Here is a 288,358-nt window from a genome sequence, read left to right as displayed (position 1 = left end):
GTTTTCTGTTTATAGAACTTTCTTTGAACATTTTAGTGTAGGTCCGATGGTAACACATTCATTTATTTTCCCTTCTGAAAATGAATTGAATTCCTCTTTGCTTATGAAAGACATAGGGTTCTGGGTTGAAAGTTGTTTTCTTTCTGCTTATGAAAAATATGCCTTTTAATTCTGGCTTCCATGATTTCTCATGAGAATTTTTTCATTCGGTTTTATTCCTCTATAGGTAGACAAAGTGATCTTCACCTCTGGCTGCTTTCAATACTTTTTAAATGGTCTTTAGTTTTCAGTGGTTTAATTATGATATGTCTCTGTGTGGCTCTGTTTATTATTCAGTATTAAATCATTTTTTTAAATTCCTTAATATTATATCTTTTGGCAAGTTGGTAAATTTTCAAATAATTATCAAACCTGCTTTCTTTTGCTTTTTTGGACTCCAGTGACAAAAGTTTTCAATTTTTCTCCCTAAATCTACAGATTTCTGGACGTTTGTTAATTTTTTTTTCTTTTGTTTAAGTTAGGCAATTCACTGTCTTCTCAGTCACTGATTTTTCCTTCTTTTTTCAACTCTTCTTTAGATATCAGCTTTAATTTTGATTGTATTTTTCAATCATGAAATTTCCAATTTTAAATGGAGTTTGGGGAATATATACTATAAAGTTACAGTAATCAAAACACTATGATAGTGACATACTTATACATCAAAGGTAGATGAATGGAATAGGATAGAAAGCCCAGAAGTAAACTCACACCTATGGTCAACTGACCTACAAGAAAGGAGGCAAGAATACACAATGAAGAAAAAATAGTCTCTTCAATAAGTGATGTTGAGATACATGTAAAAGAATGAAATTAGAACATTCTCTAATACCACATACAAAAACAAATTTGAAATGGATTAAAGACTTAAATGCAAGATCAGATACTATAAAACTCTTAGAGGAAAACATAGGCAGACACTCAATGACAGAAATCAAAGCACTATCTTTTTGGATCCACATCCTAGAGTAATGAAAATGAAAACAAAAATAAACAATGAGACTTAATTAAATCTAAAGGCTTTTGCACAGCAAAGGAAACAAAACGAAAAGACAACCTACAGAATGGGAGAAAATATTTGAAAATGATGCAACTGACAAGGGATAATTTCCAAAATTTGCATGCTCATGAAGCTCAGTTCAGTTCAGTTCAGACGATCAGTTGTGTCCGACTCTTTGAGACTCCATGAATCACAGCACGCCAGGCCTCCCAGTCCATCACCAACTCCCAGAGTTCACTCAGACTCACATCCATCGAGTCAGTGACGCCATCCAGTCATCTCATCTTCTGTCGTCCCCTTCTCCTCCTGCCCCCAATCCCTCCCAGCATCAGAGTCTTTTCCAATGAATCAACTCTTCGCATGAGGTGGCCAAAGTACTGGAGTTTCAGCTTCAGCATCATTCCTTCCAAAGAAATCCCAGGGCTGATCTCCTTCAGAATGGACTGGTTGGATCTCCTTGCAGTCCAAGGGACTCTCAAGAGTCTTCTCCAACACCACAGTTCAAAAGCATCAATTCTTTGGTGCTCAGCTTTCTTCACAGTCCAATTCTCACATCCATACATGACCACAGGAAAAACCATAGCCTTGACTAGATGGACCTTTGTTGGCAAAGTAATGTCTCTGCTTTTCAATATGCTATCTAGGTTGGTCGTAACTTTCCTTCCAAGGAGTAAGCATCTTTTAATTTCATGGCTGCAGTCACCATCTACAGTGATTTTGGAGCCCAAAAAGATAAAGTCTGACACTGTTTCCACTGTTTCCCGATCTATTTCCCATGAAGTGATGGGACCAGATGCCATGATCTTCGTTTTCTGAATGTTGAGCTTTAAGCCAACTTTTTCACTCTCCTCTTTCACTCTCATCAAGAGGCTTTTTAGTTTCTCTTCACTTTCTGCCATAAGGGTGGTGTCATTTGCATATCTGAGGTTATTGATATTTCTCCCAGCAATCTTGATTCCAGATTGTGCTTCTTCCAGCCCAGCATTTCTCATGATGTACTCTACATATAAGTTAAATAAGCAGGGTGACAATATACAGCCTTGATGTACTCCTTTTCCTATTTGGAACCAGTCTTTTTTTCCATGTCCAGTTCTAACTGTTGCTTCCTGACCTGCATATAAGTTTCTCAAGAGGTAGATCAGGTGGTCTGGTATTCCCATCTCTTGAAGAGTTTTCCACAGTTTATTGTGATCCACACAGTCAAAGGCTTTGGCATAGTCAATAAAGCAGAAATAAATGTTTTTCTGGAACTCTCTTGCTTTTTCGATGATCCAGTGGATGTTGGCAATTTGATCTCTGGTTCCTCTGCCTTTTCTAAAACCAGCTTGAACATCCGGAAGTTCACGGTTCACGTATTGCTGAAGCCTGGCTTGGAGAATTTTGAGCATTACTTTACTAGCGTGTGACATGAGTGCAATTGTGTGGCAGTTTGAGCATTCTTTGGCATTGCCTTTGTTTGGGATTGGAATGAAAACTGACATTTTCCAGTCCTGTGGCCACTGCTGAGTTTTCCAAATTTGCTGGCATATTGAGTGCAACACTTTCACAGCATCATCTTTCAGGATTTGAAATAGTTCAATTGGAATTGCATCACCTCCACTAGCTTTGTTTGTAGTGATGCTTTCTAAGGCCCACTTGACTTCACATCCCAGGATGTCTGGCTCTAAGTGAGTGATCATACCATCATGGTTATCTTGGTCATGAAGCTCTTTTTTGTATAGTTTTTCTGTGTATTCTTGCCACCTCTTCTTAATATCTTCTGCTTCTGTTAGGTCCATACCATTTCTGTCTTTTATCGAGCCCATCTTTGCATGAAATGTTCCCTTGGTATCTCTAATTTTCTTGAAGAGATCTCTAGTCTTTCCCATTCTGTTGTTTTCCTCTATTTCTTTGCATTGATCACTGAGGAAGGCTTTCTTATCTCTCCTTGCTATTCTTTGGAACTCTGCCTTCAGATGCTTATATCTTTCCTTTTCTCCTTTGCCTTTCACTTCTCTTCTTTCACAGCTATTTTTAAGGCCTCCTCAGACAGCCATTTTGCTTTTTTGCATTTCTTTCCCATGGGCATAGTCTTGATCCCTGTCTCCCATACAATGTCACAAACCTCAATCCATAGTTCATCAGGCACTCTGTCTATCAGATCTAGTCCCTTAAATCTATTTCTCACTTCCACTGTATAATCATAAGGGATTTGATTTAGATCATACCTGAATGGTCTGGTGGTTTTCAATTTTTTTTTTTTTAAATGAGGAGAAAATCTCAACAGACATTTCTCTAAATAAGACATACAGATAACGAAAAAGTACACAAAAGAAGATGTTCAACATTGCCAATTATTTGAGAAATGCAAAGAAATTTACAGGTATCATCATCAAAAAAATCTACAAATAATAAATGCTGGAGGACTTGTGGAGAAAAGGTAACCCTCCTACACTGTTATCCCCTGGTGAAGGGAATGTGAATTGTTTCAACCACTATGCAGGACAGTATGGAGACTTCTTCAAACAACTAAAAAATAGAGCTACTGTATTATTCAGCAATCCCACTCCTTGGTGTATATCCAGAGAAAACCATAAGTTGAAAATATATATCGACTCCAACACTGATTGTAGCACTATTTATAATAACCAGTACATGGAAGCAAACTAAGTGTCAATTTACAGAGGAATGGGTAAAGATGTGGTGTGTGTATATATATATATATGTGTGTGTGTGTGTGTGTGTGTGTGTGTGTGTGCACGCAGTGGAATATTACTGAGCCATAAAAATGGATTCAATAATGCCATTTGCAGCAACAACATAGATGGATCTAGAGATTATCATTCTAAATGACTTAAGTCAGACAGACAAAAATATTACATGATATCACTTATATGTGGAAAGTAAAAATATGACACAAATTAACTTACTTAAAAAACAGACTCATGGATGTTGAAAACAAACTTATGATTACCAAGGGGGAAAGGTTGGGGGGAGGGGGTAAATTAAGAGTTTGGAATTAACATATGCATGCTAGTATATATATGAAATAGATAATAAACAAGGGTGGGCTCTATAGCACAAGGCACTCTGCTCAATACTCTGTAATAACCTACATGGAAAAAATTCTGAAAAAGAATAAGTTAATATATGTATGTGTTAACTGAATCACTTTGCTATACACCTGAAACTAATGCAACATTTTAAGTCAACCGTGTGCCAATATAAAATTAAAGCTTTTTAAAATAGAAAAAAGATTAAAAATAAATTTAAAATTTTTTCCAAATTTTATTTCTTTCATTTTTTTGTTGATAAGCTCTATTTCTTGACTGTGGCTTTCTATTGTTTACTTTTTGAAAGGTGTTCATAATTGTTCCTTAGAATTTCATTATAATATCTGCTTTTAAATCCTTTTGTGATAATTCTCACATCTGTGATATCTTATCTCAGTGTAAGCATCGGTTGATTTTCTTTTCTCATTTAAATCATTATTGTCTTCCTTTTTGGTATGGCAGATAATTTTCAGTTGATATTTTCAATAGATGCTTTAATGGATATTTTCATATTGTGCTTGTTATGAGTGCAAAACTATTTAAACATTGTATTATAGTTAGCTTTTTTAACATTTCTTGTCATTTGCTTAGTCACTCAGTTGTGTCCAACTCTTTGTGACCCCATGGACTGTAGCCTGCCAGCTCCTCTGTCCATGGGGATTCTCCAGGCAAGAATACTGGAGTGGATTGCCATGCCCTTCTCCAAGGGCTCTTCCCAACCCAGGGATGGAACCCAAGTCCCCTGCATTTCAGGCAGATTCTTTACCATCTGAGTCACCAGGGAAGCCTATTGCTTGTCAAGGGAATGCCAATTTGTTACTGCTATGTGGAAATAGAAGTTCAAGTTCCCATATCTACCTTTGTAGACATAGAAAGGGCATAGATCCTCATTAGTGTGTGGTGGTGGTGGGAGTTCTCTCTCACCACATGGTATCCCTTGACTGCAATGAGACTGATAGCGTGATGATGAGAGTCAGGACTCTCCACAAGGCATTAGGTATATGGAAGATTATTTATGTTTCTCTACCTTGGAGAACTGTCCCTCTGCAGGGGGTGTCTTATGTGTCCCAGCAGTACAACTGCTTCTCATCATCCAAGAATCAAGGACCAGCTGGTTCCATGGCAGGTTCTGACCTGCGTTTGCCCACTCAGTTCTTCTGACTGTGAGACTGTAGTTTTCTTGTTTCTGATGTCTGCATCGTGGTGGGTGAGGCTACTCTAGCAGCTTCTGTAGGCTTCCTGGTGGGAGGGGCCAGTGCTCACCCACTTGTTGTTGGAGCTGGGCCTTGGCCCTCTGGTGGGCAGGGCCATGTCAAGGGATTTGTCTAGAGGCAAACCTGTGAGCTCAAGAAATCTTTAGACAGCCTATCTGCTTATGGGTGTGGCTGTGTTCCCACCTTGTTGACTGTTTCAACTGAGGTGTCCCAGCACCAGAGCCTGCATCTGTTGAGTGGGGCCAGGTTTTGCTGCCAAAATTTTGGCCTTCAGGAGATCTCATGTCAATAAATGCCCTCCATGCCTCTGCCACCAGTGCCCTTATTCCCAGAATGAGCCACAGCTGCCCTCCACTGCATGCCCAGAAGACCCTCCAAGATCTTCAGGTAGGCCTTGCCTGAGCTTTGTGAAGTCATTGCTTTTGTCCTGGGTACTGGTGCACATGAGATTTGTGTGCATTCTCCAAGAGTGAAGGCTATTTCCCTGAGTCCTGCAAAGCCCCTGCAATCAAGCCTCACTGGTCTTCAAAGCCAAATGCTCTGGAGGCTCTTCCTCCCCATGCCAAATCTCCAGGCTGGGGAGCCTGACATAATGTTCTCCTGTGGAAGAACTTCTTCAACAAAATTATTCTCCAGTTTGTGGCTCACCCATCTTGATAGTATGGTATTTGATTACATTTTGAGTGCAACCCTCCTACCATCTCATTGTGGTTATTCTTTATGTCTTTGGATGTAAGCTATCTTTTTTGGTAGGTTGAGTCTTTTTAACTGATGGTTGTTCAGTAATTAGTTGTGAGTTTGGTGTGTCTGTGAAAGGATATGTGCTCAAGTTTCTTCTACTCCACCATTGTTTCCAAGAAGCTCATTTTTTAAAAAAACATTTTTTGAGGTAATAAATGTTTTAAATTGACTGTGGTCATAGTTTAACATATACATGAACATACCTAAAACTATTCAATTATACATTTTAAATGGGTTAGTCATGTGCTATTTATGAAATATTTAAGAAACACAAAGTCTATACTCAAGAAAGCCTATCTTCTTTTTATCATAGAGTTGGCAACATAGAAATTTTGTAGCATATACTTCCCAAAGAACACTGATTTTGTCAATCACACACAGACAAGCCCTTTTGGAAGTCCAGGAGCACAGTGGAGATGTTATAATATGCCACTAGAAAAAAAATATCTGAGATTGAATTCACTAAAGACAATGAGAGGTACAGTTTCACTTTCCTGATATCATTCCTCCTCCCAAAGCAACACGGCTAAACACCAAGAGAAAACTTTTCACCTGTGGTTTCTCCCTTGAGGGGAAGTTAGAGCATGTAAAAGAGCACCCAAATTTCCCAGATGTGAGGTATGCTGCCAAAAAGATCTACTTGTTTTTCACCCTATCAACAAAACTGTGTTTAGCTCCATGAATGAGACTGGGGAAAGGTTGAATGAACAGAAGCTGAGGGTCTCAGTGGGAATTAAAGGCACATAAAGCCTAATATCCACGACATGGGCAACTCCAGTTAGTTCACCCCAAAATTTCTAGGCTTGTCTTACCTGAGAATCCCCTAACTGGCCCACAGGAACTTCCAACACTATGTTCCTAACACACGTATACATACCCTGTGGCTGACCCCTAAGACAGCATGTGTGAGACTTTCAGATGGCTAGTGACCATGGACAAAAAGCTGGCCCAATTCTTAAAAACTAAGTGAAACCACACAAACTGTGTACAGTTAGCACCATGCTATGGAAAGTAAAAGGGGAACTGTCTTTGAAAGATGAAAAGAAGGCATGCGACTTTAATAACCCCCCAAGTGGGACCAAGATGTGTGGAGCAGACATACCCATAGAATAGGTTTTAGAAAACTTTAACAAGATTAATGCAAACTATTTCTTTCATTAAGTCAGTCTAGTAAAAACTAGAGGAGATTACTACTACCTCAAGTGCAAGGACAGCAACAAGACTTCAAAAATGTGAAAATCAAGCAAACATGACACAACTGAAGAAAGGCAGTAATTTTCCAGTAGACAATCACAAAAATGGTACTGTCTGGTTTTCTCAATGAACAAATGAAAATAGTTGTTATAAAAACCTGTGATCTACAGGAAAGCACACAAAAACAATTCAATAAAATCAGGAAACCAATACATAAACAAAACAAGAAGTTTAACAGAGAAGTAGAAATTACAAAAAAGAACCAAACAGAAATTTTGGAGCCGAAGAGTACAACAAAGGTAATGAACAATATAAAAGAGAACATCAACAGAAGAATTAATCAACCTAAGAAAGAATCAGTGAGGCAAAAGAGGGATTATTTGAAATTATCTAGTCTCAGAGCAAAAAAAAAAAAAAAATGAATGCATGAATGCTGAAAGCCTACATGAGCTATAGGATAGCATTAAGAGAAATAATCTATGTAATACAATATAGTAAGTGAAAAGAGACTGAGTCAAAGTGGCAGAAAGCTTAATCAAAGAAATAATGGCTTCAGTCAGTTCAGTTCAGTCGCTCAGTCGTGTCCGACTCTTTGCGACCCCATGAATCGCAGCACACCAGGCCTCCCGGTCCATCACCAGCTCCTGGAGTTCACTCAGACTCACGTCCATCGAGTCAGTGATGCCATCCAGTCATCTCATCTTCTGTCGTCCCCTTCTCCTCCTGCCCCCAATCCCTCCCAGCATCAGAGTCTTTTCCAATGAGTCAACTCTTCGCATGAGGTGGCCAAAGTGTTGGAGTTTCAGCTTCAGCATCATTCCTTCCAAAGAAATCCCAGGGCTGATCTCCTTCAGAATGGACTGGTTGGATCTCCTTGCAGTCCAAGGGACTCTCAAGAGTCTTCTCCAACACCACAGTTCAAAAGCATCAATTCTTCTGCGCTCAGCCTTCTTCACAGTCCAACTCTCCCATCCATACATGACCACAGGAAAAACCATAGCTTTGACTAGATGAACCTTTGTTGGCAAAGTAATGTCTCTGCTTTTTAGTATGCCATCTAGGTTGGTCATAGCTTTTCTTCCAAGCATTAAGTGTCTTTTAATTTCATGGCTGCACTGACCATCTGCAGCGATTTTGGAGCCCAAGAAAATAAAGTCTGTCACTGTTTCCATTGTTTCCCCATCTATCTGCCTTTAAATGATGGGATCAGATGTCATGATCTTTGTTTTTTGAATGTTGAATTTTAAGCCAGTTTTTACACTCTCCTCTTTCAATTTTATCAAGAGGCTCCTTATTTGCTCTTGGCTTTCTGTGGCCACTGGTGAGTTTTCAAAATTTGCTGGCATATTGAGTGCAGCACTTTCACAGCATCATCTTTTAGCATTTGAAATAGCTCAACTGGAATTCCATCAACTCCACTAGCTTTCATAGTGATGCTTCCTAAGGTCCATTGACTTCACATTCCAGGATGTCTGGTTCTAGGTGAGTGATCACACCATCATGGTTATCTGGGTCATTAAGATCTTTTTCTATAGTTCTTCCGTGTATTCTTGCCACTTCTTAATATCTTCTGCTTCTGTTAGGTCCATACCTTTTCTGTCCTTTATTGTGCCCATCTTTGCATGAAATGTTTCCTTTGTATCTCTAATTTTCTTGAAGCGATCTCTAGTCTTTCCCATTCTATTTTTTAAGACCATTATTGTTTAAGATCTTTTAAGTGTCTGTTGTCTAAGACACTTGGAGGTAACCAGAAAGCAAATATCTATGCATCTGTAAATTAATAAGAGAAAGGAATAAAAACATATCAATGTGGAAATCATCAAATCACAATGTCAGAGAGAGAAATAAAGGAGCAAGAGAACTACAAAAGATTCAAAAACAATCAACAAGATGCATTAGTAAGCCCTTAACTACATATAATCATGTTAAATATAAATTAACCAAATTCTCCTATCAAAAGGCATAGAATGACTGAGTACACTTTTGAAGAATCCAAATACATAGTGCCTAAAACAGAGTCACTTCATCCTTCAGGATACACATAAGCTCAATGTTAAGGGATGAAAAAGATATTCCATGCAAATGGAACCCAGGAGAGCAGAGGTAACTACACTCATATCAGACAAAATAAACTTTATACCCAACCCAGTAACAAGAGACTGAAAAGGTCATTATGTAATAATAAAGTAGTCAATTAATCAAGAGGATATTGTAAATACATATGATCCAATATCTGAACATTTAAATATATTGAATAAATATTAACATATCTGAAGGGAAGAGAAAACAGTACAATAAAAGTAAAGGTCTTCAGTATCATACTTTTAACAATGCAGAGATTATCCAGACACAAAATGAATAGAAAAAAACATTGAATTTGAACTATATTTTAGATCTGTCACGCGAGTATATGTTCCTTGGTTCTTTGTCTCGTACAACAAAGAATTGGAGCAACGGATATTAAAGCCCTCGGCACGTTACAGCTTTTGGGTCTTGGACAAACTGTGTTATAGCTCTTAGGCAAATCAGTGTTACAGCTCTATTTTACTTAGAAGATAGCAGGAGAGAGAGAGAGAGAGAGAGCGCGCGTGCATGCACGTGGGAGAAAGAGAGTCTGTGAGGAAGCACTTTGGCTCCTCCTTTTATATGTTTTTTTCCTCCACCTGGGCCTGCCCTATGCAAATTGGGCTTAGCCAGGAGTGCTGTTTGTTTTGCCTGAAGTCTTCACTCTGGTCCTCGGACCTTCCTTTGACCTTCTTTGTCTTTTAGCCACTGCCATTTTGGACTCCTTTTCCCTATTCTAACAGATCTAACAGACATATATAGAACATTCCATCCAACAGCATCAGAATATACATTCTTCTCAACTGAGCTTGTAACACACTGCAAGATGGATGGTATGTTAGGTCACAAAATAAATTTTAGCAAATTTAAAGGTTGAAACTATACCAAGTGTCTTTTCCAACTACAATGGTATTGCACTAAAAATCAATAACTGAAGAAAAACTAAAAATTCACAAATAAGTGGAAGGGATAGAACATATACTCCAGAGCAACCAATGAGTCAAAGAAAAAGTAAAAAGGGGGGAAATATCTTGAACGTGGCTAAGGTGCTCACACTCTTTTACTCTTATTCAACATCATACTGGAGGTACTAGCCAAAGAAATTAGGCAAGAAAAAAATAATAAAAGGTATCAAAATTGCAAGGGAAGAAATAAAATTGTCTGTTTCCAGTGATGTGATCTTATATATAGAAAATACTAAAACTTACATCAAAAGATGTTAGAACTAATCATGTAGTTAGTACAGTTGCAAGAAACAAAATCAACATTTATAAATCAGTTAAAACACTATCTGAAAAAAACAAAGAATCAACCTCATTTTTAATATCATTAAAAGCTATAAATTGCAATGCATTTAACAAAACAGGTGGAAGAACTATATAATGAAAAGTGTAAGGCGTAGATGAAACAAATTGAAGAAGACAAAACAAATGTAAAGATACCTTAAGTTCATGGATCAAAAGAATTAGTATTATTAAAATGTTCATATTACTCAAAGCTTTCTATATAGTCAAAGTAATCCTTATCAAAAGTCCAATACTATATATTATAGAAATATATGAAATATCCATAATTTGTATGGAACCACAAAAGACCCTGAGTAGCCAAAGCCGTTGTGAGAAAAAGTGACAAAGCTTGAGGCACTGCACTTCCTGATTTTAAGCTACATGTTACTATAGTATTCAAAATAGTATGATCCTGCCCTCAAAATTAATACATAGCCCAAGGGAATAAGTTGAGAGTCCAGAAATGAGCCCATGAGTCAACTAATGGTCAACTAATATTTCACAAGGGAGTCAAGAAAACTCAATGGGGAAATAATAGTATCTTCAATCAATAATGTTGGAAAAACTGGACAACCACATGCAAAAACAGAAATTGGGCTCCTGTCTTATACCACTCACAAAGAGTAAACTCATTTAATTAAATATTTAAATGTAATACCTGAAATGATAAAACTGATAGAAGAAAGCACAGCAACAAAGCTCTTTGACATCAGTATGGAAACAATATTTGGAATATGACACGAAAAGCAAAAAAAACAAAACCAAAATAAACTTGTGAGACCACATCATAGCAACATTTTTTTGCACAGAAAAAGGTAAAATCAACAGTATGCTGCTGCTGCTGCTGCTGCTAAGTCGCTTCAGTCATGTCTGACTCTATGCGACCCCATAGATGGCAGCCCACCAGGCTCCCCCGTCCCTGGGATTCTCCAGGCAAGAACACTAGAGTGGGTTGCCATTTCCTTCTCCAATGCATGAAAATGAAAAGTGAAAGTGAATTTGCTCAGTTGTGTCCCACTCTTAGTGACCCCATGGACTGCAGCCTACCAGCCTCCTCCACCCATGGGATTTTCCAGGTAAGAGTACTGGAGTAGGGTGCCATTGCCTTCTCTGCAACAGTATGAAAAGACATCTATAGAAAGAAAGAAATCATTTACTAACCATGTATCAATAAGGGATTAATATTCTAAATATATAAGTAATTATCCAAGACAATAACATATAAATCTGTTTAAAAGGGCAGATTTCCTTCCCATTTAGGTCAACACAGAGCATCGAATAAAGATTTCTGTGATATACCACAGGTTCTCATTAGTTATCTATTTTTTTTACATAGTATCAATAGTGTATATATGTCAGTCCCAATCCAAGGAAAAAGGATATACATATGTGTGTGTGTGTGTGTGTGTGTACACATATAGCTGATTCATTTTGCTGTATGGTAGAAATGAACACAGCATTGTAAAGCAAATATAGTCCAGCAAAAGTTGATTTTAAAAAAGATATAGAACTGGTCAGTCACTACAAAGGAATTGGTTCATCTTACCCTTTGTATCCATTGGATCATAGAAAAAAGTAAGCGAGTTCCAGAAAAACATCAACTTCTGCTTCATTGACTAGGCTAAAGTCTTTGTGTGGATCACAACAAACTGTGGAAAATTCTTAAAGAGATGGGAATACCAGACCACATTACCTGTCTCCTGAGAAATTTATGCAGGTCAAGAAGCAACAGTTAGAACCAGACATGGAACAACAGATTGGTTCCAAACTGGGAAAAGAGTACGTCAAGGCTGTATATTGTCACTGTGCTTATTTAACTTATATGCAGAGTACATCATGCAAAATGCCAGGCTGGATGAGGCACAAGCTGGAATCAAGATTGCCAGGAGAAATACCAATAACCTCAGATACACAGATAACACCACCCTTATGGCAGAAAGCCAAGAGCAAATAAAGAGCCTCTTGATGAAATTGAAAGAGAGTGAAAAAGTTAGCTTAAAATTCAACATTCGAAAAACAAAGATCATGATATCCAGGCCCATCATTTAAGGGCAAATAGATGGGGAAACAATGGAAACAGTGACAGACTTTATTTTCTTGGGCTCCAAAATCACTGCAGATGGTCAGTGCAGCCATGAAATTAAAAGACACTTGTTCCTTGGAAGAAAAGCTATGACCAACCTAGATGCCATATTCAAAAGCAGAGACATTACTTTGTCAACAAAGGTCCGTCTAGTCAAAGCTATGGTTTTTCCAGTAGTCATGTATGGATGTGAGAGTTAGACCATAAAGACAGCTGAACTCTAAAGAATTTATGCTTTTGAACTGTGGTGTTGGAAAAGACTCTTGAGAGTCTCTTGGACTGCGAGGAGATCCAACCAGTCAATCCTAAAGGAAATAAGTCTTGAATATTCACTGGAAGGACTGACACTAAAGCTGAAACTCCAATGCTTTGGCCACCTGATGTGAAGAACTTACTCATTGAAAAAGCTCCTGATACTGGGAAAGATTGAAGGCAGGAGAAGGGGACAACAGAAGATGAGATGGTTGGATGGCATCACCAACTCAATGAATGTGAGTTTGAGCAAGTTCTGGGAGTTGGTGATGGACAGGGAAGCCTAGTGTGCTGCAGTCCATGGGGTTACAAAGAGTCAGACACAACTGAGGGACTGAACTGAACTGAATCCTTTGTATAGTCACACACTTCCCTACATTAATGTCTAACCTGTAATATCCACTTTTACGGTTTTACCATTAAGAATGTTATATAAATGTACTTGCATGTTATGTAAAAATTTTTAATTAAACTTAAATATTTTTGAGATAATTAGTTTCACATGAAGTTGTAAGAACTGATGCAGAATCCCAATTCACTTTTCGCCCAGTTTTGTCAGTGGTAATATTTTGCAAAATTGGAATACAATATCACAATTAGGATTTTGACATTGATACAGTCTTGATACACAACATTTCCATCATTCCAAGGAACATTCCTGTTGCCCATTTTTGCTTCTTCCACAACTGTTCTTTCTATGACTGGTACCTCGAATCTGTTCTTCACTTGCATTATTTTGTAATTTCTTAAATGTTTTTATAAATGAAGCATATAAAAAATTTTATTGCATTTTCTTCATTTTTAAAAATAGGCAGAGGGCCTGGATAGACACCTTTCAAAAAAAACACATATAAACGTCTCCTGGGTACATGAAAAGATGCTCATCATTATTAATCAGTAGGGAAATTCAAATTAAAACCACAATGAGATGGTACTTCACATCACATTTGAACTGTTGCTATCAAAAAGGCAAAAGATAAGTGTTAGCAAGGAGGTGGAGAAAACAGAATCCTTGTGCACTGTTTGTAGTAGTAAATTGGTAAAGCCACTATGGAAAACAGTATGGAGGTTTCTCAGAAATATATTATTTTAAATGTATTTTTAATACATAAAAATATTTTTTTAATTATTAAAAATAAAACTACGGTATTATCCAGAAAGCTCACTTCTAGGTATATAGCCAAAGGTAAAGAAAACAGGATATCAAAGAGTGCACTTCCACATTTACAGCAACATTATTCATAATAGTCAAAATAGAAATAAGATGGACAAATAACATTGTATATGTATAATAATGAAAAGCATCCTTCCATTTGTGGGAATGTGGATTGAGATTTAGGGCATTATAAATGGGATGATTCTTACAGAGACAGATAAATAATGAATAATTTCATTTACATGTCGAATATAAAGAGCTGAACACATAGAAATATAGAGTGGGGGTTTCCAAGTTCAGTAATGTGGAAGAAATTAGGAAATTGTCAAAAGGTACACATAGCTGTAAGATGAATATTTCAGTGTTTTAGTGAACATCATTGTTATTTTTGTTAGCAATAGTGTATTATACATTTGAAAATTTTCAAATTCCTCTTCTCTTTCTGCCATTAGAGTAGTATCATCTGCATAGGTGTCATTAGAGTGCATCTGTATATCTGAGTTTATTGATAATTCTCCTGGCAATCTTGATTTCAGCTTGTGATTCATCCAGCCCAGCATTTCACATGATGTACTCTGCATATCAGAGTACATTAAATAAGTACATTAAATAATTAGGGTGACGATATACAGCCTTGATGTACACCCTTCCCAATTTTGAACCAATCCATTGTTCCATGTCTGATTCTAACTGTTGCTTCTTGATTTGCATATAATATTCTCAGGAGGCAGGTAAGGTGGGTCTGGTATCCCCATCTCTTTAAGAATTTTCTACAGTTTGTTGTGATCCACACAGTCAAAGACTTTAGCATAGTCAATGAAACAGAGGTGGATGTTTTTCTGAAATATCCTTGCTTTCTCTATGATCCAATGAATGTTAGCAATTTAATATCTGGTTCCTCTGCCTCTTTGAAACTCAGTTTCTACATCTGGAATTTCTCGGTTGATGTTCTGCTGAAGCTTAATATGAAGGATTTTGAGCATTACTTTGCTAGCATGTGAAATGAATGTAATTGTAGGATACTTTGAACATTCTTTGGCACTGCCCTTCTTTGGGATTGGAATTGGAATGGAAATTAACCCTTTCCAGTCCTGTGGCCACTGCTGAGTTTTACAAATTTGCCAACATATTTAGTGCATCACTTTAATGGCATCATCCTTTTTAGGATTTGAAATAGGTCACCTGGAATCCCATCACCTCCACTAGATTTGCTCATAGTAATGCTTCCTAAGGCCCACTTGACTTCACACTCCAGGATGTATGACTCTGAATGACCACACCATCATGGTTATATGGGTCATCAAGAGCCTGCTGATGAAGGTGAAAGAATAAAGTGAAAAGGCTGGCTTAAAACTCAACATTCAAGAAACGAAGATTATGCCATCCTGTCCCATCATTTAAAGGCAAATAGATGGGGAAACAGTTGAAACAGTGACAGACATTATTTTCTTGGACTCCAAAATCACTGCAGACAGTGACTGCAGCCAGGAAATTAAAAGACACTTTCCCCTTGGAAGAAAGGCTATAACATACCTAAGACAGCATATTAAAAAGCAGAGACATCACTTTGCCAGCAAAGGTCCATCTAGTCAAAGCTACGTTTTTTCCAGTAGTCATGTATGGATGTGATAGTTGGACCATAAAGAAGGCTGAGTGCCAAAGAGTTGATGCTTTCAAACCGTGGTGCTGGAGAAGACTCTTGAGAGTCCCTTGGCAAGCAAGGAGATAAAACCAGTCAATCCAAAAGAAATAAACCCTGAATATACTTTGGAAGGAAGGACTGGTGCTGAAGCTGAAGCTTCAATAATTTGGCCACCTGATGCAAAGAACTGACTCATTGGAAAAGACCCCAGTGCTGGGAAAGATTGAAACTAGGAGGAGAAGGGGATGACAGAGGATGAGATGGTTGGATGGCATCAGTGACTCAATGGACATGAATTTGAGCAAACTCCTGGAGATCTTGAAGGACAAGGAAACCTGACATGCTTCAGTCCATGGGGTTACAGATTTAGACACACCTGAGCAACTGAACAACAAATTATGGTTCATTGGCCTATTTGTCTATTCTCTCCCTAAGAGACTGTCTCAAATACTGTAGCTTTATAAGAAATCTTGAAGTTGGATAGTGTCATCCTCCAAGTTTGATCTTCTCATAAGTATTGTGCTGGATATTCTGGGTCTTTTGCCCTTTCATATAAAGTTTACAACCATATTGTTCATATCTACAAAATAATTACTGAATTTTCTGTTGATATTACATTGAATCTATAGACTGAATTGTGATGAACTGACATCTCCATAATATACATCCTTCCTATCCATGAACTTAGGATATCTCTCCATTTATTTAATTCTTTGATATTTTTTCATCAGAGTTTTATATTTTTCCTCATATAGATTTTGTTCATTTTGTTTAGATTTATACCTAAGTATTTCATTTTTAGGTATTAATGTAAATTTTTTCATGGCTTTTAATTTCAAAATCCATCTGTTCTTTGCTGGTAAATAAAAAAGCAGTTAACTTTGTAAGTAATCTTGTATTCTGCAATCTTGCTATAATCAATTATTAGTTTGGGGGATTTTTCTTTAATATTTTCTACATAAACATTCGTGTCATCTGTACAAAAGGATGGTTTTATTCCTTTCTTTCCAGTTTTATACCTTTATTTTTGTTCCTTTTCCTATCACATTATCTAGAACTTCCAGTACAATATTGAATTGTTGTGGTGAGAGTGGGCATTCTTGCCTTGTATGTAATCCTAGTTGGAAAGCTTCAAATTTCTCAACATTAAGTAGGAGTGTAAGCTGGTGAATTTTTTTGCTATTCTTTTTCAAGTTGAGGAAATTTCCCTCTGTAGTTTAATGAGCTTTTTTTTAAATCATGAATCATGAATGAATGTTGGTTTTTGTTGAATGCTTTTTCTGTTTCTATGTATTTGTGTCTGTTGATGGGATAGGTTAAATTATCTGAAATTTGAATTTTGTACCAGCTCTACAAACTTGAAATAAATCTCACTGATTGTGTTGTAAATATTTATATATTTCTGAATTTTGTTTGCTAATATTTTGTTGAGGATTTTTTCAGTTATGTTTATGAGAGATCTCTGTAGTTTCTTACAGTATCTTTGTTTCATTTTGGTATTAGGGTAATGCTAGGCTCATAGAATGAGTTAGGAATCCCTCCGCTTCTTTCCTCTGAAATAATTGTAAAGAATTGAAATAATTTCTTCCTTAACTATTTGTTAGAACTCAACAGCAAAGCTTTTAGGTGTGGTACTTCTGTTTTGGAAGGTTATTAATTTTTTATTCAATTACTTTAAGAGATATAGTCCTATTAAGATTGTCTGTTTCACCCTGTGTGAACTCTGGTAGAGAGTGTCTTTCAAGGAATTAGCTCATTTTATATAGGTCATTAGATTAGTGGGCATATAGCTGATGATAGTATTTATTTAATACTTTTATATCCTTTGGATCTGTAGTGATGTGCTTATTTCTGATATTGGTAACTTTTGTATTCTCTCTTTTCTTAGTTCGCCTATCTAGAGCCTTAATAATTTGACTGATGTTTACAAAGAACTACCTTTTGTTTACTTGATATTTCTATTAATTTGTGTTTTAAATTTCATTGACTCCTGCTCTAATTCTTTTTATTGATTTTCTTCTGTTTACTTTGGATTTATTTTGTTTTTTTTTTGTCACCTAAGGTAAAACTGAGATTATTAATCTTACATCTTCCTTCTTTTCTAATATATTAATTTAATGGTATAAATTTCCCTCTAAGCACTGGTTTCACAGTGTCCCAAAAATTGCATGTTATGCTTTCATTTTGATTTAGCTCAAAATATTTTTAAAATTTCTCTTGAGATTTCTTCTCTGTACCATTTATGAGCATGTGTTTAATCTCCATGTATTTGAGAATTTTCAACTTATAATTACATTATTAACTACAAATTTAATTCCATTGTGGTCTGAATGTAGACATTTTGTGATTTCTCTACTTCCAAATTTGTTAAGGTGTTGTTTATGGCCCAGAATTTGGTCTCAGTGTTTCATATGAGCTTAGCTAGAATATATATTCTTCAATTGCTGTATAAAGGAATCTATAGTTGTTGATTGCAAACAATTGATTGATGTACTGTTGAATTCAATTATGTCCTTAATGATTTTCTGCCTGCCAGATCTGTTCATTTCTGACAGAACTCAGCTGAAGTCTCCATCTCTGACTGTGGATTCATGTATAAATATTTCTCCTTGCAGTTCTACAAGTTCTGGCCTCATACAATTTGATAATTTGTTGTTTGGTAAATTCCTGCCTTCTTAGAGAATTGATCTCTTTATCATTATATCATTCCCTTCTCTGTCCTTCACAACTTTGTTTGCTTTATAGTCTGTGCATCTGAAATTAATAGTATACCCTTGCTTTCCTCGGATATATTAGAATAGTGTAACTTTCTCCATCAGATTACTTTTAATTGACAATGTGTTTTAATATTTAAAGAGGAGTTCTTGTAGGACATAGCAGTCAGTCAGTTCAGTCACTCAGTTGTGTCTGACTCTTTGCGACCCCATGAACTGCAGCACACCAGGCCTCCCTGTCCATCACCAGCTCCCAGAGTCCACCCAAACCCATTTCCATTGAGTTGGTGATGCCATCCAACCATCTTATCCTCTGTCATCCCCTTCTCCTCCTGCCCTCAATCTTTCCCAGCATCAGGGCCTTTTCCAATGAATCAGCTCTTTGCATCATGTGGCCAAAGTATTGGAGTTTCAGCTTCAACATCAGTCCTTTCAGTGAACACCCCTGGTCTCCTTTAGGATGGACTGGTTGGATCTCCTTGCAGTCCAAGAGACTCTCAAGGGTCTTCTCCAACACCACAGTTCAAAAGCATCAATTCTTCAGCACTCAGCTTTCTTTATAGTCCGACTCTCACATCCATACATGACACTGGAAAAACGATAGCCTTGACTAGACGGACCTTTGTTGGCAAAGTAATGTCTCTGCTTTTTAATATGCTGTCTAGGTTGGTCATAACTTTTCTTCCAAGGAGTAAGTGTCTTTTCATTTCATGGCTGCAATCACCATCAGCAGTGATTTTGGAGCCCAGAAAAATAAAGTCAGCCACTGTTTCCACTGTTTCCCTATCTATTTGCCATGAAGTCATGGGACCAGATGCCATGATCTTAGTTTTCTGAATGTTGAGCTAGTTAGGTCTTATTTTGTTATCACTCTGAAAGTCTTTAACCTTTATTAGGTGCATCTATATTATTTTTATTCTTATTAATTTTTGATATAGTAAGTTTATTATCTACCAAGTCTGTTAATGTTTCCTTTGTCACCTTTGTTCCTATTTTTATTTTCCAATTTTTTTGCATTTAGTGATTTTTAATTGAACATTTTTTTGTAATTCTATTTTCTCACCTTTCTTAAAATATTTATACTTTATTTTTTACATTTTTTATTGGTTACCCTAGAGTTTACAATATACATTTACAGATAATCCAGTGTGCTTTCAAACAACACTGTACCACTTCATGGATAGTGTACAATATAATAACAAAATATTCCTAAATGCTCCCACCATCACTTATAATATTACTGTCATTCATTTCACATATATAAGCTTAAATGGGGACTTTCCAGGTGGCTCAGTGGTAAAGAATCCACCTGCCAATACAGGAGCCACAGAAGATGAAGATTTGATCCCTGGGTTGGGAAGATCCCTTAGAGGAGGAAATAGCAAACTACTCCATTATTCTTGCCTGGATAATCCCATGGATAGAGAAGCCTGGTGGGCTACAGCCTATGGGGTCACAAAGAGTCAAACACAACTGAGCATGCACTAAAACGAATGCAAGCAAGTATATGTGAGCATATACATATATGCTCACTCATGCATATATACTATGTATATATGTATCATGTACATATACAATACTAACAATACAACTGTGTGTATATGTATATAATATATATATGTGATATATATGTATATATGTGTAATATATATATGTATATACATATAATGTATATAATGTATATGTGTATAATATGTATATATATGTAATGTATATATGTAATATATAAAATATATACATATATACACAGTTGTATTGTTAGTATTATTGTGAACAAACTGTTTTCTATTAAATTAATTAAGAATAAACAAAGTTTTTATTTTACATACACCTGTTCACTCTTCCATGCTCTTCCTTTTTTGTGTAATTCTTTTTCTCTGAACTGCATTATTTTCTTTCTGTCCAAAGTATTTCCCTAAATATTACTTGCAAGGCAGACCTATGGCAACAAATTCCCCCAATTTTTGTTTGTGTGAGTAATCTTAATTCTCCTTCAATTTTGAAAGATAATTTTGCAAGTTTGGATTATTATTACATTTTTTGCTAATTGAGGTATATGACAAACATTTTTTATATTGGAGTATAGCTGACTAATTATGTGCTAGTTTCAGGTGTACAACTAAGTGATTCAGTTATGCATACAAATGTATCTACTCTTTTCAAATTCTTATCCCATTTAGGTTATTATAGAATATTAAGCTGTGCTGTACAGTTGGTCCTTGTTCATTATCTGCTTTAAATAAAGCAGTGTTTACTGTCAATTTCCAACTCTCAATCTTTCTCTTTTCCCCACACACACATCTCCATCATGGTAACCATAAGTTTTTCTCTAAGTATGTGAGTCTGTTTCTGTTTTGCAAATAAATTCATTTGTATCTTTTTTTTTAAGATTCTGCATATAAGTGATATCATATTATATCTTTCTCTAATTTGCTTCATGTAGTATGATAATCTTCACTTGTATTCCTGTTGCTACAAAAGGCGTTATTTCATATTTTAAGGACTAACATTCCATTCTATGTGCAGCATCTTTTTATCCATTCCTCCATTGATGGACATTTAGGTTGCTTCCATATCTTGACTATTGGAAACAGTACTGCAAAAAAAAAAAACTTTGGTATGCATTATACTTTCCAACCAAGTTTTTTCTTCTGAGATATGTCCAGGAGTGGTAGTGGTGGATCATATGGTAGCTCTATTTTCACTTTTTAAAGGAACCTCCAAACTGTTCTTCATAGTAGCTGTAACCATTTACATTGCCACCAACAATGTAGCAGAGTTCCCTTTTCTCCACATCCTCTCTAGTATTTATTGCTTGTAGATATTTTGATGACAGACATTATGACTCATGTGGGGCGATATCTCATTGTAATCTTTATTTGCATTTCTCAAATAATTAGTGATGTTGGACATTTTTTCATATGCCTCTTTTCCTTCTGTATACCTTCTTTGGAGAAATGTCTATTCAGGTCTTCTGCCCATTTTTTAACTGGGTTGTTTGCTTTTATAGTATTGAGCCACTTGAGCTATTTGTAAATTTTGGAAACTAATCCTGTGTTCACTGTATCATTTACAAATATTTCCTCCCATCCCTCTCTCTTGTATCCCTCTCCCACCTCCCTCACTCTACGACCCCTATAGGTTGTCACAGAGCACTGGCTTTGGGTTCCCTGTGTCAAACAGCATACTCCCACTGACTACCTATTTAACATGTGGTAATGTGTATGTTTAAATGTTATTCTCTCAAATAATCCCATCCTCTCCTCCCCCTACTGTGTCCAAAAATCTGTTCTTTATGTCTGTGTCTCCTTTGCTGCCCTGCATATAGGATCATCAGTACTATCTTTCTAGATTCCACATATATGCATTAATATATGACATTTGTCTTTCATTTTCTGACATACTTCACTCTGTATAATAGGCTTTAGGTCCATCCACTTCAATAGAACTGACTCAAATGCATTCTTTTTATACTTGAGTAATACTCCATGTATGTATATACAATTTCCTTATCCACTCATTTCTTGTTGGATATCTAGCTTGCTTTATGTCTTTGCTATTGTAAATAGTGCTACAGTGAAAACTGGGGCAAATGTGTCATTTTCAGTTATGCTTGCCCCAGGTTATATGCCCAGTAGTGGGATTGCTGGGTCATACAGTAGTTGTTTTTTTGTTTTTTTGTTTTTTTGTTTTTTTTTTAAGGATTCTCCGTACTATCCTCCATTGTGGCTGTATTAATTTGCATTCCCACCAACCATGTAAGAGGTTTTCATTTTCTCAACACTCTCTCCAACCTTTACTGTTTGTACACTTTTGGATGATGACCATTCTGACCACTGTGAGATGATACCTCATTGCAGTTTTGATTTGCATTTCTCTAATAATGAGCAATGTTGAGCATGTTTTCATGTGTTTATTAGCCATCTGCATTTCTTTTTTTGGATAACTGTGTATTTAGGTTTCTGCCCACTTTTTGACTCAGGTGTTTGTTTTTCTGGTATTGACTTTGTATATTTTGGAGATTAATTTTTTGTCAATTGTTTCATTTGCTATTTTTTTCCCAATCTGAAGATTGTCTTTTAACCTTTCTTATAGTTTCTTTCACTGTGCAAAAGCTTTTCAGTTTAATTAGGTCCCATTTGTTTACTTTTGTTTTTATTTCCATTACTCTCAGAGGTATGTCACGGAGGATCTTGCTGTGATTTATGTCACAGAGTGTTCTGCCTATATTTTCCTCTAAGAGTTTTATGGTTTCTGGTCTAGAGTTTAGGTCTTTAATCCATTTTGAGTTGGTTTTTGTGTATGATGTGAAGAAGTGTTTTAATTTCATTATTTTACATGTTCAGTTCAGTTCAGTCACTAAGTCGTGTCTGACTCTTTGTGACCCTGTGGACTGCAGCACACCAGGCTTCCCTGTCCATCACCAACTCTGGAACTTGCTCAAACTCATGTTCATCAAATCAGTGATGCCATCCAACCATCTTACCCTCTGTCATCCCCTTCTCCTCCTGCCCACAATCCCTCCCAGCATCAGAGTCTTTTTCAGTGAGTCAGTTCTTCCCTTCAGGTGGCCAAATCATTGGAGTTTCAGCTTCAGCATCAGTCCTTCCAATGAAAATTCAGGACTGATTTCCTTTAGGATTGCCTGGTTTGAGCTCTTTTACATATAGTTGATCAATTTCCCCAGCAACAGATGTTGAAGTGACTATCTTTTCTCCATTGTATATATTTTATTCCTTTGTCAAAGATAAATGTCCATAGGTGTGTGGATTTATCTCTGGGCTTTCTATCTTGTTCCAGTGGTGTATATGTCTGTTTTTGTGCCTGTACCATACTCTCTTGATGACTGTAGCTTTGTAGTATAGTCTGAAATCAAGAAGGTTAATTAATCCAGTTCCATTCTTCTTTCTCAATATTGCTTTGGCTATTTGGTTTTTTGTGTGTGTGTGTTTCCATACAAACTGTGAAATTATTTTTCTAGCTCTGTGAAAAATACCTATGGTAGTTTTATAGGGATTGCATTGGGTATATATTGCTTTGGGTAGTATACTCATTTTCATTATATTGATTCTTCCAATCCACAATCATGTTATATCTCCCATCTGTTTGGTTTTTTTCTTTGGTTTCTTTCATCAGTGTTTTATAGTTTTATGTAAACAAGACTGTTATCTCTTTAGATAAATTTATTCCAAAATTATTTTACTCTTTTTGTTGCCAAGGTGAATGAGGTTGTTTCCTTAATTTCACTTCCTGATTTTCCACTGTTAGTGTATAGGAATGCAAGGGATTTCTGTGTACTAATTTTATATCCTGCAATTTTACTATATTCATTGATTATAGTTTTTTTCTGGTTGCATCTTTAGGGTTTTATATTTAGAGAAAAATTTCATCTGCAAACAGTGAGAGTTTTACTTCTTTTCCAATCTGAATTATTTTATTTCTTTTTCTTTTCTGATTTCTGTGACTAAGACTTTTAAAATTATGTTGAATAATAAGGTGAGAGTGAGCATCCTTGTCTTGTTTCTGATTTTAGAGGAAATGTTTTCATTTTTTTCCATTGAGGATAAAGTTTGTTGTCAATTTTTCATGTATGGCCTTTGTTATGTTGAGGTATGTTCCTTCTATGCCTTCTTTCTGGAGAGTTTCTTTTTTTATCATAAATGGGTTTGTATTTTGTCAAAAGCTCTGCATATATTGGGATGATCATATGGTTTTTCTTTCAAATTGTTAATATACATACCCATTGATTGATTTTCACATCAAAGAATCCTTGCATCCCTGTGATTAAGCCAATTTGATTATGATGTATGGTCTCTTGAATGTGCTATTGGATTCTCTTTGTAGTATTTTGTTGAGAACTTTTGCATCTATGTTCTTCAATGATATTGGCCAGTAATTTTCTTTTGTGTGTGTGTGTGTGTGTGTGTGTGTGTGTGGCATCTTTGTCTGGTTTTGGTATCAGGATGATGGTAATCTTATAAAATGACTTTGGAGGTTTCCTTCCTTGGCAATTTTCTGGAAGAGTTTAGCAGGATGGATGTTAGTTCTTCTGTAAAGTTTTAGTAGAATTCACCTGTGAAATTATCTGTTCCTGGGCTTTTGTTTGTTAGAAAATTTTTCATTGCAGTTTCAATTTCCATGCTTGTGATTGGTCTGTTCATATTTTCTGTTTCTTCCTGGTCCAGTTTTGGAAGGTTCTACTTTCCTAAGACGTTGTCCATTTCTTCTTGGTTGTCTATTTTATTTGCATATAGTTGTTCATAATAGTCTTATGATCCTATGTATTTCTGTGTTTTCTGTTGTAACATCTCCTTTTTCATTTCTAATTTTATTGTTTTGAGCCTTCTCCCTTTTTCTCCTTGATGAGTCTGGCTAGTTAGTTGTGTTAGATTTTTCCGTCACTCAGAACTTTTCAACTCTTTGTGACCCCATGGACTGTAGCCCGACAGGCTCTCTTCTGTCCATGGAATTCTCCAGGCAAGAATAATGAAGTGAGTTGCCATTCTTCTCTCCAGGTATCCTCCCAACACAGGGATTGAACACGGGTCTCCTGCATTTCAGGCAGAATCTTTACCATCTGAGCCACCAGGGAAATCCAAGTCTGGCTAAGGGTTTGTCAATTTTGTTTATCTTCTCCAAGAGCCATCTTTTAGTTTTACTGATCTTTGCTATATCTCCCTCATTTATTTCATTTATTTCTGTTCTGATCTTTATGATTTCTTTTCATCTACTAACTTTGAATTTTTGTTGTTCTTCTTCTTTTTCTAATTGCTTTAAGTAAAATTTTGTATTAGTCACTCAATCATGTCTGACTCTTTGCAACCCCATGGACTTTAGCCCACCAGGCTCTTCTGTCCATGGGATTCTCCAGGCAAGAATCCTGGATTGCATTGCCATTTCCTCCTTCAGGGGATCTTCCCAACCCATGGATCGAACATGAGTCTCCTGCATTGCAGGTGGATTCTTTAACATCTGAGCCACCAGGGAAGCCCTGTTTCAGGTATAAGGTTAGGTTATTTAATGTCTCTCTTGTTTCTTGAGGTAGGCTTTTATTGCTATAAACCTCTCTTAACACTGTTTTTTACTGCATCAAATAGGTTTTGAGTTGTCTTCTGTTCATTTTCATTTTTTTAATATAAATGTATTTATTTTAATTGGAGGCTAATTACTTTACAATATTGTAGTGGTTTTTGCCATACATTGCCATGAATCAGCCATGGGTGTACATGTGTTCCCCATCCAGAACCCCGTTCCCACCTCCCTCCCCATCCCATCCCTCAGGGTCATCCCAGTGCACCGACCCCGAGCACACTGTCTCATGCATTGAACCTGGACTGGTGATCTATTTCACATATGATAATATACATGTTTCAATGTTATTCTCTCAAGTCATCCCACCCTCGCCCTCTCCCACAGAGTCCAAAGACTGTTCTATACATCTGTGTCTCTTTTGCTGTCTCGTATATAGGGTTATCATTACCATCTTTCTAAATTCCATATATATGCGTTAGTATACTGTATTGGACCCATTCCAGTGTTCTTGCCTGGAGAATCCCAGGGACAGGGGAGCCTGGTGGCCTTCCATCTATGGGGTCGCACAGGGTTGGACACGACTGAAGCGACTTAGCAGCAGCATCAGCAGCATACTGTATTGGTGTTTTACTTTCTTGCTTACTTCACTCTGTATAATAGGCTCCAGTTTCATCCACCTCATTAGAACTGATTCAAATGTATTCTTTTTAATGGCTGAGTAATATTCCAATGTGTATATGTACCACAGCTTTCTTATCCATTAGTCTGCTGATGGACATCTAGGTTGCTTCCATGTCCTGGCTATTATAAACAGTGCTGCAATGAACATTTGGGTACACGTGTTTTTTTCAATTCTGGTTTCCTCGGTGTGTATGCACAGCAGTGGGATTACTGGGTCATATGGCAGTTCTATTTCCAGGTTTTTAAGGAATCTCCACACTGTTCTCCATAGTGGCTGTACTAGTTAGCATTCCCACTAACAGTGTAAAAGGGTTTCTTTTTCTCCACACCCTCTCCAGCATTTATTGCTTGTAGACTTTGGATAGCAGCCATTCTGACCGACATGAGGTAGTACCTTATTGTGGTTTTGATTTGCATTTCTCTGAGAATGAGTGATGTTGAGCATCTTTTTATGTGTTTGTTAGCCATCTGTATGTCTTCTTTGGAGAAATATCTGTTTAGTTCTTTGGCCCATTTTTTGATTGGGTCATTTATTTTTCTGGAATTGAGCTGCAGGAGTTCCTTGTATATTTTGAGATTCATTCTTTGTCAGTTGCTTCGTTTGCTATTATTTTCTCCCATTCTAAAAGCTGTCTTTTCATCTTGCTTACAGTTTCCTTTGTTGTGCAAAAGCTTTTAAGTTTAATTAGGTCCCATTTGTTTATTTTTGCTTTTATTTCCAATACTCTGGGAGGTGGGTCATAGAGGATCCTGCTGTGATTTATGTCAGAGAGTGTTTTGCCTATGATTTCCTCAAGGAGTTTTATAGTTTCTGGTCTTACATTTACATCTTTAATCAACTCTGAGTTTATTTTTGTGTGTGGTGTTAGAAAGTGTTCTAGTTTCATTCTTTTACAAGTGGTTGACCAGTTTTCCCAGCACCACATGTTAAAGAGATTATCTTCTCTCCATTGTATATTCCTGCCTCCTTTGTCAAAGATGAGGTGTCCATAGGTATGTGGATTTATCTCTGGGCTTTCTATTTTGTTCCATTGATCTATATTTCCATCTTTGTGCCAGTACGATACTGTCTTGATGACTGTAGCATTGTAGTAGAGCCTGAAGTCAGGAAGGTTGATTCCTCCAGTTCAATTCTTCTTTCTCAAGATTGCTTTGGCTATTCGAGGCTTTTTCAGTTCGATACAAATTGTGAAATTATTTGTTCTAGTTCTGGGAAAAATACCATTGGTAGCTTGATAGGGATTGCATTGACTCTATAGATTGCTTTGGGTACTATACTCATTTTCACTATATTGATTTTTCCAATCCATGAACATGGTATATTTCTCCATCTATTTGTGTCATCTTTGATTTCTTTCATCAGTGTTTTATAGTTTTCTATATATAGGTCTTTTGTTTCTTTAGGTAGATAGCAGTTGAGTTCAGTTCAGTCGCTCAGTCGTGTCCAGCTCTTTGCAACCCCATGAATCGCAGCACGCCAGGCCTCCCTGTCCATCATCAACTCCCGGAGTTCACTCAAACTCACTTCCATCGAGTCAGTGATGCCATCCAGCCATCTCATCCTCTGTCATCCCCTTCTCCTGCCCCAATCCCTCCCAGCATCAGAGTCTTTTCCAATGAGTCAACTCTTCGCATGAGGTGGCCAAAGTACTGGAGTTTCAGCTTTAGCATCATTCCTTCCAAAGAACACCCAGGACTGATCTCCTTCAGAATGGACTGGTTGGATCTCCTTGCAGTCCAAGGGACTCTCAAGAGTCTTCTCCAACACCACGGTTCAAAAGCATCAATTCTTTGGCACTCAGCTTTCTTCAGAGTCCAACTCTCGCATTCACACATGACCATGGGAAAAACCATAGCCTTGACGAGACAGACCTTTGTTGGCAAAGTAATGTCTCTGCTTTTCAATATGCTATCTAGGTTGGTCATAACTTTTCTTCCAAAGAGTAAGCGTCTTTTAATTTCACGGCTGGAGTCACCAACTGCAGTGATTTTGGAGCCCAAAAAGATAAAGTCTGACACTGTTTCCACTGTTTCCCCATCTATTTCCCATGAAGTGATGGGACCAGATGCCATGATCTTCGTTTTCTGAATGTTGAGCTTTAAGCCAACTTTTTCACTCTCCTCTTTCACTTTCATCAAGAGGCTTTTAGTTCCTCTTCACTTTCTGCCATAAGGGTGGTGTCATTTGCATATCTGAGGTTATTGATATTTCTCTCAGCAATCTTGATTCCAGCTTGTGCTTCTTCCAGCCCAGCATTTCTCATGACGTACTCTGCATAGAAGCTAAATAAGCAGGGTGACAATATAAAGCCTTGAGGTACTCCTTTTCCTATTTGGAACCAATGTGTTGTTCCATGTCCAGTTCTAGCTGTTGCTTCCTGACCTGCATATAGGTTTCTCAAGAGGCAGGTCAGGTGGTCTGGTATTCCCATCTCTTTCAGAATTTTCCACAGTTTATTGTGATCCACACAGTCAAAGGCTTTGGCATGGCCAATAAAGCAGAAATAGATGTTTTTCTGGAAATCTCTTGCTTTTTCCATGATCCAGTGGATGTTGGCAATTTGATCTCTGGTTCCTCTGCCTTTTCTAAAACCAGCTTGAACATGTGAAAGTTCACGGTTCACATATTGCTGAAGCCTGGCTTGGAGATTTTTGAGCATTACTTTACTAGTGTGTGAGATGAGTGCACTTGTGTGGTACTTTGAGCATTCTTTGGCATTGCCTTTGTTTGGTATTGGAATGAAAACTGACCTTTTCCAGTCCTGTGGCCACTGCTGAGTTTTCCAAATTTTCTGGCATATTGAGTGCAGCACTTACATAGCATCATATTTCAGGATTTGGAATAGCTCCACTGGAATTCCATCACCTCCACTAGCTTTGTTTGTAGTGATGCTTTCTAAGGCCCACTTGATTTCACATTCCAGGATGTCTGGCTCTAGGTGAGTGATCACACCATCGTGATTATCTGGGTCGTGAAGATCTTTTTTGTACAGTTCTTCTGTGTATTCTTGCCATCTCTTCTTAATATCTTCTGCTTCTGTTAGGTCCGTACCATTTCTGTCCTTTATTGAGCCCACGTTTGCATGAAATGTTCCCTTGGTATCTCTAATTTTCTTGAAGAGATCTCTAGTCTCCCATTCTGTTGTTTTCCTCTATTTCTTTGCACTGATTGCTGAGGAAGGCTTTCTTATCTCTTCTTGCTATTCTTTGGAACTCTGCATTCAGATGTGTATATCTTTCCTTTTCTCCTTTGCCTTTTGTTTCTCTTCTTTTCACAGCTATTTGTAAGGCCTCCCCAGACAGCCATTTTGCTTTTTTGCATTTCTTTTCCATGGGGATGGTCTTGATCCCTGTCTCCTGTACAATGTCACGAACCTCATTCCATAGTTCATCAGGCACTCTATCAGATCTAGTCCCTTAAAACTATTCCTCACTTCCACTGTATAATCATAAGGGATTTGATTTAGGTCATACCTGAATGGTTTAGTGGTTTTCCCTACCTTCTTCAATTTAAGTCTGAATTTGGCAATAAGGAGTTCATGATCTGAGCCAAAGTCAGCTCCTGGTTTTTGCTGACTATACAGAGCTTCTCCATCTTTGGCTGCAAAGAATATAATCAATCTGATTTCGGTGTTGACCATCTGGTGATATCCATGTGTAGAGTCTTCTCTTGTGTCGTTGAAAGAGGGTGTTTTCTATGACCAGTGTGTTCTCTTAGCAAAATTCTATTAGCCTTTGCCCTGCTTCATTCCGTATTCCAAGTCCAAATTTTCCTGTTACTCCAGGTGTTTCTTGACTTCCTACTTTTGCATTTCAGTCCCCTATAATGAAAAGGACATCTTTTGGGGGGTTAGTTCTAAAAGGTCTTGTAGGTCCTCATAGAACTGTTCAACTTCAGCTTCTTCAGCATTACTGGTTGGGCCATAGACTTCGATTACTGTGCGATTGAACGGTTTGCCTTGGAAATGAACAGAGATCATTCTGTCATTTTTGAGATTGCATCCAAGTACTGCATTTCAGACTCTTTTGTTGACCATGACGGTACTCCATTTCTTCCAAGGGATTCCTGCCCACAGTAGTAGATACAATGGTCATCTGAGTTAAATTTACCCATGCAAGTCCATTTTAGTTCACTCATTCCTAGAATGTCAATGTTCACTCTTGCCATCTGCTGTTTGACCACTTCCAATTTGCCTTGATTCATGGACCTAACATTCCAGGTTCCTATGCAATATTGCTTTTTACAGCATCGGACCTTGCTTCTATCACCAGTCACATCCACAACTGGGTATTGTTTTTGCTTTGGCTCCATCCCTTCATTCTTTCGGGAGTTATTTCCCCATTGATCTCCAGTAGCATATTGGGCACCTACTGACCTGGGGAAATCCTCTTTCAGTATCCTATCATTTTGCCTTTTCATACTGTTCATGGGGTTCTCAAGGCAAGAATACTGAAGTGGTTTGCCATTCCCTTCTCCAGTGGACCACATTAGGTAGATATATTCCCAAGTATTTAATTCTTTTCGTTGCAATGGTGAATGGAATTGTTTCCTTACGTTCTTCTGTTTTCTCATTGTTAGTGTATAGGAATGCTAGGGATTTCTCTGTATTGATTTTATATCCTGCAACTTTACTGTATTCATTGATTACCTCTAGCAATTTTCCAATGAAGTCTTTAGGGTTTTCTATGTGGAGGATTATGTCATCTACAAACAGTGAGAGTTTTGCTTCTTCTTTTCCAATCTGGATTCCTTTTATTTCTTTTTCTGCTCTGATTGTTGTGGCCAAAATTTCCAAACATATGTTGAATAGTAGTGGTGAAAGTGGGCACCCTTGTCTTGTTCCTGACTTTAGGGGAAATGCTTTCAATTTTTCACAGTTGAGGATAATGTTTGCTGTGGGTTTGTCATATATAGCTTTTATTATGTTGAGGTATGTTCCTTCTATTCTTGCTTTCTGGAGGGTTTTTATCATAAATGGATGTTGAATTTTGTCAAAGGCTTTCTTTGCATCTATTGAGATAGTCATATGATTTTTATCTTTCAATTTGTTAATGTGGTGTATTACATTGATTGATTTGCAGATATTGAAGAATCCTTTCATCCCTGGAATAAAGCCCACTTAGTCATGATCTCTATGATAAGAAAGGCAGTGCTACACAACTGCAAGACTCTTGACACCTTACAGCATCTCAGGGATATATCTGTGCTATAATTCAAACTGAATGCTGTTTTTTTTGTACCTGATAAATCCTTTAATGTAACGCATTTGAACCACATGAAAAATATGATTTCTGTTCTAAGTGACCCATTCCCTAGTCTTGACAATCTTTAAAAAAAGAAACCTGGTGTGGGAGGCTTATGGCTAAAATATTTACTTTAATTCCACTAACGTTATTAACTATGCCATTTGTATTTTGCTTGTTTCACAGGATTATTATTTCTTGTATTACCAAGTATATGACTGAGCCTTCAACAGAAATGATGACTAGACTTGAAGCAGTTGATCAAATGTATAGCTCGATATATGATCAATGATTGTAATAGTGTAACTCTAGAAGGCAATGGCAACCCACTCCTGTACTCTTGCCTGGAAAATCCCATGGACGGAAGAGCCTGGTAGGCTGCAGTCCATGGGGTCGCGAAGAGTCAGACACGACCGAGAGTCTTCATTTTCACTTTTCACTTTCATGCATTGGAGAAGGAAATGGCAACCCACTCCAGTGTTCTTGCCTGAAGAATCCCAGGGATGGGGGAGCCTCATGGGCTTCCATCTATGGGGTTGCACAGAGTCGGACACGACTGAAGCGACTTAGCAGCAGTAGCAGCAGGTCATGAGGTATGATCATTTTAATATGTTGTTGGATTCTGGTTGTTAGAATTTTATTAAGGATTTTTTCATCTATGTTCATCAGTGATATTGGCCTGTGGTTTTCTTTTTTGTGTGGCATCTTGTTGGTTTTGGTATTAGGGTGATGGTGGCCTCATAGAATGAGTCTGGAAGTTTACCTTCCTCTGCAATTTTCTGGTAGAGTTTGAGTAGGATAGGTGTTAGCTCTTCTCCAAATTTTTGGTATAATTCACCTGTGAAACCATCCGTTCCTGGGCCTTTGTTGGCTGGAAGATTTCTCATAACACTTTCAATTTCCGTGCTTGTGATGGGTCTGTTAAGATTTTCCATTTCCTCCTGGTTCATTTTTGGAAAGTTGTACTTTTATAAGAATTTGTCCATTTCTTCCATGTTATCCATTTTATTGGCATATCAGATCAGATCAGATTAGTTGCTCAGTCATGTCCGACTCTTTGCAACCCCATGAATTGCAGCATGCTAGGCCTCCCTGTCCATCACCAACTCCTGGAGTTCACTCAGACTCATGTCCATTAAGCCAGGGATGCCATCCAGCCATCTCATCCTCTGGCGTCCCCTTCTCCTCCTGCCCCCAATCCCTCCCAGCATCAGGGTCTTTTCCAATGAGTCAACTCTTTGCATGAGGTGGCCAAAGTACTGGAGTTTCAGCTTTAGCATCATTCCTTCCAAAGAACACCCAGGACTGATCTCCTTTAGAATGGACTGGTTGGATCTCCTTGCAGTCCAAGGGACTCTCGAGAGTCTTCTCCAACACCACAGTTCAAAAGCATCAATTCTTCGGCGCTCAGCTTTCTTCACAGTCCAACTCTCACATCCATACATGACCACAGGAAAAACCATAGCCTTGACTAGACAGACCTTTGTTGGCAATGTCTCTGCTTTTTAATATGCTATCTAGGTTGGTCATAACTTTCCTTCCAAGGAATAAGCGTCTTTTAATTTATTTGCTGATAGTAGTCTCTTATGATCCTTTTTATTTCTGTGTTGTCTGTTGTGATTTCTCTATTTTCATTTCTAATTTTGTTGATTTGATTCTTTTCTCTTTGTCTCCTGATGAGTCTGGCTAATGGTTTGTCAATTTTATTTATCTTCTCAAAGAACTAGCTGTTAGCTTTGTTGATTTTTGCTATGGTCTCTTTTGTTTCTTTTGCATTTATTTCTGCCCTAATTTTTGTGATCTCTTTCCTTCTACTAACCCTGGGGTTCTTTATTTCTTCCTTTTCTAGTTGCTTTAGGTGTTGAATTATGTTACTTAGTTGACTTTTTTCTTGTTTCTTGAGGTAAGCCTGTATTGCTATGAACCTTCCCCTTAGCACTGCTTTTACAGTATCACATAGGTTTTGGGTTGTTGTGTTTTCATTTTCATTAATTTCTATGCATATTTTTATTTCTTTTTTGATTTCTTCTGGGATTTGTTGCTTATTCAGCAGCGTATTGTTCAGCCTCCATATGTTGGAATTTTTAATAGTTTTTCTCCTGTAATTGACATCTAATCTTACTGCATTGTGGTCAGAGAAGATGCTTGGAATGATTTCAGTTTTTTTTTTAATTTACCAAGGCTAGATTTATGGCCCAGGATGTGATCTATCTTGGAGAAGGTTCCATGTGCACTTGAGAAAGGTGAAATTCATTGTTTTGGGGTGAAATGTCCTATAGATATCAATTAGGTCTAACTGGTCTATTGTATCATTTAAAGTTTTTGTTTCCTTGGTAATTTTCTGTTTAGTTGATCTATCCATAGGTGAGAGTGGGGTATTAAAATTTCCCACTATTACTGTGTTATTGTTAATTTCTCCTTTCATACTTGTTAGCATTTGCCTTACATATTGTGGTGCTCCTATGTTGGATGTATATATATTTATAATTATTATATATTCTTCTTGGATTGATCCTTTGATCATTATGTAGTGTCCTTCTTTATCTCTTTTCACAGCCTTTATTTTAAAGTCTATTTTATCTGATATGAATATTGCTACTCCTGCTTTCTTTTGGTCTCTATTTGCATGGAATATCTTTTTCCAGCCCTTCACATTAAGTCTGTATGTGTCCCTTGTTTTGAGGTGAGTCTCCTGTAGACAACATATATAGGGGTCTTGTTTTTGTATCCATTCAGCCAGTCTTTGTCTTTTGGTTGGGGCATTTAACCCATTTACATTTAAGGTAATTATTGATAAGTATGATCCTGTTGCCATTTACTTTGTTATTTTGAGTTCGAGTTTATACACCCTTTCTGTGTTTCCTGTCTAGAAAAGATCCTTTCACATTTGTTGTAGAGCTGGTTTGATGGTGCTGAATTCTCTCAGCTTTTGCTTGTCTGTAAAGCTTCTGATTTCTCCTTCATATTTGAATGAGATCCTTGCTGGGTGCAGTAATCTGGGAGGTAGGTTTTTCTCTTTCATCAATTTAAGTATGTCCTGCCATTCCCTTCTGGCCTGAAGAGTTTCTATTGAAAGATAAGCTGTTATCCTTAGGGGAATCCCCTTGTGTGTTATTTGTTGTTTTTCCCTTGCTGCTTTTAATAGTTGTTCTTTGTGTTTGATCTTTGTTAATTTGATTAATATGTGTCTTGGGGTGTTTTACCTTGGGTGTATCCTTTTTGGAACTCTCTGGGTTTCTTGGACTTCGGTGACTATTTCCTTCCCCATTTTAGGGAAGTTTTCAACTATTATCTCCTCAAATATTTTCTCATGGCCTTTCTTTTTGTCTTCTTCTTCTGGGACTCCTATGATTTGAATGTTGGGGTGTTTAACATTGTTCAGAGGTCTCTGAGGTTGTCCTCATTTCTTTTAATTCTTTTTGCTTTTTCTCTCTCTGTTTCATTTATTTCTACCATTATATCTTCTACCTCACTTATCCTATCTCCTGCCTCTGTTATTCTACTGTTGGTTCCCTCCAGAGCGTTTTTGATCTCATTTATTGCATTATTCATTATATATTGACTCTTTTTTATTTCTCTGAGGTCCTTGTTAAACATTTCTTGCATCTTCTCAATCCTTGTCTCTAGGCTATTTATCTGTAACTCCATTTTGTTTTCAAGATTTTATATCATTTTCACTGTCATTATTCTGAATTCTTTATCAGGTAGATTCCCTGTCTCTTCCTCTTTTATTTGGTTTGGTGGGCATTTATCCTGTTCCTTTACCTGCTGAGTATTTCTCTGCCTTTTCATCTTATTTATATTGCTGTGTTTGGTGTGGCCTTTCTGTATTCTGGCAGTTTGCAGTTCCTCTTTGTTGTGGAGGTTCCTCGCTGTGGGTGGGGTTGGACAGGTGGCTTGTCAAGGTTTCCTGGTTAGGGAAGCTTGTGTCGATGTTCTGGTGGGTGGAGCTGGATTTCTTCTCTCTGGAGTGCAATGAAGTGTCCAGTAGTGAGTTTTAAGATGTCACTGGGTTTGGTGTGACTTTGAGCAGCCTGTATATTGAAGCTTAAGGCTATGTTCCTGTGTTGCTGGAGAATTTGTGTGGTATGTCTTGCTCTGGAACTTGTTGGCCCTTGAGTGGTGTTTTGTTTCAGTGTAGGTATGGAGGCGTTTGATGAGCTCGTATTGATTTATGTTCCCTGGAGTCAGGAGTTCTCTGATGTTCTCAGGATTTGGACTTAAGCCTCCTGCCTCTGGTTTTCAGTCTTATTCTTACAGTAGCCTCAAGGCTTCTCCATCTATACAGCACCGATAATAAAACATCTAGGTTAATGATGAAAAGTTTCTCCAGAGTGAGGGACTCCTGGAGAGGTTCACAGAGTTACATGGAGAAGAGAAGAGGGAGCAGGGAGATAGAGGTGATCAGGAGGAGAAGAGGGGAAATCAAAAGAGGAGAGAGCAAGCTAGCCATTAATCACTTCCCTATGTGCTCTCCACAGTCTGGACCCTTCAGAAATGTTCATGGAGTTACACAGAGAAGAGAAGAGGGAGGAAGGAGACAGAGGTGGCTAGGAGGATAAAAGGGGGAATCAAAAGGAAAGAGACAGATCCAGCCAGTGATCAGTTCCGTGAGTGTTCTCCACAGCCCAGAACACACAAAGAGATTCACAGAGTTGGGTAGAGAGAGAAGGAGGAGGGAGGAGATAGAGGCGACCTGGCGGAGAAAAAAGAGAGTCAAAAGGGGAAAAGAGCAATCAAGCTAGTAATCTCACTTCCAAGTAAAAATAGGTACTGAAGATTGGGTTCTTAAAGTTACAAAATTGATAACAAATACCAAAAAGCAAGGATTAAAAATCTAGAGTACAGGTTAAATTCTCAAAAAACAATATTAAAAAAAAACAAAACTAAGTCACAAAATTATAAAATATATATATGAAGTTTGCTTTAAAATAGGGTCTTTTTTTGCAAGGTAATAGTAAGTTATGAAAGTGAAAGTTAAAGGAGCAATAGAGGACTTAAAATTTTTTTTTTTAAATTTATAAATGATAATAGTAAAAATATTTCTAGGACTTTCTCTGGAGCTGTTGCAGACAGTGTGAGGTCAGTTCATTTTCAGATAGTTCCTTGATCCGGCTTATACTTCTCAAGATCTATAGGACCCTTCCTATGTAGTCGGTGCTAACTACAGGGTTTTAATCTGTTGGACCTGTCACTTCCAAAGTGGTTCCCTCCGTTTACTTTAGCTTCTGTTTGCTGGTCTCTTCAGTGTCTAATTTGCGCCTTGACACAAGGGGGCGATGGTGGTCACTCTTTTAGGCTCACTTGTTCAGTCGTGCTGTGGGGAGGGAGGAACACTGCAAACAAATATCACTGGCTTGTGTGGGGAGTGCTTGCAGTGTTTCAGTCGCACTGGGTTTGCCCCTGCTCACGGCATATGTGCTTTCACGGTCTACACTTCTCAGGCTCTAGGTTGCTCTGCCAGGAACTGTCTGAGGCGGGCCCTAGTTTGCATGCCCTTCCCAGGTCTAAGTTGCTCAGGTTCAGGTTCTCAGGTACTCCCCAAAGGTGCAGACTCAGTTGGGCCTGCGTTTTGTGCCCTTCCCAGGTCCAAGCAGCTCAGGTGACCAGGTGCTTGGCGAGCACAGTCACCCCCCAGGTAGGAGGTGTGTCTTATCACCTCCCGCATCCCAGCCGCTCGGTTTTCTGGGTGTACAATGGGCGTGCCTTCTCAGGTGTGTCTCTTCTAGGGAGCTGATCTCTGGCTGCGACCCTCCCTGCAGATGTCAACTGTCCAGAATCCTAAGAAGTCTTGGTTAGTAAGGAAGCCTGCTTGCAGTTTGGTAGAGGATGCCTCTCTGGGGCCGCGATTGCCCCCTTCTGGCTCTGGCTACCCCCGCCTGCCTCTCTCTGGCAGGGGATGGGCCAGTCCATGGCCAGCTAGTTCTGCTCAGTCCTTTGTTCTGTGAGCAGGCCTGGCAGTGTCTTAGGTTAGGGCTTTTCGCGGGATAGTTCTCTCTCTCTCTTTCATTTTTCTCTCTCTCTCTGGCAATCCCACAGTCTGGGTTGCTATCTCACGTTAGTTTCCTCAGATTGCCCTCAGGGTAGCCCGCGCCTTCCTGTCCAACCACCGCTTGCTAGTGGTGGATGCGAGCATCTGCACTGCTTCTCCACTGGGAGTTGCCATTAGGCACGTAATCTGTGGGTTTTAATTATTTATTTATTTATTTATTTTTCCTCCCGGTTATGTTGCCCTCTGAGATTCCAAGACTCGCCACAGACCCACCGGTGAGAGTGTTTCCTGGTATTTGGAAACTTCTTTTTTAAGACTCCCTTCCTGGGACAGATCTCTGTCCCTACCTCTTTTGTCTCTCTTTTTATCTTTTATATTTTGTCCTACCTCCTTTTGAAGACAATGGGCTGCCTTTCTGGGTGCCTGATGTCCTCTGCCAGCATTCAGAAGTTGTTTTGTGGAATTTGTTCAGCGTTCAAATGTTCTTTCAATGAATTTGTGAGGGAGAAAGTGGTCTCCCCATCCTATTCCTCTGCCATCTTAGGACCGTCCCCCTGGATTTATAGTTTTCATTTTTATTTGTCTATCACTTCATCAGTTCAGTCACTCAGTCATGTCCGACTCTTTGCAACCCCATAAATCCCAGCACTCCAGGCCTCCCTGTTCATCACCAACTCCCATAGTTCATTCAGACTCACGTCCATCAAGTCAGTGATGCCATCCAGCCATCTCATCCTCTGGTGTCCCCTTCTCCTCCTGCCCCCAGTGCCTCCCAGCATCAGAGTCTTTTCCAATGAGTCAACTCTTTGCATGAGGTGGCCAAAGTACTGGCGTTTCAGCTTTAGCATCATTCCTTCCAAAGAAATCCCAAGGCTGATCTCCTTCAGAATGGACTGGTTGGATCTCCTTGCAGTCCAAGGGACTCTCAAGAGTCTTCTCCAACACCACAGTTCAAAAGCATCAATTCTTCAGTGCTCAGCTTTCTTCACAGTCCAACTCTCACATCCATACATGACCACTGGAAAAACCATAGCCTTGACTAGATGGACCTTTGTTGGCAAGGTGATGTCTCTGCTTTTCAATATGCTATCTAGGTTGGTCATAACTTTCCTTCCAAGGAGTAAGCGTCTTTTAATTTCATGGCTGCAGTCACCATCTGCAGTGATTTTGGAGCCCCCAAAAATAAAGTCTGACACTGTTTCCACTGTTTCCCGATCTATTTCCCATGAAGTGATGGGACCAAATGCCATGATCTTCGTTTTCTGAATGTTGAGCTTTAAGCCAACTTTTTCATTCTCCACTTTCACTTTCATCAAGAGGCTTTTTAGTTTCTCTTCACTTTCTGCCATAAGGCTGGTGTCATCTGCATATCTGAGGTTATTGATATTTCTTCCGGCAATCTTGATTCCAGCTTGTGTTTCTTCCAGTCCAGCGTTTCTCATGATGTACTCTGCATATAAGTTACATAAGCAGGGTGACAATATACAGCCTTGACGAACTCCTTTTCCTATTTGGAACCAGTCTGTTGTTCCATGACCAGTTCTAACTGTTGCTTCCTGACCTGCATACAAATTTCTCAAGAGGCAGATCAGGTGGTCTGGTATTCCCATCTCTTTCAGAATTTTCCACAGTTTATTGTGATCCACACACAAAGGCTTTGGCATAGTCAATAAAGCAGAAATAGATGTTTTTCTGGAAATCTCTTGCTTTTTCCATGATCCAGTGGATGTTGGCAATTTGATCTCTGGTTCCTTTGCCTTTTCTAAAACCAACTTGAACATCAGGAAGTTCACGGGTCACATATTGCTGAAGCCTGGCTTGGAGAATTTTGAGTATTACTTTACTAGCATGTGAGATGAGTGCAGTTGTGCGGTAGTTTGAGCATTCTTTGGCATTGCCTTTGTTTGGGATTGGAATAAAAACTGACCTTTTCCAGTCCTGTGGCCACTGCTGAGTTTTCCAAATTTGCTGGCATATTGAGTGCAGTGCTTTCACAGCATCATCTTTCAGGATTTGAAATAGCTCCACTGGAATTCCATCACCTCCACTAGCTTTGTTCATAGTGATGCTTTCTAAGGCCTACTTGACTTCACATTCCAGGATGTCTGGCTCTAGGTGAGTGATCACACCATCATGATTATCTGGGTCCTGAAGATCTTTTTTGTACAGTTCTTCTGTGTATTCTTGCCAGCTCTTCTTGATATCTTCTGCTTCTGTTAAGTCCATACCATTTCTGTTCTTTATTGAGCCCATCTTTGCATGAAATGTTCCCTTGGTATCTCTAATTTTCTTGAAGAGACCTCTAGTCTTTCCCATTCTGTTGTTTTCCTCTATTTCTTTGCATTGATCACTGAGGAAGGCTTTCTTATCTCTTCTTGCCATTCTTTGGAACTCTGCATTCAGATGCTTATATCTTCCCTTTTCTCCTTTGCTTTTTGCTTCTCTTCTTTTCTTCTTTTCACTTCTCTTCTTTTCTTCTTATTTGTCTATAGATATTTTAAATTTACCCTTTGATATCTTCTTGGTTCTTTAGTAACATAGTTTAACATCCACATGTTTGTGATTTTTAGAGTTTTTTTTTTTTTTCCTTATAGTTGATATGCAGTCTCATAGCATGGTGGTCAGAAAGGATGCTTGATACGATTTGAATTTTCTTAAATTTACTGAGGCTCATTTTTTGGCTCAGCATGTGGTCACTTCTGAAAAATATTCCATGTGCACATTAGGAGAATGTGTATTCTGCTGATTTTGGATGGAATGGTCTATAAGTACCATTCAAGTTTATCTGATACATGTTTCATTTACTGCTTGTGTTTCCTTATTGATTTTCTGTCTGGAAGATCTGTACATTGTTGACAGTGGGGTGTTTAAGTTACCACTACTATTTGATTACTGTCAATTTCCCCCTCTATGGACATTAGTATTTGCCTTATATGTTGAGGTGCTCCTGTGTTGGGTGCATATATATTTACAATTATCATATATTCTTCTTGGATTTATCACTTGATGGTAATGAAGTGTCTTCCTTGTCTCTTGTAACAATCTTTATTTTGAAATCTATTTTTTTCAATATGTATATTGTTGCTCCAGCCTTCTGTTAATTTCCATTTGCATAGAATACCTATTCCCATCCCCTCATTTTCAGTCTGTATGTATCCTTAAGTCTGAGGTGGGTATCCTGTACACAATATATATAATGATCTTGATTTTTATCCATTTTGCCAGGTGTCTGTCTTTTTGTTGGGGCATTTAATCCATTTACATTTAAGGTACAAATATATATATATATATATATATATATATATATATATATATATATATGTTCTTTTGCCATTTTGTTAATATTTTTCTATTTGTTTTTGTAAGTCTTTTTTCTTCCCTTCCTCTTTTGTTCTCTTGTGATTTAATAACTAAGTTTACTATGTGTTTTGGATTCTTTTTTCTGTTTTGTGAGTGTATCTATTGTGGATTTTCAGTTTAGTTACCATGAGGTTTCGAAATAGCAGTCTATATATACAAACAAGATTGTTTTATGTTGATGGTCTTTTAATTTCAGTTGCATTTCCAATATCCTGCATTTGTATACTCCTAGAGAAAACTGCGGAGAAGGCAATGGCACCCCACTCCAGTACTCTTGCCTGGAAAATCCCATGGACAGGGGAACCTGGTGGGCTGCCGTCTATGGGGTCGCATGGAGTTGGACACGACTGAGCGCCTTCACTTTCACTTTTCACTTTCATGCATTGGAGAAGGAAATGGCAACCCGCTCCAGTGTTCTTGCCTGGAGAATCCCAGGGATGGCAGAGCCTGGTGGGCTGCCATCTATGGTGTCGCACAGAGTCGGACATGACTGAGGTGACTTAGCAGCAGGAGCAGCAGCAGCAGCAGCAGCAGCAGAAGAGAACTGAGTACCAAAGAATTGATGCTTTTGAACTGTGGTGTTGGAGAAGTTGACTCATTGGAAAAGACTCTGATGCTGGGAGGGATCGGGGGCAAGAGGAGAAAGGGACGACAGAGAATGAGATGGCTGGATGGCATCACTGACTCGATGGACATGAGTCTGAGTGAACTCCGGGAGACAGTGATGGACAGGGAGGCCTGGCGTGCTGTGATTCATGGGGTCGCCAAGAGTCAGACATGACTGAGTGACTGAACTGAACTGAACTGATACATGTTTCAATGCTATTCTCTCAAATCATCCCACCCTTGCCTTCTCCCACAGAGTCCAAAAGTCTGTTCTTTACATCTGTGTCTCTTTTGCTGTCTTGCATATAGGGTCATTGTTACCATCTTTCTAAATTCCACATATATGCATTAATATACTGTGTTGAAGAGGAACTAAAAAGCCTCTTGATTAAAGTGAAGGAGGAGAGTGGAAAATTTGGCTTAAAGCCCAACATTCAGAAAACTAAGATCATGGCATCTGGTCCCATCACTTCATGGTAGATAGATGGGGAAACAGTGGAAACAGTGTCAGACTTTATTTTTGGGGGCTCCAAAATCACTGCAGATGGTGATTGCAGCCATGAAATTAAAAGACGCTTACTCCTTGGAAGGAAAGTTATGACCAACCTAGATGGCATATTCAAAAGCAGAGACGTCGCTTTGCCAACAAATGTCTGTCTAGTCAAGGCTATGGTTTTTCCAGTGGTCATGTATGGATGTGAGAGTTGGACTGTGAAGAAAGCTGAGCATCGAAGAATTGATGCTTTTGAACTGTGGTGTTGGAGAAGACTCTTGAGAGTCCCTTGGACTGCAAGGAGATCCAACTAGTCCATCCTAAAGGAGATCAGTCCTGGTATTCATTGGAAGGACTGATGCTGAAGCTGAAACTCCAATACTTTGGCTACTTGATGCGAAGAGTTGACTCATTGGAAAAGACTCTGATGCTGGGAGGGATTGGGGACAGGAGGAGAAGGGGATGACAGAGGATGAGATGGCTGGATGGCATCCCCGGCTCAATGGACGTGAGTTTGAGTGAACTCCAGGAGTTGGTAATGGACAGGGATCCCTGGCATGCTGCAATTCATGGGGTCACAAAGAGTCGGACACGACTGAGCAACTGAACTGAACTGAACTGAATACTGTGCTGGTGTTTTTCTTTCTGACTTACTTTACTCTGTATAATAGGCTCCAGTTTTATCCACCTCATTAGAACTAATTCAAATGCATTCTTTTTAATAGCTGAGTAACATTCTACTGGGTATGCATACCACAGCTTTCTTATCCATTCGTGAGACGGGGCACTCAGGGCCGGTGCTCTGGGATGACCCTGAGGGATGGGATAGGGAGGGAGGTGGGACGGGGGTTCAGGATGGGGGACACATGTACACCCATGGCTGATTCATGTCAGTATATGAAAAAAACCACTACAGTATTGTAAAGTAATTAGCCTCCAATTAAAATAAATAAATACATTTAGAAAAGAATGTATGCAGAAAAATAATAGTAATAAATTTAAAAAATGTTTTAATTAAAAAAGAAAAAAAAGGGGCGAAACCCTCAAAACCACAAAAGGCCAATGTAGAGGCAGGCGTATTTAAAGGAAATAAAAACGTGATTAATCAAAAAAAGAAAAAATTCTCTAAAGCATAGATTTAACAGTACTAATAAAATCAACAACTACAGCAACAGCTGGAGGGATGCGGAGAAGAAAAGAGAAAAAAATCCAGAAGCAACTATGGAGCACGTTAAGAATAACTAATGTTTATCTGGATCTCAGCTGTCAGTGTCTTTTCCCTCACTGTGAGTCACAGTCCACCTTGCCTCACTAGGATGCCCACTAATACTGGGCTGGTCTGTGAACTTGATTTGGAGGTAGTTCAGACTCTAATCCGGTCCTACTCCTGCATATTCTTGCCTCTAATCTCTGCATCTGCCCATGCTAGTGGGTTTTCTTTTGCAAGATCTCTCATTGTCTATTTATATATTCCACAGACACCAAGTCTGCCTAGTTGATTGCGTTGATTTAATCTGTAGCTTGTACCACTGGTGGGAAGGTTTTGAGTTCTCTTCCTTAGCCATACTGCCCCTAGGTTTCAATTGTGGTTCTGTCTCCACCTCTGTGTGTGAGTTATCCACAGGTGTTTACTCCTCAGGCTGCCCTGGAGGACTGGGTCTGCCCCAGGGAGGACTGGGTGTGGAGGTGGTGTAGCTGCTTGGATTGCAGGGGCCCTGGCTATACCAGGTACTCAAGGAGGCCAGCAGCTCAGACAACAGGGAAAATGGTGCTCTTAGGATTTTTTCTGGTCTCTAGCTGCTCTGTTCCAGTGGGGATCACATGTAGGAGTGGCACGGGCACTTGGATCATGGGTACCTTGGCAATGCCGGGTAAGCAGGGGTGACAGTGCCAACTGTCGCCATAAGAATGGAGGTATTAGGGGTTTTTGTCTAGCTTCTTGCGGCTCTGCCCAATGAGGACTGAGCATGGAGGTTGCTGCTTATATTGTGGGAAGTCTGTCAGCGCCAAGTGTACAGGGACGGCAACTGCCTCAGCTGCAAGAGCTATGGTCCTATTATCCTATTACAGTCTTTTCTTAGCCTCTGGAAGCTGGTGATCAGAGGGCCTGTTTGGCTGGTCCTTCTCTGTTGCTTGGCCCATTCATGCACTTACAGGACTCCCCAGTTTGAGTTCTTTTTTGTTTCGTGGCACGTCAGGCACTTAAAGGGGCACCCTGGATGGGGTCTTTCTCTGTTGCTCAGCGCATCAGGCACTTTTAGGGCCATCCATGCTATGGTCTTTCCGTTGTCCAGTGCCAATGTGTGTGGAGAGAGAGGCTGTAAAGATGTCTCCACTCCCTGTGTGACTCAGTAGTATCACCCTGCCTCCATGTTTGCCTGGCTTTCCTTCACAAGCATTTCCCACTACAATCCATCTTCTCTCTCAGGTCCCCTTGGGCTGTCTCCTGCAATAGCAGACCTTGCCCTGGAATTGCTCTCCAATCTCTATGCTCCAGTTACAAGTCGCTGTACTTTATAAGGGACTTGCACCCCTTTCCAGGATATGTATGGCTGCGGCAAGGACTGTCTGTGTGATTCTCATTCCATTCAGACTGTCACAGATCAGCTGCTTCACTCCGAAGCACCTTCAAATTCTTCACCTCTGTCCCAAACAGTTGCCCTGGTGTGGGAATCTGACCTCTGCTTCAGTTCCCCCACTCCCAGGTACACATCTAGTCCTACTCACTCTCTTTTTTTTCATCATCCTTCCTTTGTCCTACCTACATTGTTCTATATATTCTTTTCTGGTGGTCAGGTATTCCTGCCTGCTCTCAGCAGGTGTTGTGCAAGATATCTTGTGTCTGGAGGTGTATTCCTGATATACTCATGGAGAGAGATGTACTCACATCCACCTACTCTTCCATCATCTTGGATCTCCTAGATGATACCACTTTAATGGCAGAAAGTGAAGAGGAACTAAAGAGCCTCTTGATGAGGATGAAAGAGAAGAGTGGAAAAGCTGACTTAAATTAAAGCTCAACATTCAAAAAACAGATCATGGCATCTGGTCCCATCATTTCATGACAAATAGATGGGGGGAAAGTGGAAACAGTGTCAGATTTCATTTTCTTTGGCTCCAAAATCACTGTAGGTGGTGAGTGCAGCCACAAAATTAAAAGACACTTGCTCCTTGGAAGAAAAGCTATCACAAACCTAGACACAGTATTAAAAAGCAGAGACATCAATTTGCTGACAAAGGTACATATAGTCAAAGCTATGTTTTTTTTCCAATAGTCATGTATGAATGTGAGAGTTGGGCCATAAAGAAAGCTGAGCACCAAACAATTAATACTTTCAAACTTTGGTGCTGGAGAAGACTCTTGAGAGTCCCTTGGACTGCAAGAAGATCAAATCAGTCAATCCTAAAGGAAACGAACTCTGAATATTCACTGAAAGGACTGGTGCTGAAGATGAAGCTCCAATACTTTGGCCACCTGATGTGAAGAACTGACTCATTGGAAAAGACCCTCATGCTGGGAAAGATTAAGGGCAAGAAGAGAAGGGGGTGATGGCAGATGAGAGGGTTGGATGGCATCACCAACTCAGTGGACATGAGTTTGAGCAAAATCAGGGAGATAGCGAAGGACAGGGAAGCCTGGCATGCTGCAGATCATGGGGTCACAAAGAGTTGGATATGACTTAGCTACTGAACAACAACTATATGCTACTATATGCTCTACAGATAATTAATGAGAGTGCACTGTAGCACAGGGAATCTACTCAATGATCTCTGGTGACTTCAGTGGTAAGAACAATGTATGTAAAAAACAATGGGCATATGTATATGCATGATTCATTTTGCTGTACAGCAGAAACTAACACAACATTGTAGAGCAATTACATTCCAATAAAAAGAAAATTTCTATATATAAATATGAATCAATGTTATATACCACATTAACAAACTAAGGAATAAAAGCAATATTATCATATCAATAAATGCAGAAAAACCTTTTGACAAACCCATATATGATAAAAAGCCCTCCAGAAAGTGGGCATAGAGAGAACAAATGTGTGTGAGTGTGTGTGTGCTCAGCCATGTCTGACAGCCTGAGATCAGTTCCCCAGAGGGGACACATGGCACACCTGGGACTGTGCTCTCCCGGCACACCTGGGAAATAGAGCAGCAGAGACTGGGCAGGTGAATAAGATGCATGGCCCACCTAGGACAGTGTGCTCCCCAAGCACCCAGTCACCTGAGCTACTCGGACCTGGGAAGGGCACAAAACACACAGCCCATCCGGGTCTATGCCCTTGCAGAGCACCCAAGAACCTGAGAGCTTAAAACTGGGAAGTGCATGAAATGCAGGGCTCACTTGGGACAGTGCCCTTGCAAAGCACCCTGGAGACTGAGCAGGTAGTTCAAGGAAGCACACACTGCCTTGGGCTCTGGTAAATCCAGTGTGGTCCATCCACTGCAAGCACTCCCAACACGTGTCAGTGGTATTTGTAGTGTCCCTCCATCCCCACAACACAGCTGAACAAGTGAGCCTAAATGAGTGGCCACCTTCGCCCCCTTGTGTCAGGGCAGAAATTAGACACAGAAGAGACTTGCAAACAGAGGAAGCCAAAATAAACAAAGAAGGGGGAACTGCTCTGGAAGTAACAGGTGCAACAGATTAAAACCCTGCATTTAATACTGGAGACTTATGAGGGGCATGTATAAAGCAGAACAAGGGACTATATGACACTGAAATGACCCCACACTGCCCACAACAGCTCCAGAGAAACTCCAAGATATATTTTTACTACTATCATTTTTTAATTTAAAAAATTAGTTCTTTATTACTCCTTTAACTTTCATTTTTATAGCCTATTATCTTTCAAAAAAACTATTTTTAAAAAACAAATTCCATATTTTAAAAAAATTATTGTGATTGATTATGTTTTGTTTTTTTATATTGTATTTTTGAGAGTCTAACCTATATTCTAGGTTTTTAATCTTTGCTTTTTGATATTTGTTATCAATTTTCTACTTCTAAGAATCTAATCTTCAGTATCCATTTTCAGTTAGGGATTTGACTACCAGCTTGATTGATCTCACCCCATTTGGCTCCCCTCGCTGGCTGCCACGGACCATGCAGAAGCGTGGCTGGGAGGAGCTACCCCCCCCAGAAGGCTAGGGGCGGCAGCCGAGAGGAGCAACCCCACGTCCAAGGAGCAGTGGCTGCGCAGGCGCAGGAGGGCCAAGAGGAGCTACTCTACGTTCAAGGTCAGGAGGGGTGGCAGTGAGGAGATAACCCTCGTCCAAGGTAAGGAGCAGTGGCTGCACTTTGCTGGAGCAGCCGTGAAGAGATACCCCACGTCCAAGGTAAGAGAAACCCAAGTAAGACGGTAGGTGTTGCTAGAGGGCATCAGAGGGCAGACACACTGAAACCATAATCACAGAAAACTAGTCAGTCTAATCACACGGACCATAGCCATGTCTAACTCAATGAAACTAAGCCAAGCCATGTGGGGCCACCCAAGACAGGCGGGTCATGGTGGAGAGGTCTGACAGAATGTGGTCCACTAAAGAAGGGAAGAGCAAACCACTTCAGTATTCTTGCCTTGACAACCCCATGAACAATATGAAAAGGCAAAATGAGAGGATACTGAAAGAGGAACTCCCCAGGTTAGTAGGTGCCCAATATGCTACTGGAGATCAGTGGAGAAATAACTCCCAAAAGAATGAAGGGATGGAGCCAAAGCAAAAACAATACCCAGTTGTGGATGTGACTGGTGATAGAAGCAAGGTCCGATGCTGTAAAAAGCAATATTGCATAGGAACCTGGAATGTTAGGTCCATGAATCAAGGCAAATTGGAAGTGGTCAAACAGCAGATGGCAAGAGTGAACATTGACATTCTAGGAATGAGTGAACTAAAATGGACTTGCATGGGTAAATTTAACTCAGATGACCATTGTATCTACTACTGTGGGCAGGAATCCCTCAGAAGAAATGGAGTACCGTCATGGTCAACAAAAAAGTCTGAAATGCAGTACTTGGATGCAATCTCAAAAACAACAGAATGATCTCTGTTCATTTCCAAGGCAAACCGTTCAATCGCACAGTAATCGAAGTCTATGGCCCAACCAGTAAGGCCGAAGAAGCTGAAGTTGAACGGTTCTATGAAGACCTACAAGACCTTTTACAACTAACACCCCAAAAAGATGTCCTTTTCATTATAGGGGACTGGAATGCAAAAGTAGGAAGTCAAGAAACACCTGGAGTAACAGGAAAATTTGGCCTTCGAATACAGAATGAAGCAGGGCAAAGGCTAATAGAGTTTTGCCAAGAGAATGCACTGGTCATAGCAAACACCCTCTTCCAACAACACAAGAGAATACACATGAACATCACCAGATGGTCAACACAGAAATCAGATTGATTATATTCTTTGCAGCCAAAGATGGAGAAGCTCTATACAGTCAGCAAAAACAAGACCGGGAGCTGACTGTGGCTCAGATCATGAACTCCTTATTGCCAAATTCAGACTTAAATTGAAGAAAGTAGGGAAAACCACTAGACCATTCAGGTATGACCTAATCAAATCCCTTTATGATTATACAGTGGAAGTAAGAAATAGATTTAAGGGACTAAATTTGATAGACTGAGTGCCTGATGAACTATGGAATGAGGTTCGTGACATTGTACAGGAGACAGGGATCAAGACCATCCCCATGGAAAAGAAATGCAAAAAAGCAAAATGGCTACTGGGGAAGCCTTATAATAAATAGATCTGAAAAGAAGAGAAATGAAAAGCAAAGGAGAAAAGGAAAGATATATGCATCTGAATGCAGAGTTCCAAAGAATAGAAAGGAGAGATAAGAAAGCCTTCCTCAGCAATCAATGCAAAGAAGTAGAGGAAAACAACAGAATGGGAAAGACTAGAGATCTCTTCAAGAAAATGAGAGATACAAAGGAATATTTCATGCAAAGATGGGCTCTGATAAAGGACAGAAATGGTATGGACCTAACAGAAGCACTGTTATATATATATATATATATATATATATATATATATATATATATATATATATAATTATATATATTATATATAATATATAATAATTATATAATATATATTATATATAATTATATATAATATATATAATATAAATATATATATATTTATATATATATAAAATATATATATATATATATAAATATAAAACAGATATTAAGAAGAGATGGCAAGAATACACAGAAGGGAAGAGGAACTAAAAAGCCTCTTGATGAAAGTGAAAGAAGAGAGTGGAAAAGTTGGCTTAAAGCTCAACATTCAGAAAATTAAGATCATGGCATCTGGTCCCATCACTTCATGGCAGATAGATGGGGAAACAGTGGAAACAGTGTCAGACTTTATTTTTGGGGCTCCAAAATCACTGCAGATGGTGATTGCAGCCATGAAATTAAAAGACTCTTACTCCTTGGAAGGAAAGTTATGACCAACCTAGATAGCATATTCAAAAGCAGAGACATTACTTTGCCAACAAATGTCTGTCTAGTCAAGGTTATGGTTTTCCAGTGGTCATGTATGGATGTGAGAGTTGGACTGTGAAGAAGGCGGAGCACTGAAGAATTGATGCTTTTGAACTGTGGTGTTGGAGAAGACTCTTGAGAGTCCCTTGGACTGCAAGGAGATCCAACTAGTCCATTCTGAAGGAGATCAGCCTTGGGATTTCTTTGGAAGGAATGATGCTAAAGCTGAAACTCCAACACTTTGGCCACCTCATGGGAAGAATTGACTCATTGGAAAAGACTCTGATGCTGGGAGGGATTGGGGGCAGGAGGAGAAGGGGATGACAGAGGATGAGATGGCTGGATGGCATCACTGACTCGATGGACGTGAGTCTGAGTGAACTCCGGGAATTGGTGATGGACAGGAAGGCCTGGCGTGCTGCAGTTCATGGGGTTGCAAAAAGTCAGACACGACTGAGCGACTGAACTGAACTGAACCGATACTTTCCACATTATATATCCCTTCTTACTTTGCTATAAATTAATTGTCCATATATGCATGAGTTTCTCAGCTACCTCTTCTGTACTATTGATCTATTGTGTCTATTTACATGCCAATAACATATTGTTTTGATTACTATAGCTTTGCAATATAGTTTGCAATTAGGATGTGTGATACTTCCCACTTTGTTCAACATTCTGAAGATTGTTTTGACTAACTGAGATATTTTGTGGTTCCATACAAATTTTAGAATTTTGTTTCTCTTCCTGTTAAAACTGCCACTGACATTTTGATAGAGATTAACTTTACTCTACAGCTGTTTTGGTAGTATGACTATTTTAACACTACTAATTCTTCCAATCTATGCACACAGAATTTAATTACATTTTTTTTGTCTTTAGTTGATTTTATCACTGCTTTATAATGTACAATTTAAATTATTTTACCTCCTTGGTTAAATTTACTCCTAGATATTTTATTCTTTTGAATTTACTTGGAAATGAGATTGTTTCCTTATTTTATCTTCCTGATATTGTGTTGTTAGTGCATAGAAATGCAACTGACTTTTGTATATTGATTTCATATCCTGCAACTTTACAAAATTGGTATGTTAAATCTAACATTTTTTGTGAAATACAGATTTTTCTATACACAGCAGCATATTTTCTGTAAATAGAGACAGTTTTATTTCTTTATTTAAATATGGATGCTTTTTATTTCTTTTGCTGGCCATTTCTCTGCCAAGATTCAGTACTATGTTGCATAAAGTAGGATGTATGTTTCATAATCTTAGATGAAAAACTTTCAGCTTTTCACCAGTGAGTATGATGTTAGTTGTGGGCTTGTCATAGATGACCTTTATGTTATTGAGGTATGTTTCCTTTATACCTAGCTTGTTGAGATTTTTTATGATTAGATGTTGAGTCCTGTCAAATATTTTTGTATATCTATTGACTGTGTGCTCAGTTGTGTCCAATTCTTTGCAACCCCATGGATTGTAGCCCACTGGGCTCGTCTATCTAGGAAATTTTCCAGGCAAGACTACTGGAGTGGGTTGCGATTACCTACTCCAGGGGATTTTCCCAACCCAGGGATCGAACTGGCATGTCTTGTACTAGTATACATATTCTTTACCGCTGCCACACCTGGGTACCCAAGATTTGTGTGTGTGCCTAAAATCTGTGCAAAGTGCTAGAATGCCTTACTGCCAAGGGGTGAAGAAACAGTAGAAGCTAAATCAACTTCAACTTTGTATCTGAAGCCAAGAAAAGATCACATGATTTTTATTCTTCATTTTGTTAATGTGATGTATCACCTTCACTGATCTGCATAATTCCATCCTTGTAATGAATCCCACTTGATTATGTTGTCTGATCTATTTAATATATTGTTAAATTCCATTTGTTAATATTTTGTTGAGTATTTTTGCATCTATGTTCATCATAGATATTAGATTGTAACTATTACTTTTAGTGTTCTTATCACACTTTAGTATGTCAGTAATTGTCACCTGTAAAATTAGTTTGATAGTTTTCTCTGATTTGTGAAGTTTTAAGAATGAGTGAGTGAGTGAAGTCGCTCAGTCGTGTCCGATTCTTTGTGATCCCATGGACTGTAGCTTACCAGGCTCCTCCGTCCATGGGATTTTCCAGGCAAGAGTACTGGAGTGGGTTGCCAATGGACACTAATTCTTCACTAAAATTTTGGTAGAGTTCACTAGTGAAGCCAACTGGTTCTTCATATTTACTTTTTGGTGGTTTGATTCAAATGATTCAAGTCCTTTACTTGTAATTAATCTGTTCAGATTTTTTATTTCTTCATGATTCAGTCTAGGTGGATTATATATTGATAGGAATGTTTCCATTTTTTCTAGGTTGTCCACATGTTGGCATATTATTGTTCATGGTAGTCTCATGATCTTCTATTTGTGTTATATCAGCTATAATATCTTCTCCTTCACTTCTAATTTTATTTATTTGAATCCCCACTCTTCTTTTCAGTATCTAGTGAAATGTTTGTTTCTTTTATTTATTTCTTCAAAAAACAGCTCTAAATTGTATTGGTTTTTTTTCTATCACATTTTTATTTCAGTTATTTCTATTTTGCTTCTACCAACTTTGGGCTGAGTACATTCTTCTTTTTATACTTCCTTGAAAGGTATAAAGGCAGGCATATTATTGATCTTCCCTTTTTATTGTTGTAGGGATTTATTGCTGTCAACTATTCTCATAGAATTCTTTTTGATGTAATCCATAAATTTTAGTGTTTTGCTTCCTTTCTCATTTCTATAAAGATATTTTTAAAATTTCTCTTTTGATTTTTTCCTTTGATTTATTGAGTATTTAGTAGCATATCATTTAATCACCACATATGAATTTGTAACTGCGAATTTTCTAGATTTCCCCTTGCAATTTATTTCTAGTTTTATACCAGTGAGGACAAAAAACGTCTTATACCAGTATGGACAAAACAGATGCTTGATATGATTTTAATCCTCTTAAATTTATTAAGCCTGTTGTTAGTCTATAGTAGTATCTATCCTGGGGAATGTTCCATGTGTGCTGTGTATTCTGTTAGATTAAATAATATGTAAATGTCAGTTCAGTCCACCTCATCCAAAGTGTGGTTTATGTTCAATGTTTCCTCATAAATTTTCTGAAAGAAAGAAGATCAAAAAAGAATAGATGGAGGAATTGAAAAATATAAATTAAATTCAATGGGAGCACTGAATATGAACTAGAAAGAGTGAAACAGAAAAGATAAAAGATCATCACATAGTTCAGTTGCTTTTAAACATGGCTGCTCATTAGAAACATATGTGGAGTTCTGGTGAAAAACAGCAATACCTGGGCATTTGTATTTTTCAAAAAGTTTTCAAGATAATTGTGATATGCATCTGGATTTTAAATAGTGAACACAGGTTTTTCTATTAAATGGTAGTGATGATACAGAGTTCTATTGTTTGTAGAGCAATCATGATACAATGGTATTAAGTGTGTAATAGTTACATAATCACAATAGTAAAAGATGTTCATTAGTTTTCACAATCAAGAAAAGAATAGTTTTCACAATCAATAGCCAGACAAAAAAGAAATTACAATTGCAAGCCATATTGGGAACAAGATTAACCTAACAATATTTGGGGGGTCAAGCAGAGTGATGTGGTAGGTGGAATTGCATACATGCACATGTTTTCATCCACTCAGCCAGTCTATGTCTTTTGGTTGGTGCATTTAATCCATTTCCATTTAAGGTAATTATTGATATGTATGATCTTAATACTGTTTCTTAATTGTTTCGAGTTTATTTTCTGTAGGTCATTTCTTTCTCTTGTGTTTCCTGCCTGGAGAAGTTCCTTTAGCATTTGTTGTAAAGCTGGTTTGGTGATGCTGAATTCTATTAACTTTTTCTTGTCTGGAAAGCTTTTGATTTCTCCATCAAATCTGAATAAGAGTCTTGCTGGGTAGACTATTCTTGGGTGTAGGTTCTTCCCTTTCATCACTTTAAATATATTGTGCCATCCCCTTCTGGCTTGTAAGGTTTCTGTTGAGAAATCTGCTGATAGCCTGATGAAAGTTCCCTTGTATGTTGTCATTTTTCCCTTGTTGCTTTTAATGTTTTATCTGTCTTTAATTTTTGAGAGTCTGATTACTATGTGTCTCCATGTGTTCCTCCTCGGGTTTATCCTATCTGAGACACTCTGTGCTTACTGGATTTGGTTGAATGTTTCCTTTCCCATGTTAGGGAATTTTTCATCTATTATCTCTTCAAGTATTTTCTCAGGTGCTTTTTCTCTCTCTTCTACTTCTGAGACCCCTATAAGGTGAATGTTGGTGTATTTGATGTTGTCCCAGAGGTCTCTGAGTTTGTCTTTGTTTCTTTTAATTCTTTTTTCTATATCATATTCTGTGCAGTGATTTCAACCATTGTCTTTCAGGTCACTTATCCATTCTTCTGCCTCAGTTATTCAGCTATTGATTCCTTAGTGCATTATTCATCTGTTTGTTTGTTCTTTAGTTCTTATAGGTCTTTGGTAAACATTTCTTGCATCTTCTCCATTGTTTTCCCAAGATCTTGGATCATTTTCACTATCATTATTCTGAATTCTTTTTTCTGGAAGGTTGCCTATCTCCACTTCATTTAGTTGTTTTTCTGGGGTTTTATCTTGTCCCTTCATTTGGGACATAACTTTCTGCTTTTTCATCCTAATGAACTTTCTGTAATGTAGTTTTTGTTTTAGCTGCTGTGGGACTTCAGTTCTTTTTGCTTCTTCTGCTTGCCCTCTGATGAAAAGTTCCAAATTTTTAAAACTTGGAGCTGAGAATTCATCTCCTCTGAAGATGGGATGGGGATAAAATACAAGATCACCCAAACATTTCCCTTAGGACCCACAACAATAGCTCTGTGAGTCTCACACTTTAAAAAAAGTGAATTTTTAGCCTTAAATAATGTTGTTACATACAGACATTTTCTGATGGAAATGCAAGTATAAACGATAGGGATAGAGTAGGATATTTAGGGCTTCCCTCATGGCTCAGATTGTAAAGAATATGCCTGCAATGCAGGAAACATAGGTTCAATGCAGGAGACACAGGTATAGCACAGGGAACTATAGTCAATATGTTGTAATAACCTATAATGGAAAATAATTTCAAAAATAATATATGTGCATTTATATAACTGAATCACTTTGTTGTGCTCCTGAAACATTGTCAATCAACTATACTTTAATAAAATATATATATTAAGAAAAAAATGGGAAATTTTGTAAAATGAATATTCCAAATTTGAAAGAAAAATTACACATGTTGGCTAAATAATCTGTAGTAATCTTCAACATTACCTAGCCTTTTACCACATTTTCTTCAAGTATCTTTGGTCAGTCAGTTCAGTCGCTCAGTCATGTCTGACTCTTTGCAGCTCCATGGACTGCAGTTAGACAGGCATCCCTGTCCATCACCAACTCTCAGAGCTTGCTCTAACTCATGTCCATTGAGTTGGTGATGCCATCCAACCATCTCATCCTCTGTCTTCCCTTGCTCCTCCTGCCTTCAATCTTGCCCAGCATTAGGGTCTTTTCCAATGAGTCAGTTCTTCATATCAGGTGGCCAGAGTATTGGAGTTTCAGCTTCAACATCAGTCCTTCCAATGAATATTCAGAACTGATTGGATCTCCTTGCAGTCCAAGGGACTTTCAAGAGTCTTCTCCAATACCACAGTACAAAAGCATCAATTATTCAGTGCTCAGCTTTCTTTATAGTCCAACTCTCACATCCATTCATGACTACTGGGAAAACCATAGCTTTAACTAGATGAACCTTTGTCGACAAAGTAATGTCTCTACTTTTTAGTATACCATCTAGGTTGGTCATACCTTTTCTTCAAAGGAGCAAGTGTCTTTTACTTTCATGGTTGCAGTGATTTTGGAGCCCAAAAAAGTAGTCTCTCATTGTTTCCATTGTTTCCCCATCTAATGGTATGGAACTAACAGAAACAGAAGAATATTAAGAAGAGGTGGCAAGAATACACAGAAGAACTATACAAAAAGATCTTCGTGACCCAGATAACTACGATGTTGTGGTCACTCACCTAAAGCCAGACATCCTGGAATGTGAAGTCAAGTGGGCCTTAGGAAGTATCACTATGAACAAAGCTAGTGGAGGTGATGGAATTCCCATTGAGCTATTTCAAATGCTAAAATATGATGCCATTGAAGTGCTGTACTCAATATGCCAGCAAATTTGGAAAACTCAGCAGTAGCCACAGGACTGGAAAAGGTCAGTTTTCTTTCCAATCCCAAAGAAAGATAATGCCAAAGAATGTTCAACCAGCCACACAATTGCACTCATCTCACACGCCAGCAAAGAATGTTCAAAGTTCTCCAAGCTAGGCTTCAGCAGTACATGAACCGTGAACTTCCAGATGTTCAAGCTGGATTTAGAAAAGGCAGAGGAACCAGAGATCAAATTGCCAACATCTGCTGGATTATCAAAACAGCAAGAGAGTTCCAGAAAAACATCTATTTCTGCTTTATTGACTATGCCAAAGCCTTTGACTGTGTGGATCAAAACAAACTCTGGAAAATTCTGAAAAAAAATGGGAATACCAGACCACCTTACCTGTCTCCTGAAAAATCTGTATGCAGGTCAAGAAGCAACAATTAGAACAGGACATGAACCAACAGACTGGTTCCAAATAGGGAAAGGAGTACGTCAAGGTTGTATATTGTCACCTTGCTGGTTTAACTTATATGCAGAGTATATCATGCTAAATGCCAGGCTGGATGAAGCACAAGCTGGAATCAAGATTGCTGGGAGAAATATCAAATACCTCACCTACACAGATGACACTACCCTTATGGCAGAAAGTGAAGAAGAACTAACTGCTACTGCTAAGTCACTTCAGTCGTGTCCGACTCTGTGCGACCCCATAGACGGCAGCCCACCAGGCTCCCCTGTCCCTGGGATTCTCCAGGCAAGAACACTGGAGTGGGTTGCCATTTCCTTCTCCAATGCATGAAAGTGAAAAGTGAAAGTGAAGTCGCTCAGTCATGTCTGACTCTTAGCGACCCCATGGACTGCAGCCTACCAGGCTCCTCCATCCATGGGATTTTCCAGGCAAGAGTACTGGAGTGGGGTGCCATTGCCTTCTCCAAGAAGAACTAAAGAGCCTCTTAATGAAAGTGAAAGAGGAGAGTGAAAAAGTTGGCTTAAAACTCAAAATGTAGAAAACAAAGATCATGGCGTCTGGTCCCATCACTTCGTGGCAAATAGGGTAACAATGAAACAGTGAGAAACTTTATTTTGGGGGGCTCCAAAATCATTGCAGATGGTGACTGCAGCCATGAAATTAAAAGATGTTTGCTCCTTGGAAGAAAAGCTATGATCAACCTATTCATTGAAAGGACTGATGTTGAAGCTGAAATTCCAACACTCTGGCCACCTGATGTGAAGAACTGACTCATTGGAAAAGACCCTAATGCTGGGCAAGATTGAAGGCAGAAGAAGCAAGGGAAGACAAAGGATGAGATGGTTGGATGGCATCACCAACTCGATGGACATGAGTTAGAGCAAGCTCTGAGAGTTGGTGATGGACAGGGAAGCCTGTCATGCTGCAGTCCATGGGGTCCAAAGTGTCAGACACGACTGAGCGACTGAACTGAACTGAAACTGATCTTCACGGTGTCTGTAAAATATACATGGCCCTCACTGGGCAAAACCCTAGGAACATAATACTTACATTTCCACACAGGGTATACCTAAACAAGTAAACACTCTGTGCGAGTGCAAGTAGGGCCTTCCATTCCTCTGGACCACGACGCACTATGCAACCTCTGTCTTTATCCTAGAGAAGTGCTTCCATCCAGCACTCAGTAACACCCACCCCGTGGCTGATGGGGGCGCCAGATGTAGATAGTGACCAGGGACCCCATTCTAAATAGTGTGGAGGAGGGTCTGCTTATGACAGAGACGGCCAAGCAGGGGACATAAAATAGGAGAGGCAGTGGAGTTGTCCGGGTGGGGTCCACGTCCTGTTACTGGGTGCATTCTGTACACACAAGCCCCTTCCTTGCCTGCAGTCAGTTCATGAAGACTTGACTTCATTAAGGAGGGGTTGGGGAAAGGTGGGGTCTGGCTCCATGCGCCTCCAGCTGGCGTCCCCCACCCCAGGGCAACCCCGCCCAGATTTGACAGAGCTAGCCCAAGCGGAGAGAGAGGCGGGGAGAAACTGCCGGGTGGAAGGCGGGGCCGGCCGCTTCAAGCCGGCCAATAGGCGGCTCTCCAGGGCTGAGCCAGGAAAGGGCAGGGACGCAGCACCACCGCCTCCAGAGTTTCCCTTGTGGATGCCCCGGTGACTCCGCTCCTCCCGGCGCAGAGGGGTCTCAAGAGGCCGGAGGGGCGGACTCAGGACGGGATTTCCGAGAAAGGAGAGAGGAAGGGTGCTCCACCCGCTCTGGAGTGGTTAGGTAAAAGATGAAGGGCCGGCGGCGGCGGCGCCGGGAGTACTGCAAGTTCGCGCTGCTGTTGGTGCTATACACGCTGGTGCTTCTGCTCATCCCCTCGGTCCTGGACGGCGGCCGCGACGGGGACAAGGGCGCCCGGCACTGCCCGGGCCTGCAGCGCAGCCTGGGAGTGTGGAGCCTGGAGGCGGCGGCGGCGGGCGAGCGCGAGCAGGGCGCGGAGGCGCGGCCAGCCGCAGAGGGGGGCGCTGGCGGGTCCCCCAGGTCTCCGGGCAACCTCAACAGCGCCATCGGGGAGGCTGCGTCTCGTGAAAAGCAGCACATCTACGTGCACGCTACCTGGCGCACCGGCTCATCGTTCCTGGGAGAGCTCTTTAACCAGCACCCGGACGTTTTCTACTTGTATGAACCCATGTGGCATCTGTGGCAGGCGCTGTATCCGGGCGACGCCGAGAGCCTGCAGGGCGCACTCCGCGACATGCTGCGCTCGCTCTTCCGCTGCGACTTCTCAGTCCTGCAACTGTACGCGCCTCCCGGTGACCCTGCCGCGCGGCCCCCGGACGCGGCCAATCTCACCACGGCCTCCCTCTTTCGCTGGAGGACCAACAAGGTCATCTGCTCGCCGCCGCTGTGCCCTGGCGGACCCCGGGCCCGCGCCGAGGTCGGACTCGTCGAGGACGCTGCCTGCGAGCGCAGCTGCCCACCCGTGGCACTCCGAGCCCTGGAGGCCGAGTGCCACAAGTATCCGGTTGTGGTCATCAAGGACGTGCGCCTCCTCGACCTGGGCGTGCTGGTGCCCCTTCTGCGCGACCCAGGCCTCAACCTGAAGGTGGTGCAGCTTTTCCGCGACCCGCGGGCTGTCCACAATTCGCGTCTCAAGTCCCGGCAGGGGCTGCTGCGCGAGAGCATCCAGGTGCTGCGCACCCGCCAGAGGGGCGACCGCTTCCACCGCGTGCTGCTGTCGCACGGTGTGGGCGCTCGCCCCGGGGGAGCATCCCGCGCGCTGCCCGCCGCGCCGCGTGCCGACTTTTTCCTGACCGGCGCACTCGAAGTGATCTGCGAAGCCTGGATGCGCGATTTGCTGTTCGCGCGCGGCGCTCCCACCTGGCTGCGGCGCCGCTACCTAAGGCTGCGCTACGAGGACCTGGTGCAGCAGCCGCGCGCCCAGCTGCGACGCCTGCAACGCTTCGCCGGGCTCCGCGCGCTCGCAGCCCTCGACGCCTTCGCGCTCAACATGACGCGCGGCGCGGCCTATGGCGCCGACCGGCCCTTCCACCTGTCAGCGCGCGATGCCCGCGAGGCCGTGCACGCCTGGCGCGAGCGCCTGAGCCGAGAGCAGGTGCGCCAGGTGGAGGCCGCCTGCGCCCCAGCCATGCGCCTGCTGGCTTACCCTCGTAGTGGGGAAGACGGCGATGTCGAACCGCCTGAGGACGAGGAGACACAGCCGGAGACCGAGGCGGACAGCGCCACGTAGCCCTCCACCCGCGCCCCCGGGACGGATCCGGGTAAGGTGGCCCCGGGTCAGGGAAGGGACAGGAAAGGGTCTTCTGGGAGCTTGGATCAGCCTGCAGGGGAAGGGGAGGGATGCCGTCTCAGATGGATCTCAGCGGGTGAAAATAGGTCCGAGCAGTGGGGTAAGCCCAGCTGGGAGCATTTGGGAGAGTCATCTGGATCTCTAGAATAGCCACCTGCCTTCTCAGAGGAAGACCCTGAGAAGGTAGAGGTTAATAGCTGAGGCGGGACCCAAGCCTCCGCACTCTGTTTCCTCTCTGAAGTAAGAGGTAGTATGGTCTGTTGAGAATGAGGGAGTGGGGAAAGGAGAGGGAGGAGGGGTCTGAGCAGAGTAGCGAAGGTTTGAAAGTTACAATGAAGCTCGAGATTGGGAATTGACATGAAAAGTATAGTATTTCGTGGACCATTTGAGGTCCATCATTATCATTTCATCTTGAGGCCACTCTGTCCTATGGGGAAACCTTTTGAAGCAGTGTTTGCAGGCACAGAGAAAACCAAAAAGCAGGATTTGAGGGAAAGTTAGTCACTGTTATCCTACCTGCCCCTAATCCGTTTCATATTTCTTCTCTGCCTCTGCCTCTCTGACTTGCAGACTCCGAGGCTTTCCTTTGGATTTACCAAGCAAACAGGCGTAGTCAGGCCTCTCTTGGGACAGTTTTTGTACGTGTATGTGTGTGTGTCTCAGGGTCTGGTGTATTGGCCGGGAATGGATTTGATTTCCCCTGGTGACTCCCCCCACCCCCGCCCCCAATTGCTGGCGCCCGCAGGATATTTGACCATATCCCCTTTACATTAGCTCACAAAAGCTGCCTGATCTGCTTCCTCTAATGCAGACAGAACCTCTGGGCTGGGCTTCCCCAACTCTGCCCCGTCCCCTGGAGAGATGGAACCTTGGATGGGCATTAACATCTTTGGCTGTGACTGCAGAAGGATCTTTGTGAAAAGATATCCCCCATTTTTTTTTTTTTGTTCTTTCTGTGTAAAGCATATATCCAAAGCTATCCTAAGATGCCGAAATGGGGCTTAAATGATCTCAAAATGTGTTCAGTATCTGGGTCAGCCTATGGCCTGTTCGTTGGGCTGAGGGAAGTTTGTTCTGCATGATGCTGACCTCAGGAGTCTAGTGAGTGGAATAGGAATGTGATTCCCCAAACTTTGTATGAGTTGAAAGGGTGCAGTCCAGAGGAGGAAAAGCATCGTGGGCTGGGCGGAAGTGACTTAAGTTTCCATTCATTAGTTTACAGTGTAATTCAGTATTCCTCTGGGATGAAGCTCTGAGGACAAAGTTGAAGATGTTAATGAAGATGGATTTTGTTGCTGTTAATAGAGCCAGGGTTGCAGAGTGATTATGGAAGCTGATTTTTCTCCCAGTGATCAAGTGGTTTTCTTAGTTTCTGTAATTGCTTAGAAAGTCTGTGTTCTTTCCTAAGCAGAGTGAAGGTAAAAGGCACCGGGTGACTTGGAACTTGTCGCTTTTTAACAAAATCATCCTTTCATCCGCTAATCCTGTGTTTACAGATGTAAGTAACATAATGGTTCCCAACCCTCCTTCATGGGTCTGAGGGGCCATCTCTTGAGGACAAATTGCTGCAGTGTTTTATGGCTTTAAGAGCTGACAGTCTCCCAGAAATTTTTAGTGTTATTTTTTTCCATTTTTACTAACATTTGGCACTGACTGGGGTGAGGTAAGAAAGTGAACTGAGAGTAGGATTCGAGGCCACAAGTCTTCATCCTCTAGGAGGTTAGAGTCTGTGTGGATCGCAGTGACTATGGGGCCAGACATTGGTGCTGGAGTTTGGAACAGCCAACTGGTGCTTCCTTTGCAAGCTTGCAGGGACATTTGGGAACAAGCTTTAAGCTCTTTCATTCTCTGGTGATTGAACCCTTCCTCCGGCCTTTCTGCTGGAATTATCAGGCAAGCACCATGTCACCACCAATCAATAGATTTATTAAAATGCTTGTATTCCTGGTTCCTAGAAGGATAATGTTATTGGCCAACTGATGAGTTTCCAAAAGTCTGTCACATTTCACTCTAGGGATGGGAAGGGGATGGATCCTTAGGTACCAATGCACTGAGTTAGGCATAGTGGTTATATCATTGTTATGACTGCCAATAAAAATAATAAATAATCTGTAATAGGAATAGAAAAAGTTTTATTTGAGCCAAACTGAGGACTATAGCCCAGAAGACAGGAAGACGGATGACTCTGAAGAACTTCTCCAGAGAAACGTGGTTTTCAGCCCAGTTTTATATTTTTTCAGAACAAAGAACACTAAGCAAGTCAAGAATCCATTCTGTCCAGGTTTTAAAAAAAAAAAAAATCAGCACCTACACAGCCTCAGCCCCTGGGAAGTGAGTCATCATGGAAGGAGCACCAGCATTGGTATCCCAGGAAGGGAGACATTTAATTTTTATTTTTAACATAGACAATACTTTACTTCTGTGCCCTTTTCATTAATAAAGTAGATGAACAGTGTATGTTTGATAGGCCACAAACAGGCTGTTTTAGTTAGCGTCACATTTGAGTTAAATCATGTATAAACCAGAAGGACTTCCCCATACTGCCATATGTGAGCATTTCTTTCATCACGGCATATTATCGGTTTTATAGATGAGAAATCAAAGACTCAGAGAAATCAAATAACTTGCCCAAAGTCACACCTGGGCTGCTGAAGGTCAGGCAACAGTGGTGTTAGACCCCAGAGCTCAGAATCTCTCCGTTATAACACACCCTCATCTGCCCCCACTTACTATCTCCTGGCACACCTTTGGCACTACTACAGCCAGGTTTAGTGGCTGGTCTAGGGTGAGAACCACATTTAGCTTTATTACTAATATTGAAAAAACCAATAAAATATCCCTGAGCACTGCCAACAACAGCTACACAGGAGAGCCTGTGACTCTAGCTAGGGCCGTCTTCCCCATGGCTGTCCTTCACCTGGGACCCTGCAGCATGCCCCTGGCTCAGAAGTGAATTAACCTGAGTGGCTTCTGGATGCTCCAGACCTGACAGCCAGGATTTGGCAGGGTGGGGGGTCAGTGCACTTTTTTTCAGGTCTGGGTGGGAATTGTAGCAACAAACCAAGTCACCAAGGAGCCAGGCCTATTCCATCTTTTCCATCTTCTTGGCTTTGCTTCATCAAATTATCTTCCCACTGTCACAAGATGGTAGCCTCAGCAAGAAGCATCACTTCCTCACCCAACTATGCAGGGTTGTGAAAATGCAGAAAAGAAGGAAGCTGGTTAGTAAGGGGTGCAGTTTTCCCTCATATGTCTCTCTCGCCTTCAATCTGGTTATAAAACCTTCCCCAGAAGCCCCTACCCCAGCTGACTTCCTTCTATGTCTCACTGACTAGAACTGGGTCACATGGTCTGACCTAACCCAGTAATTGGTGAAAGGGAAAGGCATCCTCTTGACTGGCTTAGACCAGTGGGTTCTCAGCCCTGGCTGAGCTTTACCTTCACCTGAGGAGTTTTTGGGGTTTGTTTGTTTTTTTAATGTTGCTATTAAAAGAGCTCAGTCCACAGAGATTCTGATATAATTGGTTTGGGGTGGGATCCAGTTATTGGGATGTTTTAAAAGCTCCCCAGGGGATTGTACAGTGCAGCCAAAGTTGAGAGTCACCAACTTGGACCAGTCTTGCTTCATGCCCTGGGCTGAGCTGTTGCCACTGGATCAAGATCAGGATGGGGACTAAAAGGGTGACGAGCAGTGAACTGTCTGCCACAGTCATTCATGTGGAAGAACTTGGAGCTGTGAAATACCACACAGCTGTACAGAGTTAATATGGCAATAGGGAAAACAGCTTAAATTAATCATGGCTCTATATATCATCCTCTCACGTTCCTTCAGTGCTTCCCCAGTGGTGCTAGTAGAAAAGAACTTGCCTGCCAATGAAAGAGATGAAAGAGACATGGGTTCACTCCCTGGGTTGGGAAGATCCCCTGGAGAAGGCCATGGAAACCCACTCCAGTATTCTTGCCTGGAGAATCCCATGGACAGAGGAGCCTGGTGGGCTAGTCCATGGGGTTGCAGAGTCGGACACGACTGAGTGACTTAGCACACACACAGGCTCACTTCATAGAAGTAATCACTATGTTTCTTGTGATGTATGTCTAGGAATGTTTTATGCAAATTCAAACAGAAATATAAAGCCCTTTTGTACTTAAATCTTTTTAACTCCTTAAAATTTTAAAATTGAGATATGACATAACTTTATATTATTTTCAGGTGTTACAACATAATGGTTCAGTATTTATATGTATTGCAAAAGATCTCCACAGTTAGTCTAGTTAATGTCCATCACCACACATAGTTACATAGTTTTTTTCTTATGATGAGAACTTTTAAAATCCACTTTCTTAATAACTTTAAAGTATATGGGAATTCCTTGATGGTCCAGTGGTTAGGACTCAGCATTTTCACTGCTGAGGTCCCAGGTTCAATGCCTGGGTAGGTAACTAATATCCCACAAGGCGTGTGACATGGTCATTGTGTGTGTGTATGTGTGTGTATACACACACAATATAGTATTATTAACTTTAGTCACCATGCTGTACATTACATCTCCATGACTTATTTATTTTATAACTGGAAGTTTATACCTTTTGACCCCCTTCACCCGTTTCAACCTCTGCCCCCTGTACCCTCTGCTTCTGGCAACCACTAGTCTGTTCTTTGCATCTGTGAGTTCATGGGTTTTAGGAGGGGAGTAGAGGGCTTGATTTCACATATAACTGAGATTATACAGTGTTTGTCTTTCTCTTTCTGACTTACTTCACTTAACATAATGCCTTCAAGTTCCATCCAGGTTGTCACAAATGGCAGTCTCATTCTTTTTTTATGATTGAATAGTAATTCCTTGGATACTATATTTGCTTTATCCGTTTATCCATGGATGAACACATAGTTATTTCCATATCTTGGATATTGTAAATAACGCTGCAGTGAACATGGGAGTACAGATATCTTTTTGAGTTACTGTTTTCATTTCCTTTGGGTAAATACCCAAGATTGGAATTGCTAGATCATATGGTAGTTCTATGTTTAACTTTTTAAGGAGCCCCCATCCCATTTTCCATAGTGGCTTCACCAATTTACATTCCCACCATTCTTGGGTGACAAGGAGAGGCATTTTGCCATACTGGATTTCTGCTGTCATCTGTCTAAAGTCCACAAACATGACGGCAAAGATGAAGTTATCAAAAACATGCCTTTGAAGAAGATGGTGGAGAGAATTCGAATTCACAAGTTCCAGATTCTAAATAACAAGGTAATCACTACCTTGGACAAGTACTTGAAACTGAGCAATGGGGAGAATGTGGCCTTTGAGTATGTTCACCTCTCTCAGTCACCCACCCAACAGTCCCTGGTCATCAGTTAAAAGCATGTATATCACCTGTTTTGAAGAATCCATTACCAACTACATTTATTAAATATAAGGGAATGTTTTTCTTTCTATAAATTGTTTAGTGATATTTTTAGGGACTATTTTCAGTATTCTTGTGCCAGTTAAAGTGGGGTGCTTTTGAATCTAAAAACTTAATTTTATAAAGTTGACTTTCCTAGATTAAAATTGTATATGGTTTTGATAATTGGAAATTCTGAGAATATTCAGAAGACTAAGATCATGGCATCTGGTCCCATCACTTCATGGCAAATAGATGAGGAAACAATGGAAACAGTGACAGACTATTTTGGAGGGCTCCAAAATCACTGCAGATGGTGACTGCGGCCATGAAATTAAAAGAGTTGCTCCTTGGAAGAAAAGTTATGACCAACCTAGACACCATATTAAAAAGCAGAGACATTACTTTGCCAACAAAAGTCCATCTAGTCAAAGCTATGGTTTTCCCAGTAGTCATGTATGGATGTGAGAGTTGGACTATAAAGAAAGCTGAGCACCGAATAATTGATGCTTTTGAAGTGTGGTGTTGGAGAAGACTCTTGAGAGTCCCTTGGACTGCAAGGAGATCCAACCGGTCAATCGTAAAGGAAATCAATCCTGAATATTCATTAGAAGGACTGATGCTAAAGCTGAAGCTCCAATACTTCGGCCACCTGCTGCGAAGAGCTGACTCATTTGAAAAGACCCTGATGCTTCCAAAGATTAAAGGCAGGAGAAGAAAGGGATGACAGAGGATGAGATGGTTGGATAGCATCACCGACTCAATGGACATGAGTTTGAGTAAACTCTGAGAGTTGGTGATGGACAAGGAGGCCTGGTGTGCTGCAGTCCATGGGGTCTCAAAGAGTCAGACATGACTGAGCAGCTGAACTGAACTGAGAATATTGGCTGCTAATTGTTGCCTTCACATTCTTACAGAATTATTTTCCATTTTCCTCTGGAATATTCCAACAGCTAGCTGTGTCATAAGATACTGCTGAAATCATCCAGTTATCCTTTAGCAGAGGATCGGTAATGTTTAGAGAAAGATTCGTGGACTTAAACAAGAAACTTTATGCCAGTGAATTGATTTAGAATCCTTTACCGATTAGCATTAATCATAATGATTAAGTATTTAGCTTTTGTTTATGGATTTTTCTGATGGTGTTTTGTGAATAACCTTAGCTAAGTAATTCTTCCCTCCCCTTTTGTGTGTCAGTGTTTCAGAAAATAGTGAACTTGATTCCTCTGCAATCCCTAAATCCAGTTGTGACAAAATCTAATTTGTGGGCTGTGATTTAAAGGTTACAGAAATAAAACTGCTGCTGCTGCTGCTAAGTCACTTCAGTCGTGCCCAACTCTGTGCGACCCCATAGACGGCAGCCCACCAGGCTCGTCCATCCCTGGGATTCTCCAGGCAAGAGTACTGGAGTAGGGTGCTATTGCCTTCTCCCGAAATAAAACTAATAAAACCTAAAAAGTAAAAAAAACTTCCCCTATCTTCTTTTTAATGACTATCTAGTATTTCATTGTAAGAATGTATTGTAACATATTTAACTAGTTCCTAGTCCCAACATTTCATTGCTACATTTTTAATTGCATTTCTAATTTTAATTACATTTTAATGTACATGTAAGTACATCCCTAAGAAAACTTTCTGCAGTATAGAAGAATGAGTATATAGGATATATATATATATATATACACACATATATGTATATATGGATTTCCCTGGTGGCTCAGATGGTAAAGTGTCTACCTACAATGTGGGAGACTGGGGTTTGACCCTGGATCAGGAAGATCCCCTGAGAAGGAAATGGCAACCCTTTTCTTGCCTGGAAAATCCCATGGACAGAGAAGCATGGTAGGCTACTGTACATGTGGTCGCAAAGAGTCAGACACAACTGAGCGACTTCACTTCACTTTATATATTTATATATTTATATATTTATATATATATATATATATATATATATAATAACCTATAGGGTATATAGGCTTCTTTACATTTTGTGCTCTGCAACAAGAGAAGCTACTGCAGTGAAAGTTGCACCAACTTCCACCCCCACCAGGTGTTTCTTGGAGTGTCTGTTTCTTAGACTTTCAGCAACAATTTTCAGCAATTTTTCTATTTTTTTTCAATGTGGCTAGTATGATGGATGGAAAATCCTTTTCCCAACACCATTGCCCTCTCTGACCCTACAGTTCATCTCAGACAGTGAATAATTTCTGCAAACCTCAGGTTGTGGTAACCAGATGCCAAGATGAAATTCACTTCTTAGTCCTTCTTCAATGCACCTGTATTTGCAAAGTGTCATTTCTGTGATTCTTTTGAAAGACTAGACATGTTTTGAAATCTAAATGATCATCCTGGTCTACCCTGATGGTCCAGTGGTTAAGAATTCACCTTGCAATGCAGGGGATACGGGTTCAATCCCTGGTCTGGGAAGATCCCGCATGCCATGGAGCAGCTAAGCCCATGCACCACAACTACAGAGCCTACACTCTGGAACCCACAGGCCACAACTACTGGGCCCATGTGCTACAAGTACAAAGCCCATACGCCCTAAACCCTGTTCTCTGCAACAAGAGAAGCCACTGCAATGAGAGGCCCATGCACCGCAACTAGAGAGTAGCTCCTGCTTGCCTCAACTAGAGAAAGCCTGTGTTCACTCACAAAGACCCAGCACAGCCAAAGATAAATAAATAAATAAATATTTTTAAATGTCATCCCTTTATAAAACCACACTTACACAGGCTGTCAGGTTGTAGCAAGCTTCTTATTAAGCTGACCTTCCACTACTGCTACAGGGGATTGTATTCAGTGACTTGAACTTCAGCTATTTCGGGACACTATCACTGGGGAACTGAGGCTGCTTTTAAATAAGATTGAACTCTATACACTTTCACTGTATTCCTGAGAGCCTTCTTTATTGTGTGGGGCAGGAGTGGCAGGCAGAAGTGCCTATTACATTGTTGAGGCAGGATTCAGAGGGGTTTTTCAAAGAGGCTTTTTTTTAGTCTGGGCAGGGATTTGTTTCCCATGAATACAAATGGAATATAAATAGTTGGGGGTTATGCTTTTAAAAAACATTTATAAGCAGCTGGCTTAAAATTCCTCAGTACTTCTTTTCTCAGCTCTCAGCATAAGCAGCACAGGAAAGACTGAAACTAAAAAAAGCCAAATGGGCCTTCCTTTTATGTGTCCAGTCAAAAAAGGTGGGTAATAAATGAACTTCTGTCTCCATGGGTCTTCTGGCCCCTCATCCTCTCGCTTCATAGTGGAATCCAAGGAAATTGCTCTACTGAAAGAACTAAGGACTTCCCTGGGGTCCAGTGGTTAAGACTGCATGCTACCAATGCTAGGGGCATGAGTTTGATTCCTGATCGGGAAATTAAGAGCCCACACACCACCATGGTATGCCCCCCTCCCCCCAAAAGTTTCTGCTCAGGTGCAATATTAAAAAAAAAAAAACAGTAGGAACTAAGAAAAAGTGCTGGCTCAAGTTCAAAAGCACAGAGAAGTGGAGAACTATTGGAGAACTGAACAGGAAGCAGTTTCAGTTGGAGAAAAGTTACCAAGCTCAGTGATGTCTTCATGGGAACAGGAAGCCTTCAGCTCTGCTCCAGCCCACAGGTGCCAAGCCAGCGGCATCTGGCCTTCTGCACATGAGAGGCCGTCATGCTGGGTGCTGAAAAGATGTCAGAGAAGCAGCTGATAGTGAATGTTTTGAAATTTTGGGGTTAAGAGGCTGTGGACGACGACCACCCTGTTTGACTTCAGTGATCACCAGAGCGAGCAGATTCCCCTCCCCTGGAATGCATGCAGCAGGGGGCTGGGCTGTAGAGTCACATTCCAAAGATAACCACTGAGGTAGACCTTTTTTGCCACGTGCCATGGGGGAATCTTAGTTCCCTGACCAGGGATCAAACCTGTGCCCCCCTCAGTGGAAGTGCAGAGTCCTAACCACTGGACTACCTGGGAAGTCCATGTGCTAAGTTGCTTCAGTCGTGCCTGACTCTTTGGGACTACATGGACTGTATCCTGCCAGGCTTCTCTGTCCATGGGATTCTCTAGGCAAGAATACTGAAGTGGGTCGCAGTGCCTTCCTCCAGGGATCTTCCTGACCCATGGATCAAATCCACGTCTCTTATGTCTCCTGCTTTGGCAAGCGGGTTCTTTACCACTAGTGCCACCTGGGAAATCCTGGGAAGTCTGTAGACTTATTTTTTACTCGTGGAATGGAAACCCTTTCTGCTAAAATGTTAACCTTCAGGCAGCAGCATTAGAAGGAGACCCGGAAGGCACAGGAGTGTTGTGAGGACACAGAGAGATCTCTGGGCCCTGATAGCAAGAAGCCCCAAATCTGGCCTGAAATCCAAATGCATAGAGGGCTGGCGTGGACGGATTAATATTGCGTGATTAAGATGGTTTGGTCTTGGTAACCAGCAGGCTGGAAACAAAGAAACCAGCTTAACTGAAAGGCTGAAATAGAGCATTACAAAAGCATTTGTAAAGTATGGGGAGCAGGTTGGGGCTGGAGACTGAGTTCTTCTGTAAAGATTGTGGATTGGGAAAAGTTATGAGCAGCCTCCTGCAAACTAGGTTGAAGCAGTCCTGACATACATACAGCTCAGGTGAACATCAAGGAAAAATGTCTCAGGGATTTGAGGGTCACTTTGCCCATGACTGAGACCAGACATTACCAAAAAGGACTCATTACTGCCTTAGAGAGTTTATGAGAACAGCAAGCCAAAAACACTAACATCAAGATAATGTTTTAAAAATAGGACTTCCTTTCAAACAGCCTAGAACTGGCGTATGTTAAATATACAGATTTTAGAAGCAATAAAATAGATGCTCTCCCTTCCTCTAATAAAGGATTATCAATAACAAGGATGCAAGAAGGGAAAACAATATATATTTCAGGTTCTGCAAACAATAAAAAAGTTAAACTTTGTTGCCTTTTTGTCCATTCCACTCCCCACCCCATCCCCCAAGCTGGGGATTGCCAAGGGGACCATTTTGCAAAAAAGGAGATGGTTGGCTAAAAATAAACACACATGGCCCTCCCAAAGAACAACAAAACTCCCAGCATTATTAAATGCCTTTTAGATTTGTTTTTATTTCTCCACAGTCAAAGGGGAAGATAAATTATTTTGAGCTCAGGAAAAATCCATCTCCTGCTCCTAAGTATGGCAATCTCTGGCAAGCCTGTGGGCCCAGGAGAGGAGAATGTCCTTTGGGAGTGAACCTACACTTGGTCATGGCACCATTTTATCCCCACTAGACTGTAGATAGTTCTAGGAAAGGGTGGTGCCTTGATGTCTCAGAAGGGAGATAGAACCAGAAGTGATGGGCTAGACTTGGGCTGACCCAAAGACTCTGTACTCTGACTAGCTATTCTAACATGTGAATCCTGAAGCTGATGTTGGGGGCAGCCCTAGCACCCCCCACTCCATTGACTTATAGCCTTGTAGGGGCTAAAGGGCTGCCTAAATGACAGGTCCAAGCTCTGGGTACTTCCTAGCCCCTGCCACCCCTACTTGGTAGATGGCAAATATCTGCAACTGGGCAGTCAAATAGATAGTATAAAATACTGACTCCTGTTCCTTTATTTAAGTTGGGGATGACTTGACTCACAAAAGCAATTATGTATGCTAATTAAAATTGTGCCTCAGAGCAGCTCAAAGGAAAGGAAAATCCCAAGTCAACGAGGCAAACTCACCTCTTCCCAAGTTTTATTAATGCTGGTTTGGAGTACATTCCTTTTGTTCTGAAGTGAGCTAAAAAAATTTGGGTAATTTTTAGCCGGTAGTGGGTATGATAAAAGTGGAAATAAAATATAAAATTAAAATAAATAAAAGAAAATCAAAGAAATAAAAGACAAAATTATTTTATTCTCATAATGACCATTTCATTTCTGCACTGGCTGACTCTGGGGTTTGGCTAATGAATCACATGGAATGAGGTTTTACTCTGAATTCTGGAGTAGAGAAGTGAGTCCTCTTCTCCCACTGGGAGTAGTGAGGGGTAGGGGTGTGGCTCAGCTTTGGACATGGGCTGGTGGCTTCTCCCCTAGTTTCTCCCTTTACTCCCCAGGCAAGAGTTTTGTTTGTTCATGGCTTTTTGTTTGTTTGTTTAAAAAAAAAAGTCTCTGTTTTCACCTGAAGGGAGAGTTGTATTAAGTAGGACTGAATTATTGACTAATGCAGATAGACTGGTGCCCCCTGCCACTGCCACTTAATTTTTCAGATTAAAAGTTTGGAAACGATTTATAGCATGTATACTTCTTAAAGTACTTTTCTAGGCTGTTTAAGGGGGGGTTGCTTTATATTAGCAAACTCAATGTTTCCTATTCCATTTTGCTTCACAATCACAGAGAGAGAATGCTTGCACTTTGACATAGCTGGTATTTCAAGTATTATTTTAACATTATCCCTAGGCAGCTCCCTTAAAAAAAAAAAAAAAAAAGACAACTTAATGGCTGTATTGTCACAAACATTGTCAGTCATTTCCCTTTTCCTTGGCACTGCATCTCACCGATTTGAGGTGAAAACAGGAAGGTGAAGAAAGCTTAACCCAGGTTAACAGATAAGCTTAGATGGTAACATCACCCACAGGCTACGGTTCCAGAATAGGATATCGGAAGATGACCCCCCCCCACCCCGCTCAAGAACCTTTTGCCCTTGAAAAGGAGGCTGAAGGCCTATCCTCGGCCCATTTGTTCTGCAGGTCTGGGAGGAAGGCTATTACAATAGGCTGGAAAATAATTCCCCCGTGATAACAGGATGGGTTGAATACCCGGAAACCTCAGCTCCCTCAGCCCAAGTGCCAAGTCCCGGCACTGACGTCTTTAGCATCTGTGAAGTGGCTTCTGGTGGGGAACATGGGGCAACTAACTGGCACAAGTGTGTAGGCAGGGACAGGCGAAACCAAGAAAAACTGGAAGGAAAGAAGGGCGAAGAGAACTAGTGCAATTCAAGGAAGGGAGGGAGGTGCCCATGCAGGTTGGCAGAGCCACTGGGGATACCCAGGCCTACCTAACGTGAAATGGGCCAAGAAGGCCAGAGAGAGGCAAATTCATTTGGCCGAATCTTCTGTTGTCAACCTTGAAAGCCAGCAGGAAATTATTTCTTCCTCCTCCCCATCCCAGCTTCGAAGGTTGAAAAAAGTATGATTAAAATGCTAGGAGTGTTTTCCTGAGTTGTTCCACCGAGGGAGCCTCAGCCAAGCCAACTGCAAGCAATTGCAGCCTGGAATGAAAATTTCCCTTTAATGGCAGTGAGGCTGTTAGTAGGTCAACCAGCTGTATTTAGGGCCTGGCTGGTCACTTAAATACTCAAGGGAACTGTAGCAAAGGAGATAAAATACACCCAATTCATGGGAGTATGACTTTCTATCTTTAAGTGAACAGTCTGTTTTTTAACAGTGCAAGTGAATTTGTGAATTAATTTGAGTATTAGGGAATGACAACACTTCAGTGCCACATATTAAAAGAACCATTTGTAGATGCATCACAAAACAATATATAGAAGTCTCTGTGATTCTGGAAATTAATTTCACTAAGATAGTTTTTTAAATTATCTATTCTTTCTTATCATAGGTCTTTAAATAGTTTTGACTTAGGAGTGACCAGAAGGGTCTACAGCATTTCAGGTGGTTCAGGCAGTAGCAAACATTCTCCCCAGATGCTGAGCAAGAAGAAATCATTTTGATCAAGAAATATAGTACCTTAAAATTTAACTCTACATGATTAAACATCTAGCAGTTGGGAAAAAGGGCAAAGCTATATTCTTGGCAACTGTAACTGGCTGATAACCTGAGAGTTCAGTTTTAAACTGTGCACAAAAACTTGAATACTTCATCGCTCTAAATAAATCAGTCCCTATAGTATTAAGAAGAGTGGGGTCTGGAGTTAAATTCTTAATCCTATATCTAAAGGATTTAAGAATTTGGGGGAACATCACACTAAGAATTCATGGAAATGTTTGTTTTAAACACATCCAAAAAGTAATGAAAAATGGTAGGAAATTAACTGAGAGTTTTTATAGGATCTACTTGGAGGTGAAGTCAGAACTGTAAGGTATTTGAGCCACCCTGTTCTGGTGCAGTAACGTTTAGAAATTGAGACCAAACCCAGAAGATGGGAATCCATTTCCAGTGTAAAGAAAGGGCCTGGTGGGGTTGCTGCCTGTGCCCTGTCTGGCTCAGCAGGACTTCAGAACTGTTCTTCAAAGACCCCAGAAGCAGTAATATATCTTTGAGGGCACCTATCTCTTCTCTATGGGTTTCCTAGGTAGCGCAGTAGTAAAGAATCCGCCTGCCAATGCAGGAGATGCAGGAAATGTGGGTTCGATCCCTGAGTCAGGAAGATCCCCTGGAGTAGGAAATGGCAACCCACTCTAGTATTCTTTCCTGGAGAATCCCATGGGCAGAGGAGCCTGGTGGGCTACGGAGTTGCAGAGTCAGACACAACTGAGCACACACACACACGTCTCTCTCTCCTCCCACCTTGTAATGCTGGGCGATGTTATAAAAAATCTGAACTTATGAAAAGCAGCTTTTCAGGCAGATTTTTTTTTAAAATCTTTAAATAAGGTTTTTAATAAAAGGATTTAAAGAGTACTTATGGGTCTGGAGGTTGGACTGATAGCATTTCTATAAATGTCTGTCGAGACATGGGCTCTGATCAGGCAACATTTAGCACTTGGTTGGTTATAGACAGACAGCCACCCTGAGTTACTGCCAGGATGTTCTCAGATCTTTAAAATGACCCCAATGGAGAGCTAAACTCATTGCATAAAGAGTGATTGCGGAAAGCTTTTTATTTTGAAATAAGTATAGATTCATGGAAAGTTGCAAAAATAGTACAGAGAGATAGAGTGTACCCTTCACCCAGCTTTTCCCAAAGGTAATGTCTTACACATCTTAGATGTAGATCAATATCAACACTAGGAGATTGACATTGGTACAATCTACAGGCCTTAGTCAGTTTTCAACAGTTTTTACATTCACTCATTTTGTGTGTATTTATGTGTATAGATTTGTCCAATTTTATCACATATGTGTAAATACTATCACAATCAAGATACAGAATGGTTCCATCAGCAAAAAGAAACTCTCTTATGCTACCCATTTATAGTCACATACCTCACCTTACTTTCCCTGGCAAACACTAATCTGTTCCCCATCTCTGCAAATGTATTATTTCAAGAATGTTATAATATATAATATTATATGATTATAATATATATAATCACATATATTCATGATATATAATACTCATTATATAAATATATATAATATTCATTATATAAACATATAATATTAAATGATTATAATTATATATATAATATATAAATATAGTAACATATAATATTATTATATATTAATATATAATATAATTATTGTATATATTATATAATATATAAATATATTATACAATTATAATTATATATTGTATATAATTATATAATATATAATATACATTGTATAAATATACATAATTATGTAATGTATAATATAATATACATTATATTATAATCACATAATATATAACCTTTTGAGATTGTCTGTTTTCATTGAGCATAATTCTCTAGAGATCTATCCAGGTTTTTGCATGTCATCAATGTGCTAAGTCACTTCAGTCATGTCTGATTCTTGTGACCCTATGGACTGTAGCCTGCCAGGCTCCTCTGTCCATGGGATTCTCCAGGCAAGAATGCTGGAGTGGGTTGCCATGCCCTCCTCCAGGGGAATCTTCCCCACCCAGGGATTGAACCTGTGTCTCCTGTTGCTCCTACACTGCAGCCAATTTTTTTTTTTTTTTTAGGGAACTATTTGATTTAAAAAAAATTAATTTATCTATTTTAATTTGAGGCTAATTACAATATTGTGGTGGGTTTTGCCATACATCAACATGAATCAGCCATGGCTGTACATGTGTGTCACACCATCCTGAACCCCCTTCCACTTCCCTCCACACCCCATCCCTCTGGGTTGTCCTAGAACACTGGCTTTGAGTGCCCTGCTTCATGCATCAAACTTGCACTGGTCATTTGTTTCACAGATGGTAGTATACATGTTTCAATGCTATTCTCTCAAATCATCCCACCCTCACCTTCTCCCACAGAGTCCAAAAGTCTATTCTTTACATGTGTGTCTCTCTTGCTGTCTTGCATATAGGTTCATCATTATCATCTTTCTAAATTCCATATATATGCATTAATATACTGTATTGGTGTTTTTCCTTCTGACTTACTTTACTCTGTGTAATAGGCTCCAGTTTCATCCACCTCATTAGAACTCACTCAAATGTGTTCTTTTTTATAGCTGAGTGATATTCCATTGTGTATATGTACCACAGCTTTCTTATCCATTCGTCTGCCAATGGACATCTAGGTTACTTCCATGTCCTAGCTATTGTAAACAGTGTTGGGATGAACACTGGGGTACACGTGTCTCTTTCAAGTCTAGTTTCCTCAGTGTGTATGCCAAGCAGTGGGATTGCTGTGTCATATGGCAGTTCTATTTCCAGTTTTTAAAGGAATCTCCACACTGTTCTCCATAGTAGCTGTACCAGTTTGCATTCCCACCAACAGTGTAAGAGGGTTCCCTTTCCTCCACACCCTCTCCAGAATTTATTGTCTGTAGGCTTTTTGATGGCAGCCATTCTGACCAGAATGAGATGGTACTTCATTGTGGTTTTGATTTCCATCTCTGATAATAAATGATGTTGAGCATCTTTTAATGTGTTTGTTAGCTATCTGTATGTCTTCTTTGGAGAAATGTCTGTTTAGTTCTTTGAGCCATTTTTTTGATTGGGTCATTTATTTTTCTAGTATTGAGTGCAGCTGAATTTTTTACTGCTGAACCATTGATTCATTCCTTTTCATTGGTGAGTAGTGTTCCATAATATGAATGTACCACAATTTGTTTAACCATTAACCCATTTGAAGGACATTTGGATTGTTTCCAGTTTGGGACTATTACAGATAAAGCTGCTATGAATATTTGTGTATAGGTTTTTATGTGGATGTAAAATTTCATTTCTCTGTGATGAATGCCCAGAAGTGCAATTGCTGGATTGTGTGGTATATGTATGTTTAGTTTTATAAGACACTACCAAAAAGAATATGAAACTACCAAACTGTTTTTCAGGGTGGTTGTACCATTTTACATTCCCATCAGCAATCTTTGAGAGGGAAATTTGTTGCAGCCTCATCAGCATTTGGTATTTGTCTTGTCACTATGTTGCATTTTAGCTGTTCTAATAAGTATGAAGTGGTATGTCAGGGTGGTTTTAATTTCTGTTTTCCTAGTGGCTAGCGATGCTGAACATCTTTTCATGTGCTTATTTGCCATCCATGTATTCTCTTTGGAAAAATGTTGATTCAGATGTTTTGCCCATTTACTAACTGGATTGTTTTTCACTCTTGAATTTTGAGAGTCATTTGTATATTCTAGATAAAAGGCCTTTGTCAGATATGTGGTTGCAAATATTTTCTCTCAGACTGTATCTTTTTTTTTTAATCTTCTTAACCAGATCTTTTGCAAGAGCAGAAGTTAAAAAATTTTGATGAGATCCAATTTATCATTTTTTCTTTTGTGTATTGTACATTTGACATAATGTCTAAGAACTCTGCCTAGCCCTGGGGCCCTGAGGATTTCCTCCTGTTTTCTTGTGTGAGTTTTATATATTTTTTATTTTGCCATTCCTCATAAATTTTAGGATAAGCTTATCTATATCAACATTTAATTCTGATTTATTTTGAGTTAATTTTTGTATAAAGTATGATGTTCAAGTCAAGGTTTTTTTGTTATTTTGTTTTGCCTACGGATGTCTAAGTGCTTTTGCACCATTTGTTGAAAAGACTGTCTGTCCTTCAATGAATTGCTTTTGCACTTTTGTCAAAATTTAGTTGGCCATACACATATATATGTCTGTGTATGGGCTTTTTTTCCCTCACTGAACTATCTGGCCCTCACCAGCATTACATGTGATTAATATAGTTAAATATAGCTTAGTATTGAATAGAGTGATTATTCCTACTTTGCTAGCTTGCTAAGTCACTTCAGTTGTGTCTGACTCTGCAACCCTATGGACTGGAGCCTGCCAGGCTCCTCTGTCCATGGGACTCTCCAGACAAGGATGCTGGAGTGGGTTGCTGTGACCTCCTCCAGGGGATCTTCCCGACACAGGGACTGAACCCATGTCTCTTACATCTACCTGCATTGACAGGTGGGTTCTTTATTGTTAGCACCACCTGGGAAGCCCTATTCCTACTTTATTCTTTTCCAAAAAGGTTTTAGCTATTCTGATTTCTTTGCCTTTCCATGTAAATTTTAGAATAAGCTTCTCTATATGTGTAAAAGTCATTGATAGAATTTGATAGGAATATTATTAAACCTATAAATCAATTTCAGGAAAAACGACATCTTTACTTGAATCTTCCAATCCACAAACATAGTTATATATCTCTATTGATTTAGATCTTGTTTGATTTCTTTTCTTGGTGTTTTGTAGTTTTTAGCATACAAGTCCTTTAGTTCTTTGGTTAGATTTATACCTAAGTATTTAATTTGAATGATTATAAATGAGTATTAAAATTTGCTCTAAAAATGTTCATTTCTAGTATATATAATTGATTTTTAATATTGAGTTTGTAACCTGCAAATTTGCTGAATTCATTAGTTCCAGGAGTTTGTTTTGTTCATTCCTTGGAATTTTCTATGTACATAATCATATAATCACAAATAGGGGCAGTTTTATTCCTTTCCAAAAATATGGTTTTTCTTTTTCTTGCCTTATTTAATTGGCTAGAACGTCTAGCATTATGTTGAATATGCATGTTAAGTGCAGATCCCTTTGTGTTCTTCCCAATCTTAAGGGGAAAATATTCAATTTTTGCCTATAAGTAATGAGGTTAGATGTAGGTTTATGTAGATTTAAAAAAAAAAAATTAAGTTGAGGAAGTTCTCTATCTGTAGTTTACTGAGAATTTTTATCATGAAAGGGTGTTAAATTTAGTCAATGTGTTAAACTTGTAAGTTTCTTGAGGTGGGTGCTCTGATGATTGGTTTGAGACCTTTCCTTTTATCTAATATAAGCATCTAATACTGTAAATTTCCCTATCAGTACTGCTTTGGCATGTGTCACAAATTTTGGTGTGTTGCATTTCCATTTAATATATTTTTGTTAACTTCCCATGGACTATTTAGAAATATATTCCTTAATTTCCAAACGTCTGGAGAATTTCCCCCTATATTTCTGCTATAGATTTCTAGTTTGATTGCATCAGGATTAGAGAACACACTCTGTATTGTTATTTCAGTTCCTTTCAATTTGTTCAGGTTTGTTTTATGAACCAGGATATGGTTTGTGTACAGAATGTTTCATATATGTTTAAACTAATACAATTATGTAAAGTTTAAAAAAATAAAATAAAATAAAAATACAGCATCGGGAAAAAAAAAAAAAAGAATTTCATATATAATTTGATATATGTTTAAGAAGAACAATGTTTCTACTGTTATTAGGTGGAATGGTGTATAAATGTCAATTCAAACGTTTGATTGATAGTATTGCTTTGTCCTTTTCTATCATTGTTGATTTTCTGTGCAGTAATTCTATCAATTGCTCAGAAAGAGGTATTGAAGTTTCTAACTATAAATTTGGATATGTCTATTTCTCCTTTCTATTTCAGTTTTTGCTTCAAGGAATTTTAAGTTCTGTTGTTTGCTATACACATACACATTTGGGGTTGCTATCATCTTCTTGGTGGGTTGAACATTTTACTAAAGTCTATTTTATCTAATATTAATAAAGCTACTCATTTCTTTTAATTAATATTTGTATGGTTATATTTTTCATCCTTTTACTTTCAATCTACTATATCATATTTGAAATGAATTATATATATATATATATATTTTATATGAGCATATAGATGGATCATGTTTTTAAAATCATTCTGTTGGTCTTTTTGTATACCATATTTGTGGGGTTTGACCATTTATATTTAATGTAATTATTGATAGTATAGGGCTTATATTTTCCAGATTCTTTTTCTTTACCAGATCAGATCAGTCACTCAGTTGTGTCTGACTCTTTGCGACCCCATGAATTGCAGCACGCCAGGCCTCCCTGTCCATCATCAACTCCCAGAGTTCACTCAGACTCATGTCCATCGAGTCGATGATGCCATCCAGCCATCTTATCCTCTGTCGTCCCCTTCTCCTCCTGCCCCCAATCCCTCCCAGCATCAGAGTCTTTTCCAATGAGTCAACTCTTCGCATGAGGTGGCCAAAGTACTGGAGTTTCAGCTTTAGCATCATTCCCTCCAAAGAAATCCCAGGACTGATCTCCTTTAGAATGGTTATTATAAAATATTTAATTCCCTGTGCTATATAGTAGGTCCTTGTTGATTATTTTATATATAGTACTGTGTATAAATCAACTTCCTGATTTATCCCTCCCCTACCCCTTCTCTTTCCCCTTTGGTAACCATAAGTTTGTTTTCTATGTCTGTGGGTCTATTTGTATGTTATTTTTTTTTTTTTAGATTCCACATATAAGGGATATCACTTGATATTTGTCTTTCTTAGGCTTATTTCACTTAGTATGAAAATCTCTAGGTTCATCCATGTTATTGCAAATGGTATTATTTCATCCTTTTTATGGCTGAGTAATATTCCAGTGTGTGTGTGTGTGTGTGTGTGTGTGTGTGTGTGTGTGTGTGTATACACCACATCTTCTTTAGCCATTCATCTGTCAATGGACTTTTAGGTTGCTTCCATGTCTTGGCTATTGTAAATAATGCTGTATTGAACACTGGATCTTTTTAAATTATAGTTTTCTCTGGATATATTATGTGCCCAGGAGTGGGATTACAGGATTATATGATAACTCTATTTTTAGTTTTTTTAAGGAACCTCCATACTATTATTCATAGTGGCTGTACCAATTACATTCCCACCAACAAGATAAGAGAGTTCCCTTTTTTCCATATCCTCTTCAGATTTTATTATTTGTACTTTTTGATGATGGCCATTTTGACCATAGTGAGATGATACCTCATTGTAGTTTTGATTTGCATTTTGCTAATAGTGATGTTGAGCATTTTTTCATGTGCCTGTTGGCCATTATATATCTTCTTTGGAGAAATGTCTATTTAGATCTGCTAATTTTTTTGATTGGGTTGTTTGATTTTTTGATATTGAGCTATATGGGCTGTCTGTATATTTTGGAAATTAATCCCTTGTCAGTCACATCATTTACAAATATTTTCTCCAATTCTGTTGGATGTGTTTTTGTTTTGTTTATGGTTTGCTTTGCTGTGCAAAAGTGGCTTATTTAGATTACACCTATGTAACTAATCATAACCTGCTGTTCTCAACATTTTACTACCTCAAGTGAAGTGTAGAAATTTTATGTCCATTTATGTTCCATTATCCTGTGCCCTTTATAATTCTCTTGTAATATTTTCTCTGTATATTGAGAACCATGTTATACAGTGTTATAATTCTTGCCTCAACTATCAAACATAATTTTTTAAACTCAAAAGAATAGTCTATTAAATTTACTTGTATTTTATCCTCTTCTTTCTTCATTCTGATGTTTCAAGTTCCTTCTTTTATCATTTCCTTTCTGCTGGAAGAACTTCCTTTCACAGTTCTGTTGGCAACAAAATCTAGTTTCCTTCATCTGAGAGTGTCTTTATTTCACCTTATTTCTGAAGGATATCATTAAATATAGAAGTCTGAGTTGACAATTATGTTCTTTCAGCTCTTTAACAATGTGCCGCTTCCTTCTGGCTGCCATGGTTTCAGATATGAAATCCACTGACATTCATATCATTGTTTCCACAAATTATGCATCATTTCTCTCTAGTTGTTTTCAAGATGTTTTTGTCTTTACTTTCCTGAAATTTGATTATGTGTATTTTGGTGTAGATTTCTTTGGGGTTTTGTTGGGGGTTCACCCAGTCTCTTGATTCTGTAGTTTAATGTCTTTTGCCAAATATGGGAAATTTTTAGCCATATTTATCAAATGCTTTTTCAGCCTCAATCTCTTTTTCCCTCTCTTTTTAGAAACTTTAAAAAATGAACAGTAGATAACTTATTGTAATACCACAGGTTTCTGATGCTCTGTTCACCTCTTCTCACTCTATTGACTCTCTTTTGTTCAGATTGGATAGTTTCTATAGTTATGTTTTCAGATTCTCTTATTCTTTATCTGTCATCTCTATTCTACAACTGGGACCATCCAGTGAGCTTTTAAATTTTTTTTAATTTTTATGTATTTATCTTTGGGTCTGTTGGGTCTTTGTTGCTGTTTGAGGGCTTTCTCTAGTTATGGTGAGTGGGAGCTCCTCTAGTTTCAGTGTGCAGACTTCTGATTGCGGTGGCTTCTCCTGGTGTAGAACATAGGCTATAGCGTGCACTGGCTTCAGTAGTTGCAGCATGCAGGCTCAGTAGTTGCATGTCCTGGGCTCCAGAGCATGGGCTCAGTAGTCGTGACTCCTGGACTGTTGTCTCATGGCATGTGGGAACTTCCTAGACCATGGATTGAACCTGTGTCCCTTACATTATCAGGCAGGTTCTTAACCATGGGGCCACCAGAGAAACCCTAAAATTTCGGTTATTGTATTTTACAGTTCTAAATTTTCCATTTTGTCCTTTTTTCATTTTTGTTTTATATTTCTTTACCAGGAATTTTTTTTTCAAGTTGTGCTTATTTGGAAGTACTTTTATGATGGTGGCTTAAAATCCTTCTTGGAAAATTTCAGTATCCATGTCATTTCAGTGTTGGCATCTGTCAGGTGTCTTTTCTCACAAGTCAAAATCTCCCTGGCTCTTGGTTTGACAGGTGGTTTTTATTGTATCCTGAACATTATCTGTATATTTGAATATGTTATGAATCTCTGAATTTTATTTAAGTCTTCTATTTTAGCAGGCCTCCACTGACAGTGCACTGGTAGAAGGGGTGCATCACCTGGTTATTGCCAGGTGGGTGGGGTAGTCCAGAAGCCCTGCCTTCCCACCAGGCCTCTGCTGACAGGAATGTGTGCATGCACGCTAAGTCACTTAGTCATGTCCAACTCTCTGCAACTCCATGACTGTAGCCTGCTAGGCTCCTTTGTCCATGGAATTCTCCAAGCAAGAATATTTTCCATGCCCTCTTCTAGATCTCCCCAACCTGGGGATTGAACCTGGGTCTCCCACATTGCAAGCAGATTCTTTACCATCTGAACCACTAGGGAAGCCCTCTACTGACAGGAGGGTTTGTTGTTGTTGTTGTTGTTGTTTTCCTGAGGTGGTTGGGTTTTGTCTTTCTAGACTGACCCTCTCCCTCTCCTTTGGCTAGAGAAAACAGGCTTTTCATGGGGCCTTTATGGTCTACGGCCATTGACATTTCTGGTCTGCTGGATTCTTCGGCACCCATTTTAGGATATAGAGGAGGCAAAAAGAAAACCCAGGCAACTCATGGCTGTGTTGTTCCACAATTCCCAACATCCCTAATCAGTCTACCTTCTTTTCCCTTTCTTTCAGAGTCTTTTCTTTATTTTATAAATCATGTTTGGGAAGAATTTTAGTTATACTTGGTGGGAGGAATAAGGAGAAATGCATCTATTCTATCTCACCTAGAACCATAGTCAGCCCATCTGGAAACTGGTTTTTATTAAACTTAATTATACTGAAATTTGACATGCTGGGGCTTTCTTTATGTAAATAACCTGTACTAACAGAATGCTAAGGGTCATTAGGCCTCAAGGCATTTATGAAATCAGCTCTTTCCTAATGCTTAGTATGATTTTTTATTGTACATTTTTAATCATCCTGAAAGTGCTTCTTACCCAAACACTGCATCAGTAGTTTTATTAAGTTTCATCATATTAGAAAATAACATCAATGGCATTACTTCATTTTTTTTAATGATTGAGTGATATTGCATTTTATATATGTACCATATCTTCTTAATACCATTTGCAACAACATGGATGGACCTAAGGATTATCATACTGATCAAAATAAGACCGAGAAGGAGAAATATCATATGACACCCCTTGTATGTGAAGTCTAAAAAGAAATGATACAAGTGAACTTATAAAACAGAGAGAGACTCACAGACTTAGAGAATGAACTTATGGTTGCCAGGAGGAAGGATGGGGAGAAGGGATAGTTAGGGTTTTTGAGGTGGACATGTACACACTGCTATATTTAAATGGATAACCAACAAGGACCTACTATATAACACATGGAACTTTGCTGAATGTTATGTGGCAACCCAGATGCATGGAGAGTTTGGGCAAGAATGGATACATGTATATGTACAGCTGAGTCCCTCTGCTGTTCACCTGAAACTATCACAATGTTGCTAATAGGCTTTATCCCAAAACAATAAAAATTAAAAAGAATGTCAAATTTGGCACATATCCAGGATCAGAGGAAGAATCACAGGAAAGCCAGAAACTGGTGGCAGAACATGTTCATGCTGCTCCCATAAAGTGATACAGCACTGTGTTTTAGTGAAAGGAAAAATGCCCAGATCCCACAAAGGTGGGAAGCTGGACACGTTGCTTACATACAGCCTCAGTTTTACAGAACAGCTGATAGTGGTTGGAATGATTGATTTCACACATGAACTGGTACACAAGTGAAAGATGGATGGTTACATAAAGAAAGTGAGGTCGCTCAGTCATGTCCAACTCTTTGTGACCCCATGGACTGTAGCCTACGAAGCTCCTCTGTCTGTGGAATTTTCCAGGCAAGAGTACTGGACTGGGTTGCCATTTTCTTCTCCAGGGGACTTTCCTGACCCAGGGATTGAACCCGGGTCTCCCACATTGCAGTCAGACACTTTACCTTCTGAGCCACCAGGGAAGCCCTGGATGGTTACATGGTTGGTGCCTAAAGATACAGCTTCAGTCCCAGCCCTTACCCCACTCTACCCAGCAGGTCTCAGAAAGTTCTCCTCAACAAGCACTCCACAGCAGCAGCTGCAGAAAGCACAGTCACACTATAAGAGGAGCCCCCATCTTTTTCCTGTCTATCCTCCCCAAACGCCTTTTGGGTCACGAGCAGAAATTATAAATACTGATTCTGTATGGATTTACAGCATTTGATAATGCAGCTTAGGTAAGGAAGATTACAGGTTTCATATTTAAGAGGCCTTATATTGTCAAAGTTCAACAGGCTTTCCATCTGTGGATTTCTGTATTCTGAAGTTCAAACATCCTTTGTTTCTTTCCTTCCAGGTCAGTCACCATAGACCGGGACACTCAGCATGTGGTCCCAGCGTTAGAAGAAGCCACGCTGTGGAGGCAGTCTATCACACTGTCAGAGACTGGGGCTTGACTTGGTACCAACTGCTGTGCAGTTGGAACAGGAATATCATGAGCTGTTAAATAATGACTGACACATTGGTTGAAACGAAGTTTCCAGTAAGGAAGTGACAGTGCAATGCAGATAATTATGGCAATAAAATAGGAAGAGCTTTAGTTCCCAGCCTGACCCTGCCTCTGTTGGAGTCAATTCAACAAGGCATTCTCAGAACAAAGAAAAGACGTGATTTGGTACCATTTCCCATCAGCAGGTGCCTGGACAAATCATCAATGTGAAGACGGGCCAAGTGCAGTCCTGTGTATCTTGATTGAATTACTTAATATTAAATAAAAGATCTGGGTGGTGTATTTTAAAATCTGACTCATCCAGCTCTTCTTCAAATAGCTCCCCTGGCCCCCACCCCTAAATGGATTTTTTAAAAGTAATTTCCTGGGGTGGGAGAACCCTAATGAACTGAAGGAAATGTTTGCTTTTAAATTGTTCTATCTGATGTTTTTGTAATTATACTATTAAATGATTCTGGAGTCACTCTGTTAATGACAAGATTTGTTTTTGCTTTATTTTTCTAGGGAGCAGATTTTATGATATAGTTCAATTGCACAATTTAAGGAGCAGTTAGTCTACATATAGAGGAATACAAGGACTATGAGAGAAACTGTAGGAAGCTCAAGAATCTTAGCAATTCGCCAACCTGTTAAAGATGTTTGCAGGCTGGGAGAAGTCACAGGTTTCAAGTGTTTATTTCAACTCAAAGACACATTTTTAAAGTCTAAAAGTGTTGCTGTGATTTTTTAGATCCAATCTTTAAAAATTTTTTAAAGCATCTAAATTAGTGGTCAGGAAAAGCCTTTTCTGAGAAGACTCTGATAGTAAATAGCTCAGGCTTTATGAGCGCTAGTTGTTCAGTGCCCTTACAACTCAGCTCTGCGTGAAAGCAGTCAGTCACAGACAAAATGAGTGAGTAGAGTGTATGCCAATAAAACTTTATTTACAAAAACAACCAGTAGACTGGATTTGATCTAGGGGCCACTGTAATTTGTCCATCTCTGTTTTAAATGAAGTTGGAGAGGAATAGCTTCCACCCAGAACAGAACCTCTCTGTGTGGGAAAGAAACAAACTAAGAACAGGCCCATACTGCATTCTTCTACTAATGGACAATACTTTTAAAAGTATGAAACAAGATGAGCTCAGCCAGTTAATCTTTTTATTTTGATTTTTGTTTAAAAAAAAAAGGAAAGAAAAGAAAAAGGCTTTGAGAAAAATGTGTTAAATATCAGTAAAGGGCAGGAAAACATGTAGCTAGCTTTACAATATCAATCTAAACATATACACAAAGGCAAACATTAAGTAAAATGCTAGGGAGAGGGAACACATTGGGGGCCTAACTCCAGTTTTCTTTATTGCACATAAAGGTTGCTGATAACTCTAAGTCTTCACGTTTTCACAGTTAGACATGTTTTAATATTATTTTATATAACATGTTTATATAACACACTATGTTAATTTTATAAAACCACCAGTTTGCTACTATTGAATGGAAGTAAAAGACAAAAATTTCCCCAATTACAGTATGGAGGCTCTCTATAAAAAATTCCCCTGAAGGTCACAACAGCCCCTATTAAATTCATCCTATTTTAAAAACTGCTTTTCAGCTACTAAATGAATCTTGATGGCCTCCCCATTTAATCATTTTAATGGACATAGTAAAACTTCCTAAGTAAGAAATATCAGATGTATTTTATGTAAAAAACAAACCTAAGTGACCCTACTATGAAGTCATACTTTTGAATGAGTGATTTCAGTGACAGATTCCAAACCCATAGACTTAACACCCATATGACTGAAAAACCACCCCATTGCTTCTCCAAAGCTCACAGCTGGAAAACCATAACTAAAGTCGACCCCCAAATGTCCATGCAGTTAAGACACTCACCCACTGACACTGGGATCTTAACTTGTTTGAAGTGCTTTAGACAGCAGATATAGAGTTTTTCATGATGTTTCCAAGTCCTTTTCCATCTGAGTTCCTCCAACACATACAGGCCCACCCAGATAATTTTCCACTGGCCAAAAGTCGAGCTGACCATGACACTTGGTAGTTCTGTGAAGTTTTTTGAAAAGGTGGCTGTCAGGGTAAGAAAGTGACCTCTCCTAAGTGCTCTTGTGTCTGTTGCAGACCTTTTCAAAGGGCAGCAGAACAGGCAGCCCTCCTTGTCGTTTTCTCCAAGGCTCATGTAGCAGAAAACTGGCTGCCTGTGTGTGCCATGTGGGCCGTAGTTAGAGTATACCCTGCTTATAAAAATAAAACATCAAAAACTTTGGTTTTACTCTTTACAACTTCTGCTAGCACTGGCTGACAAATGGGTTTGTTAATTTACAGAAACTTGCTTATGAAACTCAGAACTGGAAGAAAAATGGTTTATTTCTAGGTTTTGTTTTGAAAGGATTGTCAAAGAGCCTACTTGCTTTTCCTCATTAGACACTAGCATTGGTTTCCAGAATACTTCTCTGTACATTGTTCTTATTAGGTTTCAGAAAGAGGGGAGGTCTTTTCAGGTATCCACATGGTGAAAGCAGCATTCAGGTGGGTTGTTTCTAAACTGTAAGTCTTGGTCACGGAATGCCCTCAATTTACTGTACCTGTATCAGAATGCAGCAATTGACACTGGTGATTCAGACTGTCAGTTAAAAACACAGAAGGGATCAGAATTCAATGACAATATTTGACAGACTAGCTCCTTCACTAACTCATCTACAGAAGCAACATCAAAAAGCAAGCATGAAGCCTGTCAAGTGCCCCATTTCTGAAGCGGAAAAAGAAGTCATATAGTTACTGAATCAGCAAGCTGACTTTCCTGATGCCCTCAGTCCAGGTTCCATTTTATAGCAGATGGGAAAATCAGCTTTCTGATACACCTCTTAGAGCTCACAATGGGTACCAAGGTAGATTTCCAAGAGGATGACTTCACCCCCAATGAGTTGCTTGTTTGCCCTGCCAGCAATTTCACCTAAGTGCATTAGCAGTGTTTCTACATTTAGAAATCATTTTGTTCACATTAGATAGCTGACATGAAAACATTAACTTCCACTGCGGACAAAGAAAGGGGGAGCTATGATGGGGCTTGGGCATGTGTGCGTGAAACAGACGTCTGTTTTTGAAACAAACATTATTTGTTTGCCCTAGACTGAAATGTTCATGGATAGCTGAGAGAACATTTTTTCAGGTTTTCTACAGAGATATTTGTTGACTGAACCATGGAGGACATTTTCAGGTCTAGAGAACACAGCCTAAAGAACTCCTTGCTGTTTACTTGATGAAACATTTGATGTCACGGTGTGATTTTTGGCTGCAGGACATCAATGGTTGTTTGTCTGGTCACTCCAACAAGTACCCTGATGGCCAGAGTCCATTTAATCACATATGCCCTTCCTATGCCTGTTTCCTAGGAAGAAATACAGCCTTCTTTAAATTCCAAATTTCCTTCTTTAGTTCAATTCTCCTTGTAGTCCTCAAAAAGCGTATGAGAAGGAATTGCAGGTGGTTTTGTCTTTCCTCTGTTGGTGCTATACAAAAGTTTGCATCTCCTTAATTAACCTGCTACTGACACCATTGCCACATGAGACAGCAGATTTATCACAACTTTCCAAGTAATATGGTTACTCTGCTCTGGCAATGAATGGGCCCATTCTTATTTCCAGGAGTCCAGCATGGATGCAGGCATGAGTACAAGCAAAATGTGAAGAAAAAGATCACTTGACTGTGAAAGGGACTATTAATATAATATCAGGTTAAACTGCAAAGATAGCATCTCAGAAACTGTTACATTTGACTAGTCAGCAGTCCATTTAAAACAAAACCCCCTTTCCCCCCCAACAAATGGGAGCAAAGATGACAATTCTTAATCCCCCCCATACATACACTCTAGTCACCCATCTCTCCCTCTCATGCTCTAAGATTTTCAAAAGTGACCTTTTCAGTTGTACTTTACAAAGTATGTTCTGACTTCTGCAAAGATTATTAGCATGAAACTCTCACAACTACCCTCTCTGTATTGCTGATCAACCTGTTTGTTCCACATGACTAACAATTTAAAATGTTCTTTCCTAGACCATTTCTTTAAGGTTCCAAATAGGGTCCACTGCAAGTTCTAGACTAGAGGCTCTCAACCCTAGCTGCACATTAGAATTCTTGAGGATCCACAACAAAACATGGCAGCCAGGCATCAACCTACTGAATCTGAATCTGAGGGTAGGGCCCTGGCTTCAGTATTTGTAAAAACTGGCCAAGTAATCTTAATGTGCAGCCAGGTATGAGAACCTGTGCTCTAGAGCTTTTGACTACTGAAATGCCACCCCCCAACCCAGAACAAACATGTTTCTAAGATGACTTGGGATCACTCTCTCAGGGGAACTTTCTTTAGATGGCTGCTAACCATTACTTAGCAGTTTCGATCTGATTTCTGCCAGACTGGCAGCAAAATACTCGGCCTTGAGTGAAGAGGTTTCCGCCTTTGTGGCACATTACTTTTTTGTCACTCAGCATAGGCAGGATACTTCTGAGAGGTGGAAGTTTTCTAATAAGTGAACTCACTTCCCAGGACCCCTGGTAAAGTCAGGATTAATCTCCACATCTTGCAAACAAAAATTAGGACCACAGGTCAGTGACTTAATGATTCACTGAATGAAAAATCTAACCAAATAACTACAAATCTAGCTAACTTTTGGGCTCAGCAGATCTCCGTTTACTTATATTTAACCAGGTTAGAATAAAATGTTTGCAGTGGAGAATACAAAGCCCATGGCAGACCATAAAATCAAAATGGATTTTAGATACAAAGGAAAGAAGGGAATAAAAATGATTCATTTATATTATGTTGAATCATATGAAACTGCCATTTCTGTTTTCTTAAATGGTTGAAAATCAGCAATTTCGTAATACTCAGCCTATAATAAATTTTTCCTGGTTTGCACAATTTATCAATTCAAAAACAAAAGTGTCAAACAATGTCTTATTTAAAAAATATGTCAGCTAAAAAGATTAAATTATTGATTTCATTATGAGTGTCCTAGACTGAACTGGACCAATATTTTATCTGCTGTAATAAGAAAAAGGCCCACATTTTATGAAAGCATTTTTTTTTTTTAGAAATTGGGTTTTCAAATAGGCTATCACTGAAGCATAGGAAGACTTTCTAGCCTAGTTTCTAAGAGTTCTCTCAGTATTTCACTACTACAGGTGTGGACAGGTGAAATAGCTCATCCATAAAGAACCCAAACTTTTGACAAAAACCTAAATTTTAAACCACATTTGCACATTAAGTTGGTACAAGGTTCCCCAGATACCATGAAAATGGCCCTCTTCTACATGGCATTCAATGTTAAGACATTCAGACTCTCAAGCTGTCTACTATAGTCGACAGAACCTTCCAACCTTCCACCAGGTTGAATAATGCTTAACTTTCCATTGACTCATCTCTGATTCCTCATGTGGCCACTGAAATCTCATGCATTTATGAACACAAAATTTGGAATTCTACTCAGTCATTAGAATACTATCTTGTATTTTCTTTGCAGTTAATTTTGTTTGCAGTGAGATTTCTTCCCTCTGAATACTAGCCTGTTGCCTCTTAGGCTTCTTGCTGCTTTCTCTTTCATAGATAAGACTGCATCCCACAAATTGTGGTGTTATTTCTAAAGCCACAGTAGAACCCAATCCTATTCATTATTTCCCAGGCAGTCAGCTCATATGGAATACCTTGAGAACTTACAGATTTTTGCAATGATATCACCATCAGTTTCTAAACAGTTTCTCCTGTCCTCAGATTAGTTAAAAACAACAGTATAATACTATTTTGCCTTTGGTTTCAAACATTCCAGTAACTTCTTACTTATGGAGATTTCCAGAGAAGGAATTGGAATTCATTTCTCCATGTTGAAATGTTCATGGACATATTTTCCAGTCTTCAGTCTAGAAGAAACACAGGGAGTCAAAAAGGGGCAGGAATCCTGATAGGAGGGTGCAGTCATACAACCTCATTGCTGGAGCCTCCAGTCAAATTGCTTTCTCATGTTTTCTGTCCATTTAACACCAGTTTCTCACAGTCCTTGGAGGTCTAATAGCAACTGCCATCCTTCACAGTCTTAGCCTGTTCTCCCCTTGTATGCCTATAGCCAATGAAACCTACACGGCTGTGTCTGGATACAAAGCCTCTCCTGGGAGGAACCCCTACCACCTGCCACACCTTTTTCAGATCTGCAGGTGAATGAATGAAGACAGCGTTAAAGCATGCTATTTGTTTAACTCTGAACAGCGCACTACGTGAAAAAAGTGGGAATAGGTCTGCATTTGCCTTGATTTAGAGACACTTTCACCCCACCAGCTGCATCTTGGCTGAAATTTTAAATAAGATATCTTCAGACCCCAATAAAACAGAAGTGTTAGTTCCATTCAGTCAAGGCCCCATGTCAACATGGGCTTGCAGCCATCCTCACCCCGCCAGTGGGTCCTCCCCAACCCCATCACTCAGGGCTCTGGGCAGGAAGGCGCACATTATCCTCCAGGGGGAACACCAGGCGGGTGCCCCGGCTGGAAACCTTTTGGTCTCCCATTCCTAGGTCTCGTTCCAGCACCTCCTCAGAGCTGCTTTTCATTCTCCGACCACCCTCGAGGCTCATGGAGGCTGTGTGGGAACCTGAGGAGCCGTTCGCAGTCACTGTGCTATCCCCGAAGGTCAAGGTGAGGTCACCCTCGGTCAGGATGAAATCAGAATCTTCCTCTCTCAGTGGCTCTTGGTTCTGAAATGTGCAGCAAACAACAGCAACATCATCAACCACATCAACCACAAGTGGGAGACCAATATCTTCCCAGGCCAAAGCCAGCCCCAACTCCTTATCTGAAAATGGGGATCATAAACCTGGCCTGCCTTGAGCCCCTAGTGTGATAACTGGGAGTAAACTCTAGAGTGCTAGTCCATGTAAAACTACTGCTGAACCAGGACTTTGAAGACCAGTGAGCAGTTCTGATTTTAAATGCCTGATAGCACAGGGACAAAAAGTAACAAAAGGAAAGAAAGGGTGATTAGCCTGGATTTTCAGCCTCTCTTGTGGCTCAGTGGTGAAGAATTCTCCTGCAATGCAGGAGATGCGAGTTTGATCCCTGGGTTGGGAAAATCCCCTGGAGAAGGGAATGACAACTCACTCCAGTATTCTTAACTGGAGAATCACATGGACAGAGGAGCCTGGCAGGCTACAGTCCATGGGGTCATAAAAGAGTCTGACATGACTGAGCGACCAACACTTTCACTTTCAACCCAACAAGAAACGAATGGGTAAGGTCCGCGGGTGAACCTGCAAATTAGATTTTGGATCTTCTCTTTTCTGGGAAAGTATTCTGGGAGGTGGGGTAGGCTCCTGCTCTACACAAACCATCCTAAACCCATCTGGTTTACATTTAAATTGCTCTTTGTCTTACTAAGCAATTGAGGAAGAGGATGAGCCATAATTAGGATTTCCTTCCCATTCCCACAGAAACATCCTAATGGGAAGGAAGCCCTCAGGTAGATGAAGTGAGGGACTGAGAGGGAGGGGACATTTTCTTGAGCATCTATTGTCTGCATGTCACAAATGTCACAAAAGCTCTCATTTGATCCCTGCCCCTTCCCTGTGAAGGGCGCACGCACTCAGGTCACAGAGAAGAAAACTGGAGAGACCCCATGGGATCTGCCCAAGGTTGTCCGGCTGCTTGGAAACAGAGTTAGAATTTATGCTGCTGGTAGATGGGTTCTCCCCACAAAACGGATGTGAAATATTACCCTGTTGGGGAACAGGACTGGCAGGCATCTCATGCTAAGCAGTGGTGGTAACAGAACAGACAAAGCTGAGTAAAGCAGGCTAAATTAGCCAAGTGGCAGCCACTTGAAACTATAAGACTACAGGGAGAGCATCGGGAAGCTGCGTGGGGTCAGACACAACCTTTCACCCTCTGGATGGTTTTACAAGCAAAGTGAGGGGTGGTGCACTCCCTGCACTGCTGCCAACCTCCCACCCCCCCTGCAAGGCCATCAAATACTGGGAACATCTTCCTTAAATGGCAAACACATGGTTCCAAGCTGCTCCAGGTAAATGGTTCTTTCTTTCCTATTTCCAACCTACCTTCAAAGCACATCAGAAATCCTTTGGCCTCTACCTGAGCGGGTCTCCTTGGTGCAGGATGCCGAATCTGCCTCCCTGACAGCCACGTGGTCCCCACTCAGCCAGAGGTTCAGTCACACTCCCGTGTTCAGGCCTGGGATCCTCATCTATGTGAGTAACCACCAAACAGTACTGACCTCCCTCCTCTTCCTGGCACCCTTCCTTCAGCTGCTGACCTCATAGGAAAGTGAGAAGTGTTAGTCGCTCAGTTGTGTTTGACTCTCTGTGACTTGATAGATTCCCTGGTGGCTAAGAGGTAAAGAATTCGCCTGCAACGCAGGAGACCTAGGTTCAATCCCTGAGTTGGGAAGATGCCCTGGAGACGGGAATGGCTACCTACTCCAGTATTCTTGCCTGTAAAATTTCATGGACAGAGGAGTCTAGTGGGCTACAGTCCAAAGGGACACAAAGAGTTGGACACAACTGAGCATGCCACTCTGTGACTCAATGGACTATAGTACACCAGGTTCCTCTGTCCATGGGATTCTCCAGACAAGAATACTGGAGTTGGTTGCCATTCCCTTCTCCAGGGGATCTTCCCAACACAGGGACTGAACCCATGTCTCCTGCATTGCACGCAGATTCTGTGCCATCTGAGCCACCAGGACCTCATAGGAGATGTCTGTTAAATGCACTGACCCAGGGAAGACCCTTGGGTTCTGCCTGCCTCACCTCTCCTATCCTGGCCCATCTCTGGGCATGTACTGGTGACAAGCACATGCTTGTTTTCTGCATTGTTTCTTAGTGATGGGTTCTCCACTCTCCACAGCATCACTCCACTTAACCAGGGCTTTTAACAGGCAAGCACACGAGGCCTCTTGCCTTCTGCCTCCAATCCTCACTGGAATGAGGCAGGGTACCAATGTACAGTTCAATAAAAATCCTCTAGTCAGGCAAAGTATAATTCTAAAACTCACTCTAATCTGCCCCATTCCCCATCTCCATTAGTTGTTCACAAAGTCCTGAACCCCCATCTGTTCTGTGATGGTTTCCTTAACAACAGATGGCATCATGTTCCCTGTTTTAGCACGCTCCATTTCTCCCATTCATACACGTGCTAAGTAATGTTTTTGTTTATCTCTGTCAAAATCTCTCTCCCAGGGCTCCTTAGCTCCCAGTGTTCAGGAGGAGACTCTCCTGGCACATATTTTGCTGTTTTGAGGTTTGGAGTCACGTGGAGACAGAGAGGAATACAGACAGAACAATTGCGTGTGTGCGGAATTCCCCAAATGGAGCCAAGCCACCCCATCAGCAGCACAGAGCTCCTCAATGGGAGCCCTGGGACGGCCCACTCTGACCCCTCACAGTGGGAAGCAGAGCCAAAGTTCACTGACAGGAGGAAACAAGACTGGATGGTGACCCATTCCACAATGAAACCCCCAAGCCCAGAAAAATAGTACCATGGTAACGGTCACTCAGAAACAGGGATGCAGTAAAACCCAGTGGAGAAGGATTTCCAGATTGATGCTTAAGGAATGTTCTATGCAGATGATAAAACCATCCCACCCCTCTAATTCCAGATGACAGGATCAACAAATTTTTGTTCAGCTGAGGTCTGGGTAATTACATAACTAGCTTTCCAGTGAGGGCTGCTTTGGAAATGTGACAAAATAACCCTGCAGACACCTGCAAGCAAGAGGGTTGTGGTAATTTGTGCATTTAAATAGCCACAGGTGGCGCTAGTGGTAAAGAACCTACTTGCCAACACAGGAGATGAAAGAGACATGGATTCGATCCCTGGGTCAGGAAGATCCCCTGGAGGAGAGTATGGCAACCCACTCCAGTATTCTTGCCTGGACAGTCCATGGTATTCTGGTGGGATTCTGGTGAGCCTGGTGGGCTACAGTCCATGGGGTCACAAATAGTCAGACACAACTGAAGCAACTTACCACACATGCACATTTTCATTAAGTGGAAGAACACTGTTTTCTAGGCAGTTCTCAAACCTAAATTTTGTTTAGAGTGAGTACAAATAAGGAATAATGAAAACCATCCATATCTCCCAAAGAACCTCAGTGAAGTATAAAATGTCCTACAGGTGATGGGGGAGGGCTACCCAACAGTGTGTCAAACAGTCAAAAGAATGGCTCATCTGAGGCCCTCAGCCAGTACTCCACTCCACTCTGTCACCTCTGACTTCCTCAGTTAAAATTCCAAAGACTTTCTGCTGTCACTTTCTCAGCAGCAGGCCTCTCCATGTCTGGAGCTGAGACCCCAGTCAGGACCCCAGCCCCAGGCAGTAGAGGCAGTATGGAGGGTGGTTCTAACCTGCAGAACAAGTCACCCCATCTTGGGTTGGCTGCGGGGAGTCCACAGCCGAAACATGACCCCAGGAAGCAAACATTGGGCAGAATCTTGAAGTGGTGAGGGGAGCACTTTCAATTTAAGTGCCTGGAAGTATATGGAGTTTACTCTGAGGTGTGAGGCAATAGCTGGTAAATTTCCAATTAGATAAGATGTATATAAAGTTTTAAATAGTGGGTGAGTTATTTTACTATTACAGAGACACGAAAAGTGACCCTTGTAAAAATGAAGAAAGAATGAAGGCTTTAGAAACTGCTTAAAAGACACTAGAGTTGGAATGCCAAGACACAAGGAAGCCCAGTGAAACAAAATCAGCGTGATCAGTCAGAGCTTCTTCAGCAGAAGAGATCAGGACACCAAGTCACTTCCCTTTGTTTCTGATGACAGAACACATCCAAATGACCCATGCTGTCACTTTACACAGAGGTCCAAACTAAGCAAAGTATTCCACACTCAAATAAAAGATGTATCGTGCTTGGGGCTAGTGCACTGGGACGACCCAGAGGGATGGTATGGGGAGGGAGGAGGGAGGAGGGTTCAGGATGGGGAACACATGTATACCTGTGGTGGATTCATTTTGATATTTGGCAAAACTAATACAATTATGTAAAGTTTAAAATAAAATAAAATTAGAAAAAAAAATAAATAAAAAGCAGATGGGAAATAATAAAACTAACTTTTTAATCTATTGGTCTGTATCCTTCCAACATAAAAGATAATTAGCATTATTATCTAGGCTCATATTCCATTAAAAACTCACCACAAGCATTAAAAATCACTTTACAAAACCAAAGGGAAATGGTGCTCTCAGCATCCGACCCATTTTTTTGTGTGTGTAATTTAAAAACAGTTTATCAGAGATGGCACAGGAATTTCATTTTTATATGAGGAGGGGCTGGGGAAGCTGGAAGGCTCAACTGTCTTTAGGTGAAGGAGACATTGATGCTGTTCTCTGCCATGTTTGGTGGCAACTGAAAGCAAAGGCCATGGCAGAACTGCAGTATTACCATGGCAACTCGGCCACGCTGTACTTACCTCATATACCTGGGGACTGGTTAGACATTGAGCGAGCAAGCCACACCAGGCTGGGAGGGTGGTGGTTAATGGGGGTCCACTGTGCGTGAGGATGGGCTTCAAATAACTTTAAAGAAGAGAATTAAGGAAAACTGCCTACAAAGAAAACACACACCCAACAAAATGTGTTCAGAAATCCCAAGGAGTAAATCATCTGGCATTCTATTCCTCTTTCCCCCATTTTACCAGTACAATACAGAAAGTATGGTACTTGTAGTCTGCAAATATCTGAATCCAAGAATAAACTATAGCCCATCATCCTTAAGTGTTAACCGTTAACTTTCAGGTTGCCAGTTCCCCATTTTCAGTTAAAAATACTTGATTAAAATACCTTTCTCTCTTCTTTGTTATGGTGAATGAGAATTTTGGTTTTGATCAGCCTTCCAGCTTTTGACACACAACGAGCTCATGTTTTGGAAACAGGAAATCGTGTAGCTGGAATGGAGATGTTACAGCACCTGGGTCCCCTTTGCTCAGAAGTCACACAGTGGAAATGTTTGAGGTGGACAGGAACTTAGAGGACAAGGCAAAATGGCTTCACAAAGGTCACTCAGACCTCAATCTCCCACCTTCCCATACTGGACTATTCTTCCCTCTACCTGCTGCCTCTCTCCCAGACTCTCTCAACAGTTTCTCCACCTTGATATTACTGGCATCATGGGCCAGATTACCTTTGCTGTGGGGACTGTCCTGCATTGTAGGATGACTAGCAGCATCTCTGGCCTCTACTTACTACATGCCAGGAGCACCCCCAACCCCTCCCTTAGGTGTGACTAGAAAAACGTCTCCTGACATTGCCCAATGTCCCCTGCGGGGAAAACCTGTCCTCGATTGAGCCCCCTGCTCTAACACAAAGGTCAACTGTTCTGTGGAAATTGGCTCAGGGTTTACGAATCTATGGATATGTGTGCTGCCAAATGCATAGTCCTGTGTTGGAAGCACCGTGAAGCATGTATCACTTTATGATGGAGGTGGGACCATTTCTGATATCCCCAGTGTAAGCAATGGGAAAAGGTAGAGACCAACAGGATCACCTCAGATACAGGAATGGCCAAGAGACTTTAAAGGCAGATGGGGAGTCACAGCTGTACTCAAAAATATGACTGCTCCAAAGCACTTCCTGTCTTCATTCAGAGCACCAGGAGAGAGAAAATGTTGCTCTATACCCTGCTTATTTAACTTATATGCAGAGTACATCATGAGAAATGCTGGGCTGGAGGAAGCATAAGCTGGAATCAAGACTGCCAGGATAAATATCCATAACCTCAGATACGCAGATGACACCACCCTTATGGCAGAAAGTGAAGGAGAACTAAAGAGTCTCTTGATGAAAGTGAAAGAGGAGAGTGAAAAAGTCGGCTTAAAGCTCAACATTCAGAAAACTAAATCATAGCATCTGGTCCCATCACTTCATGGGAAATAGATGGGGAAACAGTGGCTGACTTTATTTTTCTGGGCTCCAAAATCACTGCAGATGGTGATTGCAGCCATGAAATTAAAAGACACTTACTCCTTGGAAGGAAAGTTATGACAAACCTAGATAGCATATTCAAAAGCAGAGATATTACTTTGCCAACAAAGGTCTGTGTAGTCAAGGCTATGGTTTTTCCAGTGGTCATGTATGGGTGTGAGAGTTGGACTGTGAAGAAAGCTGAGCACCAAAGAATTGATGCTTCTGAACTGTGGTATTGGAGAAGACTCTTGAGAGTCCCTTGGACTGCAAGGAGATCCAACCAGTCCATCCTAAAGATCAGTCCTGGGTGTTCATGGAAGGACTGATGCTGAAGCTGAAACTCCAATACTTTGGCCACCTGATGCAAAGAACTGACTCATTGGAAAAGACACTGATGCTGGGAAAGATTGAGGGTAGGAGGAGAAGGGACAACAGATGATGAGATGGTTGGATGGCATCACCGACTCGATAGACATGGGTTTGGGTAGACTCCGGGAGTTGGTGATGGACAGGGAGGCCTGGCGTGCTGCGGTTCATGGGGTCGCAAGGAGTCGGTCACGACTGAGTGGCTGAACTGAACTGAACCGGAGGAGACGGAAGGGCGACCCTGGGGTAAACTTCCGGCTGGCAATTACTCACCAAAGGAAGATGTGTGGGCTCTGCTGGGACTTGTTATAAACAGAACAAGCTCCCTCTGCCTGCTCTCCTCATTCCTAGAAAGAGCCCCTTTAGCCCTATCAGTTTTTTTGTGTCTTCACTTCAGAAGCTGTCATTGGCTGGATTCGCAGAATGACTAATACAAGAGTCCCAGAGAAGCTGGAGGCTGCCTTGCACTTTCCTGTCTTGGGCAGTTCAAAGACAAGCTGCCTCTTCCCAAACATAAAAGGCCCTCTAACAAGTTTTTTTAAAAGGGGAAAAATATCTACAGATTTTAAATATTCAAGTTGTTGGAAGGGCAAAAATGAAATATCAAACCTCTCTCCCACCCAGTCTTTCTGGCAATTTACCATTACAACTTTACAGAATACATTTTTTGCCTATCTCCTGATTTATGCACTGTAGTCAGAAGCTTTTAAGAAGGATGGTAAATTTAATTCATTTACATTTCTGCCTCTTTTCAATTTTCCCCTAACTTTTATTATAATTAATTTTATACTTTAGATATTTAACATTTGTGTTCTGTAACTAATAAGCAAATCTCTGCTTTGTCTATGGATTGAGCCTAATGTTAATGACCAATAAGTAGCACTTATAATAATGCAATTTATGAATATTATTCACTATAACCAAGCAGAGTGGTTGGGACACTATTAAAGTAAATGTAATACAACATCATTTAAACTCTGTCAGTAGAGAAAATTTGAGTGTCCTGCAAAAAAAAAATATTTTAAAATTTCTTTTTGATTTTATTTCTTCTGGGTTATAACAAATCACTGCTTCTTCAATGGTGTCCCCTTAGCTGTATTTTGTTTTGTTTAATCCTTGTATTACTTTTCCCCCTTCTCCCAGAGGCTTCATGGTGCTAAACTTTCTGAATTCTTACATGTTTAAAAGCCACCATTCTCTTTTGTTTATTTTTGATTAATAGTTTGGGTGTAGAATTCTAAGCTCAGAAAAAAACTTTTCATCCTAGAACTTTCATTTTGTTGATGGTTTCCCTTCTTGTGCTTGTGATATTTTTTAGTTTTATGTAGTCCACATTTATTTTTGTTTTTGCTGCCTGTGCTTTTGATGTCAAAGACAAAAAAAAAAAAAATCAGTGCCAAGATCAATGTCAAGGAGCTCTTCCCCTTTGTTTTCATCTAGGAATTTTATGTATTAAGTCATTACATTTAAGTCTTTCAATCATTTTAAGTTGATTTTTGTGAGTTGTATAAGATGAAGTCCAGGTTCATTCTTTCACATGTGGATATTCAGTTTTCCCAACACCATTTATTGAAGAGACTGCCCTATTCCCATTGTGTATCCTTGCCTGTTGTTCTTGCAAGGATTTATTTTTGGGCTTCTTATTCTGTTCCCTTGATCTGTGTGTCTATTTTTATGTCATTGCCATACTTTTTTGATTACTATACCTTTGTAATGTAATTTGAGATCAGGAAGTGTGATGCCTCCAGCTTTGTTCTTTTCCCTCAAAATTGCTTTAGCTATTCAGTGTCTTCTGTGGTTCCATACAAATTCTAGGATGGTTTTCCTATGAAAAATGCCATCAGAATTTTGACAGAGACTGTACTGAACCTGAGGTTGCTTTGGGTAGTACAGACATTTTTAACAATATTAATTCTTCCAATTCATGAACACAGGCATCTTTCCATTTATTTGTGTCTTCTTCAATTTCTTTTATCAATGTTCTTTAATTTTCAGTATATAGATCTTTACCTCCTTGGTTAAATTGATTGCTAAGCATTTTATTGTTTTTGATGCTACTGTAATGGAATTGTTTTCTTAATTTCTTTTTTGGAAGTTCATTATTAGTATATAGAAATGCAATTGATCTTTGTATGCTGATAATATCTCCTGCAACTTTAATGATTTACTTTAAAAACTCAACAGTTTCTTGATACAATCTTTAGGGTTTTCTATATATGAGATCATGTCATCTGCAGAGATAATTTTACTTCTTCCTTTGATTTGTATGCATTTTATTTCTTTTTCTTGCTTAACTGCTCTGGTTAGAATTACCAGTACTGTGTTGAATAGATGTGGCAAGAGTACATACCCTTGCCTTGTTGCAGATCTGAGAGGAAAAGCTTTCAGCTTTTCACCACTAAGTATGATGTTAGCTGTGGATTTGCCCTTGCTGCTGTTGTTTAGTCGCTAAGTTGTGTCCAACTCTTTATGACCCCATAGATTGTAGCCTGCCAGGCTCCTCTGTCCATGGGATTTTTCCAGGCAAGAATACTGGAGTGGGTTGCCCTTTCCTTCTCCTGGGGATCTTCCCCACCCAGGGATCCAACCCACATCTCCTGCACTGGCAGGCAAGTTCTTTACCACTGAGCCACAGGGAAGTCCCAATGGCATGAGAGGAACTGGTAATTTTGTGTTTTGTGACCTGTCTGGTAATAGATGAATGTACCTATTTGTAATAACTCACTGAGCACTTATGATTTGTGTACTTTACTATATATATTCTTTATGTCAATACAAAATTTTAAACATTTTCAAAATCTGCAAAGACCATATATAAGCTACCTACCCCTTTGATCACTATGTCAATTTAAGAAATCAGGACAAGATAATCTACTAGAATAGAATCTGCTCTGCATGTAGTCCAATGAAGGCAGGATCAGACTTGGCCAGATTTGGTCCAGCCAATAGGAATAATCCTTCCCACATGAATTAACTGGCCAACCTCCACTTTCATTCTTGACCACAGTATGGTTCAAGTGTAATTTTAACTAATTTACCTACATAGGCATATTTCCCTTGAACACAAAGCTCTGAAAAGCCACGTGAGTCTACCAGGCTATGGGCTGGCTACCCTAATGATGTGCATGTTCCTCTTGGCTAGGGAGATGCTTGTTATGACTACCCGTGATTGAGTGAATGACCATTGCATGTGTCCCAAGAGAGGACTGGGTGCATCTGTAGCAAGCACACATCTTTCCTTACTCATCAGAAGTCACACTGACAACCCAACAAGAGAATTTCATCATCAGTGTTTCACAAATACAGGGAAGCCCCTTAAAAAGGATACTTGTGGTCAAAGCTGTACCACAGCCTGAATAGCCATGCACTCTCCTGCTTTGTTCGGTTTCCTCTGGCAGAATCTGAACCATCCTAGGAACAAACAAGAAGACAGATATTTAGTTGCAGAAAGGGGGTTGATATAAGGGAGGAAAGCTTCCCTTTTAACCACAGTCTTTAGAGATTTGAGCTCAGAGTCAAACCTCCTGTATCACCAAAATTTCAAAGATATATCGGGAGGTAATACTTTAACACATTATTGATCAGAGATGTATTAACATTATAGACATAAGTTTCTGCAAACCCCCCCCAGTCAATAATGTGTTAAAAGAAACTGAATAAATCCAAAGGTAGACCAATCACTCCCCAAAGAAAAAGGCTTGGTTATGTCTGGGGGTTAGATCAACTCAATGAAGCACACAATTTCTGAGTAATTTTCCTCAGAGTGCCTTTTGGCAGATTAATTACCCTAAAGTAGTCTAGATCCTAACAAGTCAAAATTAATTTTTAGAGAATACTAAAGAAAGCATCTGTAAAACCAACTTTCCAGGCTCCTCACCCCGCCAAGCTGGCCTAGAGAAATCACACAGTTGAGTTTCCTAACAAACCAATCAAGGGTTCTTGGTGGTACTTACCCAGCCAGGCAACTGCCTTGTGTTCCAAGCAGTCAGTAACTTGCCCTACCAGCTTTAGGAAGGCAAAGGTGATGGGCAGGGCAAAGAGAGCCAGAACCAGCATCTCTGTTATTTTCTCTGCCCTCAAGTAGTACCTTCCTTTACTGTTGTTCCCATGCCTTTCCAACTCAAACATCCCCATCATTTCATTTTCAAAAGAACTGGCAAAAATCAAACATTTATTTAAGGTTTAGGAAATCTGTTCTGTGCAAGTATTATAAGCAGCACACTTAATATTAAAAAGTGGACTGATGGCAGAAATCTGAGGGCACTCCTGGGGTTCCATGTTGCTGGATGATAAGCTCTGGAAAGTACAGGCTACTTGTGAAACGTAGCATCTTTATCATCTTCCTCTGGACTGTTCTAGGGGGAGGCAGCTCTATAAGTGAGGGGCAACAGACAACAACCAAATAAAAGTTGAGTCACAATTTAAAGTATGTATCAACAGTTCTAAATCTCAGTGGGTGTAAATTCTACCTGTAGTAACAGATGCCAAGGATGAGTCAAAAATTTCTGAGAAGGTAAGATATACACAAGTAGAGGCAGAGAAGTTAGCAAGCACTATTTACATTCCTAAAGTTTCCAACGGCCAAGATGACTTTTAAAACAGAATACCCCATGGTATTTGAGGAATGTTTAATAACCTGTATCTGGAGAAGGACATGGCAACTCACTCCAATATTCTTGGCTAGAGAATCCCATGGACAGAGGAGCCTGGTGGGCTACAGTCCGTAGGGTCGCAAAGAGTTGGACACGACTGAAGTGACTTAACACAGTAACCAATATGGAAATGGCTCAGTTAAATGGGCCCGTCTGTGGATGAGGAAACAAAAAGAAGAGACCCTAGAGACCAATTTTATTTCACATTTTAATAAATTATGCGGGAGAAAGGGGGCACAGAATGTCTCCATTTGTAGATAATGATCATTTCTTCAGCTAACTAATTGCTAGTCTAATAACAACTCTAGGGAGATCTCATAATACCACATGACTGAGTGGAAAAGTGGTAGATGACCATTTTGAGAGATGACTGTTTACAAAGAAATTAAATGCTTATTTATCAAGTGACAGGCTCTAAGTTCTTGGTTCTGTCTGTAGAATCTTACTAAAGACAAATCTAGCAAGATGATAAATATCTTCCAGAAGGATGCTATATACCATCAGGCATAAGGTAAGTTCCCGAAAGTCAGTTTTGTTTGCTCTCCCACTAAAACAACAATAAAAATGGAAAACCCCTATTCTGTTATCCTAACCTCTGCAGTGTCAAACCACAATGCATTCTCATCAACTGTAACACTTAAGCTCTTGCCATCTCACCTCAAGGAAGCTACAGGAGACTGACTTATATAAGCCCCAGAGGGACAATGAAAATGAGCAAAGCAAGGGAAAGGTTTCTTTCTGAAGGCAAATTAAGCAAATTTTTCCTCGGCCTACAAAGAGATATGCCTGCTGCTGCTACTGCTAAGTCACGTCAGTTGTGTCCGACTCTGTGTGACCCCATAGACGGCAGCCCACCAGGCTCCCCCATCCCTGGGATTCTCCAGGCAAGAACATTGGAGTGGGTTGCCATTTCTTTCTCCAATGCATGAAAGTGGAAAGTGAAAGGGAAGTCACTCAGTCGTGTCCAACTCCTAGCGACCCCATGGACTGCAGCCTACCAGGCTCCTCTGTCCATGGGATTTTCCAGGCAAGAGTACTAGAGAGGGGTGCCATTGCCTTCTCCGGATATGCCTGCAGTCCACAAATAAAATAAAGTGACTGCAGAAATGTAAGACACTAAGAATCAACCCTGAAAGGTTACAAATTCAGGGCAAATAAAAGGTGCAGCTCTGCAACAGGGGTGTTAAACACCTCTAATTCCCAGAGAAGGGGCCAGAAGCATGGTTATCAGTTCAGTTCAGTTCAGTCGCTCAGTCATGTCCAACTCTTTGCAACTCCATGAATCGCAGCACGCCAGGGTCCCTGTCTATCACCAACTCCTGGAGTTTACCTAAACTCATGTGCATTGAGTCTGTGATGCCATCCAGCCATCTCATCCTCTGGCGTCGCCTTCTCCTCCTGCCCCCAATCCCTCCTAACATCAGGGTCTTTTCCAATGAGTCAACTCTTCGCATGAGGTGACCAAAGTATTGGAGTTTCAGCTTCAGCGTCAGTCCTTCCAATGAACACCCAGGACTGGTCTCCTTTAGGATGGACTGATTGCATCTCCTTGCAGTCCAAGGGACTTGAAAGAGTCTTCTCTAGCACCACAGTTCAAAAGCATCAATTCTTCGGCACTCAGCTTTCTTCACAGTCCAACTCTCACATCCATACATGACCACAGGAAAAACCATAGCCTTGACTAGACGGACCTTTGTTGGCAGAGTAATATCTCTGCTTTTGAATATGCTATCTAGGTTTGTCATAACTTTCCTTCCAAGGAGTAAGCATCTTTTAATTTCATGGCTGCAATCACCATCTGCAGTGATTTTGGAGCCCAAAAAAATAAAGTCTGACACTGTTTCCACTGTTTCCACATCTATTTCTCATGAAGTGATGGGACCAGATGCCATGATCTTCGTTTTCTGAATGTTGAGCTTAAGCCAACTTTTTCACTCTCCTCTTTCACTTTCATCAAGAGGCTCTTTAGTTCTCCTTCACTTTCTACCCATAAGGGTGGTGTCATCTGCATATCTGAGGTTACTGATATTTCTCTGGCAATCTTGATTCCAGCTTGTGCTTCTTCCAGCCCAGCGTTTCTCATGATGTACTCTGCATATAAGTTAAATAAGCAGGGTGTCTGGACAGGAAGAAGTTGGATTCTTCCCCAAAGCCTCTGGGAAAATCAGGGAGGATCTGTGTGGAACAGGACTGATTTAAGTTGACCCAGAAGATAGCCAACAATTGTTTCCCAGCAAGATTTTGGTGGTGACCATGGACAAACTGGTAAGCCCTTGCTGCAGGCTCTGAGCCAGGGTCGGTATGGGTGCAGGTGATCCTAAAATATGCGGGGACTTGCTCTCACACCACATCCTCCTCAAAACCTCCAACCCCACCAGCAAACAAATACCACCAGCTCTGCTTATCACCAAATTTTTGAGCATAAGACTATGAGTGGCTTTTCTCTTGCATTCATTAAGCACCTACTGTGTGCCAGGCCCCACGCTCAGTGCTGCCAAACACAAAGAGGAATGAGACCCCACACCAGCCACTTGAGAAGCACATTTCCAGAGGAGGAGACAGACAGACCTATGCGTATGTGGTGAAGAAAAAGAAAGCATGTTAAAGACCTGGGCAGTGGCCAAAGGTCCTATTTTGAAATAATTTTTCTAGAATTAATGAATAATGATTTCTGGGCAGAGTTATATTTCATTGCATTCTTATGATTAAAGTATATATTTTTTATGTTAAGGTCACTATAATAATAAGAAGAGCTTATTTTTTTTTCAGAGAGGCAGTAGAATATTGCCCTTCCCCTCAAAGATTTCTACATCCTAAACCCGGGAGCCTGAGTGTTATGTTACTTGGCAAAAGGGTCTTTGTGGATGGACTTAAGGTTTTCCAGGTGGGCCCAGTATAAACACATGGACCTTGATAAGTGGGTGGGGGGCTGGGGGTGGGCAAGAGAGTGATGTGGTGATGGAAGAGGCAGGAGAGGTTCAGAGCATGACAGGGACTTGCCCTGCTGGTGCTGGCGCTGGCTTTGAAGGTGGAGAGGCCAAGAGTCAGGAAATGTGGGTACTTCTAGGAGCTAAGCTTGATTCCTGGCCAATGGCCAGAAAGGAAACAAGACCTCAGTCCTACAAGTATGTGGAAGTGAATTCTACCAACAAGCTGAATGAGCCGGGTGATGGCTTCTCCCCCAGAGCCCAACCCCACAGACATCTTGATTTTGGCATTGAGAAACCTGAAAGAGGGAAGCCAGTAGAGCTTACCAGACTTCTGACTCACAAACCTATAAGACTGTGTTGTTTTAAACCTCTGAGTTTGTGGTAATTTGTTATAGCAGTGATAGCACACTAATGCAAAGTTAAAGAGTACACAGTTGATGACAATGGGGGCCAAGATTTCTCAGAAGGGGTAACAAAGGGTTTAAAAACAGGGAATTAAGTGCTCAACTTTGGCCACCTGATGTGAAGAGCCAACTCATTGGAAAAGACCCTGATGATGGGTAAGACTGAGGGCAGGAAGAGAAGGGGGTGACAGAGGATGAAATGGTTGGATGGCATCATCAACTCAAGGGACATGAGTTTGAGCAAACTCCGGGAGACAGTGAAGGACAGGGAAGCCTGGCGTGCTGCAGTTCATGGGGTGGCAGAGTCAGACACGACTGAGTGACTGAACAACAAAGCACTACACTGCCTCCACCAGGGCTTCTCAAACTGTAAACTGCACACATACTTCCTGGGCCCTCTGCTAAAATGAAGATTCTGATTCCACGGGTCTAGATATGGCCTGACAGTCTGTATTTCTAACAAGCTCTCTGGTGATGCCCAGGTTGCTGTCCATGGGTACACTTGGAACAATGGGAAGAGGCCTGTGGTACCTTGTGGAGAAGCAGACAAGACCCTCTATGATCTCACTTCTGCCACTTTCTACCCTCATCCTTCATCACACTGTCACCAAGCCCTTAAGGAGAACGACTCATCTGTCTTATTTGCAGATGTACTCCCAGAGCCTGAAAGAATGTCTGAAATATAACAGATGCTCAATAAATATGTGTCAAATGAATGAATAAATCAAGTTTGAACTTCTAAGAAAAAAAAAGGAAAGGGAAACCGGGGGCCACGATGGGAGGCAATCAAAAAAAGAAAAAGCGTCATAGGGAAAGGGGTCAGAGAATAGTAATCTGAGCAAAGGCACTTGAGCAACTGTTTTGAAGTTAAAGATGTAAGGGCCTGGCTATCAGATTTCAGCCTGGAAGGAAGCTGGGGGAAGGACCCAGAAACAAACAAATCCAACTTGCCCAGAAAGGTATATGTCAGTGCAACAGCTGAGTTTTTGCAGTTTTCAGTCACACACACACAGGCACCACAAACATAGAAGTTTCCCTTCCTCCACATTCCACTAATATCCTGCTTGTGACCTTGTCCTGCGGAGATGACAGAGGCGGGATACATTCAGATTCATGCTCCGAGCTACTCCACATCGGCTGCATCAGTGAGCATGCTTCTGTAAACCCGGGGAAGGAAATGAATGATGTGTCTGCCTGTCCAGCCAACATAAATCTCAGCTGTGTCTGGCATAAAACATCCCCTCTTGAATGGGTTGGGAGGCCACCCCCAGGCCCAGGCAGCTTGCCTCCAGCTGGGCTTGTTTTTGTTTTGGTTGCAAAGTCACCAAGACCTCCGGAGAAACAAGGCAACAGAGTTTTTTGTTTTGTTTTGTTCTAATGAGTCAAACTTGCCAGGGACATGAAGCTGAAGTCTATCCACAATATTCTTATGCTTCCCTCACCCAGAGCCAAGAGTTCTGGCCAACAGCTCCCTTCCTTCGCCCACATGAGCTAATATTCTGTGGTTCTGTAGCCATGACTCTGTTTATAACCTCAGGCTTCTAGCACTGGTGAGGAAAATGGTGCTCCTTATAAAAAGTGCTTTCCCATCAAATAGCACTTTTTTGTTTGCATGTTTGTTCATTTAGCAAGAGCATTTAGAAATGAGGTAGAGAGAAGTGCCCTTTCTTTTCTAATGGGGAACAAACATCTGGACTTTCCCCATCTCTGATTTCAGTTTCATGACAACACTGAGCATGTGACCTGGATCCAGTTCAGGGGAAGCTGCGAGAACCCAGGGTTTCACCCAAAAATGAGAAGACCATTTACTTCTCTGTTTTACTGGTTTCTCATGACCACTGAGTACTCCCAGCCCTATTGTTAATGGCTTATTGGAGCAAGACAGTCAGGCCAGGAGGATGTGGAGAAATGAGGCCCTTTCTGCACGAGGGCCTGAGTCATTTTTTCAGAAGGTGACCTGAGAAACCATGCTTGAAGTTCACCTTTTTTCCCCCATCTGACAGAAAGACTCAAAAAGCCAAAAGGCCTTCTGCATAATATGTATGAGGCTTAGAAGGCAGCCAGTTAAAGGGAAGGTGTGACACAGTTCCTGACTAGGGCCAGCTGAAGGGGCACCACTGGGAGTGCAGCAGAAGTGACCATCACATGTGTGATCAAAACTGGCCCAAAGGATGGCCTCCCAAGCTCACCCTGGGGCTAGGGGTGCTACCTTAGCTATCACTGCATGAACTAAATGCACTGCCAAAACCCTTAACACTTAGGATGCACTGCTTTTTAAACATTTCCACAGCAAGTCTGTTAGTAAGTCAAGCTACAAGCCCAGTGTCTCTGAGAGATACAGTAAGTTCAGCTGCTGCTGCTGCTGCTGCTGCTGCTAAGTCACTTCAGTCGTGTCTGACTCTGTGCGATCCCATAGACAGCAGCCCACCAGGCTCCCCCGTCCCTGGGATTCTCCAGGCAAAAACACTGGAGTGCGTTGCCATTTCCTTGTCCAGTGCATGAAAGTGAAAAATGAAAGTGAAGTCGCTCAGTCATGTCCGACTCTTCGTGACCCTATGAACTGCAGCCTACCAGGCTTCTCCGCCTATGGGATTTTCCAGGCAAGAGTACTGGAGTGGGTTGCCATTGCCTTCTCCAAAGTTCAGCTACATGGAGCCAATCAAACCATTTCACATATTTCCTTTGACAGATGCTTACGTCCAGAGGCAGGAGCAATTGAAAACAGCAAAAGGGCGGGTGGGGTAGGGGGGTTGGTTAGGGGGTTGGTTAAGGGTGTTGATGGGTTTGGAACTGTCAAGATGAAATTGCCCCAAGCCCTGGCTATCTAGCTGGTAGTGACCTGCTTTTCTTACAAAATTAATCTTGACTAGCCACAGGTCTAGGCAGGATGTGGTGTATCCTACCACAGCCATTATTTTCCTTTCAGTGAAATGAGGATGTCCATTACGGATTTCACCCAGCTTTCCTCAGGTCCAAGTTTGGAGATACCCAAACTGTTAGATTCTAAGTTAGCTGCAAGAGGCACAGTTCCTGAACTCCTACTTTCTAAAGTCCTTAAAGTGAAAGTCAAAGCATTAGTTACTCAGTTGTGTCCAACTCTTTGTGACCCTATGGACTGTAACCTGCCAGGCTCCTCTGTCCATGGGATTTCCCAGACAAGAATATTGGAGTGGGTCACCATGCCCTCCTCCAGGGGATATTCCTGACCCAGGTATTGAACCCCCGTCCCCTGCATTGCAGAGAGATTCTTTACCATCTGAACCACCAGGGACTTAAAGCTCTAGTCAAATAGCAACTTTTCCAAAGGAACTTCTCATTGAAACCACACGTTACCAAGTGGCACAATGGCCGATTCTAATATAGTCACAAAGGTCTTCTGGAGCACCATTAAAGTGGGCACCAAATCTCCAATGAAGCTCACTGAAAGTTCATCCCAAAATGCCTAGAACTTTCAGAGGTCCCTTATGGGGCCTCAACCAAAGAATGGCCCATCAGGCTGTGACCACCCTCATACAGAGAAAGACCTCAGAGAAAGCTGTGGTGGCACCCCTGGGCCCAACACAGCACCACATTTTGTGAGACTTGTTAAAATCTGATGTGGTTGCTGGAGTCATTTAGAAGATCCTAGGGAATCTAAGACATGCAAACTCGATTTGGGATTAACTGCAATGGTGAGTGTGATTCAAAGCTGACTGGAAGAAAAACAAACACTTGATATGGCTTTGCAGATGATACCTGCACATGGTCAGTGGAGTTTCCCACACCCTGTGCCACTCTTGCTCCCCTATATTCCCATCAAATACCAATCAAGGCCCCATGGGCCAGGCACTGTGCTCAGTACTGGGTATTCAACACTGAACAAAATAGTTCTTCATTCCCCAGGCCAAAGAAAAACATTTTGGAAGCAAATTTCTGCTCCTATCATAACTTCCCTTTCCCCCACCATGCCTGCCCAGGAAATGCCGGCCTGAGAAAGGGGAAAAACCTGGAGGCAGAATCATCCCACCAGGCCTACAACAGGGGTGATACTCTGCCTCTGCTTTGCTGAGCATGCGCCCCCAGACACATTGCCTCTCTTGCATCTGACACCACCCAGGTGCCTGCTGCCATTGACTTGGCCTCTGGAATTTCAAATCATGAGTTCCCACTCCCATATCCAAAAAGCACACACTTCCATGTCCCATGGGACCTTTAACCACAGGGTACTCTTCCAAAGTGTCCAATGAAAGGCAGGGGGTCAGTGTTGCTGGGTAGTTTCCTCCAGCTTTAAAACATGACTGCCACTTCGCTGATGCTTGTTCCATCCAGAGGGGATGGTCTCTATCTCTTCCCGCTGAATCTGGGCTGGCCTGAGCAACTCGTAACCAAGAGAAAGTCCTGGAAGTGATGTTGTATGACTCCCAAGGTTAGGCCACAAAAGGCCAGAAAGCTTCCACCTCACTTGCTGGGACATGGGCTTTTGGAAGCCAGAGCCATCAGGTAAGAAGTCCCACAACCAAGGCCAAGGAGAAGCCATCACAGGCATCCTGCTCACCAGTCCTAGTCTGTGTCCTCCAGCCCAGTTACCAGACACAAGAGCGAACGAGCCTTTGGAAGATTCTAGCCCTCAGCTGTTGACTGACCCCAGCTTTTTTCATGGAGCACAGGCACGCTGTCCCTACTACGCCCCTTGCAAATTCCTGACCTAGACAACGCATGTGGATGAGAAATTGTTGTCCACTTTCCCACGTTTGGGGCACCTCATGATGCTGCCAGAGTAACTGGAGCCGACGGCAAAACCAATGGCCAGCCTATGCCTCTCCCCCCTCCCCCAGCACAGTCTCCATCAGGATTATCTGCAGCAGCAGGAACTCTGAGATGAGACACATGGCTCTTGCCCTCACTGCTTCTGTAGCCTCCATCCTCGGCACTCTGTTCCAGGCTGACACTGCTGCCACTGCCCCACCCAAGCCTTAACTGTTAGTCCTGCTGCAAACTTCACTGCCTATGGGGCTGAGGGCTGCTGCTCTGCTACTATGGGACCATGGAAGCTGCCAGACCCTGGAGGAGCAGGAGGGCCAGCCGTCACCCAGCATCCCTTCTTTCTGGCTTATGCTCCCTGGGCTGGAAAATCAATCCCATCTTTCTCCTTCCCAGAACAAGCTATCATGAGCCAATTGCCAATGTATCCATGTATCCATTTTTGGAAGGGGAGAGTCAGTCATACAGTAGATGCTCTTTTTGGGCCCTTAATATGTTGTTTGAGAACAGGGACTCTGGAGTCAAATCCTGGCTCCATCATTTTCAAATTGTCTGACCACAGAGACACACTTTAACTCTCAAACTTCAACTTCTAATCTGTAACCTGGGCATAACAGTTCCTACTTCATAAAGTTGTTCTCAAGATCACAATGAGGGAATCCATGTAAACTGCTTGGCATGTAGTAAATGCTCAAATAAATTCTAGCTATTTTTAATAACACCTTCCCACAAAGAAGCATCTTTTGTGACTTACCCCTTGTAAGACTTGGAAGCTGTCGTTGTTGGGTGGTGGGTCTTGGTCTGGGTCAACACCAACTCTGTAAGTCATCAGGGAGAAAGACAAGGAGAGAAAAACATAGAGTGTTAGCTTAGACCATGGCAGCCAGGCCAGTTAAGCAGCTAAGAGGCTGACCACCTTCCCAAGGTGGAAGGAGTGGTTAGCTAAAAGAAGGGGAAGGCTGTCATGCAGAAAATTATGAGAAAGTGGTCGTACCACCCAGGGATAGGCTGGGTAATCGATCTGTATGCTAACACCTTAAGCAAGGCCTCTGGGGAACGGTACAAGCAGGAAACTGTCTGTCTGCCTTTCTGTAGCGGACAGTCCTAGGTAGCCAAAGGCAGGTCCTGCCTCTTCCTGTCTGCTGCTTCCTCCCTTCCACCTGACCTGAGAACTCACAATTTGAGATCAATAACTGAAGATGGAAAGAAAAAGCAAGGTGGCAAAATTCACTAATAATGAATTCCATGAAAACACTAGGGTCATTGTCTTAGCAGCAACATACCAACTATTGCTCTATGTATCTGTTGATTCTTTATCCCTGAAACTTCCTCATTTTAAGGCAGAGAACAGTAGTACTGATGACACTGATAATATGGGGGCAATGGAGGAGAAAACAAGGATGCCAGGAAACAGTCCTGGAATCCAGGAAACAATTGGAGTTCACTTCTCCCTCCAGTACTGCAAAGAATGTGTGCTCAATCGCTAAGTCATGTCTGACTCTTTGCGACCCCACAGATTGTAACCCACCAGGCTCTTCTGTCCATGGGATTTCCCAGGCCAGAATACTGGAGTGGGTTGCCATTTCTTCCTCCAGGGGCTTCCCCAGGTGGCTCAGGTAAACAATAGCCTGGCAATGCAGAAGACGTGGATTTGATCCCTGGGTCTGGAGGATCCCCTGGAGGAGGAATTGCAAAGAATGGCTGGTATCATAAAAAGAAAACAAGAAACACAGCTTTCAGCACATCTGATCAGAGTTTGAAGAGTGCTGCCAAATGGCCCTGACCAGGGGTTTTATTTGTAGTCTGGAACCAGGGCGCTGACTGCGATGAACAGACAGTAGACATGCAAAGCCCCATATGTGCCTTATTTTCTCTCCTCTCCCTCCCACTTCTCCACCTATGATGCCCAGGATAAATCTTGAGAAGCGAGACTAATGCAAAGAAGGAATAGAAGACAACATAGATGTACCCATTTCTCAAACGCAACCTCTACCCACCCTTATTCCAGGCTTGCCGAGCACTAAGCCAAGGTTTGTGTCCCCAGATGGAGGCAGGGAGGTACAGAAGGAAAGGGAACATTTACTCCATATTTTGCTGAAGGCAAAGTTTAAAAACTACAAGATGAATTCATGTATTAAGCAAATATTTACTGAGTGCCTACAATGCCAGATCTTATTCTGAGCACTTAGTTAAAACCTGTAATGTACCTGGCACCAGATTTCCTCCCTGGGGACCTGAAGTTTGATGGGCTTTTGGTAGTTAGTTAAATGGACTCTGTTGTGTCTACAGGCTGCTTTCTGAGGCCCAGAGGCTTGGCCTCACAGTTGGACATTAGCCAGGGACTTTTGAGCATCAAACCTTTCAGAGACTTTTGGATGCAAAATTCATCCAATTCTGAGGCACCAGGGCTAGCTACCCACAGAGGTCACATAAGAGAGCCTCAGTGTGCCTGAAGGGTCTGACATACCAGAGGAGAGGTCACACTGAATTCCTAGCTGTTGATCTTTAACCCTTACCGGTTTTGAGGTTCTCTTAATGAATGTTTCATAGAGAAAAGTCCTCTAAATGGTGTTAGCACCTGTAAGATCTGGTGTTAGCATCTGTAAGATCAACAGCTAAAAGTCCAATATTAGGCCTTATTCTGTGGATTCTGTTGGTGAATGGAGCCACTTCATGGCAGACTCATTTACTTAGATGAGTTTCCTAGTAAAGACTCAGAGAGGGGCAGAGCATGGGTTACCAGTAGTCTGTCTCCCAGACAGCCTACCGGAATGCCCATGACACAGCAGCCCTCTGCCTAACCATGGACAGGCTATTGTGGAGGCAGGAGCATCAGCAGTTCAGATCCAACCAGATCGTCTCTCCTTTCTTGACCACGAATTCTGAAAAAGATGTATTAGCCTTTATAAGTGGCTTCCACACCAGTAAAGATAAAACAAAAGGATTTTATCAGCCTAGATGAAATAGGAAGCCTCTGGGTATGAGAAAAGGCTTAAGTGTGCCTTGTCCTACAATGAAGAAAACAAAACCACACATAATAAAAGCTGCCAGATGAAATCTAGCCCCCTCGATTCTTTCCACTAACCTCTTCTAGGAGAAGAGAACTAAAATAAATTCTGTTTAACAAGAACTGCTTATAAAGACTAGTGTTAGTCCGCTCAGTTGTGACCAACTCTTTACAATCCCATGAATCGTAGCCCGCCAGGCTCCTCTGTCCATGGAATTCTCTAGGCAAGAATACTGGAGGGGGTTGCTGTGCCATCCTCCAGGGGATCTTCCTGACCCAGTGATTAAACCCTGGTCTTCTGCATTGCAGGCAGACTCTTTACCGTCTGAGCCACCAGGAAAGCTCACTTATAAATACTAGATTTGGACTATTTTCATTCAAGTCCTGGCAATGTAAGAGGAATTCATCTATTTAGCCTGTGCCCACATGGCCAGGCCAGAATTCAAACAGTGGAGCACAAAACATTGGAAAACACTGATAAATTCACAAAATTAGGCCCATCTTAACCTCATCTCAAACTTGCTTGACATTTATGCTTGGGGGAACTTGAGAGTGATTCTAGATGCACATGATCCAGTAGAACTTTTTGCAATGATGGTGGTCTTCTAGATATACACTGTCCAATATGGAGGCCACTGGCCACATGTGGCCATTGTGCAGTTGAAATGTGACCAATAGGACTGAGGAACTGCATTTTAACTTTTATTTCATGTTAATTAATTACAATTTAAATTCAAACAGACACATGTGGTGAGTGGCTAAAACTGCAAGGAGATCCAACCAGTCCATTCTGAAGGAAATCAGCCCTGGGATTTCTTTGGAGGGAATGATGCTAAAGCTGAAACTCCAGTACTTTGGCCACCTCATGCAAAGAGTTGACTCATTGGAAAAGACTCTGATGCTGGGAGGGATTGGGGGCAAGAGGAGAAGGGGATGACAGAGGATGAGATGGCTGGATGGCATCACTGACTCGATGGACGTGAGTCTGAGTGAACTCCGGGAGTTGGTGATGGACAGGGAGGCCTGGCGTGCTGTGATTCATGGGGTCGCAAAGAGTCGGACATGACTGAGTGACTGAACTGAACTAAGTACTGGGTTGGCCAAAAATTTTGCTTGCATTTTGAAAAACCTGAACAAACTTTTTGGCCAATCCAATACTAATTCTGGCCCTGTCTCTCTAGCATCACTGTTTTCTCTACAGAAAAAATGACAACTGTCTGTTACCTTCTGCCACCTCAGTGATAAAACCTGAGATTCTTGCTAGGATCCTGCAGAGACACAACTCTGTAGTCCCACATACATTAAATAAAAATTTGTTTGAACTGATTACTTAGACATTGGAGAGATATCTCACTTCACCAGCATAGAAAAGAACACTGATACTCTCTGAAAGTTCTTCTCTATAGATAATCATCAAAAACATGAAAAGAACAACAGGATTAGAAAATTTCCAGTTTTTCACTCACAGGGTAATAACTGCTTCAAGCAAAGGTCATCAGAGTATAATTTTACCAATGGGTAAAAGGCTGATGGGACTCTGACTATTCATATGATGTTAAAGGTTTTCTTTAAAAAAAATATTTATTTGGCTGCATCAGGTCTTAGTGGTGGCCTGCGGGCTTCTCTAGTTGTTGTGTACTGGGCTGTAGAGCACACTGCTTCAGTTGCTCTGGGGCATGTGGGATCTTAGTTCCCCGACCAAGAATCAAACCCATGTCCCCTGCATTGCAAGACAGATTCTTTATCTCTGGGCCACCAGGGAAATCCCTACAGGTTACTTGTTTAATTACAAAGGGAAAACAGTGCTTTTATAAGCGGCAAGACCTGGGGTCTAAAGTGGTCAAATTTAACATCACTAATAATGAGGGACAGCTGGACAAGACACACAACCTGATATGATGCAACAAGAAATGCATAACTTCCTTTTACATTATTTTTGGCCAAAAATCAAATGATTCTCTATCTCTAGTCAAGAGGAAAACAAATCCGAAAATTCCAGATTGTAGAGCAGCAGTGGCCACAGGACTGGAAAAGGTCAGTTTTCATTCCAATCCCAAAGAAAGGCAATGCCAAAGAAAGCTCAAACTACCACACAATTGCATTCATTTCACACACTAGTAAAGTGATGCTTAAAATTCTCCAAGCAAGGCTTCAGCAATACGTGAACCATGAACTTCCAGATGTTCAAGCTGGTTTTAGAAAAGGCAGAGGAACCAGAGATCAAATTGCCAACATCTGCTGGATCATGGGAAAAACAAGAGAGTTCCAGAAAAACATCTATTTCTGCTTTATTGACTATGCCAAAGCCTTTGACCGCATGGATCACAATAAACTATGGAAAATTCTGAAAGAGATGGGAATACCAGACCACCTGACCTCTTGAGAAATCTGTATGCAGGGCAGGAAGCAACAGTTAGAACTGGACATGGAACAACAGACTGGTTCCAAATAGGAAAAGGAGTACGTCAAGGCTATATATTGTCACACTGCTTATGTAACTTATATGCAGAGTACATCATGAGAAACGCTGGGCTGGAGGAAGCACATGCTGCAATCAAGATTGTAGGGAGAAATATCAATAACCTTAGATATGCAGATGACACCACCCTTATGGCAGAAAGTGAAGGACCTCTTGATGAAAGTCAAAGAGGAGAGTGAAAAAGTTGGCTTAAAGCTCAATATTCAGAAAACTAAGATCATGGCATCTGGTCCCATCACTTCATGGGAAATAGATGGGGAAACAGTGGAAACAGTGGCTGACTTTATTTTTCTGGGCTCCAAAATCACTGCAGATGGTGATTACAGCCATGAAATGAAAAGATGCTACTCCTTGGAAGAAAAGTTATAACCAACCTAGACAGCATATTAAAAAGCAGAGACATTACTTTGCCAACAAAGGTCCGTCTAGTCAAGGCTATGGTTTTTCCAGTGTCATGTATGGATGTGAGAGTTGGACTATAAAGAAAGCTGAGCACCAAAGAATTGATGCTTTTGAACTGTGATGTTGGAGAAGACTCTTGAGAGTCCCTTGGACTGCAAGGAGATCCAACCAGTCCATTCTAAAGGAGATCAGTCCTGGGTGTTCATTGGAAGGACTGATGTTGAAGCTGAAACTCCAATACTTTGGCCACCTGATGCGAGGAGCTGACTCATTGGAAAAGACCCTGATGCTGGGAAAGATTGAAGGCAGGAGGAGAAGGGGACGACAGAGGATAAGATGGTTGGATGGCATCACCAACATGGACATGGGTTTGGGTAGACTCCGGGAGTTGGTGATGGACAGGGAGGCCTGGTGTGCTGCGGTTCATGGGGTCGCAAAGAGTCAGACACAACTGAGTGACTGAACTGAACTGAACTGAATGCAAGACAATTATCCTAGAAAACCTTAAAAAATAAAAAAATAAAAAAAACCTCAATGTCATAAGCGATCAAAAGGAAGAGTGTAGGATTATCCTCAATTAAAGGACTAAAGAGATGACAACCAAGTCAGTCAGAGGAATAGGGCAGAGAGCCACCATGGGCCTGAATTTTTTTAAAAAAGAAAACAAAAAAAGAGATGACAGCCAAAGGAAACTTTGATTGGATCCTGGATCCTACATGTGTGTATAAAATTTGTGTTACTAAAAGTATTGTGATCATGAGAAGATTAGGTTCCTAAGGGATACATGCCGAAGTATTTTAGGGGCAGAAAGTCATGATGTCTATAATGTACTCTGAAGCACTCTGAAATGGCTGAGAGAAAGAGAAAGAAGAAAATGACAGAATGTTTACAATTGGTGTATTCAGGTTAGAACTTGGATATTCAGTGCTTTTTTGCAGATTTAAAATTTTCCACAATTTAAAACAAACATTTAATTATATCTTTAGTGAAAACGTTTCACAAATATTGATACATGAGTACTATTTCTGCCTCTCTGATTTAATCTAACTTACTAATAATGATGATTCAGGATCTCATATTAGTCCAGGGTCTAAAAACAACAAATTGTAAAGATTCATGGACATAAGGTGCTAAAATAGGTAAATAGGTAGATACAGAGTCTAGCAATTACATGTTTTTTCCCCCAGATAAATCCTCCAATCTTTTGTTGAGCTTCTTCTTCTCTTAAAAATGAAGGGCAGGAGAAAAATTCTATGTTACTGAAACATGTGGTTAATCTTCAGATCTGGTTGTGCATGTCCCCTGGAAACCTACAATTCTGAGCAGAGTCCTACCCAGCACCCCCATTTCCTGTTCTTTTCTCCCTCTGCTGTGGAAGCTCTGATCCTTGCTGTAGCCACTTGCTACCAACTACCTGCCTGAGATGCAGCCCTACTCCTGACCACACAGAGCCTCCAAAGACTCCCCAGGACCATCCTATAGACAGAGAAATGCAGGAGGGCCCATTGGAGGGTCTCAGAGGTCCCTGCTACTGATTTAAGTGCTGAACAGGAGAAAGGTTTACTACTGGGTTTTAAATGCCAGAAGAAAACAGACCAGGAGCCTTGTGACACAGATGGGGTTCTGCTCTTTCACCATTCAAGGCTGTTTACTTCAGGATAATTGAATGATTACTTTTCTGGCAGGGTTGAGGGACCCTTGGACCAATCCCCCAGGATGATACTAGATCCCTACAAAGGGCCTCACCCTTGGGACAGGGCGTGTGGTGGTGTGCTGAGTAGCAAGAAAGATCAGGTACATTATTTAAAGTATAATGCCTCAGAAGACTTGGGGTTCTCTAACTTTCTGAAATTCCTAGTTTCAGGCAACTGTCCACAATATACATTTCCCTCCTTACCTATTATAATGCTTTTGATTTAGGCCACTGTATAAATCTAAAACTTTTGTGCTGGTTTATTACATCATATTTTAGCAGTCCCCTGATACATCAGGGTTGAGTTCATCTGATGACATACAATAGTCTTTCTTTCCAGAATGAACTGAATTATCCTTATTTTCATTAAGAATGAGACAAATGTGGTAATCCCATACCAAATGAGAAAAAAAGCAATCACACTGATGTGCTCATTCCAGAATGAATATAGAATATGAATAATTTCCCTTTTGATATATGTATATTCTGATTAACCACCACATAAAATGCCACAAAATCTCAGAAATTTTAGAAGCATTCTATTTTAATCAGTAGATGGGTTTTTTAAAATTTGAATGGCTGAGGTCCTAAATAAATTTGGGGAATATGAGACATATGCATTCATATCAAATCTTAAACAATTGATCAGAATCTGAACTCTCTCATGTTCCAAGTGTAATAACATACTTTGCTGGAAGGGCCTTCCTCCTTGAAGGTTGGATATTTCAAAGAAAAGGGTTTCCTCTGAAACTTAACTGGTACCTACAGTCAGGTCTCTAATATGAACATCTTTGTGTGTGTATTTTAGGAAAAAAAATGTGAATCCAGAGATCTTAAATGCTTCAATTAATTGTATACATGTCATTAACAGTTTACATCTGGGGCCTGGCAATGTCCCAAAATTCATGCCCCATGACAGGTACTGTTGCTTTCACCACTGTCCTCAGAGAGTAAAACACTTTCACAAGAAGAACAGACTTTAAGGCTATTTTGCATTTGCTTTATCTACCAGCACCCAGAATCAGATCAGGAAGAAAGAATGCCAGTAAAAGGTCCATAAGGGAAGAAGAAATATTAAAGTCTTTACTCTGATTGCCCAATATCACCACCCTTAAGCATAATCTGTCATAAATTTGGTCACTGAGAAACAAATTGCATTAGAAAAGTCTTTCATGATCTTCTGTTTTTTTTTTTTTTAATCTGTTTTTGTATCTTCTGATTCACCATGGTTAGGTACAATTTAAAAATCTATACTTCAAAACTAAAATGGCATCAGTGCTTATTAATTAAGCTGATGTAAACCATATCCAAATCATGGCTGAAATACAAAATTCGAGTACTCTTTATGACTTAAAAGGCTTATTTACTAGATCACAAGCAGGATTTTGTGGGGAAAATGTTTGTGGCTCTGAAAATGGGCTACTCTTAACACAAAGCTCAGCTGTCAAGCAGCTACTCATCAACTCTGGCTTTGGTGCTGACAAAAACTGTCCAAAATGGGGAGGAAGGGGACAGACTTTCAGGAACACCAACACATCAATCAACTCAGAGAAGGGTAGAATGACCAGACTTGACCAGACCTCTTGCCCCTTAAGGGGCAAGGGACTGGTGCCCACAGGAAGAAAGAAAGAGACCAATAGCATAAAGAGAAACATCTCAGGTTAGAGAGAGGGGGGAAAAAAGCCAGGCCTGGTTAATTTGCTTCTGAGGATGCCCTTGTGTCACCTGAAGTACTGCCAGCGGTGTTCGTTCTGGTCCTCTTCGGAGGGCTCCTCGATGCCAACTCTGGGCAGCAGAAGAAGGGAACATGAGTGTGACAGGGACCACAGGGGAGCCAGGGGCTCTGGGCACGTGACCTGGACCACATCCATCAAAGACCAGGGCATCTCACTTTACACATAAATTTGTACCCTCTCATAAATTGTCCCCATTCTCTGAAACCCAGAGAGGGTGCCAAATTTATGTAGAAAGAAACAATGTTAGAAGCCAGGTCAAATGAGGATTGATTAGGAATGAAGCCTCTCAAAATACAATGAAATCAGGGGAAAAAACACAACTCATAGAAAATGACTTCAAACTACTTTTCACAAATTTATCTGTTTCACAATGCAAGACACATCCATACAAAAACTAGAAAAGAGAAAGCTATTGACATATATTTGAAATGTTTATACACACTTTTACACATATTTGACAGGAAGAGCAAAGAACACAAAATTACTGAAAACAGCAACAACGGAAAACAAAATGGCCTTTTTTCCTATAAGTAATCACATTATTCATGGGTTCAACCTAAAGGTCAAGAACCCAACTTCTGCTATTTTCTTTATCTTATGGCCTCAAGAGTTGACACAGTCCATTTTCACCTCCCTCAATAATTACTGGGTTACTCAGAATACATTAGAATTTTACTATAATTCTAATGAGCAGAATTTCACAATCTCAGTACTACTGACATTTTGGGCCCTGGCTTTTACCTGCAAGATACCACCAGTAGCACCTTCCTCCAGTTGAAGCAACCAGAAATGTCTCCAGACATTGCCAAATGTCCCCTGAGAGGGCAAAAATGCCCGAAGGTGAGAACCTCTGCACTAAATCTTGCATTCTCAATGGGGGGTGATACAGCCTCCAGGGGCATGAAAATCTGTCATTTAGGGACAAAAATTTTTTTAGATATTATAGTGGTTTATAGCCCTCTAAAGTTCCATAGTACATAAACAGATATATAGATCTGTTGTAGTAAAAAAAAAAAAAAATCAAAAAAAAAATCAATGGAAGAGACAGATTAAAAGAACATCTTTAAAGGCTCCTCAGAGGAACAGTGATGAAAAAAAAGGTTGAGAGACATTGTGCTAGAGAGTGCCCAAATTCTCATGCTACTAATATACACTGAAATATACAAGTGAGAACATGATGCTTCTTAAGGTGGTACTTTTAATTAGGCACATGTTGGGAATGTGACTTAAATCAGACTTTATATATTACTGTAGTATCAAAAAGCTATAACAAATTTCAGAAAAGCAAGCTGGATTCCATTAATGCAAAATGCACTAGTAATAGTACTAGCAGTAGTTCTAATGCTATGATTACTAACGATAATATTATAGCTAAAATATACTAAACGTTTTCCATATGCCAGATGGTACATTTAATGGGGAGAACTCTTTATCACATTTATTTAGTGTCGCATTTTATGTTCACACCATGGTTATCCCCATTACCTGGTGAGGAAACTGAGAGTCAGAGAGGTTACAAAGTTGCCCAAGGTCACAAAGGTAGAAAACGGTGGAACCAAGATTGCAACTGAGGCTGTTAGACCCAGAGCCACAGTGCTACAACTTACAGGCTATTGCCTTTGACTATAAGGTGGCATCTTTAAATTCTTTTAAAATATCCAGTTGCAAAGGATATTACATAAAGAGCTCAGAGCTTCTCCTTGCCTTTATTCCTTAAATTATCTTACACAGAGCTTTATCTTAAACTCTCAGTGTGACAGGATTATACCTAGCAGAGTGTCCCTACCTGTCCCTGAGTGACTGTATTGCTGCACTCTGGGGTATGAAGGTTTTCCTGTTCCTTTGGCTGCCTGGGTGTATGTCACTGATTCCCCTATCACCACCACCCCTTCATGGGCATGTCACTTGAAGCTGGGCCTTCCAAGAGGATGGCCACCACGTCACCAAAATGTGCTCAGGACATATACAAGGCTCATCTGCTGAGTCTGCTCATCTGATGGTTTTTTGAAGTTGCCAAAATTACACCTTTGTGAATAACAACACTTGCTCAAGAGACTAAAAAAAATATTACACAGTTTATTGCTCAGTTGTGTCCGACTCTTTGCAACCCCATGGACTGTACCCACCAGGCTCCTCTTTTCATAGGATTTTCCAGGCAAGAATACTGGAGTGGGTTGCCATTTCCTCCTTTAGGGGATCTTCCCAATCCAGGGATCAAACCTGAGTTTCCTGTGTCTCCTGTATTTCAGTCAGAATCTTTACAGCTGAGCCATTGGGGAAGCCCCCCCATGTAGTAGTTTACTACCAGAAAGCAATTTGGGAATTTTGTCATCAAGTTTTAAAATAGCAAATACATGCTCAATATCGCTAATTATTAGAAAAGTGCAAATCAAAACTACAATGAAGTATCACCTCACATTGGTCAGAATGGCCATCATTAAAAAGTCTACAAACAATGAATGCTAGAGAGGGTGTGGAGAAAAGGGAACTCTCCTACAGCGTGGTGGCTCAGAGGGTAAAAAGCCTCTGCCTGCAATGCGGGAGACCTGGGTTCGATCCCTGGGTTGGGAAGATCCCCTGGAGAAGGGCATGGCAACCCTCTCCAGTACTCTTGCCTGGAAAATCCCATGGATGGAGAAGGCTGGTAGGCTACAGTCCATAGGGTCGCAAAGAGTCGGACACAACTGAGCGACTTCACTTTCTTTTCCTACAGTGTTGGTGGGAATATTAATTGGTGCAGCCACTATGGAAAACAGTATAGAGGTTCCTTAAAAGCTAAAAATAGAACTACCATATAATCCAGCAATCCCACTCTTGGGCATATATTCAGAGAAAACTCTAATTAGAAAAGATACATGCACCCCAGTGTTCACACAGCACTATTTACAAGAGCCAAGACAAGGAAGCAACCTAAATGTCCATCAACAGAGGAATGGATAAAGAAGATGTCTCTCTCGCTCTCTCATGCACACACACATCAAAATATTACTCAGCCATAAAAAAGAATGAAAAATGCCATTTGCAGCAACATGGATGGACACAGAGATTATCATATTAAGAGAAGTAAGTCAGAAAAATATCATATAATACCACTTATATGTAGAATTTCAAAAAATGATATAAGTGAACTTATTTACAGAACAGAAACAGAATCACAGACATAGAAAACAAACTTATGGTTACCAAAGGGGACAGTAGGGATGGGAGGATAGGAGTTTAGGATTAACATACACACTACTATATATAAAATCGATAAACAACAAGGTCCTACTGAATAGTACAGGGAACTATATTCAGTATCTTATAATAAACTATAATGTAAAAGAACTTGAAAAGTCTGTGTGTGTTTATGTATGTATCTGAATCACTTTGCTGTACAACTGAAACTAACACATCATAGATTAACTATATTTCAATTTTTAAAAATGGTTTAAAATAATAATAAAATAAAATAACAATCATAAAATTCTAATTTAAAAACACAAGTTGGATTTCTGGAAGGCAGTGACCTGGTTCTGGATTTGTGGATATATTCATTTTATATTATACACAGACTACAAATTCAGTTCAGTTCAGTTCACTCAGTCGTGTCTGACTCTTTGCAACCCCATGAATCACAGCACGCCAGGCCTCCCTGTCCATCACCATCTCCCAGAGTTCACTCAAACTCACATCCATCGAGTCAGTGATGCCATCCAGCCATTTCATCCTCTGTCGTACCTTTCTTCTCCTGCTCCCAATCCCTCCCAGCATCAGAGACTTTTCCAATGAGTCAACTCTTCGCATGAGGTGGCCAAAGTATTGGAGTTTCAGCTTTAGCATCATTCCTTCCAAAGAACACCCAGGACTGATCTCCTTCAGAATGGACTGGTTGGATCTCCTTGCAGTCCAAGGGACTTTAAAGAGTCTTCTTCAACACCACTGTTCAAAAGCATCAATTCTTTGGTGTTCAGCTTTCTTTATAATCCAACTCTCACATCCACACATGACCACTGGAAAAACCATAGCCTTGACTAGACGGACCTTTGTTGGCAAAGTAATGTCTCTGCTTTTGAATATGCTGTCTAGGTTAGTCATAACTTTCCTTACAAAGAGTAAGCGTCTTTTAATTTCATGGCTGCAATCACCATCTGCAGTGATTTTGGAGCTCAAAAAAATAAAGTCTGACACTGTTTCCACTGTTCCCCCATCTATTTCCCATGAAGTGATGGGACCAGATGCCATGTTCTTTGTTTTCTGAATGTTGAGCTTTAAGCCAACTTTTTCACGCTCCTCTTTGACTTTCATCAAGAGGCTTTTTAGTTCCTGTTCACTTTCTGCCATAAGGGTGGTGTCATCTGCATATCTGAGGTTATTGATATTTCTCCTGGCAATCTTGATTCCAGCTTGTGTTTCTTCCTGCCCAGTGTTTCTCATGATGTACTCTGCATATAAGTTAAATGAGCAGGGTGATAATATACAGCCTTGATGTACTCCTTTTCCTATTTGGAACCAGTCTGTTGTTCCATGTCCAGTTCTAACTGTTGCTTCCTGACCTGCATACAGATTTCTCAAGAGGCAGGTCAGGTGGTCTGGTATTCCCATCTCTTTCAGAATTTTCCACAGTTTATTGTGATCCACACAGTCAAAGGCTTTGGCAGTCAATAAAGCAGAAATAGATGTTTTTCTGGAACTCTCTTGCTTTTTCGATGATCCAGCAGATGTTGGCAATTTGATCTCTGGTTCCTCTGCCTTTTCTAAAACCAGCTTGAACATGTGGAAGTTCACGGTTCACGTATTGCTGAAGCCTGGCTTGGAGAATTTTGAGCATTACATTACTAGCGTGTGAGATGAGTGCAATTGTGCAGTAGTTTGAGCATTCTTTGGCATTGCCTTTCTTTGGGATTGGAATGAAGACTGACCTTTTCAGTCCTGTGGCCACTGCTGAGTTTTCCAAATTTGTTGGCACATTGAATGCAGCACTTTCACAGCATCATCTTTCAGGATTTGAAATAGCTCCACTGGAATTCCATCACCTCCACTAGCTTTGTTAAAAGTCATTGTTAACTCCATGTCCTACCCTGGGCTTCTGGACTTCTGAGAACCCACTAAGTACCTTATCAGGACCTCTGTCAACAGCCTGGGGAAGTAAGAAACAACTTGCTATTGATCTCACTGAGGTCATAGAGCTCAAAACACCACCCTGAACTTCAGGGGATTTCTGAATTATTTTAGAAATAGAACCTGTTTCACATAAATGATTCGTGGTCATTAACACCATAAGCCACAAGCCAGAAAAACCAATCAGTCTCATTACCTTATTCCTGGGGGACTTTGTTTTGATGTAATCACTGCAAATGTCAGTTTCTGTCTCCTACATAATCACTATTTATATACATCTGGAAAAATGTAATGAACTGACACCATATGTATTTTTTACCCATGGTACAATTTGCTTCATTACACTATCCAGGTAGAGTTGGATAGAAAGAAGGAACTAATAAAGATAGAAGCAGAAATCAATGAAATTGAAAACAGAAAAACAATACAGAAAATCAATGAAGTAAAAAGCTAGTTCTTTAAAAGAATCATTAAAATTAACAAAACCCTAACAAGACTGAAAGATACAAAGAGAGAAGATATGAATTACCAATATCATGAATGAAACACGGGATATCACTATAGATCTCACAGACACCAAAACAACAATATGGTTAGACTATGAACAACACAAACATGACAATTAGATGAGAGGGACCAATTTCACAAACTATCACAACTCACCAATATGAAATAGATAATCTTAATATCCCTATAGCTATTAAAGATATTGGCTTCATAATTTATGTAACAAAACACCTGGAAAAGAAGACTAAAGGACCAGATGGTTTCACCAGAGAATTTCATAAAACTTTCAAGAAGAATTATTAATAACAACGATTCTACACAACCTATTCCAGAAAACAGAGGACTCAGAAAATTGCCCCAACTCATTTTGTGAGGTGAGATTACCCTGATACCAAATCAGCTAAAGGCAATACGAGAAAAGAAAACTGCAGACCAGTATCCCTCAAGAACACAGACACAAAAATCCCTAACAAAATATTAGCTTGTAAAATTCAGAAATATGTAAAACATTTATACAAGCAAGACTAGTTTTAAAGAAGCAATGCTGGTTCAATATTTTAAAATTAATCAATGTAATCTACCATATTAACAGGCTAAACAACAACAAAATATAATGATATGAACTAATACAGAAAAAGCATTTGATAAAATTCAACATCTGTTCATTATAAAACCCTCAGAAAACTAGCATTCTGTAGGAACGTCCTCACGTTGATGATAAACATCTGTGAAAACTCTATAGACTTAACATCACACTTATTGGTGAAAGACTGAATGCTTTCCCCTTAAAATTGGGAACAAAGCAAGGATGTCTGCTCATGTCACTCTTGTTTAACACAGTTCTGATGGCTCTAGTCAGAGCAACAAGTCAAGAAAAGGAAATAAAAGGGACACTGGTTGCAAAGGAAAAGATAAAACCATCTCGGTTTGCAAACTACCTTCCTAGAACTAATATGTGAATTTGGCAAGGTGGCAGGATATAAGATCAACACACAAAAACCAACTATATTTCTATATCTTGGCAATAAACACATGGAAACTGAAATTGAAGATAGAATAACATTTAAAATAGCTCAAAAAGAAGAAGAAATACTTAGAAGTAAATCTAACAAAATGTGCACAGACTGTATAATGAAAACTATAAAATATTGATAAAAGAAATCAAAGAAGATCAAATAAACAGAGAAACATGCCATGTTTGTGGGTTGGAAGACTCAACAAGGTAAAGATGTCAATTCTCCTCAAACTGATAAATCAGGTTTAACACAATTTCTTTGAAAACCCCAGCACAATTTTTTTTAGAAAAAAAATATATATGGAAAGGAAATAGAATAGCTATGAGAATTTTGAAAAAGAAGGATAAAGTGGGAGGACCCACTCTACCTCATGCTCAAGTTGAACATATAATCATAGTTATCAAAACAGTATGGTTCTGGTGGAGGTACACACATATAAATCAACAGAGCAAATAGAAACAGACTCTCATGCATACCACCAACTGATTTCTGGCAAAGGAGCAAAAACAATTCGATGGAGTAAGGATAGTCTTTCTAACAAATTATGCTGGAACAACTGGATGAAAGTGAAAGAAAAAGTTCAGTCATGTCTGACTCTTTGCAACCCCATGAACTATACAGTCCATGGAATTCTCCAGGCCAGAATACTGGAGTGGGTAGCCGTTCCCTTCTCCAGGGGACCTTCCTGACCCAGGGATTGAACCCAGGTCTCTCACACTGCAGGCGAATTCTTTACCAGCTCAGCCACCAGGGAAGCCCGGAACAACTGGATAGCTACAGACAAAATAAAACTTCAACCTGAACCTCATGTCTAATATTAAAAATTAAGTCAAAATGGATCACAGATTTAAATGTAAAGCATAAAACTAAAAAGTCTTTTTGAAGCTAACATAGAAGAAGATCTTTGGGACTAGTGCTTGATGAAGAGTTCTCAGGCATTAACACCAAGAGCATGATGCATTTTAAAAAAGATAACTTGCATCTCATCAAAATTAAAAGTTTTGCTCTAAGACAGACTCTATTAAAAGGATTAAAAGACAAGCTACAGAGTAGGAGAACATATTCACAAAACACATATCTGAAAACAGACTAGTTTCTAGAGCAAATGCAAAACTCAATAAAAAACAAACAATACAACTAGAAGATAGACAAAAAACTTGAACAGATATTTCACCATAGATATTCAACATCATTAGCCATGAGAAATGCAAATTAAGACAACAATGAGGTATCCCCACATACCTATTAGAGCAGGTAAAATAAAAAGTATCAATACCAAATGCTGGCAAGGATGTGGAAAAATTGGATGTTTCATATACACAGTCATTTTGTGACCTTTTATCATGTAGGAGCTGTTATTTTTAAGTGCTAATTTATATATCACTGTAATATTTTCACAACAATCCAATTATTATATGTGTACATATACAGCTTGTGTGCCTCAGGGAAAGAGGCCCATGCTCTCAGCTCTGGGCAGGACTATTTCAATGGCCCACTTTTTGAAGTGGGTTTGAGAATGGGCAAAATGTCAAAAGTCAACTCTCTACTCTCAATGGATAATTATTTGGTCCTATATATAATGATAGGTGGGGTCATCACAAAAGGAACTTATGAAATAGCCTGAAAAATGTGATTTAACCTGGCTCTGAGCATCTAGGGCATCTACTGGGTGACAAGGTAAACTGGAGCCGGAAGTAATCACAGAGAGGTCACCAAATGCAGATTCTCAACTGTGTGCAGGGTAAACCATTTTTTGCTCTTATTTTGCTACACAGAACAGAGATGGTACCATCTTATATCTCAAGTTTAAAGCCAAAAATTTGTACGTTTTCTTCTTCAGATTTCTATTTCCATAGATGAACTATTTTCCTTCATGTGACTCTTGAGATTCATACCAAGAAACTGAAATTCTAATCATCCCAGATTTTCCAACACAAAAACAGTCACTAACACAGCAAGCCTTTTGGGCAGTATAGTACAGTAGTGAAGAGCACGCCAGGGTTCAAATCCCAGCTTGTTCACTTACAGCTTTGTGACCTTGGGCAAGTTACTGCTCTATGTCTCAGTTTCCTCAGCTCTAAAATGAACATAATAGTATTAGCTCCCTTATAGGAATGCTATGCGGAATTTCTTAATCTAAGTGTTGGCATCTCAAAAAACAGCTGCAGCACAAGTTTTAGCTATTAGAAGACTCTTACTGATAAGTCCACCCAGGTTCTGCAGACCCGCCCAGATCTGAGGCTAGGACATGGTAGCTCAGAAATGGTGCAGCCAGCACCAACAACTCCTGGTGACAACCAATGGTGGCCATGCCCAGCAACCCCTGCCTCCCATCAATATAAAAGTTCCAGAGGGGAAAGACTATTCTCTCAAACCCGTTTTCTCCCTGACCCCAAGGATCACTGCAAGATCCTTGTTGGTTCTTTCTTCTCCAAACTAGATGTGCTCCGCAATTGTCAGCTCCACACAAACCAGCAGCCAGCAGAGAAAGGAAAAAAAGAAAAAAACATTGCCATCTTGTGGATTTTTAGAGAATTCTTCATACCTATGTGCCACCAGAGTCTTCTCATCCCCAGCATGTTTACCCTCTGCAGATCTGAAACTGAGGCAGGTGGTGAGAGCACCTCCAATGATGTAGAAAGCACACTCAGAGCTAAAGGGACCTGGAGAAAAGCTGACAGCACACTTTCGTTTAACGTGAAGACATATGGAGGCCCAAAGGCATGAGGAGCTTGTCTTAAACCAGGGCCAGAGTTAGGGTATGGGTCTCTCAACCCATTTCAATGTCCTCTTTACTGTAAGATGCTGGACCAGCTCACAAGCACAGCTTGGAATTCAAATGCTCTTAAAAAAAACTTAAACTTGGGTCAGTGCTCCTCCATCCTGACACAGCTAACAAAACCACAGGCAGGGGATGTCCATGAGGCTGCAAGAAATGAGGGTGATGCAGGAAATGTCACCTCTTCTGTGCATGCAAGCAAGAAGCGCAGCATAGTTTCCTCCTAAAACAAAACTCTAATTGCTTCTCCTTACTTCCAGCTGATGAGCTTATTTTTCAAGTCTGTAGATTTGATTTCAGAGGAGTATGAAATGCCAGACACTGTCAGCAGCTATGTCTATTCCCCGTCCTGTAGCTTTAAGACTTTTTGAATTCTTGCCTTAATGTCTCAGCATTACCAAGGTCCAGGTTGTTTCTTACTCTGCTTTTGTACCCACAAACATTTTAATGATTTTTTTTCGTAGAAAATGCAATACTCTGAATTTTTATTAATTTTTTAAAAATTTTAATCCTTCCCCAAACAAAACAAAAAAAAATATTAAAGGCTTTCATGCGCTAAGCTGTATGTAGCAGCCTCTGCGTGGGAATAGTGACATAGTTAGACACAAAACTGGCCTTGTTTCAAACCAACCTTATATTAAGCCATGACAACATGGGCGTCGTGCCTCCACCAATGATCCAGACAGTGAAGAAGACGATGAGGAGAGTGGTCGTGAACATCATCTGGCGTGCGTAGGATGCCGTGTCTCGGATGGCCAGTGCAAATGCCATCGCTCCCCTGAGGCCTGTGGGGACCAAAGAGGAAGCTCTCTTGTCCTAAGGATAAATAACAATGTGTCCCCAGACCTACTGCTTAGCCACACAGGTCTAATAAATTGTATCTGCTTATGCTTCAAGAGTCAAGTTGTTTTCTATAGAAAGAACCTTAAAGGAATTTAAACGATTTCCTCCTATTTGAAGTTTTCTTTTGCAAAATGCCCAAAGGCAATAAGAAAAACACCGCCCTGTTTTGTACAGCACATTGTGAGAATCCCATATGTGAATACCCCATAGTTTTGGATCTAATTTGGTGTGTGGCTAAATTAACAACTTTTCTGGATCTGCTGAGAGTACCTGTGAAGCTTATCCCATACCCGTGGAATCACACTGATGCTAGTATTTGGCAATCAGCAAGAAACTCAAGCACCAATGTCTACTCATCAGAAAATAGAAACATACAACTGCCCATCAAACCAAATGTGCATATGGCCTTGTTGCTGTTTTGTTGCTCAGTCATGTCTGACACTTTGTGACCCCATGAACTATAGCCTGCCAGGCTCCTCTGTCCATGGGATTTCCCAAGCAAGAATATGGATTGGGTTGCCATTTCCTTCTCCAGGAACCCATCTCCTGCATTGGCAGGCAGGTTCTTTACCACTGAGCCACCAGGGAAGCCCCTTAGAATAATAACACTCTTTCATTACTGAAAGAATTCTCCTGCTAGTAACATGAAATAAAAAGAAATATAAATAATAATATAAGCTTTCCAAGTCTGTGATTCAAGCACTACCCAAGTGCTATATAGTCATTATAAACTTAAGATACAGGCTAGGTATGAATATGTGAAATGTACAAAACAGCAGTTACTTAGCAAAGCCAGGCAGAGAAGTAACAATATAACCTGATCTATATCAGGAGATGAAGACTTCTTCTATAAAGGGTCAGATACTAAATATTTTAAGCTTTGTGGGCCAAGAGGAAAAATCAATGATATTAGGTATGTACATAAAAGAGAAAAAAAAATTTTCCATGAAATTTTATTGATAAAAATCAAAAGTATAATAAGTATAATATCTAAGTACCCTATTATAAGAGCTTCCCTAGTAGCTCAGCTGGTAAAGAATCCACCTGCAATGCAGGAGACCCCAGTTCAATTCCTGGGCTGGGAACATCCACTGGAGAAGGGATAGGCTACCCATTCCAGTATTCTTGGGCTTCCCTGGTGGCTCAGATGGTAAAGAACCCACTTGCAATGTGGGAGACCTGGATTCGAACCCTCAGTTGGGAAGATCCCCTGGAGGAGGGCATGGAAACACACTCCAGTATTCTTGCCTGGAGAATCCCCATGGATACAGGAGCTTGGCGGGCTATAGTCCATGGAGTCACAGAGTCAGACATGACTGAGCAACTAAGCACAGTACACAGCATAAATGCCTATTCACCATGGGTAAGACTGCCTGTATAGTATGAGAATGAAAAGTTATACTCACTATATTTATTTGTATATATTTCCACTTTTCCCAACAATTTCATGATTTCATTCATCTGAGAACCTCACTGCAATTCACTGGAGCAACTCAATAAAAGTTATATTAAAAAACAGAGCAAGGTTGATGTTCTCTATTAATTTGTCTTATTGAAATACTGACACACATCTAGATCATCCTACAGCCAGCTATGACATCACTTAATATTTCAACCTTTAAATGGATGCTGTCTCAAAGAAGAAAACCTGAGGGTCTGAGAGTGATAAAGTGTGCTCCATTTTTCTTTATTAGGTAAATAATGTAGGCAATATGGAAGTGGAACCTCAGGTATTTCTTTCATAGCCTTGAGGAAAATAATTTTGAAGTTTTGATAGCAGATATCTTTAAACAGTACTGTGTATCTCTCAGTCTTTTAACACAGAAGAGGATGAACACACTTTATCTAGGTGACCAAGTTATCTCCAATTCATCTTCTTCTTTTCCACTGGCATTTTTCTCATATGTATGGAGGCTCTGCTCTGTCTTGCCTTCCTGAGAAGCCTCTAATGTTTCCCAGATGCTCTTGAATAAAAGCGCAACTCTTTGGCATGGCACTAGGGCTTCTCTGTGGTCTAGACTCCAGCAATGATTCTCAAAGTGTGGTCCTCAAACCACCATCAGCAGCAGCAACAGATGAGAAAACATTACAGCTGCAAATTATTGGGGCCCACTCCATTCCCTCAGAATCACTCTCTGGTGGTAGGGCCCAAAAATCAGCTTTAACCAGCCGAATAGGTGATTCACATGCAACTTGAAGGTTTGCACCAATTCACATGAAATTTCCCTTTCCAACCTCACCCGCATTCTGCATTAGCCTGTGTGTCTCATGTTTAAACCAGACCATTCAGTTCAGTTCAGTCGCTCAGTCGTGTCCGACTCTTTGCGACCCCATGAATCGCAGCACTCCAGGCCTCCCTGTCCATCACCAACTCCCGGAGTTCACCCAGACTCACGTCCATCGTGTCAGTGATGCCATCCAGCCATTTCATCCTCTGTCGTCCCCTTCTCCTCCTGCCCCCAATCCCTCCCAGCATCAGAGTCTTTTCCAATGAGTCAACTCTTCGCATGAGGTGGCCAAAGTACTGGAGTGTCAGCTTTAGCATCATTCCCTCCAAAGAAATCCCAGGGCTGATCTCCTTCAGAATGGACTGGTTGGATCTCCTTGCAGTCCAAGGGACTCTCAAGAGTCTTCTCCAACACCACAGTTCAAAAGCATCAGTTCTTCGGTGCTCAGCCTTCTTCACGGTGCAACTCTCACATCCACACATGACCACAAGAAAAACGACAGCCTTGACTACATGGACCTTTGTTGGCAAAGTAATGTCTCTGCTTTTGAATATGCTATCCAGGTTGGTCATAACTTTGCTTTCAAGAAGTAAGCATCTTTTAATTTCATGGCTGCAGTCACCATCTGCAGTGATTTTGGAGCCCAAAAAAATAAAGTCTGACACTGTTTCCCCATCTATTTCCCATGAAGTGATGGGACTGGATGCCATGATCTTTGTTTTCTGAATGTTGAGCTTTAAGCCAACTTTTTCACTCTCCACTTTCACTTTCATCAAGAGGCTTTTTAGTTTCTCTTCACTTTCTGCCATAAGGGTGGTGTCATCTGCATATCTGAGGTTATTGATATTTCTCCCAGCAATCTTGATTCCAGCTTGTGCTTCTTCCAGTCCAGCGTTTCTCACGATGTACTCTGTATATAAGTTAAATAAGCAGGGTGACAATATACAGCCTTGACCTACTCCTTTTCCTATTTGGAACCAGTCTGTTGTTCCATGTCCAGTTTGAACTGTTGCTTCCTGACCTACATACAAATTTCTCAAGAGGCAAGTCAGGTGGTCTGGTATTCCCATCTCTTTCAGAATTTTCCACAGTTTATTGTGATGCACACAGTCAAAGACTTTGGCATAGCCAATAAAGCAGAAATAAATGTTTTTCTGGAACTCTCTTGCTTTTTTGATGATCCAGTGGATGTTGGCAATTTGATCTCTGGTTCCTCTGCCTTTTCTAAAACCAGCTTGAACATCAGGAATTTCACGGTTCAAGTATTGCTGAAGCCTGGCTTGGAGAATTTTGACCATCACTTTACTAGTGTGTGAGATGAGTGCAATTGTGCAGTAGTTTGAGCATTCTTTGGCATTGCCTTTCTTTGGGATTGGAATGAAAACTGACCTTTTCCAGTCCTGTGGCCACTGCTGAGTTTTCCAAATTTGCTGGCATATTGAGTGCAGCACTTTCACAGCATCAACTTTCAGGATTTGAAATAGCTCAACTGGAATTCCATCATCTCCACTAGCTTTGTTCGTAGTGATGCTTTCTAAGGCCTACTTGACTTCACATTCCAGGATGTCTGGCTCTAGGTCAGTGATCACACCATCGTGATTATCTGGGTTGTGAAGATCTTTTTTGTACAGTTCTTCTGTGTATTCTTGCCATCTCTTCTTAATATCTTCTGCTTCTGTTAGGTCCATACCATTTCTGTCCTTTATTGAGCCCATCTTTGCATGAAATGTTCGCTTGGTATCTCTAATTTTCTTGAAGAGATCTCTAGTCTTTCCCATTCTGTTGTCTTCCTCTATTTCTTTGCATTGATCGCTGAAGAAGGCCTTCAAGGCCACACACAGCAATGCTTTCCTGCCCTTCTGACCTTCTGCCTCCTGAAATGCCACTGAATCCAAGCCCAGTTGGAAGGCTACCCCGTGGACGAAGATGGCCCTGGGCCCTGATTTTCTCCACATTTATGTCACATCTCTTTTGTGCAATTCACCACCCTCTCTTGGGAGAAAGTTAGCTTTTATATTGTGTCTCCCCTCAGTGGACTGTGAGCTCCCTGAAGGAGGCTGGTTTCTATATCCTCCACAACCTAGAAGCGTGGCTTTTATGAAGAGAATGCCCAACAAATGTGTGTCAGAGTGAAAGGAAATCTTTAGGGCTGGCTGTGTACTTAAATGGAGATGCAAGGGAGTAGTAGACAACACCATTGCTTTGCTGAGCAGTGCCTAATGATATGATTTTAGTATGATTCTCTGAGGCCTCCAAGAACTACTGTGTGGCAGTAAAGGGCTGCCACTTGCTGTCCGTCTTGTACATCCCCTCCCCCTTCCCAGACAGAGGTACCTCGAAGGGTCACAGTGGCCTTTTACCCCACTATCTTCTCCCTCTGCTCTGCAGGGATGCTCTTACTTGAGTCTTGTCTATAAAATCGGATGTTTTCCACTCTCACTGAACCATCTGTTCATGCCAATTGTTCTCTCCTTTCTTTTCCTTCACATATTTATTGTCCTTTATCCCTTCAGTGGCTTCTCCACTTTTCTCGGCTTTATAGTGAACAGGGGGCATCTGGGAGACAGTGTAAGTCAAGGAGAACTATCATGGCTCTTATCTTCCAGTTTGGGATTCATCTTGCTAATGTGGGTGTATTTTATTTCTTAGAAAGTTAGAGCTAGGAGGGATCTCAATTGATTATTTCAATTTCATTATGAGAGGACACTGAAGCTCGGAGGTGTCAAATAATTTGGCCTGTACTCTTCATCATTAAAGACTTATTTTCATTCTAATTATAGGTCTGAAGCCCTTCTGGAAGATTAAGGGTTATGAACACCTACTAAAAAACAATCAAGTACTCTAAATACATATATATCTCCAGGTATATATCTCCTTGGGTGGTAGAGATAAACATGCAAATATTTTAGAGGAAAACGTTCACATGTGGTAGTATGGTTTACAAAATCAGTATCAGCTCTATTTAACATGTCTGTCTGTCTGTCTACTCAGCACTTCAGGGGATCCCAAAGAACCAGAAACTTGAATTTCTGTCTTTTTATGAACCTTATTGATTGCATTTTAATCATACTTACACTGCCTGCTTAATAAAACTCACTTTATTGACTTTTTTTTTACCTGAAAACATCATCATGTGTTGAAAATTCCAGCCAATCTTGTGCCTTCTGCCCAAGTTGAGGAAGAAGGAAAGTGGGTAGATGTGGGCGGCTCTGCCCAAGAAGATGGCAACCTGACCACCAGGTGGAGGTTAAGGGCTCAACATGTTCCCCAAATGGCATTTTCACACCTCTGATTGGGCAGAGAATTTCAGGAACACCATGACACCTTGTTATGATCAGGAGAGTTGCACAGAGAAGGCAGGCTGTCTCATTTGCCTCTAAACAAGTCAGCAGCAAGTGGGATTCGACTGGCCAATTTTCCCAACCTCCAGCTCACAGAGATAATTTCTGGCCTGTTAAACACAGTGTTGTAACTTTTTGATCTGATTAAACTGATACTGACCAAGTCTCTGATCTATTTAAAAAAAATGAATTCAGAGAGAAGCTAAGGTACCATGGCTGGGGTGCAGAGTTAAGAGAAGTAAAGAGTGTGTTTGGACTCTACTGGGAGGAACAAAAAAATCATAAGAAGAAAAAAATTACTAACCTGAGTCAAACTATAAACAGACGGTTTGCTGGGTAAGGTTGTAAGCTTTGGTAAACATTCAGGGTGTGTATGCCCAGGAAGAGCCTACAAGTAAGAGGTGGGGAAGCTTACAGTATTTATACAATGAAGAAACATTCATATTCCTCACAAGGATCAGCCTGGGGAGAGTTCTCTGCCAAAGTGGCCAACATGTCTTTGGGGAGGTAAGAGATGGAGGAAAGGCAGAGTGTGGAAGAGGAACTCACTGTGCAAACCAAAGAATTCAAGGAAACTGGTCATTCGTCACTTGCTGAGTTTAGAACAGAGCCCAACAGAGAGAGGCACACTGCCCTGCTCACAGCAGGAAACCACTGTGCAAGCCAGAGGAACAGGGAGCTTCCGTTTCAGCAGAGCAACCACCAGCTGCCGGAGCTGCAGCTGTTTCAGACAGAAGCGAGGGTGGGACTCTCTTCTGCCTTCCCTAGGATATAATTCGAACTTCTCCTCTGCTTCTTTTCTCTCTCTCTCTCCTTTTTTTCCTTTTTGCTACTGTTGTGTTTGTTTTGTTTTTAACAGGAGAGAAGAGGAGTCCTCAAGTGGAAGTGGCCTTCAGGATTCACAGAGGCCCTGGCTCCCCCCTGAAAAAGGCCCCCCACCATAAACAAGGGCAGCATTTTCACTATGTCTCACAGGATGCCATGCTAAGAATACAAATCACAGCGACATGCAAGGTCTTTCTTAAGAATAAAAACACTGATCTGCCAGATCTTTAGCTCTTTGTCTGGTGAGTGTGTAAACCTAGGAAATGAGCCCAGTTGAAGTAGATAATACTCTTAACAGGCAGGAGCCTGGCATGGCATGAGGCCACTGTCTCTCTCTCTAGCCACTTGGTAAGTATCAGTTATTCCTCCACAATAAGTGAAAAGCTCAGAAGAGAAAAAACACTCCTCTTTGGGGGACCAGCATCCCAAGATCTAAGGATATCCATGAGGCCTCAGAAAAGGCAAAAGGGAATAGGCAGCAATAGTGGCCTCCTGCTCTGGGTTTGGAGCTGAATTGCTATAGTTTCAAAGCCCAGAAGAGTTCACTTTAATGAAAACAATAGGGTCTGAGGCCAAGAGAGCAAAGCCCTCATCTATCAATGCACTGCTGGGCATTCATGTATCTCCTCATTTCAGAGGAGCCAACCCCCAAACTGTCTCTCTTCCAAAATACTGCTGTCACAATGGGACTAAATCAAGGAACCGAGCATTTCTCCATTTTATCTTCTGTTCCTCTCCATTTCCTTTTTTGAAAAAAGAAAAAAAAAAGGGCGGGGGGTCTTTTCCACCATGGGGAGGCGTGGGTGAAAGCACACACACCATGTGCAGGCTGCCTGTACCCACATGCAGTTGAGAGCAAGGGTCACAGAAGCTTGACCTCTTGGATTGGAATTCATGTGCCAATGAGAAAAAAACAATTTGGGGGACAGATACGGGTTGCCAATTTTTAGATCTGTTAGGAAGGATGCTTTACAAAACAAACTACCACCTGCCAACCACCTGCGTAACAGAAAGGCCATCTGACACAGAAAATGAAGAAAGGGTATCTAGAAACAACATCCCGAATATTCATTGGAAGGACTGATGCTGAAGCTGAAGCTCCAATACTTTGGCCACTTGATGTGAAGAGCCAGCTCACTGGGAAAAAAACAAAAACAAAAACAAAAAACCCTGATGCTGGGAAAGATTGAGGGCAACAGGAGAAGAGGGCGACAGAGGATGAGATGGTTGGATGGCATCACCAACTCAACGGACATGAGTTTAAGCAAACTCCAGGAGATGGTGAAGGACAAAGAAGCCTGGCATGCTGCAATCCATGGGGTCACAAAGAGTAGGACACGACTTAGTCACTAAACAACAACATCAACACAGAAAACTCAGAAAGGGCAACTAGAATCAACATCAGTCCTTGAAATCAAATACTTTTAGCTTTATACATTTACCACTTACGCCTTCTCATCATAAAAACACCATGAACCAGTGCTGGTTCAGTCACCTCCCCGCCAAACCAGAGATTATCGTTGTTATGGCTTCCCTGGAAGTGGTCATCTCTCTGTGTAGAAAATGGTGGAATCAGAAAAGGATACAAAAGCTCCAATGATGAAAACAGGGCTGAAAACGTGCTTCTGGAATGTAAACAGTGCCAGGCCCATGTAGGAGAAGATGAAGTTCTCTGCCAGGAAGTGTAATACCTCAAAGAGCTGCACGGAAAGGGAAAAGCAAACCATAAACCCCGTGGGTCCGCTCCCTCATATTCCAGATCACTGGTGAAGACGCACGGCTCTCCCTCACCTGCTTCGTTCGGCTTCTGGATTCCACTGACAGATTGTTGTAGGTGTAATGAGCTTGTGTGATTCCACAGAAAAGGACGGCTACCACACCTGGCAAGAGAATTCAAGAAAAATCCATAGGGGGCAAGGAAAGAAGCTGGAAACAATCTCTCCCTAAACAAAAAGTTAAGGTAGGAAAGCCCAGTTTATCCCACTTCCTGAAAGTTTTGGAAAGTTGCCTATTACTGAAAGTGCCCCCACCCCCACTTCTCATATCAACCTTTGCCTTCTCCCAACTCTGCTCTCCTTCAAAGCCAAGGCCCTCAGTTTTCCCCCTTGTTCCAGTTTTAAGGGTTTTCTCTCCCCTCTTCTAAACGCCTACTGAATTGACCATCTGGATGTGGCATTTAGCATTCACTCCCTCATAGAGACTGTGAAATGTGTACTGGTCACACACTTCTGTCATATTCCTCTCTGTTTGCTGAATGAATGAATTTAATTTCAAACCAATGATTTGTATTTTTGCATGGTCCAGGGATTCAGACAAAAAGGATCCAGAGTACTAGTCCATTTATCCCAGCCCTAAAAAATCAAGACTTCTGGTTAATAGTGATTATTTTGTTGTTCAAGACAATTAACACACCTGTAAATATATAGGACTTTGCCTATATATTTACAGATGGTTGTCAAGTTTTAAAGGAAGTAGGTTACATAAAGATACATTACAGTATTTAGAAAAGATGATGAAAAGCACTTCCTAATTACCTGGGTCACAGAGAGCAACTGTACTTGAGTTTTCTAACAGAACAAATCCAATGATTAACTTTTTTTTAATGAGAGAATGCGAAGAAGTAACACCACACAATCACCCACACTAATAATCTATGAATCTAGCACCATAAAAACACAGTCTTGAAAAGCGGTGATTAAACAGATCAGACACAAAACAAGGAAAACTTGTGCTCACACTCATCTGAGTAGATGCAAAATGATCTTTAAAAGGATATATATTTTGCTTGTTATCACTACTGTCTGTAAAGTAACGTAGCAATTCAGGGGAGGATACAAACAAGGTGGGCTTCCCTTGTGGCTCAGCTGGTAAAGAATCTGCCTGAAATGTGGGTAGACATGTGTTTGATCCCTGGATTGGTAAGATGCCCTGGAGCAGGGAAAGGCTACCCACTCCAGTATGCTGGCCTGGAGAATTCCATGGACTGAATACTCCATGGGTTTGCAAAGAGTTGGACACGACTGAGCAACTTTCATTTTCACTTTACAAACAAGGTATTAATATATTCAGTAACTTTTGCAGCTGCTGCTGCTGCTGCTAAGTCACTTCAGTCGTGTCCAACTCTGTGCGATGCCATAGACGGCAGCCCACCAGGCTCCCCCATCCCTGGGATTCTCCAGGCAAGAACACTGGAGTGGGTTGCCATTTCCTTCTCCAATGCAGGAAAGTGAAAAGTGAAAGTGAAGTTGCTCAGTAGTGTCCGATTCTTAGCGACCCCGTGGACTGCAGCCCACCAGGCTCCTCCATCCATGGGATTTCCCAGGCAAGAGTACTGGAGTGGGGTGCCAGTGCCTTCTCCGAACTTTTGCAGCTAGGCATCCACTTATGGTCAGAATGAGTACTCAAAGATCTAACTGAGTTTGAAACAATAAAGCTTCAAAATTTTATATATTTTTTTAAAATACATAGCTTTGGGGGAAACTAAACTATTTCTAAGGCAGCACACAGGGCTCACTCGACAATCCTGCATAGGGACATTCTGTGAGTGGTTTATCAACTCCAGGCCACAGCTATTAAGAATTTTGCCCTCCCCTCAAGCTCCCATAGCTCTAGCCACAATGAGGGTAAGGGCGACCCAAGGGCAAAGGAAACCCACCTGTGAACCCACAAGCTTCTGCCAAGAGGAACGTGCTCCACGACATCAAAAAGAAGAGTGCAGTCTCCAGCAGGGGAAAGCAGTGCAGCTTGGTGAACTTGGTCACGTCAGCTCCTGTCAAGGAACTGTCTCCAGTAACAAACATCACAGTCACTGAGAATCATTCTCTGTTAGCCCAGGACCCCTCCCCAAAAGGCTACTCTTTCCCTTCAACTCTTCCTTTGGGGCCCCAAAGCTGCTGCATGGTTTTGAATATAAAGTAAATGAAGCTTCTCCAGTAGAATGGAGGTTTCTGAGCACTGGGAGTCGGGGGATAGGGAGGACAGTATTCAACAGGCACACAGTTTCTGTTGCAGATGATGAGAAATGTTCTGGAAATGGTGGCAATGGTCACACAACACCAGTGGATGCACCTAATGCCACTGAATTATATATTTAAAATGGTTAAAGTGGCAAACTTTATGTTAGGCATATTTTACCACAATTAAAAAATAATAATAATGTAATATACCAAAAACCAATGAATTGTACACTTCAAATGGGTGAACTATACAGCATGTGGATTTCCTCTCAATAAAGCTGTTTTTTTTTTAATCAAGCTTTCCAAGGGAACTAGAAATGGGCTCTCTGTGCTCCTGGTAATGCCCATATTTCTGAGATGCACAGTTGAGGCCTGAGGTGTGACTGGCAGGTGGGTTCTGGCAGTGCTGGGAGTCCCTCAGGCAGACCTTGGAAGATGAGGCAGGGAGACTCTGACCTCTGTGGACTACTAAGGCCTGAGTCCATCACAGGTGCCTAATGCATGCATGAGGGAGAGAGGGAGGGAGAAATGCACAACTCCAGGGGCAACTACAAAGTGCTGTCACTTTTGGGGATTGGCAATTCCCTTCCTCACACTGCCATTCCATGGAGTGGTGGGGGGGGCAGCACAGCTTAGAAGCATGTCATGAGTGGTTTCACTGAGCAATATAAGTCCTCAGAGCATCAGAGAGCCTTGAGGAAGAAAGCAATCTACATCTGTACAGTCCAATATGATAGCCACTAGCCCCATGTAACTACCCAACACTTAAATATGGCTAGTCTGAAATGAGATATCCTGTAAGAGCAAAATACACACCATATTTCAAAGACTTGGTACAAAACCTGAAGGGATAAAATCTCATTACTAACTTGTATAAATTCCATTAATAATCTGTGTATTTACTGTAGGCTGAAAAGATGAGGCTCACATTTGTGGCTCCCATTACATCTGTATTGGTCCCTGGTGATCTATATGCTGTTGGAAGAAGATTTGATGAAGAACTCAGTGCACCTGTGGAAGGCTTGCCTGCTCACTCCTACACTTTGCTTTTATGCTGGTTGGTTGACTGGCTTGTTGGTTTTTAACTCAATATCATGCAGTCCTCGGCTTAAGGAAGGTCACCTTGCTAAAATTCCCACAGACAGCCCCTGGCTAGTGAAGGCCATGTTAGCCCCATATGGCCTGGAACAGCGGATGACAGCAGCCAGTCTGGGGCTAAAATACTTCACAGCCTGCTTCCTTCCATCCTCCTGACAGGTGGTCTCCAATTCCCAGCCTCCTGGCTCTTCCACTGTTTCTGTGCCGCCTCCCACACCTCCCAAATGACGCTGCCTCCAAGCTCCTGTCTCCAACTGGTTTGTAGGAAGAAGAGAAACACAAAGGTGAGGACAGAGCTAAGCCCAGAGCTACACTCTCAAACATTTTCTCTGACTCTTAACTAGGCCATTGGCTGTCAAGTTTCACCCAAGGGTGACATTTCAGGGGCCCCCAGCCCCCAGTGGAACAACCAATTTAAGATTCATTTCTGAAAGGAGGAAATGAGAACTCTCTTTTCACAAGTGCAAGGTCACATAATCATACTCAGGCGGGTGCAGAAACCACAGAAAGGATATTAGAGCAGTCACGACACCAGTCACAGCTCCCATGGTAAAAGAGCCACTAAATATACCTAGAAAAATGCCAACTGATTTAAAAAAGGCAGCAGCATCAAAGGCGTGAGTGTTCAGCCCCGCTGGCTGATAGGCAACAATAGACCTGGAGTTTAAAGAGAGAGAGAATTAGAAAGTACTGGGCTGGTTTTATACCATGGTACTTACAAGTATTGACAAACATAGATATCTACACTCTGCGGAGCACTCCCCATGCTGTACTCATTTAATTTAACCTGCAGGAGCCATATTATGAAGGTATCAGCATTCTGATCACTGCCCACTGGACAAAGCAACATAACTTTATCAACTAAGTCTATAAACCTCATTTAGAAAAGCACCCAATTCAAAATTTAACACTTTTAAGGTGGGCCTCTGATTTTAGCCCAGAGCATTCAGGAAGCCAGAGTCTCTTTTCCCAGGCAGAAACATTGTTACTTACGAGGACAGTACAATGGCAACAGCATCATTTAGGACACTTTCTCCAAACAGAAGTGCGTAAAGGTCCACGTCTGCATGCAATTCATTAAATATCGCCAGTACGGTCACTAAAAGATGGGCCAAAAGCATATAAATTGGTTGTAGTTTCTGAATGAGGAGTGATATGATGCTTGATTCTAACAACACTGCGCTTTCCACTGTAATCCCATCACACTCTGAAAATACTTCTACTACAGAACTTTAAAAATCATCACAATTAATGCGACTTGGCTCTACTGATAGGTTGAAATCTCATTTAAGGCAGAAACCCTATTTTATTTTTAATTTTATTGAAGTATGGTTGATTTACTATGTTGTGTTAACTTCTGCTGTACAGCAAAGTGATTCAGCTATACACATATATTCTTTTTCATATTCTTTTCCATTATGGTTTATCACAGGATATTGAATATAGTTCCCTGTACTATACAGCAGGACCTTGCTGTTTATTTATTCTATATATAATGGTTTACATCTGTTAATCCCAAATTTCCAACCCATCGCTTCCCTACCCTCCTCCATCTTGGCAACCACAAGTCTGTTTTCTATGTCTCTATGTGAGTCTGTTTCTGTTTCACAGATAGGTTCACTTCTGTTGTATTTTAGATTCGACATATAAATTATGTCATATGCTATTTGTCTTCCATTGTCTTATTTCACTTATGATAATTTCTAGGTCCATCCACATTGCTGCAATGGAACCCATTTTATTGATCATTGTGCTCCCAGATTCTAGCATAGGGTCAGGGCACAGAGAAGGCTTTACTAAAGATATGTAAAATAATGCAAGTCCTCATTTATAACAGACTATACATAATTACACTTCTCACGGGTTTCACATTTCACAGGTATTTAAAAATCAACTTTTTTCCAGACCAGCAGTTCTCACACTTGATCTCAGGACTCCTTTACATCCTTAAAAAATTCTGAGGCTGGCAAAGAGTTTTAGTTTTGTGGGTTATAGCTTTCAATACTTACTGTATTGAGTAAAACAAAAAATTTAACTTATTAATTTAAATTACTAGTAAACCCACTCTATATTAACATTTTTTACTGAAAAATAATAATTTTTTCCATAAAATAGTGTAAAGACAACTACTGTTTTACATTTTCTCAGGTCTTTTTAATATCTGATGTAATGGAACATGGTTTTCACATCTGTTTCTATATTTCATCAATAGGGAGTCAGTGTCACAGTTATGTAAGCCCTGGAAAACTCCACTCAACAGTACACTTCTAAGAAAGAATGTAAGCAAAAAAGACAAATGATATACTACTGCTAAGTTACTTCAGTCGTGTCTGACTCTGTGTGACCCCATAGACAGCAGCCCACCAGGCTCCCCTGTCCCTGGGATTCTCCAGGCAAGAACGCTGGAGTGGGTTGCCATTTCCTTCTCCAATGCATGAAAGTGAAAAGTGAAAGTGAAGTCACTCAGTCGTGTCCAACTCTTTGCAACCCCATGGACTGCAGCCCACCAGGCTCCTCTGCCCGTGGGATTTTCCAGGCAAGAGTACTGGAGTGGGGTGCCATTGCCTTCTCCAGATATACTACTATTACTCTTAAATCAGTTTTGACCTTATGGAACCCCAAAAGGGTTTTGGAGTCTCTGGACTTTGGTTCTACTGATAGTTGAGGCCATATAACTCTTTGTCGTGGGGGCCACATGGTGTGCCATAAGATAGTTTAGCAGTACCCTTGGCCTCTACCCACAAGATACCAGTAGCACCACACACTCTGCCCTGCCAAGCTTTGACAACCAAAAATGTCTCCATACATTGCTGAACATGTGCTGTGGTGGGGCAAAATCATTCCCAGTTAAGAACCACCACTCTAATCTGTACACACAGGTGGGGTTCACTCGCAACACTCACATTCAACTACCTTTTGTTTTGTTAGTTTCTGCCATAAGAAACTGAGGAACTAAACTCACTTCTTTAGTTTCCCTTGTGGTAAGTGCCACCTCTTGCTGCCTGGAAGAGGGTGAAGCCTGGATACAGTGTGGTCATCTTGCCTCCATGGGGCAGTTCAGTCACTCAGTCATGTGTGACTCTTTGCGACCCCATGGACTGCAGCACGCCAGACCTCCCTGTCCACCGCCAACTCCCAGAGTTTACTCAAACTCATGTCCATTGAGTCAGTGATGCCATCCAACCATCTCATCCTCTCTTGTCACCTTCTCCTCCCACCTTCAATATTTCCCAGCATCAGGGTCTTTTCCAATGAGTCAGTTCTTCGCATCAGAGGGCCAAAGTATTGGAGTTTCAGCTTCAGCATCAGTCCTTCCATTGAATATTCAGGGCTGATTTCCTTGAGGATGGACTGGTTGGATCTCCTTGCAGTCCAAGGGACTCTCAAGAGTCTTAGCCAACATCACAGTTCAAAAGCATCAATTCTTCACTGCTCAGCTTGCTTTATAGTCCAACTCTCACATCCATACATGACTACCAGAAAAACCACAGCTTTGACTAGACGGACTTTTGTTGGCAAAGTAATGTCCCTGCTTTTTAATATGCTGTCTAGGTTGGTCATAACTTTTCTTCCAAGGAGCAAGCATCTTTTAATTTCATGGCTGCAGTCACCATCTGTGGGAGCAGTGGCTGCACAGCGTGGGGGCAGCAGTGAGGAGATACCCCACATCTAAGGGCAGAGAAGCCCCAGGAAGATGGTAGGCGCTGGAGCAGCAGCTGCGTAGTTGCTGCATGGCCCTGGAGCATCACTGAGGAGATATCCCACATCCAAAAGCAAAGGAGAAGCCCCAGAACGATGGTAGGAGGGGTGAAATCACCTTTAGAATTAAACCCCACACCTGCCAGAAACACTTAGAGGGCTCAAACAAACCTTGTGTGCACCAGGACCCAGAGACCCCACAGAGACTGAGACAAAACTGTGTTTGAGTGTCTCCTGTGGAGGTACAGGTCAGCAGTGGACTGCTGTGGGGGCAGGGGCTCTGGGTGCAGCAGACGTGGGTATGGCATAAGCCCTCTTGGAGGAGGTCACCATTAACCACACCATAGAGCCGCCAGAACTTACACAGGACTGGGAAACAGATTCTTGGTGGGCAAAAACAGAACCTTGTGTGCACCAGAACCCAGGAGAAAGGAGCAGTGACCACACAAGAGACTGACCCAGACTTGCCCTTATGTCTCCAGGAGTCTCTGCCAGAGGCCTGGGTCAGCGGTGGCCTGCTGCAGGGCTGGGGGCACTGAGTGTAGCAGTGCATGCATGGGACCTTGTGAAGGAGGTCACCATTATCTTCATTACCTCCACCACAGTTTAGCCCAGGTAAATAATAGGGAGGGAACACAGCCCCACCCATAAACAGAAAATTGAATTAAAGATTTACTGAACATGGCCCCGTCCATCAGAACAAGACCCAATTCCCCCTCAGTCTGTCTCTCCCATCAGGAAGCTTCCATAAGCCTCTTATCCTTATCCATCAGAGGGCAGACAGACTGAAAACCACAATCACAGGAAACTAACCAACCTGATCACATGGACCACAGCCTTGTCTAACTCAACGAAACTATGAGCCATGCCATGTAGGGCCACTCAAGACAGACAGGTCATGGTGGAGAGTTCTGACAAAATGTGGTCCACTGGAGAAGGGAATGGCAAAGCACTTCAGTATTCCTGCCTTGAGAACCCCATGAACTGTATGAAAAGGCAAAAAGATAAGACAATGAAAGATGAATTCCCCAGGTCGGCAGGGGCCCAATATGCTACTGGAGATCAGTGGAGAAATAACTCCAGAAAGAATGAAGAGACAGAGCCAAAGCAAAAACAACACCCAGTTGCGAATGTGACTGGTGATGGAAGTAAAGACTGATGCTGTAAAGAGAAATATTGCATAGGCACCTGGAATGTTAGGTCCATGAATCAAGGCAAATTGGAAGTGGTCAAACAGGAGATGGCAAGAGTGAACATCAACATTCTAGGAATCAGCAAACTAAAATGGACTGGAATGGGTGAATTTAACTCAGATGACCATTATATCTACGACTGTGGACAAGAATCCCTTTAGAAGAAATGGAGTAGCCATCATAGTCAACAAAAGAGTCTGAAATGCAGTACTTGAATGCAATCTCAAAAACAACAGAATGATCTCTGTTCATTTCCAAGGCAAACCATTCAATATCACAGTAATCCAAGTCTATGCCCTGACGAGTAATGCTGAAGAAGCTGAAGTTGAAAGGTTCTATGAAGACCTAAAAGACCTTCTAGAACTAACACTCAAAAAAGATGTCCTTTTCATTATAGGGGACTGGAATGCAAAAGTAGGAACTCAAGAAATAACTGGAGTAACAGGCAAATTTGGCCTTGGAATACAGAATGAAGCAGGGCAAAGGCTAATAGAGTTTTGCCAAGAGAACTCACTGGTCATAGCAAACACCTCTTCCAACACAAGAGAAGACTCTACGTATGGACATCACTAGATGGTCAATACCAAAATCAGATTGATTATATTTTTTGCAGCCAAAAATGGAGAAGTTCATACAGTCAGCAAAAACAAGACCAGGAGTTGACTGTGGCAGAGACCATGAACTCCTCATTGACAAATTCAGACTTAAATCGAAGAAAGTAGGGAAAACCACCAGACCATTCAGGTATGACCTAAATCAAATCAAATACAGTGTAAGTGACAAATAGATTCAAGGTATTAGATCTGATAGACAGAGTGCCTGAAGAACCATGGACAGAGGTTCAAGACATTGTACAGGAGGCAGGGATCAAGACCATTCCCAAGGAAAAGAAACATAAAAAGGCAAAATGGTTGTCTGAGGAGGCAGACAGCTGTGAATAAAGGAGAAGCAAAGGCAAAGGAGAAAAGGAAAGATATACCCATTTGAATGCAGAGTTCCAAAGAACAGCAAAGAGAGATAAGAAGGCCTTCTTAAATGAACAATGCAAACAAGTAGAGGAAAAGAATAGAATGGGAAAGACTAGAGATCTCTTCAAGAAAATTAGAGATACCAAGGGAACATTTGATGCAAAGATAGGCTTGATAAAGGAAAGAAATGGTATGGACCTAACAGAAGCAGACGATATTAAGAAGAGGTGGCAAGAATACACAGAAGAACTACAAAAAAGATCTTCATGACCCAGATAATCATGATGGTGTGATCACCAACCTAGAGCCAGACATCCTGGAATGCGAAGTCAAGAGGGCCTTTGGAAGCATCACTACGAACAAAGCTAGTGGAGGTGATGGAATTCCAGTTGAGCTATTTGAAATCCTAAAAGATAATGCTGTGAAAGTGCTGCACTCAATATGCCAGCAAATTTGGAAAACTCAGCAGTGGCCACAGGACTGGAAAAGGTCAGTTTTCATTCCAATCCCAAAGAAAGACAATGCCAAAGAATGTGTTAACTACCACACAATTGCACTCATCTCACACGCTAGCAAAGTGATGGTCAAAATTCTCCAAGCCAGGCTTCAACAGTACGTGAACCGTGAATTTCCAGATGTTCAAGCTGGTTTTAGAAAAGGCAGAGGAACCAGAGATCAAATTGCCAACATCCGCTGGATCATTGAAAAAGCAAGAGAGTTCCAGAAAAACATCTATTTCTGCTTCATTGACTATGCCAAAGCCTTTGACTATGTGGATCGCAATAAACTGTGGAAAATTCTGAAAGAGATGGGAATACCAGACCACCTGATCTGCCTCTTGAGAAACCTATATGCAAATCAGGAAGCAACTGTTAGAACTGGACATGGAACAACAGACTGGTTCCAAATAGGAAAAGGAGTACGTCAAGGCTGTATATTGTCACCCTGCTCATTTAACTTATATGCATAGTACATCATGAGAAACGCTGGGCTGGAAGAAGCACAAGCTGGAATCAAGATTGCCGGGAGAAATATCAATAAGCTCAGATATGCAGATGATACCACCCTTATGGCAGAAAGTGAAGGACTAAAGAGCCTCTTGATCAAAGAGGAGAGTGAAAAGGTTGGCTTAAAACTCAACATTCAGAAAACTAAGATCATGGCATCCGGTCCCATCACTTCATGGGAAATAGATGGGGAAACAAGGGAAACAGTGGCTGAGTTTATTTTGGGGGGCTCCAAAATCACTGCAGATGGTGACTGCAGCCATGAAATTAAAAGATGCTTACTCCTTAGAATAAAAATTATGACCAACCTAGACAGGATAGTAAAAAGCAGAGACATTACTTTGCTGACAAAGGTCTGTCTATTAAGGCTATGGTTTTTCCAGTAGTCATGTATGGATGTGAGAGTTGGACTATAAAGAAAGCTGAGCGCCAAAGAATTGATGCTTTTGAACTGTGGTGTTGGCTAAGACTCTTAAGAGTCCCTTGGACTGCAAGGAGATCCAACCAGCCAATCCTCAAGGAAATCAGTCCTGAATATTCATTGGAAGGACTGATGCTGAAGCTGGAACTCCAATACTTTGGCCCTCTGATGCGAAGAACTGACTCATTGGAAAAGACCCTGATGCTGGGAAAGACTGAAGGCGGGAGGAGAAGGGGACGACAGAGGATGAGATGGTTGGATGGCATTACCGACTCAACGGACATGAGTTTGAGTAAACTCCGGGAATCGGTGATGGACAGCGAGGTCTGACATGCTGCAGTCCATGGGGTCACAAAGAGTCAGACACAACTGAGCGACTGAACTGAACTGACATGTCTTTTACTCTATGGCTTCCCCCTTTCGTTCCTTTCTATTAGCTCTCTTTTCATAATTCCCTATTGTTTAGTTTTCTCTTTTCTTAACTGTCCAATCCTGATGTATACAGTTCTAACTTCTATCGTTTTGTTAACTTCCTTTTGCTTCTGTTGGCATATTAATAAAGTTTCATCTTCTTTGTGAGCCTCTTTTTCTGGTATGACTTCATTATCTGTAACTTTATTATTCAGAGGGGTTATCCCCACTTTTTCTTCTGTTTACATGAAATTCAACCTCAATCCATTTCTGCTGCTCACAGTAAGTGAGGTGGGTAGAAGCCCAGAAGAGCTTTCCTAGTTTCATGGCTCTATGGCTCCCTCTTCTGGTTTTACACTGAAATATTAAAAAATAGGGCCTCTGGGTGCAGCCACCCCCTCAATACAACCACTTCCTCAATCTGAGATCTACTTCCTCTGGTCTCCTTCACCATTAAAATCTGAGCTTTCTTTCTCCTTTAATGCCCCATCAATCAAGGTCAGTGGTCCGAGCAGGTCATTTTTAGGGAGTACCTCTGTTGTTGCAGAGAGATCTTCCACAAGGGATTTCCTGAGAGCCCTGAGGACCCAGGTCCCTCCAGCAGTCTCACAGCTCCTCCAGTCTCCTTGCCCTCACCCACAAATGGGAGCCTGAAAAGCCTTCTCCCAATATCAACTATTGTTACCTGACAGAAGCATAAAATTCTTGACTCCCAGTGGGGACCCGTTCTTTTGAGTGTGAATACTTGTGGGATATTTCTGGGTGCCCTGACAATCAAAACAACCAGTAGTCCCATCTTCCCTTTGCTTCCTCCAGCATAGCTGCTGTTCTTATCCCAAAGTCTCACTGCTGTGGGTAGTTTGACCCCACCGGTTGATATCAGGGGATTCATCAAGATACTCTGTCAGCTAGTTCAGTCTGTTTTCTCTTTTGCTGTCCTGCTTGCTCTATTTTTGATAGAGATTAAGGGAGATTCCCAATCTACCCCTCATTGTGCCTTTCTTTACAAAAAGTTTAATTCATTTATTTGAGAGTAAACAAAAATAATTTGGATTTGAAAAATGTCAACTATATCACAAGGCAGATCCAGATAATCATAAATCTAGGCAATTAAATCACTACTGTAAGCATTCAGATGTGAACCAGACATCAACATGGGGCATCACCAGCAGGCCTACTTTCTAGAAGACAGACATGTCATCTCTTCATAATACATCTTCAGTATATAAGGTCAATCTCTTTCTTCCACCCCTAAAAACAGTTAAGCAAGTTACACAACCAGCAAAATCTTCAGGGATTAGGCTAAAAAAAAAGTTCTTGTCTTGTGGATTATATATTACATGAACAATATGTGCATCTCCTTACATAAGACTTGTGATGGTTAATTTTATTTGTGAACTTGACTGGGCCATGGGGTACCCAGATATTTGATTAAACACTATTGTAGATGTGTCTGAGGTTTTGGATGAGATTAACATTTGAATCAGTAGACTGAGCAAAGCAGATGGCCCTCCTCAATGAGGGTGGGACTCATCGAATTGGTTGAAGATTTCACTGCAGATCTTGGGACCTCTACAGTTTCCATAATCACATGAGCCAAGGCCTTATAATCAATTAATATCTTGTTCCCTCTCCTCCTCCCAACTATGTACACACACACACACATCTATTTATTCTGTTTCTTTGAAAAACCCTAATACAAAATTGTTACTCTAGTTTATTATTATATGACATAAAAACTGTCTTGTTTTGAACCCAATGTTGAAGAAAAATTATCAAAACAACAACAATAATTAAGGTTTTACCAGGAAGCAGGCACTATGATAAACATTTTACAATTTTGTTTAGTCCTTATGAAAACCCTAAGTGGGTAGTATTATCATATCCCCCAATTTAGAGATGAGAAAACAGGCCCTGTGTGATGGGCTGTTTTCCTGCTGCAGTATCAAACTTCCCAAAATCTCAGTGGTTGGACCTGACTGAAGTTTTATTGATTACTCATACAGTATGTCTACTGGGGGTTGGCACCAGAGGCCTCTGTTCACAACAGTCAGTCACTCACTCACTCAAGAACTGAAGACTGGTGTAGGTCAGTCTCAGTGAGCAGAGCATAGGGCTGGCAGTCCAGGAAACCTGGGTTCCAGGACTTTATCAGCAAGGGTCCTGGCAAGAACTAGATGAGCACTTTGAGGAGTGTTTAAAAAGGGATTATTTATAGACGTGTAGAGAGAGTACAGGGCTTCCCTGGTGGCTCAGATGGTAAAGAATCTGGCTTCAATGCAGGAGACCGGGGTTCGATCCCTGGGTTGGGAAGATCCCCTGGAGAAGGAAATAGCAACCCACTCCAGTATTCTTGTTTGGAAAATTCCATGGATGGAGGAGCCTGGTGGGCTACAATCCATGGGGTTGCAAAGCGTCAGACACGACTGAATGACTAAGCACAAGCACATAGAGAGTATGGCAAAGGGGGAGTGCAGTTACCTGCAGCTGAAAACAGGGAGCTTTTATGCCATCCCTGAGCCTGAAGGAGTGACTGTCAGAACCAGGAGCTATGTGGAGAGGGTCACTCAACAGGAGCTGTGACCTCTGATCAAGAGAAACAGGCAGCCCACAGGGACCGTGCACGTCTACCCCTGTTTCAGTCTCTTACTGGTGCTGCCCCATGGACAAATCCAATGGGAAAGGAGAAGGCATAGGAACCTTTGAAATCTTCTGTACAAGTCAGCCTCCCAGTGCCAAGAAGAGAGTGGAGAAGGATGGTGTGTAAACCTGGAGGGGCAACTAGAAGCCATCCAATAATGCACAGCAAAGTCCAAAGACTTAATAAAGTGAAGGCTTGAGCTACATAATTTTCAAAAGCCCTTTTGACTTTTAGACACTATTTTCCTAAAATACTACTGTGAAAGTGAAAGTCACTCAGACGTGTCTGACTCTTTGTGACTCCATGGACTATACAGTCCTTGGAATTCTCCAGGCCAGAATACTGGAGTGGGTAGCCTTTCCCTTCTCCAGGGCATCTTCCCAACCCAGGGATCGAACCCTGGTCTCCTGCATTGCAGGCAGATTCTTTACCAGCTGAGCCACAAGGGAAGTCCAAAATACTACTATACCAATAGCAAAAATATAATGTACAGTTAGCTTATTTATCTATGATGATAAATGCTAGCTTTATAATTAATTTTAATAATTAACACTTTGCACTAGTCTAAACTTGGCTGTTCTGATTTTCAATCTCTCATTCTCCCTGCCCATCACCTTAGAAAGCAAGGCAGGAAGTCTCCCATGGCCCTCCTGGGCAACCCTGTGTCCGACCAAGATGAGGACTACAGGTGTGGACAATCAGGTGATGGCGGTGGGCAGGGGGGTGGGGAGATAGGCAGGGGATGACAGACTAGGCAGGTGACTTCTAAAGACAGGGAGTAAACAAGCTGCTCCCCTCACAGCTCAACCCTTGGAATCAGAGAGAACAGGGTCACAACAGCTGTTTCCAACTGGACATGGACTGAGAAATCATAATTCACTGACTGAAGACTGCTGTTACAGGTATCTTAAAAATGTGGGGAAAATAAAAGAATAACAGAAAAAGAAAGAAAGAGAAAATATCAAGAACCTGACTTTGTTCATTCAACTAACTTTTCCTGAACACTCCATTTGTATACAAAAGAGCACTGAGCACTTGTAAACCCTCGGCACAAAGCAGCAAGTAAAGTTATGTAAGAAAAAGACCCGACTCTAGAGCTGTAAGAGCTACTAACTGAAGCAGTAAAGGAATAATAACTGTAAAGGAAGAATAACTAGGCAAGTGGCAGATTTGAATTCAGTTTCAAAGACTAAGCAAAAGACTGACCAGCCTGGGTGGTGCAATTAGAAAATTACTTTTTGACAGCACTGATCACAGGTTTTGAAACCTATGAATGGGTCTGGTTTTCTTGAGGGGTGCAAAGGTGCCAGGATTACAATGAGAGGAATCACCACATAATGATTCATAGGAACGGTGCTCATTTCCTCTGGTAGCTGTTTACAGCTATGTACTATGGGTTGGAAACATATCTTTTTTTTCCTGAATTGTGGATCCAATTTTAGTCCAGTGCACAAAGATGGCACATGGCACTCATGGCACACAAGTACAGAATGGAGAGGGCTTCTGGTTACAGAGCAGCCTACATCACCCCACACATACACTGTTCCCATCAACGGGAAGACCAAAGACTGGAGCCAAGTACAGTGAAGTCACAAACAAGGACTTTTATTTTTTCATATCCCTCAATATCACGACATAACCCCAAATCAGAATTTTTGTTGGATACACCATGCACAAGAAGTCAATCTAGTCTTATGTTTCCCTCTAACTCTACACTGAAGTTTTTATTTCTTTTATGGCCCAAATTCTCAAACAACAGATTTTTAGGAAGCTGGTAAAACACTTTCAATTTACAAAAACATTATACATTTCAGAAAGATTTCCATTAAAAAGAAGTTAAAGTTAATGTTCTGATGTTTAGTAAGTTTCAAATTTCAATTTTCTAGAACTTCCATTTATATAAAACCCTTACAGTGCCAATCTTCACGGGCCAAATAAAAATGGTGTGTCATGGTAATGCCTTCCATTATTTTCTACCACAGTATGGACACATTAAAGTGAAGTAAATAATTACAAAGATAATATGGAAAAATAAACCTTTCTATCCAATTAAATGCAGCAACAATAATAGTTCAGAAGACAGTATCAATAATCTTTATGTTATGCTAACTTGCCTTTGCTTATCAGTGGTACCAGTAAGATATTAGTAATAAACTTATAGATGAGTATAGTTAGTAATATATTTTCAGAAACAATAAACATCTTTCTTAGACTTTAAAGAATTGTTTTTCAATAGACACACATCCGGAAATGTCACAGATATTGTAGTATTAGAATAATAAAGCTACATTTCAGAGTACTTGTTTTAAATGGTAACCTATTATTAAACATACACACAGGGAAAACACAGAAATCTCTGCCTGAGTCTGAAAATGTTTATTAGTTCAGATCAGTTGCTCAGTTGTGTCCGACTCTTTGTGACCCTATAGACTGCAGCACGCCAGGCTTCCCTGTCCTTCACCAACTCCCAGAGTTTGCTCAAACTCATGTCCATTGAGTTGGTGATGCCATCCAACCATCTCATCCTCTGTCATCCCCTTCTCTTCCTGCCTTCAATCTTTCCCTGCATCAGGGTCTTTTTATAGAGACCAATATAATCAGCAGATGCTATGCTCAATGCTTATGTAAAGCATTATCTCATTTAATCTTCACACCAGCCCTTCATAATAGGAAATAGGTACCATTACTCCTAATTAATAAATGAGAAAACTGACACTCAGGAGATAAAGTGTGCCCGGGACACCCAGTCAGTAGCTGGCAGGGCTAGAACTCAAACCACCACTTGCAACTCCACACCCCACATTCTTGTCACAAACAAGGGTGCTTCAACCAGCCAAGTCTTCACTATCAGTTTACTTAGAGTGTTTGTAAGAAAATAGGGGGTGAAAGAGGTCAATGCTTTTCGGATCATCGAGATTTTTCAGAGCCACACAACTGTCTAGAGCTGTGCTATCCACTGTGGTAGCCACTAGCCACTTGGAGCTATGTGGGATGGGGAGGGAGGTGGGAGAGTGTTCCAAAAGGGAGGGGTTATATGTATACCTATGGCTGATTTGTGTTGAGGTTTGACAGAAAACAGCAAAATTCTGTAAAGCAATTATCCTTCAATAAAAATAAATTAATTTAAAAAAAACCAGTTCTTTGGTTGCACTACCTCACATGTCAAGTGTTCAATAGCCACACATAGCCACTGGCTACTGTAAAGCACTAGGAAGATTATGGAATATTTCTATCATTGCAGATAGGTCTGCTGGCTAGCACTGATCTAGAAGACCCCCAAGAGGCACAGGGAAGTTGTTTGGGGGATTTTAGTATCTTAGAGATCATCACTGCCCAGAATATTAGAGTCATCACCGACACTAAAAAGACCTTTCCATCTGTACTACGAGAACAAGATTAGCTCTTTCTCCATAAATTCTTTCCCTACAATGGTGTGCTCAGTAGTTAACATTAGAGGAAAGAATAGCTGTAACTATTTTATGTGAACTAATTCAATTATGGGTTCCAACTTGAAGAGGAGAGCCTGTTTGTTTATTCTGAGCTGCAGGGGAGGAAGGGTATATAATAATTCCACTTTTAAGAACTGGTTCAAATAACACTTGAAAAATACAAGGTAACAGATTTATGAATAGGAACCACACCACAGTGTATAGGAACATTGCACAAAAGGACTTCACAAATTAAATTACATTCACTACAGTACTAGTGTACATTTCTACTAAGCAAAGATATTATTTAAACCAAATGATATGCTCCTAAAAAGAAGGCAAAAGCATAACACTGAGAAAAAAAGACAGTCTAAGTGAAAAACTTAGGACCAAATTAGACATTCTAAAATGAAAGACAAAAAGGAGGAAACACAGGTGGAAACAACTCAAGTGCTTGTTGGCAGATGAATGGATAAGCAAAAATATGGTATATTCATACAATGGAATATTATTCAGATTTAAAAGGAAGGAAATTCTGACACATGTTACAACATATATGAACCCTGAGGACATCATGCTAAGGAAATAAGCCAGACAAAAAGAGACAAATACTGATGATTCCACTTATCTGAGGTATCTACAGTAGTCAAACTCATAGAGACAGACAGTTGAATGGTGGTTGCCCAGGTCTGGGAGGTGGAGTGGGGAGAGAATGAAGAGATGTTGTTTAATGGGTACAGAGGTTCAGTTTTGCAAGACGAAAAAATTCTGGAGATTGGTTGCACAACAATATGAATATACTCAATACAGCTGAACTATACACCTAAAGATGATTAAGGTGGTAAATTTTATGTTATTTTTACAGTAATAATAATATTTTTTTTTTAAAGGGAAAGGCAAGCCCTTCTTAGAAAAGCCATCTAAGTCCATTAGACCACTTGACTTACTGGTCTCTTCCTCTACTTTTATGAAAGGTAATCATTGCTCTGAGCTTTTTAAGATTTAAATAATGGAACATTATGACAATAAGGCCAAATATGCAAATACCTGGGTCAGTAGCAGAGATAATTGCTCCGAAAAAGAGGCAATCTGTGTAGTAAAACTTATCCGAGAGCTGCCCCACAATCTTCATGAGCTTCACCACACCATACATGAGATTTCTATAACAAGAAAAGGTAAACTGTGTCAGAAGAAAAAGAAAAGAAAACCCACCTACTCGAATAAGCTGGCAAATACACAAGCAGAGGAGTACTAGAATATTGCACTTCCAAAGAGGTTTGTGGAACCATCAGGCAGCTGTTGTGGTTGGACACTAACCAGGAACATGTGCAAATAAGACTTTGGCACCAAGTAATGGTCTGCAGCTACTGTCATCTTCCTGAAGTATATTAAGCATTCCATTTTTTTAAATTGTACTTACAACTATAAGGTACGATCATCAACTAGCAACAGTTAGGGCATTTTAAGCAACTGGGTAGTAGGGAAGAAAGGAAGAGAAAGAACCCTGCAAAATGGGTAATGAATTGCTACAAAACTCCCAGGATTCTAAGACAGTGCATTTAAAGTCATGTAAATGAATGGACTGGATCAAGCTAGACAGAAAAAAAATGGGATGGCCACAAGGATCCAATGGTCAACCTTCTCTGCCAATAATTATCACAAAACAGGGAAAAGAGGCAAAACTCTTTAAAATCTTCCATTAAAATATCAGTGTACCCACTGACATATCTGGCTTCTCACTCTTGGCATGGGTTAGACAGGCAGCCCACCTTACACACTGTGCAGAATGTGATACAGCCCAAGAAGGACCACCAAGTTAATATTTTACCTTGAGCAGAGCACATTTCCTACAGGACAGCTCACAAATTAGGGGGAGTGAGGAGTGTTAAAAGGCCTAGTACTTGTTATTAAAGGAGTGTGTGTGTGTGTGTGTGTGTGTATGTGTGTGTGGGCAGCAGCTGTAGGGATTAGGGGAATACAAACAACCACAGAATAAAGAGAAATTAAGAAAACAATCCCACTTACAATGGCATAAAAAAGAATACAAAACTTAGGAATAGATTTAACCAAAAATAAATAGGCACAGTATAGACTCATTGTACCCTATAGTCAATCTCCAGTAAATAGATTCTTGTTAGTCAACACCATATCATTGTTCATCTTTGTACTGTGGGTGTCTAGAACAGTAGATTGATTATCTAGGAGCTCAAGAACTATTTTCAGAGTTGAATCCTTTTGAGAATAAATAGTTATAATTTAAAGTTTTGCCTACTGTGTGCTGGACATTGTTCCAGACACTTAAACAGTTATATTTCAATTCACAGGAACTCTATGATACCCTGGAGGAAGAAATGGCAACCCATTCCAGTATTCTTGCCTGGGTAATCCCATGGACAGAGATGCCTGGCGGGCTACAGTCTGTGGAGTCGCAAAGAGTTGGACACGACTGAGCAACTGAACTCTATGATATAGATTTGATTTGCTCTTTGTTACTTATCCGGGCTTTCTGGTGGCTCAGAGATTAAAGCGTCTGCCTGCGTCTGCCTGCAATGCACGAGACCTGGGTTCAATTCCTGGGTCAGGAAGATTCCCTGGAGAAGGAAATGGGACCCCACTCCAGTATGCTTGCCTGGAGAATCCCATGGACAGAGAAGCCTGGTGGGCTGCAGTCCATGGGGTCGCAAAGAGTCAGACATGACTGAGCGACTTCATTTTCACCTTCACTTTCTTGTTGCTTATCCAAGGCTTCTTTCATCTACCTTTTAAGTATTTCTTAAAACTAGACCTTCCTCTACATTTCCTTCTATCATAAGCTTCAGTTCAGTTCAGTTCAGTTGCTCAGTCGTGTCCGACTCTTTGCAACCCCATGAATCGCAGCACGCCAGGCCTCCTTGTCCATCACCATCTCCCAGAGTTCTCAGACTCACGTCCATTGAGTCAGTGATGCCATCCAGCCATCTCATCCTCTGTCGTCCCCTTCTCCTCCTGCCCCCAATCCCTCCCAGCATCAGAGTCTTTTCCAATGAGTCAACTCTTCACATGAGGTGGCCAAAGTACTGGAGTTTCAGCTTTAGCATCATTCCTTCCAAAGAAATCCCAGGGCTGATCTCCTTCAGAATGGACTGGTTGGATCTCCTTGCAGTCCAAGGGACTCTCAAGAGTCTTCTCCAACACCACAGTTCAAAAGCATCAATTCTTCAGCACTCAGCTTTCTTCACAGTCCAACTCTCACATCCATACATGACCACTGGAAAAACCAAAGCCTTAGACCTGAGCAATAGACTTCTCTCTGGCAGCATTTTCCCCATCATCACCAATGCCAGTATCCTGTCACTCTCTTACTGGACAAAGTCCAAGCCCCTCCTTTTTTGGTGGCATAAAAGGCTACTGCTTTTATCTCCAGCTTTCCAGATAATATTTTAAAATTAACTAAAGTCCACAGTTCATTCAGGTTTCCTTAGCTTTTACCTAATATCCTTTTTCTGTTCCAAGATTCCATTGAGGATACCACATTACATTTAGTCATCATATCTCTTTTGTCTCCTCTTGGTTTTGTCTCCTCTTGACAGTTTCTCAGACTCTGCTTGTTTTTGATGACCTTGGTAGTTGGAAGGAGTACTAGTCAGGTATTTTGTAGAATCTGAGACCTGTCTGATTTTTTTCCTCATGATTAGACTAAGGTACTTTGATTTTAGGAGGAAGACACAGTGGTAAATGCCATTCATATCACAAACATCAGAGGTACGGAGCATCTACTGATTTACCAATTTGGGCGTTAATCCTGATCACCTGGCTGAGGTAGTACTTGTCAGGTTTCTCCACTGTAAAGCTACTCCTTCTTACTTTGCATGTGGTACTCTTTGTAAGGAAGTCCCTATGCCCACAGTCAAAGGGGGGAAGGGCCAAGCTTCATTTCCTTGAGGAGGACTGGATCTGCACCAATTATTTGTAATTCTTCTAACATATCACTTCTCCCCCATTTATTTATTCATCCAATCATTTATTTATATCAGTATGTGTGTGTCAGTAGCTCAGTCGTGTCCAACTCCTTGCAACCCCATGGACTGTAGCCCACCAGGTTCCTCTGTTCATGGAATTCTCCAGGCAAGAACACTGGAGTGAGTAGCCATTCCCTTCTCCAGGGGATCGTTCTGACCCAGAGATCGAACCTGGGTCTCCCACACTACAGGCAGATTCTTTACCATCTAAGCCACCAGGAAGCCCTTTATATAAATATAGACACAAAGATACTTGTTTTATACTTTGAATGGTAATGCAAAACAATGTAATTTATTTTGTTGTTCTTTAGTCATTAGGGGGTGGTTTCAGATTGGCTCTGTGTTCCTTTGACATGCTTTGGTATCTTTTTGTTTGCTTGTTTCTGAGCACTTCCTTACTCTCTGGCACTACAAGATGCTCCATTGTCATCCTGCATATTTGCCATCCCAGCCTAGAATCAGCCATTTCTGCAAAGGGCCTTGGCTCTTCACATTGAAGAATGACATTAGAAACCAAGATCCTGGGACTAGGTTTTATTTCATTTCATGTTAACTAATCTTAATTTCAATTTAAATAGTTACATGTGGCTAGTGCTTCCTTGATGGCTCAAGCAGTAAAGAATCTGCCTGCAATGCAGGAGACACAGGAGACATGAGTTTGATCCCTGGGTGGGGAAGATCCCCTGGAGGAGGAAACGGCAACTCACTCCAGTATTATTGCTTGGGAAATCCCATGGACATAGGAGCCTGGTGAGCTACAGTCCACAGAGTCACACAGAGTCAGACACAACTGAGCATGCACACGCACACAATGTGGCTAGAAGTTACCACACTGGCTGATGTAACTCTAAATCTTAATTATAATCATCACCCTTATGGCAGAAAGTGAAGAGAAACTAAAAAGCCTCTTGATGAAAGTGAAAGAGGAGAGTGAAAAAGTTGGCTTAAAGCTCAACATTCAGAAAATGAAGATCATGGCACCTGGTCCCATCACTTCATGGAAAATAGATGGGGAAACAGTGGAAACAGTGTCAGACTTTATTCTTTTGGGCTCCAAAATCACTGCAGATTGTGACTGCAGCCATGAAATTAAAAGACACTTACTCCTTGGAAGGGAAGTTATGACCAACCTAGATAGCATATTAAAAAGCAGAGACATTACTTTGCCAACAAAGGTCTGTGTAGTCAAGGCTATGGTTTTTCCTGTGGTCATGTATGGATGTGAGAGTTGGACTGTGAAGAAGGCTGAGCACCGAAGAATTGATGCTTTTGAACTGTGGTGTTGGAGAAGACTCTTTTGAGAGTCCCTTGGACTGCAAGGAGATCCAACCAGTCCATCCTAAAGGAGATCAGTCCTGGGTGTTCATTAGAAGGACTGATGCTAAGGCTGAAACTCCAATATTTTGACCACCTCATGCGAAGAGTTGACTCATTGGAAAAGACCCTGATGCTGGGAGGGATTGGGGGCAGGAGGAGAAGGGGACGACAGAGGATGAGATGGCTGGATGGCATCACTGACTTGATGGACATGAATTTGAGTAAACTCTGGGAGTTGGTGATGGACAGGGAGGCCTGGCGTGCTGCAATTCATGGGGTCGCAAAGAGTTGGACACAACTAAGTGACTGAACTGAACTGAACTGAACTGAAACATCAAAATATTGGACTCTGGTAGTTGCCAGGGATTTGGGGGCAGGGGAAATGGGGAGGTGTTGCTCAAAGGGTACAAACTTCCATTGATAAGATTAGTAAGTTTGGGGATCTAATGTACAACATAAGATCACAGTTAATGATACTGCATCATATACTTAATTAAATGTTGCTAACATGGTCTCACCACAAAAAAGAAATAGCTAACCATGTGACCAGATGAAGGTGGTAGCTAAGACTACAGTGGTAATCATTTTGCAATTTTCAAGTGTGTAAAATTAACACACTGTATACCTTACACTTACACAATGTTATGTGCCAATTATAGCTCAATAAAGCTGGGGAAAAATATTCAACTCTGTGGACCCATGTGGATCTCATCTCTTTGGAAGTGTGGTAATTTGGTTATATGACAAAGCGTTTACTTACCCAATAATGAAGCAGGAAACAGCAGTCCCCAAGAAGGCATAGGCCAGAATAGACCCAAGATTTCTGAAAAAGTGTCTCTGAATAAAACAAAAAAGCAGGAACCATATTGTGAATTTTGACAGTGAACATTAGAAACACTAGAAGTCTCTAAAAAGTGAAACTTTACTTACTGCTTTCATCAAATCAAGTAATAACTGAAGTTACTCCTGAAAAATGCGATTAGCCTTAGAACATCATGATTTTAAGATGTTCTTTGTCCTACCAATCACTGAGCAAGCAAGCGGCTTTAGTAAATTTCAGAAAAAACTACTCTGCCTGATTGTATTAAATCACAGTGTGTGTGTGTGTGTGTGTGTGTGTGTGAATAGACTGAACATTTTCACAGATTTAACTCAATGATTGTATTAAATCACAGGGTATGTGAGTAGACTGAACATTTTCACAGATTTAACCCAAACTATTTTATCCTAGTGATTCAACTAGTCACTTCCAGTTCTGGTAGTACTTAGAAGAACATTACAGATACAAGTTTGAAACTAATAAGCTATGAAAGTACAAATGAGTTTTCAGCTTAACTCAGCATCGAAGAGTCTCCTGATATTCATGTGAATTAATCTCTGAAGCGTGGGAAAGAGGGACAATAGAGATAGACGTGGAGAAACAAGAAACAGGTAGTTTCATCTAAAATGGGCAAATTTATAAGGGTGTACACACATGCACATGCACAGATTTACTTCTCATAAACCATCAGGTCTGTGGATACTATGATGGGGAAAAACCCCATTCGTGGGACCCTGAACCACGACCCTTATTTTTCAAGGCATAAAGCTGTTCTCATTGGACAATCAACTATGTAACAAAAATGGGACAAGCAATATCTCCTAAACACTCTCATCAAACAGGAATCAGGAATATTTCATCTAAAAATTTTAAAAAGCAGGAGAGCCCCAGCATGTGAGCTGTGCACCACCAGGGAAAGAGAAGGCCAAGAAGGCCAAGAAGAACTTGACCCGGATCAAGTAGCCATCACGAAGTCTGACAAGACAAAGAGCTATGGGCATTCACTGGCCTGCTTTTCAGACAGAGGATCTAAGACCTTGGCTTCAGCCTTCCCCAGTGCCTGCCCCTCTCTGAGGCTGTAAAGAAGGCATCAAGGAATCCCTAGTGCCCATACACCATCTTCTCAGAAGAGAGTCCTTCAAAGGCTTCCCACACTAAGTCACCAAATGAAGGCACTGCCTGCACATATTATAGACATATTATGTTTGCCTCCTATATCAGTCACTGTCCTCAGTCTTTATCTTTTTAATGCTAATGCATTTATATGCCACTGTTTTAGAAAACAGTTTGATTTCCAAAAAAAAATTCAAAAACTGTGAGCCCTTAAAAGTTCCATCAAGTGCTTAAACCAAAGAGGGAATACATCAAGGACAAGACATGAGACCAATGAAACCCATGCAGAGTACCCATGAGCAAAATTTTAATCCTAGATATGCTTTCCCTTGCCACTTGGCTTTCTTCTGGTGATCATTCCCATGGTTGGTTTGAATATGTTAAGTACATCTGTATTCATGTTATTAGCCAAAGCAGAAAATTAGAAATGTAAATCCACTACCGAAAATGCATTCATGATATATTCTAACATCACCACACACTGTACACACAAATTACCTATCCCCAGTCATATCAGCTGATGTGAACTGGAATTTTAATGCACTTTGAAAAGGTGTAACATGCCACTTATTTGTATATTATTACACTTAGTACTTAACTACATACTTCATACTTTACAAAGTACTTTCACATACATTAGCTCATCCAATTCTCACAACAATCCCATCATGAAAGTGTTCCTTGGACCATTTTATGAGAGACATCTAAGGCTCAAAAGTGGGATGTGAGTTGCCTAAAGTCACATGTCCACCACACTGAAGCACCAGAACTGGAAACCAGGTCTGCTGATCCCAGGGCATTGTATCACATCCTTTTAGGGAAGAAGAACAGGAGGTGTCTCATGGAATCCTATATTTTTCATCTTCTAATTTGGCCTTAACAGTTCATGGTCATGTGTGGGTCACAGAAACATGACTGGTTTAGTCTCTCCCTTACTTTTCCCTTTCCATTATAGAATGGCAAAAAGAAACAAAAGGAGATGGCATGCCCTGGTAATGCCATTAAGAATATAAACCTAAAACAGACCAAGATTTTCAATGAAAATCTACCTTGGCATCCCAATTCCAGTTGTACCATTCTAAGTTTTATGTTCCTACTCCTTGGGAAACCTTATCATCTTCCATTCCCCTGAAAAATTTTAACATGATGTGTGTGTGTGTTTGCTGGGGGAAATTCACAAAACATGAAAGCCTCTACAGGCAAATTCTTTCCCTGCTAATGCCCTGTAAGCAAACTGAGTGGTAACACAAAATCTAAGCTAAGGCCACGGTACTTTTTTCAAGTTAGAAAAAGAAAGGCCCGTGTCTGAATGACAACTATATGTACATAGGTCAAGGGGTATGAATCTGTTTACATATCAGCAGTCAACTGGTGAAACACTTATTACACATTTTAACTGAAAACATTTAATCAGAGATGGCAACTACCTAAGAACCAACTATTTACGTGCCTGATCAAAAAGGAAGAGACTAAACTAATAGCTAATAATAACCTTTAAGACTAGCATTTCAAAAACAACTTAAATTGGTAACTGGCAAAGCCTATTATTAGTTTTTTTCTTCTGAGAAAATGAAGCTGACAAAGAAAAAGCTATGCAAACACTAAGGTGGTTTTTTCCAGCCATTACAGTGGCTTTAACAACCAATGCTTTGGTTTCATTTTCAAGCAACTATGACCTTGATTATACATTAAGATAAGTTATTTAAAATACCAAATTCTTCATCACCCATTTGATCTGAAGAGCAGTTCCCAAATTCTTCATTTAAATAAAGAATAACATCATTTATATCTGTAAGATCATCTATTTGTTACATGTCAACAGCTGACATACAGATTCTGGTTACTTTGGCAACCTCATAAATTACTCAGAAAATGGATACTTTTAAAAAGTTTTATTTTTTTATTTATGGCTCTGCAGGGTCTTTGTTGCTGTGAGGGCATTTCTCTAGTGTGGTGAGCAGGGGCTACTCTCTAGTTGCAGTACACAGGCTTCTCATTGTGGTGGTTTCTCTTGTTGTGGAGCATGGGCTCTAGCGTGTGGGGCTTCAGCAGTTGAGGTACGCAGGCTCAGTTATTTGTGGCTCCATGGCTCTAGAGCATGGGCTCAATAGTTGTGGTGCAGAGGCTTAGTTGCTCTGTAGCATGTGGGATCTTCCCGAATCAAGGATCAAACCTGTGTCTCTTGCATTGGCAAGTAGATTCTTTACCACTGAGCCACCAAGGAAGCCCAAAGATACACTTTTTGTACTGAAAACTTAACTCTAGAGATAATGTAACTCAGAGGAACAAGAACAATCCTAGTCCCTCCAGTCAGACAGACAGGTCATAACCTTGACTCAGTCCTGAACCATCTACATAACCTCACATGTCATTTGACATCCTCATCAGTATTAATCAAATGCAGGACATTCTCTACATGTCAGTGAGTATATATATGTGTGCTGGGCTGCTGTGCAGGAATACAGCCATCCATTGTGGAGAGAGAACTTAAGTTCTATCCCTTCTCCCTGAAGATGATGCAGTAAGGAAGAACCATGTGATCTCTAAAGGGAGAGATGGGCTTGACCCTGACTTGCAGCCTTGACCCTCTTATAAAAAAAAGTGGGGGAACACTATTGCTCCCATAGTCTCTATGCTATGAGCAACAGAGGCAGCCTTTGGCAGGCCCAGCAATTCCTAGGATCTTCCCATTTCAGCCTCCCCACCTGTGACTGTGACCAACCTGATGGCTAAAGGGTATGTGTCTTCAATTTATGACGTTAGTAATAAGGAGCCCCATTACCAAGGGCTAACCTTTATCATTCAACATGCACTACCAGGAACTTTGGGTCATAAATTGATCATTCAGTTGCCAATTAGCTCCTTGTGTCTGTTTATAAATGAGTTGGAAACCTGGGGGAGAAAGGGTATGAGGTAATTTGCCACCCTCACATTCATACAGTTTCTATGATGATTAGAAATAATGTATGTAAAAACAGAAGTAAAGGATATATGCAAAGTTCCTTATATCAGATGTTCCATAAATAACTGTATTTGTGTGGGTTGTAAATAGTTTAAAAACAATTTGAAAATTGCAGAGTTGCTTTGACAGAAGAACTGGCCAAATGGGGAGACACTTTCTTATAAAATCAGTTGGGATTGTTTCCTCCTCTATGTTCTGAAAGATTTTGTGTAGGATTGGTATTATTTCTTTTTTAAATGCTAAATAGAACTCACCAATGAAGCCATCTGAGCTTGTATAAAGTTTTTTAATTATGAAAGCAATTTATTTCATTAATATAGGACTGCTCAAGTTTTCCATCTCTTCTTGGGTCAGTTCTGGTAATTTGTACCTCTCAAGAAATTTGTCCATTTGTCCATTTCACCTGGGTTGTCAAATTTATTTGTACAAAGTTGTTCATATTACACTCTTACTGTCCTCTTAAGGTGTAAAGGGTCTGTAGCAATGTCACCTCTTTCATTCTTGATATACGTAATTTGTTTCTTTCCTCTTTTTTTTAACCTTGATTGATCTATCTAGAGATTTATCAACTTGGAAGGCATTCTCTACTTCCTAAGGATGTTATTGAGTTTTATTGGCAGTCAACATCTCTCTTTTCTAGGCTCACTGAAAAGGTTTCCTTTAGTCCCCTTTCAGAAAGACAGCTGAAACAGGTTCCTTGGCTGTTATCTGAAGTAGGCATTTTTGGAAACTAAATTTTCAAAGAATAGTCCCACAGTGGGGGAGGAAGGCAGCCACTAACACTATTTATAAAGGTATTTAGTATTTTAAATATTTAGAGCCTTAGACCCAATCTTGCTGCTGAGCACAATGACCCTCCCTCAAAAATGACAGATTTTTTTTAAGTTTTTGTTTTTTTCTAATTTTTGGCCACACCCTCTGGCATGTGGGACCCTAGTTCCCCAACCAGGGCTTGGACCCATGTCCCCTGCATTGGAAGGCAGAGTCTTAACCACTGGACCACTATAGAAGTCCCAGTAATGATTTTTTTTTAATTTTTTATTTTGGAGTAATTATAGATTCACAGAAGTTGCAAAAATAGTGTAGAGAGGTCCTGTGGTATCTTCACTGGTTATACCTCAAATAATTGTACTACAATATCAAAATCAGGAAATTGATATTGGTACAATGTGTGTGCATAATTCTATGTCATTTTATCACATGTGTAGAGTCTTATAACCACCACTGCAATCAAGATGCAGAACTGTTCCACTTTCATGAAGATTTCCCTCATGCTATCCCATTTATAGTCACAGTCACCCACTTCTTTTCCCCACCATCCCTAACCACTGGCAACCACTAATTTGTCCTCCATCCCTATAATTTTTTCATTTCTAGAAAGCTATATGAAGGAAACCATATAGTGTGTGATCTTTTGAGACTGGATTTTTGCACTCAGCATAATGCATTTGAGATCCATCCAGGCTGTTTTGTGTATCAGTGGTTTGTTCCATTTTATTACTGAGAAGTATCCCACAGTATGGATGTTTGTTTAACCATTTACCTATCATGGGACATTGTTTGTTTCCAGTTCTGGGCTATTACAAATAAAGTTTCTATGAATAATCATGGACAGTGTTTTGTGTAAATAGAAGTTTTCAATTCTCTTGGATAAATCCTCAGAATTAAGATCTCTGGGACAAATGGTTATTTCAACTTCAGTTTTATAAGAAACTGCAAAAGTGTTTTCCAGAGAGGCTATACCATTTTACATTCCCGACAGCAATGGATGAGAGTTCTAGACTTTAAAACAGAAATGAATCACTGATGATGATGAATCAGCTGCTATCTCTGAGTAGGTACAGAACATAGTAATAACCAATCCGGGAGAAGGAAAAAAACTAGAAAATTGTGCAGGTAACTTAACATAGAGATTCCCATGCTTTAAAAAATACCATAAAAAAATACCTTACCTTCTTTAAACTGTACCCAGCATGGAAAATAATTGGAGGGAGCAGAATGTTGAAAAAGACCTCTGGATCAAATGTTACCTAAAAGTTAAAAAAAAGCAATTTTTATTTAATACTAATTGGTGCCATATTATTTCCTTAATATTTTAAGCCACTGACTAAAGTTTGAATATTTTCAAAAATGACATAAATGTGAAAAATCACACAGGAGAGAAGCCACAGCTCCCATGAACACTGGTCTGTTCTTCTCCATACAGCACTTCTGCACTCTACTCTTGATGGGCTGTTGAATATGTATTAAGACACAACAATTCAGTGCAAATTTGAGAACCAACAGAAAGCTTCTGGGTCAATGTTCTTAAACAACAAAGGTATACATATGGAATTTAGAAAGATGGTAACGACAACCCTGTATGCGAGATAGCAAAAGAGATACAGATGTATAGAACAGTCATTTGGACTCTGTGGGAGAGGGAGTGAGGGGATGATTTGGGAGAATGGCATTAAAACATGTATAATATCATATAAGAAACGAATCACCAGTCCAGGTTGGATGCAGGATACAGGAAGCTTGGGGCTGGTGCACTGGGATGACCCAGAGGGATGGTATGGGGAGGGAGGTGGGAGGGGGGTTCAGGATGGGGAACACGTGTACACCCATGGTGGATGCATGTTGATGTATGGCAAAACCAATACAATATTGTAAAGTTAAAATAAACTTATATTATATTAAAAAAAAAAAAAAAAAGAATAGTAATAAAAAGAAAGAAAAAAAAAAACAACAAATGAAAACATCTTGATTTTTATTAAACTGTTATAAAAGTTCAACTACAGTAAAAGGTGCAGGCATAATTCTTTACTAATTTTCTGCATCCTACCACCTAATTATTTATAGATATAATTTTAATGAATTTAAGTCTCTTTTGACTGAAAGTCATTTGTGATATGTGATGTGGCCTAGACCAAAGTCTCCAGTAGTGTTAATGGCTTCCTAAACATCAACAGAAATTTATCAACTCTTTCAGTTCAGTGGCTCAGTTGTGGTCGACTCTGCAACCCCAGGGACTGCAGCACGCCAGGCCTCCCGGTCCATCACCAACTTCCGGAGTTTACTTAAACTCATGTCCACCATGTCAATGATGCCATCCAACCAACCATCTCATCCTCTGTCTTCCCCTTCTCCTCCAGCCTTCCATCTTTCCCAGCATCAGGGTCTTTTCCAATGAGTCAGTTCTTCACATCAGGTGGCTAAAGTATTGGAGTTTCAGCTTCAGCATCAGTCCTTCCAAATATTCAGGACTGATTTCCCTTAGGATAGACTGGTCGGATCTCCTTGCAGTCCAAGGGACTCTTAAGAGTCTTCTCCAGCACCACAGTTCAAAAGCATCAATTCTTTGCCTCTCGGCCTTCTTTATAGTCCAACCCTCACATCCATATATGACTACTGGAAAAACCATAGCCTTGACCAGATGGACCTTTGTTGGCAAAGTAATATCTCTGCTTTTTAATATGCTGTCTAGGTTGGTCATAGCTTTTCTTCATAAGAGTAAGTGTCTTTTAATTTCATGGCTGCAGTCACTATCTACAGTGATTCTGGAGCCCAAAAAAATAAAGTCTGTCACTGTTTCCATTGTTTCCCTTTCTATTTACCATGAAACGATGGGACTGGATGCCATAATCTTAGGGTTCTGAATGTTGAATTTTAAGCCAGCTTTTTCACTCTCCTCTTTCACTTTCATCAAGAGGCTCTTTAGTTCTTCTTCACTTTCTGCCATAAGTGTGGTGTCATCTGCATATCTGAGGTTATTGATATTTCTCCCAGCAATCTTGAGTCCAGCTTGTGCTTCATGCAGCATAGCATTTGACATGATGTACTCTGCATATAAGTTAAATAAGCAGGATGACAATATAAAGCCTTGACATACTCATTTCCTGATTTGGAATCAGTCGTTGTTCCATGTCCAGTTCTAACTGTTGCTTCTTGACGTGCACACAAGACTTCCCAGGAGGCAGGTCAGGTGGTCTGGTATTCCCATCTCTTTCAGAATTTTCCAGAGTTTGTTGTGATCCACATACTCAAAGGCTTTGGCGTAATCAATAAGGCAGAACTAGATGTTTTCCTGGAACTCTCTTGCTTTTTTGATGATCCAATGGATGTTGGCAATTTGATCTCTGGTTCCTCTGCCTTTTCTAAATCCATCTTGAACATCTGGAAGTTCACAGTTCATGTACTAAGGAGACTAAAATTACCTGTAGGTAATCAGGGAAACTGGGCTTCCCTAGTAGCTCAGCTAGTAAGGAATCTACCTGCAATACAGGAGACCCCAGTTCAATCCCTGGGTTGGGAAGATCCCCTGGAGGAGGGCATGGCAACCCACTCTAATATTCTTGCCTGGAGAATCTGCATGGACAGAGGAGCCTGGCAGGCTACAGTCCATGCAGTTGCAAAGAGTCAGACACAACTGAGCTACTAAGCACAGCACAGCACAATCAGGGAAATCACTGTGAAACTATTAAAAAAGTCTTATGACATCCAGAAAAGAATTAAACATTCTATAAAGCCTCCTAACCCTTTTAAAGAATTTGCTCCTGTTTCTAGATTAACTGGCTCTTATTTCAATTAATTATTTTAAATCTTCATTCTAATTATTAAATGTGTAATAATTAAAGATTTAATAATTCTAATTATTAAATTAGCATTTCTCTTTAGAAACTGAAACTGTTGATTAGCCTAATTCACAGTATGTTTTCATTCAAATTATGTTTTATTCTATCTTCTTGCTAGAGATAAAAGTAGTCTGAAAAGCAGAGAATATCAGAATGAGAAGGGGCCTTGGACAATATCTATCCAATATGAGGACACTGGGGCCAAAGAGTTTGTGACTTGCTGAAGTCTCCAAACCCAGAAATGTATGAATCAGCACAAGAGTTCCCTGACGCCCACTCCAAAACTCTGCATCAACCAAGCTGCCTCAACAGGCCTCTTCTCCCTTCAACTGACAACAATAATCTTAGCTGTGTTTGTTCTACTACCTTTGCTTTATGTGGGAAAAGTTTAAAAAGGAGGGATCTGAATATACGTTTTTCTAAAGATAACAGAGTAAAAGTCAACTTCATCTTCTATTACGAAACTCAAAGATGGAAATGGGCTGGGGTTCTTCCCCTTTCCCCTACATCCTCTCTAGTATGAAGGACTTGGGTGGCCATTTCAAAACAGCCATTAGTGTGGTATTTACACTGGGTATCTTTCTCAGTTGCATTTAATTTCACAAATGTTTATGGAAATCCTATGCATTCTTATGAAGGGTTGAAAGGAAAGAGCTCACTAGAATTGCCATTAGGGACAGAGAGATGATGGGCATGTTTAATGTTCCAGGTTGAGAATAATTTTCTTTAAGGATTATGGCAGATCCAGAGAACAATAATTTTCAGAATGCAAGCTACACTCTATGACTGCAATCACTAACTGCAGTCAATAAATTGGGAAACGTAAATTGTAGAATATGGTAGAAAGAATCATGAAGAACTAAGAATAACTTCTGAACACTGAATATACAAGCTAAAAGAAAAATGAGAAACCAATCTTATTTTAAGAAAGAAACAATCTCATCCCTAAACCATAACAAGGATAAGAAACATAGTCAAGAAGAGATGGGAGTTAGAGAGAGGAGCTGAGTGGGATGTACAAGCGCAGTGCACCACTGGTGGCCCACATCAGTCTGACAAAGCTAAAAGGCTCAAGTTCAAATCTGGTTCCTTCTCTTCATCACAGTCCAAAAGTTTCCTAGCCAAACTGAGAACCAGGAATGTTATTGATGTTCTAGGAATTTGAAAATATTTCTCTTCACAAGGTCAAGACAGAATTGGAAAATCAAATACCACATCAGTTGTTTTTAATTAAATAAAGCAGTAAGAATTTTGCATTAAAAAAGAAAGATCATGTCAGGACCATAACAGCTCACCTTCCTCAGCATGTCGTTCTGCTCTACACTGTTGACCTTGCCGGGGCTGATTTCTCCTTTCAGGGTGTATTCAAAGAACTTCCCACTGACATTCACTAATAAGGTGCTGAAGGCCCTGTCTTCCTGAGTGCAGCTGAGTGACTTGTCATGACCACTGGTGGCAGTGGTGCCATACCTCAGGATCACCCCGACGATGAGTCCTGAAACAGAGTGGAAGAAAACATCAGGCCTGTGGAAGGACAGAGAGATTATTTTTTGGAGGCCAAGGAGAGGGTATGTATTTTAGGAACAACTCTACAGTCCTTCAGAAGGGTTAGGCATCCATCTATTCTGGTTTGGGTCCCTCAGCCACCAGGAGGACAAGGTAGGCCAGTACCTTTTAGGGTTATGATGGCACTCTTAGTATTCGGAACCACTAATAGTGTCTTACATCCCAGGATTTTGTGGGAGGAAGATGGGTGATAAGAGGCAAAGTTGTTTGCTGCCCAGCAGAACCACTGAGCTCTTTGATTTCTACCAGCAGCATCCCTCAGGCCATCCACAAGCAAGGACAAGGCCTCGAGAATTTCTAGTTGCTACAAAAGCAACTTATTTTGCCACACACCAGAGGAAGGGAAGAAAAGAAAAGAAAGGCTTTTGCTTAGGTCATTTCAAGTATTGGATATCATGGAGAAAATAATTATATCCCTTAGGGAGCCAAACACCACAGTGTAAATTTTCACAGTCATGATTCAGGAACTGGAGAGCTGGCTTCTTGAGGCTGCAGCATTGACACAGCTAGCATAATTAGCTGCAAGTCTTTCCATCACATTTTGTTCTTAGTAGGGTTTTCCCTTTATGAGGAAAAAAACAGCAAAACTGTGTGTAAGCATTTAATCCCATGAGTTATAAAGAAATGTTGCTCCCCTGGTCCTGGATATGAGTCACATATGCCCAAGTAAAAATGAGTGAAATGTGAAAAAAAAAAAAAAAAAAAAAACACACAAATAACCACAAGACACTTTCTATAATTCTCTCTTAGGAGGAAAATTTCAGATTTCTCTTTAAATTCAGTTGTTAGAAATATTAAGAGAGAGAATGGTACAATGTTCCTCCCATCTCATTTTGCCATTAAAGGAGAAAGTTATATGAGAAAAAGAAAGAACAATGTTTACTATATCCCATGTATAATGTGCTTCCCTGGTGGTAAAGAGTGCTTCAGATGGTAAAGAGTCTGCCTGTAGTGTGCAAGACCCGGGTTTGATCCCTGGGTCAGGAAGATCCTCTGGACAAGGAAATGGCAACCCACTTCAGTATTCTTGCCCGGAAAATCCCATGGACAGAGGAGCCCAGTGGATTACACTTCATGGGATCGCAAAGAGTCTGACACAGCTGAGCAACTTCAATTCACTTCATTTCATGTATAATGTTCTACAATGTCTCTTATCATCAAGATATATAAGAACTCACAAGACATTGTTGAAGAACAAATAATATATAAAATCCAGAAAGATATAGTTCTTTAAGTCACACACTGTGCTCTATTGTTTTATTATTGATGTTATTATTAATATTAAAGACTTGTTCTAACATAATTGAACTTTGTGAAAAAATAAAGTTGTAAATTTTTACTCCAAATTTAAAATGAGGTTCTTAAAAATCTCAGCTTGAGACCTTGGTCTCTACCATCCAGAAGGTACACACGTGGTGTACATTTGGCAGCCAAATAGACTGGAATCCTGGGCAATCTTTTTGTCTGGCTTGGCTGTGCCAACTCTCAGGAAAATTTGTCATAAGAGCTGTCCATAAGGGGCCTTTTTCATCTTTACTTTCATTGTGTCCACCTGTACAACCAAGGTCCTTTATTTTTTAAACTATTTTGGGGAGTAAACCTTCTAGATTTTGTGAAGGTTGCATCCTATGTACTCTCTTGTGCAGGAGGCTCTTGCATGTTTTTGGTGTGAGTCACTATTAAGGTATATCTCATCAATGGCCAGAGGATGGATTCTTTAAACTGGTGAAACTTCTAAATTGGCAAATTTTTAGCTTTCATTATAAACAGCTATTTTATTGGTACCTATGAAAAACAAATTAGATCATGGATAAAAAAAAAACATTAGATTGTTAATTAGGTTGATTGATTAATAGGAAAATAAGAACATAAGAAAAACTATACAGATTTCTTTATAACAAGGTGAAAATTTTAAAGGGACTCATCCCAAAAGGATAAAAATCCTTAGATGGTTATCAAGAAATAAGATAAAGAAAATAGATATTAATGGGATCAAAACAAAATGTTTTGATACAACACTACTATGGAGCCCTATATTGAGGTCACAGGACAAAAATCTCTAGAATTGACCAAGCCCCATAGCAACTGTTGCCATGAGCCCTCCTGACCTAAATTTAAATTAGCCTGTTCCCTGACTTCATATTAGGTAAAATATTCACCATATAGCTTTCTGACCAATCACCTAATGCCACCCTTCTAGCAGGAATTTTCTTCATCTCGAGGCTACAAAATTGACCACTAGCCTGTGAAATGGGTCAGCTCTCCCTGGTCTGTCAGAAAGTCAGATGCTATGTTTGCAGCACCCTTCACTATCTTCGTTCTTTGTTCTCAATAAACTCACTCTCTTCTGAAATACTTTGTGTCTGGAAATTCTTTTCTAAGCCACACACAGACCACAACAACTATCTAAGGTTGGATGGGCCAGAAGGACCCCCCCCACTACTGGTCCCCAACATTAAAGGGCCCCAAACAGTTCAGTTCAGTCACTTAGTCATGTCCAACTCTTTGCGACCCCATGGACTGCAGCACACCAGGCTTCCCTGTCCATCACCAACTCCCGGAGCTCTCTCAAACTCATGTCCATCGAGTCAGTGATGCCATCCAACCATCTCATCCTCTGTCGTCCCCTTCTCCTGCCTTCAATCTTTCCCAGCATCAGGGTCATTTCCAATGAGTCAGTGCTTCGCATCAGGTGACCAAAGTATTGGAGCTTCAGCATCAGTCCTTCCAATACACACACACACACACACACGTATATGCTTTTAACCCAACTGTAAGTCAATTTTTACCCAATGTGTAACCAGGCCTCTGACAAAATTAATGATGACTACACGTCTTGACGTGGTCATTCATACATTTAACTCTATATAGAATTAATTGTAATAGTGCAACTCTAGATGTGGGAATAAGCAACAAAGAAAATACTTCCTGGATCATAACAGACTAGCAAAACAGAAGATCCAGAGAATTTTAGGTTATAAACAGGGCTTAATCCAAAACTTAGCACACTGAGCAGCCTATCAACATAATTCTCATCTGATCTAGGAATTAGCCCTCTTAGCACCATGGGGCAAATTAACTGGTCAAGAAATGCCTCCTAAAACTTGGTCTAATTTACATCCAACAGGAAGTGCTGTGAACTACAACAAAAAAAAATGTTGCCTGCAATTCTAGTAAACAAAGAATATTTCAGATCAAAGAAACCACCACCACCACCCCTCAAGGTGCACCCTGGAGAGAAGTTAGATGGAGAAAAACAGGCTATGTGTCTCGATAGTTAAGATGCATATCAAATGAATAATTTCAATGAGCCCAGACTCTTACATCTTCCCATACATAGATAAGCATTAAATTCATTAACTTGAGAGGTCTGGGTTTTGTGATTAGCAGTAATTTTTTGATGTTATTCCTGGGCTGTATAGCTGTCAGCAAGCTTCCTGAATAAAACACGTTTTTCTTCAGTCAACAAAGTCTTCATCAGGAAACTAAAATAAGTCATTTATAAAAGGCTGTCCTCCCAAATCAATACCTGCTTCACATAACTCACTGTGTTTACTCGTTATTAGCAAAGCTAACTATAAAGCTAAACCATGATAGGACAGGGTCTTCACAATGACTAACAAAAGAGGAGGTATAATATTGTGATTTATAATAAGAAATATATATTTGGTCTTCGTCCCAGTTTCCTGGTACACAGCACCTAAAACCCCTGGAATCCCTAAGGCTCTAAGTGTCTCTTTGTATGCTAATGAGATGACTGATAGCTGGGGGCTCCCAGATTAGCCTCTGAATGGGGGCTGCTTGCCAAGGGAATCAACCAGTTGATTAGAGAGTTGGAACTTTTAAAGCCACCCAACCCCTGAGCTCCAGGCAGGGAAGAGGTCCTAGAGGTTAAATTGATCATTAATGACCAATGATTTAGTTAACTATACCAATGTAATGAAACCTCTGTAAAAATCCCTAGAGTACACAGGTTCGGAGAGCTTCTGGACTGGTGAACACATGAGGGCAGAGAAGAGCAGCTGACGGAAACTCCGTGCCCACTCCTACATAACATGCCTCATCCATCTCTCCCATATGGCTGTTTCTGAATTATATCCTTCTCTAATAAATCAGTAATACAGTAAGTAAACAGGTTTCCTGAGTTCTTTGATCTATTCTAGCAAATGATCAAAGCCAAGGAGGGGAACATGGGAACCTCTGACTTACAGTCAGTTGGTCAGAAGTTGGATTTATGACTAACCTCTGAAGTGAGAGGGGCAGAGGTTTTGTGAGGCCTGTGGGATCTGATGATACATCCGGGTAGATAGTGTCAGAGAGTTAAACTGTGGATACTCAGTCGGTATTCGCTTGAGAGCTGGAGAATTGCTTGGTGTGAGAAAATTCCCACACATGTGGTCACAGAAGTGTCTAGTGAGGGTACTGAGAACAGAAGGGATACAGGAGATTTTTCTTTATAGGAGGTTTATATTTGCAGACAAATTCCTCTACTACAGGAAATGTCCTTGAAGTCTCTCTCAGTAATCATCACCATCATACCTAGAAGTGTTATTAAATGATGAATACTGTTTTTACATACTTATAAAATCTTACCCTCCCTACCTGGGCCCAAGGTGCCTATGTTAAACATGTTATGGTGACAATAAAGATGATGATGCTGCCCCCTTGTGTTAAAACATGACAACAACAGTCTGCTAATTCAAGATAGAGTTTGAGTAACTCCTTAAAACATCTACATTCATATTTATTACCACTGTACTCCATGGCACTAAAGGACAGTCACTGCTACATTAAGTTCACATGTGACATCTTCCACTTCAAGAAATAATAAGATATTAGGAGTATTAGGAGTGTAGAGGGATAGCTTAGAAAGAATATAATAAAGACTTAGAAAAAACATGAATGGCATATTTCCATCTTCTAGACATGGAAGACATCCCCCGACAGGAAACTATAAAGAGATCATAACTACAAGGAATTAGGATTTGACACTAGATATTTTTCAAAGCTTAGAAAGTTCAATATTACCCCCAAAAATGATGGAAAGCAATGGAAGCATTAATGACTTTACTGGATCAACATCATAATGTTCAAGATTACAAACAGCAATAATCTATGAGTGTGGGCCAGAAAAACAGCACATGTCAGCTGATGAAAAGAGACTCACTGATTTCACAGGTATATGACTAATGCTAGGAAAAAAATTAGTTCTGAACTTTTATAGAAAGCAAACATAGATGAAATTCCTTTGACATCTGAGGTGGTTTAAAGCAGCCTGATGAACTACAGAGGTGCAAAAATTCAAAACTTTTTCAGTAGAAAAAAATTCAAAACTATTTCAAACTTTTGAGTATGAAAAAAATTCCTGTATTTATTAATTGTGCTGATAGTGTACAACTGCCAGATTTTCTAATGTTTAAAAGAAACACCTAACCAAAAAAAGAACCCTATATACAGTTTATGAATGTACCCCATTGATGGTATGAGGAAGGAACTTAATTATGGACAAAGTATGGTTCAAAAATTCTATAAGGCCATAAAAGAAACTAGCCTCCATTCTGTGACTGAGTTTGTCAGGAAGACAGTTGAACAAATTGACACTCAGCTGTAATTCTAGACAACTATCCACCTGCTGCAATATTTAAGTGTCTCCATCAATAAGCCTTTGTTAAGGAATTGGGAACAGGTGCATGGATGCCCTGTTCTCTAAGGAGCAGACGATCATCAGTAGGGTTTGGCCACCACTATGGGGATTTTTACAGCACTGTAGAAGTTGTTCTGAGTTCTAAGGCTTCATCTGAAATTCTGAGAAAACAAAATGTCCCATTCCACATTCCATTACACAGTGTCTGAAGAGAGTGATAACTATTTCTAATTGAGCAAATTAAGAGAATGCAATGGATCCCAGCAGTGACAATGATTTTTCAGATTTGGGAGTCATTCAAGTGACTCTGGTTTTGAGAATGTACGTTACAGCCTTTTCAATATCCTTTTTTACTTGTTCTACTACTTACACAGCTGTGTTATTCACTGATATATTCATTTCAAGGAGAATTCATTTAAAATATTTTTATTACTAGTTTTGAGTATGTAGTGAAATAACTTTTTAAAGACAATTTTATTGACGTACAATTTAAATAACATAACATTCCCCATTTTAAGTGTACAATTCAATGATTTTATTAAATTCAGAGTTGTACATTTGGAGCATTTCCTTTGGCAGTCACTCTGTTTCCCACTCCCACCCCCATGCAACTACTGATCTATCTTCTCTCTATAGATTTGACTTTTCTGGACATTTCATAGAAAAGAAATCATACAATATGTAATCTTTTGTATCTGGCTTCTTTCTCTCAGCATAATCTTTTCAGGGCTCACCCATGTGGAAGGAAGATATTAATACTTCATTACTTTTTTATTGTTGAATAGTATTTCACTGTATGGATATAACATATCTTGTTTATTCACCAGTTGATGAGCATTTGTATCGGTTCCATTTTTCTGCTATTGTGAGTAATGCTGCTATCAACTTTTGCATACAAGTCTGGATAGACATATGCTTCCATTTCTCTATTGTAAACACCTAGGAGTGGAACCACTATGACATATGGTGAATCTATACTTATTACTTTAAGAAACTGTTGAAGAGTTTTCAGTTGGAAAACTGTATACCATTTTATACAATTCATATCCCCACCAGCAAGGTATCAGAGTTACTTTATTTACAGAGTTTATTTACATGCTCTAAACTCTTTCTTATTGTCTTTTGATTGTATCTATTTTAGAGAGTGTTAAGTGGTATCTCACTGTGGTTTTAATTTGGATTTCCCTAATGCCTAATGATGTCAAGCGTATTTTTATGTGCTTATGGATCATCTGTGTATCTTCTTTGGTGAAACGTCTATTAATTCAAATCTTTTGCCATGTTTAAATTAGATTCTCTTATTGAATTATAACAGACTTTGGTGTATTCTGATACAAGTTCTTATTGAATATATGATTTGAAAATATTTTCTTCCAGTCTGTGACTTGTTTTTTTTTTTTCTTTCTTTTTTTAAACTTTCTTGATGCTGTCTTAAAATGTTTCTTACTTTTAATATTGTCTTAACAATAAAATGGACTTTTTCCCTTTGTGTGTACACTTCTATGAATCTTTAAATTTTATTTTTTATTGAGGTAACATTGGTTTATAACATTATATATATTTCATAGGTACAACACTATATCTGTACTTCTGTATACAATACAGCATAGATTCACATAAGCACTACCACAATCAGGATACCAAACAGTTCTATCACTCCCAGAAAAAATCCCTTGTACTATATCCCTTGACAGTTACACCTTCACCTTACCTAAAACAGCAAGAGTCATTGATTTGTTTCCCATTACTAGAGTTTTGTTGTTTCAAGATTCAGTTCAATTCAGTTGCTCAGTCGTGTCCAACTCTTTGTGACCCCATGGACTGTAGCACCCCAGGTTTCCCTGTCCATCACCAACTCCCGGAGCTTACGCAAATTCATGTCCATCGAGTCAGTGATGCCATCTAACCATCTCATCCTCTGTTGTCCCCTTCTCCTGCCTTCAGTCTTTCACAGCATCAGGGTCTTTTCCAATGAGTCAGCTCTTCGCATCAGGTGGCCAAAGTATTGGAGTTTCAGCTTCAGCATCAGTCCTTTCAAAGAATATTCAGGACGATTTCCTTGAGGATTGGCTGGTTGGATCTCCTTGCAGTCCAAGGGACTCTCAAGAGTCTTCTCCAAAACCACAGTTCAAAAGCATCAATTCTTTGGTGCTCAGCTTTCTTTATAGTCCAACTCTCATATCCATACATGACTACTGGAGAAACCATAGCTTTGACTAGATGGACTTTTGTTGGCAAAGTAATGTCTCTGCTTTTTAATATGCTGTCCAGGTTGGTCATGGCTTTCTTCCTAAGAGCAGGTGTCTTTTAATTTCATGGCTGCAGTCACCATCTGCAGTGATTTTGGAGCCCAGAAAAATAAATTCTCTCACTGTTTCCATTATTTCCCCATCTATTTGCTGTGAAGTGATGGGACCGGATGCCATGATCTTAGTGTTCTGAATGTTGAGTTTTAAGCCAATGTTTTCACTCTCCTCTTTCACTTTCATCAAAAGGCTCCTTAGTTCTTCTTCACTTTCTGCCATAAGGGTGGTGTTATTTGCATATCTGAGGTTATTGATATTTCTCCCAGCAATCTTGATTCCAACTTGTGCTTCATCCAGCCCAGTGTTTCTCATGATGTACTCTGCATATAAGTTAAATAAGCAGAGTGACAATATACCACCTTGACATACTCCTTTCCTGATTTGGAACCAGTCTGTTGTTCCATGTCCAGTTCTAACTGTTGCTTCTTGACCTGCATACAGATTTCTCAGGAGGTCAGGTGGTCTGGTATTCCCATCTCTTGAAGAATTTTCCATAGTTTGTTGCAATCCACAAAGTGAAAGGCTTTGTTGTAGTCAATAAAACAGAAATAGGTGTTTTTCTGGAACTCTTGTGCTTTTTTGATGATCCAACCGATCTTGGCAATTTGATCTCTGGTTCCTCTGCCTTTTCTAAATCCATCTTGAACATCTGGAAGTTCATGGTTCACATGCTGTTGAAGCTCAGCTTGGAGAATTTTGAGCATTACTTTGCTAGCATGTGAAATGAGTGCAATTGTGTGGTAGTTTGAACATTATTTGGCATTGCTTTTCTTTGGGACTGTAATGAAACCTGATTTTTTCCAGTCCTGTGTCCACTGCTGAGTTTTCCAAATTTGCTGGCATATTGAGTGCAGCACTTTCACAGCATCATCTTTGAGAATTTGAAATAGCTCAACTGGTATTCCATCACCTCCACTAACTTTGTTCGTAGTGATGCTTTGTTCATAGTGATGCTTTTTGTAGTGATGTTTTTCAAGGTTAAATAGAGTCAAACTATGTGACCTTTTGAGACTAGCTTCTCTTGCTCAGCCAAATACCTAACTTCATTACTTTTTACTGTTGAGTAATATTCCATTGTGTGAATACACTACAGTTTATCCACTAACCTGCTGAGGGACATCTGATTTGTTTATAACTTTTGGCTATCACAAATAAGGCTGCTATGAACATTCGTGAACACGGTTTTATATGAACATGTTTTCACTTCTCTAGGGCAAATACACAGAGTAGGATTGCTCAGTTATTGGGCAAGCATATGTTTAACTTTATAAGAGTTGGCCAAATCATTTCCCAGAGTTTCTATACCATATTCGCAACAATCCACCCACCCCCCAAGCAAGGTTTGAGAGTTCTAGTTGCTCTGAATCTGAAAACTCTTGACAATACAACAGAAAATCTGCAAATAGCCAATCAGCCAGCCTGGGAGTAATGCTACTCTGACAGAGGTAGATTTTAACAAAAGAAATAAAGTGAGTTTGTAGCCCTTCAAGACAAATGTTCTGTCTTGCTTTCCTTAGTATGCTGCTAAGTCACTTCAGTCATGTCCGACTCTGTTCGACCCCATAGACGGAAGCCCACAAGGCCCCGCTGTCCCTGGGATTCTCCAGGCAAGAACACTGGAGTGGGTTGCCATTTCCTCCTCCAATGCATGAAAGAGAAAAGTGAAAGTGAAGTCGCTCAGTCGTGTCTGACTCTTAGCAACCCCATGGACTGCAGCCTACCAGGCTCCTCCGTCCATGGGATTTTCCAGGCAAGAGTACTGGAGTGGGGTGCCATTGCCTTCTCCCTTCCTTAGTATACGTGACACTAAAATAGTGACGATCAGGCCCATCAGCTAAGAGTTCAACCTCCAATTCAATGCCCCTCTTTTTCAATAGCTGAAATTCCAAAGATTTGATTAAAACCAACATGGGACAGGTTTATGTAGTTCAAAATATACCATCAATTCTAAATAGTTTCCCCAAATGTGTAATGTTACAGTTAAGAACAAGAGGAAGAAAATGACTTTAGGTTTTAGATATCTACTTGGAAAAACAAGACATGGAAAAATCACTATATTGTCCCATGAAGTTCTTAGGACACCAGGAACATCTTTCCATCACTTCTGTGCTGCACAGCATTTCTCTGTGGGTGACCAGATACCACATACCTTCTGACAATATTTAAAAACTGGAGATACCCACTCTAGTATATAATGGAAGAGTGGGAGAGTCTTTCATTGAAAACTAGGAACCAAGGAGGCAGACTTGGACTCAGTGACTGAACTTTTAACTATAGGAGTCCAATATGGTAAGCAAGTGTAAATAGATTACATTTGCCTTGTTCTAGGTGGGGCCTCTGCTGGCTCAACACCTCTAGGGCCTGGAGGGATTATTTCTGCCTAATCCAGGGCTACAGTCTCAGGAAGCCATTTTGTCGTACCTAAACCACACTCTCCAAGCTCTACCTATCTGGCTCCTTTATCTCCCAAATGGTTCCATTTTGATAGCAGACAGAGTATCACTAATTGAACCCCTCAAATCCCAAGCAATATGGATGACCACTTAAAGTCTTAACCATATTTTCTTTAAAATGCTTTCAAAATAGAATTCAAAGATGCTTGAAAAAATAATGGGAGGCCAGTAGATTCCTGGATTAGGTCTAAGGACTTTAGGTCAGGTATATGAATATTTATTTGATTCTGTCTCACACTCTGACATTTCTCAAAATCAAGGACTGTAAACCCGTGGCTGAGTCATCACTCAACACATTTTACTTGCTGTTTTGTGCGTTCTCCAATTTAATTAAAACACACTAATCAAATTCACATCAACTGCCAAAGGACTACCAATGTTACCACAGCAATTTATCACCATTTTCCTGACCCATTCGCCACTCTTTAAAGGTCTAGGACAAGACTTTCAGCTAAACATTAGCTACCTTTTGAAATAAATTAATCAATCCTTCCTCTGAGCCTCTGCCTGGAACTCTGTTCCCACTCTCTGCTCCCTACCATCTTCACTGGATTAACTCCTACTCACCCTTCAAGTCACAATGTAGATATCATTTCTTCCAGGCAGAGAAGCCCATCCTGATACCTCAGGACTGGGATGTATTCTTCACAGTCAGGGTTGCCCTCACAGATTTCAACATGAAAGAGGCTTCCTGGAATTGTTCAGGGCACAACGAACACAACCATACATGGCAATCCATCTCATCATGCATTTCCAAAACAGTCTCTGGTAGAGAACAGTTATCAGAACAATGATTGCACTACACTGGGACTGCCACTTAAGTGCCTGACCCTCACCCTGAAGGTTAATTTTCCTGAAGGCAATGTGCAATGAGCACTCACCTCCCATCCCTGCCATCTGACCACTACAATCACTGAATAAACGACAATACATTATGGAGATGTTAGCCAACAGCCTTGTATTAACAAGGACATTTGAGTTTTAAGAACCTTTAGTTCTGACTCCTATTTTCAACCTCCTACCTGCCATTAAATTCAAGGGTGCCAAACTTTATTAGCCTTTATAATTTGGCTCAAATTAATAAATAAAAGTCAAGTACTCTTATAGGATAAAAAGTCTTCAATGAGGGACTTCCTTGGTGGTCCAGTGGCTAAGACCGTGTGCTCCCAATGCAGAGGGCCCAGGTTTGATCCCTGGCTGGGGAACTAGATCCCTCATGCCACAACTAAGAGTTCACATGTTCTGCGACTAAGACCCGTACAGCCAAATAAATAACTGGCAAAAAAAAAAAAAACCCTCCAATGATTTTGAGGCATATTACAGAATCTACTTCCTAGAAGCCCTGCAATCAAACAACACTGCAAATAAACAAATGCACTAATCACAGCTATCTTAGAGAGCCATGGAACTGGAACACACAATAGCAACCACATTTGCTGCTCTAGTTACTCCAATTACTAAGGAATGGTTGAGCTTTAACTAAAATAAATGCAAATATAGAGGCATACACAAGTGAAAAGGGAGGGTTCTGAGAGCACACAGTAAAATAAATGAATAAAACAGAGCTTGTACATACTTACTTCACTTTTTGTTTGTGATGCCATATTAAGAAAAAAAAAATATTTAAGAATTCACCTGAATTCAAATGATATAGTCACAGCTATGTTTTTTTCCAGTAGTCATGTATGGATGTGAGAGTTGGACCATAAAGAAGGCTGAACATCAAAGAATACATGCTTTCGAACTGTGGTGTTGGAAAAGACTCTTGAGAGTCCCTTGGGCAGCAAGGAGATCAAACTGGTCAATCCTAAAGGAAATCAGTTCTGACTATTCATTGGAAGGACTGATACTGAAGCTCCAATAACTTTGGCCACCTGATCTGAAGAGCTGACTCATCGGGAAAGACCCTAATGTTGGGAAAGATTGAAGGCAGGAGGAGAAGGGGACGACAGAGGAGGAGATGGCTGGATGGCTTCACTGACTCAGTAGAATGAGTTTGAGAAAACTCCGGGAGTTGATGATGGACAGGGAAGCCTGGCATGCTGTAGTCCATTGGGTTACAAAGAGCTGGACATGACTGAGTGACTGAACAACAACAACCAACCAAATAAACTATCTGCAATGGACTCACTGTGTCCTCTTCAACTCCATATACTGAAGCCCTAACCCCCAAAGTGACTGTATTTCGAGACTGGGCTTTTAGCAGGTAATTAAGGTTAGATAAGGTCATAAGGGTAGGGTCTTAATCCAATAGAATCAGTGGCCATTTAAGAAAAAGGAAGAGAGATCTTTCTGTGTGTGCACACACACAGAGGAAAGGCCAAGTGAGCACACAGTGAAAAGGTAGCTTATCCACAAGGCAGGAAGAAAGGCCTCACCAGGATCCAACCCTGCCAGCACCTGGATCTCAGCCTTCCAGCCTGTGAGAAGATAAATTTCTACTGTTTAAGCCACCCAGTCTGTGGCATTTTGTTACAGCAGTCCAAGCATATGAATGCACCATCTTTTTGAGAAACTGTAGGTGGCTTCTCTGGACCATCAGCAATATCTCTACAGCTAACTCACATCCCAACCTCCCAACTAGGAAACATGTCCTTCTCAGATTAGAACATCCCAATGTTAACAGTAATATAGGGTCCCTAAACCCTGTTCAGAGATGTTTCCAGCTTATTTGTTTTGCTTTTCTCATACCATTACCACAATGAGTATTCTTAATCTTCCAAAGAAGACTCACAATACTGGCCTTCTGACATGAAGTCCCACTTTTGTAGAAAGTATTATGCTATGTCACAAACCAAGAAATTACCATACCTCTGTCCTCCCTGATCAAACATCATAGGATCATATCCAAGTTTAATTTCCATTAATGCTTTTAAAATATCACACACTTGGGACGATGATGAAAATGTGCTTAGAACTTTAGTCACAGGCACACAGTACATAATTTTTTATTTAGATGACTAATCAAAAATACTGGAGTGGGCTGCCATTCCCTTCTCCAGGGGATCTTCCTGACCTAGGGATTAAACCAGAGTCTCCTGCACAACAGCAGACTCTCTAACTGAGAGACCAGGGAAGCCCAAGACGACTAATACAACAATTCAAAAAAGTGGGACAAACATTTAAGTTCAAATTTATTAATTACATATACTAATCAGATCACTATAAGAAGGCCATAGGGCATCCTTGGAGTAGGTGCTGAGTCTCTTGTTTCCTAGAGCTGCTCTAGAACCTGCAAAGGAGAGGCTGTTCAGCCTGGGGCCCATCTATCTCCTGCCTCAAACTAAAGACAAAACATAAAGCCCAGAAGTTGAGAGCTATATTTTATTCAGTGGACAAAGCTGAGGACTTAACCCTGGGACACAGCATTTAAGAGATCAATCCCTGAGCCTGTGGACTGGAAGCACTGACCCCAAGACCCTACCAGAGAACTAACCCCTAAGGAGTATCAAATAGTGAGAACTCACACAAAGGAAATCACTTGAATACAAGACCCGGCATCTCACAACCACCCGTAGCACCGCATGCAGGACGCCTCATCTAAACAACAAACAAAACAAAAACACAAACCCAATCATCATCAGACAGGATTACCACCTCACTCACCCTTGCCCATCAGAGGAAAAACAAACAAAACTACAAAAACTCAGCACAAATCTCACCCTATACAAAGCTCACACAAACCACTGGACCAACCCTAGGAGGGCAGAAACCAAAAGGAAGAAAGAATTCAACCTTCTTCAAGGAAAAAATTCAACTTTGCTTGAAGCCTGGGGAAAGGAGACCTCAAACACAATAAGTTAAAAATATAATGAAAAGGCATAGAAATCCTACACAAATGAAGAAACAAACTAGAAACACAGAAGTCCAAATAAATGAAGAGTATTTCCTAGTTTGCCTATTTCGGCAAACTACCTGAAAAAGAATTCAGGCACATGATAGTAAAGAAGATCAAAAACCTTGAAAACAAAATGGAGAAAATGCAATAATCAATTAACAAAGACCTAGAAGAATTAAAGAATAAACATGCAGAGACTAACAACAGAATTACTGAAATTAAAAATACTCTAGAAGGAATCAATAGCAGAATATCTGCAGCACAATGAATCAGTGAGCTGGAAGATAAAATAGTGGAAATAACTTCTGAAGAGCAGAATAAAGTAAAAAGAATGAAAAGAACTGAGGATAGTTTCAGAGACCTCTGGGAACTGAGGATAGTTTCAGAGACCTCTGGGACCAATCACCAGCATTCGAATTATAGGGGTCCCAGAAGAAGAAAAGAGAAAGAAAGGGTATGAGAAAATTTTTGAAGAGATTAGAGTTGAAAATTTCCCCAACATGGAAACGGAAATAGCCAATAAAGTCCAAGAGGCACAAAGAGTCCCATACAGGATAAACCCAAGAAGAAACACACCAAGACACATACTAATCAAACAAACAAAGACTAAACACAAAGATAGAATATTAAAAGCAGCAAGGGAGAAGCAACAAGTAACATACAAGGGAAACCCCATATGCTTAACAGCTGATCTTTCAGCAGAAACTCTGCAGGCCGGAAGTGAATAGCAGGATATATTTAAAGTACTGAAAGGGAAAAAAATCTATAACCAAGATTACTGTACTCAGCAAGGATCACATTCAAAATTGATGGAGAAATAAAAAGCTTTTCAGACAAGCAAAAGTTAAGAGAATTCAGTACCACCAAACCAGCTTTGCAACAAATCTTAAAGGGACTTATATAGTCAAGAAATACAGCAAAAGAAAAAAGATCTACAAAATCAATCCCAAACAATTAAGAAAATGGCAATAGGAAGATATATATCAATAATTACTTTAAAAGCAAATGGATTAAATGCTCCAAACCAAGAGACACAGACTGGCTGAATGGATACAAAAACAAGATATATTATATATATATATATATATATATATATATATATATATATATATATATATATGCTGTCTACAAGAAACCCACTTCAGACCTCAAGACACATATAAACTGAAAGAGAGAGGATGGAAAAATATATTCCAGGAAAATGGGAAGCCAGAGAAAGCTGAAGTACCGATCCTCATATCAGACAAAATAGACCTTAAAATAAAGATGATTACAAGAAATAAGCAAGGACACTACATAATGATTAAGGGATCAATCCAAGAGCAAGAACAACAATTGTAAATATCTATGCACCCAACATAGGAGCTCAATACATAAGACCAACACTAACAGACATAAAAGGAGAAATTGACAGTAACACAATAATAGTAGGAGACTTTAATACCCCACTCACAGCAATGGACAGGTCATCAAAACAGAAAATTAATAAGGAAATACAAGTCTTAAATGATACATTAGGGGAAATGGATGTTATTGATATCTTCAGGACATTCCATCCAAATGCAGAAGAATACACCTTCTTCTCAAGTGCACATGGAACATACTCCAGGACAGACCACATCTTGGGTCACAAATCAAACCTCAGTAAATTTAAGAAAATTGAACTCATATCAAGCATCTTCTCTGACCATATTATGAGACTAGATATGAATTACAAGAAAAAAACTGCAAGAAACACAAACACATGGAGATTAAACAGCATGTTTCTAAATAACCAACAGGTTGCTGAAGAGATCAAAAGGGAAATCAAAAACTTTCTAGAAACAAATCACAATAAAACATGACAACTCAAAACCTATGGGATGCAAAAACAGCAGTTCTAAGAGGGACGTTTATAGCAATACAATTCTACCTCAAAAAATGAGAAAAACATCGAATATACAACCTAAAAGTGGTGGTACATATACACAGTAGAATATTACTTAGCAATTAAAAGGAATGCATTTGAGTCAGTTCTAATGAGGTGGATGAACCTAGAACCTATTATACAGAGTGAAGTGAGTCAGAAAGAGAAAGATAAATACCATAATTTAACACACATATAGCAAACACCCTCTTCCAACAACACAAGAGAAGACTCTACACATGGACATCACCAAATGGCCAACACAGAAATCAGATTGATTATATTTTTTGCAGCCAAAGATGGAGAAGCTCTATACAGTCAGCAAAAGCAAGACCGGGAGCTGAATGTGGCTCAGATCATGAGCTCCTTATTGGCAAATTCAGACTTAAATTGAAAAAAGTAGGGAAAACCACTAGACCAGGTATGACCTAAATCAAATCCCTTATGATTATACAATGGAAGTGAGAAATCGGAGAAGGCAATGGCACACCACTCCAGTACTTTTGCCTGGAAAATCCCATGGATGGAGGAGCCTGGTAGGCTGCAGTCCATGGGGTCGCTAGGAGTCAGACACGACTGAGCTACTTCACTTTCACTTTTCACTTTCATACATTGGAGAAGGAAATGGCAACTCACTCCAGTGTCCTTGCCTGGAGAATCCCAGCCTGGTTGGCTGCCGTCTCTGGGGTCGCACAGAGTCGGACACGACTGAAGCAACTTAGCAGCAGCAACAGTGAGAAATAGATTTAAGGGACTAGATCTGATAGAGTCCCTAATGAACTATGGATGGAGGTTCATGACATTGTACAGGAGACAGGGATCAAGACCATCCCCATGGAAAAGAAATGCAAAAAAGCAAATGGCTGTCTGGGGAGGCCTTACAAATAGCTGTGAAAAGAAGAGAAGTGAAAAGCAAAGGAGAAAAGGAAATATATAAGCCTCTGAATGCAGAGTTCCAAAGAATAGCAAGGAGAGATAAGAAAGCCTTCCTCAGCAATCAGTGCAAAGAAATAGAGGAAAACAACAGAATGGGAAAGACTAGAGATCTCTTCAAGAAAATCAGAGATACCAAGCGAACATTTCACGCAAAGATGGGCTCGATAAAGGACAGAAATGGTATGGACCTAACAGAAACAGATGATATTAAGAAGAGATGGCAAGAATACACAGAAGAACTGTACAAAAAAGATCTTCATGACCCAGATAATCACGATGGTGTGATCACTCACCTAGAGCCAGACATCCTGGAATGTGAAGTCAAGTGGGCCTTAGAAAGCATCACTATGAACAAAGCTAGTGGAGGTGATGGAATTCCAGTGGAGCTATTTCAAATCCTGAAAGATGATGCTGTGAAAGTGCTGCACTCAATATGCCAGCAAATTTGGAAAACTCAGCAGTGGCCACAGGACTGGAAAAGGTCAGTTTTCATTCCAATCCCAAAGAAAGACAATGCCAAAGAATGCTCAAACTACCGCACAATTGCACTCATCTCACACGCTAGCAAAGTAATGCTCAAAATTCTCCAAGCCAGGCTTCAGCAATACATGAACTGTGAACTTCCTGATGTTCAAGCTGGTTTTAGAAAAGGCAGAGGAACCAGAAATCAAATTGCCAACATCTGCTGGATCATCAAAATAGCAAGAGAGTTCCAGAAAAACATCTATTTCTGCTTTATTGACTATGCCAAAGCCTTTGACTGTGTGGATCACAATAAACTGTGGAAAATTCTGAAAGAGATGGGAATACCAGACCACCTGACTTGCCTCTTGAGAAATTTATATGCACGTCAGGAAGCAACAGTTAGAACTGGACATGGAACAACTGACTGGTTCCAAATAGGAAAAGGAGTACATCAAGGCCGTATATTGTCACCCTGCTTACTTAACTTATATGCAAAGTACATCATCAGAAATGCTGGGCTGGAAGAAGCACAAGCTGGAATCAAGATTGCCGGGAGAAATATCAATAACCTCAGATATGTGGATGACACCACCCTTATGGCCGAAAGGGAAGAAGAACTAAAAATCTTCTTGATGAAAGTGAAAGAGGAGAGTGAAAAAGTTGGCTTAAAGCTCAACATTCAGAAAACGAAGATCATGGCATCTGGTCCCATCACTTCATGGGAAATCGATGGGGAAATAGTGGAAACAGTGTCAGACTTTATCTTTTTGTGTTCCAAAATCACTGCAGATGGTGATTGCAGCCATGAAATTAAAAGACGCTTACTCCTTAGAAGGAAAGTTACGACCAACCTAGATAGCATATTGAAAAGCAGAGACATTACTTTGCCAACAAAGGTCCATCTAGTCAAGGCTATGGTTTTTCCAGTGGTCATGTATGGATGTGAGAGTTGGACTGTGAAGAAAGCTGAGCACCAAAGAATTGATGCTTTTGAACTGTGGTGTTGGAGAAGACTCTTGAGAGTCCCTTGGACTGCAAGGAGATCCAACCAGTCCATTCTAAAGGAGATCAGTCCTGGGTGTTCATTGGAAGGACTGATGCTAAAGCTGAAACTCCAATACTTTGGCCACCTCACGCAAAGAGTTGACTCATTGGAAAAGACTCTGATGCTGGGAGGGATTGGGGGCAGGAGGAGAAGGGGACAGCAGAGGATGAGATGGCTGGATGGCATCACTGACTCAATGGACATGGGTTTGGGTGAACCCTGGGAGTTGGTGATGGACAGGGAGGCCTGGCGTGCTGCAATTCATGGGGTTGCAAAGCGTCGGACACAACTGAGTGACTGAACTGAACTGAACGCACATGCACAGAATCTAGAAAAATGGTACTGAAGAATTTATTTACAGGGCAACAATGAAGAAATAGACATAGAGAATAGACTTATGGACATGGGGAGAGGGAGGGGAGGGTGAGATGTATGGAAAGAGTAATATGGAAATTCATATTACCATATGTAAAATAGATGGAGAAGGCAATGGCAACCCACTCCAGTACTCTTGCCTGGAGGTAAGTACGGAGGAGCCTGGTAGGCTGCAGTCCATGGGGTCGCTAGGAATCAGACACGACTGAGCTACTTCACTTTCACTTTTCACTTTCATACATTGGAGAAGGAAATGGCAACCCACTCCAGTGTTCTTGCCTGGAGAATCCCAGCCTTGTCGGCTGCCGTCTCTGGGGTCACACAAAGTCAGACATGACTAAAGCAACTTAGCAGCAGCAGCATGTAAAATAGATAGCCAATGGGAATTTGCTGTATGGCTCAGGAAACTCAAACAGGGGCTCTGTATCAACCTAGAGGTGTGGGATGGGGAGAGAGATGGGAGGGAGGTTCAAAAGGGAGGGGATATATGTATTTAAAAAAGCACATAAAGATAGTTCACAAAAAAATAAATAAATAAAGAAGACTATAGGGCATCCTTTTTAAAATTTTAGTATGAATTATATCAGATACCTAAAACTATAGGTATAGTGTACATAAGGGATAAATAATAACATAATTGGGAAGGAACATACAAGCAGGTTCAAAGGTACTACTAATTTTCTGGACAGTAAGTACAGGTGTTTATTCCATTTTTATCTGTATATAAGTTATACATAGTATTTCAACTTTTTAGTATACTTCAGAAGAATTTATTAGGACAAGAATGGTTCACATGGTCTCCCTGCTGTGTAATGTTTCAACTTTCCCTTCTGCCTCTCTGTGCCTCTTCCAGGATAATGCCTCAGATACACCATCCAGTTCGCCAGTTCTCTCTTCAGTTCTTTACCCTCTCCATTGGATTTGTTGTTTCAATTACTATTTTTAATTTCTTGAAATTCTATTTAGGTTCTTTACCACATACACCTGACATTTTTTTGTTTGTTAACACAATCTGGACTAGGATTTGAATACAGTATTTTCAATAGTCATCTCTGCACCCTGTGACAGATGCACCTCTTCACCCTGCTGCTCACTTATTCCAATCTACATCATGGAATGGATAACAACACATTATTATAAAAGGCCTCCGTGCCTCCTCCAAACGGTAATGGCTAAATAAACTCTGGCCGTCTCACAAAGTCTGGAACGTGTTTGTCACTCAACAAGTGTTTGCCAAAAAATGAGATAATAAAAATCAAAAACTATGATTTGACTACAAATAATATTGACAGATTATACACATAGGGAAGGATCCCTAAATTATGAAGGTAATGCCTTTTTCCCTTGCAATTCATGTCTGGGATTTGGCAGGCAATGAAACAATATCTGGAAAAATTACAGTTTTGTATTTTTGAAGCAATTTCTTGAGTCATGAAATTTGTGTCTGGAAAGTAGCCAAAGTCAACAACCAGAATGAACACTAATGACACAACCAGAGACACTTCGCATAATGTACCCAGCAAAATGCTTTATGTGTTTATGTAAGCAGAAAAAAAATGTAAGTACTCACTGGGTTTATTTCAGTCCAGCTCAAAACTATATCATATTTAACAGCCTACTTAATAAAATTATTTTAAAACAAAACACAGAGTGGAGAAGTTCTGATAGAAAATCTGCTGTTCACCCTTTTAAGAGTTGGTACCAAACAAACACACATGCACACACATGCGCGCACACGCACACATGCACACATACTGCATTCCAAGAGGGGAGGGCTCTAGGTTGGGTGCTGAGGAGACTTTGAACTGACTGGGACATAGTACCTGACCCCTCAGCACCCACCCCATACCCACCCATACCCACACAAACACACACTAGCCCACCCTGGGGAACACATAATCAACAATGAAGTTAGTCAAGCTGTGACAAGCACCACAAAACAGAGGCATAAAAAGGTGGCACAGTGAGGAACAGAATGAATAACTCTTTCAGGTGAAAAAATAGTTGAGGAAAGCTTCACAGAAAAGGCAACTTCTCAGTTGGACCTTTCAAGATGAGTCAGGCTTCTATTGATGAAAGAAGGGGGTGCTATATTTCAGAGAAAGACCTCAGCATGAGGTGGGAAAGTCAACACTGACTTGAGCAACAAGGCTGGGGAGAGGGAGGAAGGTGGAGACTGACCATCAAGGCGGGAAAAAAGATGGTGAGCCATCTCCTTACGCCAAGCTCACAAGAGCAGACTTTAACCCACAGGAAACAAGGGCCACAGAGCCTTTTAAGCTAAGAAGGGGCATGATCAGGCCTGACTTTTGGAATATACTACAGCAGCAGTACAGAGAATTAACTGCTGGAGAGAGAGGCTACAAGTACAAGAACTTCATCAAGCTGTCCTAGAAACACCACACCTCTCAGGGAAAAAATGTCAAAATCATTTCTCCAATTAAGAAGATCCCTATATTATCCCATATGCCTCCACCTCTTTCTTTTGTTCAAGAGCTGGTTATCATTAGGGTTCAGACAAGTAGGACCCAGGATGCTCTGAAACCCACCCAAAGCTACAGATTAAAACAGATTTAGGAGTGATTATTTGATGCTTTTTGAGAGTCCCCTGGACTGTAAGGAGATCAAACCAGTCAATGATAAAGGAAATCAACCCTGAATATTCATTGGAAAAACTTACGATGAAGCTGAAGTCCCAATACTTTGGCCACCTGATGTGAAGAGCCGACTCATTGGAAAAGACCCTGATGCTGGGAAAGATTTAGGGCAGGAGGAGAAGGGGGCAACAGAAGATGAGATGGTTGGATGGCATACTGGCTCAATGGACATGAGTTTGAACAAGCTCGAGATGGTGAGAAACAGGGAAGCCTGGCGTGTTACAGTCCATGGGGTCGCAAAGAATTGGACACAATTTAGTGACTGAACAACAGAACAACAAAGACCTATAAAGACAAATCAACCAAATGTAGTTATAGGGACCTTATTTGCATCTTATATCAAACTGAAAAAAAAGAGTCAAGTGGGGAAATGTGAACTCACTGGATATCTAGCAAATATTATGAAATGATCATTATTTTTGAAGGGTGATAATGTACTATGGCTATGTTTTTAAAAGATTCCTTATCTTTTAGAGATGAATACAAAAATATTTATGAATAAAATTTGGAATTTTGTGTCAATGACATGGGGAGGGGTAGCTGTGGGGGATACAGATAAAACACAATTGACTGTGAGCTGGTAATTAACAATGCTGGGTAATGAGTACACAGGGTTTGGTTTATTATACTTCTTTCTGTGTGTGTTTTGCACACCATCAAGAAATTCTCCAATACCAGGTGCATTTTCTATAATTCAAGTCAAATCTGACACTATCTACCTAGAGATAGTATCAGGTCCTACAGGTTAAGGGCTCAGTCCCACAATACCCCCTCAACCCAACTTCAGATGCCAATCACAAGTCCAAGTTATTCACCTGTGCTCTCACCAACTGGCCATAGTTCAATGGCCCCCACAACGTTGTCTTCGGGTTTGACTATGCTGGAGAGACTCACAGAACTCAGAGAAACATTTTACTTACTAAGTTACTAGCTTATCATAATAGGATATAACTCAGAAAAAGCCAAAAGGAAAGGGAAGATCCCCTGGAGAAGGGAATGAGAACTCCCTCTAGTATTCTTGCCTGGAAAATCCCATGGACAGAGGAGTCTGGTGGGCTACAGTCCATGGGGTTGCAAAGAGTCAGACACAATTGAGTGATTAACACACACACACACACACACACACACACACAAGGGATGCTTAGAGCAACGTATGTGGGAAGGAGTGCAGAGCTTCCGTGCCCTCTCAGCACCATCGGCCCCTAACAGCACCTCCCCATGTTCACCAACCCAGAACCTCTACAATCATGTCCTTTTGGGGTTTTAATGGAGGCTTCATTACACAGGCATGATTGACTAAATCATTGGCCATTGGTGAACTGAGCTCAAACCCAGCCCCACACCCCCTCCCCAGAGGCCAGGGAGGTGGGGTGGGACTAAAAGTCCCAACTCTATAATCACAAGTTGGTTTCCTTGGCAAGTAGCCTCCACTCTAAGGTGCTTTCAGAAAGTCATCTCATTAACATAAACTGAGATGCGGTTGAAAGGGGATTGTTATGAATATCAAGATGCCATTCTAGCTTTTATTATTTAGGAAATTCCAAGGTTTTTAGGACCTTGGTGCCAGAAACAAAGAGATCAAATTTATATTTCTTAATATAAATCACACTATCATAATTTTTGTGATATTGTGATTTACTGTCTTCACATTTATGTGTTTGAAATTTTCCATAATAAAAAATGAAAAAAGTCATCCACCCAGGTGGCACTAGTGGTAAAGAATCTGCCTGCCAATGAAGGAGACATAAGAGACCTGGGTTTGATCCATGGTTCAGGAAGACCCCCTGGAGGTGGAAATGGCAACACACTCCAATATTCTTGCTGGAGAATTCCATGGACAGAGGAGCCTGGTAGGCTATGGTCCATAGGGTCACAAAGAGTCAGATACAACTGAAGTGACTTAGCACGCATGCATTCATCCAACTTGAAGCTTCAAGGCAGTGATTCTAGCAACTGTAGTTCCAAGACAGTCTTCTCCTCCATGCTCCAGAATCTTACATCCAATTTCTGCTTGACATTTCCCTAATACCTCTAACTCAACAGGTCCGAGAGGTAATTCTCACTCCTCCCTATAAACATTGTTTCTCGCCCCCATTCCCTGTCGCTGAATCCTTATCTCATTCATTCATAAGGCAGTCACCTAGTTCTGCACAAGTAGCAACAATTCTTCTTGCACAAGCTGCTTTCCGAACAGCCTTCCGGCACCCACCTCACACTCCTCAGCAGTCCACCTCAAAACCATTACAAGGACAGCAGTCTACAATAAACACATCTCCCAAGCTTTGAGCCTTCTGGTAGCTCCTCGAGATCTACAGGACAAATGTCTCCACTCCTGAGCAAAGCATGCTGTCGCTCTCCTTGTGTTTATCAGGTCCTGAGGTTTTCCTGATACCATCTTAGTGAATCCAGTTCTCACAGAGAACATGAAACCCATTTCAGAACTCATTATCCGATTAGTAAGAGCCACAGCCAGTTGACCTCTGACAGCCACAGTTACAGGGAGGCACCTCCTAGGGCGGGGTGGCTAGACAGCCCTTATGGGAATGCCAGTGTCACCATTCAGCCACCATTGGCCAATGTATTCATGCCATGGCCACCTGACTGCCTCCACAAGAGATGGGACCCATGGCTCATATATTCACAGTGACTGGCTGCCTAGATAAGCAAAATGTGGCCTCAAAACAGAATTTTGCTGTGTGACTAAATATCTATTTAAAGGTTGAACTCAAACCCAATCAACTGTTCTCCTCCTTAACATCAGAGTGACAGCTCTTAGCAAAGGAATCCAGATATTAATCATAAAAGGAGGAAAAGCCAAGAAAAAGGACATACTCTGTGGTAAGAATAACAAATAGGCATATGAATCACCTTTATAAAAGGTACTCAAAATAGGTTAGCAGAATGCAAGTGGGGAGTGTTCAGAGACTAGGCCAGGCCATGGACAGCAGAGGTCAAGGTGTCTTTTTCCAATAATATCAACTATGTTGTCTATTTCCCCTTCCATGTGCCTCTCAGTCACTCAGCTCCAAACTACAGTTTTGGCGGGGTTTTTTTTTTTGCAGAGAAATTTTTTAAAGTCTCCCAGGCCTCAAAGCATTGATAATAAATAACACTGAACAGAACAAAGTGAAATCTGGGATTGGTGACAGTAGTCAATTTAATGACAACATCCATAATTGGTACCTCTCCAGGTTATACATTCAACAAATATTCATTGAGTAGCTTACCACATGCCAGGCACTGGGAGTACAGCAGTCAATGAGAGTGACAAAAATCCTGCCTTCATAGGGTTTACATTCTACTGAAGGAAAGAATGGTTTAAATAAGTCACTTCAGTCGTGTCCGACTCTGTGTGACCCCAGAGACAGCAGCCCACGTGGCTCTGCCGTCCCCAGGACTCTCCAGGCAAGAACACTGGAGTGGGTTGCCATTTCCTTCTCCAATGCATGAAAGCGAAAAGTGAAAGTGAAGTCGTTCAGTTGTGTCCGACTCCTAGCGACCCCATGGACCGCAGCCCACCAGGCTCCTCTGTCCATGGGATTTTCTAGGCAAGAGTACTGGAGTGGGGTGCCATTGCCTTCTCCAAAAAACAAGCTAAATAAGTTAAATAATACATTATAAGTACTAAGGAGGAGATAAAGGAGGGAAGGAGGAGTGTTGTGGATGGTCCTGGGGTAAGACAGTGGTGCAGTATTACACAGCAAGGAAAGAGGTTTCAATGAAAAGAAGAAGTACCATTATATTCTCCACTAGTTATTTGTTCATATTTCTAAAAATAAAATGCCCACATCTTGAAGTTGCTAAATAACACAGGGAGGCCAGTCTGGTCTCCTCTGATGACCTAGAGGGGTAGGACTGGGGAAGGGGAACGAGGAAAATATATAATAACGTCTGATTCACATTGTTGTACAGCATAAACCAACACAAAATTGTAAAGCAATATACCTATAGCTGATTCATGTTGATGTTTCACAGAAAACAACAAAATTCTGTAAAGCAATTATCCTTCAATTAAAAATAAATAAATTTTAAAAAATAAAATAAAATAAATGCCCACATCTTAATTACTGAAATTAACAAAAAACCAGTGTTCATCTCATCATATATGAGATGACATCTCATTGTCATCTCATATAACAAATTTGACAAACATATACTGAGAACCCACTCTATGTATTTTGTTGTTGTTCAGTCGCTCAGTTGTGTCCAACTCTTTGTGATCCCATGGACTGCAGCACACCAGGCCTCCCTGTCCTTCACGATATTCTGGAGCTTGCTCAAATTCATTTCCATTGAGTTGATGATGCCATCCAACCATCTGATCCTCTGTCTATGTATGTCACTCTATGTATAAGACCATATCAAGCACTAAAGGGGATAGACCACAATAGTACATGATGATTGCTGCCCTCTGAGAGTTCATAATCTAATTGAAGACAAACTGTAGAAGAGAAAAAAAGGCACTGGAGACAGAATACATCTACCATCCTTCTAGTTATATTCCAGCATCCAGTGGATGCTCTTGGTTCTCAGAAGAATCACAAAGTAGTCAAATGCTGGGTGGACACGGATGTCACCTCATTGTCTACCGGGGTGCTGATGGCAGCCTAGTGTAACAGAAAGGAAAGGCCTGCTGCAGATACAGCAGCAGAATTAGTCAATGAAATAAGACAATTAAAAAGACAAGAATGAGGCAAAAGGACAAAGGAGAAGTAAAAGAAAACACCACAGCTTTCCATGTAGGTGGCTAGTAAGAAGTGTATATCATTTACAGAAATGAAAATGTTTAGTGGGAAAGCTGGTATTAAAAGTGGAAGGTGCCAACTCTGTCACTGATTTCAGAGCATGGCACCTTCAGGGGGAAATGGTCCAAATGAGGAAACCATTTGCCTCCAAGGGAAGAAAATGGGATAAATTTCTGTCCAGCAACAAAGGGAGGCCTATTTTTCAGTTGTTTTCTCTTGGAACTTATGAATTTTGTACCATGCTATGTATTATCTTGTCAAAAAATTAATTTTGAAAAGTGAGTTTCAAGAAAGTATTGAAGGAATTACATTTTTTCCTGATTAATTATTAGTATATAAAGTAATTTTCCTATTGCAAAAGTAATACATATACACACACATTTCTAAAAGACAGCAATATAAAATCATAAAAGGCAGAAAGCAAAATCCTATGTATTTCACTTTTCAAAATAACCTCTGTTAACATGTGGACCAAATACAAAGACCTGTAAGGCAGCTATGCAAAAGTGACATCTGAAGCCACAGATCAGAGAGTGAAAGAAAGTTATGAGAACAAGGGCTGGCCCTCGGGTCCCTCCACATTTCAGCAGAGTGAAAGCAAGGACAACGGGGCAGACAGAAGACTCTCCTGTGTGACGGGAAGAATCTCATTCAAAAATACTACTGAAAGCATTGTGAATGTAGCTGGAATAGGGGAGAAGTGAGGGGCTCCCACAGATGTAAAGGTAAGAGAATGAAGGCTTTTCTCAGAGTTAGTCAGCAAAACCGCCATATGTGGGAGCAAACCAGAAGGGTCAGTTGTTCCTGTGCCCTGAAGAACCTCAGTTCAGTTCAGTCACGCAGTCGTTCTGACTCTTTGTGACCCCATGAACTGCAGCACGCCAGGCCTCCCTGTCCATCACCAACTCCCAGAGTTCACCCAAACTCATGTCCATCGAGTTGATGATGCTATCCAGCCATCTCATCCTCTGTCATCCCCTTCTCCTGCCCCCAATCCCTCCCAGAATCAGAGTCTTTTCCAATGAGTCAACTCTTTGCGTGAGGTGGCCAAAGTACTGGAGTTCCAGCTTCAACATCAGTCCTTCCAATGAACACCCAGGACTGATCTCCTTTAGGATGGACTGGTTGGATCTCCTTGCAGTCCAAGGGACTCTCAAGAGTCTTCTCCAACACCACAGTTTAAAAGCATCAATTCTTCAGTGCTCAGCTTTCTTCACAGTCCAACTCTCACATCCATACATGACCACTGGAAAAACCATAGCCTTGACTAGATGGCGCTTTTTTTTAGCAAAGTAATGTCTTTGCTTTTGAATATGCTGTCTAGGTTGGTCATAACTTTCCTTCCAAGGAGTAAGAGTCTTTTAATTTCATGGCTGCAATCACCATCTGCAGTGATTTTGGAGCCCAAAAAAATAAAGTCTGACACTGTTTCCACTGTTTCCCCATCTATTTCCCATGAAATGATGGGACCAGATGCCATGATCTTCATTTTCTGAATGTTGAGCTTTAAGCCAACTTTTTCACTCTTCTCTTTCACTTTCATCAAGAGGCTTTTTAGTTCCTCTTCCCTTTCGGCCATAAGAGTGGTGTCATCTGCATATCTGAGGTTATTGATATTTCTCCCGGCAATCTTGATTCCAGCTTGTGCTTCTTCCAGCCCAGCATTTCTCATGATGTACTCTGCATATAAGTTAAATAAGCAGGGTGACAATATACAGCCTTGACGTACTCCTTTTCCTATTTGGAACTAGTCTGTTGTTCCATGTCCAGTCTAACTGTTCCTTCCTAGGAATCCCCAAACCACAAGGCAACCCACCTGGGATGTACCTGAGATTCACTGTGAGGAAATACAGTCCATCATGTGATACCCAGTTTGAATACGATGGAAAAATAGAGGAAGAAATGCTAACCTCCCAAAGTCAGATGATGAGACCATCCATGCAACCACTGGCTTATGGGAAGGATACAGTGCCTGCCCTGCACCAGCAGTGGAGACAGAGGGAAGGGGACAAGACTATCCCTGGCAAGGAGATGGGTTCATCAGCCTTTCCCAGTCTGCATATAAGCATAGCCTAACCAACTGCTTGTGTCCTTATTCTGTCCTCAACCTTCTGATGACAAGCCAGGGTCCTCTGCTGCTACACAGAAAAAGCTCCACTCTGCCTGAACCTACATTCTGCTATGCTGGATAGTAAACTCCTTACCACAAATTAATAAAGCAGCACTCTGGTTGAGGTAGAGGTTTTGTGAGCCCAACCAACATGAGTCTGGCCATGGGAGACAGACTCACTCAAGCTGCTGAAAACTGCAGCTTTTAATCAGGCAATGTCCTTGTCTAGAGTCTGAGCCAAGGAACATGCTACCCATGTGACCTTTGGCAGCCTGCCAGCCTTCACCTAGCAACACCTGAGCCACAGGTCTTTTTTTTTTTTTCTTGCTTCTCTATTGACTTCTTCTTTAAATCTGTATTTGTTTTTTTTCTTTTTTAATAAATTTATTCATTTTAATTGGAGGCTAATTACTTTACAATATTGTAGTGCTTTTGCCATACTTTGACATGAATCAGCCATGGGTAACTGCAGCTTCTGTTCTCCCAGTTCCATTTCGCCACTCACTCCTCTAATGTCAAGGATGGATACATCCTCCATATCTGTTTTAAGGGTGATTCAGTTCAGTCGCTGAGTCGTGTCCGACTCTGCAACCCCATGAATCGCAGCACACCAGGCCTCCCTGTCCATCACCAACTCCCGGAGTTCATTCAAACTCATGTCCATCGAGTCAGTGATGCCATCCAGCCATCTCATCCTCTGTCGTCACCTTCTCCGGCCCCCAATCCCTCACAGAATCAGAGTCTTTTCCAATGAGTTAACTCTTTGCATGAGGTGGCCAAAGTATTGGAGTTTCAGCTTTAGCATCAGTCGTTCCAATGAACACCCAAGACTGATCTCCTTCAGAATGGACTGGTTGGATCTCCTTGCAGTCCAAGGGACTCTCAAGAGTATTCTCCAACACCACAGTTCAAAAGCATCAATTCTTCGGCACTCAGCTTACTTCACAGTCCAACTCTCACATCCATACATGACCACAGGAAAAAGTATAGCCTTGACTAGACGGACCTTTGTTGGCAAAGTAATGTCTCTGCTTTTGAATATGCTGTCTAGGTTGGTCATAACTTTCCTTCCAAGGAGTAAGCATCTTTTAATTTCATGGCTGCAGTCACCATATGCAGTGATTTTGGAGCCCAGAAAAATAAAGTCTGACACTGTTTCCACTGTTTCCCCATCTATTTCCCATGAAGTGATAGGAACGGATGCCATGATCTTCATTTTCTGAATGTTGAGCTTTAAGCCAACTTTTTCACTCTCCTCTTTCACTTTCATCAAGAGGCTTTTTAGTTCCTCTTCCCTTTCGGCCATATGGGTGGTGCCATCTGCATATCTGAGGTTATTGATGCTTCTCCCGGCAATCTTGATTTCAGCTTGTGCTTCTTCCAGCCCAGCATTTCGCATGATGTACTCTGCATATAAGTTAAATAAGCAGGGTGACAATACACAGCCTTGACGTACTCCTTTTCCTATTTGGAACCAGTCTGTTGTTCCATGTCAAGTTCTAACTATTGCTTCCTGACCTGCATATAGGTTTCTCAACAGGCAGGTCAGGTGGTCTGGTATTCCCATCTCTTTCAGAATTTTCCACAGTTTATTGTGATCCACACAGTCAAAGGCTTTGGCATAGTCAATAAAGCAGAAATAGATGTTTTTCTGGAACTCTCTTGCTGTTTTGATGATCCAGCGGATGTTGGCAATTTGATCTCTGGTTCCTCTGCCTTTTCTAAAACCAGCTTGAACAACTGGATGTTCACGGTCCATGTATTGCTGAAGCCTGGCTTGGAGAATTTTGACCATCACTTTACTAGTGTGTGAGATCAGTGCAATTTTGTGGTAGTTTGAGCATTCTTTGGCATAGTCTTTCTTTGGGATTGGAATGAAAACTGACCTTTTCCAGTCCTATGGCCACTGCTGAGTTTTCCAAATTTGCTGGCATATTGAGTGCAGCACTTTCACAGCATCATCTTTCAGGATTTGAAATAGCTCCACTGGAATTCCATCACCTCCACTAGCTTTGTTTGTAGTGATGCTTTCTAAGGCCCACTTGACTTCACATTCCAGGATGTCTGGCTCTAGGTCAGTGATCACACCATCGTGATTATCTTGGCTGTTAAGATCTTTTTTGTACAGTTCTTCTGTATATTCTTGCCACCTCTTCTTAATATCTTCTGCTTCTGTTAGGTCCATACCATTTCTGTCCTTTATCGAGCGAATCTTTGCATGAAAAGTTCCCTTGGTATCTCTAATTTTCTTGAAGAGATCTCTAATCTTTCCCATTCTGTTGTTTTCCTCTATTTCTTTGCATTGATTGCTGAGGAAGGCTTTCTTATCTCTCCTTGCTATTCTTTGGAACTCTGCATTCAGATGCTTATATCTTTCCTTTTCTCCTTTGCTTTTCGCTTCTCTTCTTTCCACAGCTATTTGTAAGGCCTTCCCAGACAGCCATTTTGCTTTTTTGCATTTCTTTTCCATGGGGATGGTCTTGATCCCTGTCTCCTGTACAATGTCACGAACCTCCGTCCATAGTTCACTGGGCACTCTATCTATCAGATCTAGGACCTTAAATCTATTTCTCACTTCTACTGTATAATCATAAGGGATTTGATTTAGGTCATACCTGAATGGTCTACTGGTTTTCCCTACTTTCTTCAATTTAAGTCTGAATTTGGCAATAAGGAGCTCATGATCTGAGCCACAGTCAGCTGCCAGTCTTGTTTTTGCTGACTGTATAGAGCTATTCCATCTTTGGCTACAAAGAATATAATCAATCTGATTTCTGTGTTGGCCATCTGGTGATGTCCATGTGTAGAGTCTTCTCTTGTGTTGTTGGAAAAGGGTGTTTGCTATGACCAGTATGTTCTCTTGGCAAACCTCTATTAGCCTTTGCCCTGCTTCATTCCGTATTCCAAGGCCAAATTTGCCTGTTACTCCAGGTGTTTCTTGACTTCCTACTTTTGCATTCCAGTCCCCTGTAATGAAAAGGACATCTTTTTTGGTCGTTAGTTCTAAAAGGTCTTGTAGGTCTTCATAGAACAGTTCAACTTCACCTTCTTCAGCATTACTGGTTGGGGCATAGACTTGGATTACTGTGATATTGAATGGTTTGCCTTGGAAACGAACAGAGATCATTCTGTCGTTTTTGAGATTGCATCCAAGTATTGCATTTCAGACTCTTTTGTTGACCATGATGGCTATTCCATTTCTTCTAAGGGATTCCTGCCCACAGTAGTAGATATAATGGTCATCTGAGTTAAATTCACCCATTCCAGTCCATTTTAGTTTGCTGATAACTAGAATGTTGACATTCACTTTTGCCATCTCCTGTTTGACCACTTCCAATTTGCCTTGATTCATGGACCTAATATTCCAGGTTCCTATGCAATATTGCTCTTTAGAGCATCAGACCTTGCTTCTATCACCAGTCACATCCACAACTGGGTATTGTGTTTGCTTTGGCTCCATCCCTTCATTCTTTCTGGTGATTAGATAATACCAATATTTTCTGCTAACCCAGTCACTTTATACAGGGGTAAAAGTCACAGTTAAAAGCCATCAGAAAACAGCTTGGCATAATGCAACCACAAAAATCTCAAATATACAAAGTCTTCATCCTTTATCACTGAATCAACTGTCCGACTCAGATGTGGCTGACTGAGCATTGCCCACAGATGAGAGAGAACCCATTATGGCTTAATGTACACAGAGCAAGCAGGTTGTACTCCCCTCCCAAGGCCCATTCTCTCCCTTCTTCCTCCAAGACAACCATTGCTCACTTTAGGTTATGTCCAGTCCAAGGTTTACTAAATATCCATAAATATATAATATTATTTTGCTTCAAATTACACCAATAGTATCATATAGAATTAGGAAATAGGTTCAGCTGTTGGAACAAAGACCCAAATAATACTGGCTTAACTGAAACAGGAGTCTCTTTCTTTCACATAAGGGCCAGAGTATAAGGGCTTCCTTGGTGGCTCAGTGGTAAAGAATCCACCTGTCAGCGCAGGAGACACGGTTTCGATCCCTGCTCCAGGAAGATTCCACATGCCATGGAGCAACTAAGCCTATATGCCACAACTAGTGAGCCTGTGCTCTAGAGTCTGGGAGCCACAACAACTGAGCCCACAAGCCACAACTACTAAAGCTCACGTGTTTGGAGCCTGTGTTCTGCAACAAGAGAAGCCACCACAGTGAGAAGCCAGCATACTGCAACTGGAGAGTAGCCCCTCCCTGCTTGCTGCAACTAGAGAAGAGCCCCTGCAGCAACAAATACCCAGCACAGCCATAAATAAATATATAAAAATTTTTTAAAGTGAAAAGTTGCTCAGTCATGTCTGACTTTTTGCGACCCAATTGACTATAAGTCCATGTGGTTCTTCAGGCCAGAATTCTGGAGTGGGTAGCCTTTCCCTTCTCCAGGGGATCTTCCTAACCCAGGGATCAAACCCAGGTCTCCCACATTGCAGGCAGATTCTTTACCAGCTGAGCCACAAGGGAAGCCCACAAATACTGGAGTGGGTAGACTATCCCTTCTCCAGTGGATCTTCCTGACCCAGGAATTGAACCGGGGTCTCCTGCATTGCAGGTGGATTCTTTACCAACTGAGCTATGAGGGAAGCCCCATTTTTTTTAAGAGAGTATAAATATTCCTGGGATAAAATAGCGGGTCCCTAGTCTCATGCCTCTGGAGAAGGAAATGGCAACCCACTCCAGTGTTCTTGCCTGGAGAATCCCAGGGACGGGGGAGCCTGGTGGGCTGCTGTCTATGGGGTTGCACAGAGTCGAACATGACTGAAGTGACTTAGCAGCAGTAGCAGCAGTCTCATGCCTCTACCCTCCATGAAGTGTTGCCCTCATCATCAGGCTCACATTTCAGGGAAAGAAAACTGAGACGAGACGAGGAAAGGCCCTCCCTTTCTCTTTATGGGGATAGTCTTTAAATTGCACATACTACTTCCACTCACACCTCACTGCCCAGGACCTGGCCATATGGTCAGATCTTGCTGCAAGAGAGGCTAGAAAAGAAAGCCTTCTTTTGGGAAGCCATTTCTCCCTTCTAAAATTCCACTGTGTGTGTGTGCTCAGTCGCTTCAGTCATGTTCAACTTTTTGTGACCCCATGGATTGTAGCTCGCTCAGCTTCCCTGTCCATGGTTATTCTCCAGGCAAGAATACTGGAGTGGGTAGCCATTCCTTTCTCCAAAGGATCTTCCCAACCCCAGGGACCAAAAGTATGCCTCTTATGTCTCCTGCATTGCAGGCAGATTTTTTACCACTAACAGCACCAGGGAAGGCCAAAGCAGATATTCTGGGGCAAGTAGCATTCTCTTCTATATTTACTGAATGGATTCTGCTGCATCACCCTATTTTTGCTCAACATGATGTTTTCATGTTTTCATGTATCCATGTTCAAAACATAAACATTCATGCATATTCATTGCTGTTCAGTTGTATGTTGTGCATCTTATAAGGGCTCACATGACATGTGCTTTAGAATTTAGGAGCTGTTAATCCTAAACTAGGCTTTATGAATGTATCATATTTATTAAGCCTTTCCCCTATTTCTAAGTAACTGGGTCTTTTAAACACTTAAATTACAGTATTTGGATCATATCAGGGGAAATGTTAAACCAGTTAAATGCTAAACAAATGGACCAATCTCAAGTACCGTCTGATTGTTTCTAAAGCCTTTAAGGTACCCTACAGCAAGCCAATTAAAATAGAAACTGACAATATTAACTATACCGTACATAAAAGTGAAGTGAAGTTGCTCAGTCGTGTCTGACTCTTTGCGACCCCGTGGACTGTAGCCCACCAGGCTCCTCCGTCCATGGGATTCTCCAGGCAAGAATACTGGAGTGGGTTGCCATTTCCTTCTCCAGGGGATCTTCCCAACCCAGGGATCAAACCCAGGTCTCCTGCATTGAAGGCAGACGCTTTAACCTCTGAGCTACCAGGGAAGCCCACCGTACATAAAAGGAGGAACTAAATGTATGGTCTTCCTTGACTGTCTGTTGCTGTAGTCATGCATTACATGCTTTCTGGGTTTCTTGACAACTGAAACAAAAAGAAAACTTGTGTTCTAGCTGATTTGCATCATCTGATAAAAGGAAATAAACCAGCTAAGTAAAATGAATGTTTGCTTCATTCTAACACAAATCTATCATAAGAGCCTTCATCTAAGTTCAAATAGCAAGAAAGAATAATGTCTTTCACAACCAGTTAGATAGAAAATGCACGAGGCTTCTCCAGGAGAATGTTTCCTTGGTTGACCCTTAAAAAGCAGACTTAAAATTTTTTCCACTGAGGGTCACGGGAGTGCCCCAGTTTCAACAAGAGATTCCAGCCTGGAGGGGGACATCCATGAGGACCTGACCACTCAGAAAAGGCCAATTGTCCCCCAAAGCCTAATGGCTTCCCTGCGGTCTGGTAGTTTTGGAGACCATACTATTACTGACTCTGGTATAATTAGGGGATTTTCCTCTCTCCTTTTTACTCAAAGTTTCAAACCATTTTGGAGAAGTGAAAGGATACTGGTTATTTCTGTGTGCGTGTTTTTTTTATCATGACTGCATAGTATGTTCCTTTTCGTTTTTACTCATATTCAGTAGTAATTTTGTCTAAACCACAGTTACCATACACTACCCCAAAGTTGTTTGCTTCTTCCTATTAGTCTAAGTAATTTGCCCCAAACAGATAAGGTACATTTAGTATTTTAAGAGATAACAGTTTCAAACCAATCACTGCAGGATAGGTAATACTTACTAAAGACCCACTTTTACTAAGGATTCTACTTACAACATTATCTCTTAATTTTCACCAAAACTTGAATTAGGAAGTAGGGACTATTAACACTACAGTTAAGAAAACTAGGTCTTAAAGAGTAAATAATTTGCCTAAGGTCACAAAGCTGGTCTGTGTATAGAACTAGGATTCAAACTCATATATTTCAATTCCAAAGCCAGAATTCTTTCTGCTATTTCCTGATGCCTCCCAGATGACAAATGAACTATAGGTAAAATTTTGCTCAGCTTTATAAATAATATAGTACCTATTTTACTGAACTCCTAAACCTGTCCTCATCACAGGCTACTCTCTACAATCTGGCCACAATAAAGTACCCCCCTCATTTGATTTCCTACAATGCTGTACAAGGACCTCTTTCCTCAATCTGATCTAACAGTTTTTATCATTGCCTCCACATTTACAGACCATATATTCATTCAACAAACATTTCTGAGCTTCTACTATGCCCCATACAACGTTATAGTCTCTGGGGGATACATACCAGAGAACAAAACAAAGAGAAATTCCTGCTCTCATGGAACTTATCCCTTCAGTTCAGTTCAGTCACTCAGTCATGTCACACTCTTTGCGATCCCATGAATTGCATCACGCCAGGCCTCCCTGTCCATCACCAACTCCCAGAGTTCACTCAAACTCACGTCCATCAAGTCAGTGATGCCATCCAGCCATCTCATCCTCTGTTGTCGCCTTCTCCTCCTGCGCACAATCCCTCCCAGCATCAGAGTCTTTTCCAATGAGTCAACTCTTTGCATGAGGTGGCCAAAGTACTGGAGTTTCAGCTTTAGCATCACTCCTTCCAATGAACACCCAGGACTGATCTCCTTTAGAATGGACTGGTTGGATCTCCTTGCAGTCCAAGGGACTCTCAAGAGTCTTCTCCAACACCACAGTTCAAAAGCATCAATTCTTCAGTGCTCAGCTTTCTTCACAGTCCAATTCTCACATCCATATATGACCACTGGAAAAACCACAGCCTTGACTAGACAGACCTTTGTTGGCAAAATAATGTCTCTGCTTTTCAATATGCTATCTAGGTTGATCATAACTTTCCTTCCAAGGAGTAAGCATCTTTTAATTTCATGGCTGCAATCACCATCTGCAGTGATTTTGGAGCCCAAAAAAATAAAGTCTGACACTGTCTCCACTGTTTCCCCATCTATTTCCCATGAAGTGATGGGACCAGATGCCATGATCTTCGTTTTTCTGAATGCTGAGCTTTAAGCCAACTTTTCACTCTCCTCTTTCACTTTCATCAAGAGGCTTTTAGTTCCTCTTCCCTTTCGGCCATAAGGCTGGTGTCATCTGCATACCTGAGGTTATTTATATTTCTCCCGGCAATCTTGATTCCAGCTTGTGCTTCTTCCAGCCCAGCATTTCGCATGATGTACTCTGCATATAAGTTAAATAAGCAGGGTGATAATATACAGCCTTGACGTACTCCTTTTCCTATTTGGAACCAGTCTGTTGTTCCATGTCCAGTTCTAACTGTTGCTTCCTGACCTGCATACAGGTTTCTCAAGAGGCAGGTCAGGTGGTCTGCTATTCCCATCTCTTTCAGAATTTTCCACAGTTTATTGTGATCCACACAGTCAAAGGCTTTGGCATAGTCAATAAAGCAGAAATAGATGTTTTTCTGGAACTCTCTTGCTTTTTTGATGATCCAGCGGATGTTGGCAATTTGATCTCTGGTTCCTCTGCCTTTTCTAAAACCAGCTTGAACATCTGGAAGTTCACGGTTCAAGTATTGCTGAAGCCTGGCTTGGAGAATTTTGACCATCACTTTACTAGCGTGTGAGATGAGTGCAATTGTGTGATAGTGTGAGCATTCTTTGGCATTGTCTTTCTTTGGGATTGGAATGAAAACTGACCTTTTCCAGTCCTGTGGCCACTGCTGAGTTTTCCAAATTTGCTGGCATATTGAGTGCAGCACTTTCACAGCATCATCTTTCAGGATTTGAAAGAGCTCAACTGGAATTCCATCACCTCCACTAGCTTTGTTCGTAGTGATGCTTTCTAAGGCCCACTTGACTTCACATTCCAGGATGTCTGGCTCTAGGTGAGTGATCACACCATCGTGATTATCTGGGTCGTGAAGATCTTTTTTGTACAGTTCTTCTGTGTATTCTTGCCACCTCTTCTTAATATCTTCTGCTTCTGTTAGGTCCATAGCATTTCTGTCCTTTATTGAGCACATCTTTGCATGAAATGTTCCCTTGGTATCTCTAGTTTTCTTGAAGAGATCTCTAATCTTTCCCATACTGTTGTTTTCTTCTATTTCTTTGCACTGATCACTGAGGAAGGCTTTCTTATCTCTCCTTGCTATTCTTTGGAACTCTGCCTTCAGAGGCTTATATCTTTCTTTTCTCCTTTTCTTTTCACTTCTCTTCTTTTCACAGCTATTTGTTAGGCCTCCCCAGACAGCCATTTTGCTTTTTTGCATTTCTTTTCCATGGGGATGGTCTTTATCCCTGTCTCTTGTACAGTGTCACAAACCTCCATCCATAGTTCATCAGGCACTCTATCAGATATAGTCCCTTAAATCTATTTCTCACTTCCACTGTATAATCATAAAGGGATTTGATTTAGGTCATACCTGAATGGTCTAGTGGTTTTCCCTACTTTCTTCAATTTAAGTCTGAATTTGGCAATGAGTTCATGATCTGAGCCACAGTCAGCTGCCAGTCTTGTTTTTGCTGACTGTATAGAGCTTCTCCATCTTTGGCTGCATAGAATATAATCAATCTGATTTCGGTGTTGACCATCTGGTGATGTCCATGTGTAGAGTCTTCTCTTGTGTTGTTGAAAGAGGGTGTGTCTGCTATGACTAGTGTGTTCTGTTGGCAAACCTCTATTAGCCTTTGCCCTGCTTCATTCCGTATTCCAAGGCCAAATTTGCCTGTTACCCCAGGTGTTTCTTGACTTCCTACTTTTGCATTCCAGTCCCCTATAATGAAAAGGACATCTTTTTTGGGTGTTAGTTCTAAAAGGTCTTGTAGGTCTTCATAGAACCATTCAACTTCAGCTTCTTCAGCATTACTGGTTGGGGCATAGCCTTGGATTACTGTGATATTGAATGGTTTGCCTTGGAAATGAACAGAGATCATTCTGTCGTTTTTGAGATTGCATCCAAGTACTGCATTTCGGACTCTTTTGTTGACCATGATGGCTACTCCATTTCTTCTAAGGGATTCCTGCCCACAGTAGTAGATATAATGGTCATCTGAGTTAAATTCACCCATTCCAGTCCATTTAATAGGGGAAAAACATAAGAAACAGAATAAATTATGTAAGTAAAGAACATGGTAAGCACAAAGGCAAAAAAAAAAAAAAAAAAAAAAAAAGCGGAGAAAGGGTTAAAGACAGTAGTGTGAGGTGGAAGAGGGCAATTTTAGAAAGAACCAGTAGAAACTCTAGAACAGAAAAACATAAGCTGAGAATTTTATTTCAACTTCAACAGCAGACTAGACACAGTGGCAAATGGGAAGATAAATGTGTTGAAAGAGATTCATTCGTCAAGCAAATGAACATTTATTGAACATCTACTATGTATCAGACATTGTGCTAAATGTAATTTCTCCATCTCTGTAACCTCACAGACTTTCTTTTCAGCTGGATTTCACTTCCAGGTTAAAACTCAACTTTCTAAAGTCTACTCAAGTTTCTTGTTCATACTGATATTTCTCTTCTTTAAACAATTACTTATTATTCTAAAATAATAAATATTTGGGACTTCCCTGGTGGCCCAGTGGTTAAGATTCTGTGCTTCCACTGGATGGGGTGTGGGTTCTATCCCTCAGTAGGGAAACTAAGGTCCTGCAAGCTGTGCAATGCAGCCAAGAAAAAAAAAAAGTATTTGCATCACAGATCACACCAGTTCTTAAATTATTCCATATCCCTAACTAAACTGTAAACTCCTAAGGACTAGCTTTAGATTTCTTTTACATGTCCCACTTAAAATAGCACAGTACACACAGCAGGCATTCAATAAATACTTAACTATCCAATTACCACTAATTAGCTAATGAACATTGTGCAAATTGCTTGGGCCCTCCTGGGCCTCAGTTTTCCTTCCTGGCAGCCAAGGTTAAGTGAGCTCTATTTGCAAAGCCCGAACTGACAGGCAGCTCTCCTGCTCAAGCAAGGTTAAGTGGGTGAATTTTGGCCTAAACCTGACTGAGTTCAACTCTCTGCTTCTCAATTACTAGTTTGATGGCTGTGGGTAAATTACTTATCATACTGTGTTTTCCTCATTTATAAAGTAGATATGTTAATAACAGTACCTGCCTCATAATGTTGAGTTAATATTTGTAACCAAGGACACTGTCTGTGATTGGGAAAATGTAAGAATCATGCTCAGAATACACTCATATCAAGGAAACAAACACCAGAAGCTCTGAGATAAGGGTTGACAATAAAGAATCAATGGGATCAAATTTCTGAAAGTATTGAGCTCCTATAAACTATCCTATCAGAACAGTTAACTATCCTCTAATCAAACCTACTTGTCATCAAAATGTCAATTAACAGGGGATTTCCTCATTGGTCCAGTGGTTAAGACTCCACACTCCCACTTGCAGGCAGCACAGGTTCCATTCTTGTTTGGGGAACTAAGATCCCACATGCCACACAGCCCCAAAAAAAGTCAATTAAGAAAAAATTCCTTAATATTATCCCATAACATTATCCTTAAATTACTGTCATTACAGGAGTCTAATTTTCTAAAGTTTGTGAGTATGAGTGTGTGTATATTAGCAACCAAGAGTCAGTCATGTTCTGACTCTTGCGACCCCATGGACTGTAGCCCACCAGGTTCCTCTGTCCATGGGATTTTTCAGGCAAGAATACTGGAGTGGGTAGGCATGCTCTCCTCCAGGGGATCTTCCCAACTCAGGGATCCAACCCATGTCTCCTGTGTCTCCTGCATTGCAGGCAGATATTTTACTGCTGAGCCACTGGGGAAGCCCTTTCTAAAGTTTAATTGTATATTATAACAGCTGCATCGTGGACTAAATCTATTTGGAGGATGGTTGGGGATTAACCACAGTACATATTATTTCTAGGTTCTCATTTTTGTCAAAGTCTGAATGTCAAAGAGTTAAAAACAAGATTATCTTTAAAATACATAGTGAACAAATGCCAAAAATATTATCGGCTTAATTAGGGAACAAGCAGAATGGTAAAAAGCTGGTTTCAAGGAGGAAAGGGAAGATCAGTATATATAGCCAATGGAAGAAAGAATATAGCAAAAAATATTGCTAAATTAGATTTTAAAATACTAATTTTTATGGTCTAAATGTGTGTCCCTTTCCTTTGTCCCCTCCATCCTCACAATTCATATGTTGAAATCCTAACCTTCAAAGGTAATATAGGAGATGAGGGTTTTAGAAGGTCTTCAAATCATAAAAGTAGAACCCTCATAAATCAGATTAGTGTTTTCTAAAAGAGGTTCTAGAGAGATCCCTTTTGCCATGTGGGGACATACAATATAAAAGCAGCTTAACTGAACAGCTTTTTCTCTATAATGGCTCAACTACAATTAGCTCCTAGAAATGGTCACAATATTGTTAATAACTATAGTGTGATTCACTGATCCTAAAATTAAAATATGAGTCCAGTAATAAAAGTTCTGGATCTAATCAAATTTCCATTAATCCTTGGTTAGTTAAGAATGACAAATGTCATATAGAATCTATTTTTCAGCCTTGGGAAGTCTTCAGTCCTGGCAAAACCCTCCAAGGTAGGCAGGGCACATATTAGCCTTACTTTGTAAATCAAAATGCTGGGATCTACAGATAGTAAGTGGTCTGCTCAAGTACAGATGGGTATTGAAGAGTGAAGCAAAGACTCAGACCCAAGACTTCTGACTCCTAAGCCAGTGTTCATATGAATAGAACTGTATGCACAATACATCTCCAAGTGGCTAACTGGTTAAGTGAACATTTGCAGGGCCTTAGAGGGCTCTGCCTTCCAGTAACTTCTGGTAACATATGCTTATTTTTAGAGTAACTACAGCTCATAACAAATGGAAAGCAGCCAAGAAAGGACTCCCAGTTGCCTGCGTTACTCAGCCACTGGATGCTGTAAGCCCTGAGATGCCTAAGGCAGGATCCTACTCAATAGGACAAGATGCTCTAGCACAGGGCAGGAGAGCTGCAGTAGAGGCAAGTGCTAAGGAAGCACAGAGGAAGAGAAGTAACTACCTTGCCCAAATCTGCTCTCAAACTCCCCACTGACTCACCCTGAAAAACACTTGAAATATCAAACTGCAAGAGATCTAAGCCTATTGTCAAGGCACTAATTCTTCTCATTCAAAATATCCAGCAACAGGAAATTGATTTATAACCAAACAGGAAGGGATGACTCTGATATCAACAGGCAAATAATTCCCAACTGACTTTCAACCCAATTTGAAGTTGTTTTGATTATGGTTTAGTTTTTCTCAATTTCTTTTTCATTTTTTTTTCCTTTTTCTTATTCCAGTTCCTGGGGAAAGGGAGAACCACCTTGTCCTGAAGTCAGTTGACTTCCAGATAAAGCCAGAAGTCTAACCAAAAAGATAAGGGCTGCCCAGGACAAACACAAAACAAAAACCCTAGGCCTGTATTCCCCACATTGTACATTTCATCCGTATGGTTCTCTTCTTTCCATATATATATATATATATATATATATAGTACAAAAACGCTGCACATTTCATTGTACATTTCATCCATATGGTTTTCTTTTTTCCATATGTGTGTGTATATATATATAAATATATATATATAAGTATATATAATCTATTAAAATATATATTTTATATATATATAAAACCACATCTTTTCTATCCATCAATAATTATATATCCTCATCTGGTTAAAGACAGTGACTAGAATTACGGTACTCATCATGTTGAAATGTATAAAAATATTAAACTGCTACATTGTGTAACAAGAACTAACATAGTGTTATAGGTCAATTATACGTCAAACATAAGCAAACTCATACAAAAAGAGAACAGATTTGTGCTTACTAGAAACGGGCAGGGGAGAGGAGGTGGAATTTGATGAAGGTATTCAAAAGGCAAAAATTTCCAGTTATAAGACAAATAATTATCAGGGATGTAATTAGTGGGCAACATGATAAATATAATTAACACTGTTGTATGTTATATATGAAAGTTATTAAGGGAGTAAATCTAAGAGTTCTCATTACAAGAAAAAAATTTTTTTCTATTTCTTCAATTTTGTATTTATATGAGATGATGAAAGTTTACTAATTATTCCATCAGCCAAATCATTATGCTGTATGCCTTAAACTTATACAGTGATGTGCGTCAATTTTATCTCAATAATATCAGAAGAAAAAAAAAAGAGCTTAAAGCAACAAAAAAGAAAATAAACTGTAAAGACACAATGTGGATATAACATTTAACTTTTTACATAGTTGTAAAATAAACAAATGATAACTTAAAAAAAAAAAACTAGTCATGGTTCTCCGCCCTGGACATTTGGTCATATGAGTTATGCCAAAGCAGTCACTAGAATAATCTAATTGCATTTTCCCCCAAAATAATGAAATAATCGGGAAGAAGGTATCACATTCTTGAGCACTGCAGACAGGATTTACATCATCAAAAAGCAAAGCTGCAGTTACAGTCCCTATTCCTAGAAAATACTCAAAAGGTACTCCAAGTAATATAAAATGGATATATATATATATAATATAGATGATAATTATACAAAGGCCAAATAACAAGAAATCCCACTTATTACCACAAAAATTGCCCTAATAGTTCTCTGATTAATTTCTATTATGTTTGGGTAATAAAGTGTTACTTTAATGTCACTGAGAAAAAATACTGTTCAAAGAAGTCTAAGCAGTCTTCTTCTTAAATATCTTAATAAATAATGATGTAGGGTCACCCAAAATCTTCATTCTCCTAAAAAAACATAATTTAATATATATCCAACTGATTAAAATGACTTGAAGTAAAAGCATAAATAAAGTTAAAAGATGAATGAATACATTGAGAACAGAAAAAATCCATAATCAAAAAAAGAAAAATTCACCTGAGGAAAACCATAGAAAATAAGCTTAAAATTCTGTGCTTGTTGCTGACAAGAGCAAAGTGGAAAACATGAGAATAAACATGAGTTTCCTACTCTATCTAGCCTGTGCTATGTTTAGTCGCTCAGTCGTGTCCGACTCTTTGTAACCCCATGGACTGTAGCCCACCAGGCTCCTCTGCCCAGGGGGATTCTCCAGGCAAGAATACTGGAGTGGGTGGCCATGCCCTTCTCCAGGGGATCTTCCTAACCCAGGAATTGAACCCAGGTTTCCCACATTGCAGTTGGATTCTTTACCGTCTGAGGCACCAGGAAAGCCCTATCTAGCCTAAAGGTTGATAAATTTAAAAATTATTTTGTTGGTTCTTTTCTCTAAGAACAATCTGTGTCAGGGTCTTTCTGGAAATTGAGGGGAAGAGAGCCACTAAGGTCAACAATTGACTTAAGGCGTTCCAAATATAAGTAGCCCCTAGACAAAACTAAAGACATGATATCAGTTTGATTCTACAGGGACAACTCTGGGGGTAGAATGTGCATGTGCACCCTAAATCACTTCAGTAGTGTCCGACTCTTTGTGACCCCATGGACTATAGCCCACCAGGCTCCTCTGTCCATGGGATTCTTCAGGCAAGAATACTGGAGTAGGTTGCCATGGCCTTCTCCAGGGGATCTTCCCCACCCAGGGATCAAACCCACATCTCTTATGTCTCCTGTACTGGTGGGCAGGTTCTTTACCACTAGCACCACCTGGGAAACCCTACTTCAGGGCAAAATAATACGGTCCAATTTTTCATTTCCTGGTGTCTTAGGATGAAATTATTAATTTTTTTGGCTGTTCTGGGTCTTCGTCACTGCAGGTGGGCTTTGTCTAGTTGTAGGGAGCAGGGACTACTCTCTAGTTATGGCACGTGGACTTCTCATTGTGATGGCTTCTCTTGTTGCTGAGCATGGGCTCCAGGGAGACCAGCTTCAGAAGTAGCTACACATGGAGTCAGTGGCTGTCATTTACCCACAGGCTCATTAACCATGATGCATGGGCTTAGTGTTCCTGTGGCATGCAAGATCTTCCTGGATCAGGGATCAAACCGATGTGCCCTGCATTGGCAGGTGGATTCTTAACCACTGAACCACCAGGGAAGTCCTGAAATTATGTTTTCAAGAATTAATAAATTACATATTCCTTAAGAACATTCTCAAATTCTAAAATTTTCAGCCAGGCTTCTGACACAAGCAGGATGAATGACCAACATGACTAAGATCATTACTGAGGACCTGAATAGCTGGTTACTTAAAAGCTCTATAAACTACAGTTTCCAAGTGTGCCAGTTGTAAAAATATTATTTTTTTTTAAAAAAAAGGATCTTGATTTGTATATTCTTGCCTGCTAAAGAGAGGTTCTAAATTAACAAACAAGAGTTTCCTAAGAAAGCAACTCTGGTTCAAGGACTTGAGCAATTACTTGAGTCAAGCACAAAATCTTGGTACCACTGAGGGGCACCTCATCACCTCCACATTCTATCCTTTTCCAGTCCGGCCAACTCTACAACTGAAGCACTCACTCTTCCTGCTCATCATAATGAGTTAGTAGTTCAACTTACTAATATTACTTTGGTTCAAATCTCCTGCCTGAACTTTCCACAGTAATTTCTTAACTTTCCTCTCTGCTTCTAATCTGGTTCCTTAATCATCATGCATTCTCCAACTACCACCAGACTAATTTCTCTGAATCACAAAAAAGCCAGTCATCCCACGGTGGTGGTGGTTCAGTCGTTCAGTCATGTCCAACTCTTTGCCACTCCATGGACTGTAGCCCTCCAGGCTCCTCTGTCCATGGGATTTCCTAGACAAGAATACTGGAGTGGTTGTGCCATTTCCTTCAGGGGATCTTCCTGACCCAGGGTTCAAACCTGGATCTCCTGCATTGCAGGTGGATTCTTTACCTGAGCAACCAGGGGAAGTCATGCCATAGCCCTGCTTAAAATTCTTCAGTGACTTCATCACCTATGGAAAAAGAAATCCAATCTCTTTAACATGGCATTCAAGGCCCACAAAGACCTGGCATCTGTCACCTCTCCAATTTCACTTCCTACCACCAAATGCTCCTCACACATAAACACTCATCCTATTCAATACCCTGGAGTGGCCATCATTCACTTTGCTATCATCCTGGTAATGCTGTCTTCCAAGAGTTCTCTTGCAGCATTGGCAGAGAGGGAAAAAGGGGGGAAAGACAGAGGGGAAAAAAAGGAAGACAAGGAAAATAGAAAAGAAGGGAATCTCAGCTAATTTCATCATCCAATCTCATCATCCAATTAAACCCTGGGGATCTCTGAGATGATGTATCAAAGCAAAACCACCTACATAGTCAGACTGTCAAGACTATATCCTGAATTCCCAGAGCAAAATCTCTCCCCAAAGTGATAAAGCATCATATAAATGGATGTTAAAGATGAGGTCTCCTGGTACAAGAAAATCCAAACCTAAGAACAAACAGATTGAGGAAAGGACTTCAAACCACATGGCCACAAGATGATTACCTCTGGTCCAAATATACACAATGATATTAACAGCACTTTTAAAATATATTGTCTAACTGTGTCAATTATCTTACTGATCCTATTTGAGGATATAATGTGATTTAACTTTGAGTCGATCTTACAAAAATCTAGGAAATAACTTTTATTCTTAAAAGAGTTTAATATAATAGCCTGCTTAGGTTAAAATGTTCCAACAGATAATACAATTTTCACTTCTAAAATGAAATTACTCAGTAAGAACTGCCAGAAAGAGATGTTATTAATAATTCTCCAGGATGATAGAGAACACACAAGATGTGTTTCCATTTTACCACTCTAATCAGCTAGCAGAAGAGTGGAATTTTTAAAGATGCAAATAGTTCACCTAGGTCATGTTACCATGGATAGAAATCAGAGCTGCAAGAGAACAGGAGACTGAGGGAAAACAGCACTTCCCTCAGCCTATGGTTTCTCTGGCCTCCACAGCTAGAAACAAATGGTTCTCTTTCTTTAAAATTATCCATTAAGCTTCCAAGAAGTAAGTAAGCTTGCTTCAAAATTCAACTTCCCACAAAGTCATCTTCAGATGCTTCACAGTTTTAAATTATTGTTAGTATCACGACACAGCTTGGATTCCAAAGTGAAGGGCCAGGATGAGGAAAGGTATTTCCATCACCACGCATCACCATTCAACTCACTGCAGACTATAGAGACTCTCATGCAGCCAGTATTTGAGTCATCATGAATGAAGCAATCAAGGACTTTGCCTTTAGGGACCTTGTGGTCAAGCATGAGTAGGGAGGAGTAGCCAATTAAAAGTAAACAAAGAGAAGATGATTATATATTGTGCTAAGTGCAGTTAGTGAAAGCAGTTGGTGACATTCACCAACAAGGGGCATTTTTTTCCATTCTACTTCCTACATTCTCAATCAGCATATAATTTCATGGTTTGGACTATGAATTGCACAAATACTAGAATAAACATAGGTTTTCTATTCTAGTCTAAGGGTTGATAAACCAAAAATCTATTTTGATGATCCTGTATTCTATGAAAAAATTGCCTCTGATTTTTTTGTGGAGCGGTGGGTGACAGGGTACCAAGATCAACAACAGCCTTAGTGGTACTTTGCTACAAAGTGCAAAGGTGTTCCACATATGAGCAACCTGTGAATACAGGTTTCAAAACAAGCCAAAAGCCTTAACTTAAAAGAGTTTAATTTAATTATATTTAGAATCATCACTACCTTAATGTTTAAACATCTGGGTGCAAGTCCTCCTAATAAGAGAGAAATGTCTGTTTGTTCATGGCTTTTGTAAATATAAATGCAGTGATCTAAGGCTTAAAAAACACTTTGTAACAATGTTAGTTAATCTAGCTAATAAGAATTTTTGGCAGAAAAAAGGAACATTATAGAGTAATTTTATGTGCAAGTAAGAATTGTTTCTTCCCCAAATCTTAGCTACCTAAATTACTCTAAGATTAGTTGCAAAAACTAAAATTCAGTGAGGCAAGAAGAGTTTTATCAACCTCATTTATGACATTTAATTCAAGCATTATGCACAAAGAAATGGAATATTAAAGAAAGTAAGCAGTAAGAGACAGATGCTGATCACAAAGTCCTTTTCACAGGCATTTCTACCAATAAAAACATGAAAAATAGCACTAAATATGTGATCTGAGTGCTCTAAAATTTTATATGACAAAGCTACTCCTTCTTTGTGCCTGCAGGTCATTATAACAATAAGACTGCAATTTACTAGACGCCATACACAAGTTCTGCTCTGGGCTCAAAGCAGAGGTGTGTCGGGGAAGGGGAACCCCAGAAGATTCTCCCATAGTAAGCAGTAACCTTCTGTCATTTTAGGCCACCACACAGAAACAACTGTTACAGCTTCAGTCATAGAGTGGGATGTGTCATGCTTCATTTGGTACAAAATAGGACAATGAAAATACCAACAACTTGAACAGTACTGTGGAAAAAAAAATGTTGCCTGTCACTTCAGTAAAAAAATAAATAAAAGAATGTTGCCTGCCTTTCAAGTACCTAAATTTTGCCAACCATCAAGCCATGAGCCAGTGAAGCCACCCTGAGGAGAATTCAGGATGGGGGAGAAACAGGGTACTAGCCCTAAATAGTTAAGACACATATCAAAGGAATAATTTGATGTTATCAAGGAGCATAGACTCCTGCATCTTCCTATACACAGAAATGCGTGTGTGTATGCACATGCACATGCTCAAGTCATATCTGACTCCCAGGCTATAGTCCTCAGTAAAGCCTTGAAATAAAACATAACTCTCAACTCTTAGGTTCTGTGGGGTTTTGTTTTCAGTCGACAGTATACTTTAGCAGCCCCTGCTTAGCCAGCAGTGAGAGGAAACTGGAGTACTGGGGTAAAACATCAGGCTGCTTGCAGTGTTGGCCTATCACTGCTTTGTAGCAAAGAATAAAAATCATGATGAAAAAGTCACTTTCAATCTACCCACCTAACAATGAAAGATGAATAAAATATATAAATCACTACTACACATAAGTGGAGGACTTGATGTGAGAGGTATTATATTATATTATATTATATTATATTATATTATATTATATTATATTATATTACAACCCACTCCAGTACTCTTGCCTGGAAAATCCCATAGGCAGAGGAGCCTAGTAGGCTGCAGTCCATGGGGTTGAGAAGAGTCAGACACGACTGAGCGACTTCACTTTCACTTTTCACTTTCATGCGTTGGAGAACGAAATGGCAATCCACTCCAGTGTTCTTGCCTGGAGAGTTTCAGGGATGGCGGAGCCTGATGGGCTGCTGTCTGTGGGGTTGCGCAGAGTCGGACACAACTGAAGCAACTTAGCAGCAGTATTATATTATATTATATTATATTATATTATATTATATTATTAGAGGTTTCACGCAGTGGCTCAGTGGCAAAGAATCTGTCAATGCAGGAGACTGGGGTTCAAACCCTGGGTCTGGAAGATTCCTTGGAGAAGGAAATGGCAGCCCATTCCAGTATTCTTGCCTGGAAAGTCCCATGGACAGAGGGGCCTGGTGGGCTACAGTCCACGGGGTCACACAGAATCAGGTACAACTGAGCAACTGTGTACACGCACATAGGGCTCATTTTGGACAAGGAACAATTTGCTTTCTTTGTTGTGACTGAAGGGCCTGGGTGGGGCAGTCCATGTATTAACGATGAGATTTCTCACAAGAAAAGGCAAAAGAAACCTTCAACAGAGCAATGTCTGAAGCCCTGAGAAAGCCCCAAGTGCACACCCATTGCTCAGACCTTACCTGGGTTTCCTCCCAGAGCAAACTCCCTCACTTCGCTACAAGGAAGGCAAAGCAGGAGCATCACAGCCATAAGCCCTGCAAAGGACGCCAAGAGGAACTCTGAGGGAGTTCCTATCTGTCAACAGATATGAAGTAAGGCCCTACAGCTGTGGTACAAGCCTTCCCTGGTAGCAGGATGGGGGTACAAGCCAAAAGGTAGGTGCTCCCCTCACCCATGTACCATGTAAGTGAGCCAGGAGATAGATGGGCTCCAGGCTACACGTTTACATCTGCCCCTCTGTTCATACTTCCTGGGGGGAAAAAAATGGACTCCAGGCCAGACATTCACTACAAGACCCCTGTTTACATTTCCCAAAGCAAAAGACAAATGGGCTCCAGGCTACATATTTATGACCAGACTCCTGTCTACATTTTGAGATCTGCACTCCCACGTAAAAAAACAACAACAAGAATAGGGTGGGTAACCAGAAATTGGACACTTTTATGGCAGGAACAGAGAGGGGCTGTTAGAAGATCAAGAGGTCATACATTTCCCACCCTTGGGGCAAGGGAGACATGACACACACGCCAAAGTCTTCAAGAGGTCAAAAAGGCAAGGGATGGTGCAGAGAGCTCCAATCAGGGCTCTGTGACAACCTAGAAGGGTGGGATAAAGGTGGGATAAAATGGGAGGGAGGTTCAGGAGAGAGGGAACATATGTATATCTATGTTGATGTATGGCAGAAACCAACACAATGTTGTAAAGCAATTATCCTCCAACAAAAAATAATTATTTTAAAAGGGCAGGGGATACCAGACCATAGTAAGTCTTGCTATTTTCCTCCCATATGCCTTTGTGATGAAGTCCATCTTGACTGAGAGGTGTGTGCATACCCAGGGGAATGTCCTGAGCCAAATTATCCACAGGGTCAAAGCAAGACAACTGGCCAAGAAGAAGATAGAGGTGCAGAAGACTGCCCACTTATAAAGGTTTAAATTTTCCCAAGATTTGACTCTTGTGACTCTCTCACTGAGTTCACCCATGAGTCTTTCCACTTGTACTCTGCTTTTCTAATAAATACTTCACTTTCCTCTATACCTTCTGTCTCCTTGTCAGATTCTTCCTTTCATGGTAGACAAGGACTGGGGATTTAGATTCTAGCCACTGGCCGCTATGGTCTAGCAGTTCGGATTCCTGGTTTCCACACAAGTAACCAGGGTTCAATTCCCAGTCAGGGAACTAAGGTCTCGCTTCCAACCACTGCTCACAGCTAGCTATTGCTCACTGTAAGCTACTGCCCACTGCTATATGCATCCAAAATCATAAGGAATCCGTGCTCCCCAGAAAGTACCCAATAACATAACTCTGTGCAGCTGTAACCCACATAAGCATACTGACTCAGTTATCAATGATGACATTAAAAAAATAAATAACTCCATTCATTTGCTATCAGGAAGAATGCAGAAGAGAAGTTAGAGGAATTGAAACAGTTCAGAGCACAGATTCTAGAGCCAGAACGCCTGGGTTCAAATCTCAGCTTCACTGTTTGCTAGGCTGGATGGCCTCAAGCAAGCCACTTTACTTCTTTGCACCTCAATTTTCCCATCAGTAAATGGTAAGCAGTATTGGGTTGTTATGAGGAATTAAGTGAGTGAATATCAAGTGCCTGGAATAGTACTTGGCACATATGAAGCACAGTTTATTAAATTTTTTAAAAGTAAAAATAATGAAATTAAAGTGCTCACACAACTAGGAAGAGCTCTGACCCCATTTAGACCTTATATCAGAGCTGTAGATGGAGTTCTGCTCTCCCAGACCACTTGCCAGAACTGCTAACAGGAGTCTCAGTGGCCATCATGGGTACAGATATTCACTATTCTCATCTTCTCCTTGCTATAAGCCTGATTTAGGTCCTCCTTATCCCCAACACAACTGCTCTACAGGCATCTCCCCAGCTCGTATCACTAACCTCTCATTCCCAGGTAGCTGTGAAGCTGCAGTGATGGGTTCAAGCTGGCAATAAGACTCCCAAGACACAAACAGGCTTTCAGTGAATACAATATTTACTTAGCTTTAGAGAAGAATGTGTGTGTGCATGTGTGCATGTGCTCAGTTACATCTGATTTTTTGTGACCCCAGGGACTGTATCCCACCAGGCTCCTCTGCCCATGGGATTTCCCAGGTAAGAATACTGGAGTAGGTTGCCATTTCCTCCTCCGGGGGGGGTCTTCCCAACCCAGGGATCAAACCCATGTCTCCTGCATCTCCTGCATTGGCGGGTGGTTTCTTTATCACTGAGTCACCTGGGAATCCCTTTAGAGAAGGATATGGGACAGGAAATACATCAGGCACAGCAGCTTCATCTCCACGAGAGGCCCAGAAGCCATCCAAGTGCACAGTTCTGTCCCCTCACTCACACAGGTGGTGAGTGACTGCCACAGTGGGAGCCAAGATGTCTGTGGGTCTTGTTGAGATGCCACAGCCCCTTTTCCCATCAGACTTTTTATACTGTCCTCTGTAGGCCAAAGGTCCACATGCCAACTGACAGTTCCCCCAGCCAGGTACAACTCCATACAACAACCGAGGCAGGCACAACATCCCCCAATTATCTTAACTGTTTTCAAACACACCAAGATCATTCTTCAGGCAGATCTAAGTCAACCCAAGCCTTTGTGTGTGTTGCTCACGAATATTCACCAATCTTTTAACATAATAGAGCCTCAGAACTCCCAAAGGGCAATTGAGATCCACAATCTGTTTCCTGTATTATGTTCCTGTGTTTCCTGTATTATGACCTACAGTGATCCCCATATGCCCTAACCTCGCCACATAGCCTGACCTGGCTTTTGGTGCACTGTGTTCCACTCGGTGTTAACTCCCTGGGGGCAGAACCCTTATCTTTATTTCCTTTTCCCACTGCCTGGCACCACAACATAGTCTCTTAAACCTGAAAAACTCAGCAAAATATTAACTGCATTTAAGCAACTAATAAAGCTGGGTCACAATTATTCTGCTACAGTGACGGGATGCTATGTCATTTTAAAAGTCTATGTGTCTGGATGGCAGTGAGAACCCACATGAAATGTTAAAGACTACAAGCCTAATCCAAACCACTCTTTTGATTCCCAGAGGAGGAAGAAGCAGCTCCAGAGGGATCATAAAGCTAATTTCTTAATAACCCCCTGCACACAGCACTCCCACAGCAGTCTTTGTGAGGAAGGTCTGTGTCTCTGTACAATGCTAAGTTGCTTCAGTCGTGTCTGACTCTGTGCGACCCCATAGACGGCAGCCCACTAGGCTCCTCTGTCCCTGGGATTCTCCAGGCAAGAACACTGGAGTGGGTTGCCATTTCCTTCTCCAATCTCTGTACAATAAATAGCCACAAATGCTGGGCTAGTCAACACATGACTTAATTCTGCGAAAATCATGGTTGGGTTTACTTGGGTCTCTTTAGGGAAAGACTAAAATCTGTCATTAATAGACAATACCAAAATAGCAAGGAACTAATCAAAATAAATTAAGGATGTCCCGAAGTTTGACTGAGGCAAAAATCAGCTTCAGACTTCAGAAGTAACTGAATGTCTCATCTCCTGCAATGGGGAGTACTGGGTATTTTTCTTACTGTTAGTGACCAATGATCATGCCATAACATATACATAGAATGCCATCACATGTGACTAGCATATCAACATAAGTAATATAAACAAGGCATGTCTTTTATATTTATTACAAAGCCTATTTGTCATGTGGAGTACAGATAGCCTTACGTGCTTTTGTATGTAGAAATTCTACCAGTCTCTTTCTTTATTTAAGAGAACCAAGAATAAATGCTGATTAATAACTGTGAGAGCTGTTGATTTTATATACAAAAGTTAACTCATTAAGAATGTATTAAGATGGACACAAAAAGTAAAAACCATAAAAGGAAAAACTGACAAATTAGACTTGGTCAAAAATTTAAAACTTCTACCCTTCAAAAGACATTGCTAAGGAAATGAAAGACAAGCCACAGACAGGGAGGAAAACTGCAAACTTCTTATTTGATAAAGAATTTGTACCCAGAAAATATAAAAGCACAACTCAACAAGAAGACCCCAAAAAAGTTTTAAAATGGGCCAAAAATATGAACAGTGCACCAAACAAGGTATATGGATGGCAAATAAACACAAGAAGTTTCACATCACTGATTACGGGAGATAGATGCAAGTTAAAACAATGAGGTACCACTTCACACTAGGATGGCTAAAATTGAAAATTCCTAAGTAACAAAAATCGGTAAGGCTGTAAGGCAATCTTCCACACTGCTGCAGGGAATGCAAAATGTTTAGTCCCTTTGAAAAAGGTTGCCAAGTTTTTCTAACGTTATATATCCACTTACCATACAACCCAGAAATCTCACTCTTGAGTATTTATCCAACAGAAATGAAAAAAACATGCCCACACAAATATGTGTAGACAAATGTTCATAGTGGCTTTTATTTATAATACCCAGAACTGAAAAAAAAAAAAAACCCAAATGTTCAACAAATGGTGAATATGCAAGTAAACCCTGATACACCCATGCAATGGAATACTGCTCAGTAATAACAAAGGAACAGACTAGCAATATACACAGAGCTGCAAAAATATTATGCTAAGCGAAAGAAGCTAGACACAAAAGGGTAGCTAATATATGACTTCATTCACCTTGAGTTTTAGAAAAGGCAAAACTATCAGGACAGCAAATAGATCAGTAGTTGCTGAGGGCTGGGATAGGAGGTAGGGCATGGCCTGCAAAGGTTCATGAGGACTCTGTTGGAGGGATGGATGTTCTATACCTTGATTTTGGTGGTGATCACACAAGGGTGTGTGGGGGGAAAAACTCACTTGACTGTATATGTAAAATAAATGAATTTTACTGTATGTAAACTATACCTCAATAAATGACTTTTAAAAAGGAATACATTATTAAGAAATAAATAGGTAAACAGACAGTGAATGTTTGTTGAATGAACAGTGCAATTGCTAAATAACTTAAGGAAAAATAATATATGTGGTTAAGTCAACAAATAACCTAAAACCTTAAGTAACAAGACAAGATAGAATAGCAGACATTAGGTTATAATTCTAATCCGTGTAGAATTGTTTCGTACCATTAATACCGCAAGGGCTTCCCAGGTGGTGCTAGCAGTAAAGAACTTGCCTGCCAATTCAGGAGACATAAAAGACACGGGTTGGATCCCTGGGTTGGAAAAATTCCTTGGAGGGCATGGCAACCCATTCCAGTATTCTTGCCTGGAGAACCCCTGGACAGAGGAGCCTGACGGGCTACAGTCCATAGGGTCACAAAGAGTCTGACATGACTGAAGCAACTGAGCATGTATTAATATCACAAAACAAACTTCTAGAGTTGTATTTAATTTCAAGTTATCTCTTTGGTGTCACACACATCTGACGTAATGAACTCTCATGCAATCCAGAAGCTGACAGTGCTGAGAAATTATACTCTGTAATCTCAAACTTTGAAAATATGATGACTGACATTTCTAATAAAATTGCAGTAACAATGCATCCCTGAATAGAATATCAGATTTATGGAACTCGGGTTAATTCTAAGATGGTGATATTTTGGTTTGGTCTTGGCCAAATATGAATTTTCACAACTTACCATTCAACAATTAGCCAAAATATTCAGTGTATCTCTAATACATGTGATTTCAGGATTTCAAGCCAGCCTCCACCAAATCAATATCAAAATGCATTCTGGATTCAGCCTTCTCTGCCTTCAAAACTTAAGATAAATCCACCATTACTAACAATCACACTAGAAGCCCTAAGCCATTTTCAGTACTTTGATTTTTTACATTAATTTTCAAGATACTGGATTGGCCAAAAAGCTTGTTGGGATTTTTCCTTATAGAAAAAACCCAAATGATCTTTTTGGCCAACCCAATACTTCATTTCAAAGCAGAAATATAGTAAAAAGCCTTTGATAATTTTCAGGAACTATCCTGGGCTATGGAAATGAAAATAAAAAATAATGTAGCTAAGCAAATTTAAATAGGGCTTCCCAGGTGGTGCTAGTGGTAAAGAATCCACTTGTCAATGCAGGAGATGTAAGAGATGCAGATTTGAACCCTGGGTCAGGAAGATTCCCCTGGAGAAGGGCACAGCAACCCACTCCAGTATTCTTTCCCAGAGAATCCCTTGGACAGAGGAGCCTGGTAGGCTACAGTCCACAGGGTAGCAAAGAGTCAGACACAACTGAAGTGATTTAGCACGCACACAAATTTAAAACAAAAGCATTCCAGAACAATAGTACAGTTTAAAGACATAGTGGACAAGACCTCATTCATTAATATAATAATAACAAAAATGTAAAATACCTAGGTATAAGAAATGTGCGCAACTGAAGAGGAAAACTCAAAAATATTCCTGAAGAACACAAGAGTATTGAAAACTGCAAAGGCATAGGAGGTCCCTGAATAGGAAGAATCAACATTCTAAAAATCATTCTTCTCACATTAAGTCTTAAATTCAACACTATACCAATAAAAATACCAGTAGGCATTTGGGCAGGAACTAGAGAATTCTATCAGTTCAGTTCAGTTCAGCTGCTCAGTCATGTCCAACTCTTTGTAACCCCATGGACCTCAGCACGCCAGGTTTCCCTGTCCATCACCAACTCCCGGAACTTACTCAAACTCATGTCCATCGAGTCAATGATACCATCCAACCAGCTCATCCTCTGTTGTCCCCTTCTCCTCCGGCCATCAATCTTTCCCAGCATCAGGGTCTTTTCCAATGAGTCAGTTCTTCGCCTCAGGTGGCCAAAGTATTGGAGTTTCAGCTTCAGCATCAGTCCTTCCAATGAATATTAGGGACTGATTTCCTTGAGGATTGACTGGTTGGATCTCCTTGCAGTCCGAGAGACTCTCAAGAGTCTTCTTCAACACCACAGTTCAAAAGCATCAATTCTTTGGTGCTCAGCTTTCTTTACAGTCCAACTCTCACATCCATACATGACTACTGGAAAAACCATAGCCTTGACTAGACAGACCTTTGTCGGCAAAGTAATGTCTTTGCTTTTTAATATGCTGTCTAGGTTGGTCATAACTTTTTTTCCAAGGAGCAAATGTCTTTTAATTTCATGGCTGCACTCACCATCTGCAGTGATTTTGGAGCCAAAAAAAATAAAGTCTCTCACTGTTTCCACTGTTTCCCCACCTATTTGCCATGAAGTGATGGGACCAGATGCCATGATCTTAGTTTTCTGAATTTTGAATTTTAAGCCAACTTTTTCACCCTCTTTCATTTTCATCAAGAGGCTCTTTAGTTTTCACTTTCTGCTATAAAGGTGGTATCATCTGCATATCTGAGGTTATTGATATTTCTCCCAGCAATCTTGAGTCCAGCTTGTGCTTCATCCAGTCCAGCAATTCACATGATATACTCTGCATATAAGTTAAATAAGCAGGGTGACAATATACAGCCTTGACATACTCCTTTCTAGATTTAGAAACAGTCTGTTTTTCCATGTCCAGTTCTAACTGTTGCTTCTTGACCTACATACAGATTTCTCAGGAGGAAGGACAGGTGGTCTGGTATTCCCATCTCTTGAAGAATTTTCCAGTTTGTTGTGATCCACACAGTCAAAGGCTTTGGCATAGTCAATAAAGTAGAAGTAGATGTTTTTCTGGAACTCTTGCTTTTTCGATGATCCAAAGGATGTTGCAATTTGATCTCTGCTTCCTCTGCCTTTTCTAAAACCAGCTTGAACATCTGGAAGTTCATGGCTTAAGTATTGCTGAAGCCTGGCTTGGAGAATTTTGAGCATTTTCTTTACTAGCATGTGAGATGAGTGCAATTGTGTGGTAGTTTGAGTATTCTTTGGCATTGCCTTTCTTTGGGATTGGAATGAAAACTGACCTTTTTGAGTCCTGTGGCCACTGCTGAGTTTTCCATATTTGCTGACATATTGAGTGCAGCACTCTCACAGCATCATCATTTAGGATTTGAAATAGCTCACAGAGGAGGAGGAGCCAAGATGGCGGAGGAGTAGGATGGGGAGAACACTTTCTCCCCCACAAATTCATCAAAAGAGCATTTAAACGTCGAGTAAATTCCACAAAACAACTTCTGAATGCCGGCAGAGGACATCAGGCACCCAGAAAAGCAATCCAACTCTTGAAAGGAGGTAGGAAAAAATATAAAAGACAAAAAAAGAGACAAAGAGGGAGGGACGGAGTTCCGTCCGGGAGGGAGTCTTAAAAAGAGAGAAGTTTCAAACACCAGGAAACCTTCTCACTGCGAATCTGTGCCGAGCTTTGGAAGCACAGAGGGCAACATAACAGGAAGAAAAATAAATAAACAATTAAAACTCAAGATTGCGAGTCCTACGGTAACTCCCAGCGGAGAAGCAGCGCAGACGCCTGCACGCCATTAGCAAGCGGGGCTGGGCAGGGAGGCGCGCAGCTGCATCGCTTAGAGTAAGAATCTGGCCTGAATACCCTGAGCACTATCTGAGCGAAATAATTTGGGCTAGCAAACCAGACTGTGGGATATCTACCACGCGAAAAGCCAGCCCCAACCTAAGAGACCGCCAGGCCCGCGCACGGAACAAAGAATTGAACAGAGATAGCCGGCTGCAGACCTTCCCCCTCCGGTGACAGGCAGCCAGAGCCAGAAGGGGGCAATCGCAGCCCCAGAGAGACATTATCTATAAAACTGTAAGCAGGCTTCTTTGCTAACTAAAACTTTTTGGGGGTCTGGACGGTTAACATCTGCCTGAGAAGGTGCGCCGGTTTTACACCCAGATAACCGAGTGGCGGGGAGGCAATAAGTCGCAGCATTGGCGCTCACCAAACACCTCATCACTTGAGCTGCTCGGACCTGGGAAGAGCACAAAACTCAGGCCCAACCGAGTCTGCGCCTCTGAGGACTACCCAAGTGCCTGAACCTGAGCGGCTTGGACCTGGGAGGTACATGCAACCCAGGGCCAGCCTCGGATTGTTCCCGGCGGAACAACCTAGAGCCCGAGCAGTGTGGGCAGGGAGGCTACACGTGCCGTGAGCGGGGGCAGACCCAGTGTGGCTGAGGCACTGTGAGCGCACACCAGTGTTATTTGTTTGCAGCATCCCTCCCTCCCTCCCCACAGCGCGACTGAACAAAGAGAAGAAATACAGCTCCACCCATCAGAACACCGACACAAGCTTCCCTAACCAGGAAACCTTGACAAGCCACCTGTACAAACCCACACACAGCGAGGAAAAGCCACAATAAAGAGAACTCCACAAACTGCCAAAATACAGAAAGGACACCCCAAACTCAGCAATTTAAACAAGATGAAGAAACAGAGGAATAGCCAGCAGATAAAGGAACAGGATAAACGCCCACCAAACCAAACAAAAGAGGAAGAGATAGGGAATCTACCTGATAAAGAATTCCGAATAATGACAGTGAAATTGATCCAAAATCTTGAAATTAAAATGGAATCACAGATAAATAGCTTGGAGACAAGGATTGAGAAGATGCAAGAAAGGTTTAACAAGGACCTAGAAGAAATAAAAAAGAGTCAATATATAATGAATAATGCAATAAATGAAATTAAAAACACTCTGGAGGCAACAAATAGTAGAATAACAGAGGCAGAAGATAGGATTAGTGAATTAGAAGATAGAATGGTAGAAATAAATGAATCAGAGAGAATAAAAGAAAAACGAATTAAAAGAAATGAGGACAATCTCAGAGACCTCCAGGACAATATTAAACGCTACAACATTCGAATCATAGGGTTCCAGAAGAAGACAAAAAAGAAAGACCATGAGAAAATACTTGAGGAGATAATAGTTGAAAACTTCCTAAACTGGGAAGGAAATAATCACCCAAGTCCAAGAAACCCAGAGAATCCCAAACAGGATAAAACCCAAGGCAAAACACCCCAAGACACATATTAATCAAATTAACAAAGATCAAACACAAAGAACAAATATTAAAAGCAGCAAGGAAAAACAACAAATAACACACAAGGGAATTCCCATAAGGATAACAGCTGATCTTTCAATAGAAACTCTTCAAGCCAGGAGGGAATGGCAAGACATACTTAAAATGATGAAAGAAAATAACCTACAGCCCAGATTATTGTACCCAGCAAGGATTTCATTCAAGTATGAAGGAGAAATCAAAAGCTTCTCAGACAAGCAAAAGCTGAGAGAATTCTGCACCACCAAACCAGCTCTCCAACAAATACTAAAGGATATTCTCTAGACAGGAAACACAAAAATGGTGTATAAATTCAAACCCCAAACAATAAAGTAAATGGCAACGGATCATACTTATCAGTAATTACCTTAAACGTAAATGGGTTGAATGCCCCAACCAAAAGACAAAGACTGGCTGAATGGATACAAAAACAAGACCCCTACATATGTTGTCTACAGGAGACCCACCTCAAAACAGGGGACATATACAGACTGAAAGTGAAGGGCTGGAAAAAGATTTTCCATGCAAACAGGGACCAAAAGAAAGCAGGAGTAGCAATACTCATATCAGATAAAATAGACTTTAAAACAAAGGCTGTGAAAAGAGACAAAGAAGGTCACTACATAATGATCAAAGGATCAATCCAAGAAGAAGATATAACAATTATAAATATATATGCACCCAACACGGGAGCACCGCAGTATGTAAGACAAATGCTAACAAGTATGAAAGGAGAAATTAACAATAACACAATAATAGTGGGAGACTTTAATACCCCACTCACACCTATGGATAGATCAACTAAACAGAAAATTAACAAGGAAACACAAACTTTAAACGATACAATAGACCAGTTAGACCTAATTGATATCTATAGGACATTTCATCCCAAAACAATGAATTTCACCTTTTTCTCAAGCGCACATGGAACCTTCTCCAGGATAGATCACATCCTGGGCCATAAAGCTAGCCTTGGTAAATTCAAAAAAATAGAAATCATTCCAAGCATCTTTTCTGACCACAATGCAGTAAGATTAGATCTCAATTACAGGAGAAAAACTATTAAAAATTCCAACATATGGAGGATGAACAACACCCTGCTGAATAACCAACAAATCACAGAAGAAATCAAAAAGAAATCAAAATTTGCATAGAAACGAATGAAAATGAAAACACAACAACCCAAAACCTGTGGGACACAGTAAAAGCAGTCCTAAGGGGAAAGTTCATAGCAATACAGGCACACCTCAAGAAACAAGAAAAAGTCAAATAAATAACCTAACTCTACACCTAAAGCAACTAGAAAAGGAAGAAATGAAGAACCCCAGGGTTAGTAGAAGGAAAGAAATCTTAAAAAATTAGGGCAGAAATAAATGCAAAAGAAACAAAAGAGACCATAGCAAAATCAACAAAGCCAAAAGCTGGTTCTTTTGAAAGGATAAATAAAATTGATAAACCATTAGCCAGACTCATCAAGAAACAAAGGGAGAAAAATCAAATCAATAAAATTAGAAACGAAAATGGAGAGATCACAACAGACAACACAGAAATACAAAGGATTATAAGAGACTATTATCAACAATTATATGCCAATAAATGGACAACGAGGAAGAAATGGACAAATTCTTAGAAAAGTACAACTTTCCAAAACTCACCAGGAAGAAATAGAAAACCTTAACAGACCCATCACAAGCACGGAAATTGAAACTGTAATCAAAAATCTTCCAGCAAACAAAAGCCCAGGTCCAGACGGCTTCACAGCTGAATTCTACCAAAAATTTAGAGAAGAGCTAACACCTATCCTGCTCAAACTCTTCCAGAAAATTGCAGAGGAAGGTAAACTTCCAAACTCATTCTATGAGGCCACCATCACCCTAATACCAAAACCTGACAAAGATCCCACAAAAAAAGAAAACTACAGGCCAATATCACTGATGAACATAGATGCAAAAATCCTAAACAAAATTCTAGCAATCAGAATCCAACAACACATTAAAAAGATCATACACCATGACCAAGTGGGCTTTATCCCAGGGATGTGAAAATTGAAAGCATTTCTCTAAAGTCAGGAACAAGACAAGGGTGCCCACTTTCACCATTACTATTCAACATAGTTTTGAAGTTTTGGCCACAGCAATCAGAGCAGAAAAAGAAATAAAAGGAATCCAAATTGGAAAAGAAGAAGTAAAACTCTCACTGTTTGCAGATGACATGATCCTCTACATAGAAAACCCTAAAGACTCCACCAGAAAATTACTAGAACTAATCAATGATTATAGTAAAGTTGCAGGATATAAAATCAACACACAGAAATCCTTGCATTCCTATACACTAATAATGAGAAAACAGAAAGAGAAATTAATTGAAACAATTCCATTCACCATTGCAACGAAAAAGAATAAAATACTTAGAATATATCTATGACCCACCTCCCAGAATATTGGAAATAAAAGCAAAATAAAACAAATGGGACCTAATTAAACTTAAAAGCTTCTGCACATCAAAGGAAACTATTAGCAAGGTGAAAAGACAGCCTTCAGAATGGGAGAAAATAATAGCAAATGAAGCAAACCGACAAACAACTAATCTCAAAATATACAAGCAACTCCTACAGCTCAACTCCAGAAAAATAAATGACCCAATCAAAAATGGGCCAAAGATCTAAATAGACATTTCTCCAAAGAAGACATACAGATGGCTAACAAACACATGAAAAGATGCTCAACATCACTCATTATCAGAGAAATGCAAATCAAAACCACTATGAGATATCATTTCACACCAGTCAGAATGGCTGCACCCAAAAAGTCTACAAATAATAAATGCTGGAGAGGGTGTGGAGAAAAGGGAACCCTCTTACACTGTTGGTGGGAATGCAAACTAGTACAGCCACTATGGAGAACAGTGTGGAGATTCCTTAAACAACTGGAAATAGAACTGCCTTATGATCCAGCAATCCCACTGCTGGGCATACACACTGAGGAAACCAGAAGGGAAAGAGACACGTGTACCCCAATGTTCATCGCAGCACTGTTTATAACAGCCAGGACATGGAAGGAACCTAGATGTGCATCAGCAGGTGAATGGATAAGAAAGCTGTGGTACATATACACAATGGAGTATTACTCAGCCATTAAAAAGAATACATTTGAATCAGTTCTAATGAGGTGGATGAAACTGGAGCCTATTATACAGAGTGAAGTAAGCCAGAAGGAAAAACACCAATACAGTATACTAACGCATATATATGGAATTTAGAAAGATGGTAACGATAACCCTGTATACGAGACAGCAAAAGAGACACTGATGTATAGAACAGGCTTATGGACTCTGTGGGAGAGGGAGAGGGTGGGAAGATTTGGGAGAATGGCATTGAAACATGTGAAATGTCATGTATGAAACGAAAAAAAAAAAAAAGGCAGATCTAATCACTTAATTATTTTGTCATAGAAAAGTATAAACCTGCTTTGAGCGAGCCCATTCATTCACTCTAACACTACCCACTGCATATGAATAGTGTAAACAGTGTTACATGACAGCTCTTCATACTCTTGAACTCTGGTACTTTGACGCCCTCTTTTCTTTATTTAAAATTCCTATGGATATACTCTGACTTATCAATGTACTTTAAATGTGATATCCCAAAATGAACACAATATCCCAATATTTCAGGCTAGGTTTTAGTAAATAAAATAAATTGTAAGCCTTTTTAATTCACATTTTACACCGTAGATAGTGTGGTGGTGGTTTAGTCGCTAAGTCATGCCCTCCTCTTGCCACCCATAGACTGTAGTCCACCAGGCTCCTCTAATAAAAAAAAAAAAAAAGAAAGAAATAGCTCACAGAAATCTATAGCCACACACAAAACTAAACAGACAAGAACTAGGAAAACAGGTGGAAAAAAGATCAGTGAGAGACATTAGCCCTAACAGATTTGAAATACATACAGGTATTTAAGATATGATAGAGAAGGCATCTCAAATGAGCAGGGTCAACATGAACTTTTTAGTAACTGGTGTTAGGATAACTAAGTAGATATTTGGGGAGCACCTTTCTAATAATGAAGTCCAGACAACTTAGAAGTAAAAATTCCAGTACTTGATAGCAACAACAACAAACTTCTGAGGAGGAGAACATGCAAATCACTTCAGTTATGTCTGACTCTTTGCAACCCTATGCACTGTAGCCCACCTGGCTCCTCTGTCCATGGGGATTCTCTAGGCAAGAATACTGGTGTGGGTTGCCATTTCCTTCTCCAGGGGATCTTCCCTACTTAGGGACTGAACCCATGTCTCTTATGTCTCCTGTACTGGCAGGCAGGTTCTTTACCACTAGTGCCACCTGGGAAGCCCAGGAAAACACATAATCAAGGTTAAAAAAGATAAACTGAAAAAAATATTTGCAACTCATCACAGACAAAGGGGTGAATCTCCCTTGCTGCTGCTAAGTCACTTCAGTCATGTCTGACTCTGTGCGACCCCAGAGACGGCAGCCCACCAGGCTCCCCCATCCCTGGGATTCTCCAGGCAAGAACACTGGAGTGTGTTGCCATTTCCTTCTCCAATGCATCAAAGTGAAAAGTGAAAGTGAAGTCGCTCAGTCGTGTCTGACTCTGTGCGACCCCATGGACTGTAGTCTACCAGGCTCCTCTGTCCATGGGATTTTCCAGGCAAGAGTACTGGAGTGGGTTGCCATTGCCTTCTCTGGAATCTCCCTTAGTATATAATATTAAAAGGTCCTAGAATCAAGAAAAAGACAAGTCCATAGGAAAAAATAAAGAAATAGATAATTCATATAAATATTATATAAATAGATAATTCACAGGAAGAAATTATAAATGGCTCTTAAGCTTTTGGAAAGATATTCATCATTATTTATAAGAGAAATGCAAATTCAAGACACTGAAACACCATTCTTATCTCTCAAACTGACAAAAACCCAAGTCTGACAACACACTCTTTTGGCAAGACTGGGAAAACAGGCACTTTCATTGCTGTTAAGAGTGGAAAATGGTACAACTTCTAATGAGAAGACGCTGGCAATATCACCCAAAATTGCAAATGTATTTACCTTTTAAGCCAGCAATCTTACTTCTTGGAATCTACCTCACAGGTACAACCACACTTGTACAAGATGTTCAAGGGTATCCAGTGCAATACGATTTGGTTACAGTAAGACTGGAAACAACTCTAGCATCCACCAAAAGACTAAATTATGGTATGTCCACACAACAGACTGTGTGCTTTGCCCAGCTGTGTCTGACTCTGTGATCCCATGGACTGTAGCCTGCCAGGCTCCTCTATCCATGGGATTTCCCAGGCAAGAATACTGGGGTGGGTTGCTATTTCCTTCTCCAGGGGGATCTTCCCAACCCAGGGATCAAACTCACATCCTGCATCTCCTACCTTGAAGTTATAAAAGAATGGGGAACTTTGTTCTAATATGGCAACATCTCTAGGATAACTTGAAGAAAAAACATAAGGTACAGTCAAGGACAATTTATATTTATATATAAATATATATATATTATATAATATATTTATTAATAGTCTAAAATCTCTTTAGGTTTTCTGTAAGAAAGACTTTCTGTAAGAGGAAGTTAATGTTCAGTAATTAATATTTCAAAATTTTATTTTATTTGGAAATGACCTAGCTATTTAATAAACTTTTATCATTTAGTTTAGTACAATTCTAGAAATTTAAGTTACCCCAATCCTAAGAGATTATTTTAGATTATAATAGATTATATTAAAAAATATAACTATTTTTAATAGAGTTTATCTAAAAGTTTTCATCTCATTTATATATTTATATATATATATATATATAAAAGAGTTACCTTTTGTTGACAAATTTAGTTTACCTTAAACTTAGGCATAATAAAAGTATTATATAATGTTGATGAGTTAAGACATGTCTTAATTAGATTAGCAAATAATTATATTTAAATTATATTTATATTTAAATAAACATTATATTGAATATTTTTCAGTTCACGTGAATTTGAATTTAAATAGAGTTCATTAACTTCATATTATCCAAAAACAAAGACATACATTGAGACATAGATAATTTTAGATAGATAGAGTTTTCCGCTTGAAATTTAAAATATCTTGATATACATATATACTTTTTTTTTTCTTGAGTTCTATCAATTTGTTTATGACTGGAGTTCCAGATAGAGTGGGCTGTGTATCCCAAGGACATGATAAGAATTAACTTTAGGTTTTTTCTTAGGCCTATTTTTGTTTCCCAGACAGAATTGGAGCTCAAAAAAGTATTTTAACAAGTTAACCTTTTCCTAACTGCACATGTAAGAAGAATCGGTTTTGCAATTTCAAAAAAGATTTTATTTTAATCAGTTTTCTCTGGAGTCTAAAGAATATCATGGCCATTCAGTGTCAAAAATATCATTTCTCCTTTTTATAGTTACAGTAGATTATTAATGATATATGCATGAGGGAATTGCTGTCACATTGCATGTAAAGCCTTGGCTACAAAATTTTGACAAATAGAAGGACTGTTAAGCATACCTTGAGGTAAAACAGTCTATTGAAATCTTTAATGAGGCCTGATATGATTAGGATAAGGGAGAGTGAAAGTGAATCTCTCCCAGTCTAAAGGGTGTAAAGGTATATTAAAAAAGCAATCTTATAAATCAGTAATAATAATGTGCCAATTTTGAGGAATAGTAGGAGAAGGCAATGGCACCCCACTCCAGTACTCTTACCTGGAAACTCCCATGGACAGAGGAGCCTGGTAGGCTGCAGTCCATGGGGTCGCGAAGAGTTGGACACAGGACACGACCGAGCGGCTTCCTTTTACTTTTTCACTTTCATGCATTGGAGAAGGAAATGGCAACCAACTCCAGTGTTCTTGCCTGGAGAATCCCAGGGACGGGGGAGCCTGGTGGGCTGCCATCTCTGGGGTCGCACAGAGTCGGACACGACTGAAGCGACTTAGCAGCAGCAGCAGCAGTAGGTGATAGGATCCCTGGTTGTAATGCCCCATAGGTTTCATAGATGCATTAGCTTTTCTAAGGTCTGTTAAGAGATACCATTTGTTAGATTTCTTTATTATAACAAAAAAAGGAGAGTTTCAAGGAGAGCAAGATTCCTCAATATGTTTTAATCCTAATTGTGTGTCTATAAGTTCTTTAGTAGCCTGTAATTTATCTTTCGTAAGGGGCCATTGCTCTGTTCAAATAGGCTTGTCATTCTTCCAAGTTATTTTAATAATTGCTTTGTTTGTTAAATGAGCAGTGGCCCTTAGGAAACATGTGGAGTGTATATCTGAGTTTGCCATTGCATAAGTAAGTCCCTTCCTATTAGATTAAGGGGTGCATCTATCACATAAGGTCTTAATGTTGCAGGCTGGCCTTTTGGTCTTTCATATGGGTAGATTTGAACATTTTGATAATTTTCTTGTACTTTGGTTTGAGAAATTCCTGCAATTTGGCAAGAGATTTTTTTGTATAGGCCAGGATTTGGGCCATAAGTGTTTGGAAATAATAGTAATATTAGATCCAGTGTCGAGGAGACCAGAAAATCTTTTACCATTAATTTTGATATTTATATTTGGTCGGGCATATTCAGATACCAATGATGTCCATAAGGATTGTTTTAATCTGTACTGCTGAATCTGCCTGTCCATACATCATTAGAGGGGTTAATAAAAATGTAAGGTAAAAGAAGTAAATTGAGCAATTTTGTCCCCCTTTTTGAATTGTCATAGAATCTGAGATGACATCATAATTTGAATCTCTCCTTTATAATCTGAATCAATTATTCCAGGGTGAACAGTAATTCCTTTAGAAGTCAAATTAGATCGGCCAAATAAAAGACCAAAGGTTTGTGGGGGCAGAGGTCCAAAAAGTCCAGTAGGTATTTTAGAAGGGACTGTTCGAGGGTAAAGGAAAAAATCATTTAGGGCTGGTATATCGATGGCAGCACTGCTGGATGTTGAGGGTTTGAGGGAAAAGATAGAATTTGCCCCTGGTTTTTTTTGAAGGGGACCTGGGGAGTCCCCTGCTTGGAGTTTCCTGGAATAGGTTTTCCTTAAATATCAAATTTAGATTTACAATCTTTGGCCCAATGCATTCCTCTATGGCAGCACGAGCAGATTTTTGGAGGATTTTATTAGCCTTCTTAGGGCAGTCCCTTTTTAAATGGTCCTTATCTCCACTTGTAAAACATCCTTTATTTCCCTTTTTAAAGGTACCAGCCATTGTTTCAGCTAGCATTTGTATCTTTTGAGTTTTTGATCCTAGATTGTGACAAGCCTTCAAATAATCAACAATAGTCCCAGTCTCATGAATTGGAGTGATAGCTTTTTGACATTCCTGATTTGCATTCTCATAAGCAAGTAATTTCTCTAGCTGTTTTTTGGTTTCTTCTCCGATTACAGTATGGGAAATTGCAGTTTCTAATCTAGCTAAAAAATCAGCATAATTTTCGTTAGGTCCTCGTACTATTTTAGTGTAGCTACCTGTAGGCTGTTCTTGAGGAGTAATTGGATCCCAAGCTTCAAGGGCCACTGTTTTTAATTGTTCATGCAACAAGGGAGGGCATTGTATTTGAGCTTCTATGGTATCAAATTGTTTAGCGCCAGTTAACATTTCAAAAGTAATTTGGTTTTGAGGAGTGCCAGCTCGAGCATTCTTGTTAGCTTGATCTCTGCCTATATCATGAAAACACACTGTCCATTGAAGATATTCTCCTGGTTTAAAGAGAGCTTTTATTAAAACTTGCCAATCATAGAGAATAAAGTTTCCAATAGAAGATGCCACAACATTTAGAAGCTCTTTAGTAAAAGGCAAATGTGGGCCATACATAGTTATGGCCTTTTTCATTTGTTGCATGTAAAAAAGATTAATACCATCATATTGAGGTATTTATGTGCCCTTGAGTATCAGGATTTCTTAAAACTGGAAAGAACGGAGAAACCATAAGCTTCAGAGACTTGCGATTGCAAAGCCAGTAATTCAGAGAGCCTCTGTCGCAGAGGAGAGCGAGTAAGTGCTGATTTTTTGCAAATATGAGTCTGTGCTAAGAACTTATCATTATTGTTCAGAAGAGCATTGCCAGTTTGGGTGTCAAAAAATGTCTCAGGAGAGTCGTTATCAGAATTATTAGGTTCTAGCAAAGGAGAGACTTCTGGATTTGTGCCTGCTGGCAGAAAGAAAGTGAAATTGCTCAGTCGTGTCCGACTCTTTGCGACCCGTGGACTGTAGCCCAAACTCCTCCATCCATGGGATTCTCCAGGCAAGAATACTGGAGTGGGTTGCCACTGCCTTCTCCAGGGGATCTTCCTGACCCAGGAAGAGCATTTGGAGCAGCCGGGGCAGGGCTAGTAGGAAAATTTTTGAAATATTTTATGTTGCTCTAGTTGGGCCTTTTGTAAAGTTTTATCATTTAATTTATATTCATGTAATAAGTGTTTTGTCTGTTGTCGAATATTGGGAGGGCTAGAATTTACCTTGAAATGGTAGAATTACAGCTTTAATGAGAGCCCATAGGGGCCAGAAATCAATTGGAATATTTTCTCCCTGCCTGGCAGCTCGTTCAACATTTTCTTTGACCTAATGCCAAATTTCTAAATCAAAACTGCCTTTATCAGGGAACCAAGGATTACATTTAACCACTGTTTGAAAGCAAGCCTCTATTCATTGGCATGAAACCAAAAGTCCCTGAGCTTTAAACAAATGGTGAAGTAAAGTAGAGAAATGATGGGGCTTTCCAGCCGTTTGACCTGTGTCTTAGTACTTACCGACCTCAACAGGTCCCGACCTCAATAAGCCCTGAGTCACTCCGTCCGAAATACCACGTATACCAGAGTCCCTGTTCTGGGCGCCACTTGTTGGGGTTCTTTAATGGACCAGAACCTGGTAGTCCAGAGTCGACAATAAGAAAGTGAAAGAGAGAGCCAGAGGGAGGGAGAGAGAGAAAGAAAGAAAGACACAGGGACCCAAGCTCTGATGGAGCAAAGGTGCTTTAATGATCTTTGTGTGAGTATATATAGGCTGTTGTACAAAAAATTTCTTTTGACAATGATAAAGATCAGAAAACCAAACGTACAGCAACCGTTACCAAGGGAACAAGGGATTAATAATGGTCACAAGGTCAGAAGACAATCCATATCTCAAGAAAGAGGATCGAGACTAAGCAGTTTTGTCATAAGGAGAATGTTTACTGAAGTAGATTCAAGCCTGTCTCATCCTATGACCTCAGTCCTGGGAGTGGCTTGCCATTCCACTGATAAGAAACAGAGGATTTATGAGAAATAGCACGTAGGAATCCTCCTGTTAAACATTCCCTGACACCTGACAAAGGACATGGGATATACTATCTTTTATAGAGAAGAGTAGAAATTAGCATTTATATTTGCATATGCTTACATTTACATGAAGAAATAAAGGAAAGACAAACAATTTACAAAAGTGGTTACTACAATGTCAAGGAGAAATAAATAGAGGGGGTTGGGGCTTATTTATTTATTTATTTATTTATTTACTTAGCTGCCCGGGGTCTTAGTTGCAGTCAGGCCCTTGATCGACCTTCATTGCAGCATGAGGGATCTTCAGTTGTGGCTGGTGAACTCTCAGTTGTGGCTGTGGGGTCCAGTTCCCTAACCAGGGATAGAACCCAGGCCCCCTGCATTGGGAGCGCAGAATCTTAGCCACTGAATCACCAGGTAAGTCCTGGGGCATACATTTTTCAATGTGTCTCTTTTCAATTTCTTTTCTATTGGACCATGTAAATACATTATCTATTCAAAATTTCTTAAATACTTGCAAGAGACTCAGGAAGAGCAAAAAATAGGCAAGACTAAACAATAAGATTATTAAGAGATACTGATGCATGTCATAAAACTATACATACTATTTCAATTATTACCAAATTTTTTTTGTTGTTGAGTCCAACTAAAATTCCTTTTGATCACATTCTTTATATGATCTCAATCTTTTAAAATTTAATAAGGCTTGTTTTATGGCTAAGCATATGATCTATTCTATAGAATGCTCCATGCATGACTTTAAAAAAAGTGAAGGTGAAAGAGTTACTTGCTCAGTTGTATCCAACTCTTTGTGACCCCATGGGCTATAGCCCACCAGACTCCTCTGTCCATGGAATTCTCCAAGCAAGAATACTGGAGTGGGTTGCCATTTCCTTTTCCACGGGATGTTCCTGACCCAGGGATCGAACCCAGGTCTCCCGCATTACAGGCAGATTCCTTACTGTCTGAACCACCAGGGAAGCCCATGTGCTTAAAAAGTATGTATATTTTACCTTTCTTGGGTAGTTCAGTTCAGTTCAGTTCAGTTGCTCAGTCGTGTCAGACTCTTTGCAACCCCATCAATCGCAGCACGCCAGGCCTCCCTGTCCATCACCAACTCCCAGAGTTCACTCAGATTCATGTCCATTGAGTCAGTGATGCCATCCAGCCATCTCATCCTCTGTCATCCCCTTCTCCTCCTGCCCCCAATCCCTCCCAGCATCAGAGTCTTTTCCAATGAGTCAACTCATCGCATGAGGTGGCCAAAGTACTGGAGTTTCAGCTTTAGCATCATTCCTTCCAAAGAAATTCCAGGGTTGATCTCCTTCAGAATGGACTGGTTGGATCTCCTTGCAGTCCAAGGGACTCTCAAGAGTCTTCCCCAACACCACAGTTTAAAAGCATCAATTCTTTGCCACTCACCTTTCTTCACAGTCCAACTCTCGCATCCATACATGACCACTGGAAAAACCATAGCCTTGACTAGACGGACCTTTGTTGGCAAAGTAACGTCTCTGCTTTTGAATATGCTATCTAGGCTGGACATAACTTTCCTTCCAAGGAGTAAGTGGCTCTTAATTTCATGGCTGCAATAACCATCTGCAGTGATTTTGGAGCCCAGAAATATAAAGTCTGACACTTTCCACTGTTTCCCCATCTATTTCCCATGAAGTGATGGGACCAGATGCCATGATCTTCGTTTTCTGAATGTTGAGCTTTAAGCCAACTTTTTCACTCTCCTCTTTCACTTTCATCAAGAGGCTTTTTAGTTCCTCTTCACTTTCTGCCATAAGGGTGGTGTCATCTGCATATCTGAGGTTTTTGATATTTCTCCCGGCAATCTTGATTCCAGCTTGTGTTTCTCCCAGTCCAGCATTTCTCATGATGTACTCTGCATGTAAGTTAAATAAGCAAGGTGACAATATCCAGCCTTGACGTACTCCTTTTCCTATTTGGAACCAGTCTGTTGTTCCATGTCCAGTTTCCTGACCTGCATACAGATTTCTCAAGAGGCAGGTCAAGTGGTCTGGTGTTCCCATCTCTTGAAGAATTGTCCACAGTTTATTGTGATCCACACAGTCAAAGGCTTTGGCATAGTCAATAAAGCAGAAATAGATGTTTTTCTGGAACTCTCTTGCTTTTTCCATGATCCAGCGGATGTTGGCAATTTGATCTCTGGTTCCTCTGCCTTTTCTAAAACCAGCTTGAACATCAGGAAGTTCACGGTTCACATATTGCTGAAGCCTGGCTTGGAGAATTTTGAGCATTACTAGCATGTGCTGCTGCTGCTGCTGCTGCTAAGTCGCTTCAGTCGTGTCCAACTCTGTGCGACCCGAGACGGCAGCCCATCAGGCTCCTCTGTCCCTGGGATTCTCCAGGCAAGAACACTGGAGTGGGTTGCCATTTCCTTGTCCAGTGCATGAAAGTGAAAAGTGAAAGTGAAGTCGCTCAGTCGTGTCCTACTCTTAGCGACCCCATGGACTTCAGCCTACCAGGCTCCTCCGCCCATGAGATTTTCCAGGCAAAAGTACTGGAGTGGGGTGCCACTGCCTTCTCTGACTAGCATGTGAGATGAGTGCAATTGTGTGGTAGTTTAAGCATTCTTTGGCATTGCCTTTCTTTGGGATCAGAATGAAAAGTGACCTTTTCCAGTCCTGTGGCCACTGCTGAGTTTTCCAAATTTGTTGGCATATTGAGTGCAGCACTTTCACAGCATCATCTTTCAGAATTTGAAAGAGCTCAACTGGAATTCCCTGACCTCCACTAGCTTTGTTCGTAGTGATGCTTTCTAAGGCCCACTTGACTTCATGTTCCAGGATGTCTGGCTCTAGGTGAGTGATCACACCATCGTGATTATCTGGGATGTGAAGATCTGTTTTGTACGGTTCTTCTGTGTATTCTTGTCACCTCTTGTTGGGTAGACTGTTATATAAATGCCAGTTAGGTCAAATAGGTTTATGGTGTTGTTCAAATCTTCTGTAATCTTGAAGATTTTTATCCAGGTGCACTTTCAATTATTGAGAGAAAGGTATAGAAGTCCTACACTTGATCTTAGCCAAAAGGTTCTGAAAGAGATGGGAATACCAGACCACCTGACCTGCCTCTTCAGAAACCTATATGCAGGTCAGGAAGCAACAGTTAGAACTGGACACGGAAAAACAGACTGGTTCCAAATAGGAAAAGGAGTACATCAAGGCTGGATATTGTCACCCTGCTTATTTAACTTATATGCAGAGTACATCATGAGAAACGCTGGGCTGGAAGAAGCACAAGCTGGAATCAAGATTGCCGGGAGAATATGCAGATGACACCACCCTTATGGCAGAAAGTGAAGAGGAACTAAAAAGCCTCTTGATGAAAGTGAAAGAGGAGAGTGAAAAAGTTGGCTTAAAGCTCAACATTCAGAAAACGAAGATCATGGCATCTGGTCCCATCACTTCATGGGAAATAGATGGGGAAACAGTGGAAAGTGTCAGACTTTATTTTTTTGGGCTCCAAAATCACTGCAGATGGTGAGTGCAGCCATGAAATTAAAAGATGCTTACTCCTTGGAATAAAAGTTATGACCAATCTAGATAGCATATTCAAAAGCAGAGACATTATTTTGCCAACAAAGGTCCGTCTAGTCAAGGCTATGGTTTTTCCAGTGGTCATGTATGGATGCGAGAGTTGGACTGTGAAGAAAGCTGAGCGGCGAAGAATTGACGCTTTTGAACTGTGGTGTTGGGGAAGACTCTTGAGAGTCCCTTGGACTGCAAGGAGATCCAACCAGTCCATTCTGAAGGAGATCAGCCCTGGGATTTCTTTGGAGGGAATGATGCTGAAGCTGAAACTCCAGTACTTTGGCCACCTCATGCGATGAGTTGACTCATTGGAAAAGACTCTGATGCTGGGAGGGATTGGGGGCAGGAGGAGAAGGGGATGACAGAGGATGAGATGGCTGGATGGCATCACTGACTTGATGGACGTGAGTCTGAGTGAACTCTGGGAGTTGGTGATGGACAGGGAGTCCTGACATGCTGCGATTCATGGGGTCGCAAAGAGTCGGACACGACTGACCGACTGGACTGAACTGAACTGAATAGAAGTCCTTACTCATTATAGTTGAACTGCATATCTCTCTTTTCAAGTCATCCTGCATATTGTAACCCTACTTATTTAACTTACATGTAGAGGACATGATGAGAAATGCCAGGCTGCATGAAGCACAAGCTGGACTCAAGATTGCTGGGATAAATATCAATAACTTCAGATGCAGATATGCAGATATGCACTCTTACGGCAGAAAGTGAAGAACTAAAGAGCCTCTTGATGAAAATGAAAGAGGAGAGTGGAAAAGTTAGCTTAAAACTCAACATTCAGAAAACTAAGATCATAGCACCTGGTCCCATCATTTCATGGCAAATAGGTAGGGAAACAATGGAAATAGTGACGGACTTTATTTTGGGGGCTCCAATATCACTGCAGATGGTGAGTGCAGCCATGAAATTAAAAGATGCTTGCTCCTTGGAAGAAAAGTTATGACCAACCTAGACAGCATATTAAAAAGCAGAGACATTACTTTGCCAACAAAGGTCCATCTAGTCAAAGCTATGGTTTTTCCAGTAGTCATGTATGGATGTGAGAGTTGGACTATAAAGAAAGCTGAGTGCCAAAGAATCAATGCTTTCGAACTGTGGTGTTGAAGACGACTCTTGAGAGTCCCTTGGACTGCAAGGAGGTCCAACCAATACATCTTAAAGGAAATCAGTCCTGAATATTCATTGGAAGAACTGTTGCTAAAGCTGAAACTCCAATACTTTGGCCACCTGATGTGAAGAACTGACTCACTGGAAAAGACCCTGATGCTGGGAAAGATTGAAGGTGGGAGGAGAAGGGGACAACAGAGGATGAGACAGCTGGATGGCACCAGCACAATGGATATGAGTTTGAGTAGGCTCCAGGAGTTGGTGATGGACAGGGAAGCCTGTTGTACTGCGGTCCATGGGGTCACAAAGAGTCGGACACGATTGAGCGACAGAACTGACTCATTATCATTGAATTATATATCTCTCTTTTCAAGTCTGTCGGGTTTGCTTCATGTGTTTTTAAGATGTTTTTAGGTGTATACACATTCATAATTTTTGTATCTTCCTGATGGCCTTATGAAGAGTCCCTCTTTATCTATAATAATATTTCTTGTCTTAAAGTCTATCTTGTCTGATATTAACATAGTTACTCCAGTGCTTTTATGATTCATGTTAGGTGGCACATACTTTTCTATCCTTTTACTTTCAACGTGCGTGTGCATGTTTGTCTGTGAACCTAAAGTGTAGTTCTCAGCAGGGAGCAATTTTGCCCCCTAAGTGACATCTGGCAACAACTAGAGAAATGTATGTTTATCACAACTGCATATCTACTACTGACATGTAATGGATAAAGGCCAGGGATGCTACTAAATCCCTTGCAGTGCACAGGATAGCCCCCAAAACCAAGAACTATTCAGTCCAAAATTTCAATGGTATAAGGTTGAGAAACCTTACCTAAATTATGTCTCCTTTAGACAGCCCTGGTGGTTCAAATGGAAAAGAATCTGCCTGCAGTGCTGGAGACCTGGGTTCAAACCCTGGGTCAGGAAGATCCACTGGAGAAGGCAATGGCTACCCAATCCAGTATTCTTGACTGGAGAATTCCATGGACAGAGGAGCCTAGTGGGCTACAGTCCATGGGGTCACAAAGAGTCGGACACAACTGAGGGACTAACACTTTCACTTTTAGACAGCATAGAGTTGGAGCTCAGTTTTTCTCCTAGTGTGACAATTTCTGCTTTTTGATTGCAGTATTTAGTCCAATAACATTTAATGGTTGGATTTATGACTTCAATCTTTGCTACTGATTTTCTATGTTACATATCATTTTGGTTCTTTGTTATTTTCTCACTGCTTTCTTGTGTGCATGCACATGCGTGCTTGCTTTCCCTGGTGCACTTATAGTGTGTGTGCGCATCTTGTCGCTCTCTCTCTCTCTCTATATATATATATATATTTGTGTGTGTTGAATTATAATTCCTTTTTAAATTATATTTTTGTGCTATTTTTTATTTTCATAGAAGTTGTTCCAGGAATTACAACAATCATCTTAATCACAATCTACTTCAGTGTGATGCTGATTTCAGTTCAGTAAAATATTGAAAGTTTCTTCGATTTTAGCTCTATTTCCACATACTTCCTTCATAGCAGTATTTTAAAATACAAGTCTTCTGTATATAGTACAAACCCAACAATACAGCAGTATAACAAATGCTTAGTTCAACTTTCTATCTTTTTAAAAGTTTAGAGAAGAGAAAAATATACTTATGCAGTTTTTAATAGTTACTCATATTTACATTTTCTAATGGTCTTTATTTCCTTGTACAGATTTGAGTTATTGCCCATTGTCATTTCCTTTTATACTAAAAGACTTCCTTTAGTATTTCCAATAAGGCAGATCTGCTAGGAACAAGTTCTTTCAGTCTTTATCTGGAAATGTCATTACTTCACCTTCATTTTTAAGAAAAAATAACTTTATTGGTTTATACATAATTTACATTCCATAAAATTCACCCAGTGTATGATTCAATCATTTTTAGTAAACTTACCAAGCTATGCAACCATCATCACCAACATCCCATAAGAACCCTGATACCATTTTACAGTTAATACCTGTTTCTACCTCCAGCTCCAGGCAACACTAATCTATTTTCTGTTTCTATACATTTGCCTTTTCTAAACATTTCATGTAAATGGAATCACACAGTAGGTGACCTTTTGTGCAAGACTTCTTTCATTTAGCATAATGTTGAGATTCATTCATGGTTTAGCATGAATCACTACTTCATTCTTTTTAATCACTAAATAGTATAAACAGTCCCCCAGGGTAATAGGGACTGCAAAAACAACTGTGCAAACTGAAAGCAAGGAAAGCAATCTTAATAATCAATGGGGAAAACATTAATTGTTCAATGATCCTTAAAAAATGTCATCAAAACATTAAGACTCTTACTCTTGGCTATAAATGTAAAAGAAATGAAAAGAGAGCAAAACTAATATTTATTTAGTATACTTTAGAACACCCAAAATATTAAGAATTAAAAGTTTTTTCTGTTAAAAAAACTTATCAAAAGTAGTTTGAATAGTGCTTGCTTTCTTTTTCTCACTGTATAATTTACATTACAGAGGGATACTGACTAAGCATCTTGTCTATGCCTTGGTGAACTGTCACACTCCTTTCTAGGTTAGGATCAGCTTCACATTATATCCTTAGCACTTTCTATGACACACACAAATCTTGAAATCTCTCCAACAGCTCCTTCAATCTGAAGTGCTTTGTTGTTGTTTTTTTTTTTTTTTTCTGGCATCACTTCCTCTGGATCATCATCCTTTTCATCACAACCACTTTGTTCGTTTATATCAATTCTTCACTAAGTTCATCTGGCTGTATATCTAGTGTTTCTCAAATGGTGGCAGTGTTGACATTTCTGCTACCAACAACTTCTTCTATTATTCCCTTTATGTTTGATACAAATTTCTCTTCCAGTGTTGTCACTTTTCACTTGTCTGCTGCACTCTCATCTTTGCTGGCCAATTCCCTCTTTCAGTCATCCATTTTTGCAAAATGTCACATGGGTTTGTCACTGGGAGACAAGGAAGCAACCCAACTGCAGGCTTTGCTGTCTGTGTATGAACTGAATAATAGGTGGGTGGTGACCATCACAGACAGACTCTGAAAGATTGGTCACTCATCTTGATGTCCATCTGTTATTTATATAGTACAAACAGTTAGCAGGAAAGATTGAATTTTATGCAATTACTCACAGTTAATATACCATCGGCTCCCCTGATGGCCCAGTGGGTAAAGAATCTGCATGCAATGTAGGAGATGCAGGAGACTCGGGATTGATCCCTGGGTCAGGAAGATCTCCTAGAGGAGGAAATGGCAACCCAACCCAGTATTCTTCCCTGGGAAATCCCATGGACAGAGGAGCCTGGCAGGCTACACTCCAAAGGGTCAAAGAGTCAGACACAACTGAGCAAAATTTGAACTATGTTGTTAGGGGACTAGTGTTATTTAACCATGGTCACTGAAATTCATACATATCAGACTGATGTGAAGTGAGGACTACCTATGTTTTGGGTGGGTAGGGTTTCTAACTTGCTTCTAACCAAAAGAATATGGCAAAGGTGATGGGATAGCACTCTTATAATTATGTTACATTATATGATAAAGGTGAAATGATTTTTCAGATATAATTCAAGTCCCTAACCTTCCTTGTTATGAAGTCTACTTTATTTGAAATTAACAAGCTACTTCAGCTTTCGTTTAGCATTTGCATGGTGTATTATTCTGAATCTGTATCTTTATATTTAAAGTGGATTCCTTGTAAACAGCATACAGTTTAATCTTTTAAAAAAATACAATCTGACAAGTTCTGTCTTTTAGACCATTCACATTTTCACATTTAAATTACTGATTAATTGTGATCAGTAATTACTGATCTGGCAGGATTAAAATCTACTGTCTTGTTAGCTGTTTTTTATTTGTTTCATTTGTTCTTCATTTGTCTTTTCCTCTCTGCTTTCTCTAGGCTTTACTGAGTATTTTTTATGATTGCATTTTATCAATTCTATTGCTATCTTTACTTGATGCTTGTTGGCTTGGAAGCAGGGAGGTGGGAAACAGGGGCAGTCTCTTCTGTTTTGATCAGTTCTCAATATTAGATAGGTACTGTGGCCCTGGGTCTTGGGGCTGTGGCTTTCATAAGCATGTGATCCTCATCCACAGCAAAATTCTGGGCTCAGAATTATGATATTCCTTTCCTCCCCTAAGAGTTCAGTTCAGTTCAGTCACTCAGTCATGGCCGACTCTTTGTGACCCCATTGACTGCAGCACACCAGGCTTCCCTGTCCATCACCTACTCCCGGAGCTTGAATATAGCTTCATTGTTTTTCCTGCTCTCCTTTCCCAGGTGCAGTGGGTTTCTACCTGTTTTTGTTCCCTTTCTTCCCGCAAATGAAAACTTTTGTTCCTTTGGGAGATGAGGAGATATGTCTGGGCAGATTTGGGCAGTGGCTGTTGTTCCACTATCTTAGCCAGCATGCAGGAGACACTGTCTCAGGAATCTCCCTGATCTTCCCTGGGAGGACCTGATGGGGACCCTGAAGGAAAAGTCTGCAAGAGGATGAGAACCTTTTAAACCTATGGCCCCCAACCTTTGGCAATTCATTAACAATTTGATCTTACTGACTTATATGACATTCAGCAGTGTCTATCTCAGGTAAGCTAATGTTCCCGTGCTATTTACCCCTACCGTGGCACCTGTGTCTTCTGATTTGGGGTTAGCAGTATGCCCAGAAACCTCAGTGTTCTGGTGGGTTCAAGAAAAATCATGAATTTGCAATTTGTCTAGCTTTTTTCTTGTTTTAAGGATAGGAACTCTACAGTGAACATCTCTGAACTCAAACCAGAAGGTTGTTCATTAGCTATTCAAGTGTACTTATACTTTACATGCAGTCTTTTCCCACAAAGTCTAGATATTTGAAACACTGAAAGACTGTGTCAAGCAAATTACAATGTACTAACAATTCACTGGACATTTTGCTAATCCAACAAATAATCGAAACATTGAACATTCCTAAAGTATTGATGCACAAGCGCAGCCAAGAGGAGCTACCCCACGCCAGAGGTCAGGGTCAGCGGGTGAGAGTGCCAGGCTGTGACGGCACGGGAACGGCTGAGAGGAGCTACCCCACATCCAAGGTCGGGGCAGCGGCTGGGAGGAGCTACCCCACGCCCGAGGTCAGGGGCAGCGGCCGAGAGGAGCAACCCCACGTCCAAGGAGCGGTGGCTGCACAGGCGCAGAAGGGCCTAGAGGAGCTACTCCACGTTCAAGGTCAGGAGGGGCGGTGGTGAGGAGATACCGCTCGTCCAAGGTAAGGAGCAGCAGCTGCGCTTTGCTGGAGCAGCTGTGAAGACACACCCCATGTCCAAGGTAAGAGAAACCCAAGTAAGACGATAGGTGTTGCAAGAGGGCATCAGAAGGCAGACACACGGAAACCATAACCACAGAAAAACTAGTCAATCTAATCACACTAGGGCCACAACCTTGTCTAACTCAATGAAACTAAACCATGTCCTGTGGGGCCACCCAAGACAGGTGGGTCATGATGGAGAGGTCTGACAGAATGTGGTCCACTGGAGAAGGGAATAGCAATCCAGTTCAGTATTCTTGCCTTGAGAACGCCATGAACAGTATGAAAAGGCAAAATGATAGGATACTGAAAGAAGAACTCCCCAGGTCAGTAGGTACCCAATATGCTACTGGAGATCAGCAGAGAGATAACTCCAGAAAGAATGAAGGGATAGAGCCAAAGCAAAAACAATGCCCAGTTGTGGATGTGACTGGTGATAGAAGCAAGGTCCGATGCTGTAAAGAGCAATATTGCATCGGAACCTGGAATGTTAGGTCCATGAATCAAGGCAAATTGGAAGTGGTCAAACAGGAGATGGCAAGAGTGAACGTCGACATTCTAGGAATCAGCGAACTAAAATGGACTGGAATGGGTGAATTTAACTCAGATGACCATTATCTCTACTACTGTGGGCAGGAATCCCTTAGAAGAAATGGAGTAACCATCATGGTCAATAAAAGAGTCCGAAATGCAGTACTTGGATGCAATCTCAAAAACGACAGAATGATCTCTGTTCGTTTCCAAGGCAAACCATTCAATATCACAGTAATCCAAGTCTATGCCCCAATCAGTAATGCTGAAGAAGCTAAAGTTGGTTCTCTGAAGACCTACAAGATCTTTTAGAACTAACACCCAAAAAAGATGTCCTTTTCATTATAGGGGACTGGAATGCAAAAGTAGGAAGTGAAGAAGCACCTGGGGTTAACAGGCAAATTTGGCCTTGGAATACAGAATGAAGCAGGGCAAAGGCTAATAGAATTTTGCCAAGAGAACGCACTGGTCATAGCAAACACCCTTTTCCAACAACACAAGAAAAGACTCTACACACGGGTATCGCCAGATGGTCAACATCAAAATCAGATTGATTATATTCTTTGCAGCCAAAGATGGAGAAGCTCTATACAGTCAGCAAAATCAAGACCGGGAGCTGACTGTGGCTCAGATCATGAGCTCCTTATTGCCAAATTCAGACTTAAATTGAAGAAAGTAGGGAAAACCACTAGACCATTCAGGTATGACCTAAATCAAATCCCTTATGATTATACAGTGGAAGTGAGAGATAGATTTAAGGGACTAGATCTGATAGATAGAGTGCCTGATGAACTATGGATGGAGGTTCATGACATTGTACAGGAGACAGGGATCAAGACCATCCCTATGGAAAAGAAATGCAAAAAAGCAAAATGGCTGTCTGGGAAGGCCTTACAAATAGCTGTGAAAAGAAGAGAAGCAAAAAGCAAAGGAGAAAAGGAAAGATATAAGCATCTGAAAATGCAAAGAAATAGAGGAAAACAACAGAATGGCAAAGACTAGAGATCTCTTCAAGAAAATTAGAGATACCAAGGGAACATTTCATGCAAAGATGGGCTCGATAAAGGACAGAAATGGTACGGAACTAACAGAAGCAGAAGATATTAAGAAGAGGTGGCAAGAATACACAGAAGAACTGTATAAAAAAGAGCTTCACAACCCAGATAATCACAATATGGTGTAATCACTCACCTAGAGCCAGACATCCTGGAATGTGAAGTCAAGTGGGCCTTAGAAAGCATCACTACAAACAAAGCTAGTGGAGGTGATGGAATTCCAGCTGAGCTCTTTCAAATCCTGAAAGATGATGCTGTGAAAGCACTGCACTCAATATGCCAGCAAATTTGGAAAACTCAGCAGTGGCCACAGGACTGGAAAAGGTCAGTTTTTATTCCAATTCCAAAGAAAGGCAGTGCCAAAGAACGCTCAAACTACCGCACAATTGCACTCATCTTACACGCTAGTAAAGTAATGCTAAAATTCTCCAAGCCAGGCTTCTGCAATACACGAACTGTGAACTTCCAGATGTTCAAGCTGGTTTTAGAAAAGGCAGAGGAACCAGAGATCAAATTGCCAACATCCGCTGGATCATCAAAAAAGCAAGAGAGTTCCAGAAAAACATCTATTTCTGCTTTATTGACTATGCCAAAGCCTTTGACTGTGTGGATCACAATAAACTGTGGACAATTCTTCAAGAGATGGGAACACCAGACCACCTGACCTGCCTCTTGAGAAACCTGTATGCAGGTCAGGAAGCAACAATTAGAACTGAACATGGAACAACAGACTGGTTCCAAATAGGAAAAGGAGTAGGTCAAGGCTGTATATTGTCACCCTACTTATTTAACTTATATGCAAAGTACATCATGAGAAACGCTGGGCTGGAAGAAACACAAGCTGGAATCAAGACTGCTGGGAGAAATATAAAAAACCTCAGATATGCAGATGACACCACCCTTATGGCAGAAAGTGAAGAGGAACTCAAAAGCCTCTTGATGAGAGTGAAAGAAGAGAGTGAAAAGTTGCCTTAAAGCTCAACATTCAGAAAACGAAGATCATGGCATCTGGTCCCATCACTTAATGGGAAATAGATGGGGAAACAGTGGAAACAGTGTCAGACTTTATTTTTGGGGGCTCCAAGGTCACGGCAGATGGTGATTGCAGCCATGAAATTAAATGACACTTACTCCTTAGAAGGAAAGTTATGACCAACCTGATACCATATTGAAAAGCAGAGATATTACTTTGCCAAAAAGGTCCATCTAGTCAAGACTATGGTTTTTCCAGTGGTCATGTATGGATGTGAGAGTTGGACTGTGAAGAAAGCTGAGCGCCAAAGAATTGATGCTTTTGAACTGTGGTGTTGGAGAAGACTCTTGAGAGTCCCTTGGACTGCAAGGAGATCCAACCAGTTCATTCTGAAGATCAGCCCTGGGATTTCTTTGGAGGGAATGATGCTGAAGCTGAAACTCCAGTACTTTGGCCACTTCATGCGAAGAGTTGACTCATTGGAAAAAAAGTCTGATGCTGGGAGGGATTGGGCGCAGGAGGAAGAGGGGAAGACAGAGGATGAGATGGCTGGATGGCATCACCGACTCGATGGACGTGAGTTGGAGTGAACTCTGGGAGATGGTGATGGACAGGTTGGCCTGGCGTGCTGTGATTTCATGTGGCTGCAAAGAGTCGGACACGACTGAGCAACTGAACTGAAGTGAAAGTGTTGATATCTAATTAAGGATTCTGATCAGTTTCAAATAACTGATATACCTGCCTGGGTTACAATAATTTCAATTGTTGGCAATTCTCTGGCAGTCCAATGGTTAGGAGTCTGTTCTTTTACTGCCAAGGGTGTGGGTTCAATCCCTGGTCAGGGAACTAAGATTCCTACAAGCCGTGCAGTAAGGCAAAAAGAAAAAAAAAAAAACTTGTTTTCACCAACTTATATGTTCCTGTAACATACAAAATGTTTGATGTCCATTTGGCCTTTTGAGGTAGACTAAACTCAAACCTATATCATTGACCTTGTGTCATTTGCAGGGCTTAACCAGGCCCTCCATACCAGTGGTGGAGACTGAGAATACAGCAGGTGCTTAACTGACTCACTCCCCTGGAGATGTCCTCTTTTACAGAAACCCAACTGTAACTAGGAATGTTCCTAGTTAACTGAATTGTAGAAATTAAAGAGATATCACTCTAAAACATGAACTCAGAGATTAGTACCCTCCATAGGCACAGTTTCCCTGGCTGAACTCATCAATAAAGGGCTTAGAGATGCTAGGGTATCACTGTTAATGTAGCCCCTGTGATTAAAAAACAAAAAGACATTGTTACAGAAATATCTACCATTTTGCTTACAAAGATTAATAACATATGCATTAAATTATAATGTTATTTACACTACAAAAAGGGTCCTTCCAGGAATTCCCTGTTGGTCCAGTGGTCAGGACTCAGCGGTTTCACTGTCATGGCCTGGGTTCAATCCCTGGTTGGGGAACTAAGATCCCACAAGCAACACAGCAAAGCCAAATAAAAAATAAATAAAAAACATAAGGGTCCTTCCTTCTCTCCTCATATTTACCATCACTTCCTCTCCTTAAATAATGTATAATAACTCAATCAAACAGCATCAGTAGTTAAGCTTACAAAATAGCTACTGTGGGGTCTTTTCATGCAGATACTTAACATTTCAACTGTGAACAACTATTTATCATAATAAGCTCATCCCATTCTTTAGGCATATATTATCATAGCAAATGCAGCTTTTACCTCAACACCTAGCATCCTTTCCCCCAGACTGCTGACAGGAATATTGGCTCCTTGGACCCTTGACCATGCAGCTTTCCTCCTCCCTTCTGGGCCATATCTAGGTATTAGAAATATTGTATTTCAGAATGGACATTCAGTTTGAGGAAGGATCTTCACACCAGTCCTGGACTTATGTGACCTCAGATCCATTTTCTACCCTTTGTTGTTCTGCTACATGTTCCAGGGACAGGAAACAAGGAGAAACTCCTGTAATCTACATTTCCAGGCCCCCTTCCAAGTGGCTTCCAGTTAAATTCATCCAATGGATGGCACCAGTGAGAGACAGGAGGATGAGAGGAAACAGGCGAGGGTATTTTAGGCAACCTCACTCCAGGACTCTGGTAACACCACCTTCTCCCTATGTCCACCCCAGGGGTGACAGTGGCTTCCTGCTGTTGCTTTATCTCTAGGTCACTTCAATGCACCCTGGTTGGCTTCTCAGCTTTTCCAATGCCTGTTTCACAATTGCCTCCTACTGAACTACTTGCCTCTTTTTTTCTGACTGGGATTGAGACTTCATCTGCCACATCAGAGCTCCACCCTTTACCAAATATCCCCACAATGAATAAAAATCACTACTGTAAAGAAAAAATATTGCCTGTCATTCCAGTTCTACAAAGATCAAACCATTAGCCACTACAGTTGCCCACCAGTTCATACATATTCTGGCTTCTCCATCACCTCTTAGAAGAAGTTCCTCAGAACTATCTGAGAGGCTGTCTCCCAGGCTCAGGTCCCCAAATAAAACTCACAACTTTCATGTCATGCATTTTTTTTCAGGTGACACTGCAGTATTACCGTCTTGTCTTTGTCTCTCTCCAGTACCATCATAAACACTCTGTACAACACCGCCATTGAAAAGAGACAATTTTCTCATTCATACCACTGAAGAGAATCACTCCAGCTCATTCATAGCCTACTCTGTTAATGAACGCAATTGTTTCTTTCCCTGGTTCTCTCAGCAGTAAAAATGTACAATAGCCAACAGATTCCTAGACTAGAATAAGATCATCCATGGTAGGCTTGTTTTAAACGTGTGTTCATGTGTATATAAAAATGAATAGCTGTTGAGGTATGGCAGAAACCAACACAATACTGTAAAGCAATTATCCTCAAGTAAAAAATGCATAGCTGTATAAAAACACAGATACACACATGAAGTCCAGATTTCAATATAAGTAACACAAAAAGAGTGTGTATGGGGATTACAATGACCAAAAAAAAAAAAGACCAAAACTCCTTTATGGAATTAAGGCATCCACTCTGAGACAAGACAGAGAAAGAGGGACTGGAATTAGCTTCATGCCTGAAACAAAAACAAACATAAATACACAAGATAATGGTTTTCAAGACACTGAAAGGAGGCAATGAAGAAGAGGTGATTGAGAGATGGGGGCGGGTAATAAGGTAAGTCCTTGACTGCTCCAGCTTATTGCCTTAAGAGAGTTTCCAAGCCACAAAACAAGGAGGGGAAACAGAGACATGTCTAGCTGACTCCCGAAACTGACAAAGCTGGGATTCTGGATACAAAAGCAGCTAAAGTTCATAGGACTGAGTACCAGAAAGGAGACCCAAACAGAGAGAGAATCCTGGAGATCCAGAGGTCTCTCCCTCAGGTATTCAGAAGAAATCAGCATATGCCTATGAGGAGAAAGAATAATTTGAAAGGATTATGACTACAGGGTTTTGGGGGGGGCATGATAAAAGTGCCCTAAAGTTGTGAATAATTGATAGAATTACATAGAAAATCATTAATACAGAAGATTTGAAATAAAACAGCCAAAACAATTCTACAAAAGAATACAAATGGAAGACTCACACTACCCAATTTTAAGACGCGCTACAAAGCTGCAGCAAGCAAGATAGTATGGTACTGGCAAAAAGCGAGATACAGAGATCAGTGGGACACAAGAGGAAGTCCAGAAATACATCCACACAAACATGGGCAGTTGAGGGAATTCCCTGGCTATTCAGTGGTTAAGACTGTGTGCTTTCACTGTCTAGGGCCCAGGGTTCAATCCCTGGTCGAGGAAGTAAGATCCCGTAAGCTGTGTGACATGGCTATATATATATATATATATATGGGAATTGATTTTGGAAAAAGTTGCAGAAGTAATTCAATGAAGAAAAGATCACCTTTTCAACAATGAAACATCCATATGCAAAAAAAAATAAACCTCAACTTAAACTTATCTTAGTCAAAAAATAACTCCAAATAAATCACAGATCTAAATGCACAAAATGCAAAACCATAAAGCTTTTAGACGAAAACAAAACCCTCCTGACCTGGGGTTAAAGAAAAAATTTTTAGACATGACACCAAAAGCACAATCAATAAAAAAGGGAAAGTTGATAAACTGGATTGCATCAAAATTAAAAACATTTGCTATACAAAAGACACTGTAAGATGAAAAAAGGCTACAAACTAGAAGAGAACATTTTCATATTACATATTTAACAAAGGTCTTGATTCCAGAATATAAAAAGAACTCAAAATTCAAAGAAAACAATACAATTAGAAAATGAGCAAAACACTTGAACAGTCACTTCACCAAAAAGAATATGTGAAAAATGACAAATAAGTACAAGAAAAGATATTAAGCATCAGGAAAATGCAAATTAAAACCACAGTGAGATACCACTACACATCTATTTGAATGGGTAAAATTAAAAATACTAACAATACTAAGTGCTAAAGAGAATGTGGAGCAACTGGAACACTTATATATTGCTGGTTGGAATGTACAACTACTCTAGAAAACAGTTTGGCAATTTTCTTATAAACCTAAACACATGCTTACCCTATGACCCATCAATCCCAATCTTGGGTATTTATCATAGAAAAATGGAAACTTACATTCACACAAAAACCTGTGCTCATAGTTTATGCTTGCTCAGTAGCTCAGTCTTGTCTGATTCTTTGCAACCCCATGGAGTGTATGGAATGCATGAACTGTAGCCCGCCAGGCTCCTCTGTCCCTGGGATTTCCCAGGCAAGAATACTAGCGTGGGTTGCCATTTCCTCCTCCAGAGAATCTTCCCCACAGAGGGATTGAACCTGCATCTCCTGCATTGCAGGCGGATTCTTTACCAATGAGACACCAGGAGAGCCAGTAATGTTCATAGTAGCTCTATTCATGATCACAAAAAAAAAAAAAAACTGGAAACAATCTAAATGTCCTTCAATTTGCAAACAAACTATGGTATATCCATAAAATGAAATCCAACTCAGCAATAAAAAGGAACTAATTACAGATACTTACAATGACATGGCTAAATATCAAGGGCCTTATGGTAAGTGAAAAAATTAATCCCAAAAGGTTACATACTGAAGGACTCCATTTATGTTGATATTTGAAAGACAAAACAATAGTGATGAAGAACAGGTCAGTGACTGTCAGAGCAGTGTGGTAGCATGAGTTTTTTAGGGTGAAGGAATTCATATTCACCTCAATTGTGGTGGTGGTGGTTACACATATCTATACATGTTATAAAATTCATAAAACTACATCAAAAGTCAATATTACTCATGATAATTTTTAAATAAAATTAATAAATCTAAAAAAGAGATGATTTTTAAAAATAAAAGTGTCATGAAATTGAAGAAGCCTCAGGAGAACAAAAAGCTAAGAGTCAGATGATACCACCCTTCAGGAAAAAGTTAATATAATAGGCCAGATGTTGCTATCTCTAGGAGGCCTGCTTATATGACTGACCCATACAATAGTTCCTGAGAATTTGAGCTTTTGTAAAATATCCCCCATGCTACTAATTGATAAGGTTGTTTCATGTGCCTGGAATACTGAATACAGCTAGATAGTTTCTACAAATGTAATTCATACAGCACACCTGCTTTCTTCTGGGAACCAGAAATTTTGGTAAGAGTACCTAATCAGTCCTTATTTTAAAAAAATATCTGAGCCTTGAACAAGTTTGCTAGACAGAAACACTGTGCATACATTGTTGCATTTACTTGCTGCTGCTGCTGCTGCTAAGTCACATCAGTTGTGTCCGACTCTGCGACCCCATAGACAGCAGCCTACCAGGCTCTGCGGTCCCTGGGATTCTCCAGGCAAGAACACTGGAGTGGGTTGCCATTTCCTTCTCCAATGCATGAAAGTGAAAAGTGAAAGTGAAGTCACTCAGTTGTGTTCGACTGAGCGACCCCATGGAATAAAGCCTACCAGGCTGCTCCATCCATGGGATTTTCCAGGCAAGAGTACTGGAGTGGGTTGCCATTGCTTGCCAGAAGAAGCTTATTCTGTGAAACCCCACCCCTTTAGAAGCCCATATCTAGACTCTTTCATACTCCACCTATTACATCTTTTTCCCTTGCATATAAAACCCTAAAGAATACACACCAAAAAAAAAAAAATGTTAGAGATGATAAAACAAATTCAACAAAGCTACAGGGTATAAAATCAACACTCCCCCCCCAAAAAAAACACTTCAGTCCTACTTGTATATGCCAGTAATGAACAATTGAAAAAGGAAATTTTTAAAAATCATATATAAAAATTAACTCAAAACAGATCAACAGTCTAAACTTAAAGGCTAAAACTGGGAATTCCTTAGAAGTCTAGTGGTTAGGAGTCAGACCTTTCACTGCCAGGGTCGGGTTTGATCCCTAGTTAGGGAACTTAGATGCTACAAGCTGTGCAGCTCAGGCAAATAAATAAATAAATACTAAAAATATAAAACTCTTAGAAGAAAATATAGGAGGAAAGCTTTATGGCATTAGATTTGGCAATGATTTCTTCTTGGATATGATACCAAAGCACAAGCAACAAAAGAAAAAATATATATAAATTGACCTTAATCAAAATTAAAACCATGCACATCAAAGGACACTATCACAGAGTGAAAAGGCAACCCAATGGATAGAAGAAAACATTTACAAACCATATATCTGATAACAGAATAATATCAGGAATATACAAAGAACTCCTACAACCCAACAACAAAAAATAACCCAATTTGTAAAACAGGCAGAGGTGTGAATGAATACTTCTCCAAACAGATAAACAAACAGCCAATGAGCATGTGAAAAGCTCAACATCTCTAGCCCTTCAGTTCAGTTCAGTCACTCAGTCATGTCCGACTCTTTTCGACCCCATGAATCGCAGCACGCCAGGCCTCCCTGTCCATCACCAGCTCCCGGAGTTCACCCAAACTCATGTCCCTCGAGTCAGTGTGCCATCCAGCCATCTCATCCTCTGTCATCCCCTTCTCCTCCTGCCCCCAGTCCTTCCCAGCATCAGGGTATTTTCCAATGAGTCAACTCTTCCCATGAGGTGGCCAAAGTATTGGAATTTCAGCTTCAGCATCAGTCCTTCCAATGAACACCCAGGACTGATCTCCTTTAGGGTGGACTTGTTAGACCTTCTTGCAGTCCAAAGGACTCTCAAGAGTCTTCTCCAACACCACAGTTTAAAAGCATCAATTCTTGGGTGCTCAGCTTTCTTCACAGTCCAACTCTCATATCCATACATGACCACTGGAAAAAACATAGCCTTGACTAGATGGACCTTTGTTGGCAAAGTAATGTCTCTACTTTTGAATATGCTATCAGGTTGGTCATAACTTTTATTCCAAGGAGTAAGCATCTTAATTTCACAGCTGCAATCACCATCTGCCGTGACCTTGGAGCCCCCAAAAATAAAGTCTGACACTGTTTCCACTGTTGCCCCATCTGTTTCCCATGAAGTGATGGGGCTGGATGCCATGATCTTCGTTTTCTGAATGTTGAGCTTTAAGCCAACTTTTTCACTCTCCACTTTCACTTTCATCAAGAGGCTTTTTCGTTCCTCTTCACTTTCTGCCATAAGGGTGGTGTCATCTGCATATCTGAGGTTATTGATATTTCTTCTGGCAATCTTGATTCCAGCTCGTGCTTCTTCCAGTCCAGCGTTTCTCATGATGTACTCTGCATAGAAGTTAAATAAGCAGGGTGACAATATACAGCCTTGATGTACTCCTTTTCCTATTTGGAACCAGTCTGTTGTTCCATGTCCAGTTCTAACTGTTGCTTCCTGACCTGCATACAGGTTTCTCAAGAGGCAGGTCAGGTGGTCTGCTATTCCCATCTCTTTCAGAATTTTCCACAGTTTATTGTGATCCACACAGCCAAAGGCTTTGGCATAGTCAATAAAGCAGAAATAGATATTTTTCTGGAACTCTCTTTCTTTTCCATGATCCAGCGGATGTTGTTAATTTGATCTCTGCTTCCTCTGCCTTTTCTAAAACCAGCTTGAACATCAGGAAGTTCACGGTTCACGTATTGCTGAAGCCTGGCTTGGAGAATTTTGAGCATTATTTTCTAGCATGTGAGATGAGTGCAATTGTGCAGTAGTTTGAGCATTCTTTGGCATTGCCTTTCTTTGGGAAGTGTAAATCAAACCCATAATAAACTAACACTTCACAACAACTAGGGTGACTGTCTTTTTTTTTAATATTTATTTATTTGGCTGCACCATGTCTTAGTTGTGGCATGTGAGATCCAGCTTCCTGATCAGGGATCAAACCCAGGCCCCCTGCATTGAGAGTGCAGAGTCTCAGCCACTGGACCATTAAGGAAGTCCCTGCTTCTGCTGCTGCTAAGGCACCTCAGTCGTGTCCGACTCTGTGCGACCCCATAGACGGCAGCCCACCAGGCTCCCCCATCTCTGGGATTCTCCAGGCAAGAATACTGGAGTGGGTTGTCATTTCCTTCTCCAATGTATGAATGTGAAAAGTCAAAGTGAAGTTGCTCAGTCATGTCCAACTCTTAGCGACCTCATGGACTGTAGCCTACCAGGCTCCTCCATCCATGGCATTTTCCAGGCAAGAGTACTGGAGTAGGGTGCCATTTCTTTATCCAAGGAAGTCCCTAGGGTGACTATTTTTAAAAAAAGTATTGGAGAGGATGCAGTGATATTGGAACCCTCGTGCACTGTAGTGGAAGTGTAAAATTTTGCAGCTACTTTGGAAAACAGTTTGGTAGTTCCTCAAACAGTTACCCATATAATTACCTTATGACCCAGCAATTCTACTTATAGGTATATACTCAAAAGAATTGAAAATAGGGATTCAAACAGACACTTGTATACAAATGTTCATAGTAGCATTATACCACCAGTTGCCAAAAGGTAGAAACAACCCAAGTGTCCCTAAACTGATGAATGAATAAACAAAATATAGTGTATATTTAAAATGGGATACTAATCAGCCACAGAAAGGAATAAAGTTCATATACCTACTACAACATGGATGAACCTTGAAATTATTATTCTAAGTGAAAAAAATCAGACCAAATATTGTATGAATACACTTATATGAAATTTCTAGAATAGGCAAATTCATTAAGACAGAAAGTAGCTTAAAGGTTATCAGAGGTTAGGAGGAGGGAGGAATGGGGCATTACTGCTTAAATGAGTATAAGGTTTCTGTTTGGAGAAATGAAAACATTTTGGAAATAGTGGTGATTGCCACACAATTTTATAAATGTTACAAATGTTAGTGAATTATACAGCTAAAATAATTAAAATGACAAACTTCATGTTATACATATTTTACCACAAGAAATAAGAAAAAAAACCATGTGGCTTATCAGCTAAATATACAATTTTCTGCAAATATCTATTCACCTATCCCTTCATTCTCCTTCCTTAAACAGTTCTCTGTGATTCAAGCAGATGTTTTCACAAAAGTTTCCTTCTCAGCGTAAATCTGAGGCACAAGAACTTCAAGGATCTTTAGTGCTAAGCAGTGTTATAGCATCTTTTTGTTAGACAAGGTAGAATCCATTAAATAAATGTTGCCATAGCACCTACTATGTGTTACAACTGTTCTAGGGACAGAGACAGCAGCAAACAAAAGACACTCCGGCCTGCACTGGGTTTCTTTCTAACGTATTTTGGAAACTCTCTCCAGGAGACTGATATGTCTGTGACAACTAGCACAGTAAGAGCAGAGAGACCCAAGAGTGTGACAGACCCAGTTCAATTTGCCTCCCCACCTCTGTGATAGTGATGTGTAGAAATGAGAATACTTTTAGGCAACTGCTCCCACCTGAGAAGGCCTAGAGCAGCCACTCTGATCATTGTTTGACTATTTTGCCCCGTAACACTGGAAGCCTTCTGTCATACTGTCTTAGTTCAGGCTGCCGTAACAAAGTACCACAGGCTGTGCAGCCTATAAACCAGAGAAATTTCTCTCTCCCAGTCCTGGAGGCTGGAAATCCAAAACCAGGGTACAGGCATGTTCCAGTCCTGGTGAGAGTCCTCTTCCAAGTTGCACGCTGCCAACTTCCTGTTGCACCCTCACAGGATGGACAGTTCTCTGGGGCCTCTTTTTAAGGGCACCAATCCCATTCATGAGGGGCTCCACCTTCAACCTAATTACTTCCTAAAGGCCAAACATCCCATTACCATCATCACCCTGGGAATTAGGATTTCAACATAGGATTTTTGAGGGGCACAGACATTCAGTCCATAACACATAGCAACAGAGTAACACCTGGAATGTGGTCTTTGGAATACAAATGAGCAGGTATCTTGGCTTCACTTGGATTCAAGGGCCCAAGGCCAATCTAGCATAGGAAAAGGGATTCTTATAAACTGGCCAACCTCACCCCTTGCAGCTGTACACTGGAGTTTGGAGCCAAAGCCCCAGCTAATAATAAAGGGTTACTTTGCTTTGTTTTATACTCTGGGCATGAATTTCCCTCAATGACCTCCTGGAAGCAGGTGATCAGGGCAGAATCCAGGTTCCCCTCTATCCTAGCCAAATACATCCTCAACCTATTGATCCTATCCTTCAATAGATCCCCATTTACCAATCTCAAATGTGTGACCCTAAACAAATGAGGTACTAAACCTAACTTTCAATTTATTCCTTGAATAAATTTATTTATTCCTTGAATAAATTCCTTGAATAAATAAATACAGTCTTCATTACATTTTCTGTTAAGGTTATATGGCTTAAACTATGCAAAATAATATGGTGCTTGACCATGATAGCAGGTATTCAATAAACAGGTGCTATTTTTTACCACATTTATTTAATTACAAGCAGTGTAGTGAATGAATTTAAAGGATCAAAACAAATATTCTGTAGCAGTGAGTTTCAAATTTCAGTATTTAAAATCCCTGGTAATGCATTGAATGACAGATTTCTGGGCCTCACTGAGACATTCTCAATCAGTCTGGGGCCAGACCTGCCATTTTTAACAAGCTCTCCAGGCGATGCTGATAGGTTCATTGAAGCAACTTAATACAACTCGAGATGAATGCCCTTTTCAAACTGGATCACTTGAAAATTTACTTTATCAACAACCAACAACAAAAATGCATGAAAATCTTACTACGTTTCTTTTCTGGATTACATATGACAACGTATTAATCAAATACTTAAGCAGAGATTGGCTAGCTGCTTTCCAAACCTGTTCCTCTTACTCCAACTAGACTACATCTTCCTGCCTCCCTTCCAGTTCAATGTGGCCTCGTGACCAAATTCTGGCCAACAGAAACAGCAAAGCAATGTGCACTACTTCCAGGTTTAGTATGTAAGTCTTCCCCTTATGATCTTCTTCTCTGTCCTTCCTTCATGGGCTGGAGGGGGAGGATTCCAACGGCCCAAGGGACAGATAAGCCACAAAATGGAAGGCGCCTGGTCCCTGAATCACCACTACATGGAGACCCACCTGCCAGATCCCTGCACTGGACCACTGCATGAGAAAAAAATGAAGTTTTTTCAAGTTAGGCCATGGAAATTTGGGGTTGGTCTATTATAACAGCTAGCATTACCCTAATACAGATATCTACATTGATTAAAAGAGAGGGAGCAAGCTTTAACCAAAAGAGAAAAGTCTCCTAACATATATGCCCTTCTAAGTGAACAGAGGCAGTTTTTCAAAAGACATGTGAATCTGAAAGTCAAACCAAAACACTGAAATGAAAAGGAAGTTACAGATTCTCAAGTCATGCAAGCCTAACCATTTCATGAAACCTACTGTTAGAGTTTCACAGTGTCACATAGAGTTTAATGAGAGTAACAGATGGTTTATCCTCACATGGTAGAAGAGTGAGAAAATCTGGTCTCCTCTTCTTATAAGGGCACCGATCCTATCATGGAGACTCCACCTTCATGACCCCTTCTAAACCTAATTTACTCCCAAAGATCCCACCTCCAAAGACCATCACACTGGGGAATGGGACTTCAACATATGAATTTTTGAGAGAACACAATTCAGTCACTTATCCTGCCTTTCTGCTTCCCCTGACATAGACAGACTTTTGGAAGAAACCAGGACAACTGTCTTACAGATTGTCCCATATTTTGGATATGTCTGTTTTCACACGGTATTTTATAACTTATTTCCCTATCCCCTATATTTCCTATCAACTGGAAGATGCTCCTAAAACCTCCATTAGATTCAGATGAAGCATCTAAAGGATGAATACTACACAGGTAAAGCTGTCTGCTTCCTCTTGTAACACAACAGGAGGCACATAATATTGGACAGTTCCATGAGGACCAAGGATAAATTTGATGACTTGGTTATAAGTGCTGACTGCCAGACCTCTCTACTGTAAAGGCACCTTTTTTCCTTTGTGATAGATAAGTAATCTGTGGTGTGATATTCAACAACATGCAAGTACCATGTTCCCCACAACCTCTCACCTATGGCTCTGGAATTCATTGAAAATCCTTGCCAAAGTTAATTGTCTTTGGGGGTTGTGAAATGGTGATTTCTAATTACATCATTCCAAAAAGGCTCTAAGAAATGCTTTCAGGAAATATCATTTTCCTAACTTTAAGATACATTTTACTTCCATTTATAACTTTTAAGTAACAAATGCTACCTAACCACATAACTGATCTGTTTCTAATGCATTTTTTGCTATAAAAAAGTTGTTTGCTTTATTTTTTAAATGTTTCAATTGTAAAAGTAATGGTCAGTGTTATAGAAAGTTCAGGCCATTCAGAAGAGTATAAAAGGAAAAGTAACATCTCCCTTTCCTCCCTCCCAACAACTGATCCCACTGTCAAAGTTTGTGCCTCTTTCCAGAGATGCACACATGTTATATGTAAATGCATATATATCATGTTTATGTATTTATATCACAGGACTTAAAAAAAATAAATGAAATGCTATACATACTGCTTTGTGCCTTGTTTTTTCCACAACACTAAGTGAGCTGCCTTAAAAGGACATCTCAAAACACCTTTTTCCCAACTGAACAGTATTCCTTAGTGGGAATATGCTGTAGTTTAACCAGTTCCTTCTTAATGAGTATTGCAACTTGTTCCTGCTGCAATGAATATTATCATCTATATAATGTAACACACTAATGTGATTATTTCTAAAAAATAAAGCCCAAGAATGGAGACTGCTGGATAAAAAAGTAGAACAGCTACCTTATAAATTCTTTTCTAAGTATTAACAAATGGCCCACAAAAAATTATAATGTATACCTATGGCTGATTCATGTTGATATTTGACGGAAAACAACAAATTCTGCAAAGCAATTATCCTTCAATTAAAAAGTAAATAATTTTTTTAAAAAAGAAAATGACAATTCTCATCACTCGCACTAACTGTATCCTAATGCCTTTTAAAATTACAGCAGGACTCTACCCAAGTAGCAATGCTGGCCAAATAATCACAAGTCTAAATTGAAAATGAGAACTAATATTTACCAAGTAAGTAGCAGACACACTGCACTTGACCTTTACAATATCACAATAACAAAAATTCTGTGAGGTGAGTGACACTGTCTCCATTTTTGAAAAAAGGAAACTAAGGTTCAGAGAGCTTGCCCAGTATTGCACAGCTTTACAAGTAAGAGGGCCAGCATTTGAACTCAGGGCATCTGGTACCAAACTGAGACTATACAGAGCTTCCCAATTAACCAGGAAGAGTGTGGTTCTGAAATGTTTGCTCACAAGCTCAAATGTTAATTTCACACTACTGCAAAAAGCCATAATTTCCCCTTTCAGACTTTGCCTATGAACCCTCCCTCAGCCTGTGCTTAGCAATCCAGCACCAGCAAAACAACAACGAGCCCACAGTCCATGGAACCTGGAAGGTTCTGACCAACACATACTTGAAAAGATGATAGGTGTGGAGGAGGGGCAAGTGAGAAGCAGGTGGTAGGCTAGCATGACGAAGTTAGATATTTTGGACCCATATCAGCTGTCACAAAAACATTATGGGGAAAGTGGAACTACACACGAGAGAGAACCACAATTAACTGACACAGTCTGTTTATGCCACCTTCCCTCTTCAAACACTTGCTATTTCTGCTGCACAAACACGAGGGGCTTGGTAACTTTAGGATGGCACTTAATCACGTACAGAGCCAGACAGCCAGGAGCTCCCTGCACTGACAAAACAGGTTTGACTGATGCCAGGCGAGCGCCTTAGCCGCTGCCCTGCAGCCCTCATCACAGGGTCTGGCGCGGTTGGGGGCAGCTCCCTTTAAGGTCCCTGGAGAGTCCAGTCTATGGTCACCTTCCCTGGTAGCTGCCTGGACCAGTGGTCAGGGAGGAGGAGTGCTTCTAACAGTCCCTTGGTGGGTGGTAGAATTCCTTTCCATTTAAATGCTAAGTATTCACAGCCTGTCTCTTACAGTCCTTAGGTCCTTTGGGATCTATCTGTGCACACCACTCCTAAAGTACATCAACTCTTCTTTGGAGACAATGAGATAAAAGGAGAAAGGAAAAAGAGGGAAAACCTCCTCCCTTTCCCAGTTATGTCTCCATTCCAGACCCAGGGCTCCGAGAAAGTTCCACGGGTACAGCTGACAACTGAAAAGTCACAGAAAATTAATAGCAATTTGATTTAAATAGGGAGTAGTGGGCATCAAACTGGATGATTTGAGGAGTATCTTAAAATGCCACAAGAATGCCACAGAATGGAAGCATGGACATGCTATTAGGTGATTCCACTTCCAAAGTCCAAAAAAAAAAAAAACCACAAAAGTATATAAAGTGATGTCTTCCCTCCCACCCCTACGTTCCACCTACCTTCTTCCTCCCCTACAAGGAAACCAATGGTGTTAGGCTATTGCATATCCTCCTAGAGATATTTTATGACTATACCAGCAAATACACATATTATCACAATTTAATATATTACCATATATTAACACATTGTTTATATATATATATATATATACACACACACACACACCACAATTTATTTTAAATATTAAAGCTTTTCCTCTCAAAGTACCACTTAAGTATTTTTTAAAGTGCCAGGAATTAGATTTTTTTCATTTCAAGGTAAAACTTTTGAAATTCACAGTTGAACTCTTTCACTCGTGAAAACCTACCAACATTTAAAAGTTAAATTGGTTATCTCCATAAATTTACTTGGGCACCCAGTACACAGCAGATACTTAACAAATGTTTCCTTAGATCATTTTGCCCTTTATTGCTCAGAGGACACTCACTTCCTCTACTGATATCAAGAAATGAAATCTGATGTCTTTCTACTGAGAAAGAGAAGTCCTGAAATCTGCACTGCATTCACTTAAGTATTCGCACTGCATTAACTTAAGTATTCAAAGATTTTCATATTGAATTTTTTAAAATCAGAATTCCTATCCCTAAGTGTGTGTGTATATATATATATATATATATATATATATATATATATATTAGTTTGCTAATCAAATGACATCAGAACCCAGATTTGGGGCTTGGGGTGTGGAACTTAAAACAGAAGACTAAATATCTCTTAGAGAAAAAGAAATATTTTCTCTCAGTTATAGGCAATCCACATCAAAATATTAATATTTGGCAGAACCTAGGACATCACACATTGACAAACAAATTTCTTACTGCATTTCACAGTAACACTAAAAGCCAAAGACACAGAAGAAAATTACAGAGAATGCTATGACAGGATGTTGCCTTTTCTGAACATCATCAATTAAACCAGATTTCCGTAACACAAAGTGAAACAGTACACTGGTAGCACAATCCCAATGACTAAGAGATTGAGATGAGTTCAAAAAGTACATATCCACAACGGAAAATTCTATTGTTGTTTTCAAGCCTTAAGATAAAGGTGACTGAGCTCCTAAGAACATGGAGTACTCCTCAGAAAATATATTTTTAAATCTCATTTTCCATGCACTTGGAGCATATATTTATGAGCCCGTCCAATCTACCTTCTAAAAGTATTTCACACTGTACTTTAATGAATTGGATCTAGGAGCTATAAAATAAAAATATTTTTATGGCTAAAGGCAATGCTCATTTGCTCAGAGTCAACCGCCTGAAATGACATGTTTCAACTCCCCACTCTGCTATCAGCTCAGGAAACCTTCGAGCTTACCTGCTTTAGCCTGGGCATCAGTCATTTGTCACAGATTGATACAAACCACAAACCTCAAGAATGGCCAGGTTTTTTGTTCACATCTGTAATTTGCAATAACTAAACTCAGTTTTAGACCTGGTCCTGCTTCAATTCAAGATCTGTTTAGGCCAGGTCTCTTTAAAACCTAGAGGGCTCCTGGAGAGCACTTCATAACCTTGGTGACCATGAGCCAGGGCTGTCAACAATCAAGCACCATGAGTAAGTAAGGCCCAGGGCCAAGGGTAACTGTCACATTAAAGATTAACGTTTTCACTTTCCATTCTCTATCACAGAATCCTGAATGGAAATTGAGTGGAGAGATCCCTCCAGTATAACTGATGAAGTCAAATGTTTCCTACTGGGAACAGTCATTAAGTGGACTCATCTATTTCACATGAGGATGCCAACCTGGGCCTTAACTCCACTGAATTAAATTCAAAAGGAGAATACATGGTTCCCGTTTGAAGTCATGTCATGGTGGGCAGGTGTGAGGGTGGAGGGGGTGGCATGGCAGGGGAAGAGGGATGATTCAGATTGTGGCTGACATCCATGCAGTGACGCCAAGATCTGTGCTGACCCTTGTGTATGTAATACACCATGTGCCATTAAACTCAAAAAAGGATGATGGCATAGTCCATCTTTCACAACAAAAGAAGGCTGACTCCAGAATTAAAACCACTACTTTTCCTCTTCATACAGCCTTAAACGTATCTTCAAAGCAGCGTCCTTGTTACAATCGGAGGAATGCAAAAGCTCCTCTTCTCTTAAAGAAAGCAAGTGGGTATAACTTCCCACTTGGACACAAGGGTGGGAGGCGTGCCCATCTTCCCGACTAGGCCCGCCATGGCGGTACATCACCGTAGGTCTTGGACCACGCTCACCTTTCACAGGGCTTCAAGCTCCGACTTTATTTACAAGACATCCGGGAACACAGATGTCAGAACTGGGCGCCCACCCAGGTTGCCCATTGATGTGGCATCCACCAAGCCCCGTCAGCTCTTACCCACCCTCACGGTGGGCTGCCTCCTAGGGCAGAGCGATCCCTAGGAGGTCACCCCCTCCTGCTCCGGCACACACATCCTGTGGAGCTGAACTGGGGCTGGGGGTGGGGGTGCGAGGGGTGGGGTGCGAAGCTGAAACAGAACCGATTGGACTGAACCAGACCACCCCGGTGCCTTTCATTTTCCTGGTTCCCCCGGGAAGAAACGTCGAAATGAGGTGGAATTCATTTTCATGGTAATAGGGAGCCGGAAAATGCAGACAGTTGACCTTGGGAGCCGAGACCGTCTCAGCGGGAAACGGAAAAGAAACGAAACACGTCGGCAAGTGAAGGGGGAGCACAAGGCGGCGCGGGGAGGGGAAGGGGTGGGGAGAAGCACAGCAGCCCGGGTGCCCGAAGGGAGTAGGGGACGGTGGGCGAGGGTGCAGGGTGTGCTCACCGTAGATCATGGCCAGCCCGGTCTCGTGCAGGAAGCGAACCCGGCGGTGCTTGAAAAGCCAGATGGTGAGGATGGTGAGCGTGAGCAGCAGGATGAAGGTGAGCAGGCTCACGCTGTCCTGCCGGTGGCTCTCCTCTGCCTCCTTCTCCGTGGCGAGCTCCTCCATGGCGCTGCTGTCCTCAGCCGCCGCCCCATAGGAGGAGGCCGCGGCCGCCCCGCGCAGCCCCCGACCCAGCAGCAGCATCAGCAGCAGCCGCGGTGGCAGCGCCCGGGCCGCCCGCCCCGGGCCGAGGCGCGCCGCGTCACCAGGCTCCATGGCCCCAGCGCCGCCCGCGCCTCCTGCACGCTGGGACCGGCAGCCCGCGCCGTCGGCAGCTTCCCCTGGCGCCACCGACCTGCCCGAGTAGCCGCGGCCGCTGCAGCTCCTCCTCCAGCTCGCGCCGGGCAGGGACCGGGGACGCGCTGGGGGAGGGGCGCACGCAGTGCGCAGGATCCCCAAGCACCGCCCCCCGCCCGCGTACCTGTCCGGCCCCCCGCCGCGCCGCGTGGGGGTGGGGGGGGGGCTCTCCCCAACCCCGTCCCGCCGCCCTTCCTCCCTCCAGCGAGGTCGCCTGTCGCCCTTTAGCCCCCGGGCCGAGCCGAGGGCCCCTCTCCTCACTGCGCTCCTCCCTCGGTGCCGGGGTACCTGGCCAGGCCATCTGCGCTCGCGGGCCCGCTTTCTGGGCACTCGCCGCCGCGCTTCGTAAATGGGACGCCAGAGGTCGCCCGTGCCTGGCAAGAGCATCTTGGATGTGCGGTCTCAATTCCTGTGTCTGGGGCCACTCGAAGTGTTTGATCCCCGGCCAGTGTATAGCCGCTCTGGGCCCAGTAAAAGTGGCGTTCTGGAGGAGCCCAGGAACCTTGAAGCCAAGGTACCCCCGTACACCTCTCTTCCCGCATCTCTCAGAGTGACTTCCAGCATTCCGGGCTTCCCAGAATCCGTCAGGCTTAATTCAAACAAACCTCTGCTTTAGCCTGACCCAAAGTGAGAACCAATAAGGGATTAAAATGAGGGAGCAGTGTTAAAAATAGCACCCTCATCACTTGGCAAGTAGAGGGACTTCTTTTTCTGCACTGTGGAACTAACCCTCAGGGAAGCAGATTGAACCAAAAGGAACTGGACACTTGCCCTTCTGGGCAGATGAGCAGCAGGTGGTTCAGTCAGTTCAGTGGCTCAGTCATGTCTGACTCTTTGCGACCCCATGGACTGCAGCACACCAGGCTTCCGGTCCATCACCAACTCCGGGAGCTTGCTCAAACTCACGTCCATCAAGTCAGTGATGCCATCCAACCAGCTCATCCTCTGTTACCCCCTTCTCCTTCTGCCTTTAATCTTTCCCAGCACCAGGGTCTTTTCCAATGAGTCAGTTGTTGGCATCAGGTGGCTGAAGTACTGGAGTTTCAGCTTTAGCATCAGTCCTTCCAATGAATATTCAGGACTGATTTCCTTGAGGATTACTGGTTGGATCTCCTTGCTGTTCAGGGGACTCTCAAGAGTCTTCTCCAACACCACAGTTCAAAAACATCAATTCTTTGCCTCTCAGCCTTCTTTATGGTCCAAATCTCACATCCATATGTGACTACTGGAAAAACCATAGCTTTGACTATGGACCTTTGTTGCCAAGGTAATGTCTCTGCTTTTTAATATGCTGTCTAGGTTGGTCATAGCTTTTCTTCCAAGGAGCAAGTGTCTTTTAATTTCATGGCTTCAGACATCATCTGCAGTGATTTTGGAGCCAAAGAAAATAAAGTCTGTCACTGTTTCCGTTGTCTCCCCATCTATTTGCCATGAAATAATGAGACTGGATGCCTTGATCTTCGTTTTTTTGAATGTTGAGTTTTAAAGTCAGCTTTTTCACTCTCCTCTTTCACTTTCATCAAAAGGCTCTTCAGTTCCTCTTCGCTTTCTGCCATAAGGGTGGTGTCATCTGCATATCTGAGGTTATTGATATTTCTCCCAGCAATCTTGATTCCAGCTTGTGTTTCATCCATTTTGAATGATGTACTCTGCATATAAGTTAAATAAGCAAGGTGACAATAAATGAGGTGGAATTACCTTGGTGGCCGTTTTATGTTGACCTCCTGATAGCCCAGGGAGTTTTTGATGATCCTTAAGACCAGGCCCAGCTCCGTCAAAAAAAAAAAAAAAAATTCATAAAGTGAACTCTGAATGATAAAGCCTCTTGGAACAAATCCTCAGGAACTAGAATTTTTCAATCCACCTTATTCGCCTGGTCAAAGAAGGAAAGAGAGATGGAATTAATGAATCACTGAATTCCCAGTGCCTAGCTCTGTGCTCATAAGTGTTTGCTGAAGCACTCGGAAATCTATGCCAACTTTCTGTATTTTTTTCTCCCAGAGGAGTTTGCATTTTTATGAGGATTCATTGAAGAAAGCAAAGCTTAACTAAAAAGAGTAATAAGGGCAGAGATGGCATCAGGTAGGAAAGATATTTGGAGCACTGCAGATTTCCTGATTCCCCTTCAAGTCCCTCTGCCAAGCCTGTTTAGTACCTTCTTTGCAGCAAGAGAATCTCTTAGTCTAGATTTTAGCTAACATCTTTCCATATTCCTCCAGCCTGTCACACAACCTCTACAAAGTCCATATACCTTGAAGTTTCATGGAAGTTCCCAATGAAATTGCAAACACTTGAGAAAGCTAACCAATGGGAAAACTTGATCTAATTTCTAGAGACTCACTAAAATCCATTTTGCTGAAAATTGGCCATACTGATCCTAAACTTTGATATTCAACCTCATAGATTCCCAAAAGTCAAGGAAAGAGCTTCTCTCTGTAATTCACACTGAGAACAACTTAGGATGTACCTTAAAAGTACAGATTTCATAGTATTTACAACTGATTATATTGTCTAAAAGTGCCAGAAACCATGTTTCCAATCTCACATATTTTTCCAGAACCTTTCCACTCCCCCATTAAGAGATGGCATCTATGTTCACTCTTGAACCTTGGTAGACCCTTACAACCACCTCAAAGAACAGAAGTTTGAAACTTGGAAAGTTACGTCATAAAAGGCAATCTGGTTCCTGCCTAGCTCACTCTTACACTCTTGCTCTGCACTCACTTTGGAGCCCTGAGCTTCCATGTAAGAAATCTGGACCATAATGAGATATCACCACCTGTCAGAATGGCTATTATCAAAAAGGCAAGAATAACAAATGCTTGTGAAGATGTGGAGAAAAGGGAACCTTTGTGCAGTTAGTGGGGATGTAAATTCCACCATGTCTATGGTGGTGAAGCCACTATGGAAAACAGTTTGAAGAGTCCTCAAAAAACTAAAAATAGGGTTATCATATGATCCAGCAATCCCACTTCTGGGTATATATTCAAAGAAATTGAGATCAGGTCTTGACAAGATACCTGCAGCCCCATGTTCATTGCAGCATTACACACAATGCAGAGATATGGAAACAACCTAAGTATCAACAGATGAATGGATAAAGAAGATGTGATATATATATATATATATATATATATATATATATTGCAATATATATACCATGTTATTCAGCCATGAGAAAGAAGAAGAAATCCTGCCATTTGCAACAACATGGATGAAATTTGAGGGCATTATGCTAAGTGAAATAAGTCAAGAGAAAAACAAATACTGTATGATCTTACTTATATGTAGAATCTAAAAAAGCCAAATTGATAGAACAGAGTAGAGTGCTGGTTACCAGGGACTGGGGACATCGAAGAGATGGAGAGATGTTGGTCAGAGAGTGTAAACTTCCAGTTATAAGATGAACAAGTTCTGAGAATCTAATGTACAGCATGGTGATCATAGATAATAATACTGTACCATATACTTGAAAGTTGCTAAGAGAGTAGAGCTTAAATGTTTTCACCACAGAAAAGAAGGGGTACTTATGTGACAGGATGGAGATATTAGCTAGTGGTACAGTGGTGATCATATTGCAATATATATCAAATCAACATGTCATATTCCTTAAACTTCAGTTCAGTTCAGTCAGTCGTGTCCGACTCTTTGCGACTCCATGAATCGCAGCACACCAGGCCTCCCTGTCCATCACCAACTCCCAGAGTTCACTCAGACTCACGTCCATCGAGTCAGTGATGCCATCCAGCCATCTCATCCTCTGTCGTCCCCTTCTCCTCCTGCCCCCAATCCCTCCCAGCATCAGAGTCTTTTCCAATGAGTCAACTCTTCGCATCAGGTGGCCAAAGTACTAGAGTTTCAGCTTTAGCATCAGTCCTTCCAAAGAAATCCCAGGGCTGATCTCTTTCAGAATGGACTGGTTGGATCTCCTTGCAGTCCAAGGGACTCTCAAGAGTCTTCTCCAACACCACAGTTCAAAAGCATCAATTCTTTGGCGCTCAGCCTTCTTCACAGTCCAACTCTCACATCCATACATGACTTACACAGTGTTATATATCAATCATATCTCAATAAAGCTGGAAATTTTTTTTAAAAGAAATCTATCTTGATGTTTTCATGCTGGAGAAACCATGGAGAGACCACACAGCAGTAGAGATGAATACAACTGAAGCCCTAGCTTTTTGAGTGTTCCCAGACCAAATGCCACACACATGAATGAGTGAGCCTTCTGATTATTTTATCCTCAGCCACCATTTTACTATAAATATATGAGAGACCCTCCCCAAGGAAGAATCATCTAGCTAAGCCTAATCAATGCTTTAATCTATGATAATAACATGATTTGTGTTATCTTAAGCTACTAAGTTTAAAGGTGATTTCTTCCACAGCAATAGATAACCAGGGACTTCCCTGGTAGTCCAGTGATTAAGATTCCATGCTTCTACTGCAGGGGATGCAGGTTTGACCCCTGTTTGGGAACTGAGATCCTACATGTTGCATGGTGCGAGCCCCCCCCCACCAAAAAAAGTATTCATAACCGGAAAAGTATTTATAGTATAAAGTGGTTGCCTCAGGTAGAGTATGAAAAGAATAGCACCAACTATTCACAAATATATACCAAAGAAAACACTTCATTATCTATACATATTTATATATGAAAACTAATGTATACAAGGGGTATGATTATACAAGGGTTCTGATTCCAGTTAACACAGAATAATCACACTCAACCCATTATCTCCCACTGAGTGAAACTATAAGACCTGAACAGAGTGCATAGAGCAGCTATTCAAGAACTGTTAAAAAAAAATACATCGTACCAAGCAAGTTGAGGAAAAAAAACAGAATTCAAAGTGAAATGATTAGTAGTGACTTTACCATTTTTTCCCTCCAGTAGCCATGAACTGGACTGAAAGCAGCCCAAAACCCAGTAGGGGGCACGGTGGAAAGAGCAGGAAATACATCTCCTAATATTCAGAGAAAATAGGGAAGTACACCAGGTTGTTTCTCCATTCTCTCACACCCTAGCCAACAGGCAATCCCCTTTCAACAGCTGAATCAACCATGACGATGGAAGCAGGAGTACTCTCAAGTGCCTGAAATGGCGAGGGAAGGGGGAATCTTTCCTCTCTGATTGGAGTATCTGTGGCCCCAAGACAGTGGGGCCAACCCCAAATTTATATATATTTTCTCTCTTTGCCCTCCTACTGCTTGGGTAAAGTTGCAGAAAGTGAACAGCAGAGAGAAGTAAATAAAGACTCAGATTTTTTACCAAAGAATTGAAAAGGGGAACTCCAAGGTACTGCAGAGTACCAGGGATTGTGGAGAGGGAGATGCTCAGAAAAACAACCCTATTCCATTGTTTTATGAGCTCCTAGATTCACCACAACCTTCATGTGGATATGATCCTACCTTAAAAACCAAAGACTGGTAACTCAACTAAGAAACAGATCTCCAACCAGATCTAGACTAGGCACTGGATGAAAACCATATGTGTGTGTGTGTGTGCACTACTTGTTCAGTCATGTCTGGCTCTTTGCGACCCCATGGAATGTAGCCTGCCAGGCTCTCTGTCCATGGAATTCCCCAGGTAAGAATACTAGAGTGGGTTGCCATTTCCTTCTCCAAGGGGTCTTCCTGACTCAGGGATCAAACCTGGGTCTCCCGCATTGCAGGCAGCTTCCTTACTGTCTGAGCCACCAGGGAAGCCCTAAATAGCACAGCAAAACTTTTGAAAATTGAATTCATTTTGGAGCCATGATCCACAAAAGGCAGGTCACAACTTAAATTCTGGACCCAACCATGTTGACTACAAGCTAAAACAAAAATATGAATATGTCCCCATGGGATTAAAACAAGATAAAAAACCCCATAACATAATATTAAAAATGTCCAGACTGCACCCCAAAATTATTTAGCATTCGAAGAACCATGAGAATCTCAACTATTGATTGTCTATTCAAAAGGCAATCAACAGACAACAATGCTGAGATGACATATGACATAAATGTTGGAATTATCTAAAAAAGACTTTTAAAAAGCTATTATAAAAATGCTCCAACAACCACTCCTCCACTTTTTGGCTAAGATCAAGTGTAAAAATGTTCCAACAATTTAAAGCAAACAATCTTGAAATGAATATAAAGCTATTAAGTCTCAGCAAAGGAGTAAACAATTTTAAAAGATTCTAATAGTAATGTTATAATTGAAAAATATAAATAATTGAAATTTTTAAAGGTGAATAAATAGGCTCAGTAGCAGAATGAAGGTGAGTCAGTAAATTTGAAGATAGATCAATAGAAAGTATCCAACTTGAACAACAGAGAGGAAATTCTGAGAAATACATTGATATGTTGTTCATTCACTTAATCTTATCTGACTCTTTGCAACCCCATGGCCTGCAGCATGCCAGGCTTTCCTGTCCTTCATTATGTCCCAGAGTTTGCTCAAACTCATGTCCATTGAGTTGGTGATGTCACCAACCATCTCATCCTCTGTCATCCCCTTCTCCTCCTGCCTTCAATCTTTCCCAGTATTAGGATCTTTTCCAATGAGTCAGTTCTTGGCATCAGGTGGCCAAAGTATTGGAGCTTCAGCTTCAGCATCAGTCCTTCCAATGAATATTGAGGGTTAGTTTCCTTTAGGATTGCCTGGTTTGATCTACTTGCTGTCCAAGGGGCTTCATAAAGACCTGTAGGATAATAGCAAAAGGTCTAACATTCCAGTGTTTGGAGTCCCAGGACAGGAGAAAGAGTGTGACACAGGAAAGAAAGTATGTGAGCATATAATAACTGAAAACATTCCAAAGTCAGCAAAAGAAGTAAACCTACAGATTCAAGCACTTAAACAAACTGCAAAAAGACAAACTCAAAAGAGTCAATGTCCACACAAATTATATTTAAACTATTGAAAAAAAAAAAGAAAATATTTATGTATTTAAAGCAAATATTTATAAATATATTTTATATATAAATTTATATTTATTTAAATGTAAATATTTATACATTACATTTAGAATAATGACAATTCAAATGACTATGAGAGTCCCTTGGACTGCAAGGAGATCAAACCAGTCAATCCTAAAGGAAATCAGTCCTGAATATTCATTGGTAGGACTGATGCTAAAGCTGAAGCTCCAATACTTTGGCCACCTGATGCCAAGAACTGACTCATTGGAAAAGATCCTAATACTGGGAAAGATTGAAGGCAGGAGGAGAAGGGGACGACAGAGGATGAGATGGTTGGTGACATCACCAACCATCCTACTGCTTGGGTAAAGTTGCAGAAAGTGAACAGCAGAGAGAAGTAAATAAAGACTCAGATTTTTTGCCAAAGAATTGAAAAGGGGATCTCCAAGGTACTGCAGAGTACCAGGGATTGGTACATGGTACCAATGTACATGGTACATGTCAATGGACATGAGTTGAGCAAGCTCCAGGAGTTGGTGATGTTCAGGGAAGCTTGGCATACTGCAGTCCATGGGGTCGCAAAGAGTCGGGCATGACTTAGCAAATGAACTGTGCTGAACTGATGGATTTCTCATCAGAAACCAACATGATCATAAAGAAGTGTACAACATTTTTAAAGTGCTGAAAGAACCATCCACCCCAAATAATATATCCAGCAAAACTAGCTTTCAGGAATACAGTGAAATAAAGACAGTCTCTGAAGAAGGAAAACACTGCCAACCAACCTGCAATAAAAAGATGGCTAAGAGAAACCCTTCTTCTCTTTAAAATAGGCTCATTCATTTGAAACAAAAAGGATAACATGATCTAATGGGATTTTTAATGTATGTAGATGTAATACACAAATAGCCATAACATAAAGGAATGGGAGGATATGGAAGACTCTTGAAGTCCCTTGGACTGCAAGGAGATCAACAGTCCACAAAGAGTCAGACACGACTGAGTGACTGAACTGAACTGGCCCATGAGCAGGTGATCAGTAGGTCCAAAGTACACTGGTTAGCTCCCCAGGGTGCTGACGACCCCACACAGGCCAAGGCGAGGAGGATGCCTTTAGCCACTTTCCATGTCCACCTTCCTTCTCCCCACATCCTGTCCACTGGTTTAACCCAGGGCAATAAACCTGACTTTGTCATTCAAAAAAAAAAAAACAAGGAAGAAATTCACTTCAAATACCCCAACATAGGTAGGTTTAAAGTAAAAGGATGGAAACATATATACCATGTAAACATGAATAATAGAGAGCTGGGATGGCTTTATTAGTATCAGACTTAGACTTCTCAGCAAAGAAAATTGCTAGGAATGAAAAAGAACATTCCCTGATAATAACTGATCTATCCACCAAGAAGACATTGCAATCCGTATTAGTTTTCCATTGCTGTGTAACAAATTACCGACAAACTGAGTGGCTTAAAACAACACATATCTGTTACCTCACAGTTTCCTTAGATCAGAAGTCAGGGCATAGCTTAATTACGTTCTCTCTGCTTCAGATGTCTGCATCTAGGTCTCAGCTAAGGATGCAGTCTCATCAGAAGCTTAACTAGGGGAAAATCCATTTCCAAACTCACCCGGATTTGGGGAAGAATTCATTTCCTTGCAGCAGTATGACTGACTAGATTAACTAGGGCCCTGGATTTTTGTTGACTGCCCATTGGAAGCCACCATCAAACAGAGGCCATATGCAGTTCCTAGAGGCTAACTGAGGCTCCTGATCATGTGGGTTTCTTCAACATGGCTTCTTACTTCATCAACCCAACAAAGATAATCTCTCACTCCAGTTTGCTAGGATGGAATCTTATAGGAGTGACATTTCATCGTCTTTGCTATGTATCATAAAAATCAAGAGAGTGACGATCTATAACCCTCACCATATTCTACCCATTAGAAGCAAGTCCCAGGTCCTGCCCCTCCTCAGTGGGAGGGTATTACACAAAGGCATGAACATCAAGAGGTGAGTTCATTTTGATGCACCTTCTTAGAGACTGCCTACCACACAATTTCTAGCAATGTGTGCATCAATTACCACAGCTTTTAAACACATGAGGCAAAAGATGACAGAACTGAAAGAAGAAATAAACATGTCCACAATTACAGTTGGGGGTGTCAATACTCCTATCTATGTACAGATAGAACCAATAGACAAAAAATCAGCAAGGATATAGTATATCTGAACACTACCATCAACCAATTGGCTGTAATGGACATTTATAGAATGCTCCACCCAACAACAGCAGAATACACATTGTCTTTAAGTACACATGGAATAAATGGATGGCAAAAGGAGAAGAGGGAGGCAGAGGATAAGATGGTTAGATAGCACCACCAACTCAATGAACATGAATTTTGAGCAAACTCTGGGAGATAGTGAAGGACAGGGAAGCCTGGTGCACTTCAGTCCATGGGGTTGCAAAGAGTCTGACACAATTCAGTGACTGAACACGTGCACATGGAATAAAAGTCTGCAACCAGTTTCACTGGGTTAAATTCAGCAGGACTGTTTCTTTTTGGAGGCTCAAGAGGAGAATCAGTTCCCTTGCCTTGTCCACCTAATGGAGTTGTATTACCTGCCTTTCCTCCATTTTCAAAATCAGCAGTATAGCATCTTGCTTCCATTGCCACATCTCCTACTTCCTCCTTTGACCTTCTTGCCTCCCTTTCTTAAGGACTCTTTCAAGTACTTTTTCTGAGCCCACTTAGATAATCCAAATAATCTTCCCATCTCTAGATCTTTAACTTGATCACGTTTGCAAGGTCCCTTTTGCCAGTAAGGTAACATAGTTACAGGTTCTGGGAACTAGGACATAGATAGAGGAGGCCATAATTCAGCATACCTCATAAACTTGTTGAAGAAATTGAACTCGTAAAAAACATTCCAAAGAAGAATTTTACAGACCCAGGTGAGTTCACTGGTAAACTCCATTTTCAAGAAGAAACAATACCAGTACTATACAATCCCTCATAGAGAATATGAGAGGAGTGAACACTTCTCATTTTATGAGGCTAACATTACCCTGACACCAAAACTGACAGACAGTTCAAGAAAAGAAAACTACAGACCATTATCTCTCATGAACTTAGACATAAAACTCCTGAACAAAGTATTAGGGAATTGAATCTAACAATAAAAGGAATTATACATTGTAATCAAGTGGTGCTTTTCCTGGTATTGCAAGGCTGATTTAACACAATGAAATCTACCATAATAACTAAAGAAAAACCACATGATTATATTGGTGCAGAGAAAGTATTTGACAAAATTGTTGACTTGTCCATTCATGATAGTAACTTTCGACAAAACAGAAATAAGAGGGAACTCCCTCAACTTGATAAAGACCATATATAAAAACAAAACCAAAAAAACAAACAAACCACTATAACTAACAACATTCTTAAGGTTAAAGACTGAATTATTTCCCCCTAAAATGAGGAAAAGATCCTGATGCTGGGAAAGATTGAAGGCAGGAGGAGAAGGGGACGACAGAGGATGAGATGGTTGGCTGGCATAACTGACTCAATGGACATGAGTTTGAGCAAACTCCAGGACATAGTGAAGGACAGAAGAGCCTGGCATGCTGCAGTCCATGAGGTCGCAAAGAGTCAGACATGACTGAGCAACTGAAAACAAAGATGAGGAAAGGTCTTCCCAGGTGGCGCTAGTGGTAAAGAACCCACCTGCCAATGCAGGAGACTAAGAGACATGGATTCAATCCCTGGGTTGGGAAGATCCACTAGAGAAGGGAATGGTTCCAGTATTCTTGCCTGGATAATCCAAAGGACAGAGGAGTCTGGCGGACTACATTCTATAGGGTCGCAAAAAGTCAGACACCACTGAGGTAATTTAGCATGCATGCATGCAGGCAAGATGAGGAAAGAGGCAGGAAGATCCACTATAACCATAACATTTTAACAGTGGATTGAAACTCTTAGTGAAATAAAGCAGAAAAAAATAATAAAAGACATACAGATATTGCAAAAATCACAATATATAAAATTAAATATAATACTGAGAAAACAGAGGAACAAAAAAAAAACAGAAAGAACAAAATGAAAAGGAAGCAGATAAAAAGGAGTTCTCAAAGATTATTAGAAAATTTCTCCAATTCACAGATGACATGATTGTCCACTTAGATGGTCCCAAGGAATCCATAAAATCTTAGAATTATTATTATATACTAGCCACATGCAATTTGAGATGAAATTTTTTAATATATCATTCACAATAGTGGAAAATAAAAGAAAATACTTTGGCATAAATTTAACAAAACATGTTCAGGATCTATATGCTAAAAACTATAAAACACTGATGAAAATAATCAAAGAATGTCTAAATAAATGGAGAAACATACCATGTTCGTGTATCAAAAGACTAAACTTGGCAAAGATGTTAGTTATCTCCAAATTTGTATACAGATTTAGTGCAATTCAAGCCAACATCTATGCAGAAATAATTGTAAATATAGACAATGGAAATCTAAAATTAATAGGAACATCAAAGTGGGACTTCCCTGGTGGTCCAGTAGTTAAGACCCTGTGCTTCTACTGCAGAGGCTATGGGTTCAATCTCTGGTCACAAGCCTCACAGGGCAGCCAAAAAGAATGAAAAAGAAGACTTATTATAAAGGTACTAGTAGTAAGGCATAAAGCAATCCAGGCAAGGTATTATTGGTAAAAGGAATAGGTATATAGATGAGTGGAATAGAATAGAATCCAGAAATAAGGTCTATACACAAATACGATGAATTGATTTTTGACAAAAGTACATAAGCAATTCAGTGGAAAAAAATACATTATTGTCAACAAATGGTTTGAAACAATTGGATATCCATATATAAAAAATGAACTCAATTTAAAAATGGGTGAAAGACTTCAACAGACACTTCACAAAATAGGATGTGTAGATGGCAATAATGACATGAAAAGATGTTTAACACCAGTAGCCATTAAAGAAAGGAAAATTACAGCCATGAGCAACCTGTTAGAATGGCTTAAATCAATAAAGCTGACAATACCAAGTAAAGGTGAGAATGCAAAGTACCTAGAACACTTGCACACTACTGGTAGAAATGCAAACTGGTACAACCATTCAGGAAAACAGTTCGGCAGTTCCTTGTAAAATTAACATATATTTGCCCATAAGAGCAAGCAATCTCACTCCTAGGTGTATATCCAAGAATGAAACTTATGTTCATAAAACCCCTGTATATATTGTTAATCACAGCTTTATTTGTAACACCCCCCAAAACCAGAAACAACCCAAGTGTCCTTCAATGGGTGAGTAAACTCTAGTATATCACACAACAAAATACTACTCAACGATAAAAATGACTAAACAATTGATATACCTAATAACCTGAATGAATCTCAGAGGCATTATGATGAGTGGCAGTCTCAAAGGTTGCATACTATATGAATCTACTTTTGTGACACTCTCTTTTTCTCAGCTTTATTGAGAAACAATTGACACATCACACTGTATAAATTGAGGTGTGCAATATGTTGATTTGAAGAGACACTGATGTATAGAACAGTCTTATGGACTCTGTTGCAGAGGGAGAGGGTGGGAAGATTTGGGAGAATGGCATTGAAACATGTATAATATCATGTATGAAACGAGTTACCAGTCCAGGTTCGATGCACGATACTGGATGCTTGGGGCTAGTGCACTGGGAAGACCCAGAGGGATGGTATGGGCAGGGAGGAGGGAGGAGGGTTCAGAATGGGAACACATGCATACCTGTGGCAGATTCATTTTGGTATTTGGCAAAACTAATACAATTTGTAAAGTTTAAAAATAAAATAAAATTTAAAAAAAATAAATAAATAAATTTAAAAAATGTATTATCACAGTATTAGCTACCACTTCCATCCCATCACATAGTTTTTAGGGTACTTTTGAAAAGATAAAACTGTAGTTATGGAGAATGGATCAGTAGTTGCCAGGAGTTAGCAGGAGAGGAAGAGTGAAGGGATAGTACAAGGGAGGACTTGGGGATGATGGAACTGTTCTGTATCCTGATCGTGGTAGTGGTTATATGAATCTGTACATGTGTTAAATTCATACAAGTGCATACTAAAAAATGCATTTTGCTGTGTGTTACTTCAAATAGTTCCTCCCTGTTGTGTGTTAACAAACTCTTTCGTTACCCTTGGACATTCTCCTATTTTATGTTAGTTTAAGGAGGTGGTTCAAGCCTCAAGAAGTCCCCTAAACATTTCACAATATAAGTCAAACCTTTATGCTGTACACTTGAAACTCAGTAATATATGTCAACTAGCTCAGTGAAAGTGGAAGAAATTCTAAAATAAAATAAAAACCATGATTTGAAGGAAAAAAAAGTCCCCTAGAGATGTGTCCTAAGTTCAGTTACCCTGAAATGTGGCAGGATGTGACAGGAAAAGAAACCTGAACCCTTAAGTCCAGGCATTTCCACAGGTTACTATGAAGTCTGAGGGCATAAATCATCATGGTGAGGGGTCTGTTTTCTAGAATTGGAAATGAAGTATCCAAAATTAACTCTCTGGTGCATGCATGCTAAGTTGCTTCAGTCATTTCCAACTCTTTCCAACCCTGTGGACTGTAGCCCAAGAGGCTCCTGTGTCCAAGGGATTCTCCAGGCAAGAATACTGGAGTAGGTTGCCGTTTCCTACTCCAGGGGCTTTCCCACCCAGGGATCCAACCTGTGTCTCTTAAGTCTCCTGCATTGGCAGGTGAGTTCTTTACCAATAGCACCACAGGGGAAACCCTAACTCCCTTGTAGGTTTTCACAGATAAGCTGCGGAGTTACTTACTCAAAATTTAATTTTATTTTATTTTATTTTTTTCACTGCCATCAACTTTTATTAAGCACCAGGTTGTGTGCCAGGTGTTTTTAGTGTAATATTTTCATTTTTGTCTAAGTCTCAAATTAAGCAAAACATGAGAGCATTTTACTGCCATACAACAGATGAAGATAATTCATTGGGTTTGGTTAATTTGTTCAAAGTCGTGTCATTAATGATTAGTGGAGAAGGAATCTGAATGAAGCATGCATGGGTTTCCTTGGGTTTCTTCTCATGCTTCTATTTACATTTGATTATATTCAGTATTATCCATAATAAATACTTTTTTTTGATAAATTTAACGCCTTTTATTGCCATACCTCATTTTACTGTGCTTTGCTTTAGTGAACTTTATAGATACATGTTTTTTTTTTTTTTTCCTTGTTAATTTTCTGTTTAGTTGATCTATCCATAAGTGTGAGTGGGGTATTAAAGTCTCCCACTATTATTGTGTTATTGTTAATTTCTCCTTTCATACTTGTTAGGATTTGTCTTACATACTGCGGTGCTCCATGTTGGGTGGATATATATTTATAATTGTTATATCTTCTTCTTGGATTGATCCTTTGATCATTATGTAGTGACCTTCTTTGTCTCTTTTCACAGCCTTTGTTTTAAAGTCTAATTTATCTGATACTGAGTATTGTGATTCCTGCTTTCTTTTGGTCCCAATTTGCATGGAAAATCTTTTTCCAGCCCTTCACTTTCAGTCTGTATGTGACCCCTGTTTTGAGGTGGGTCTCTTGTAGACAACATATGTAGGGGTCTTGTTTTTGTATCCATTCAGCCAGTCTTTGTCTTTTGGTTGGGGCATTCAACCCATTTATGTTTAAGGTAATTACTAATAAGTATGATCCCGTTACCATTTACTTTATTGTTTTGGGTTCGAGTTTATACACCATTTTTGTGTTTCCTGTCTAGAGAATATCCTTTAGTATTTGTTGGAGAGCTGGTTTGGTGGTGCAGAATTCTCTCAGCTTTTGCTTGTCTGAAAAGCTTTTGATTTCTCCTTCATACTTGAATTCAAAATTTAATTTTAAAAAATCACTTTGAGTATTTTCAACAGAAGAGATTTTCTGCAGGTAATTGGTGATACAACAGATAGAAAAGCTGGAATGTGATGTACCCCAAGAGAATAGAAAGTGGAAGACCCTAAGCTGGAGAGACAAAGAAAGAAGGGAGTTTGATAAATGACCAGGGGTCAGGGGTGTGTGAGAGACGCTGGGACCACAGCAGGCAGTCCTTTTAGGTTCAGCCAATGGAAGGCCCTCATGGGAGAATGGAAGGCAGCAAGGAAGCAGGGCGCAGACTTCCTTCCTGAGTTCTGCTGCTCCAGATTGCTCTGCCCAAGTGGAATTTCCTTCAGAGCTTCCAGAACCAACCTCAGCCACAGGACCCCATGAGGCCCAAATATCAATTCCACAGGGCATCTCTTCTGAACCACTAGGTTCTGGTAACCCCATCTGTTCCCTGCTGTGCTTTCAACCCTAGGGATAGCAGCTGCTGCCTGAAATTATTCTGTTATCTCATACTTGCCTTTTTACTCTCTCATTGCTCCGACACCTATGTAGCCAATTCCTTGTAAGCTACTTATTCTACTTTCCTGACTAGACCCTGAGACCCCTCTCTTGCTGTTGTTTTAGTTGGTGTCTCAGTCATGTCTGATTCTTTTGCAGCCCCATGGACTGTAGCCCACCAGGTTCCTCTGTCCATGGAATTTCCCAGGCAAGAATACTAGAATGGGTTGCCATTTCCTTCTCCAAGGGGTCTTCCCAACCCAGGGCTCGAATCCGCTTCTCCTGCATTGTTAGGCAGATTCTTTACCACTGAGCCACCAGGGAAGCCCAAGTCCCCTCTCTAGATACACACTGTACAGTCTGAGGACAGCCAATGGTACAGCTGACCCTGAGCTCATTGTGTTTGTTTTGCCTCTGCTTGAAATTGTGCCCGAATTTGAGGATAAAATCAAAATTCCTAAGCATGGTACATAAGGTCTATGGTAGATGTTGCTGGTAGCCCCCAATTTGAGTGTTGTTGTTGTTGTTCAGTCGCTCAGTTGTGTCCAACTCTTTGCAAGCCTATGGACTGCAGCATGTCAGGCTTCTCTGTCCTTCACTATCTCCCAGAGCTTGCTCAAACTCATACCCATTGAGTCGATGATGCCATCCAACCATTTTATCCTCTGCTGCAACCTTCTCCTCCTGCTCTCAATCTTTCCCAGCATCAAGGTCTTTTCCAGTGAGTCAGCACTTTGCATCAGGTGGCTTGGATGCCACCTGATTGGAGCTTCAGCTTTAGCATCAGTCCTTCCAATGAATATTCAGGGTTGATTTCCTAGAGGATTGACTGGTTTGATCTCCTTGCAGTCCAAGGGATTCTCAAGAGTCTTCTGCAGCACCACAATTTGAAAGCAGTATGTGTGAGTTCCTTTAAAACCGAGTAGGACCTGTGGGGCTCCTGGGCATGGAAGTCTTTCTGTGTCCCATTTCTTATTTGTACTGAATAGACTCTAGCCTCCATGACCTTCCCTGAGTCCCAAAGGGCAGATTTGAACAGTTGCTAATCCACAAGGGAAGGGAATTGAGAGACAAAGGAAGAGACCTCATACCTGGTTAAAGGATCCAGAGAAGCTCATCAGGAGACCAGATTAAAGGAGTGTAGGCCCTGCACACACCATGATCCTTATCAGCAATCCCACCCTTGAAGCATTGCTATAAAACTCTTCACCAAATCCCCCTGGGTTGGGACAAGTTTTTGAGACATGAGCCCACTGTGTCCCCCTTTGCCTGGCAAAGCAGTAAAACTATTATTTTCTCTTTCACCCAAAACTCTGTCTGAGATTCGCTTCAGCACAGGTACACAGAGGCCGAGTTTTTGCCATCATTTTCTACTTCTGAACCCAGGGAGGGTTTGAACCTCTTTGAAGTTTTTGGTGGCTTTATGATTTGCTTTTGGCCAATGAAATGAGAGCAGAAATGATGAGTGGCACTTCTGGACAGACATATTTAAGTGCAGGTGCGTGATTCTCTATGTTCTCCTCCCCCACAGTGGTGAATCCTGAACCCTCAGGTTGAGAGGGGACCACGTACTGCAGAAAGCCCATGTATGATGAGTAGTCTGGGTAGATTTTTTTTTTTTTTTTTTACTATGGGGCTGTTACTGAAACCAAGCAAGACCCTGAAGGGCACAAAAGCCTTTCTGTGTCCCCCTTTTCTTGTTTGTAGGAAATAGGCTTCATTCAACCTCCATGACCTTCCCTGAGTCCCGAACAGCAGATTCAAACAGTTGCTCCTCAGGGAAGTAAGAGAACGCAGAAACAAAAGAGCAGTCAAGAAACAATAGTGTAGCTTTAAAGCAGCATCCTTGTTCCTGCTCAAAGAATATACATCAGA

General features: G+C 40.7%; 2 protein-coding genes across 4 annotated transcripts; one reads left to right on the top strand and one right to left on the bottom strand.

Annotated features, from left to right (window-relative positions):
* The first annotated feature begins 57,595 nt into the window (after window positions 1-57,595).
* CHST7 (carbohydrate sulfotransferase 7) lies at window positions 57,596-137,647 on the top strand. 3 transcript variants are annotated; one of them, XR_011463456.1, is made up of 3 exons: window positions 57,596-59,276; window positions 60,717-60,803; window positions 83,935-84,991. XR_011463456.1 is itself a non-coding variant. In XM_070366760.1 (2 exons), exon 1 carries the CDS (start codon window positions 57,785-57,787, stop codon window positions 59,243-59,245), a length of 1,461 nt encoding a protein of 486 aa, XP_070222861.1. In that variant the 5' UTR covers window positions 57,597-57,784; the 3' UTR covers window positions 59,246-59,276; window positions 136,127-137,647. The 3 variants fall into 3 exon arrangements, 2 of the variants coding, with proteins under 2 accessions (XP_070222861.1, XP_070222860.1); XM_070366760.1 differs by lacking the exons at window positions 60,717-60,803; window positions 83,935-84,991 and adding an exon at window positions 136,127-137,647 and having other exon boundaries at window positions 57,597-59,276; XM_070366759.1 differs by lacking the exon at window positions 60,717-60,803 and having other exon boundaries at window positions 57,598-59,276; window positions 83,935-84,980.
* On the bottom strand, window positions 85,211-271,232 carry SLC9A7 (solute carrier family 9 member A7). The gene is made up of 17 exons (XM_005898185.2): window positions 270,780-271,232; window positions 171,036-171,235; window positions 167,077-167,154; window positions 160,990-161,066; window positions 155,962-156,074; window positions 142,140-142,245; window positions 141,662-141,803; window positions 139,748-139,853; window positions 137,884-137,972; window positions 137,679-137,792; window positions 135,044-135,155; window positions 129,487-129,640; window positions 119,443-119,502; window positions 110,891-110,954; window positions 100,739-100,821; window positions 95,553-95,658; window positions 85,211-90,818 (listed from the first exon to the last, which is right to left on the bottom strand). The coding sequence occupies exons 1-17, from the start codon at window positions 271,093-271,095 to the stop codon at window positions 90,543-90,545; spliced, it is 2,196 nt and encodes a 731-aa protein (XP_005898247.2). The 5' UTR covers window positions 271,096-271,232; the 3' UTR covers window positions 85,211-90,542.
* Between the last annotated feature and the right edge of the window lie 17,126 nt (window positions 271,233-288,358).

This window comes from Bos mutus, unplaced genomic scaffold (genome assembly GCF_027580195.1).
Source record: "Bos mutus isolate GX-2022 unplaced genomic scaffold, NWIPB_WYAK_1.1 CTG205, whole genome shotgun sequence".
NCBI lineage: Eukaryota > Metazoa > Chordata > Mammalia > Artiodactyla > Bovidae > Bos > Bos mutus.
The sequence above is the reverse complement of the archived record's forward strand: the minus strand, read 5'-3'. Positions and strand labels throughout refer to the sequence as shown.

What these genes read in the sequence shown, in the direction of transcription:
- CHST7 (XM_070366760.1), top strand. Translation starts at nt 57,785, where the DNA reads ATGAAGGGCCGGCGGCGGCGGCGCCGGGAGTACTGCAAGTTCGCGCTG.
- SLC9A7 (XM_005898185.2), bottom strand. Translation starts at nt 271,095, where the DNA reads ATGGAGCCTGGTGACGCGGCGCGCCTCGGCCCGGGGCGGGCGGCCCGG. An exon ending in CTGGTGTCGTGACTGCTCTA is followed by an intron (nt 139,854 to 141,661) that starts ATATCCTTTCTG and finishes ACAGGAGCTGAC; the next exon opens with GTGACCAAGTTCACCAAGCT. An exon ending in TTGTCATGGCTTAATATAAG is followed by an intron (nt 119,503 to 129,486) that starts GTTGGTTTGAAA and finishes TCTGCTGCCCAG; the next exon opens with AGTTGGCATCGAGGAGCCCT.